General features: G+C 37.3%; 1 protein-coding gene and 1 non-coding gene across 6 annotated transcripts; both read right to left on the reverse strand.

Moving 5' to 3' along the window:
* Positions 1 to 34,375: 34,375 nt before the first annotated feature.
* On the reverse strand, positions 34,376 to 170,994 carry LOC122037285 (AP-1 complex subunit gamma-2-like). Of its 5 annotated transcripts, none has more exons than XR_006127598.1 (20): positions 170,756 to 170,994; positions 141,038 to 141,340; positions 140,795 to 140,936; positions 122,702 to 122,875; positions 112,384 to 112,563; positions 112,063 to 112,217; positions 111,188 to 111,278; positions 91,482 to 91,645; positions 90,819 to 90,873; positions 89,814 to 89,936; positions 89,632 to 89,727; positions 88,915 to 89,042; positions 83,696 to 83,800; positions 83,322 to 83,596; positions 77,411 to 77,515; positions 77,236 to 77,322; positions 76,989 to 77,164; positions 76,421 to 76,525; positions 48,745 to 48,814; positions 34,376 to 34,860 (listed from the first exon to the last, which is right to left on the reverse strand). XR_006127598.1 is itself a non-coding variant. In XM_042596738.1 (20 exons), the coding sequence occupies exons 1-19, from the start codon at positions 170,785 to 170,787 to the stop codon at positions 35,378 to 35,380; spliced, it is 2,556 nt and encodes an 851-aa protein (XP_042452672.1). In that variant the 5' UTR covers positions 170,788 to 170,994; the 3' UTR covers positions 34,376 to 34,860; positions 35,340 to 35,377. The 5 variants fall into 5 exon arrangements, 4 of the variants coding, with proteins under 4 accessions (XP_042452672.1, XP_042452673.1, XP_042452671.1 ...); XM_042596738.1 differs by lacking the exon at positions 48,745 to 48,814 and adding an exon at positions 35,340 to 35,437; XM_042596739.1 differs by lacking the exon at positions 48,745 to 48,814 and adding an exon at positions 160,910 to 160,972.
* A 19,820-nt stretch (positions 170,995 to 190,814) lies between these two features.
* On the reverse strand, positions 190,815 to 190,920 carry LOC122037288. Its single transcript, XR_006127599.1, has one exon. It is a non-coding gene; the product is annotated as a small nucleolar RNA R71 (small nucleolar RNA).
* Positions 190,921 to 288,358: the final 97,438 nt, after the last annotated feature.

The following is a 288,358-nucleotide window of genomic DNA, read 5'->3' on the forward strand; positions in this document are numbered from 1 at the left end:
ACATACTAACATGCATCAGTTATCTATAAACATGAACTATAACAAGAAAGCAAGGAACATAAATAAAGTAGAGGTATTCTTACTTGGAAGCTGCAGGTTCAATGCTTATGTGTGTGTACGAAGTATGGAACACTGCTCTGATACTACTCTGTAACGACCCGCCTCCTACTGACTAGGCTGCGAGGCCGATCGTTACGTAATGCTGTGCTAAATTACTATTGCGGAAATCTGGATTGATTAAAATTTGACTAAACTGACTACTGTAAAATCTGAACTTAATATTCTAGGTGTACCTAGGAGTTGTACACATGCTAGGGAAGGTAATCTATGCCTCTTGGATGACCTGCTAGCTGTAATCAGGCATTTCAATCGACCCATGGATCGATTGGGCTGTCGGATCGATCCAGTGATCGATCCAGCTTGACACTGGCACGGAAGAAGACTCTGGATCGGTCGGCTGACCGATCAGCAAGCCATCTCGCTGCTGTATGCGGCTGGATCGGTCCACCGACCGATCCAGGAGTGCACTGATCGGTCGGCTGACCGATCAGTAAGTTGCTGCACCCTCTGTTCGCATTTGGATCGGTCGGCTGACCGATCCTTAAACTCTCTGTTCGCGACTGGATCGGTCAGCTGATCCGTGGATCAATCGGAGTTTCTGATTTCGCACTGAAACTCTGATTTCAGCACTTGTTCGTGCCAAAATCTCACATTTCACTTATACAAGCCATAAAATATATTCTAATGACATAAAGCTAGCATTCTAAACTGGATATAACGCATGGTTTACTAGTTCGTAGCATTAACAATTAAAAGTGCGTGAAAATAGAAATACTAAAGGTTCAATTGTTTAAGCTTGCTAGATCCCCTAAGGATCTTTTATTCCATGTTCCTGCCACACACACCATCTCTGCATTGACCTCCAGCTTCCTCTGCTAGTCCATCTTCCCTTTACCTTTATCTGCAATATAAGGGAAAATAGTATCTGTAAACTTTAAGCTTTGTAAGAAACCATCTACCTCATTAAAACATGCATACGATGCAATATGCTTTTAAAACATGCTATTTGAAAATACATACTGAATATGCTAAGCATGGCATGACATACAACACATAGAAGTAAACTGATCATGGCAATAAAGCTAATGATAAACTATCATTTGTATCAACAGAAAACTAAACTGATCTGAACATAAACTGAGCTAGACTGGAGCTGAATTCAAACTCAACTAACATAACTAATCTTTGTGAGTTTTGAAAAACTAATAATGTAATAGATTAAAGTACATAATCATACCGCTAGTGGGCCTGACAACTGTGCATGCTATGCGCGCATCCTTAACTAGACCCGGGGTTGCAAATCCCGAATTTAGTAAGGTTTACTAGGTTATCTAAACCTAGGGACCGACTATGGGAGCCCAGCCCAATGGATATCTAATCCTGTACAGTGCCACTGAAAATAAAATACTGAACATAACTACTAATTGCTTATCTTGCTGTTTCTAGGTTATCTGAACCTAGAGCTAGGTTATCTAAACCTATAGGCGACTGTGGGAGCCCACCCATTGGACCGTAGTCCCATTTAAGCTGTAGTAAGGCTAACTAAGCTATTTTAAATGCTTCTATTGCATTTACTGAGCTATTAAAAATACCTAAGTTGCATTTTACTGAGCTAATCATTTAATCGAACATCTAGTGTGCTTAAACTCTCCCCTCTATTAGGGAGACTACCTCTAGGCACCCGACAACATCTAAAACCTCCAACTGAAGGGGGAAAGACGTGTCCGACCCATCCAAAGGTACTCACTAAATCCCTAAACCTGCGAGGAGGGTTAAATACACCCTATGTGTCCGAAAAATCTGCATATAACTAAACTAATGCATGGAAAACCAAACGGAAGCTACTTATACTGCAGGTGAGGGGTTTCTTACCTCGTACGCTAATTTCCTTACAATTCTATTCGCTAGAATTCCGGTGGAGACGACCCCTTCGACAATCTTCTCGCGTCTATGCGTTCCACTCGCGGAGGGGAGCGTCCTCGTGTCGAAGTCGTCACCGGAAAGTGACCTTGGGGTCCTAGGGAGGGAACCATAGGGTTGGCTTGTGGCTGGCGCCGAGAGAGGGAGGGGAAAAGAGAAGTGGGCGGCGGTGAGGGTTGAGGAGAAGAGATAGGTCACGTTATAAAAAATAAAACTCCTCACTTAAATCCTTATTTATATCAAGGAATTAATTCGCCCAACTCTAACATAAATATAATTGTTTCTCTTTCCCTTCAGCACGGCCCTACTGGGTTCAACTAGTTACTTAAGCGGTCTAAAGGTTTAGCGGACCCGAGAGGTCCCGGGTTCGATTCCCGCTTGAGCTATTTTGTTTTTCTAATTATTTTTGCTACTTCCGCTATTCTAAAAATTTCGGAAAAATATCTAAAAATTCCAGAAAAATCATAGAATATTCCTAATATAGTTTTGAGAATTTTCGGCCGTTACATGTAAAGTATGAAACTAAAGAAATGTGTAAAGTAAATAAGAAAAGCAAGGAGCAAACTCCCCTTAATTTCGGGCGGTTGAAAAGATTTAGAAGTGGAATCCATGCCGGTAGTGGAGTAATTGTGGTTCCACTCAAATTCTATTTATTCATCCTTTTTCCGTTGAAAATTCTTTCTGGAGGTCGGAGACGATTCAGATTTAGTACCCACTTCAAACATCTATTGTGTCCTACAAAGGAAAAGATAGGCAACACCTTCCGAACACTTTCATTAAGAGAGAAATGGGTATCACATTCTACAAATTTAATTAATGGTACCTCTATGAAAATTTCTGATAAATCACAAGAAATACTAACCTTATCGTGTTGAAAGGTACCTAAAGGTTCTAAAATGGTGATTGTTACCTCCTCTTCATCAAGTAAATGCATAAGCTCTGGTTCAGATAAATGTACAACTTCATGTAGTGATTCTTGGATTCTTGCCTCCATAGCACAAGCCCCTACACTTACATCCTCTATTCTTGGTGATTCTTGAGGTAATGCTTCCAGTAAGTAATCCCCTACACTTAAATCATCTTCTGCATCTTTATCTATATCATTCACAACATCTAAAGCAACAATATTAGTAGAATCAAAAATTTGAACAACTACATCATCATCACAAATAATACTAGAAAAATCTTGTGAAGTAATGGAAGTAAGGTCAGGTCTGACAAAATCTCTACTATCCATCTCCCCACTGGAGTTTTGCATTTGTAACTGATTGATGGATGATGCAATTTGATTTAATTGAATCTAAATATTCTGTATCCTTGCAAATTGTTGCTCTTGATGCTCACTCATTTATTGCTTAATTTCATTGAATTTCCATGATGACTCTGCAAATTGTACTTATGCATCCTCATACCTGAAATGTGAATAATCCACCCTATTAGAATTATAGGTATTAGGCAATGACTCATACCTATTCTGCTGCTCCACAGGTGGGTAGTACTGATATTCAGGCTGATAGTAATAACTCTCCCTTCAATCTCCAAAATGCTGATAATATGGATCCATAATCCAATAGATTTCCTATTCTTACATTGAAATATAGAAAATAAAATCAGAAGACTCAGGAACATATAAAATCAAACACATGGATATATGAACATGAAAGCAATTAAAACAACAAAATTTTTAAGTTTTCAAAATAAAGAACAATCCTAAGATTATCAAATACCGCTAAAAGTTCCCCGGCAACGGCGCTAAAATTTGATAAGCACAAATTAATGTGTCATGAATGAACTTATCAAATTAACAATTTATATCCATGAACCCCTTAGCTACACAATGATGTTGTAATAACGAGCCCAGGATCGAATCTCTCAAGGAACTAACAGTAGGATGGTAATCTTAGGATCGTATGTTATTCCTATTTTTGGGGTTTTAATATAGAAATGGGGGGTTTAGCTTTGAATCTAAATCTAACAAATGAAAAGCACAGCAATTAAGAAACTAATCTAATGCATACATGAAATCTCCTAGGTGCCAACAATCAATCAACAACGCATTGTCACCCTACATTATGATTAAACCATCAACACACTTAAACTAAAAATGAAATACAGGACACAATTAAATCTGATCTAAAGTAAAATTTAAACCCTAATTTAAAACTTAACCACTTAACAATTAACCATGCTCAAACAAAACTTAAACTAAATTGCATCAATGAAATTATAACTACTAAACATGAATTAAACTTCAACAAGACAAAGAAATGCTAGATTACTTGATAAAAATATAACTAACATCAAAAGAAATCTGTTCTAGCTACAAAACAAAAACAAAGTAAAATAAAATGATAACCGTTCCAATCTCACAACCAATCTAACCAAACATCACACTCTTACCGTCACACAAGATGTCGGAGATGAGAACGCTCAACTTCGGTCATCAGTGAAGAACCTCAGTAACAATTCAGTTCTAGGATTGTTCAGCAACACCAGCGGAATGCCTCTGAAAAGCTAGAAACAACCCGAAACCTATAAATGGCTGAAAATCTGGATTTATACAACCAAGAAACACTGAATCTGGAATGAAGCTGTGAATTGCAGATGATCGTCGGATGGATCTCAGTAACACCGGAGGAACGCCGCCAAGTGTTGTTGATGGGAAGAGGAGTCGCAGATCGAAGGAATGCCACCAAGTCTGAGCTGGAACAGAGAATCACAGAAAATAATTTTCCGTCGGAGAGAACGCTCGTCGGCCGCTCCAGATGATCGGAATCTTGGTCTAGTATCTGCCTTCAAACTCTCCACTGAAGACGTCGCCTGAGAAGATGATCGGAGCTAGAATCGGGGTCGAAATCGCCGAGCTCGCGATGCGAACAGCACTGTGGAGATTGACGAAGGAAGCTACTATAACTTCTCGATTGAAATCATATTCAGATCTGTGATGGACGGCTGTGGGTGATTTGAATCCTGATCAACGATGGAAAGTCACTCAAAATATGATCCGAAGGTATTGATCTTGATCAAGGGTCTGGATCTACTCTTTCTTAGGTCAGATGGACTAGAACTACAATGGATGGTTCAGATCTATCTTGTTCTTGAAGAACGGTCCATAATGCTCCAAAGCTTGATCTTCTCGTTTAAACTCCGATTCAAACACAAATTCGGTTCGAATAAATCCAAATCTAAGATCCTTTAATGCCTATAAAATAAGAATCAAATATTAGCATCAAATAACACAAAAATAAGATAATTTACAATTACGTCCAAGAATACATATAATGCACGAAATATGATGCAAATATAGGTTTCATCTATGAACATAACATCAAACCATGCATGTGTGAATCAAAATAATACAGTAAAATCATGGTTATCAAATCCCCCACACTTAATCTTGAACGTCCGTGAAAGTCAAGAAAACTAAAAATCATCTCCACAAAAAATTTCCTAGCAATACCTAAAAGATAGTAAAAGGAATTTAACTAAGATCATCTAAAAGATCACCAACAATCCTGAATACAATCGAAACAATAATCAGTAGATATGGTAGTTTCAATCCAATTGAAAAAAATAAGCAGGTTGCAACCTCACAAGGTATTCACCTATTCTAACTCTCACTCTCAAACATGCATATAAGTGGAGCCCAACTCAATGTCACTCACAACATTTTACTACCATAAGCTTTCTTATTTTCTAATTCTCCACCACTATAAAACATAGCATACATGAATCAAAAGGATTTTATCATCAAGAATTGAGATGAAATCAAAAAGAACAAATGAAATGAATGTAGTAGGCAAAAGAAAAAAATTCAATGAAGAAAGTGGAAAAATGAAAGTATTGGAAGAATAAACCTGATGAGTTGACCAATTTGATGTGAAAAGAGATAAATATCATTTGTCATTATCAACACAAAAGATCAAATCAAACACTCCTTCAATCTGATGGTTATCCAAAAATCTTGATACGATGTCTCCACACTTGATACTCTTTTTGCGTAACTATTCTTGAGATGAAATCAATCCTTACAATCCATGAATCCAAAATGTAGAAACTCATGATTCCCACTAATTTATAATATGTCTAGCAGATTCCTGAATATGTTTTCAAAAGATTTCAAAGATTTATGAATAAAACTTGGCATGTAGTTGCTTCAACAAATTCAGTCCTTTTCTTTTCTACAGATTTCTCACAAGTGATTGGGCAGCATAAAGGAGATGGATACTAGTGCATGTGTCTAATTATGCTACATAACAGGGAAAGCAAAAAGAATCCAAAAATCTTAGGAAACTATAACATTCCCTGCACACAAAAATCCAAGTTGATACATATTTTCAGATTTGTTTCCACAAATTCTTCAAAATCCTAGCAATTTTCAGTAGTTTTTGAACATTCATAACTCCTTTCTCTTGAACTAATCTCCTCTAGTTTTGCTCTTGCCTAATAATGGAAAACCCCCCATTTAATTAATTGTTCACACATCTCATGAGATTACTGATTTCAGACAATATAATCCACTTCTAGAAATTCAAAATAGAAGTTGGTTTCTATAATCTGTTTCTATGAGTTTTGGTTACAGGAATTGTGAGTCAATGAGGAGCTTTTAGTACTACCATGGCTTGTATTGTAATGGTCAAATACCAAAGCAAACTCCATGCAAACATCTAGCATTTGTCTGTCAAACTCCTAAATAGTAGCAAAGCAAAACCAATTTAGAATATCAGTTCAAACATCCTGCTTTATATTGAGATGAGCCCTACACTAGCTTGTAAACAATTTTAGATTGGCATATATGAATTAAGAACACTTGTTTCCAAGGAGTTTTAGAAATTCAGAATTTTTAGACCATGCAATCAGATTCAAAGCAATCAGGAAGATGGATTCAGAAATTCAGTTTCTTATCTAATTCTGAATTCTGACATCTTATTCAACACCCTCTAAATTCCCAACTTGATTGATGCTAGAAGGGGCGGAGGGGAGAATAGCTCGTCGCGCTTCGGTTGCTTGCTTTGATGATGTTGTTGCAGCGAAAAACACTCAAGCAACTCTCACAATGCTAACACAAGGAATTTACTTGGTATCCACCTCAAGAAGAGGTGACTAATCCAAGGATCCACACATGACACACTCTCCACTATGAAAAATACTCCTTCTCAGTAACTACCGGAGGTGGAGAAACCTCGTACAAGACTCAGACAATAAGATACAACACACGTAAGAAGGAAATACAAGTATATAAAAGAAAAACCTCTCCTTGCTGACCTTGTTGTTGAAGAACGCCTCTTGAACCTTGGAAGTGCAACAACACTTGTCCCCAAGAGCTTCCAAGAACTAGCGATGAGTGTTGGAGAAGATCATGTGAGCTTAAGAAGAAGGGTTGCAGCGTTTGAACACTTCGTTGCCTTTATATCTGCGCTTCTAGGGCTTCCAATCGATTGGGGCTCCTCGCAATCGATTGCCACATCAGATCCTAGCGATCTCGACTGTCCAAAACCTGCATCCTGCACAACGGTCGTATCTCAATCGATTTAGAGAGGCTTGATCGATTCAGCTTTCTCACATCACCCACGATTTTCAGCCCTCAATCGATTGGCTGATCGATTGGGGAGGCTTTTGTTTGTGTGATAAACACCCCCAATAGATCGACCGATCGATTGGGCTGCTGTTTATCACAGCATTCTCCCAATCGATCGACGGGTCGATTGGGCTTTAGTCCAATCGATCGGCAGATCGATTGACCACCCTTGACCTGCTTAACTTAAGCTCAAGAGCCCCCAAATCTAACATCCGATCAATCGTAACCTATTGGAACTCTTCGTGCCTAGCATCCAGTCAACCTTGACCTACTGGGACTTCTTCACCAAGTGTCCAGTCAATCCTTTGACACACTTAGACTTTTCTCCTTATGCCAAGTGTCTGGTCAACCTTAACCCACTTGAACTTGTTGTCTCGTGCCGAGTGTCCGGTCCTCCATGACCCACTTGAACTCCCACCAGATGTTCGATCACCCTTGACCCATCTGGATTTCCTCATTCTAAGTATCCGGTCAATCCTTTGACCTACTTGGGCTTCCCAACACCAGGTGTTTGGTCAACCTTGACCCACCTGGATCTCCACATGTCTGGCTTCACTCACTGGGTCTTTTCATCTGCCTAGCTTCACTCATTAGGACTTTTCATCTGCCTAACTTCACTCACCAGGACTTTTTATCTACCTAGCTTCACTCACCAGGACTTTTTATCTGCCTAGCTTCACTCACCAGGACTTTCACCTAGCTTCACTCACTAGGATTTTCAACTGCCTGGCTTCACTCACCAGGACTTACCCTTGCCTAATCTCCAGTTAGGACTTTCCTAGTCAAGTATCCGGTCAACCCTTTGACCTACTTGACTATTCTTCACATAAGACTGGTCAAACCTCGACCAGAGGGGAATTGCTCCAACAATCTCTCCAATCAGACGATTGCTCCTACAATCTCCATATATTGTCAAATATCGAAACCTAAACATCAAGACTCAAGCTTGAGCCAACTCAAACTTGAGCCAACTCAAACTTAGTTAACCTGATCAACCTGACCCAAGGGATATTACACCAACAATCTCCTCCTTTTTGATGTTTGACAATACCTTTAAGTTAGGCTAATCCCATAGCCTCAACTTTTTCTTCATGCCAATGCATGAATGAGGATTTCCTTCATTCTCTCCCTTTTGTAGAGGGTAAACTCCCCCTTTGGATAATGAGGGCATAATTTAGACCCTACATTCTCCCCTAAACTTTTCTAGAGGGGAAATGAAGGCCTAACTTAAACCCTACATTCTCCTCCTATTGACACACATCAAAAACTTTCCCCGTGAAGAGTTACTCAACGTTGTTCACAACTTCACATAGTATTCATAACACTACAATGAAGTGTTGGTGCAACATCCCTCAGGTAAAGGTTGACCTGGTTGACCAAGCCGAGTCTTGGTTTGAGTTTAGATGTTTGACAATAAGAAAGTGATTGAAGAAGAGTCAAGTAGGTCAAGGTTGACCGGATACTTGACTGGGAAGTCCTAACTGGGATGTTAGGTAGAATGGAAGTCCTGGTGAGTGAAGCCAGGCAGATTGGAAAACCCTAGTGAGTGAAGCTAGGTGAAAGTCCTGGTGAGTGAAGCCAGGCAAGGGAAAATCCAGATGGATCAAGGACGATCGGACATCTGGTGTTGGGAAGTCCAAGTAGGTCAAAGGATTGACTGGATACTTGGCACGAGGAAATACGGATAGGTCAAAGGGATTGATCGGACATCTGATAAAAGTCCAAGTGGGTCAGAGGGATTGACCAGACACTTGGTGGGAAGTCCTAGCAGGTCAAAGAAGTGACCAGATGCTAGGCATGATTTACCAACAGGTCAAGGTTGACCGGATGTTGGTTTGAGAGGCTTGGAACTTGGTTTTGGGCAAAAACCAAGTGTTGGATCGATCAGTGGATCGATCCAGGAGCTGGATCGATCAGTGGATCGATCCAGGCCTTTTCTAGCGAACAGAGAGCCTCTGGATCGATCCGTGGATCGATCCAGATGTCCCAATCGATCAGTGAATCGATCGGGACGATGCTGCTTCGCGCGATAAGCGCTGGATCGATCCAGGCGTTACTCCAGAGCACAGAGGCGCTCTGGATTGATCCGTGGATCGATCCAAAGCCTCCCCGATCGATTGGGAACATTTGAATCGATCGGGATCCGACCGTTAGCGTCGATAAAGGCCGCAGGCGCACGATTCCTTCGGCATCGCTTCACCGATTCACTCCAGATCTCTCGCCAGCTCCTCCACAGCACTCACAAAGCTCAGATCGCCAGTTCTTGAAGGATCTTGGAAGTTCTCCAAGTCAAGAGGCGGATCAAAGCCAAGAAGAGAAGCTAGGGTTAGGGTTTATACTCATTGTAAGCTTGTATTTCTTGTATCCTTTCTCTCTCTTCTTGTATTGAGTCTTGTAGGGCTTCTCCGCCCTTGGTAGTTAGCATAAAGGAGAGTTTTATTAGTGGAGGGTGTGTGTGTTGGTGTGGATCCTTGGATTAGTCACCTCTTGTGAGGTGGATACCAAGTAAACCAACCGTGTTAGAGTTGTATGATTGTTTGTGTATTTTCCGCTGCCATATCTTTGAAGAAACAAGCAACGCCGAGCACCGAGCGAACGCGACGAGCTATTCACCCCCCCTCTAGCTACTTTTGGTCCTAACAAGTGGTATCAGAGCGAGGCCGCTCTTCACCAGAATCATCGCCGGAAGGGTCAAGCATAACAAGAAAAGCTAGAGGGTGAAGAAGTTGGAGCAAATTCTTCAAGTTCAAGACTTTATCAAGCTCAACTTCAAGATGCAATTCCAAGATGGACTTGGATTTGACACAAGGGTGGCTCCACCATACACTTCCACGAGCTTCGATTCTTGGAAATCAAGAATCGAAAACTTTCTTATGATGGAGATAGAGAAATGGTTTGCTCTAATGGAAGGATTTGAAGCTCCAACAAACTCGAAGGGCAAGCTTCTCAAGAAAAGCAAATGGAGCTCGGAGCAAGTCCAAAGGTGCGATGCAAATGATAAAGTGACCAAGCTTTTGGTCAATTTATTGCCAAGCACCATCCTTTGCAAAATTGGAGAATTTGAAGATGCAAAGGAATTATGGAGCAAATTGGCCAAGCTTCATGAAGAGATCCCCTCCACTGTACAAGAGCAAGAAGTATCCAGAAAGGGTGACTCTTTGGAGCAAGACCAAGAGGAGGACTCCGAGGTTGAGAGATGCTCAACCTCCGAAGAAGAGGAAATCCAAGAAGCTTCATCCTCAAGGGAATGCAACGAAGGGAACAAGGAGGGAGCATACTCCTTGTTTCATATTCAAGATGATGAAGCCTCCACCTCTAGGATTGAGAGGGAGCAATCCTTGGTGACGCCGGATCAAGAAGAAGGAGAAGCTTCTACATCCGGGTCAAGAGACAAAGAGGAGGAAGAAGATTCTACCTCCACAAGTCAAGAAAAATCAAATGGAGGAGAATCAAGGTCCGATCAAGAGGAAGCTTCTACCTCCGGATCCAAAGAAAATGCCACCCCTACAAGCAAAGGTATAAATATTTCAATTAATAATAAAAATCATATTATATGCTTTGAGTGTAGGGAACATGGGCACTACAAGAGCAAGTGCCCTAAATTGGCCAAGAAGAAGGGCCAAGTGGCACAAAAGGCAAGGTGAAGCCCAAGGAGATCATCCCCAACACAAAGAAGAGCAAGGAGCATATTATATGCTTCTCTTGCAATCAAAAGGGGCATTACCGAAGTCAATGCCCCAAGGGGAAGAAGGTGGTCAAGGCTCAAGGAGGCACTAGTCAAGGGGGAGCCTCCAAGGTAAAGAAGAAGGTATCTTTTATTGAGCCTACCCCTTTACATTATGGTAAAAAGCATGATAGTTCTAATTTTTATCATTTTAATGCGATTTACCATAAGAATAGGAAGCATGAGGGCTTTAAGGAAAAGCATGTGGCCCTACATGCCAAAACTACCCAACCTAAGGTTAGGAAGGTAGATAGACACTTGGGCGGGAACACTAAGGAAAATAGATACATGCCCAAGATCAAAAAGGCTCATGGACCAAAACCTAAGGATTTAATGATAGAAAATCAAGTCTTGAGGTCAAGACTTGATAAAATGGAAAAGACCCTAAAAAGGATGGAAAATATCCTAAAAGGGCAAAATGAGCAATACCTAGGGCTAGGAGCACAAAGGTCATCAAATGGCCATAGAGGTTTGGGATACAAACCAAAGGCTAAGAAGGATGCTCCCTCTTACCATAGAGTTCCATACAGTTATGGAACAAACCCTAGGTCTAGTGGTCAAGTCAAAAATACTAGGGAGGTCATCCCTAAGAGTGTTTTTGCAATAAAAGTGACTAAGGCTTCTAAGAAGTCTAAGAAAGTCACCAACAAGGTCACAAGGGAGGATATCCCTAGAAATGACCTAGAAAATGTGACCAAGGCTTTTAAGAAGCCCAACAAAGTCACTAGGAAGGTATCTAGGGAAGTAATCCCTAGTGAATACCTAGAGTATCCAAGGAGCACCAATAGGTGTTGGGTTCCTAGGAGCATTTTCTCTACCCCATAGATGGGTTAGAGAGTGTCAACTCCGATTAGAAGGGTAGTTAACCCAACTTTGAGGAAATTGACACTCAAGGAGCATTTTCAAGGTTTTGTTAACCTTTGAAAATGAAATAGAATTATTATTTACTCCTTGAAAGAGCAAAATGTGCCTAATAGTGGAAGAATTGATTTTAATCTTAAATGGCACATATTGGGAAATTCATAAGAACTACCAAGTTGGGATTTTGGTATGTTCTTAGAAAATTTAAGGCAATCCGGGCCTTAATTTAAAAGTGCTACTTTTGTGAAAAATGAAATATGCCAACATTTGAGGATATGCTTAATTTCGACTGGCATAAATTAATCAAGGGAATTAGAAATGCCAATTTAGGCTTTGGCATTTTCTTGAAGCACTTTAGGGCAATCTAGGTTTAAATTGTAAGTTTAGCTAAGGTTTTAAGGATACTTAGATAGTTAATCTAGGTATATTTTATTTATGCTAAATCTTGCCATGATTGTTTGCCCATCATATGCTATGACATCATGTCTATTTTTGCATTCGTGTTTTATTATGAAAAATCCAAAAATACTATGTCATGACATTCATACATCATGTAGTTATAGGATATTTTCTTTTGAAAAATTATTTCTTTTTGATGTATGCCATAACATTATCATGCATTAAGTTTAATTCCTTGTGATTAAGGACAAAAGGCATTTAACAACACTTATTAACAAGTGACATCCTAGTTGGGTGTCTAATATCTCCAAAATGCCTAGATAGATATGCATGATCCCTAGATTAAGGGCAAAACCAAAATCTACATCTCACAAAGACCTATAAGATGACTTGTATGTGTTTTTAGTACACATTAGATACAAGTGAGATGTTAGGATGATGAATAAAGCTCAAGATGTTGATTTAGTGCACTCTTTTGAGTTTTAGGTTCATCAAAACACATAGTTATGTGTTTTCCCATCATTGGGAAAGCTAATGTACAAGTCATGTGCATTATGCCCAAGGAACATGATGGGATATTGGTTTTGAAAATATTTTTAAAATGCTTTTGGAAAACCATGGTGAAGGCTATCTTTTGATAGTAATCACCATTGAATAGTTAGACAAAAACTTGAAGAAAACGCTAAAGTTTTAGCAAGTTTTCAAACTTATATCAATCTTTGAAAATATGATGTATTTTCATAGAAAACTATTTTTCCATGATTAAGTATGCCCTAAATAATGTCTACACGAAATTTTATGATTTTTGGATTTTTGTAGAATTTTCTAGGGGTTTCTGAAGTACAACTATCAGAGCTTCGATCGATCCATGGATCGATTGGAGTTCCTGAATCGATCCGTGGATCGATTCAGAAGGCAAGTCTCCCGCGAGCAGAAGCTCGCTGGATCGATCAGCCGATCGATCCAGGTAGTCTAAATCGATCAGTGGATCGATTCAGAAAGGTTCAATCGATTGGAACCCAACTCCAATCAATCCAAATTGCTGATTTTGGCTGGGAAGGCCTGATTTCAGCATCTTTGAACCTCTTTGAGTCTAGGTAACCAAATTCAAAACCCCAAAATACATTTGTATACATACAAAGGGTGTTTTCATGAGAAAACAAGGATGGATTGGTTAAGGAAGGCTTTATTGAAGTTTAGGTTGAGGTTTGTTTCAAATTTTGAGTATTTGAACCTCAAAACTTCTAAATCTGGGTTTCCTAAAGGTTTAGGGATTCCAAGTCATTGTTGGTGCAATGACAGAAGTTTACCACCATGTTTTTAGGGGGAGGGACTCTTTAAAGACATGAAAAATTTATTTTTCATGAACCTTGGAAGGTGGTTAACCTTCTTTAAAGAAAATGCTCATGTATGAGCTTTTGACCTTGAAATGGGGAGTGGATATCCTCATTATTTCAAGTGGGAACTCAAGTGGTTAGAAAATACTCAAGGTTGGGTATTTGTCTATATTGAGGGAGAAGTTAAGGATATATGAAGGGTATGGGACCTTCATTATCATGTTGATCACAACGAGTGATGTTGTGAACAACGAGGAGCAACTCTTCAGGGGGAGAGTCGTCAACAAATGGATTTGTTGATGTGTACCCAAAATTGGGGAAAGGGTTGATGTGTGCCCAAAGATGGGTTGATGTGTGCCAATAGGGGGAGAATGAAAGGACCTATGAATGAGTGTAAGTTAGGCTTTCATTACCTAGAGGGAGTGTGCCCTCTTAGGGGGAAAATGAAGAGCTTAATTTATGTGTTCATTACCTGGTGGCATGAAGATTGAGGCTATAGGATTAGCCTAACTTACATGTGGTATTGTAAGTGTTATTGTGGTATTGTCAAACATCAAAAAGGGGGAGATTGTTGGTGCAACATCCCTCAGGTCAAGGTTGACCTGGTTGACCAAGCTGAGTCTTGGTTTGAGTTTAGATGTTTGACAATAAGAAATTGATTGAAGAAGAGTCAAGTAGGTCAAGGTTGATCGGATACTTGACTGGGAAGTCCTAACTGGGATGTTAGGTAGAATGGAAGTCCTGGTGAGTGAAGCCAGGCAGATTGGAAAACCCTAGTGAGTGAAGCTAGGTGAAAGTCCTGGTGAGTGAAGCCAGGCAAGGGAAAATCCAGATGGATCAAGGACGATCGGACATCTGGTGTTGGGAAGTCCAAGTAGGTCAAAGGATTGACTGGATACTTGGCACGAGGAAATACGGATAGGTCAAAGGGATTGACCGGACATCTGGTAAAAGTCCAAGTGGGTCAAAGGGATTGACCAGACACTTGGTGGGAAGTCCTAGCAGGTCAAAGGAGTGACCAGATGCTAGGCATGATTTACCAACAGGTCAAGGTTGACCGGATGTTGGTTTGAGAGGCTTGGAACTTGGTTTTGGGCAAAAACCAAGTGTTGGATCGATCAGTAGATCGATCCAGGAGCTGGATCGATCAGTGGATCGATCCAGATGTCCCAATCGATCAGTGAATCGATCGGGACGATGCTGCTTCGCGCGATAAGCGCTGGATCGATCCGTGGATCGATCCAAGCGTTACTCCAGAGCACAGAGGCGCTCTGGATTGATCCGTGGATCGATCCAAAGCCTCCCCGATCGATTGGGAAGATTCGAATCGATCGGGATCCGACCGTTAGCGTCGATAAAGGCCACAGGAGCACGATTCCTTCGGCATCGCTTCACCGATTCACTCCAGATCTCTCGCCAGCTCCTCCACAGCACTCACAAAGCTCAGATCGCCAGTTCTTGAAGGATCTTGGAAGTTCTCCAAGTCAAGAGGCGGATCAAAGCCAAGAAGAGAAGCTAGGGTTAGGGTTTATACTCATTGTAAGCTTGTAAGCTTGTATTTCTTGTATCTTTTCCCTCTCTTCTTGTATTGAGTCTTGTAGGGCTTCTCCGCCCTTGGTAGTTACCATAAAGGAGAGTTTTATTAGTGTAGGGTGTGTGTGTTGGTGTGGATCCTTGGATTAGTCACCTCTTGTGAGGTGGATACCAAGTAAACCAACCGTGTTAGCGTTGTATGATTGTTTGTGTATTTTCCGCTGCCATATCTTTGAAGAAACAAGCAACGTCGAGCACCGAGCGAACGCGATGAGCTATTCACCCCCCCCCCCTAGCTACTTTTGGTCCTAACATGAAGGTCACATACCCTTCACTGTATCCAATGCTCATCCTTGGGCATTAAACCACGTTACACTGCTCATCTAAGAGCATTCATCATTCCAACAATGAAGGTCTTATATCCTTCATTGTAGTCAATGCTCACCCTTGAGCATTAATCCACTTCATAATGCTCATCTTGTTGGTGTAAGCCACACCAGAATCAAACCTGAGTTTTGATGTTGTTAAAGGTTCAAGTTAAGTCTTGTTATGATCTAATAAGTTGACTGAGTGTGCAGGATGTTTACTCAACCAAGAAAGACCTAGTTGGAGGCTAGGCAGGAGAAATCTTAGCAGATCGTGGAACCCAGGTGCAAGTCCAAGGAGGTCGAGAGGACTTGAAGCTTGGCAGTATGACCGAGAGGTCTGGAGGACCTAAGATCAAGGAAAAAGTCCTGGCGAGCCGATCAAAGCTAAGTGAAAAGTCCAAACTAGATCTGGAGGATCTAAGTTTGGCAGGTAGGTTGAGGTAAACAACTGGAGGAGCGACAGTGAGGTCGGGTTCCTGAAGGGAACAACCTTAGGTCGCTGATCCAACTGAAGAAACCGGGAAGGTTTCCAAGTTGAGATCAAGACAGTTATACTGTCTTTTATATTATTAATCCTGCATTATATTACTATTGTTCTAATATCTGTTTTGCAGGAAATAGTTTTTGCTTAACCTTCTGTTGAAGGACCGACTGGATTGGTCGACCGAACCTGTGGTTCGATCGACCGAACAAGATCAATACAAAGCAGCTAACATCTCAGAACAGATCAGATCAGAGTCCGATCAAAGACTGATCGGTCGAGAACAGTAAGATCGGTCGACCGAACCATGAAGACTCAGCACTGGACAGCTCATCAGCAGCGATCAGCAGAAAAGGGAAAAAGGGCTGATCGGTCGATCGAACTGGAGGACCGGTCGACTGATCTAATCAGAATTAATTGCGGCATTAATGAAGATCTTGGCTGATTTCGACGAATAGGGAAATGGACTGTTCGGTCGACCAAAAATTGGTCCGGTCAACTGAACCATTTATGAGCATTTACCACAAAAGATCGAGCCAGCTTCTGTTTTCGGCGAGGAAGGAATGGAGCAGGGTTCGGTCGACCGAACAGAGGGATCGGTCGACCGAACGCTCAAGGAAGTTATAAAAAGTGCTCGAAGTCAGAGGCTGTGATAAGACTTTCTGATCAACTCAAGTTCTATTCTGCAAGCTGTTCATGCTTCATCAACTCTGCGAGTCATTCCGATAGTGCCGACCAAGCTTCGACTTTCAAATATATTGTCGATATCTTTTACTTTTGTATTGCACTTAAATTCATTTAAGATAGTAGGAGTGTTACTATCTTAAACATCTTTGTATCTGTACGATCCACTTCTTTCTGAGGATTTTGGAAAGAAGGGCTTTAGTGTTTTGCCCATCGGTGCGGTCAAGGCCGCGGACCTTCGAGTAGGAGTTGAGCTAGGCTCCGAACGAAGTAAAAAACCTTGTCTCTTCTCTTATTTCCGCTGCTTGACTTTGGTTTCAAAAGATTAAAAGAATAGTTTTTAAACGCGCGATATTCACCCCCCCCCCTCTATCGCTTAAATCGATCTATCACATCCTACAACATCCACAACTCAACAATGAAGATATCCACTCTCTATTGTTTTTCAATGCTCAACCTTAAGTATTTACTCTAACGAACGTTAACCTCCTTCCATGGTGTTTGAAAAATTAATTTTCATGTCCTTAAAGAGTAACTTCCCCTAAAGACATGCTCCAGACTTTTGTTATTGCACCAACAATGACTTGGGTCCCTAAACCTTTAGGAAACCCAAAAGTTGAAGTTTTGAGGTTTAGAAGATTCAAAATTGAAACCAACCTCATCCTAAACTTCAATCTAGTAGTCCTTAACCATTTCTCCTTGTTTTCATTATGAAAACTACCCTTAAATATATATAAATATATTCCAAGGGTTTATGAGTGGTTAATGAGATAAAATATGGCTTAAAGTGCTGAAATCAGGCTTTCCCAGCCAAAATCAGCTTTCTCAATCGATTGGGGTTGGGCCTCAATCGATTGACACCATTTCAATCGATCACCTAATCGATTATGTGAGCTTCTGTTCGCGGAGAAAGTGCTTGAATCGATCCAGACAAGGTTGAATCGATCGATTGATCGATTCAGCAGGCTTCAGCTCACGAAAAACTCCTTTCTCAATCGATCATCTGATTGATTGAGTCTACCCAATCGATCAGCTGATCGATTGGGTTTTTGAATTTTTGAAATCCAGTTTCAGCCGAAATTCAGAAATACCCTAAAAATTCTACAAAATTCTAAACATCATGAAAACTCTTGTAGATATTATTTAAGGCATATACTATAATGAAAAAATAGTTTTCTAATAAAATACTTCCTATTTTCAAAGAATGACACAAACTTGAAAACTCTTGAAAACTTCAATGTTTTCTTCTAGTTTGCGTCTAACTTTTCAATGATGATTACTATCAAAAGATAGTCTTCACCAAGGTTTTCCAAAGTATATTTGAAATGATTTTCAAAATTAATTTCCAATCATGTTCTTTGGGCTCAATGCACATGGCTTGTACATTTACTTTTCCAATGATTGGATAACACATAACTATGTGTTTTTGATGAAATCAAAACTCAAATAGATGTACTAAATCAACATTTTGAGTTTGGTTCATTATCCTAACATCTCACTTGTATCTAATGTGCACTAAAATATATACAAGTCATCTTATAGTTTTCGTGAGATGTAGATTTTGATTTTGCCATAAACTAGGGATCATGCATATCTATCTAGGCATTTTAGAAATTTTGAACACCCGCCTAGGATGTTACTTGTTAGTAAATGTCATTGTCCTTATTTACAAGGAAACTAAAATGATGCATGATGACTTATGACATATTTCAAAAAGAAATGATTTTCAAAAGAAAATACTAATGCTATATGATGTATGTATGATATGACATGGTATTTATGTTTGTTTTTCATAATAAACATGAATACAACAATGATGTCATGACATATGATGGGCAAACAATCATGACAATTAGAATAAATAAAATATACCTAGATAACCTATCTAAGTATCCTTAATTCTTATCTAAATTAAAATCTAATCCTAGATTACCCATATTTTCTTAAAAAAAATGTCAAAACCCAACTTGGCATTTCTTTTGCCTTTCTCTATTTGCGCCAATTAAAATTAAGTCAAATTCCTCAAATTTTGGCACATTTTACTCTTCCAAAGAGTAATCAATTTTATCCTTTTCATTTTCAAAGGTTAACAAAAACCTTGAAAATGCCTCCAAATGTCAACTTTATCAAGGTTGGGTTAACCACCCTTCCCATTTGGAGTTGACACTCTCTAAACCCATTTAAGGTGTAAAGAATATACTCCTCAAAATCCAAAACCTATTGGTGCTCCTTGGATGCTCTAGGTACTCACTAGGGATAACTTCCCTCGATACCTTCCTAATGACCTTTCTAGGCTTCTTAGAAGCCTTGGTCACTTTCTCTAGGTCAACTTTAGGGATTGTTTCCCTTGTGACCTTCTTAGTGACATTCTTAGACTTCTTAGAAGTCTTAGTCACATTGGTCTTGGCAAAAATACTTTTAGGGATAACTTCCCTTATATCTTTAATTTGACCCCTAGACCTACGATTGACTCCATAACTATATGAAACCCTATGATAAGAAGGAACATCCTTCTTGGCTATGATTTTGTATCCCAAACCTCTATGACCATTGGGTGGTTCTTGTCTAACTCTCCCTAGGTTATGCTCATTTTGACCACCCTTAATAATATTTTCTATTTTCTTTAGGGTATTTTCAAATTTATCAAGCCTTGACCTCGAGGCTTAGTTTTCCAATCTTAAATCCTTAGATTTTGATTTTTCTTGATTTCTATGAGCATTTCTATTTTTAGGCCTATAACTAAAATCCTTAGAGTTATTGCCTAATTTGTCTATCTTTCTAGCCTTAGGTGTGGTAGTCTTAGCATGATAGGCCACATGATTTTCCTTAATTCTATCATGCTTTCTATTTTCATGATAAATAGCATTAAAATGATATAAATTATTTCTATCACGCTTTTTATCATGGGTCAAAGGAATAGGTTCAATGAATGACACATTGGATTTTTACCTTGGAAGCTCTCGCTTGACTTGTGCTTGCTCCTTTGATTTTGGTCGACTTCTTCCCTTTAGGACATTGACTCCTATAATGTCCTCTTTGATTGCAAGAGAAGTACACAATGTGCTCCTTGCCCTTGCGTTCCACGAGACAGACTCTCTTGAGCTTCTCCTTACCCTTAGGTGCCACTTGGCCCTTCTTCTTAGCCAATTTTGAACACTCGCTCTTATAGTGTCCTCTTTCCCTACAGTCAAAGTAAATAATGTGATTTTTATTATTTAAATTTGAAATTGTTATACCTTTGCTTGTAGGGGTGGCATATGATCCTCCATTTGATTTTTCTTGATTTGTGGAGGTGGCACCATCTTCTTCTTCTTCATTTGACCCGGAAGTGGAAGTCTATTCTTGTTTCGGTGTCAATACATGACACTCCCCCTCAATCCTAGAGGTGGAGGTTGTTAGCTAGAGCCCTAGAGACAATCATTTGATGATTGTATTTTGGACTTATTGTATCATATTCTATATTAATAAAGGCATTTGGTTTTTTGGTTATTATACTTACTTATATTGGTGCCAAATAAACTAAGTATAATAACATCCTTGAGTAGAAGGTTCTTACCTATATCAATCGGTTAGCTGAACCGATAGTGAGATGATATAGGGAACACTACTCTTAATCATTCCTAGTCGAGTATTAACATTCAGGGACAATGTTAATGCAATAAGACTAGCATGTAGGTCAACTCGATGACTTGATCTCACAAGTCATGGATATAGAGATATCAAGTTGACACATGGGTATACTTTAAAGAATGTATACTGAATGACCCGCCATGAGAAAGTATCATGGATCGTTATATGAGTGTCATATACTTTCTCATGTGACTATTAGTATGACTACTAGTCCTTAGACCTTAAGTCACCATGGTTCCCTACATAAGGAGTTATGTACTTTGGTTTCGTCAAACGTCACCCGTAACTGGGTGGACTATAAAGGCGACTATAGGGTATGTAACAAATTATGCGGAGGGATGTGAGTGATGTAGATGGGATCTATCCCTCCTATATGACGGGAGAGACATCGGTATTCCTGATAGAGTGAGACCACGAAGTGCATGGCCATGCCCAAATGAGTCAATATGAGATATTGAGCTCATTTGATTTAGTGAGTCTACTTGGAGTTCAGGATTTAGATTGATCAGAGGATGACACAGTCTATGCCTCATATTGATCAATCTAGATGTCTAGGATAGAAGGACATTTGTCATATATTGTGAGGAGTCACAATTAATAGTCACAAGGTGATGTTGGATCTCAACATTTCTTGTAACTTGGGTAGTAATGATGTATTGCTAGATGCCGCTCATTGCTTATGTTTTTAAAGGAGTTTAGAAACATTGCCAACGTTACAAGAACCTATTGGGTCACACACAAAGAACAAGTGGATGGAGATTATGTTCATATGATGAACCAATTGGATTAGGTTCATATGATGAACCAATTGGATTAGGTTCATATGATGAACCAATTGGATTCGGATTGATTTAAATTAGACTTATTGAGTTAGACTCAATTAGATTCAATTGTTGAATGAGTCTAATTTAAATTTGATTCATTAAGTCAATTTATATTAATGAATTGAGATTCATTAGATTGAGATTGGCTTGGATCAAAGAATGAATTCAACTCAACATGGAAGAGATTTGGTCAATTTTGACTTGACCAAAATGGGAAGTTGAAACATCAAGTTTGACTTGATGAATTGTCACTTCATGGAGGATGACTCATCCTACATGGCAGCCACATCATCTCCACCTCATGAGGTGTGCCACCTCATGGAGGTTACACCTCCCATTCCATTTAATGTGACCGGCCACATTAAATGGGGAGGTTACAATGGTGTGGCCGGCCACACTAATGCAAAAGGAGTTTTTGTTTTGTGGCAATTGATGTGTGTTAATGCTTCATCTTCTTCCTTAGCTTCTTCCTCCTCCTTACTACTGTTGCCGTGGGGTTTCATGGAGGGTGAAGATATGTGAGTTGTGTTCCAAGAGAATAGAGAAAGTGAAGGTCACAAAGGAGGATACTACTAGTGAGTGTATAAGATTCCTTTTCGCTTTCTCTCTTTTCTCTCTTCCAAATCCTATCTGAGAGCCCTAGAAAGTGCTAGAACACTTGGGGTACTCTCTTCTCCATCCTTGTGTGTTAGAGAACATACCTTGTTCGTGTGGATATCACTAGAGAGTTGTCTACGTTGACAACTTCGAGATCCAACGTACCTTGGACTTGCGGGTTTACGAAAAGGGCACGCATCGAAGATATAAATGGTTTTTCCTTTGTAGATCTATTGTAGATCATTGTTTGAAACTCGTACTTGTTTTTTCGAAAGTTTTTCTTCGCATGGATCCAATGGCTAGGGTGATTCGGGGTTTCCGCGACGCGAAAAAGTGATTTTCGCGGCCCGAAAAACCCAACAGAGGCCTCTTCATCTGCATCCTCTTACACATGAAACAAAGAGTATGCTCCTTCTTTGCTCTTTTGGTTGCACTCCTTTGAGGATGAAGCTTCTTATACTTCTTCTTCGGAAGTTGAGCATCTCTCAACTTCGGAGTCCTCTTCCTCTTGATCTTGCTCCAATGAGTCACCCTCTTTGGACTTCCCTTGGTTTGGTGCAACGGAGGGTTTTTCATAAAGCTTGGCCAATTTACTCCATAGTTCATTTGCATCCTTGTATTCTCCAATTTTGCAAATGATTGTGCTTGACAATAGACTAACCAATAATTTGGTTACCTTGTCATTCGCCTCACACCTTTGAATTTTCTCCTTGCTCCATTTGCTTTTCTTGAGAATTTACCCTTTGAATCTTTTGGAGTTTCAAAGTCTTCCATTAGAGAAAACCATTGCTCTATCTCCATCATGAAGAAATTTTCGATTCTTGATTTCCAAGAATCGAAGCTTGTCATTGTGAATGGTGGAGGCACCCTTGTGTCGTATCCAAGTCTATCTTGGAACTCCATTTGAAGTTGAGCTCTTTTAAAGTCTTTAACTTTGATGATCTTGCTTCAATTTCTTCTCCCTCTACCTTGTTGCCCTTTCCAGCATGATTATGATGAAGAGCAACCTCGCTCTGATACCACTTGTTAATAGCTAGAGGGGAGGGGGGGGGTGAATAGCTCTTCACTCTTTGGTTGCTTGCTTTGATAATATTATTGTAGCAGAAAATACTCAAGCAACTCTCACAACGCTAACACAGGAGATTTACTTGGTATCCACCTCAAGAAGAGGTAACTAATACAAGGATCCACACACGACACGCTCTCCACTATGAAAAATACTCCTTCTTGATAACTACCGGAGGTGGAGAAACCTCGTACAAGACTCAGACAACAAGATACAACACACGCAAGAAGGAAATACAAGTATACAAAAGAAAAACCTCTCCTTGCTTGACCTTGTTGTTGAATAATACCTCTTGAACCTTGGAAGTGCAACAACACTTGCCCCCAAGAGCTTCCAAGGACTGGAGGTGAGTGTTGGAGAAGATCACGTGAGCTTAAGAAGAAGGGTTACAATGTTTGAACGCTTCGTTGCCTTTATATCTGCGCTTCTAGGGCTTCCAATCGATTGGGACTCCTCCTAATCGATTGCTACGTCAGATCCCAGCGATTTCAGCCATCCAAAACCTGCATTCTGGGCAACATTCGTATCCCAATCGATTGACCAATCGATTAGGGAGGCGTGAATTTATGGGTTGATCAATTCAAAGAGCCTCTGTGCTCTTCGCTAGAAAAGCCTGAATCGATCAGCTGATCTATTCAGCATTCTCATGTCACACGCGATTTCTAGCCCCTAATCGATCGGCTGATCGATTAGGGAGGCTTTTGTTTGAGCGATAAACACCCCCAATCGATCGACCGATTGATTGGGTTGTTGTTTATCACAGCATTCTCCCAATTGATCTGTTGATCAATTGGGCTTTGGTCCAATCGATCGATTGATCGATTGACCACCCTTGACTTGCTTAACACAAGCTCAAGGGCCCCCAAATCCAACATCCGATCAACCATGACCTGTTGGAACTCCTCTTGCCTAGCATTCGATCAACCTTGACCTGCTGGGACTTCTTCACCAAGTGTCCAGTCAATCCTTTGACACACTTAGACTTTTCTCCTTATGCTATGTGTCCGGTCAACCTTAACCCACTTGAACTTGTTGTCTCGTGCCGAGTATATGATCCTCCATGACCCACTTGGACTTCCACCAGATGTCCGATCACCCTTGACCCATCTGCATTTCCTCGTTCTAAGTATCCGGTCAATCCTTTGACCTACTTGGGCTTCCCAACACCAGGTGTCTGGTTAACCTTGACCCACCTGGATCTCCACGTGCCTAGCTTTACTCACTAGGTCTTTCCATCTGCCTGACTTTACTCACTAGGTCTTTTCATCTGCCTAGCTTCACTCACCAATACTTTCCATTTGTCTGACTTCACTCACCAGGACTTTGACCTAACATCACTCACTAGAATTTTCAACTGCCTAGCTTCACTCACTAGGACTTCCCCTTGCCTAACCTCCCGTTAGGACTTTCCCAGTTAAGTATCCAATCAACCCTTTGACCTACTTGACTCTTCTTCACATCAGATTGGTCAAACCTTGACCAGAGGGAAATTGCTCTAACAATCTATTGGGATGTATACTATAAGCCTAGCTTTTGTATGAACATCTGTTTTGAAATATTTTGAAATGAGAATCACTTTGGCCAAATGTTTACATTTTATATTTATATATATGTCAATGCAGTTGCCCATTTAATTTATATTGTAGATAATATGATATGTGGTGCCACACAGAAGATCATGTTATCAGTTCCTTATAAATTATAAATAGTAGCTCACAATCAAGATGGATTGGGACAAACCATTGGAATGATTGTAGTGTAATTTGGTATTAGTCTGTCTTGGCTATAAAATTATAGTAGTACACTATGTGTGTATTGAGCAGGACCATTTGAGATTGTTCGATTTGTACTAACTACATAAAAGAACAGAACCTCTATTATTATGGATGTGCGTCCTCTTAATCCCTATATATAACAAGCATGTATACTTAGTATTTATTTCTTTAACTTATCAATGGGTGACATTTATTCATTAAATCAATGAGCCCGATGAGTTGAGAAATAGTATTATTTATATGATGTATTGTTGATTATAGAAAGAATCTGTGTCCTAAATATTTAGGCTGATGATGTCCCCTTGAGGAGCTCATAAGGATTATCATGTAAACCCTGCAGGTGAACTTAGTCCGGCATGATAATAAAGTTGAGTGGTACTACTCTTCGAATCAGATGTTAATTAATTGAGTTGTCAGTAACTCAATTAATTAACGAGCATACGATATCTTAAACACAGGGAGATTAACGCACTCATAATAAGAATGAGCTCATATTGTAATATGAGATTGGTACAGTAGTTCAATAATAACCCTTTAGTGGTATGGGTTATTATTGATGGACTTGCGTTAGGTGTTCGGACCGAACACAGGAAGCTCAAGCCCATCAGGAGGCCTAAACTAATTTCTCCTCTAGGTCCCTGTTGTAACCTCTATATAAAGCCTCACATCCACCCATCCACAACTTGGTTTTGGTTTAGTTTTTTCTTACCTTCCTAGGGTCGGCGACAAGGCTATAAAAGGAGTAGGTGGTGGCCCCTAAAATCTTTTTTTTTCCCCACAATTCTCTTCCCTCCTCTTAGGGTTGGCGGCACACATCCTCCTCCTTGTGGCTTACACCCCTCACCTCCTCCCTCCTTATGGTCGGCGCCCCTCCCCTCCTCTTTGCTTAGGGTCGGCACCCCTCTCCTCCTTGCTTAGAGCTGGTGCCCCCTTCTCCCTTGGTGGGCGGCGGCTTGAAGAAGAGGAGTAGGCGCCCCATCCTAGAGATTCCTTGGTGGCCGACGGTTTGGAAACAAAGAAGAGAAGAAGGGGTGGTGTTGTCTTGGTAGATCGTCACCCACATGACGTCCAAGAAGAAGAGGAGAGGAATACGGTAGAAGATCAAGAGGTCTTTAGCTACAAAGGAAAGGTACAACTAATTCTTTAATTCCGCTGCATAATTAGTCGAGTTTTCTTTGTATCGATTTTGAATACCAACACAAGAGGCCAGCGAGCTTGTACCTTGATCAAGGTGTGCTTTGATCCACCAAGAACTTGCTTGATTGATCAAACATATGTCTGATTGAACATGCAGGTTGCTAGGAATAGTTCTGTACTTGTATAATTTTTGTACAGGGAAATTTAAATAGAACGAAATTCCAGCGCCTTCACAATCTTCCTAATCGGACGATTGCTCCTGCAATCTCCATATATTGTCAAATATCGAAACTCAAACATCATGACTCAAGCTTGAGTCAACTCAAACTTAGTCAACATGACCTAAGGATATTGCACTAATAAGCCCTTTCACCTATCTGGACTTCGTACTGTACATTTAATCATGTTGTTAGATCACAACAGAACCTAACTTAACTTAACTTACTTGTCATTCATCAAAACCTGAGTTAGATCGTTAGTTCAAATTACACCAACAATAGGCCTTATTTTTATACTTGAGAACGATTCTCAAATTTTGATATAATTCCAAGAAGTTTAGCCTAGTCAACTTGTTCAAGTCCAAAATCAAGCACAAATTTAAAGATGCCATGAGTAAATTAATAACCAAGAAATACACAATTAAGAAAACATGAGAGAGATGCTTCACAATATATATGTAAACAATTCTCATACATTAAAGAATTCCACTTATTTTTCGAATTCAATAGTCCTTATTTTGAATTCAGGAGATTGTAGGTTTTCTCCAAGTGAGTTGATATCTATTATAAAAAAGAACAACCTTGGAATGAATCTATGAGGGTGCATAGGCCCACGAAAAAGACGTATCTAGTCCGCAGCAAATAGCTCACAGTAAAAACACATCAAATCTGTTGATAGCTGGTCACTTGCTAAAAGTGACTTCATGGGACTTGGATACGACAATGGGCGATCCTAGATGGATGGTTGCAAAAGGTGATTCACTTGCCCCTGATGCCTTTGTGATCCTAGACTCATGACACAGGAGAAGGTTGATAGAGATTATTTTGAGCCATTGGCGGCTCATGGACACATGACAGAGATACATGGCATGGAAGGTACGAAGGCACGAACTGATAGAGGATGCAGGACAACATGGATAGTGATGATGCAGAGACACGAGTTATATGGACAGAGATCATGGATGGTGCTGATTGATACCTCAGCCAGTACACACTATAGAGAGAGTGAGAGATGGTATATGAGTTAACACATGTACACTACTGTGATTCTCCTTCCAGATCTGACAGTTTATTAGACATGACATAAGGGATTTCATGATTATTTTTATATGATTGTGCACATTTTGATGATATATATTTACCTTTTTATCAAAAAAATCTTGGAGTGAGTCCAACAAGTCATTCTTAGTTTTATTGATATTCGCATAAACATCATATTGTTAACATAATAATATGTATACATCATATATATATCACCCATCTTCACCTCTATCCACATTGACCTTGAGCGAGTTCATGTTGTATGACTAATGCACGGTTATATCACCAAGTAATAAAATATTGATCCCACAGAGGCTGTGAATTAAAAACTAGCTGAGTTTATGAAGCAAGTTATCTAGACTAACGAAGGTTGGTTGCGATCATGAACAAAAAAAATGATAAATCCAATTAGCCTCATTGACTATCCCTAGGATGACTGGCCCGACCCCACAAAAGTTTTTCACTGGTCACTAGGGTAAATTGGGAAACGTGGATGGATGCCAACACAGAAGCCCAGCATCCTTTGGTTGCACTCCCTATTTGGAGGAAAAATTCTACAAATACGTCATAGCTAGGGATCAAACTATGGGTGCCTAGGTGACAACCTGGATATCCTACTGTGGCACCATAGCCCTAGGGACTGCGGTCATAAACACAAGAGAGCAATAAAGAGAGCAACAAAGAGAGAGAGAGAGAGAGAGTTGAGAGCAAGAGGTCCGAAGGATGTAAGTGTGATTAGAAAGTTGATTGGGAAATGATTTTAGGATTTTGGTTTCATTGTGATACTAGTTGATGTACTATGAATTACTCATCTCCTATCCTCTATGCTTATACTCTTATAGGGATACTAACTAATGATTGATACAACCCCGTGATGGTTAGATCAAAGTGTTTATCCTATTGGATTTCAATGCTATTAAGTAGAGGAGGTAGCGTAGAAAGTCCGGTTAAAGAGATATCGCTTGTCACATTAGGATCCCCCGGTCATACCGTCTAAATTACACATATCACTTCCTAACATAGAATTGGGACAAACCCATTAAACTCCAATTAGATAATCCCTTATAGAGATTTGATCTATATTTCAAGGCGATACTCTAGAAGGTCTGGTTAAAAGGATACCTTCTATCACTAAGAGCCCCAATTATAAAATCTAAAGCATTTCCTCTACATGGTGATCAATTCTATACATCCATTCAATCAAACATATAATTTATCAACCATTCTTCACACACACATTTAATCAATTAAGAACAAGGCATAAACATGTCATTGAAATAGAAAATTAATAAATCTATAGTGTTTACATCAACATCACATCATAATTACTCCCTATATCCTACAATTCAAAGATCTACTCCATAACAAGGAAAATACAACCCAAAGACATCAAAGAAAGCAATGTACAACTCAAATCTAGAAGAGAAAACTTAGTCGAATGAAATCAAAGTCTTCAGGAAGATATCCTTGCTTAGATAAAAGACGAGATGATAAAATCATCCTCGAATCAGCGAAGAGTCGCCAAAAATCGTTTGAGCCTCCCAAGAAGTGCTTATTTTAAGTCATTAGCTCGACCCTTTATTAGGTTACTTAAATCACGATCTTACCAGAGTACCTCCAAACTTTCTTGTTAATGGTCAATAATGCAGAGGGAGCTTTCATCGTGAGAAAAATATCATGAGAAATCGCTCTCTCCTTCTTCTCCTTGAAGATTCTCCTTGGAAGTCAGAGAATATGCAGTTAAAGTATCCAGGTCAAGAGCGTAATTATTACAACTAATGTTGAGACCTTGTTCAGAAGAAATTGAAACATCAGCAAAAGTGGGAGTATTCAACTCTAGTCTCCAGCTATCCACCACTTCCTATGCAAAGGGTTGCACACTAATATCATCATCTGCCTCATTTATACTCCCATCATCAATCAAGTATGTATTATAAAGAGTTACAATAAGAACAACAACAAGGTTGGTTGAACATGCATCAATAGTCCTATCAATGTCTGAAGTATCATCAAATATATCATTTCCATGCAAAGTAGCAGTTAAGTCCTGTAGAGCTATAGAATCATGGACATAATGGTCATCATCTTTACACTCCATCCCATCTAACATATGATTTGACTGTATCTCTAAATATGGACTTGACGCATCAACTTGCTGTAGGGATAGAAGAAATAAGATCCCTCGTTACACCATGAGCTCTTCTAAATCTTGAAATATGATCTTTGTCTTACTAGGAGATAGAGTTTCCATGTCTTGGGAGTCTCCCTAGTAAGTCGGCTCATCAGGTTGCAATTAATGTGGTCCGTCTAATAGTGAATCATCCTAAAATTCTGATGAACTCTGATTTGCTTGAAAAAATTGCTCAACACTTTATATACAGTTATAATTAAAATTTTGATGGTCCATCCAATCCTGATTGTAGTTCTAAGGTGGGTTAGGGGTTTACTGCTATGGTTGTAGCTGCTCACTCTGCTCAGAAGTATTCTAGGATTCAAAGTTCTGAGTTTGATGATCTCCACAGTCATAACCAGAAGTACTATGAACTGAATCATATATATCTTGATAATAAAGTTGGAATAAGTGTTGAAGTTACATTGTAGAGCTAGCAGCTTTTTGAAAAATGTGACATATACTACCGGATGGAATGAGCTACCACATACTCTGCAGATGTTCTTAATTAACTCAGTGTTTGAATTATAAGTTACATTGAAGCTTCTAAATTACCAAAAATATAGATCCATGGTTGTATAGAAATAAATTCACGGTCTCACCTAAAATAATACAATATAATCACCAGACACAGGGAGTAATCATGACATAACGTATGAATATAGAAGATATAAAGTAATTAAGGCACCCAATGAATTTTGTATTGATTACAAAAATAAATACAAAATTTAAAAATAAAAAGAAAAATATATAGAGTAACTCATATGCTAATCAACTAATGCTAATAAAAAATAGTCCCTATTAATGGCGTCAAAAACTTATTACGAAGCCACAACTGCATGCTACGTCATCAGTAATAAAAAGATATTGAACTACAGGGACTGTTGATTAAGCACTAGCTGATTTCGTATGACAAATTATCTAAACAATTGAAAGGTAGTTTATGGTCACGAATGCTTGAGAGAGAGAGAGAGAAATTGAGAGATGAGAGAGAGAAAGAGAGGGACAGAGAGTTGGAAGAGCAAGAGAATGAAGAGAGAAGAAAGAGTTAGATTTGGGGGAGATTCTAGGATTTCGATTTCACTATAATACTAGTTAATGTCTCTATGAATTGTTCATCTCCTGAACTCCTTGCCTACACTCTTTTAGTAATTCTAACTAGAGTCTGACAGAACCCTGTGAAGGTCACACTAGAGAGTTAACACCATATTCCAATGCCAATAAGTAAACAAGTAACTCTAGAAAGTCCAGTTAAAGAGACACCCTCTATCACAAGGCCCCCCTCGGTCTTACAATTGTTAGAGTTATCTAATTTACTTCCTATCAGTAGATTAATACTATTAAGTAGAAGAGGTAACCTAAAAAGTCTTATTAAAGGGATATCCTCTATCGCAGAGCCTCTTAATCATACAATTACTAGATTACACAGATCATTTTCTAACATTAATTTGAGGCAAATCCATTAAACTCTAATTAACTTTCCTTGTAGAGAATTGATTCCTATTTCGAGGAAATATCGTAGAAAGAAGGGGTACCTTCTATCACAGGGCTTCCAACCATACAATCCAAAGCACCTCCTCTACACACTCCTCTACACAGAGACCAAAACTTTACATCTAAATATATTGAACTCACACACATTTCGTCAAATGCATATAAGGCACAACACAATAGAACAAGTTATAAACATATCATTGAATGAGAAAATAAGCAAATCATAGTTTATACATCAACATCACATCATAACTACTCCCTACATCCTAAGAATCAGAGATTTAGTCCATTGCGTAGGAAATACAACCAAGTGACAAAAAGTAAAGCATCCTACAATCCAAAATACAAGATAGAGAAGAGAGAAATGTTCTTCTATGCGTCAACGATCTTCTTGGATGGAATCCTAACTCCAAAGGTGGATGAATTGTCAAGAGGATGAAGATAGCGGCTCTAGGGTTTTTCATAGAAGGGAAAACCCTTCCCCAAGGAAGGGGACAAAGCACCAAATCCAAAATGAGTGAAAAAGGGAGAAAAATCCCCATTTATAGCAAGGGCCACGACCCCCTCATTTGCTCCACCACATGGTCGTGCCTCAAGGCATGGTCGTGGTGTGTGTGCGGCAACTCAAGGTAGGCACAACCATGCCTCTAGGCAAGGTCGTGCCTCTAGGCACAACCATGCTGTGTCTCTGGCTGGGAAGAGAGGCACGATCGAATCGTGGGTCTTGACTGGAGCAAGGCATGACCGTGCCTCAAGGCAATGCATGCTCGTGTGGACCTCTGAGGGTGGTTCTGGGGGAGGCACATGGTCATGCCTCTAGGGTACATCCAGATTGCTAATTTTCTCTATATTTGCTCCAATATGCGTCTTTTCTCCATTTTCGCTCTAATTTGTATTCTGTCAATAAAAACTAGTAAAGAACATACCTCCGAACAAAATATAGTAGAAGTATGATATAATACTGAAATATGATGTAATAAACATAGATTATATTTATGAAATACTAGTAGATGTGTGTCAAAGAATGCCTAAAAATATATATAATCTATGCGCATTAAGTTACCTGCACACTTGATCAATCTTTTTAGATCATCATACACTGTAACTTTGAATTCTTTATCAATATTAAAATCAAGTTCGATTATCTGATGCTTCTAGCACTAATAGATTCAATTGTTACAAACTTAACTTTGATTCTAATAGAATAAAATCAATTAGAATTTGTTCTATTGGAAGATCTTCAATCATCCTCTTTATTTTCCTACATAAGAGGCAATCCAATTTCATCAGTAAATTCTTGATATGACAAGTGGGTTATATGATTTTTAAATTAGAATATAACTCACATTCATACCTACGATGCGTAATGAATGTTAAAGGGCTTTAAAGCATAGAAATGTCATACAACTACGGTAAGATATCTTAACTTACAGCCAACAGCAATGCAAAACCCCTCAGTATTTGCTTTTGGGATGCCCTCAAGGCTCTGACTTAGGTCAGCAGCACATTTATGACCTCCATTTGAGGGGCCGTGTAATTAAAAAGAAAGTCATACCAATTGAACCTATATTATCAATATCATTTACACAGTGATAGTATTGGTAATTTATATACACTATTAGTAATAGAAAAAAATACAAAATGAAAAATATAAAATGTAGGATATAATTCTCTAATTTGCCTTGGCTTTTTCTCAACATCCTTCTTTTAACATTAATTATCTTCAAAATATTGAATACATTTAAAACATTAAACACTTAAATTTACAGATCTATTATCAAAAATGTTTTGTACATGAATTATTATATCTAAATTCTCTGAATATCAGTGTGACAAAAGGTAATTTGCTTTCCTTCAAAAGATAATTTACTTACCTTCAGTGTCTCCATCAATCCATCCGTAGGTTAGTACAGAAGAGATAATTTACTTACCTTCAGTGTCTCCATCAATCCATCCATAGGCTAGTACAGAAGAGGTAAATCATATGTGACTACTAATCATTAGTACAATAACCAAAGTATACTCGGACACGTCGAGTTTCGACCCCATAATCTAATATAATAATACCTTATATTTTAATCATTGCATCATCCCAAGAAAATAAATTGTCTCGATATCAAGAACCTATAAAGGGGAGTTCTATCTATGAACTCTACCTTTTGCTCACTTGCATTTATTAATGCTAAAAAAAAAAATACTTTTCAATTACATATGTTTTTTTCAGACAATGCTCTTATAGTCAAACTGTCAAAACTTGCGCCGTCATGTTTAACCTCAGTCTAAAACACTTGAAGCTGGTCAGAGTTGCAAAACTAATGTTATAGTTGTTAGTCATCATTTAGAAGTTCAGATATTATTGCTATATTAATTTTGGACACAACTACTACATGGAACATTTTTAACCGAAACTAATACAAGGTTGAATATTAGAGATATATTTCAAAATATTGAATGAGACTAAGCTAATCTGGTGTCAAATACAATTGCATCTTAGAACTCTCAAGAGCCCAATGGTACAATGAAATGTTCAAAACTCACCTTAAGTAGAAAATCAAGATGTACAAACTCAAAACTGTAAACACTTGAACCCTAAATGAGAGCTTTGATTATCAATATACCAATTTTAGAGTTAACAAACCTTAATACACCTAAGGACAATTTAAAACCCCAAGCCTTAGACAAGTAGATAGATAACCAAACTTCAGAAGTTTTCACAAGAAACCAACAAAAGCTGACGAGAAAGCAAGAAGTCGACAAAGAGAGACCACAACTTAGTGTAGATGATCAATGAAAAAAGTGAGCTAAACTGAAACAATTTTGAAAGAATACAATGGACATGACCTAAGCTAAACCATTAACCTTTGTAGGTCAAATGACATATCTAGTTTAGGCATTAAGTTGACGGTTTAGCTTCCTACAGTTAGGCCAGCTAGAGTAGAGGAATATTTCATGTATCATAAAAAAGGATAATCCGATGCATGAAGCTCCCGTCATACAGGATCCCCGAGAATGATCTATTGTACACAACCTAATCCTACTTTTTGCAAGAGATTATTTTCAGGATTTGAACCCGTGACCTTTTGATCACATGACAACAATTTTATCATTGCGCAAGGCTCCCCTTCATTTTGATATTTAAAAAAAAGAAATTGAATGCTATTTTGGTATTTTAAAAAGGCAACTTTTCGATGATAACAATAATGAGTGCCATTTGATTTTTACCTTTTATACATTAATAAAAATCAAGAGTTTGGGGGAAACGGGAAAAAAAAAAGACTAAAATCAAAAGTAAACCAAGACACATATTTAGTGAAAATCACCTGCAGACAATGTTCCCTTTACAACATCTGCCTCGTTCAGTGAAAGTTAATGCCAGCTTGGAAATTGACTTAACTAGAACAAGCTATACATAAAATAAAGAAAACAGTTTCCATTACATGTTCTGTAAATGCTGCCATGCACAGTTGCACATGACACATACACTAACACTTTAAATAGATTTTATTGAACAATTGCTTAAAATTGCAATTTCAAGTCTTTACGTCTCCAATTATCCAAGAAAATCAGTAAACAACACGACACCATTGATAGATATAGCCATCGGATAACATTTTACATCCACTAGCTCCAGTTTCATTACAATCTCAACCCTCCGGGAGAAATGAATTGACCTCTGAACTAATGCTAATCCAAATGGGAGTAAAAGAACTCCCGATAGTGGAAACTTGACATTCTTTCATAATTCTTTATGAACTATACATTGCATTGGAAAAAGGATCAAAATTTCCCAGCATTCTTTAAGAATATGAAGAGAAAACAGAAGGCGCTATATTCCTTGGATAGAAGGGAAAAAAAAAGTTTGAAGACTCATAAACCAGGAGGGAAATTGTTGATTTGTCCCTGTTCCAATTTCTCTTGATTGTTAACTTTGTAAACAATCCTTATGCGCATGGCCAAGGATTTCTGAAATGACATAACAAGAATTTAGTCATAGTCCATAAAATCATGATACCTTCATAAGAAAAAAAAAGAATGTATATAGTAAAATTCAGGGCTATAAGGATGTGGAATTATCATACGAATAATACAAACTTTCCTAACAAAGTCAAGTCTCATCAATGATTGTGAAGTCCGACTAAGATGCTACCAAGAGTTGGGAAAAAAAAAATATGAACTGCTACATGGGTTAAGTAAAGATAATTGTCAGTAGTTATTTCGAATAAGAAGCAATATGCATTCAGCAATTTGACAGTGGTAGCCAGATCCGTGTGCCTTAAGTCAATAATTTCACAGATTTGATGTGGCACTTTGACATGTTGCTCAGTTGACGTTCCCTTGGGTTTTCATACAGTAGCTAATAGTAAAATTTTAAGAAAACAAGACAAATTTAAAATTAGACCATGATCCAGTTTATCTTAATAGGCCAGCTTAGAAGGATTTACTTTTATTGCTTCAGTATCCATCAAGAACTCAATTTCTGTTAAGTTGAAGGATTGTCTTCAAGGAACAAAGCATTTGCTTCATTGTCATCTTCTTTCATCTATTCCAACAAAGGAAGCACTAAAAGTTACCACATGGCAAAAAAACTGTATGCAAGTCAACCTTGATTTTGATATGCTGAAATGATAGTTTCCAAAATGTGAATGTCAGCATTCAAAATGAGCTATGGAATCAAACAAACCAAGTGTGACTTATGTGAAAGTCAACAAGAAAATATAGAAGCTCGAATGCACTGCCAGTAAGGTAACAAATTCTTTATATTAAAAATTGAACTAGGATTTCCAAGATTTGTTTGGTATAATGGCAAGTGAATTAGATCTTAAGGAATTTCCTATGAAGCGAGGTTTAATCTTGCCGTTCCCACCCTATAAGTAAATGTCACTTCCAATGTGGTGTACCTCATAAAGGAAAAAAAAAAATTGTTCTATGGGTATGACCAAAATAGTTATAAAAAATGGGTTGAGGCATGGTTTAAAAGTTCATACTGTGCGGGGTGAAATGAGTAGAATTTGTCATTCCATCCACTACCCGACACCTGCAAAATGGGTCACCATAGGATCACGGTGATCTGCGTAGGGTCGCAGAGGCACCGCAATCCCTCATTTTTGCTTTTTAAAATTATTTTATTATTTTATTATTTAATTTTTATATTTTATATTTTTTGTATTTACGTTAAAAAATTTAATTTTAATTAATATATTTTATATTTAAAAAATATAGAAATCATATCAACACGGCACGATACGGTATTGAAACCATATCGTTTCGGTCATAAATCGAAACTCGTTGAAATTTTAAACCATGGATAAAGATTAAAGGAGTTGACATGTTAAACAAATAAGAAAAACCAATCTTTGTTACAACATGAGTTGAAGTGACACGAAGACTATTGCAAAGCTTTTTTTGGCGTGTTAAACAAATAATCTGTACTAAAATTTCTCACAACATGAGTTAGAGTATAAGTTGGAGTGACATGAAGATCACTGCAAATTTTTTAAGGAATTACTTAGCCATACGAACCAAGGGATTCAATCTTCTATATTTTACACTGTCTTTTATGTGCATTAGCATGTAATTTGTAATATTTGTTGGAAACAAGATTTTGTACAAGTCGTTTAAAAAAATCTAATGGAGGTTTTAGGATTTTTTATTAGAAAAATTTGTAATAAAAAAAGTCGTGAATTTATAAAAGGATTAGGATCCCAAGTATTTGACTAGTTTTTTTATAATAATATAATTTTAAAATTTCGACAAGGTATTAAAGCAAACCCTAATTGTCTCTTCAAATCTTAGTCATCACTCCAAATGCTAGTCGTCTATCCTGTCACAACCATTGGACTATTAACCATAGCTTCTTTCTCTTCCCTTGTTAATCAGTACCGACAGTCCTTACTTTCCATCTTTATGAGCAAGCATCCAATCCCTCCTCCCTTTTTCCACATTCTCCTTTTTTTCTTCTATTTTTAAGGATAAAGCGGAATATTTCTTATACCAACCTTCATAGTATGATACTGCATAGTTGGATTAATTTTTCCTTGTTTTCTTTTACCAGCTAGATTTTTCCCTATGACTCAGCCTTCATTGTGGTTTTTCCATGTCTCTCATCAGTTTACAATCAAAAGCTCCTAATCATGTTAATCGATGGTGCAATGTCATACTTGTAAATGGTGTGGGAAGCTTCCTAGAAAACCTCTCAGCCAAGAGTATAGACATAAAAGAAAACAAATAAGGGTAAATACTTCGATACTTATGGCAAATACAAAACAAAATGAAGCAACAGAAAAGGAGTCAGGTGGATTCAACAAGGTTGAGAAGCTAAAATCTCTTAAATGTAACCTTAACAAGCCTTCATATACTTATTCGCTGATGCACTCAAGTATTTTTTCATCCTCTATTAGATTAAATGTCTCGGATACAACTTTTCTTCAATTCTTTAGATCATGAATTCAAGCCTTCATATACTTCCGCCGCCGCTTCTGCACTAGCTACTCGTAAGAAGTGAAATCATGCTAGAAATCTTAGTAACTCATCTGTCTTCTTTATTTTATTTTACTTCCGCCGCCGCTTCTGCACTAGCTACTCGTAAGAAGTGAAATCATGCTAGAAATCTTAGTAACTCATCTGTCTTCTTTATTTTATTTTGAGTATATTCAATGCTCTTTGAGGATGTTGATGATGATGGCAGTCAAATCATCAAAACCAGATGCTGAGGTAATCATGCTGTCACCGAAGACGCTGCTGGCGATGAACAGGTTTGTCTGCAAAGTATGCAACAAGGGTTTCAGGTCGAACAGAACCTACAGCTGCACCGGCTAGAGCACAACGTCCAAATTTGTGGCTCAAGAGGTGGCTGCCCGTGGCTTGCGATGCGGCCCTCCTTCCTCCCTTCCACCCGCGACGGTGACGAAGATGAAGACACCCAGGGAACTGGCATGCGCAAAGGCCTTTCCCTTCACTTTTTTTTTCCTTCCCATTTTTTTTCTTCCTTTCCCTCTTCCTTCCGTATGCTTTCCACGGGATTCGTTTGTCTTCTCTTCTTTCTCTTTTCTTTTCTCTTCCCTTATTCGAAAGATTATTATGCCGTAGGGATTCCTTTCCCTCCTTGATCCGTACCATGAAGGAAACAGAGTCTAAATCTTATCTTAAGATTTCCAATGAAATGTGATTTTTTAATGTGTATTTTTGGAGCTAGGTAGGGAAGTCGCGGTTAGGCAGAGAAGTCTTAGCTCGTGGAAGTCAGGCAAGAGAAGTCCAGAAAGGTCGAGGACCTGACACCTAGCAGTTGAACTCGATAGACCTGGAGGACTAGATATCAAGGGGAAGTCCTGGTGAGCTGATCCGATGCTAAGACGAAGTCCAAACAGGTCTGGAGGTCTCGATGTTTGGCGAGCAGATTGAGGTAAGCAAATGGAGTTGAGTGACGGGGAGGTCGTGTCCAAGAAGGGACAAACCTAGGTAGCTGATTCAACTGAAAAACCCAGGAGGTTTCTAAGTTGAGATCAAGATAAATTTTACTATCCATTATTACTCATGCATCATATCTCTGTACTAACTTTGTATTGAAGGGATATCGGTTATATACTATGCATCTAACCATGTTTTACACATTTCGAAGGATCAATCGACTGAACAGGAGGTTCAGTCGATCGAACCAAGCTGATGTGGTAGAGTTCAGATCGCGTAGAGAAAAGATAGAAGTCATGCGAATTGGTCAACTGAACCCAGGAATCGGTCGACCGAACCTATTTTGGTATACACAGTGGCATATTCGGATCGCAGTGAAGAAAGAAGTCACACTGATCGGTAGACCATCAAAGTGATTAGTTGACCGAACATTAAATGCAATTAATGGAGCGAAGATCGGATCTCGGCAAAGGACGCATGTTCATTCGACCAATAGGGAGATCGATTGACTGAAAGGTTCAGTCAACCGAACATAGCTTATAAAAGAATGTCTCGAGATCCGAGCCACTATCAACTTTCTCTAAAAAACATTCTCTCTGTTCATGCTGTTGCTACTACTACGCTTCATGTACAAGCTGCTACGACTCTTCTTCGACGATCTGCGCTTAAACTTTTCATCTTTGTAGGTATACTTTAAAGCTTGTATTACTTTGTTAAGATAGTAGCTTGTTACTATCTTATACATCATTTGTACGAGTTACTTCTTCTCCGAAGTTTTCGAGAAGAAGACTATTAGTGAATTGCCCAATGGTGCGATTAAGGATTACGGGTCTTGGAGTAGGAGTCGCCACATGCTCCGAACCAAGTAACCAAACTTGTCTATCTTTTCTAGTTTAACTTCCACTGCTACTTTGATATTTGTTTTACAAATCGACACAAAAAAAAAGGTTTTTAAATGAATGATATTCATCCCCTTCTATCGTCTCTATTCGATCCTTCAGCCCTCTATCGTCTCTATTCGATCCTTCAGGAGGAGCAAGAGATGAGATGTGGTGGCTCGCTCTAATACAGAGGTGGAATTCCAAGCAATGGCTCAAAGTGTGTGAACTTCTTTTGTTAAAAATCATCTTAAAAGACTTGAAGATCAAGTGGGATGATCCAATAAGATTTTATTGTGAAAATAAGTTTGCAATTAGCATAGTTCACAATCTAGTACAACATGATCATATGAAGCACATTAAAATTGATAGACATTTCATTACGGAGAAACCAAAGAATAGGTTGATTTATAGCCATATGTATCTACATATGAACACTTACATATATGGTTACTAGAGGGTTAAGTAGCTTAGTATTTCAAAGTATCCATTCACTAACTTGAGGGGGAGTGTAAGAAAATATTATTTTATAAAAGTCTATTTAATTTTAGAAAGTATGTTAGAGTTTTTAGGTTTTTTATTAGAATTATTTGCTTGGTGAAAAGAAATAGATAAAAAAAGGACAGCCTGGTGCACGAAGCTCCCGCCATACGGAGTCTGGGGGAAGGATCCATTGTACGCAGCCTTACCATGCTTTTTGCAAGAGGTTGTTTCTAGGATTCGAACCCATGACCTTTAGGTCACAAACAACAACTTTATCATTACGCCAAGGCTCCCCTTTAGTGAAAAACAATAGACAAAGGAAACTAAATCAACAAACTAATGCTCTTTTGATTCATACATAACTATGAATAGATAAATACAAGAAGATATTCTAATAAAACTATTATAAGCAAATTTGTCAATTGGAAAAAGGATTGAATACGAGCTAATTGTAAAATCATGTTTTACCTAGTGATACAAATTTGGAAAGATTAAGATAAGAATATTGTATAGATAGATTGGTTTGTAGCAGTACTTTCTTGAAGGGAAGGGCTTGTTCCTCTTCATTGCCTTGCTCCCTCCGCTGATAAGGAGACCTCAAAGTGACATATGTAGGCTGAAATTGATATGCTTTGACTTAACTGGCTATTCTTAATTTGACAATCTATTTAAATTAGTTTAGTTTACTCTTTTGAACTCTAAAGCAAGTACAAAGTGTTCCAAGTCTACAAAGTAACTATTAGTAATAAGTGGAATGTTTATTAAAGAGAACAAGGCATCCGGGGGCTCTTCGAGATTTGGAGCACTTGAGGGTTTGGTTGATCTTAGAAGAACGATGATAAAATATGGTAGAAGTCTGTCCTGTTGTAGGGTTAGTGATATATTGGATGTTTCTTAAAAGAGCAAGTCTTTGAAAAGCTTTTTTTCGTAGCCTTAGGCACATACAAATGATCTTCATTCCCAAGAGAAGGATCACTAAGTAAGATAATGAGTTGGATTACAAATTCCTATGTACTAGGATTGACATCACCACAGAAACTTTCATTTACTTCTTAAAGTGTTTGTGAGAAAGATGAGGGGTTTGTTTATGTTAATAACTATGGTTTGACAGGACTAAACTTGATGCTTCTTTCTTTTTTGTGTGTTTAGAAGCATATGTATTTTCCCTTCTATCATTTGTGAGGAAGAGGTCATATGACTAAGGTCAACGAAGAATCTAGTAGACAATAATTATGGTAGAAACGACATATTGGATGTGGTTATTTTACTCATTTTGGATTAAAACTAAGTTCTTTGCCTCTACCAGGTAAAGAGATCCAACAAACCTCGTATGAATGAGGATGAAATTCCATTTTGAGTTATATACTTTTATCGCAAATTTATATCTCTTAATTCCCCCGTTTTCATCTTAGCATGATGATTCATGACATTGTCATTTTCCAGATATACAATCTTCATCATTGTCAAATGTTTTTTTCTAGAAATTGTTGTGCACATTTTCATCATATCGTGTGATCATTGTTGTAACAAAGGATGCTATAGTACTTCAGTTGAGGGTGGGTTAGGCAATTCCTATCTACTGTTGTTTAGCACAGGGGGGAATAAACTTCAGGATGAGTGACAAGATCTTTCCCACTGTAGGGTGGTGTGTTTCCCATATGTGGATTTATATGTTTTAATAGAGTGAGCTTCAAATATTATTCAATATTTAGAACCTTTTGAGGGTGGGTTAGGCAATTCCTATCTACTGTTGTTTAGCACAGGGGGGAATAAACTTCAGGATGAGTGACAAGATCTTCCCACTGTAGGGTGGTGTGTTTCCCATATGTGGATTTATATGTTTTAATAGAGTGAGCTTCAAATATTATTCAATATTTAGAACCTTTAATAAGCCTCTTCTATTGAATTAGGCAAAAACAATTTAATGCTTTCTTACATTTCCAGTCGAATCCCTTGTGAACTTTTCTAGGACTGGCCCAATTTCAGTCTTAATGTTAAAATTCATGTGCAATTTATCATACTTTCATATTTTGTTAGAATTAAGGATAATTGTTTCAAATTTATCTGTTTGGTGTGTACCTATGTAAACCATATCTTTTTATTAGCCCAAGTCTGATCTCAGAATAATGGGTTATACATAGCTTTCCTAATCATTCTAAATAGACTTGGGCACTTTGCTTGAAATTTCTTAGGACCCCAACAAGTTTCATTGTGATAAGTTATGCTAATTGGTAGTTGATTACACCATACTAGTTGGCATAATTTTCATGTAGGCTAACCAATTAGATCTAACTAGTTGTTGGTCTAACAAATTAGATCATACTAGTTAACAAATTATACTAATTTCTATGTAGGCTATTGGCCTAACATGTTTTGCTATTGTGGGAAAAATAGAGATAATAATTTTCATATAATCATTCATAGAATATACACTATTTATATACAAAAATATCCACCAAAAAATAAGGAAAACTACCCTAATCAAGCATATAATCTGATTACAAATTAATCCCTGCAGATTAGGGATTACAATTCATCCAATCCCATTAAATTAGTGATATGGCCCAATTTCAGTCTTAATGTTAAAATTCATGTGCAATTTATGATACCTTCATATTTTGTTAGAATTAAGGATAATTGTTTCAAATTTATCTGTTTGGTATGTACCTATGTAAACCATATCTTTTTATTAGCCCAAGTCTGATCTCAGAATAATGGGTTATACATAGCTCTCCTAATCATTCTAAATAGACTTGGGAACTTTGCTTGAAATTTCTTAGGACCCCAACAAGTTTCATTGTGGCAAATTATGCTAATTGGTAGTTGATTACACCATACTAGTTGACATAATTTTCATGTAGGCTAACCAATTAGATCTAACTAGTTGTCGGTCTAACAATTAGATCATACTAGTTAACAAATTATGCTAATTTCTATGTAGGCTATTGGTCTAACATGCTTTGCCATTGTGGAAAAAATAGAGATAATAATTTTCATATAATCATTCATAGAATATATACTATTTATATACAAATATATCCACCAAAAATAAGGAAAGCTACCCTAATCAAGCATATAATCTGATTACAAATTAATGCCTGCGGATCTTTTCAAATATATCTCCAAATCTCAACACTCCCCCTCAAGCTTGCTAATCATACATTGGAAAGATATACCTGATTGCCTTTTGTAAGAATATTTTTCAACTAATCTTTGGTCAGATAAATAAATGGTGTGCAAATTAGCCGGTTATCCAACTTCTCCTTTATGAAGTGTCTATCCACTTCAATGTGTTTCATTCAATCATGTTGCACGGGGTTATGTGCAATGCTAATTTCTGACTTGTTATCGCAATATAATCTTATAGGACCATCCCACTTTACTCTTAAGTCATCCAAAACTATTTTTAACCCCACCAATTTACATATTCCAAGTGCCATCGATTTGAATTCAGATTTTGCACTTGATCTTGCCACTACACTTTGTTTTTTACTCCTTCATATTACAAGATTGCCCCAAGAAATGTACAATAACCCGAGGTTGATCTTATGTCAACTAGAGAACCTGCATGATCAATATCTGTATAGGCTTCTAGTGTTATGTTTCTTGCTTTCTTAAACAAAATACCTCTTCTAGATGTTCCTTTAAAATATTGCAGAATTCTATGAACAACTTTAAGGTGCATCTTAGATTGTACAAAAACTGGTTGGCCATGCTTACAGCGCAAAAACAATGTTAGGTCTTGTGTGTAACAAATATATCAATCTTCCTACAAGTCTTTGATAGGAATTCTTATCGACTATACCTTCAAGGGCATCACATAATCCATGGTTAGCTTCAATTGGTGTATCAACCAAGGTTGAAAATACTGTGTCATATCGCCTAGTACGGGCAAAATATACCATTCTGCCCTTCGACCAAAATCGGCATCCATTCTGCCCTTCGACCAAAATCAGCATCGACAACCAAAGGTACCATGGCTGTGAGGCATCGTGCACGTCTTGCGGAGGCCTCACGATGGCCACAGGTTCGCTGGCGGCACAAAACACGGTGGAAGAACAGTCAACTTAGCCTTTAATTAAAAAACCCTAAGTTAAAATTTCAATCAACTCCTAATTAAAAAACCTTAAGTTAAAAATTTCAATCAACTCCTAGTTATAGTTGGAAATAATTTAAATAGTCTTAATTAAACCCTAATAAAACTATCCTATTAATTCAATATATATTTTAATTTTTTTTAACTATTTAGATTAATTTTTTTTATATTTTTAGTGTACATATTTATATTTAAAGATTATCGAAACCATGCCGATATGATATGATACGGTACTGAAACCATATCATTCCGGTCTAGGGCTGAAACCTCGGCACAGATCGAGAGTTTAAACCTTTGCATTCTAGTTCATATAACAAATCAAAAGCATATTTCTGTTGTGATATAAAATCCTTGTTTTGAATGAGTCACTTCAATTCCCAAGAAATATTTCAATATGTCAAACTCCTTAATATCAAAACTCTTTTTCTAAGCACGACCTTAATCTTTACATTTCTTTGGCATCATTCCAGTTACTATAATATCGTACACATAAACCAACAATGTAGTTACTCCCCTGAATTTGAATGTCGCACAAATAGTGTATAATCCTCTTGCATTGCTTATAACCCGACACGATCATTGCTTTTGTAAATCTTTCAAACCAAGCCCTTAGGGGACTGCTTGAGTCCATACAACGCCTTGTTTAATTTGCAAACCATCCCAACTTCTTATTTAAATCCTAGGGGAATTTCCATATAAATTTTCTCATAGAGATCACCATGTAAAAATGCATTTTTCACATCAAACTGCTGCAAGTTCAATCCCAAGTTAGCCGTCAATGACAAAAATACTCGGATTGTATTCATTTAGAGCAAATGTTTCCATGTAATCTGTCATAGGTTTGGGCAGGGTTTGAAATGTCGTTCCGTGCCACCCTGCACAGACGATTTTTACAGTTCCGCCGAGCGGCTAAAATCGGCACGGGAGGCGCCCCCGTCTCGGCGGTGCCGGAGGAGACATGGGACGTCTCCGTCGGCGTCGGAGGAGAATCAGGATGCCTCCGGCGGCGTCCCCGTCTCAGCTGCGCCGGAGGAGACGCCGGTCTCCGTCGGCGCCGCAGGAGACGCGGGACGCCTTCGGCACCGAAGGCGTCATGCGCGAGGCTTTCGGTGCGCGATGCCTTCTGCGGCGCTGAAAGCGTCCGGCAAGGTTGCCGGACGCTTCCGGCAACCCTTCCGACGCCGTCGGAGGCATCCGGCGACGCTTCCAGTGCCGCCGGACGCCCCCCGCGATGATCGCGAGCGCGATCTTGCGTACGCAGGTACGCGATTTTTTTTAATAATTATTTTTTTTATTTAATTTATTTAAACAATTCCCAAGGAGGATGTGTGATATTTCGAAGAAGTTTTTATAAACCCTAATTAAATTATACTAATAAAATATATAAAAAATATATTTAAAATTCAAATAAATTAAATAAATTTTATGAATTAACATTATGAAAAATAATATTTTAAATTCCATTTAAAAAATTTTAAAAATATATAATAATTCTTATTTATATTCTAATATATTTTTTATTATTTTAAATTTCATTTAAATTTTTAAAAAAAATTAAAAAAATTCTAAAATTTTTTTAAAAAAATTCTAATAAACTATATTTATATTCTGATATATTTTTTTTATTTTTTTAAATTTTTTTACTTGACATTTTTTACTATTTAAAATATGTATTATTTAATTAATAATTAATTAAATGAATAAATAGTTAATTTATATAATTATTATTAATATAAAGTAATATCTTGTATTAATTTATATACTTATTATTATTATTATTATTATTATTATTATAGATACTTCCATTTTAATTTGAATTATTGATATATCAATTCTATTTAAATAAAATTATTTTTAATTATTTTTTCTAACAATATTAAATTATTCAATAATTGAGAATTTATAATAAATCAATATACAACTTATTTTTATATACACAATAAACATATTTATCTTATAATTACTATAGATAAATAAAAAATACCGAAACTGTATCGGTATGACACGATACGATACCGAAACCGTATCGTTTCGGTCTGAGACGGAAACCTCAGTACGGGTCGAAATTTTAAACCTTGGGTTTGGGTATATCTTTTTACAACCAAACGCACTTTATATCTTTCCAATGAACCATCTGATTTGTATTTAATTGTGAACACTCATCTGCATCCAACTAATTTCTTTTCTTTCAGCATCTTAACCAATTCTCGAGTTTTATTTTTCTCCAAGGCTTCCATTTCCACTTTCATGGCACTTTCCCACTTCTAAGTTTTTTGGAATGGGAATAGAATGTAAATTGGTAAGGAAAGCTCGATGATTCTGGGTTAAGTTCCAGTAAGAAAAGAATGAATGCAAAGGATGTTTGGTGCAGGCGCTAACTCCCTTTCTTAGTGCTCTATGTATCTCCCAATCATTTGGCTCTGTGGTGTCATGGTTTGATTCCTTAGGGGTTGAAGATGCTTCTTCAATTGCATCCATAATAATCTGAAGAGTTTGAATATGATGGTTAGGTGGTCGAACTGTAGCTTGAACATGTGATGATTGAACATCCTTCGTGAAAGTGTTGAGCTTCTGCCTTCTAGAATAAAATTTCAGTGGAGATATAGTGGTGTCTTGAAGTCCTTGTTCCTTGATCATTTCGAATTGGATAGATGGGTAGGATTGAAATCAGTGACAGTAGATAATGATTCTATAGTGGCAGAACTAGATTGACTCAAAAACTCAAGAAAAAACTGATCTTTTGCTCTATCTTTACTCAAATTGTCCCCCTGAAGATAGAAATTAGGAAAATAGGATGTTGCTTCATCGAAGGTAACATGATAAAAAAAAAATTTGGTGGGGAATGGAAGCATTTGTACCCTATTTAAGTGGAGGAATAGTCAATGAATACACATTTCAGAGCTCTTGGGTCAAGTTTTCCCCTATTATGCGGATGAATATGGACAGGCAACACTACCAAAGATTCAGGGATCAGATTGTTTAAAACTGTTAAGTTAGGGAAGAATTTAGTGAGATTTTCCAAAGGACTTTTAGGCTCAATGCTCGTTGTTGGGAGTTGATTTAATAGATAGGCTAACGTACGAACAACTTCTCTCTAAAAAAGTTTATGAACATTTTTATGAAATAAGGACGCTCTTGTGATAGCAAGATGTTCATTCTTTCGTACAGCTACACCATTTTGTTGAGGGGTGTGAACACACAATGATTCATGAATGATTCCTTGTTTTTGAAAGAAAGGAGTGAGTGTGCTATACCTCATATTCATTAGTGATGTCATGGTTGTAGAATTAGATGATTCCAGAAATACACATGCATGTTCCTGGGTACGGCCAAAGAAATTTGTGATACCATCAAGCAAACATATTCCATAGTTCATGATGCAGCCCAAATTTATGAGATTAAGACCAAAATCTCAACCATGAAACAAGAAACTCATACAATCACTGAGTACTCAAACCTCTTGAAAGGCTTATAGCAAGAATTAGATCACTATCAGTGTATCAAAATGAAGTGTGGGACTGATGAAGTCATCCTTAAGCGATTTGTTGAAAATGAATGCGTTATGATTTTCTTGTTGGCCTTAAGGTTGAATTTGATACAGTAAGCATACATATCTTGGGAAAGGAGGACTTATTGTCTTTAAATGAGACCATCTCCATATAGAAATTTCTCCGGTAAAGCCGAAAAAGAACAAGGACAAGCACCTAATAGTCATGAAGAAAAATTCTAGGTTAAGCAAAGAAGATATTGAGAAGTTTAAGAATTTCTTGGGGAGACTTGAAGCACCATCTACACTAGGTACAAGTTCGTTATGTATTTCTTTTACCTCTTGTTATCCTAATGCTTCAAATGTAAGTACATGGGTGATTGATTCTGGCACCACTAACGATATGACCTATTCTTCTAAAAAATTCATTACCTATACCCCATGCTCTAGCTAAAAGAAGATCACAGTAATGGATCACTATCACTGTTGTATGCCAGGGTGATGTTTATATAAATGATAATCTCACTCTAAAAAATGTTCTTGTTCCCAAACTCCTTACCAATGTAGTCTCTATCAAGAGGCTCACTAAAGATTCTAATTTTATTTTAATCTTCTACCCATTTCATTGTATATTTCAGGAACTGGGCACAAAGAGGAAGATTGGACATGCTAATGAAAGAGGTTTTTACTATCTGGAAGAAAACAATAGAAGTACTAGAGTTGTGAGTTCCTTTCCTTTATCCTTGTTCTCCACCATTTCGAATAAAGATAAAGTTTTGCTTTATCATCATCGTTTCGGTCATCCATCAATTCATGTTCTTAAGTTTATATTCCCGTCCTTGGTTAACAAGTTTTTGTTTAAGAATTTTCATTATATTGATTGTGAGCTTACTAAACACAAGCACTCTTCCTTTCCAATCAATAATACAAAGGCATTTGTTCATTTTTCACTTGTTTACAGTGACATTTGGGGACCCTCCACAATACCTAAACATTTCTGGGGCAAGATAGTTTGTATCTTTCATGGATGATTGTACTCAAGTAACTTGGATATACCCAATGAAAAATAAACCTGGTGTAAGCACTATCTTTCAGAATTTCTATCACATTGTCAAAACTTAATTTAATGTTGGAATCAAAAGAATTCGTTCAGATAATGCTAGGAAGTACTTAAATCTCAACACTCCATGTTTGCTTGATAGTATCCCAAATTTCTTTGGTTGTCCCAAGGAACATGCATGAGTCACTGATTTCTGGAATCATCGAATTCCATAACCATGACATCACTAATGAATCTATTTCATCCCATGCAGCAAACTTGGGATCTTCTGAATTTGGTCTTGTCTTGAGTATATGATTTAACCTGCCTCTTCCCTTCAAGGTTATGCGAACAAATTGTGACCGCTTAAAATAATTCTTTCCATTAAGTAGATATGCAATTTGAATATTATGTAAATCACCCGCTGAAAAGAGGGTTGGTTGATCCGTTGAGTGCATACCAGTGTTGGAGCTATTTTTGATTGTTTCCAACATGATTGATTAATTGGAACCTCAGAGAAAAATGGATCCCTGAAGAAAAGTGAAGAAGTAATCGACAATCCCAAGATTAATCTGATTACTGACACCATATGGAAAAAATAGAGATAAAACTTTTCATATAATCATTCACAGAATAGCACTGTTTATACACAAATATGTCAACCAAAAATAAGGAAACATACACTAATCAACATATAATCTCGTTACAAATTAAATTCTTGAAATCAGTGATATCCTTGCATATTAGGGATTACAATTCATCCAATCCCATGAAATCAGTGATACGATCTTTCCAAATATATCCATTGTAACAAATAAAGGCCATTGTTCTAACTTGTTTCGTTATGTGCCTGACACATATTTAGGTTTGTTTCATGTCTTTAATATATCAAGGAATTAAGCTTAATTTTACCATAAACATCAGGCTATGCAAACTATGGATCAAGTTGTATGTTAGTATAAGATAATTCTCTTTACTTTCATCAATTCACCAAATAACTAATCAACACATTCTCAAAATAATCCAATCTAAAATTTTGTCCTCCATATTGATGAAGCATTTATCTCAAGATCCGCAAAAACGGCATTTGTATCACTCACAGTAATGACATTAATTTTACCTCAGTGCATATGACTATTTGTAGGTAATGGTACTTACAGAATAAAAAGTCACCATAAACTACGACAAAATAACAGAGTTTTTAACTATACCTTGGTGAATATTTTGTGCATATGAAGAGTTTTGGATCAAGGGGTGATTAATCTTTCATTAATTGAATATTAAAATATAAAATTAACAAACAAATAAAAAAGAAAAAAAAAAGAAGAGATTGTGAATATATTGGCTTATTCAAATTAGGCTATTCAAAATTGTGATGAATTTGAATCTCAATTAGTTTGTGAAAATAAATTTGTATTTAGTAGACATCCTCTCTTGTATAATGTTTTTGCAATTTGTTTTTGGTCGAATTTTGAATCTTCTCTTGCGTGAAATCCCAATTTTCTTGAAAATGTTTTTGCAATCTTCTAAACCCAAAATCTTGAATCTGCACTTATCAAATACTAAAATTTCTTGAAATATCCTTTGTAATTTATATTGCCCTGAATTGTGCATAGTCCTAAATTTCTTGCAGCTTCCCTTACAATGTATACTGCATTGAATCCTAAGCCTTTGTAGCATTTTATCTCGAACTGTTTTTAATTAAGCAACAAGGAAAGATAGAAGGTAGGTTGAGAAAATGGATGCATGGTAGAGAGGGTAGTGGTGATTTTTAATTTTGTGATGGCAATGAATGGAATCAATGGAGAGTGACAAAGTGAACGGAAACGAGGATGAACTAGAATGATGGGAAGATGATATAGTTGAGCGCCAACCGGCATCCATTTCAGTCCTAAGTCCGAATAAAAAAAATTGGGGGTTGCATTAGGTTTCCAATCAACGTCAAACATAGGCGAATAGTCTATGAATGAATCCATTAAACTATTGAGTGAATGCTAGGTTATCCACGGACGGAATGCATTATAATGTTCGACTACAACGTCTCAACAAGTACTGTTATATCTCCATGAAAACTTGAGTATAATGTTAAATATACAATAGTTCTTACACCATAGGTTGGATAAGAACATACTATAGGAATACCAATTATCTTAGGTTTGGAACATAAAACATAGGAATACTTACTAATAAAGAAATAGAGATAGTAGAGACAATAATTAAAAGAAGAAATCATATTTTGTATTTACAAGAGACAAAATGGATAGAAGAGAAGACAAAGATGATATAAACTTAGGTTTCAAGTTATATAGTACACGCAAAGTTGTAAAACAAAAAATGAAATGGATATTATTATAGATATTTCGTTAAAAGATGAACTAGTAATAGTTATGAAGGGGATAGGATTATAACTCTCAAGATAGTAGTGGAGAAAGAAACTATTAATGTAATTAGCATATATGCACTTTACATAGGATTAGTTGAAGACATCAACTATACAATTTGGGAAGGCGTAGATAAGGTAGTACAAAAGATTCCGCAAAATAAGATGATTTCAATATGAGGAGATCTAAATAAGCATATACAATAAGAAATGAGGAATATGATAGGATAAATGAGGGTTATGATTTTTAAACAAGAAATGAAAGAAAAACTATATTGGATTATGTGATAGCCTATGAACTTAGAATAGTTAATACTTTTTTAAAAAGAGAAGAACACTTAATATGTTCAAAAGTGGGAACAATAAGTCATAAATTGACCTTTTTATATTCAGGAAGAAAGATAAAAAGATTTATAAACCTTGTGAGGTCATCTCAAAAGAAAATTTAATAATCCAACATAGATTAGTAGTGTTCGATATACACCTTAAGTATAGTATCAATAGAAGAAAAACATACACGACTCCTAAAATCAAGTGGTGAAAGTTAAAAACGAGAAACAAAGTATATTTAAGGAGAGAATAAGTGCACAAGTATTTGGAGAAATTCATGGACACTCAAATATGACACAAGATAAGATAACATTTAAGTTAGAAATGTTGGTCAAGAGCATACTCGGTGGGTAAAAAAAGCATACACCACAAAATAAAGAATCTTGGTGTTAGAACAAGAAAGTATTCAAAAAAGTGAAAAAAACCGAACAGCTTATAAGTTATTATAAACTTGTAAGAAAGGAGAAAATTTAAAAAGTATGCAATAGCTAAGATAGAGGCTAAGAGAACGATGCCTGAAGCCAAAAATAAAACTTTTGAACGCTTATATCGACATATGGATACAAAAGATGGGTAAAAGAATATCTATAGAATAGTTAAAGCGAGAGAGAAAGACATGACATCTGACCCAAATAAAATGCGTTAAAAACGAATGCAACAGGGTACTAGTGAATATGAGAAAATAAAAGAGGGATGAAAAAAGCATTTTCATCAACATTTTAATCAAGGGCTAGATGATCAACTTTAACTTAGGTTATTTAAGTTAAAAGAGTATAAAAAATTTAAATTTTTATCATAGAATTAAAACTTCAGAAGTAAAACAAGCTAGGATGCAAATGAAAAAGTAATTGGATAATGATATTCTAATAGAGTATGAAATTATTTAAGGAAGTAGAGTATTCAATGATTTATAAAATTATTTAATTTGATATTGAAAAAAATGTATTAACACTTTAGTCCCCTTATATAAAAATAAAAGAGACATATAAAATTATGTGAATTATAAGAGCATTAAGTTAATGGAAAGTAATACCATGAAACTTTAGGAATGAATAATAGAGAAAAGACTAAGGGGACCTCTATAACTAAAAATCAATTAATTGCTCAAGTTAATTGATTGCTTAGTAATTATGAGACAACTGATAACTAGCAGTCCATGCTTAAAAATATTACTAGTCGAGTGATGAATTATGTTTTGGAGTCGACTTCTTAGTGCCTTCTTCATTTTCCCAAACCATAAACCCAAAATCTACCTTCCTACACCATGTTTTATTAGGATCGTGTGGTCAGCTAGAGGGGGAGGGATAAATAGTGATTTGATACCGGCTAGTGTGATTTTATACTTCTCTTGCTTTCAATAACTAGGTCACAACATGATATTAGTAGTGAAACTAACATACACAAGCAATCACACTTATCAATCACTATCACGTTCTATGATTTATCAATAGATCACACTCGGAAAGCACCTTTATTTCTTCTTCTAGATCAACTACTAAAGGTGGACCAACCTTGATTGCAAGGTTTATAAGGAGACGAACACTCAAAGAAATATAAGGCTTCTAACAAGGTTTACCCAGCTCTATTTTGCCTTAATTCATTTTCTCTCAACACTCAACTCGCAGGAAGTTATACCTTGGCCTTAAAACCATCTTCCTTCAGGCCCCCATGTCCTTCAATGCACTTGAGCCCTCATCTCCTATCAATGCCATTTTTTATGTTTTTGCCTTTGATGTCCACTTCCTTTAGCTTCTCTTCGTTGCTCCTTATCTTGCAGTCCCTTAAATGCTTCACATCATCATTCACCGATCTCAATTTGCAAACAACCTTAACTTAAACTCTTTGCGCACACATCAAAACCTATGATCGTTCTCTATCACCAAGGAGACTAAATGCACCAATAAGTTTCTTGGAGCTTTAACCTAAACTCAACTATGAGCTGTATGGAGCCTAAGTAACATCAATTCTACTTGAAAATCGATTTCTACGACTTTTTTATTCTTGATTCAATGATAATCCCAATTATTTTGTTGTTTGTGCTTGTTGTTGAATCCAAACCAAACAATTTTCATGCATTATGATTATTTTCTATATTTTTTATAAGAAAAATATTATTTCATAAGCCAAAAGTACAGAAAAGAGTCTATAGAGGATACTTATGTCTGACACAACATCATATCAAAATGCACCCCTAAAGACTTGTATATAAGCATACTCACACTCCTGAATATCCGCTCAACATTCAATTACTCATCTTCCAAGATACATTTATTTCTAGCTCTCCATACATAGTATATTAATGAAAACAAAGCCAAGTGTCGAGCCTTCGTTAATACCTATTCCCACAGTAACATCTCCCAAACATCCTTAGAGCCCGTCTAAAAGTGGACATCTCCTGTTGCATATGAAGCTAGTTCCTGATCCTCCTCCATAACTCAGCATTAAGGGGGCACCTAAAAAACAAATACTCCTGCATGTGGTAGCGTGACTAGGCTGTAAGTCTTCCACACCATTCATGCACTTACCTATTAGTTAGAGCCCTAGAACCAATCATATGATGATTGTTGTATGGACTCATTGTATCATATTCTTGTATATAAATAAAGGCATTTCTTAATGGTTATTATACTTACTTGTATTGGTGTCAAATAACTAAGTATAATAGCATCCCTGAGTACAAGGTTCATATCTATATCAATCGATTGGTTGAATCGATAGTGAGATGATATAGAGAACACTACTCTTAATCATTCCTAGTCAAGTATTAACATTCAGGGACAATGTTAATGCGACGAGACTAGCATGTAGGTCAACTCGATGACTTGATCTCACAAGTCATGGATATAGAGATATCAAGTTGACACATAGGTATGCATTAGAGAATGCATACTGAATGACCCGCCATGAGAAAGTATCATGGATCGTTATATAGTGTCATATACTTTCTCATGTGGCTATTAGTATGACTATTAGTCCTTGGACCTGAAGGCACCATGATTCCCTATATAAGGAGTTACATACTTTGGCTTCGTCAAACGTCACCCGTAACTGGGTGGACTATAAAGGCGATTACTGGGTATGTAACAAATTATGCGGAGAGATGTGAGTGATGTAGATGGGATCTATCCCTCCCATATAACGGGAGTAACATCGTTATTCTTGATAGAGTGAGACCACTAAGTGCATGGTCATGCCCAAATGAGTCAATATGAGATATTGAGCTCATTTGATTATAGTGAGTCTACTTGGAGTTCAAGATTTAGATTGATCAGAGGATGACACCGTCTATGCCTCAAATTGATCAATCTAGATGTCGTGGATAGAAGGATATTGTCATATATTGTGAAAAGTCACAATTAGTAGTTACAAGGTGATGTTGGATCTCAACATTCTTATAACTTGGGTAGTAATGATGTGTTGCTAGATACCGCTCATTACTTATGCTTCTAAATGGGTTTAGGAGCATTGCCAACGTTACAAGAACCTATAGGGTCACACACAAAGGGCAATTAGATGGAGATTAGGTTCATATGATGGACCAAGAGGATTAGGTTCATGTGATGAACCAAATTGGATTAAGAGTAATCCAAATTAGATTAATTGAGTAAGACTCGATTGAGTTAGACTTGAGTTGGACTCAAGTGAGGCTAGACTTGAGTTAGACTCAAGTGAGGCTTAATGATGATATTCATTGAATTTTGAATTCAATGATAAATGGAATTCAATTTGAATTTTAGATTCAAATTTCGAATGAGTTTCAAAAATGACCATTTAATGAAGAAGAATATTCATTAAATACTCATTAAGGCTCATTAACGAGGCTCATTAATGGTGTTAATGAGCATTAAGTATTTTCATTAGATGAAAATACTTAAGCCATTTTTTTACTCTTATTACATTATCGATCATTATTATTCCTCCTTGCTTCTTTTTTTCTCCCTCTCCTCCTCCTTGGCCGAACGCCATTAGAGTGCTAGCACACTCTAAGTATTTTCTCCATCTCTATTGTTCGTGTGGATACGTATAGAGGTGTGTCCATTTGAACACACTCAAGATCCGACAACTTTTGGATGAGCGGGATTCGCGAAGGGCTTCGCTACAAGGGTAATCTCTTAACCATGTAGATCTAATGTAGATCTAGGATAGAAAACTTGTACATGTAAAATTTTATCTTCGCACGGATCCAGTGGCATGGGAATTCGGGGTTTCCGCAACACAAAAAGCGGTTTTTGCGGCCCGAAAATCCCAATAGTGGTATCAGAGCCACGTTCGAAGCGTGTACATGTTTCGTTTGTATTTTTATGAAAAATATCAGATTTTATGATTTTTATGGTTTTTATGAGTATTTTTCTCGTAGAAGCAAAGCAACGAGTGCTAGGACACTTGTAGGCTTCGACTACCAAGAAAAATTTTCCGAAACGGCAAGTTCTCGCCCAAAATATTTTGGGACAGCGGCTTAGGGTGCTGTAAGATCGTCGTGGGACACTCGTGAGACTCATTTCACGAGATGGGGTGCTCCCCCTAACCCCGCAAGGAGCATTGTCCCGCGATCGCGCCCAAAAATCGCTAAACGGGATCGCCGGAAAATTGTTACTCACAAAATTGTAAAAATAGCAGTAAAATCACAGAAATTTATATAAAATACATAATTTAGAATTATGTATGATATTGTGATGGTCATGGCCCAAAGAACCCAATTTGATTGAAAATATGTGTTGTAATTGGCCTGCGTGCCATTTTTGTGTGATTGTGCGTGTTGTATATTTAATACACGACCTGCGCGTCGTCCCTTTCTATTTTATTTCCTGTTGTAAAATAGTTTAGACTCGAATGTAACTCGAGTTTTAAATTTGTAATGTACAAAATTGGAGTGGTGGAAGGTCCACTCGAGGAGGAGTTACGAGGAGGGTGCGAACAACACATAGCGGTCAAAGGGAGGAGCTTGGAGAAGCTGTTGACCCTAGGTTGACCATCCGATCTTCTCATTGGCTTGAGAAGATCGTAGTAGGGCCATGACTAATCACAATTGAATTAATTGCTTGTGTGTGTATGTGATGCATGCTAGAGTAGAGTAATTAATTAGTGCTTTAACGATTAGATTAGATTTAAATCGCGTAAATGGTGCACCACGATTAGATTAGATCTAAATCAAGTATATGATACACATCAACGATTAGATTAGATCTAAATCGCGTCAACTCGAAATGCCTACCATGCCGTGATACCCATCACTACCTCGATCACATGTTGTTGTTGAATCTGCCAAAGCAGAGCAACGCATATTATCTTGGTAGGGTGTGGAGGGACAATCTTGGTCCCGCCTATCAACGCATGGATGAGTACAAACTCAATTAGATTGAGTAAAACTAGTTAAACTCAATTGGATCGGGTTTAACTATAGGCATTTTCCAATAGTTGATAGATAGGTCAAAATCACATTTATATTAACTCTTGGGCGATTTAGCCAAAGCTAACTCAAGTTTTAATATACATGTGGATCTTGATCCTATAAACAAGAGTTGCATAGAGATGTAATTGGTAATTAGTTAACTACCGATCATACTAAGTCTTGGGCTATTTAGCTAAAGCTAACTCAAGGCGTAGTATGATGTAGATCTTGTCCCACATGAATTATAGCTAGTTGGTTAGAATCTAATGAGTGTGGTTTGATCACATCCATGACTCGATTCTACAAAAGTTTTATAATTCAGTAGGAGCATCGTTTAATTAAAGGCCTAATTAAATGATTAGTGGAATATGATATTTATTTTCTGCATTTTTCTATAGTAGATTGTCATGTCGTCAAACACGAACACCTTCTCCCTGCGTTCTGTCCTTGATAAGGACAAGCTCAATAGAGCTAACTTCCTGGACTGGTACAGAAACCTGAGAATTGTTCTCACTCAGGAAAGGAAACTGTACGTCTTGGAGACACCTATTTCTGAGGCACCTCCTGCCACTGCCACGCGAGCTGACCGTGATGCTTATAAGAAGCATCAAGATGACGCATTAGATGTGTTCTGTCTCATGCTCGCAACCATTAACTCTGAGCTTCAGAAGCAACACGAGTTGATGGATGCTTATGATATGGTTGAACATCTTCGTCAACTATATCAAGGGCAAGCTAAGCACGAGAGATTCGAGATCTCTAAGGCACTGTTTCAGTGCAAGATGCAAGACGGAACTCCCGTAGGTCCATATGTACTCAAGATGATTGGGTACATAAAACCCTCTGAGGTTGGGATTCCCCTTGGCGGGCGCCACTTGATCTTGCAATCTTTACCAGAGAGCTACAGTTAATTCGTCATGAACTACAACATGAACGAAATTGACAAGTCACTACCTGAGCTGCTAAGCATGTTGAGAACTGCTGAGCTCAACCTTAAGAAGGTAAAGCCCAACTCCATTTTGATGGTGCAAAAGGGCAAAGGCAAGGGCAAGCCTAAAGGTAAGGGAAAGTCTCAACCCAAAGGCAAAGGCAAGGCACTTAAACCCAAAGGAGCGGTTGCCAAGGATGCTACCTGCTTCCACTGCAGTCAGACCGGGCACTGGAAGAGGAACTGTATAATCTACCTGGAAGATCTTAAGAAGAAGAGAAGTAAGACTTCTACTTCAGGTATATATGTTATAGAAGTTAATCTCTCTATTTCTTCATCATGGGTATTAGATACCGGATGTGCTTCTCACATTTGTACTAATGTGCAGGCGTTGAGAAATAACAGGGCATTGACGAAGGGCGAGGTGGACCTATGAGTAGGCAATGGAGCACGGGTTACTGCTGTTGCTGTAGGGACTTACTTTCTATCTCTACGCTCTGGGCTTGTACTAGAATTAGATGAATGTTGTTATGTGTTTGCTCTTACTAAGAATATTATATCAATTTCTTGTTTAGACAAGAAAGACTTTTCATTTATAATAAAGAGCAAATGTTGTTCAGTTTTTTTAAATGATATATTCTATTGTAGTGCACTTCTGATGAACGGACTCTATATTCTAGACTTAGAGAACCCTATCTATAATATAAATACCAAAAGGTTCAAATCAAATGAAATGAACCAAACCTATCTCTGGCACTGTCGCTTAGGTCATATAAATGACAAACGTTTATCCCAGCTCCATAAAGATAGTTTGTTGGACTCATTTGATTTTGAATCATATGAGACATGCGAGTCATGCCCACCGGGCAAGATGACCAAGACTCCCTTTAGTGGACACAGTGAGAGAGCAACTGACTTGTTAGGACTTATCTAGAAGTGATGTATCTCTTTTGACGCCACTTGGAGTTATAGATTATTATTTCATTACATTTCTTGATGACTTGATGATATGGTTATGTACTTGATGACACATAAGTCAGAATCCTTTGAAAAGTTCAAAGCATTCAAGAATGAAGTACAAACTCAGCTTAGCAAGAGTTTTAAGATACTTCGATCAGATCGAGGTGGAGAATACCTTAGCCATGAGTTTCGTGACTATCTAACTGAGTGTGAGATTCTATCCCAGCTCACTCCTCCAGGAACACCACAGTGGAATGGTGTATCCGAAAGGAGGAATCCTACCCTATTAGATATAGTACGGTCTATGATGAGTCACACAGATCTTCCTACATCTCTTTGGGGCTATGCTTTGGACACAGCAGCCTTCATACTCAACCATGTTCCATCCAAGGCTGTGATAAAGATACCATATAGAATATGGACTGGGAGAGATGCCCAGGTGTCTTTTATGAGGATTTGGGGTTGTGAGACTTACGTTCGACGTCAAGTCTCGGACAAACTAGGACCCAAATCCGATAAGTGTTATTTTATTGGATATCCCAAGGAAACGAAAGAATATTACTTTTACATTCCTAGTCAACACAAAGTAGTTGTGGCTAAGACTAGGGTTTTTCTAGAAAGAGACTTTTTTCTAGAAAAACTAGTGGGAGTACGTTCAATCTTGAAGAAGTTCAGGATATGGACCATAGCACTTGAGCCTTGATGGAAGTTGAACTGGAACCACAAAGTGTTGTGGATGATGAGATTGTTCCACAAGGAGTTGAGGAACAACAACCAATTCAAGTAGACATACCTCTTCGCAGGTCTGATAGGGTACGTCGTCAGTCTGAGAGATAGTCATTTCTCTTGTCTGACCATGATGATGCTATGCTCATTGAGAATGAGCCTACCTCCTATCAGGAAGCTGTGATGAGACCAGATTCTGAGAAATGCTTAGAGGTCATGAGATCCGAAATGGAATCCATGTACACCAACCAAGTATGGACTTTGGTTGATCCACCTGTAGGGGTAAAACCCATTGGGTGTAAGTGGATCTTTAAGAGAAAGACTAACATGGATGGACTTATATATAAGGGTCGTCTGGTAGCTAAAGGTTTCAAGCAAATTCATGGTATTGACTATGATAAAACCTTTTCTCCAGTAGCGATGTTTAAGTCCATTCGGATTATGCTTGCTATTGCAGCATACCACGATTATGAGATCTGGCAAATGGATGCCAAAACCGCGTTTCTGAATGGAAATCTACTCGAGGATGTGTACATGACACAACCTGAGGGTTTTGTAGATCCACAGCATATTGGCAGAGTATGCAAACTGCATAAATCCATTTATGGACTAAAGCAAGCTTCTCGGTGCTGGAATCTTCGATTCGATGATGCAATTAAATAGTTTGGTTTCATCAAGAATGAAGATGAACCTTGTGTCTACAAGAAGGTTGTAGGGGACACAATTGTCTTCCTTGTGTTGTATGTAGATGACATACTACTCATTGGGAACGACATCCCTTTGCTGCAGTCTGTAAAGACTTGGCTAGGGAATTGTTGCTCAATGAAGGACTTAGGTGAAGTAGTCCGTATTACAGGCGTCTGGATCTATGAGATGATCTAAGAGATTACTGCCCAAGTCGAGTACATACATCGACAAGGTGCTTAAACGTTTTGCCACGGAGAATTCCAAGAAGGGATTTTTGCTTATGTCATGGTGTGAGTCTTTCAAGACTCAAAGTCCCTCTTCAGAGAGGAGAGAGGCGTGGATAAGATCCTTATGCTTGACCATGGATCTATCGTATGCGTCGTCCATGTACTTCACGATGTTTCATGCTTTGAGTAGTAGATACCGATGAGCTAGCTTTAAAGGTTCTGATGATCTAGCTTTGACCCAGGGATGATTATCGATCGCGATCTGGGTTCGTGTTTTGCTTGAATGGTGGTCTTTGTGATGGAAGAGTTCAAGCGGGATATAGTTCTGATTCTACAACAGAGGTATATTCTTTGCGTCGAAAGAAAGAGGCGTTTGGATCCATGAGTTCATTCTGAGCTTGGGGTGGTTCTAGCATTGCAGATTCTATCGAGCTCTTGTGACAACAATGGAACAATTACAGGCTAAGGAACCTCGCTCACCAATGGACCAAACACATACTACGGCGCTTCCATCTCGTTCGAGGTTCATGATGAGGAGATGTGAAGATTTCCAGAACCCACTGAGGCTAACATCGCGGATCCTTGATCGAGGCTTTGGCCCGGAGAAAGCGTGATGGTCACACTAGGTGGGTTGGGTGGAACACCTGATTGACACTGAGTCTTGGAGGTGTTAGTTAGAGCCTAGAGGCAATCATATGATGATTGTTGTATGGACTCGTTGTATCGTATTCTTGTATATAAATAAAGGCATTTCTTAATGGTTATTATACTTACTTGTATTGGTGCCAAATAACTAAGTATAATAGCGTTCCACAGTCTGAGGTTCGTATCTATATCGATCGATTGGTTGAATCGATAGTGAGATGATATAGACACTACAACAAAACCCTCATAGACATCGGTTTTCCACCGATGTCTATTATATTTGTAAAATACGGTACCTAAATAGTAGTTAAATAATAAGGTTATTGGAGAAATAATCTTATTGGATTTTTCAGGAATTTATAGGAATTATCTGGGAATTTTTCGGAGTCCGTATGGCGTAGTCTAAAGGGATTAATTATGGGTTGCGAGAAAAGTCTACTTGGAGTTCAAGATTTAGATTGATCAGAGGATGACATCGTCTATGCCTCAAATTGATCAATCTAGATATCATGGATAGAAGGACATTGTCATATATTGTGAAGAGTCACAATTAGTAGTCACAAGGTGATGTTGGATCTCAACATTCTTGTAACTTGGATAGTAATGATGTGTTGCTAGATACCGCTCATTACTTATGCTTCTAAATAGGTTTAGGAGCATTGCCAACGTTACAAGAACCTATAGGGTCACACATAAAGGGCAATTAGATGGAGATTAGGTTCATATGATGGACTAAGAGGATTAGATTCATGTGATGAACCAAATTGGATTAAGAGTAATCCAAATTAGATTAATTAAGTAAGACTCGATTGAGTTAGACTTGAATTGGACTCAAGTGAGGCTAGACTTTAGTTAGACTCAAGTGAGGCTTAATGATGATATTCATTGAATTTTGAATTCAATGATAAATGGAATTCAATTTGAATTTTAGATTCAAATTTCGAATGAGTTTCAAAAATGACCATTTAATGAAGAAGAATATTCATTAAATACTCATTAAGGCTCATTAATGATGTTAATGAGCATTAAGTATTTTCATTAGATGAAAATACTTAAGCCATTTTTTTACTCTTATTTCATTATCGATCATTATTATTCCTCCTTGCTTCTTTTTTTCTCCCTCTCCTCCTCCTTGGCCGAACGCCATTAGAGTGCTAGCACACTCTAAGTATTTTCTCCATCTCTATTGTTCGTGTGGATACGTATAGAGGTGTATCCATTTGAACACACTCGAGATCCGACAACTTTTGGATGAGCGGGATTCGCGAAGGGCTTCGCTACAAGGGTAATCTCTTAACCATGTAGATCTAATGTAGATCTAGGATAGAAAACTTGTACATGTAAAATTTTATCTTCGCACGGATCCAGTGGCATGGGAATTCGGGGTTTCCGCAACGCAAAAAACGATTTTTGCGGCCCGAAAATCCCAACCATACCTTCTTTGGGCTAGGATGTCTAAAGAAGTCATATGCCCGAGCCACTCAGTCGTCCTGTGCGAACCAACCTACCAGTCTTTATCCAACAATTGCCGACAAACCTTGCATATGAAAGAATTCTGTCTCGTATCAGCAGTAGCCTCTTAATCAAGGGGGAGTCTATAATGCTACTTCCCAAGACCACACATTTGCACGTCTCAGTGTGGTGGACCCATTTGATCCAAAGAGCATCTGCTTTCACTTCAATCCACCAAAGTACTTTAGCTAGTAGAGCTAAGTTCTAACTTTTTAAATCCAAGAATCACAAGCCTCCTTCCTCCTTCGGTTTACACATATCAGCCCAAGAAACTAGAGGATGCTTAAATGTCCACATAAAAGACATGCAAATGCTATAGATATAGTTTATGACTCCCAGAAGCACAAGAAATATGGACATCCAGAAGCATTCCACATCTTGAAGCACCTAGGAAATACGTTGCGCCTTGCCCGCATAAGATTGAGTGTGCCTCAATCATATATTAACACGCTAGACAAAGGAGTCAAGGAGAGGGCTATAATCCAAAATCCAAAATCCAAAATCGCTTAGCTTCAAGAGGAATCCTAAGATATCTAAACAGTATAGCTCCCTACTGAAAGTTCATGATGGACAGCAACTTCATGTGGACCTTATCCACAACTCTATCCAAATAGATATCGGATTTCAATCTATTAACCCGAAGACCAACTATTTCCCTAAATTTGTGCAAACTGATAGATAATGCAACAACCAAATTTTCCTCACCTTTACTGAATAGAAGGAGATCATCCGCATAAGCTAGGTGAGTTAGTCCCAAAGGCACACACTAAGGGTGAAATCTGAAGGTCGAACCAACTGTGCACTACTGGATTTGTCTCCCAAAGATTTCTATACATATTCCAAATAAATATGGTGACAATGTGTCTCCTTGCTACAACCTTCTAGCTCCCCAGAATAGTCCAAAAGTCTCACAATTAATGGCAAGTGAGTATGAGGTAGTGGTCACACAGTCCATAATTCAATCTATAAACCTCCTGGAAACTGCAACCTAAGAAGAGTCTCCTTTAGGAAACAATGGACTGATTCAAAAGCCTTTTGCTGGTCAATCTTCATAATGCACCTTGGAGATAATCACTTTCGGTTGTATTTCTTGAGAAGCGCCTAAGCCAAGTGGTTGGTATCTATAATAAGTCGACCCTTTACAAAGCAGTTTGTGATGTGAAAACTTGTCCATAATATATGCTAGACAACTTGCTAATAATTTTGAGATGACCTTGTAGTATATAGGAGATCGGTCTATAATCTATCACTTTACTAGCATGAGAAGACTTCAGGACTAGAGAAATCAAAGTATGGTCCCTGTTGAAGAATTCTAGGCCTGTATCAGAAAAATCACTTCCAACAGTGTCCCAAGTTTGCTTAAAAAACCTCAAGCCATAGCCATCTGATCTCCTATGTCAAAGAGTGCCTCCTTTATCTCCTCAGCCTTGCGAAACTAGACTAGTTGATCATGTTGTGCCGTTTGAATAAACTGACCAAACTGCAAGCAAGATGTTGGGAATTCAGTCCTGCCCACCCGCATACTAAGTTGGTTCTGAAAATAATTCATAAATACTTCAACAACCTCTCCAAATGATTCAGTAAGATTGTCATCCTCCCTCTCCACCACTATGATTTCATTGCGTTTGTTATTTCTTTTTACAAATGCATGAAAAAAAGAGGAGTTACAATCCACCTGTATAAAATATGTTGGAGCAATCGACATGACCATAAGTTTTGATGTTAGGGCAAAGGTTTAAGTTTGATTTATTGTTGCATTTAATATATACTTGTGAGTGTGCAGGATGCAAGTACAACAAAACAAAGTCTAAGTGGAGTCTTGGCGGTGTAAGTCTAAGTGTGTAACCTTGACAACATAAATCTAAGTGTAACTTGGCATGGTGAAAAGCCAACAACAAGGACAAGGCCCGAAGGATGGGGAAGCATCCAAGGGATGTAAAACCGAAGGAAGCATCTTGAAGGCAAGACGTAAAGGATGGGAAAGCATCCGAGGGACGCAAGGTTGAGGGAAGATGGCTAGAAGGCAAGGTCATGGTTGTGTTGGCAAAGGAAGACCCAACAACAAGGACAAGGCCAAAGGAAGCATCTTGAAGGAAAGACGTGAAGGATGGGAAAGCATCCGAGGGACGCAAGGTTGAGAGAAGATGGCTAGAAGACAAGGTCATGGTTGTGTTGGCAAAGGAAGACCCAACAACAAGGACAAGGCTAAAGGAAGCATCTTGAAGGAAAGACGTGAAGGATGGGTAAGTATCCGAGGGACGCAAGGCTGAGGGAAGATGGCTAGAAGGCGAGGTCAAGGTTGTGCGGGTGAAACTTGTGCATGAGAGATTGTACGCAGAGTAAAACCTAGGTTTAGGGTTTACCAATCATGACTTTACTAGTCGACTGTTGGGAGCCGTTGTGGATCAGTCGACTGATCAAGTAATCAGCTAACGGTCGAATTTCTATAAAGGTCAGTCTCGTGAAGTTGGTAGTCGACTGATAGCGAAAACACAGTATGAAGCTCGGGGTGGCTGACTTATGTAACAAAATTAGAGGTGGTTAACCCTTAATTAAAGTGTTTAAGCCCTTAAGTGCATTCCAAGGTCTTGATCGAGTTTGTGGCGAGGTTTCTCCACTGACAAGGAGGATTGTACTAGCTAGAGTTTTGGGGACTAATCCACGGATGGATTATGGGATCATCCACCTCAAGGGCAGCCGTGGAGTAGGAGATTTATCTTCAAACCACGTTAAAGGAACGTGTTAGAGTTTGCATTTCTATCTTGTCTTTAGTTTTTGTATTCGTATTAGTTTTGTATTTCCAATGTGCACTAATGAATACGTAGAAAGCGAACAATTTGGGGTGATAATATATTCAACCCCCTTTCTAACCGGACCATGATCCACAATAAGTGGTATCAGCAATGTTGCTCTCCGTACCGCCAAGAAAGCTAAGGATGAGCGGCTTGATTGTTCCTCCAAAGTATAGAGGGGAAAATCTATAGGATATCACCTTTTAGATGGTGAAAATAGAGGCTTTCTTCGAGATGGATTATGACACCATGATAGTTGTCGAGGAGCCATTTGAAGTTCTAAGAGACAAGAAAGGAAAGAGACTCCGCTCACGTTATTGGACCAAGGAGCAAACCTCACGATCCAAGGCAAATGAAAAGGTAATATCGATTTTAATTGTTATTATGACGTGATGAGTCATATAGGTGAGTATGAGAACGTCCATGATTTGTGGAGCAAGGTAAAGATGGTTCTAAGCGAAAAACCTAAGCCTACACACGACGAAGAAAAGTCCGACGAAAGGGACGTAGTGGCTCAAGTGGAGGAGCAACCAGAAGTTGACATTTGTTTAACTTCTGAGGAGAAGGAAGATGAGGAGGTGTCATCCACATCTTCAAGGGTCGAAGAAGAATCCAAGACAAGTGAAGAGGAAGTCTTGGAAGTCAACCTTGCAAACATCTCCACCGAAGTCAAGTCGAAGGACCACATCATTTCCTTAGGTTGCAATGAGAAGGGAAACTACAAGAGTAGGTGTCCAATTGGTAAGAAAAAGGTAAATCATAAACCCATTCAAGTTGTTTTAGATGCTAATGTGGGTTGTAGGAATGAAGAAGCCAAAAGGAGGAGAATGTAGATTGTGTGCTTCACGTGTGGGAAGAAAGGTCATTGCCACACCAAGTGCCCTAAGAAGAGGAAAATCAAAAAGCTAGCGCATTTGAAGAAATGGGAGAAGAAGAGTAGCTCAAGTTGAGGGGGAGCTTCAAAGGTAAGGAAGGTAGACCCTAATTTGAATTGTAATTCCAATTGTTATTTTCCCGTACATGCTAGGATTGATAATAATTATCATTATATAGCAATGAAGAATTTTGACTTTAAGTATCAGGATAGAAGTAGGGTAAATTTCGGAATTAGCCCTAAGGTACCTATACGTGATAAACCTAGACAAGTTAGATTCTCATTGCCTAAGGAGAAGAAGGTAATGGAAAACCTAGGCAAAAATCCTACGGGGAGGCACATGCCTAGAAAGATGGGTAGATCTAGGAATGTCCAAGGTGGATAACAAGAGTCTAGAATTAGGAGTCTAGAAAAGGAAAATCAAGCTTTGAAGGCAAAGCTTGATAGTTTAGAGAAAATCCTAAAGAGATTCAATGTTGGATCTAAGGCATTAGGTATGGTGTTGGGTAACCAAAGACCCAACAATGATAAATCGGGTTTAGGATACTGATCTAATCCCTCCAAGGCCAAAAAGAGATCATATGCTAGGGTGGCACATGATAATGGCAAGGGAGGAGCAACCAAGGGCAAGGGAGAGTCATCCAAGGCCATGAGAAGAAATTTACAAAGATTGTATATGATTATGACATCGAGCTCTAGGGGGAACTCAAAGAGTCAAGTTGGGACACATGGTCAATAGATCTCAAGTGGACCTTGGGATTCTAGATGGGTCATGAAATATGTCACAAGGTTTAGAGATGGACTTGAGTTTCTAATCGAGTAAGTTGGCACATTGAGGATGAGTTTCATGCAAGAAATATGAAATTTAGTTCATAATACATGAAAATTAGTTTTACATGTATAGATAACATATGAACTAATGCTAGGGATGTATTATGATTTAATATGGGCAGATACATCAAGAGGAAGTCAAAATTAGGACTTTAGGTCAGGATTCAATTGAACCATTTAGATAGTTTTAAATTTTGTGTCAATCTTGGGATCCGTAATAGATATATTTCTAAATATATTTTCCCCAAGTAGACAATGGTAAAATAGACATCTCCACAAAATTTAGGAATTTTTTATGAATTTCTGAAATTGGGTTCAGAATGCAGTTTGGCCTGAAAAAGGGGTACTAGTCGACTGCATTAATTACCAATCGACTGATAATACTATTCATCGAACATAGAATGGTTCTGTGGGGTTAATTCGATGAGGGCAGTCGACTCGGGTTTAGGTCAGTCGACTGATATAGTCTGAAACTATTTTTCAGCAATAGAAAATGACCAAAAAGGTGATATACATGTATGTAATCTTATGGGGATTTAATATATAATGATTAATGGTCATTAAAGGTCTAAGAGTATAATAATTGAGATATTGTTGAAACTCTTTTTTATGCATAACAAAGGAGGAGAAATTTAGGTTTAAGTGAGAAACCTAAATACCTTGTAACAAATCCTAGCTCAAGGCGGAGCTTAGGCGAAGGGGGAGCCTAGAATTAGGTTCCATGATATATGCATGAGTAGATTACATATTTGTTTGTATGTTATTGCATTATTTGTTTCCCTAACTTAAACGGATTATCAAACATCAAAAAGGGAAGATTGTTGGAGCAATCGGTGTGATCCTAGGTTTTAATGTTTGGACAAAGCAAAGTCTAAGTGGAGTCCAAGTGGAGTGTATAGGATCCCGGTATAACAAGGCAAAGTCCAAGTGTGTAAGTCCAAGTGTGACTTGGCATGGTGAAGACCTGACAACAAGGACAAGGCGCGAAGGATGGGGAAGATCCGAGAGACGTGAAATCGAAGGAAGCATCTTGAAGATAAGACGTAAAGGATGGGGAAGCATCCGAAGGACGCAAGGCTAAGGGAAGATGACTATAAGGCAAGGTCATGGTTGTGCTAGCAAAGGAAGACCCAACAACAAGGACAAGGATGAAAGAAGCATCTTGAAGGCAAGACGTGAAAGATGAGTAAGCATCCGAGGAACGTAAGGCTCAGGGAAGATAGTTAGAAGGCAAGGTTAAGATTGTGCGGACGAGGACGAGTGCATGAGAGATTGTACTCGGGGTAAAAATCTAGGTTTAGAGTTACCAGTCGACTGGTGACTTTACTAGTCAATTGGTGGGAGTGAACAAAGGGCTCTGTTTGCTCAGCTGTTATGGATAAATCGACTGGTTAAGTGATCAATTGATTGGTATCAAGCCGTTGGTGAAGTTGGCAGGTAGCAGAAACCAAGGAACAAAATTTCGTTCCGTGCCAGGCGGCACGGACGAAATTTGCCGTTCCGCTTGACGCACAAAACCAGCACCGTGAGCCACTTTGTTGCGTGCGTCACTACGTTCCTCACACCGGCGATGGGAGGAATCGCGTCGCGTGCGTCGCCAGCCAAGAATCGCTGGAGGACACGAGCGAGGCTGACCGGAGGCGAGGGAGGCTCACCGGAGGCATCGTGCGACGCCTCCGGCGCCTCCGGATGAATTGCAGGACCTCCAATCCTCTTCGCAGAACTGCAGAAGATTTGGAAGATCACAGGCGGGGTCGGAGGAGTCGCGGGACGCTTCCGGCGCCACCGAAAGCGTCGTCGAACGCCTCTAACGCCGGTGGACGCCTCGCCCGCCGCCTTCGGCACCACCCGACGCCTCGCCCAAGCCTCCTGTGTCGCCCGATGCCTCACGTCCGCAAGTCGCGTTTCTTTCTTCGCGACGCTCGCGAGAAAAAAAATCCAGCATTTCAAGTAATTAAAAATTTTGTGATATTTCTTTTCTAAACTCAGATTAAATTATTCAATAAAATTAAAAAAATATTAATCAATATTTCGAAAATTAGTTTTATTGATTTAAATTTTATTTAAAAATTCTATAAAAAATTATATTTATATTCTGATAATTTTAAAAAAATATATTTTGTATTTTTTACCGTTTTACATAATTATTTAAATTATTTTTTAAATATATATTATTTAAATAATTGAGAGTTCTAAATTATATTATGATATTATTCTTTACATATAGAAATTTTTTTATTTTAATAATATTCCCCCTAATTATTTTTTTTAACAATATCATGTTGTTGAGAATTTATACAAAATCAATATACAATTTATTTTTGAATTATACACAATAAACATATTTATCTAATAATTACTATATATATATATATATATATATATATATAAATATTGAAACCATATCGGCACGGCACGATACAATACCGAAACCGTATCGTTCCAGTCTGAGACTGAAACCTCGGCACGGGTCGAGATTTAGAACCTTGGTGGAAACACAATTTTTGTATTTCCACTCGAGCTCCATATAATAGAGCTCGCCGTGGCTCACTTGGGTGATGAAATTAGAGGTGGTTAACCTCTAATTAGAGTCTCTAAGCCCTCAAGTGCAATCTAAGGTCTTGATCGAGTTTGTGGCAAGATTTCTCCACCGATAAGAAGGATTGTGCTAGCCAGAATTCAGGAGACTAATCCACCGATGGATTGAGGGATCATCCACCTCAATGACAGTCGTGGAGTAGGAGCTTTATCTCCGAACCACGTTAAATGAACGTGTTAGAGTTTGCATTTCTCTCTTATCTTTAGCTTTTGTATTCGTATTAATTTTGTATTTTTGTTGTGCACTAACGAATACATAGGAAGCGAACAATTTGGGGTGATCGTCTATTCAACTCCCTTCTAGTTGGACCACGATCCACAACAAAATATTTTGACTGGGCATGCTACAGGCAGAAACTGTGTTCAACAGCACTTAAACGAGATGCAACCTCTTGAATTTTTTTGTAATTGCCATCAATAGTGCCACAAGACAATCCGACTTCTTGAGTCTCCTCTAATCTCATTCATGCAATTGCTGCTCGTGCCAAAATATGCTGAAAGTGCACGACATTCAGAGTTTTCAAGTCTAATTTCAAAAGTTTTAGAACCTACACAATTATGTAAATGTATTGTTCCTTGGCTAATCTACTACTTGTAGGTTGTCCGCTTAGTTTTAACCAACTCCAAGGTGTTGTGCTTATCCTACATATTAAAAAACTTGAATGACTTAAGAAATTAAATGCCACTATTCATAATAGAGATGGTGTAGGCCAAATGATCTAACAAATAGTCCGGAGGTGTGAAGCTAGTAAAACTCTGTAACTCAGCCTCCAGTCAATACTTATTCACTAAAGCTCGATCAAGTTTACTGCATATGTGACCATTGAACCATGTGTATTTGCAACCCATATGGCTTAAGTCTTCAGTCTAGTAACTGCAACGAAATTTGAAATTCAATGAGGTGAGAGAGGGAGTCCTCCAAACTTGCCCTCTATTGATAGATAAGCATTGAAATCCCCTGGGGCAATCTAAGGCAAAGTCATACCATCAGATAGACACTGTAAGCTTTCCCATAATGGTATCCTTCCAATGGTAGTTAATTTGCCATACACAAAAGTGATGGCTATGAGTCAGTGTGTCACTTTGTAGGTCACTTTACAATGCACAAACTGATCATGTCATTCTCGTACCTCAAGTTCAACCCTTTGTTCATCTCATATCAACAATATCCTACTCCAACTATCTGCAACATCTCATTGTTCCATCTAGAATTGTTGAAACCGGCTCAACTTCAATTTCTGAGTTATACTCTGACCATTTGGAACATCTAGTTGTTCCATCAGGAATGGTTGAAACCGACTCAATTCCAATTTTTAAGTATTGATAATTTAGTTTCCAACACTCTTAACACTACCAATTTGTTATTACAAAGGAAGTTCTCCACTCCCTTTTGTTTGAGGCCTTTATTGAGGCCTCATATATTCCATCTAGCAATCTTCATTCCTTTTGTTGGGTTGCTTGCGCCCTTTCATCTTGTACCCTCCTACTCAATTTAGTATCAGAAATAAGACTCTCCCAATGACAGTTCTGGTGTTGTTGTATCGGCTACTGCTATCAATATACCAACGGGAAGAACTCGGTCTTCCAATCGACTCAATGGGAAAAACTGGTGATAACGATGGTTCAGTCTAGAAATTGGTGATCTGCAAAATGTTCGGCCTTCCAATCGACTCAACGGGAAGAACTACTTGAAATAGTCTCAGGTTGTTCATACATACCTCAAAGGCAAAGGGAAACTTAGTCATATCCTTGGGATAGGACTTGCCACGACTGATCCAGTTTTTGAGGCGTGGGATGAAGAAGATTCTATGATTATATCTTGGTTATGGGATTCCATGGAACCATCCAACAGTGATACATATATGTTTCTCTCATGAAATTTGGGAGCATTACCCACACTTATTCAAAAGCCTTAATGTTGCCCAAGTTTATGAACTTAAAGTCAAAGCAGGTGCTACTAAGAAGGGAGATAAATCAATCACAGAATATTCCATGGTTTTGCACAATCTGTGGCAAGAACTCGATTACTACCAAGTAATTGAGATGCAATGTGCTTCAAATGCTGCTATTTTGAAGAATTTTATTGAAAAGGAGTGTGTATATGATTTTTTAGCCGGCTTAAATCTTGAATTTGATCAAGTCCGAATCCAAATCTTTGGCAAAGACTGCATACCGTCCCTAGCAAAGGTGATCTCTTTACTCCGAGCTGAGGAAAGTCAACGAAGTGTGATGCTTGAGCCCCAACCCATGGCTGGATTAGCCTTTGCTTCCAAAACTGACACGCAAGAGAAAGATAATTATGGTGTGACTTTGATTAAAGACAATAAAGCTCATCTTTGGTGCAACTACCATAAGAAATCTCGCCACACCAACGAGTCATGTTGGAAACTACATGGTAAACCACCAAGTCAAGAATAGGGAAGTCATGGGGGGTAACACAAATCTCAAGCACACCTGATCGAGCAATCCCATATTGAAGACAACTCAATTCTTGGTAGATTCAATGGTGTAGAAATTGAGAAACTCGAGGATTGTTGGATTCTTTTGATAAACTGTCTGGCGCATGTTCTTTGACTCTCTCAGGTATCCCCTCACTCTTTTCTTGTATGAATGCCTCAAACAGTTTGTTTGATAACTCATGGATAATAGACACCGGTGTCACATACCACGACTCCCAATTCTAAAATTTTTCACACTTAGAACCCTAGCCCAAGTAACAGAAAAATTATAGTAGCTAATGGATTTTTAGCCACTATTGCTCATTTTGGAAATGTTCATCTTACTGCTAACCTTATCCTCAAAAACATCCTCCATGTACCAAAACTGTTTGCCAACTTGTTTCCGTTCAAAAATTAACTATTGAACTTCACTGTCATGCCATTTTTCCCCCTTCTTATTGTGTTTCTAGGATTAGGACTCAAGGAGGAGGATTGGACTTGCTAAGGAACATAGTGGTCTTTACTACCTTAAATCCACTAAGAAAAATAATGTCTTTGTCCTTTCATAAATTTTCCAATAAGGACAATATTTGGTTGCATCATAAACGTCTTGGTCATCCATCTTTTAGAGTTTTAAAGTTCATGTTTCCTCATCTTTTTCAAGGATTGGATGTTTCTGAATTTCAATGTGATGTTTGCGAATTGGCAAAATAATCTCATGTACCCTTTCCTATTAGCAATAAAAGAAATTCTACTCCCTTTCATTTAATTCATAGTGACATATGGGGTCCTTCTAATATTCCCAATGTTTCTGGGACTCAATGGTTTGTCATCTTAATTGATGATTGCACTCGGGTTACATAGGTGTTTCTCCTCAAACAAAAAACTAATGTCAATATTATTATTCCTAATTTTCACTCAATGATTCAAAATCAATTTAGAGTGAAAATCAAAAGCGTTAAAACAGATAACGCTAGAGATTACTTCAACCAAACTTTGTCCTCCTATTTCCAATCTCAGGGGATTATTCATAATTCATCTTGTGTTTATACACCCCAATAAAATGGAATAGTAGAAAGGAAAAATAGACACTTACTCAACACTACGCGTGCTATTCTTTTCCAGAACAATGTCCCTAAATCCTATTGAGGAGAGGTTATCCTTAATGTCACATACATGATAAACAGACTTCCTTCAGATGTCCTAGATAACTAGAGTCTCATGCAACTCCTCAATGAGTTTTATCCTCATTTTCGAACCACAAATGGACTTACTCCTAGGATTTTTGGGTGCACCACTTTTGTTTATATCCACAGTCCACTTCAAGGTAAACTAGATCCTCGTTCCATCAAATGTGTCTTCCTTGGATATTCATCTACTCAAAAAGAGTATAAGTGTTACCACCCTTCATCTCAAAAGTTTTACATCTCGACTGATGTTACCTTCTCTGAACATACTCCGTTCTTCTCTAAGTCTTATCCTCAGGGGGAGATTTCAATGACAAAAGATAGCACTTATGAGTCATTTGAACTCATTAACGCTCTTGATCTTCCTCCTACTCAAGTTCGTATCGAATCACCTTCTATTCCATCTAGTGAGTCTCCTCCTAGTGATACTAAGTATCCCCCAAGTGCATTCAAAGAGAAAGGCCGCTCCAGAAGCGATACAAGTCTAAGAACCTCAACCACAAACCTTCGACCCTGATGCTTGGATCATACTAAGTTCTGACCCACCATTACAATCTACTAAATCATCCACTGACCTAACAGATAGCCTTGACCTTCCCATTGCTATTAGAAAAGGTACTAGAGAATGCACTAAACACCCTCTCTATCCTTTATCTCACTATGTTTCTCTTAAACATCTATCACTAGCCCACAAAAGATTCATTGTGAGTCTAAATACCATGACTATTCCCAATACTGTTTCTGAGGTATTGTCAAAAGGAGAATGGAGGGATGTCGTGAGGGAGGAAATGGATGCATTAGAAAAGAATAAGACATAGGAGGTTGTTGAGAAGCCAGAGGGGAGGAACATTATTGATTGTAAGTGGATTTTCACATTAAAATACAAAGAAGATGAATCTCTTGAGAGATATAAAGCTAGGTTAGTGCCAAAGGGTGATACTCAAACTTATAGGGTAGGTTGACAGGAGACCTTTACTCTAGTTACAAAAATGAATACTGCCAGAGTTACACTATCTTTGGCTGCACACTTCAATTGACAACTCCTACAGTATGATGTGAAGAATGCATTGCTTCATGGAGATTTAGATGAAGAAATTTATATAAACCTCCCACCAGGATTTGAAGGGGATACTGGTAATAGAATATGTAAACTAAGGAAGGCTCTTTATGGTCTAAAACAATCTCCTAGGGCATGGTTTGGAAGATTTACAAAAGTTATGAAGAAATCTGGGTATACCAAAGCCAAGGGGGCATTCTCTCTTTGTTAAGCACTCAACAACAAAGAAGGTGACCGCTCTTCTAGCATATGTAGATGATATCATTGTGACCGGAAATGATGAAAAGGAAAAACATGATCTAAAGTAGCAATTAATAAAGGAGTTTGAAATAAAGGAACTGGGCAAATTGAAGTACTTCCTTGGTATTGAGGTAGCATACTCTACCAAAGGAATTTTTATTTCTCAGCAGAAGTATGTAACTGATTTGTTAGCTGAAACTGGGAAGATTGGGTGTCAACTGATTTCTAATCCAATGAATCCAAATCACAAGATAGGAGAAGCTAAGGAAGAACCAACTGTTGACAAAAAAAATGTATCAGAGGTAGGTTGGTCGGCTCATATACCTTGCTCACACTCGTCCAGACATTGCATATGTTGTGAGTGTAATCAGCCAATTCATGCATGATCCAAGAGAATCTCACCTTCAAGCTGCTTACAGAGTATTACATTACTTGAAAGGCACTCCAGGAAAGGGAATTTTGTTTAAGAGAAATGAGACACTAGCTTTAGAAGCTTACACAGATGCAGACTATGCATGTTCTCTAGTGGATAGAAGATTAACTACAGGAAAGTAGTTTCCTTGGTGGTAATTTGGTGACATGGAGCAAGGAAAAAATGTGGTGGCAAGATCATCTGCATAATCAGAATTTAGAATCATTGCTCAAGGATTATATGAACTATTCTAGTTAAAGATTATTTTGGATGATTTGAAAATCAAATTGGAATACCTGATGAAACTGTATTGTGACCAAGGTTTAAAATTTCGACCCGTGTCGATGTTTCGATCTCAAACTAGAACGATACAATTTCGATATCGTATCATGTCGTGCCGATACAGTTTCGGTATTTTTTTTATTTATAAATAGTAATTATAAGATAAATATTTTTATAGTGTATATAAAAATAAGTTGTATATTGATTTTATATAAGGTTTCAATTATTGAATAACTTAATATTGTTAGAAAAAATAATTAAATATAGTTTTTTAAAATAAAATTGATTTATCAATAACTCGAATTAAAATTGATCTATCTATAATAATAAGAATATAAATTAATACAAAGATATTACTTTATATATAATAATTATATAAATTAACTATTTATTCATTTAATTTAATTATTAAATAAATAATATACATTTTAAATAGTAAAAAAATATTAAGTAAAAAAACATAAAATAAAATTAAAAACAGAATATAAATCTAATTTATTAGATTTTTTAATTTTTTAAGAATTTTTAAAATTTTTTTAGAATTTATAAAGAATTTTTAAAAAAAAATAAAATGAAATCTTAAATAATACAAAATAATAAAAAAATATCAAAATATATATCTAATTTATTAGATTTAAAAAAATAGATTTTTAAAAAAAATTTAAAAATTTTAAATGAAATTTAAAATAATACAAAATAATAAAAAAAAATATATACTAAAATATAAATCAGAAATTATTATTATTTTTAAATTTTTAAATAAAATTCAAAATATTAAAAAATAAATTTTCAGAATATTAATTAGCAAATTTTATTAATTTTTTTAATTTTAAATATATTTTTTATATATTTTATTAGGATGATTTAATTAGGGTTTATAGAAGCCTATTCGAAATATCACACGTACTTAGGAATTATTTAATTAATTAAATAGGAAATTTAATTTCTATAAAAAAAAAGAAAAACAACCGCAGCCCGCGGCGGATCGCGGAGGAGGCGGCCTATTTTAGTCTATAAAATGAAAAAAAGTAAAGCCAAAGCAAAAAGTGTAATATTTATTTATATTTTACATTGTGCATTAAGATTATAGTCAAACATGAAAAAGAAAAGTAATTATGAAACTGGTATTTTTTTTTTCAACTCTCTAATTTCTCTAGCAACTAGTAAGCTTGAAAATGAAATAACCTAACCAAGCACCCATAATCCCTGCAACTAAGCAAGCATAAAACCAAGGTTCGAAATTGAAATCTCAATCTTTGACTGGAATAGCATGTCTTTGCTACTATGCCAATGTGCTGACATATGATCCTAGTGATAACTTAAAGGTGGAAAAAGAAATTAAATACTTTTGATAAAAAGGGAAAAAGTAGATATTAAGAAAAAGAAGATAATTATATACCTAAAAATACACATTCTAGTAATCGGCGTAGGCAACCTAGGAGAGATTTTGTGTCAATTAATATTGAGTTTTTTAATTTACTAAAATGACATATTTTAATTTTTCCACTAAACACATAAGAAACATAGTATGGGATATCAAACCATACATAAAACTGTTTTACAAGATTAATCCAAACTAAATCAAAAATATAGCTAAGGGTAGTCAAGTAGCAAGAAAGTCTCAACCCGGAACTCTCATACCTGTCCATGCTGACCATTAGTAACAATTACAGTTTGTGTAACCGCCCCATTTCCATTAGAAGGAAGGTGATTACTGCTGGCTGGATCTAAATGTAACTTGACAAACTGTACAATGCAATAATATTTGCTGTCAAGATAGTAGCAGATTGAACCACTGATGGATAGTGAAATCTGAGTTATGAAACAGCAAGGCTATGATGCCCAATGATCATTAATCAGCCTACTATACAAGTAAAAGAAAATATTCAATTAAGACAAGAAAGTAGACAAATGTTCCAGTGCACCTGAACATGGAATATATATCTAACTGTACAAATGCATAGCAACAAACACATATAAGGATATCTAAACATCATTACCAAGATAGAACAATGATTACTAGATCTTAGTCTAGCAACAGTGTTATGAACTAACAATTTCAAGAAACAACCTTTAAGTGATACAAGTATTTTTGTGTTTATTGTAGAATTAGCATGACGAACAAGACATATCTAATCAATTAAATTCAGAAAATAAACAGACAATGTGTAAAGAAAAACATTAAGTTAATAATCATATGTTGGTTTACCTTTGGAACAGCTGCTTGAAAAACAAAATCTGTATAGGCATCAAATGACAAATTAATAAATGTAGCAAGGATCTGAGTAACTTGTGGTTTATCAGGCTGCTTCGTGAAGCTGAATGTAATCTTCAGGGTACTACTTTGAAAAGCAGTGATAGAGGAGTAAACTGGAATATGAACTTCTGTTTAAGAAAAAAGATGTCATCAGAATTCCCATTTCAGTGTAAAAACACTAATCACGAACCAAATTTACCAGGCAGATATCCATTTGATGTTAATCCATCCAACAAATCTACTACATGAACAGAATTAGAAGCCGGTTTGGTTATCAGTGATAATCCTAAGAGAATGCAGAAAAGAAGATTAAAATCTAGCAAGAATATAATGATAAATAAAATTGCTATATTTAAGCTTTAATAAATTGTTACCTTTATCGGAGGAACTAATTTCAGGTGAAGTATTACTTTGAACAGGTGGTGTTCCAATAGACAAAAGATCCATAAGAATATCTGTACCACTGGCTGGAGCAATGCCTTGTGTACAAGAAAAAGAATTCAATCAATATATAAGTTCATAAGAATCAGAGTTTAATGCGCACAAGATTGATAGCACAGTAACATTCAATTACCATATAACTGCAGTACCCAAATATTATTGAACAAAAGCAAACTATTGTTCAATGGGGTATATTTCTCATTACTTATTTGTTTTATATTACGTGTAGCTTATATAATACATGATTACAACCATATCATCTACGCCTTTGAAAGGAAGCCAATTAAAATATTAGTCATCCATCAATACAAAGTAGACAAATATGACGAGCACAGTCACAATATAGTTTCTCATTTCTAAATCTTGTGTACTGGATGACTTGTGATAAAGGTTTAATGATCTTAAATAGCCATTCAGATGCAATGATCTTTGTGAAACACGTCAACAAACTAAATTTTAGATTGGTTGGTAATAATTAGCACAAGTTCAAATTATGTAACTTGGATTGTCAGTCCTCCACTAAAAGCATTCTTTGTTTTGATTTGTAAGTGTAAATTGAGTTATCAATATTTATTAGAGATAAAAAATGAGCAGTATTTATGCATGAATAATTCACAACTAAAGAGTGAACTAGTTAACATAATCATGGTTTAAAAATTTGCACCAGCGGCAAGAGGAGTCTATGCATACAGCATTGTTCATGAGAACGCACCAAGTTGTGCCACCACAAAACAAAGTACAAACAATAATAAAAGTGCAAGAAGGTGCTCCACGTAAAATAATAAAATGAAAAAGAGAATATGGACTCCCAAACATAGAAATTGATACAGCTCTCTTGATTAATCTCTAGCACCAGAGTCCTTTTTCAAACTGTTACATTCCTATCATACCATGTTTGAATACTTCCGAAAATTCCTTTAATTATAGGGATTATGATTGATTTAGATTAGCTTGATTATAGAGATTGTGATTGATTGTAATTAATAGTCATACCATAATTATAGGATCCTCTTTCCCTCCCTATGTATCTAAATACCTACATGTAAGCGGATTGTTCTAATGAGAAATATATAGTCTCTTTCTCTTTTACATGATAACATAGCTAAGTTCTCCTTCTCTAACCTAATTTTTATGCCGCCCCCTATTGCTACTTCATGTTGCTGCTTCTGCCTCATTCTGCTGCTGCTGCCTCATACTACTGTTGTCGATTTCGGTTCCAACATCCTTTTCTGTCGATTTCAGCGTCAACGCCTTGTGCTGTCAATTTTTGCACCAACGCCTTGTGCTGCCGATTTCAGCACCGACATCCTTTCGGCAGATTTCAACACTGGTGCCCTATGCTGTCGATTTATGTGTCGACGCCCTTTTTTGCCTCAGGTTCATCGTGTGACCAAGGGCTTTCCTAACACTAACTTTTCCTCTTCTTCTGACACTTCGACTATGGATGCTCACGGTTGTGGGTTCTTTTAGGGTCATAATAGTAGTCGCAATCGTGGTTGTGGAGTAGTCGTTCATGTGTTCACTGTGGTCATTCCAACTATACCTCCGAGAAGTGTTAGACGATGTTTGGTAAGCCTGATGGGCTATTAATGCATCTACTGAACTATCGACTCCATCACCAGACACTAGTGGTCATGATGATATGATCTCTATTTCTCGTACTAATTATGAGAAATTGTTTCTCTCTTCAGCTAGCATTCCCTCTGCCAGTGCTGTCTCATCCTCTCCAGATGCGTTAGTTGTGTCTCTTGATAAGTCTGGGATGCTGGATTTCGGTGTGTCTGCTCAAATTACTAGTAACAAGTCGGTTTTCTCTTCCTCTTTTATTTCCCCATCTTTATCCCTTGTCCATCTAACCAATGGTACCTATTTTCTAATTATGGGAAGAGGTGTTGTCAGGCTCACTACAAATATTACTCTTGATAATGTTCTCTTTGCACCTAAATTTCCTGTTAATTTACTGTCAATAAGCTAGCTAGCAAAAGCTCACAACTACTCTATATCTTTATATCCATCCTATTGTATTATTCAGGCTCTGCACACGAAGCGGATAATTGGTGGACATGAGAGTGATGATCTATGCTATCTGGATTCGATTACACTTGTAAGTTCCCGGGCATTCTCAGCAACTGTCTCATTGTCGTCTAGGTCACTCATCTTCTTCCACTCTCAAAAGTTTAGTTCTCATTCCGTCTACTAAATTTTCAGTGTTAGTCCTGTGAATTCAGCAAACACCATCGTACTCCTTTTCCTTCTAGAGTTGATAAACGTAGTTCGTTTGCTTTTGAACTTCTTCATTGGGATGATTGGGGACCTAGTAAAGTTGAGTAAAGAGGATATTTTTAGTATTTTATAATTTTTATTGACGATTATTCTCGCATGACTTGATTATATTTACTCAAAAATAAGAGTGAGGTTTCTGAGGTGTTAACATCATTTTATAACAAAATAAAAACTCAATATTTTGTTGCCTTGTGCATTCTTCGTACCGATAATGCACTTGAGTTTACTTAGAAGACAGAGTCTATATTATGTAATTCTGATGACATAATTCATCAAACCTCTTGTTCATACACTTTCCAACAAAATAAAGTTGCTAAACGCAAACACCATCATATTTTAGACGTAGCTCGTACTCTTCTCTTTCACATGCATATTTCTAAGTTTTTGTGGGATGATATTGTACTCACAGCTTGTTTTCTCATAAATAGGATGTCTCTACTATGTTACATGGGGATATCCCCTTCTCTTATCTTCATCCTGATAAATCTCTTTTCTCTGTGACTCGACACATATTTGATTGTATTTGTTTTGTTCATAATTTTACTCTTAGCTTGGATAAATCATCTCCTCGCCCTATTAAATGCATCTTGGGATATTCTCGCACACAAAAAGGATATCGTTGTCCTGACCCACTCACAAAATACAATTACACCCGTGATGATGTTACGGTTTCTTGAGTCCCAACCATACTTTTCCTCTGTGTAGCTCAGTCACATGATACATTAGCATCTCCTCCATTACCTATCCCAACATCCATGTCTCCCACTACAGATGCTCCATCTCCTAAACCATTGCAAGTGTACATGAGGCGTGCTCGGCCAAAACCATATTCATGTCCCTCACCTCCTCTTCCTGCAGATCCTGATGCTCCTCGCCCCTCCAATATTAATCTACCTATTGCTCTTCGTAAAGGAATTCGGTCATGCACTACTCATCCTGTCTAATCATATTTCGTTTGATTACCGTAGTCCTGCATTCCACGCTTTTGTTGTTTCTCTATCATCTACAGAAGTTCCAACTTTCTACTCTAAGACTTATCAACACTTGGCTTGGCAAACTTCAATGAATGAGGAAATGTTTGCTCTTATCTCTCGTGGTACTTGGGAGTTGGTGGCTGCACCACCTTACATTGATATTGTTACCTATCGTTGGTATTTACTATGAAATTTAAAACTAGCAGTACTATTGATCGATACAAACCTCCTCTAGTGGCCAAAGAATTTACATACTTATGGTGTTGATTACTTTGAAACGTTCTCTCCTATTGCTCGCCTGAATTCTACTAGAGTTCCTCCTCGGCTGTTAATCAATCTTGGCCAATCTATCAGCTAGATGTAAAGAATGCCTTTCTTTATGGAGATTTGCACGAGACTATATTTATAGAGCAACCTCCAGGGTATATTGCTAGGGGGAGAATGCTACTATGGTTTGCAAACTTGAAAAGGCTATTTATGGTCTTAAACAAAGCCCCAGAGCCTGGTTTGATAAATTACGTATATAATCAGTGTTGTTGGCTTCAAACAGTGCAAATCAGATCATTCTGTGTTTGTACTACAGAGCACGAATGGAATTATCATTCTTATTATTTATGTTGATAACATCCTAATATCCAATAGTAATATATGTGGGATAGACGAAACTAAGAAGTATTTGCAGCAACACTTTATGACGAGAGATATGGGGCATCCTAAGTATTTCTTGGGAATTGAAATTGCTCACAACAAATCTAGAGTTTCATTATGCCAACGGCAGTATGCTACAGATTTACTCAAACAAACTGGATTGCTTGGAACGAAGCCGATTGATACACCTATGGATATCAATTCAAGTGTTTGGAATGATAGAAACTTCTTTGAGGATAACGCAAAATATAGATGGTTTATTGGGAAACTCATATACTTAATTGTAACGAGACCTGACATCTCTTTTGCAATTTGAATAGTCAGCCGTTTTATGGATAAGCCAAAGCAAATTCACTAGGATGCCACTATCAGGATTCTTAAGTACATTAAAATATCTCTAGGAAAAGGGTTGTCATTTAAGAGAAATGGGCACCTAATGATCGAAGCTTATTCTAATGCCAACTATGTTGGATCTAAGATTGGCAAGCGGTCCACTTCCGGGTATTGCACTTATGTAGGGGAAATCTAGTAACATAGCGAAGTAAGAAACAAACTACTATTGCTAGGTCGACTACCTGAAGCTGAGTACAGAGCCATGGCTCACAAAGTACCGAGATGTTATGGCTGAAGAATTAGAGTTCACTATAATGAACCACTGCCAATGTTATGTGATAACCAAGCAGCTATTCACATTGCAAGTAACCCAATTTTTCATGAGAGAACTATGCATATTGAGGTTGACTGTCATTTTATTCGCGAGTGTGTAATGAGCTAGAAAATTCTCACTCCATTCATATCATCCAACCAAGTTGTCGATGTCTTCACTAAAGCACTAAGAGGAAAACAATTCTCAGAACTTTGTGGCAAACTGAATATGATTGGCATATATGCTCCAGCTTAAGGAGTGTTGAATACTTCCGAAGATTCCCTTAATTGTAGGGATTATAATTGATTTAGATTAGCTTGATTATAGATATATCATAATTATAGGATCCTCTTTCCCTCCTTATGTACCTAAATACCTACATGTAAATGGATTATTGTGATGAGAAATATACGATCTCTTTCTCTTTTACAACTACAAGTCTAGACTAACCCAAAAGATTAGCTTAGCTAGGTTTCTCCCCTTACCCCCATTAAGTTATGTATCACCTCCATCTAAATAAAGAACCTTACTACCTCTTTAGGCACTTGGCTTCCATCTTGTTTACAAAAGCCAAAAGCCCAAAACTTGTAGGGCCATAATCATGAGCTAGTTCAAACCATGTTACCACAAACTAAAAGTACACCAACACAGAACTAACCAGTAGGATAGGTGTCACCCATTAGGCCATGTTTCACCTCTGATCTAATCAACCTCTTTCTTTCCTCTTTAGGCACCTGACATAAATCCCATTCTCATTGGTCCATGATACTTAATGTAAGCCTAAAACAATGACCTAGTCCATTCTTGATCTCATCACCCACACCTGTGCCACCCAGCCCATCCCGCCCAATGTAAGAGACCTGCTTTGGTACCCTTTTTAACAAAACCAGCATGACAAGTCAAATGCGTGTATCCAACATTCCTACTGAGATAGAGATCATCAGCACCTAGCCTTCCTATTTGGAAAATCACCTCATGAAAAGATTTTTCATGGTCAGAATGAAAATTATCAAATGGCCTTCCTGGCTACATTAAATATTTTTATTTGGTTCTCAACAATATTAGGAAACATTAACTATAGCACACATTCTTTTTCTTTGAATATAAAGTTCACCTCTAAAGCTAGTTTCCTGCAAAAGAAGCTAGATTTTTGTCGGGTGGCAATATGAATTGACCAAAAAAAACTTTATCACGTGTAGGAAAATTAGAATAAATTTGTCCAACCAAATGCAAACAGAAACTTATCCTAAACTTTATAGGTGTTTATTACTTAGTGGAACAGAGTGTTGAAACCTGAGGATGAGTTTGTCAAATCAATGCCCAACAAATCATGCAGAAAATCATTAGAGGTTGGAGCAGAAACAGGAGTATCATCAGAACTCAAATCAAGTAAATCAACCAATGGTGCAGCAGCTGGTTTTGCAACACCATTTGGAAGCTTAAGTGAAGTTCCAGAAGGTGGTTGTTGATTAGATTTCTCAGTTGAAATACTAGCTTGTGAAGGCCCAGCTCTCTTAACAATAACAGTTGACTCGTCCAGAACAGGCATTCGCTCAACCAAAGAAGATCTGCAGATTCACAATAACTTTTGTAATCATAGATTACAATAACAAAAAGTCTCACTATATTATTATTCTGAAATGATAGTTAGTAAATTAATTGCTTACTTTATGTTTTGATGTCTCTGTATTATGGAGTTGAATTCAATTGCTCTTTGTTGCAATTCAAGCACAAAACTTCCTTTGTGAACCGTTATAATCTCCTTAACCCTCCTGGATAATTAATGAAGAACAAATATATTGACAGGAATTCCATAGAAGAATAGGTAAAATGAGAGGCTAAGTGAAAAAAGAATCCTAGGAGATGTACAATCTAGAAAACAACCATTTGGTGTATTAGATTTCCACTTTATACAGAATTTTAAAGGCATGTAGCAAAAAAACAATGAAGAAATATTATACAAGTTCAACGACATTCTTAACTCTTAAAGCTAGGATAATCATGGTTTAAATTTCAAGCTGCATCAGAGTTTCGATTTATAACCGGAGCGATTTGTGTTGTGCCGATACGGTTTTAGTATTTTTTAAATAAAAAATATATTAATAAAAAAATATTGATTAGTATAGATATTTACTACTAGGTTAATCAAGAACAAGATCGCCCACAATCTCCTTTAATAAAAATGTCAATGTCTCTATCAGATACCAACTCAAATCCACTCTTCCTCTAAGCAATTAGATCTATTCTCCATATTAAACCAAGTTTATCTTTCCTAGGTTAAGTTTTTGTAGCTACCACAGGCCATCTAAATGTTATAATGTCCTTAGAAACTTGTTTGGTGAATCGTCCATAACCATGGTTTAAAATCTCTAGTCGTATCGGAATTTCGATTTATAAATAGAACGATATAATTTTAGTACTGTATTATGTCATCCAGATATGATTTTGGTATTTTTGTAAATATAAAATATATTAATTAAAAAAAATCAAAAATCTAAATATTAAAAAATTCAAAATACTTTTTTAAGAAAAAGAAAAAAGTTGAGATCATATAAAAATAAAAAAATAAAAATTTTATTATATATTTTTGAAAATAAAATATATGGGATAGTTTTATTAGGCTTTGATTACGTCTATTTAAATTATCCTATTATGGAAAAGAGTTTATTGAAATTATTAATATAGATTAAAATTAACCTAAGGTTTCTCTTTCTGCATCGCACCACCGCCCGCAAGCATCCCCGCAGCAACCCGCAGAATTGATTGTGGCGACCTCCGAGAGTCGAGGACATCTGGATTATGACGCCTCCGCGACCCCACGACAACACGCAATGTCAATGTCATGCGACGGGGCAAAACAACAAATTTTGCTTGTTGCCCGGCACAGAATGAAATTTTAAATCCTGTCCATAACTTCCCTGAATCTAAAATGTATAATTCTTCAACTACATCGCCAATAACTCCCAACACTATTCTTTTAGCCATGCTAGCTCCATGATGATTATCACACAAACATGAAAAAGAAAAAGTATGTTTTGTGGATCACAACAATTAGATTTTAGTCAACGGGCCAAGGTCAATTGAAACACCTCACTCACTAATTGAGCTACCAAGATTCCTAAGTTATCAAACCACATGGTAGAGGAATGATTATCAATTAATTGTAGTCCTTTGGCAGTCCATTAATCCTTCAACATTTTTTTTCTATTGCTAGAAGACTTGGGCACAAGCTAGCGGCCTGTATACAGGTATACACAAGTGCCATTTCTTAAGCCTATATCATGATTAGGAATCTCTTCCAATTAAGTCAATCAAACAATGAGATTGCCACTCACATTAGCCATAAACTTTTGCAATAGTTTTCAAAAGTTTCTCTCATATAACTTCAGATGTTGGAGTTATGCAAGATTTCTTAGATAAAACTCCTATTTGCTTTGTTCATCTTGAGTTGGTGAGACTAAAGACTCAAATCATGTGAGGCTCTTCCATTCCAACTTTATTTTACATGTACATGCTATGAGCTTCCGACATAGCTCCACCAGCCATTGCCTTATGATGGATAAACCACCCTAGTAGTTTTGATGTCATCTAGAAGCCCATGAATGGTTAAGGAGGTCATCCATAAGGTCCATGATGGTCATGCTAGTGGAAAAAAAAAAAGGAAAATCCCAAGTATTCTCATTGTAGGAAACATGGGCATGTCAGGAATGTATGCTACTCTCGCCATGGTTATCCACCTAGTCATTGTGTCCATATATTAGACACCACTTCCCCAGATGGTTGATCATCTTAGTCTAGTTCCTCTATTATAGTTCCTGCTAAGGAGTATTAATGTTTCCTCAAATAATAAGTTAGTAGCTAAAGTTTCATTTTAGCAACTTTTTAGCTCATGGAAGTTCATCTACTAGTTTATAGACCATCCTCTTGGATTCTAGATTAGGGAGCATCTGAGGACATTTATAGTAATATCTACTCTTTCTTTGCTCTTGCACAACCAACATGTACAAGTAATGTCAAAATTTCCAGTTAGTCTCACTTAAGATTAAGTACGTTACGGATCTTCTTCCTTCACCACTGTTATCCCTATCCTTTATATTTTATATATCCAATCTGCACTGAGCTTACCATAAATTAGTTTGATGACACCTTTTTTATTCATGATTCAAGGACAAAGTGTTTGGCATAGTAGAGCATGAGTCTTGTAGATTGTACTAGTTGAATGAATATATTTGCATTGTCTTCTACTCTTTTGGTTACCCCATCACCATTTTGGATTGATTCGCAATCATCTTAATCACCCTAGTCATTATAGTTTATTCCTAATCACTCTAGTCTTCTTAGGAGTTATGGCAATTATGAAATCTTTAGGTGGAGGGGGGATGCATAAGATTTTGCAAACCAACTGTCGTTGATAAATTTATTTTATTAAAAATAAGTCATATATCAACATCTGACATAATTTATAGAAAGTAACAAGATATATTCTCAACTCCAAGTCCATTATGTTGGCCAATTAGCCATGTGAAAAAATAAATGTTAAACTCGAATTTTGACGGAATCAATGGAAGTAAAAAGTTTTAGAATTAGTAAAGACAAAATATATGAAATTTAAGTATAGTAGTAATAGATGTAGTAAGGAATTGATAAGTATTGAAAGTTTTTGAGTATGTAGGATCGTATTTGCAAAAGGATGAAGAGGTTGATAGATATTTTACATAGGATACAAACAATGGTTGAAATGTAGGAGTCAAGTGTTCTTTGTAATCGTAAAATACATCTAAAGCTTAAAGAGAAAATTTACAAAACAATAACTAATCCTGTTATATTATATAGAGCTGAATGTTGAACTATGAGCAAAACATACGAGCAGAATATGTGAATCATAGAAATGACAATATTAGTGGATGTGCATACAATGATGGACAGAATAAGAAATGAGAATTAAAGTTAAAGTCAGGTTGCATCTATTGATAGAAAACTCTAAAAACACATTTAAGATAGTATGGACATATACTTTGGCACCAATCAATATTCATTTAGATGATATGAAACCATGACAAATATCCACATTAATTGAGGAAAAGAAAGATTAGCAATGATAAAACAAGATAAAATTAAGATATAGTAAGAAATCGAGCCCAATGGCATCGGACGATCATATTAGTCACCCCACTTAATGGGATAAAGGATGTTGTAACAAGGTCTACAGTATCTATTTACAAACATGAACAATGCAAGTAATAAGACACTCAGAAGAGGATAGAAGTGTCACAGTCTTATTTTAAAAAGTAGAAAAAAAATCTAAGCAATAAGAAAAATTACTTCGTGATACGTGGAAACAATCATCAAACAACTACTCAGGTAATGAAGAAGTGGATTGTGTTCTTTCATTTAAATATAAGTTTGAAATACTTCCACTCTTAAAATAAAGAAAGGAAAAGGAGTGTAGTGAACAAATCAGATACAAAGATGACTATCAAAGTCATAACAGGTCATAATTATAATTAGAAGATTCTTAGACTCAAAATATTGTATAAACCAACGATTGAAATACCGTTCCGTGCCGGGCAATACAAACAATTTTTCGTTCCACTTGGGGAGCGAAATCGGCACAATAAGCACCTAATTTCGTGTGCGTCAGCCGTGCGTCACGCGCGCGCCTCCAGTGGCACCGGAAGCGTACTTGTGGGGCACGGCCACCGCAGGCCTCCGGGGGTGATGTCGCTAGTGATATCACTATGCAAATTAAAATTGAAATTTATTTAATTCAAACAATTCCCAACTAAGTGAGATATTTCGAAAAGACTTTGATAAACCTTAATTAAATTATCCCAATAAAATATATAAAAAAATAATTTAAAATTTTTAAAAATATTAATTTTATTAATTGATATTCTAAAATTGTTTTTACTATTTTAAATTTTATTTAAAAATTCTAATATATCAAATTTATATTCTGATATTTTTTTCCTTTTTTTTTTTTACTGTTTTAATGTGTAATTGATATTTTGATATTTTTTACTATTTTAAATATATATTATTTAAATTAATAATTAATTAAATAAATAAATAGTTAATTTATATAATTATTATATATAAAATAGCATCTTTGTATTAATTTATATAATTATGATTATTTAATCTAAGTGTTGAAGAACTATAGAGTTGACCTAAGTAGAATATTACGAGAATCAATGCTTCCATCTAATTCAAGAGCAGATCCTCTGGAGCGTTTTTTGCGGTCCAAGGGATGGCCCCTTTGCATGCATTGATGGGATGGATGACCCCCACTTGTAAAATAGGTGGGGATCATTCATCCCCACCAATGCATGTAAAGGGATCATCCCTTGGATCGCAAAAAGCGATCCAAAGGATCCGGCCCCATCTAATTCACGTCACTGTTTTTGGTATTAGTAAGGTAACATATTATAATGTATCAATTTTAATTTGAGTCATTGATAGATCAATTTTCTTTAAAAAAAATTATATTTAATTATTTTTTCTAACAATATTAAGTTGTTCAATAATAGAGAACTTATATAAAATCAATATATAACTGATTTTTAAGTTATACACAACAAATATATTTATCTAATAATTACTATATGTAAATAAAAAAAAATACCAAAATCGTATTGACAGCACGGTACCGAAACCATATCGTTCTGTTCTAGACTGAAACTTTGGTACCGGTCGAAATTTTAAAGCTTGGTATAAACTCAAATTTATTATAATAGTATATAAACATTCAAATATATTTTTCAGCATAACTACCTGGTGGCTGATGTGGCCACACAAATTTCATCCGGGCTAGTCAAAAGCACCTCATTCAATTTTGTAAAAATGAAAAATGGAAAGGATACAAATCATCAAATGAATAGCATACCCTGAGGTCGGTGGAAAACGGGAAGACAGCTTCAAAAGAGCAATCAAGGACATCGATCGAGTTGCAGTGTCTGATGAATGACTAATTAAACAAGCCTCCAAAACATCCACAGCATCAGATTCAGTCACCTGCAACAATTTATCAAGTGGGTAGAAGGATTAACAGAATACAAAAAATTGTCATGAAAATATAGATGCTGCAAATCCTTCTCTCTTTTAGATGATCATTATAGAAAGAGTACACATTACACATGGGGAGAGGAGTTCTCCATTGTATGGAGATAAAAGAACGTGAAAGATTATGGCAATAATGAATAATATATGCAAGAAAACAAAAAAAAAATATTTTGTTGATGGATGAAGACCATGAATTAATGTATAGATATACAAAATTATACTCGAAATATCTACACAACTAGTCTAAGTTATTGAGGCTCAATATTTTAATGTCAATGAACAACATGGATTTAAGAATAACCAGAAAAGTAATGCAAAGAATCATATTTCAAAACCTCAAAGTATAAACACAACCAAAATAACATAAGAGAAAAGAAATTATGAAAAAATGTAGTTGTCTATTGGTTGAAAAAGAAGTGCCATCACAACCTAACATGTTTTAGAAAATGAAACTAAGCAGCAAGTTGACAATTAAAAGGAAAGTAATAGAAGTATCAGCGTGACTGCTAGTAAATAACTAAACAGAAATCTATGCACATACTGTCATTGGTTCTTCAACTTCCAACACCCCAATATTGTTAACCAGCATCTCACCATATTCGCCAATGCACCACACTGTTACACGCACTAAACTTACCTAGACAATTAATTCATTACAACTGTAATATTTTCTTCATAAAGAAGTAATATTATAAAGTATAAATATCAACATAAAGCATTTACCTGTTCGGGTGATGTGTAGAATGCCTTGTATAAAGACCTTACAGAGTATCCTTGAAGATCAGGTGCATTGCTTATTACAACTATAAGTGCATGCCACACGTTGTCTTTCACATAATTCCCTGCCTAGACATCAGAGAAATAGAGAAAACAAAGAAGATGTATGTTATTTAGGAAAAGATTATAGATAAAGAAAATAAAGCCAATGAAAGTAGGATTCAAGTGGAGGTTATTTCTATAACCCAGGCTTGCACTAGCATGAACCAAACTAAAGAGATTACTAGATCTGGTTTTGGGTCTTGGAAAATGTAAGTGGGTCTTGTACACGTGTCCTAAATTATGACCTTTTTCTACCAAAGTCCATCTGTCTCAATTTGGGGGAAAAAATCATGCATATAACATCTGAATATATTCATGTGGATACTCGTACCTGACTTCAAGTACAAAGGTCAAGGATAGATAAGACTATTTACATATTCATAAAAAGAGAAATTTAAATATATTTAAGATTTTATTTGTGCATATTTTTAATTTACAATTTTAAGGATTTAAATTATCCATGACATGTTTAAAAAACTGATAAAAGAGATCAGTTTAATTGATCATGTTTAGCCTAACTAATAAATACAACATCGCTTCTAGTTAACCATAGTAAAACTCATGCTGTTAAGCTTAATGAACTTTTTAGTAAAAAATTTGCAGCATTGCAGAATGGTTCAAACTTCTAAATTTATTTTTCTAATAAAGAAACTTTAACATGGTTGAACTGGACTCTGCTGGACACGTTTACAATCCAGTGAATTATTGCACTAGTGGTTCCATCATATTCGGTAACTAAATGTAGTTAAAAGTGATGGAGAATCAATGGAAATTCCAGATGGAATTTCAAAGAGCCATGAACTATTCGAAATTAAGGCTTACTTCCAAACATACTCTAAAAAACAGACAAAACCAACTAACATTGAGTATTTTGAAAAGAGAAGGAATTCAGAAGAATACTTCACATACCAGAGATAACACTTTGAACATCTGATCTATGTACCATTTCTTTTCTTGGGAAAACCTATAAAAGCAAAACAAAAATCGACTCCATATAACATGTTGATGAAAAAGAAAGAGGAAAAATCCATATGACTGTGTAACATGAATGCTCTAGTTATGAACATAGTGAAGTGATCCTGAAAATTAAAAGTTCTCAGTTAGCATTTTGTGTTTCATGTATGGGGAACTCCAACAATAGGGATGGAAAAGTAATTCTATGGACAAAGAGGTCCTGAAATTGTTCAAAGTTTGCAATAGCTTTTTTTAATTAATAGTCTAGGTAAACCTGATAGAGAATAGCAAAACAGGCCTAGTTAGAAATATGAGAAACAACCAAATTCGAAACAAACCCAAAAGCATTGTAGGAATAGAAATGATATTTCAAATGAATCCAAGAAATAGGTTTCAAAGGATAAATGATACAAGCTAATCATAAGCAATTGCTTAAAATTTCATCATAATAAATTAACATCTTAACAACTGAAACTTCAACTAAAAATATGAAACTATGTTAAACATCATAAGTCACTCAATCAACCATTGGAAGCATCCACATAGTAATTTTAATATATGATTTTTCATGTATCTGGCTGAAGTTACATATAACATAAAGTGAGCATTTGCACTTACTTTTCAACAATTGAGCAAATTTTAGCAGTAAGGTCTCCTTTGAAATCATGATCCACCACTTCCAGATAATCAATAAGCTCTTTTGTCAAAGGTTTTACGTTTATATCATTAACCAAAAGATAAACAAGCTCCAGAGCCCTTTTCCTAATTGAAGCATCAGAATCCTGACAGTTACAACATCAACAAGATGCATTCCGTCAGATGGTATAAAGGAGTTACCCATCAACAGAATTAGCAACCAACATTATCAAAGAGTTATATTTCCATCAAGGAACTAACAAATACAGATGGAAACATGAAGCATGCAAAAATGATGCACTTTATGTGAAGCTACTTTACAAATACCATCACCACCAGATCAGAGCCAAAGATAGCTAAAATCTCTATTTTCCTCATAATAACAAGGATGATGAGAGAGGCTTTTTGTAGCACTTATCAATCATTTCATATAAAAAGAAAGCATGATATATGAATTAAGGTTTAAAATTTCAAATTGTTCAGTTTATGACCAAAACGATACATTTTTAGTAATGGATTATGTGATGAATGTATTTCATGCATGGCTTTTAGTATTATTTTGCATGCATTCTGTGTCATTTGAATACTTGCATCTTCTTTTTATTGTTTTTACTCTTTTCATTTAGAGATTTACCCTTTGTACCTTTTCATTGACAGAACGTGAAACTAGAGCGAAACTGGAGCATAAAAGCCTTGGAACATGGATTTGAAGCAAGGAACACACTCTGACATTGTCTCATGGCACGGGTGTATTCCTCCGGCCAAAGAGCGAAAACAAGGCTTTCAGCACTTGACACAAGCTGTCATGCCCCATCCAACCGCAATCAAAATCTACATGTTAGTCATGCCTCCCAAGCAAGGTCATGTTTCTCTCCACAGAGCACAATACGACTAGGTCATGCCCCTGGCACGGCCATGCCTTTCTCTACAACGCCAAACACGGCCTAGCTGCTATAACACTATCATGTACGACCCCCAACCTAGTCGCTGGCGCAACACGGCCCGACCATGCCTCCTAGGTACGGCCGTGGTGTGACAACGGAGCCCTATTATGGAATTTCTAACTGTTTTGGTCGGTTTAAAGGGCTATAAAAAGCCCAAGAAGGCTCCTAAACAAGGAGGGTTTCCCCATGACAGGAAACCCTAGGACCGTCGTCTAAGGAGTCGTCGAAGTCATCCGTCCACCCTTGGAACTTGGAGATCCTTCCAAAGACACAGCAACAATCATGACTAAGTTTTCTTCTTTCTACTCTCTGTTTTGATTTGTAGAATGTTTAATTCAATGTCTTTCAATTGTAACTCCATCTCCATAGAGTAGTTTTCTAAATTCTAGGACAAGAGAGCAACCCGATGAATTGTTGACATACTTTTTATAGTCTATTTATCTTTCTCTATTGCATGATATGTTTGTTTCATGATCCGGCTTTATTGCACATACACGTTTGTGACACTAATCATGCACCTTCATATCTCACGTGACACGGGGAAGGACCAAAAGGTAAACCCAAATCTCCGACCCATAAAGAACCGAGACATGAGGGATTGGACAATAAAGTAGCCCAAAACCTCATGAGGACGCCATTGACTATCACAGAGCATAATAGGTTTGCCCCGACTCGGCATCACGAAGTAAGAGATGACACCTAGAGGACTGCGGGACATTGTGACAGAAGCCTCACTCAAAAAGCGGTCCCTCTAGTAAGGTCGCCTTGAAAGAAGGTGTCGAGTTTAGGCAGGCACGCTGGTGTAATTTCAAAAGTTTATCTGTTTCAAGATAGACCATATGCATATCAACAAACATTGAGGTAGGAAAGTAAAAAACACTTTGTCTTTTTGTGCATGCTCGACTAGTTTTCTTTCTCTATTAAACTCCGAACTAGGATTTTCTAGATAACCTACTTAGTGAATTCGATTGATACTTGATTTTATCGTCGTGTGGGATCGATCTTTTTATTACTTAATGACCACCATACACTTACGATTTTCGCCTATCATTGTTTTATGCCGATACGGTTTCGATATTCATTTAAATATAAAATATACAACAACAACAATCAAGCTTTATCCCAATAGGTGGGGTCAACTATATGGATCCTTTTACACCATTGAGCTCTATCTCCTACTATATCATCATCTATACTTAAATAAATTTTATTTTGTTTTATTATTGCTAACCAAGTCTTTTTTGATCTTGCTCATTTTATTTTATATTTCTTTATAAAATATATTAATTAAAAATATTTTTATTTATATATGATTGTCATAGATATATATTATTAATTAAAAGCTGATTTAGGATTTAGGATAAGAAAATTTAATTTTAATTTATTTTGATCAACTTAAAATTAAATCAAATTTGCATATAGAATAATTTAATTTAATTATAATTATATATTTAATAAGGTTAGAATTTATATTATGTTTAATTTTTTTCTATTTTTCTAACAATCCATCCCCTATTCCCCTTCCACAGTAACAGTAATAAAATATTTCATCACTCTTAATTTGATATCAAAGGCCACAATGAAAAATAACTTACAGCCTGCCATAATGCAAATAAAGAAATTAAGTTTTAAAGGTTATAGATTTTTAAAGAGTTTCCTTTGCCATGATTTTTTCTTTAAGATGATTAGCTTTTAAGATGGAAATTGTTTATTTTAAGGCATGGTTATTAAGTAGTTTTGATATTTAAGGTAGAAGGTAAATAGTTTTGTAGGAATGTAATTAGATAGGTGCATTTCCTAATTTGTGTTTAAATATTTTCCAAGTTTGTTAGCATTGACAACAATAAAAGAGGTAATTTTTATTGATCATCTTTCAAGTCAATAAAATTGAATTTTTAATCTCAGTATAAGTTAAATTTATTTCTTTTTGTGAGATAGTAACTGCCCGAATCGCATCAATTCTATTTAGTGTTGTTTTTATTTAATATGAGAGCATTTTTTTTATAGGACATTAATTTATTATGAGAGCAATTTATACTATATTAATTTGTTATTTCTGCTACACCAATTTGCTATTAGAGCCAAATTCGTATTTAACTCAATATTTTACTTTATTCCTTAGGGTTTGTATAATAGCTAATTTTCTTTTAAAATTAAGGAGAAACTTGATATTTTTTAATGTTGACAGTATTAAGAAATATTCTGATTTGATTTGACAACATTAAAGAATATTCTGATCTGATTTGATTTGATATGATTAAGGAAATGACATAGAAGGAAAGGAATTAAATCTGTGATTGAGAGAGATTTTTATTTTGTAATCTTCCTTTCTAATGTCTCTTGCATCCTCCTATTTTAGTCGGACTCCTTGTGAATTATACAATAATGAAAAAGAGTTATGTTCTTTTTCTCTTCATACAATTCCACATGGTATCAGAGCAATAGGATGTAAGGATGAATTTTAAAGCAGCCATGGTTAGCTCTGGTCCAGCATCTTTGGATGCTGGGAGTGAGATGATGCCTTTGGAGTCAAAAGCCCAAGCAACCGATGGCGGGTTTTCTTCCTGACAACTCTACTGATCTCTCCAGATTACTCTTCATAAACGAAATGGAAAAAATTATCTTGAGTGGTCTCAGATAGTACGATTGGCAATAGACGGCAAAGGAAAACTTGGGTATCTCAATGGTGAAATCAAACCTCCAACCACAAAGGATCTAAGATTCGAGCAGTGGCGGTCTCAAAATTCTATGGTCACTGCTTGGTTAATAAACTCTATGGATCTTGTGATTGGAAAGTCATTTATATTTCTACCCACAACTCGAGATGTGTGGGAAGTTGTTAGAGAAACGTATTCAGATTTGGACAATCATTCTCAATTGTTCGAATTAAACACTCGACTATGGAAAATGGAGCAAGGAGATCGTGAGGTAACATCTTATTATAATGAGATGATGATTGTTTGGCAGGAGTTGGATTTGTTTGAAGAAGAAGATTGGGAAAATCTAAATGATAGTGCTCGCTATAAAAAGAAGATAGAAAGAGATCGGGTATTTGTGTTCCTGGCTGGTTTAAACAAGGAACTCGATGAGGTTCGAGGGTGTATCCTGGGACGAAAGCCTTTGCCTCTCTAAGAGAAGTTTTCTCAATAGTACGTAGGGAAGAAGCAAGACGATATGTGATGCTAAAAAATATTCCTGAATCAAAACCAGAAATGGAAGGATCCGCTCTTGCAGTTCATGGTGCAGAATTTGAAGGAAATAGACAAGGAAAGCAAAGGCCTTGGTGTGGCTATTGTAGAAAACCGTGGCACACTCGTGAGAAGTTGCATGGAAAACCATGCATATGGGAAGAGGAAATAGGGCAGTGATAACAAGTTAGGGGGAGCACATGAAAGTCGTGTCCTTCATGTGAACTATTAAGATCCAAAGCAGCAATCTTCCTCAGAATCTTTTCCCTTCACTAAGGAACAAATAGAGCACTTACAAAAACTATTTCAGTCCCAATCCTTAGGAAATTCTAATTCTTCATGTGCCCTTGCTGATTCAGGTATTGTTCCCATCGGTACCTTTGCATGTACCAAATCTAATGGCTTCTGGATCTTAGATTCAGGTGCTACTGATCATATGACTGGTATTTCGTAATATTTCTCTTCTTATACACCAAGTGCAGGGAATCAAAAGATCAAAATTGCATATGGTTCCTTTGCTACTATTGCAGGAAAAGGACCAGTACCTATTTCTCAATCTATAACATTGAAAGATGTTCTACATGTTCCCACCCTTTCCTACAATCTTCTATCCATCAGTAAATTCACCCATGATCATAATTGTAGAGCTAATTTTTGTTCCTCGCATTGTGAATTTCAGGATTTAACCTCGGGGAAGATGATTGGGGATGCTAAACAGGATGGTGGGCTTTACATCTTTAATGAAGGGTCAGACCATAAAACTTGTTTCAGCTCTATTTCTGTTCCAAATAATAGTGAAATTTTGTTATGCCATTATAGATCAGGTCATCCTAGTTTTCAATATTTAAAGTTGTTGGTTCCCAAGCTGTTTATTAATAAAGAGCAGTCAGTTTTTCAATGTAAATCATGTGAATTAGCAAAACATCATCGATCTGTTTTTCAACCTCAACCATACAAAAAATCAGCACCTTTTACTATGATTCATAATGATATTTGGGGTCCTTCTAAGGTGACCTTTCTGAGAAACGATGGTACATTACTTTCATTGACGATCATACTAGGGTCACATGGGTTTTTTTGCTAAAAGAAAAATCTGAGGCTGCAATGATGTTCAAAATTTTTTATAACATGGTTCAAACTCAATTTCAGACTCAAATTAAAATTTTTTGAAGTGATAATGGAATGGAATTCTTTAACAATATGTTGGGAAATTTTCTTTATAAGAAAGGAATTGTGCACCAAAGTTCATGTAATTATACACCCCAACAAAATGGGATTGCTGAAAGGAAAAACAAGCATCTCCTTGAAGTTGCTAGAGCCTTGAGTTTTACAACTACGGTTTCTAAGTATCTTTGGGGAGAAGCAGTTCTGACAACAACCTATTTGATTAATCGAATGTCAACCCGAAATTTGTCATTTAGAACTCCAATCCAGGTTTTCACATAATGCTTTCCTGATTCTCGGTTAGTGACAAACATCCCTTTAAAAATTTTTGGAATGTTCATAATTTTGATCCTAGAAAATCAAAACTTGATCCAAAAGCACATAAATGCATATTTGTAGGATACCCCAACAATCAAAAGGGTTACAAATGCTTTGATCCAATTTCGAAAAAAATATTTGTCTCTATGGATGTCACTTTTCTTGAGGGATCTTCATACCAGAACACTCATCTTCAGGGGGAGAACAAACCTAATGAAGATGAATGTGTTGATAAATCTGACTTAACTTTTGCGCTTGTTCCTAATGATGCTCTATCACTAAAAGTAAAAGAGGTAGAAAATGGGAAAAATATTGAGTCTACCGACAAACAAGAACATTCTGTGATAATGCCATCTCAAAATGAACAAAATGAAATAACAGAAATGGATAGGAAACGATATAAAGGTCTGGTCTATTCAAAGAAAAAGGAAGGCCCTAGTTCCCAACATCCTCAAGTATCCAATCAGAGGTTCAATCATGAAATTCATGATTCACAAGGACCCAATCTTCCAGGTAATCCTGAGTTTTCTAGTCAACTGGATCTTCCCATTGCTCTTAGGAAAGGTGTTAGATCTTGTACAAAATATCCCCTGTCAAACTTTATGTCTTATGAAAATATTTCACATTCCTATTGTACATTTATTTCACAATTGACTAGTGTATCCATTCCTAACAGCATCTAGGAAGCCCTGAATGTTCCTGAGTGGAGAGAAGCTATTCTTGAGGAGATGAAAGATTGGAGAAGAACTCTACTTGGGAGAAAGTGGATTTTTCTAATGGGAAGACAATTGTTGGTCGTAAGTGGGTATTTAATGTGAAATACAACTCAGATGGATACTTGGAAAGGTACAAGGCCCGCCTGGTAGCTAAAGGGTTCACTCAGACTTATGGAGTAGACTACTCCGAGACTTTTTCTCCGATTGCTAAATTAAACACAGTACGAATATTTCTATCTATAGCTGCTAACCTTGATTGGCCATTGAATCAGCTAGATGTGAAGAATGCATTCTTAAATGGGAACCTAGAAGAGGAGGTTTATATGGAACCTCCACCTGGATTCACTGAGAAATTTGGGAATAAAATGTGCAAGCTGAGAAAGTCTATATATGGACTCAAACAGTCCCTCAGAGCTTGGTTTGACAGGTTTACAAGGTTTGTTAAAGGTCAAGGATATACTCAGGATCAATCTGATTATACTCCATTTACTAAAAGATCCATCAAAAACAAGATTTCAGTGATGATTGTTTACGTGGACATAATATTGACGGGTGATGATGCTGAAGAAATGAGCAAATTGAAGCAAAGCTTAGCAAAAGAATTTGAGATTAAAGACTTGGGCCAACTAAAATATTTTCTGGGAATGGAAGTTTCAAGATCCAAGAAGGGCATAGTGGTTACCCAACAGAAGTATATTCTGGATCTTTTAAAAAAAACTGGATTAAATGACTGCAGACCATCAGAAACGCCAATAGATGTTAGTGTTAAGCTTAGAGAAGTCAAACAGGGAACTCCTGCAGATGTAGGAAGGTGCCAAAGATTGGCTGGAAGATTGATTTACTTGTCACACACATGCCCTGATATTGCCTTTGTTATGAGTATGGTAAGTCAATTTATGCATTCTCCATTTAAAGAGCACCTTGAAGCTGCATATCGAATTCTCCGATATTTGAAAGAGACTCCAGGAAAAGGACTATTCTTTAGAAAAATTGATAAGAGAGGGATTGAGGTGTATACTGATGTTGATTGGGCAGGATCAATCACTGATAGGAGGCCAACTTCAGGGTACTGCACATTTCTTTAGGGTAACTTAGTTTATTGGAGAAGCAAAAAACAAAGTGTAGTTGCAAGAAGCAGTGCCGAGGCAGAATTTAGATCTATGGCTCAAGGGATCTGTGAGGTTCTTTGGATTAAGAAGGTCCTAGAAGATCTTACTAAGGAAATTAATCTTCCTATGAAGCTGTACTGTGATAACAAGGCAGCGATCAGCATTGCTCAAAATCCAGTTCAACGTGACAGAACAAAGCATGTTGAGATTGACCGACACTTTATAAAGGAAAAACTCGATGAAGGGATAATTTGCATGCCATTTGTGTTAACTTCACAGCAAGTGGCAGATGTGTTGACTAAGGGCTTGTTGAAACAAGCATTTGAATTTCAAATCAACAAGTTGGGCATAATAGATATCTTTGCACCAACTTGAGCGGGAGTGTTGACAGTATTGAGGAATATTCTGATTTGATTTGACAACATTAAAGAATATTCTGATCTGATTTGATTTGATATGATTAAGGAAATGACATAGAAGGAAAGGAATTAATTTGATATGATTAAGGAAATGACATAGAAGGAAAGGAATTAAATCTGTGATTGAGAGAGATTTTTATTTTGTAATATTCCTTTCTAATGTCTCTTGCATTCTCCTATTTTAGTCAGACTCCTTGTGAATTATACAATAATAAAAAAGTGTTATGTTCTTTTTCTCTTCCTACAATTCCACACTTAAACTAGAGGGGCCTTTTGTAATATTTCCTATTAAATCTCTAAGTTCCTTTTCCACATACTCTTAATCTTCAGCAACTTATCAACTCAACATAAAACCAAATATTGCTGCCCTTGCCTATATGAGAACTAACTAACTCTTGCAACAATGTCATAGCACCATCAAGCCCTTCTCTAGCACGCACTCCAAATCACGAGATCTGGTCCATCCTCTTTTGTTGATTGCATTGTAGTTGTCCCTTTTTCCACAACATGACTGCCCCTTTATCCAAGCCCATTAAATTCAATCATTAAAAATGACTTACTAAAACAACAACAATCAAGTCATTATTCCACTAAATAGGGTCGGATATATGAATCATCTTCCACCATTAGGCTCAATCCGCTAATATATCCTCGTCTATTTATATTTAAATAAATTTTATTATATTTTATCATTATTAATAAAATTTTCTTTAGTCTCCCTCTTTCTTGATTAATGTGCATATTTATATCTTATATCGCATAATTATGACATTTATCGATCGCCTAAGTATATGTCCATACCATCTTAAATACGTATATCAAAATTTTTCCTCAATAGGTACAATCCAACTTTCTCTGATATTCTTATTTCTTAGCATATTAATCCTCGTATATCCGCACATCCACCTTAGTATCCTCATCTCTACAACTCTCATCTTTCGTTCATGTTCTTGAATCATATCTCAACACTCAGCTCCATATAACATACAAGATCTTATTGTCGTTTTGTAAAACTTCCTTTTAATCTTTAGAGGTACCTTAAGATCATAAAGAACACTCGAGGCTCTCCCTCATTCAATCATCCTTCTTTCTTGCACCCTAGGTAAAACATCTATAAACCCCTTCATCCTTTTACAAATGAACCTAAATATTTAAAGTTCATCACCTCCTATCTTAATAATTATTTTGTTATATTTACTACTATTAACCCTAGGTAAAACATCTATTAACCCCTTCATCCTTTTACAAATAAACCTAAATATTTAAAGCTCATCACCTCCTGTCTTAATAATTGTTTTGTTATATTTACTACTATCAAACTTAAATTTCAAATATTGTCTTTACTCTGCTAAGCTAAAAACTTTTTACATCTAGTATTTCCCATCGAGACTCAAGCTTAGGATTTACTTCTTCACGTGTCTCATCAAAGAAAAGAATGTCATCTGCAAACAACATGTAATATGTCCAATGTGTTCATCCATGACAAATGTAAAAAGATATGAATTTAGAGTTCATCCTTAATGTAACTTTATCTTTATTAAGAACATTTTGGTTAGTATGTTTGGAGTCTTCACTTTCATTACATCCTCATACATATCCTTAATTATCTAAATATACAAATGTCTTGCTAAAAGCACACTTATAAATTCAAATATTAGTTTGATGTGTATGTGTGTGAAAATTAATAATTGTAATAGTTAAAGTATAATAAATGAGTGAAGTAGATGATAATTATGTAATGTGGTTTAGAGATTCATTTATACTCCATCACATAACACATCTATGGACAACAACAACAATCAAGCCTTATCCCACTAGCTGGGATCCACTATATGTGTCATTGGAATCTGTTGGAATATTGTAACATAACTAGGGGTATTATTATAATTATACTGTATATTCTCCTCTATATAAGAGGATAACTCCGTGATGCCTAAGACACGGGTTTCTCTTCTTAACATGGTATCAGAGCGAAAACCCTAATTTTCTTCCCCTTGTTCCAACGGAGCCTATCATCCGCGTCTTCTCTGGTGAGTCCTTGTCGCGCAGGTGGCCAACGTCGTCCTCCCCGCCGCTACCCAACTCACCGAGAAGTACAACCAAGGCGTCTCTTACAACCAGGAAAACGCAGCATCTCGGCTTCCTCGCGATTTTCTGCTAGGGCACGGAACAGCGCCTCCCGCACCACTTCTTCTTCCTTTCTCCTTCGAGAAGGGTTACGCCTTCTCCTCCGACGTTCTTCGCACGCAGACACGCCGTCGTTGTTCTACAGCCGCCGTCACTGAGGATCGGCGACACCAACCCTCACGCCACCTTCCGCAGTTGCTCGCCTGTGAGGTTGTTCCAATTGTTGAATCAGGAGTACACCACTAACTTCTCCTGCTTCCTCAGTCACATCCTGTTCACTGGAGACTCGGGTGCAACCACGACCCTCGTCTTCTTCGACACTGTTTTCTCCAGTAGTCAAGAGCCTTTCTTCACAGTTCTTTCCAAACTAATCAATGGATACATCCGACGTCCCAAAGCCAGATACCTCAATCTTTACTAATCACATCACTGCACCCCTCTCTTCTAAGCAGTTGGATGGTAAAAATTACGTCTCTTGGGCATCTCACATTGAGCTTTGGCTTATTGGACAAGGTTATGAGACACATCTCACTCAAACTGAAGAAGATGTTCAACTCGTCGATCGCCCTCTATGGAAGAAGGTTGACGCTCAGTTGTGTTGTATTATCCGAGCCACCATCCATCCATCTCTTAGAAATATCTTTCGTACTCACAAAACCTGCCACCATCCATCCATCTCTTAGAAATGTCTTTCGTACTCACAAAACCTGTAAAGCTGTTTGGACACAGGCTCAACAACTCTTTACAAACACCTCTCGGCGACTTCAATGTCAACTTACCTGTGTTCGGTCTCTAGCCTTCTTTGTGACTTCAATGAACTGCTACCACCTGCGACCAGTCCTATTGAAGAGCTTGAAAATCGGAAGAAATTTTTTATGTCCCTAGCTTTATATGGTCTGCCCACAGATTATTCTCATGTTCGTGATCAGATCTTGGGCAGCCCCATAGAAGCTATCATGGACAATACTTGGGCAACTCTCCTCCGTGTCCCGGCCAAGATATTGACGATGCCTCCTTCCATTCTTGTTGACTCGTCAGCTTTGGTCTCTCGACACAACACCATACCTCCGCCTCGCAAGGGTGGCAAAGGTCGTGCTTGGTGTGATCATTGCCACCGCCCGGGCCACACGATTGATAAGTGCTGGGGTCTGCATGGTCGACCTCCTCGTGCTGCTCAGATCGTTCAGAGTTCTGTTGCTTCTTCAGCTTCCACAGCACAGTTAACACCGGATCTGACCCCACCACCTTCCTATAATGACTTTCTGAAATGGTTTAAGGATTGTCAGGCTTCTGATTGGGATCACGATATTTTGTTACTTTTATAGATGATTTTTCCCGTTGTACATGGTTATGTCTGATGAAGGAACGTTCAGAATTATTTTCTATCTTTCAATTTTTTTTTCATGAAATCAAAACTCAATTTGGTATTTCTCTTCAAACTTTGCAAAGTGATAATGCACGCGAGTATCTTTCTACTCAGTTTCGCTCCTTCTTGGCATCTCATGGTGTGCTGCATCGCACGTCTTACCCTCATACCCCTCAACAGAATGGAGTTGCAGAACGCAAGAATCGTCATCTCCTTGAGACCACTCGGACTCTTCTTCTCCATTCTCATGTTCCTCATCAGTTTTGGGGTGATATCGTACTTACTGCGTGTTATCTCATCAATCGCATGCCTTCCTCCACTCTCCAGGGTAAACTACCTCGTCATATCCTCTACCCACATTATCCTCTTCATCCTTTACCACCTCGGGTCTTTGGTTCTATATGTTTTGCTCATGATCTTAATCCTGGTATTGATAAACTCTCTCCACGATCTCATAAGTGCATTTTCCTTAGGTACCCACGGTCACAGAAAGGGTACAAGTGTTATTCCCCTACTCTTCATTGGTACTTCATCTCCGCTGATGTTACATTCTTTGATTCGATTTCATTTTTTTGGGTCTCTTGCTTCCCAGTTCGAGGTTTCTCCCTCTCCACCTGCACCAGTGACTATCTTTTGTCCTATGGTGGCGCTTCTATCATCCCCAAACTCGTCTCCTCCTTTGTAGGTTTATCAGCGCCGTTCTCGTCCTCCTTTGTCGCCGCCCAGCACTGACACTGTCGTGGACACATCTTGGAGCCAAGTCCTTCGTCGTTTCCTCCGTTCTCATCTCCTGACTCTGATATTCCCATTAAACTTCGAAAGAGTATGTGTTCCACTTGTAATCCTTCTCCTCACTATGTTTCTTTGAGTTATCATCGTCTTTCTCCTTCCTATTATTCTTGTCTTTCTTCTTTATTGTCTGTTTCTCTTCCAAAGACTGCAGGTGATGTCTTTGCCCATCCAAGATGGAAACAAGCTATGCTCAATGAAATTTGTGCTTTACAGAGTAGTGGGACTTGGGACCTCGTTCCTCTACCACCTGGGAAGTCAGTTGTTGGTTGTCGATGGGTGTATACGGTGAAGGTTGGTCCAGACGGTATGGTTGATAAACTTAAGGCTCGCCTCGTCGCTAAAGGCTATACTCAGATCTTCGGATTGGATTATGGGGATACTTTTTCTCCTATTGCCAAGATGTCTTCTGTACACCTATTCCTGTCAACTGTTGGATTCGCCATTGGCCTTTTTATCAATTGGACATCAAAAATGCATTCTTACATGGTGATCTGCTCGAGGAAGTCTACATAGAGCAACCTCCGTGTTTTGTTGCTCAAGGGGAGTCTTCTGGTCTTGTATGTCGCATGCGAAAATCTTTATATGGCCTCAAGCAATCACCCAAAGCATGGTTCGGTAGATTTAGTACTATAATTCAACAGTTTGGCATGACTCAGAACGAGGTTGACCATTCTGTCTTTTATCGCAACTCATCCACTGATTGCATCTACGTAGTGGTTTATGTTGATGATATCGTCATCACAGGTAGTGATCATCTTGGGATTTCACAAGTGAAACAACATTTTTTCAAACATTTACAAACAAAGAATCTTGGCAAACTCAAATACTTCTTGGGAATAGAAGTAGCACAGTCTAAACAGGGGATCGTCAAATCCAAAAGGAAGTATACAATGGATATTTTAGAAGAAACAGGAATGTTAAACTCAAAGACAGTAGACAACCCTATGGATCATAATGTCAAGCTCATGCCAAATTAGGGGGATTCTCTTCCAGATCATGAACAGTACAGACGATTAGTAGAGAACTAAGCTACCTTACTGTTACTCGTCCGGATATCTCATTTGTGATAAGTGTAGTAAGTCAGTTTCTCAACTCTCCATGCAAAGAACATTGGGATGTTGTGACTTGTATTATTCGATATATCAGAGGTGCACTAGGAAAGAGTCTTTTGTATGCAGGCAAAGGACATACTCGAGTCGTAGGATACTCTAATGCAGATTGGGCAAGATCTCCCACTGATAGAAGGTCCACTTCTAAGTTTTGTATATTTGTCAAAGGTAACCTTGTTTCTTAGAAAAGCAAAAAGGCAGAATGTTGTGGCAAGATCTAGTGCAGAGGCAGAGTATCGAGCTATGGCCATAACTAATCAAGAGCTTATATGACTAAAACGGTTGCTTCAAGAACTCGAGTTTGGGGAGGTTACACAAATGTCACTTATATGTGACAATCAGGTCACCATGCATATTGCCTCGAATCAACTTTTTCATGAGAGGACAAAGCATATTGAAGTTGACTGCCATTTTATTAGAGAGAAGGTCATATCGGGAAAAATATCTACTAGTTTTGTCAACTCACATGATCAACTAGCAGATATATTCACTAAGTCACTAAGAGGTCCCCGAATTGAATACATATGTAACAAGCTTGGTGCATATGATCTATATTCTCCAACTTGAGGGGGAGTGTTGGAATATTGTAATATAACTAGGGGTATTATTGTAACTATGATGTATATTCTCCTCTATATAAGACAATAACTTCGTGGTGTCTAAGACACGGCTTAACAGAATCTATTCCTTACTATATCATCTATATTTAAATAAATTTTATCTTATTTTATCATTGCTAACAAAGTCTTCTTTAGTCCTCTTCCTTATTGAATATGTATATTTGTCATACTTTCATATCGCCTAACTGGAGCATTTATTGATAGTATATATTTATATCATCTTAAACGTGTTTCTCAGAATTTTTCCTCAATAAGTGCAACTCTGACTTTATCTCTAATGTTCTCATGTCTTATCATGTCCATCCTTATATGCTCGCACATCTACTTTAATATCATCATTCCTATAACTCTCATCTTCTGCTCATGTGCTTGAGTCACAGCCCAACATCCAACTTCATATAACATAGTAGACCTAAGGTGCATCACCTCGCACAAATTCACTAAATCACTCGTTATAAAATTTTAAAAAAAAAATGAGTAGCATGCTATTTATAGAGGATAATTGCACTAAAGGATGAAATTCTAACCCATATAGGTGGGTTTTGCAAGCTTAAAAGTGTGACCCCCTATAAGTGAGATTTTTAAATTTCTCACAAGGATACAAGAAATGAACACAAGAGTGCAAACATTACCTCGCACTATAGATAGAAGGATGTAACTAATAGAACTTTTTAAACGAAAGATAGACCCTCCATTTCATGAAATGAGCTCATTGGTTCTTTTGGACATGAGAAAGATTGAGTACTATTAAAAATATTTTTTTTGCTTTTGAAAGTGTTTTTCGTGCAAGATCTTGTATGCAAAACAATTGCAAAGATCTAATAGGTCTAGGATTCAATCAACTAAAGCATTAAATATAGTCATTGTGAGATAAGGTTTGATCTTTGGTCAGCTAAAGCTACATACTTAGTTGATCAAAGGCATAGATCGATCAAAGTTAAATGCTTAGTCGACTAAAGACTTAGGTTCGCCAAAGCTATTTGCTTGGTCAACTAAAGGCATAAATCGACCGATGCTAACCATTTGGTTAACCAAAAGCTTAAATTGACCAGTGAAAGTTTAGCATTCCCGTGCCTTATCTAATTGATATTAGGACCTCATAAATCACCTTAGATCCATAAGACACTAACTAAAGGCTACTAAAGATCCTCTAAATCTCCTTAACAAATAAGTTACGATTAATCCACTACAACCGTTTCTTTGAAAGAGACAATAGAGCAAGCCTCTTTAACTCTTAATCCTTCAGAATGATTATAAGTAGCCTTCCTCTCTATAAGAAATGAAATGAATAGCTAAGGAGAGGAGATTAAAAGAACTTACATAATAAAACCTTTGCATAGCTAGCAATCGCTTAAGAGTGTTGTTTCACTTGCATTTGGTTACAAAAAATCCTAAACGAACAACCTGAGGCCTTTATAAGCAATGCTTTAATAATCTTTTAGTCTACATCCAATTTGAATGAAAATGGTTGAAATCGATTGCTCAAGCAACTCTAGACATAGCATCAAACAAAATGGCATCATGGAAAAGAAAATGGTGCACTTTAAGAGACAAATTGATGAAACTAAATGAATATTCACAACAACAACAACCAAGTCTTTATCCATTAAATGGGGAACTATACAAATTCTCCTATGTTATTGAGCTAGATCCCCTACTGTATTATCATTCATATTTTAATAAATTTTATCATATTTTATTATTGCTAACTCAGTCTTCTTTTGTCTTCCTCTTCCTCGATTAATGTGTATTTGTTATAATTTAATATTGCTTAATTAAGGCATTTCTTGGTCATCTATCTACAAGTCCATACCATCTTAAATGTGTTTCTCAAAATTTTCTCTCAATAGATGGCAACCCTCGCATGTTTATACATCTACCTTAATATCCTCGTATTTATGACTCATTTGTTTACTTATGTGTTTGATTCAAAGTCCAACATTTCTAACTTCATATAATATAGCAAATATAACCACTATTTTATAAAACTTCCCTTTAAACTTTAAATGTATCTTATAATCATAAAGAGCATATGACGTACTCCTCCATTTCAACCATCCTACTTGTGTCCTTTATAAAACATCTATCAACCACTCCATACTTTTTTCATAGATTATTAAAGCTTTTAGAATAGATAACTCGTCATCTCGTTCTTAGTAATTGTCTTGCTATGCCTACTAGTACAAATTTAAATTTCACCTATTTTATCTTTACTCTACTAAGTCTAAAATCTTGTTCTAGTATTTCTTGCCAAGATTCGAGCTTATCATTTATTCATTCACATGTCTAATCGACGAAAATAATGTCATGTGCAAATAAGGTCTAAAATTTTAGATCATATCGAAATTTTGATTTATGACCAAAATGATACAATTTTAGTATCATATTGTGTTGTGCTGATACAGTTTCTGTATTTTTTAACATATAAAATATAGTAATTAAAAAATATATTTTTATTATTATTTAATTGTTATAAATGATTACTATTAGGTTATTTAAGATATTGAAAGTTGAGTTTAAATTTTGATTTTATCTCATGAGATGTTTGATGGTTATTAAATCTTTACAAAAATAGTTGAATATAGAAATTTAAAATTTATATTTTTATTATTATTACACATAACCAAATAATTTTAATTATAACTTTATTGCAAATGCATCAAGTCGAGCTTGCATTTGATAAAGATTGATCTTCAATTTTGAAATTTATTGCAAAGGGAAGGTTGAGACCGTGTATTTATAAAGGTCATGATCTTTTATTTCGACATTTTTAGATATATTTTAATGATTATGTTACATTTATTTAAATTATTTAATTTTTTTATGAATTAATATAATTTTTTTATTTTGAGTATAACTAAAAGTGTTGACTAAATTTGCTATTATATAGTAAAAGGGTAAAGGAATGATGTCTCATATATTATATATCCAAAATATACAAATAGAAGTTTTAGGGTCTATTAAAATCATGTCTAATGAAGTATCAGATCTAAATAGATGCCTAAAGACCTATAGACATGTATCTTCACGCTCCTTAATATCCTCTCCACATCTAACTATTCCTCTCTAAAAAAACTATGATTTCGAGCCCTCCATACATAATATATCAATGATAACAAGGCCAAATGACGAGCCTTTGTCTCCGCCCTACTCCTACAATAATGCTATCCAAAGACACAAATCGTCCTTTGATTGGTGGATATCTCTGGGCACATATGAGGTCATCCTCGAATCCTCCTTAATAGGTTTACAATGTGTGGGCACTCCTATGTCTCTAGCACTATCCGAAAAGTGTACTGTCAATCCTCCAAATAATCCTATCGATCTCAAGTGGGAAGCCTTCACTGTGCCAACATCCAGAAGGTGACTACATGACTCGGATGAACATAGGGCTTCCATATTATCCGAACCCATTGCACCATGGAACTAGGGCATATGAAGAAGTTGTAAGGTCGGGCTACTCCTCTCTCGTTTGCAAGTCTCTATCTAGCCACCTCATGTGACTCAGCAACATCTAAGTAGAGATCCTGTATGTGAAGCAAGCGCTTAATCAATAGGGAATCTGAATAAGCGCTGCCATGTTGATAACGATCATTTTGACACACTTATTTCTCTTCTTTTAGATTTGGAACCATGAATATTAACATACTTATTTCTCTACTTCTAGATTTCTACTTCTTAAGCATATGAAATATATATTTTTGTTAATATGAATGATTGATCCTTATGCCTAGGAAATACTTTAGATTACTTGTCCTTTATTTAGAATGTTTCGAGGAAGATATGTTATCAAGTTACATAAAATTAATATACAACTTATTTTTAAATTATATTTAATATATATATATATATATATAAAGTATCAAAACCGTATTGGCACGGTACGATACGGTATCGAAACTATATCATTCCGGTCAAGGGAATGAAGAGTTTAAGCTAGAACCTTCAATTCACTTCATTTTACCGTAAATGGCGAAAAATGGACTTTGATTTAACCTAACTTAAACAAAACAAATTGTTAACATAAAAAATGAAGAGATTGATTAGTCGAGCCCAAAGTGGTCCACGAAGTGGTCCCATTCGACCAAGTACTGATGCTGATATATTTAGTAAGTGATTTAAGTTAGGCTAATGTTGTATTTACTAATGAAGTTTGTCGAGTCTATAAGTGCAGATCCATGACAAGTTAGTGTAAGCCCATTGATGGAGAAATTCAGGTAGGTGAAGAAGGTTAATTGGCTAATTGGCAAATGGAGAAGTTCAATTGCCATTGACAGAGGAGAAATGCAAAAAAAAAACTTAGCGGATGGAGAAAACCAAGTAGGTCAAGAGTGATTTGACATTTAGTGGTTGAAGAAGTTCTAGAACATTAAGATACCCCACAAACAAGGAAGACTTGGAAGCTAAGCTTCTTAGTAGGAGAAGAAGACTCAAAGGCAAAGTCTCTTGGGAGGTAACCTCAAAGTGAGTTATGAAAGTCCACGAGTGACTTCTATTTTAGTTTTGGTTAAAAATTACATAGACAAGAACTCAACCAAGAAAAAAATATTTTGGGGTTGTAGTTAATTCAATAGATTGATGGTTACTACTAGTTGACTAATGTGTTGAGTCAACTGGGGAGTCGACTCAAGATATTAAACACATAAACAAAAGAATTTTATTTCGATTTTAGTCAACTGACTATAAATTCAATTGATTGAGACAGATTTAGTCCACTAGCCTAGGTAGTTGACTGAAGAACTTTCTTGTGTAAAACAATTGCTCTCTATTCAAAAGTTAACTAGGACATTAGACAAAAACATAGTTTAGACGATTGGGCAATTGATGGAACCATTATTGAAATTAAAAATAAGACTATTGAGTTGATTGAGAAAGGTAGAAGTGTCAAACAAGGGTTACATGATGAACACTTTGGTTGACTAAAAAAAGGTTGATTCATGAGGCAAGTGTAATCAACAAAGGCTTACATGATCTAGTCAATTGAAAAAACAAGTTAAGCCAACTAGAATTGAACAAAAAAGATGTTTGGAGCCAACTTGAAGACAGGTAAAGGGAGATCATACTAGTTGGCAAAAAGGCGACTACGCTCGCCCCCAGTGCCCCCGCTAATCCGTCGTAGGGCCAACACGGAAGAGGTAAATCATGAGTGGCTACTAGCCCTTGGAATAGTGACCGGCGCATGAGGGAGGTATTTACCTCGGTTATGCCAAAATTCAAACCTCAGACCTCAAGTTGCCAGCAAAGGGGAGCTCATACTAGACTAGAAAAGATAGAGAAAGAGCTACAGACTTATTTTTGGGCTACAAGTTTACTTTGAAGCTCTATCCGTTTGCATAAGCTTTGATTTTTGTGAGAGGTTTTTCTGCCTATCGGAAGGAGAAAAGATAGTAGGTATTCGAGGGGTGACTTACTTTAAAAATCCATTGGTAATCCAACTTGAGGATTATTAAAGTTAATGGGCCACCCAACCCTCCCCCCCCCCCCCCCCCCCTCCTCCTCCTCCTCCTCCTAGGTTGGAGTTGTTAGTGTTATGGGTTTAGTCCCACATCAGATATTTTAGTTATAGGAGTTTGTGTTGAGTTCATAAATATTATGACCCAGTCCTCTCATGATAACAATAATGCAATTCTAAGAAAATAAAAACTAGAGATACACCAGTTACATTTTCGGATTTGTCATGAAAAAAGAGTATCAACATAATAGAAAGAGTGTGATTGACTTTATATTGCATCTTTTCATGGAAACAGCTGTTAAAGCACAACACTGATTATTCAATTTGGCAGAAGTTCAAACCATTTATTGAGAAATAGTAATACCTTGACACATTCTAGAATTGTTGTTCTGTGCCTCTGTACTGCTTGAGAGTCTACTGCAACAGCTTTTATAAGCATGTTCAAGGCAACATATCTGACAAAGAACAAAAGAAAGAATGTTCTCAAGAAGTAATATCTAGATGTACTTGAATGCAATTTTCTTCTTACAGTGAATTTCCTTATGCTGATGACTGGTTTTCACAGCACTGGATTGCACAATCTTTACTACTAATATTGGCTGAATGCAATTGCATATCTAACTGTAATTGCATGGCAAACTTGCCAAAGGAGCCGTGTCTTTTGGAATTATTACAGGGTAAAGTTTGCAAGCACTACCTTTTATCTTTAAAAATCTCGCTATATATATGACTAGTATACGTGGCACTTATATTGGGTCATAGTAATATAGCTCATAAATAGCTAGACTGATTATTGTAAGTTAAGGATTGTCCCAATGTCAACTTGCATCGCTATTATTAAAGGAGTAAAAAAAATATGATCCCCACAAAGTCAGCTGAATCTTAGCACCAGAAATTTTAAATTATAGCCCTCAAATTTCATTTCTTTTCTTGCAATAGTCAATCATATCATAGCGTAAATATAGGACAAAAAAGTCTTCAAGATCTTTGAGGGATGCATTCATCCTCTAGCAAGTAGAATTTATTCTTTGGAATAACAAAGGTATGCACAAATGATGGCACCAATATCTTCATACAAAAATTTAATGCAAGCATGTGCAGAATAGAGAGAAAGATGCCTTTTACCATCATTGCTATCAATGGGCACAAAATTCTCAACAATAAGTTGTTATCTAATGACTCAAATATGATAATATTGATTCAAAACATATATTGATGTTATAAAGAAACAGGAATCACCTGATGTTATTGTCACGGTTTGACAAGAATCTACCCAGAATATTAATTGCAAGCACACGCAAACCACTAGTAGCTTCTATACCCATTATAGTTTCCACACATTCATATAGAATAGCATTCCCAGCATTTTTGTTTAATTCAGTTTTTGAAGCAACCTGTGGAAGGAAAACAGATAGTGATACTAAGTTTAATACTCATCAAATAAATTCTAGCTACAATCGCATAACTCATGATTTTAGCTTAGGAAGTATTGTTACTTACATGGAATTGAAATTGTGAGTATCAAATTAGAAAAATCAGAGAATATAAAGGAAAACTGACCTGTGCAAGAATATCATTTATATATTCACTGGTATCGGAGTCTCCTTGGCCACACATTCTCATCAGCCTAAGAACCCGAATATGTAAGAAGGGATCCGTAATCCCAGCAATGTCAAACTCAGGTGAATATGGGCTACTAGAAACATCTTTCAGTATTCGAACCAATCCTTCTGTGCAGTTCTATAATTAAAATGGAAACTAATTTACAGCATGAACAACATTTAAGCAACTACAAGGATAACAGTTTATGGAATCCAGAAAGTGCATAACCAAAAAACAAAATATAGCATGATTACAAAGAAAGACAACATTCAAACTTAATATCAAAAAATGTTATTCAAATTCTTTACACATGCAGAATACAAACAAATAGTTGGGACTAGCAGCTGCTGAATGTTTAAACATCAGCTTATTAAGATATGGGAGGCAAAGGCATTAGTTTTTAGTGTATTATTAATAAAAAAACCACAAAGATAGAGAAAAAAAATATGGATAAGACAATAATGCAACTAAGTTCCTACTCAGCAAGATATTGCTCCGCATATCCCAATATAATGGGACAATCACACCCGCCCAATACTAGCATTTGATAGCACGCACCACAAATACTATTCTGTGGGGTCGCAGAGGTGTCGTGATCCCGCGTTGACCTCTGCGAGGTCGTGAAGGGGTCGCGGCGCCTCGCAACCTCGTGGGGGCCTCCGCAACCCCATAGCACCTCGCGATATTGCGGAGACCTCCGCGACCCCACAGCACCTCACGGGGACCTCCATGACCCCGTGGCACCTCGCGACCTCGCATGGGCCTCATGACCCCGCAAGGGCCTTCACGACATCTGCAGGGTTGTGGTGCCCCCGCCACCTTTTTTTCTTTTTTCTTTTTTCTTTTTTATATTTAGATTAAAAATTTTATTTTTAATTAATATATTTTATATTTTTAAAATATCAAAATCATATTGATACTGTACCAAATTTCGAAATGGATCAATATTTTAAACCATGGTAGACGCTACTTTGATGAGGAAACCAATGTAAACATGTCAGAGGAATATAAAACCACAGCTTATCCTGACCCAACAAGAGATAACCAATGGCTACTTGGAAAGGCACAAGTCATCCCACAAGGAGAGGTAGAGACACCACAACTAAATGGGGAAGAGCATTGAGCTTTAATCCTAAATGGGAAGAGAACTAAAGGGGTCATGTCCAAGTGTGTCTCCAATATAGCGCAAAGAGCCAAGAAGGGATGCCAAATTCAGAAAGTAAGCATGGCACAACATTAGGAGACCGAGACCCAGGCCAAAAAATAACATCTAGACAATGTTATGCACCATTCTAAGGACTCAATGTTAATTGTTGTGATGATGCCAAAATGAGAAATAATGGAATGCACTGTAGGTTGGTTCTAGACTAACAAAGGGAGCAGACAAACCTTCCAAAGGTGTGTGACATGACAAAATCTTGGTAAATCTTGAGCAAAGTTTGAAAAATGTACGTAGGTGATATGCAATTATACCCAAGCATAGCATATATGCAAATATGTGGTCCTATATGCAGGGCCTATGCAATCCAAAATAATGTAAGTAATCATACAATTAAAAACACATGATGACGTACGAACATTCTATTTTAATCATCCATGAAAACACATCATGTAAGCAACATCCATATAATTGAATACTTGCAAAATAAGTGAATAAATTACTTCTACATGTTATCACACCAAAAACATAATTTATAGAAGTATTAAACAATCACAAAACAATAAGCCACTGTTATTTGAGAAAACCAGAATAAGTAATAATTTATTTGATAATATTCAGCGCAAACAACTTTCTGTGAACAATAGTTAATCTTTGGACCTTTGCAAATGCAGGTTGCATATAATATATAAACAATTATCTACGATATCCTAAACCTATGTTTGAATTGTTACTGAATTTCTTCATAATAAAGCTTACATTTTTGTATGTAACAATGACTCTAACACCAACACCTTCATTAACCACATGTAAACATTTCTATTAATATCAACACCTAGCTACCTACTGTATTTAATCCTCACTCTTGATCCAAATACTGTAACAAAAGTATCATGGACCAGCAAAGATGCTCATGTGTTACAGGACATCATACTTGTCCTAGTGCATTATGGATCATTATATGATACAAAACACTGGATCCGTCAATTTGATATAATGAGTTATGGACCACTATTTGTATCCAAAAACATAAATATACATAAGATAGGGATAGCATAGGAGTTTGTCCAATTCTACCAATCAAGATATTGAGAGTGCAACTGAACTGAATACTTCAGATGAAGCAAAAGAGAATGAAGAAAAACTACACAAGAGGATAAACAAAGAAATTTGACATGAAGAATGGAAGAAAGCATGTGAATTATAACAAAGCACAATGTGAGAATCATCCCAAAACTAAAGAGCAACCCTCATATTAAGCATTAAGATTTATGCAGTCTCAACTAAATGCCTATTATTCCTCTATCCAATACTATTCTGTTAACGTGCACAGGAGAAAAATGACAGATTGAGAATATCTTGACTAAATAGAAAATATTGAAAGGTATTAAAGAAATCCTCTTACTTTGTCCCTTATCCATACATGAATAGAAGTACAAATTATATTTTTATCTCAACATAAAAGAGAGAAAATTTAAGATACATCAGACTATTCTTACATTAAAAATAGCGAAGTCATGCATGAGTGATTATAAGGTAACAAAATACCAAAAAATTTTATGACCATCACTAGGACACTAAACAAAGAATACAGTAAGGAGAAAGGTGCAAAAGAATATTGTTATTAGCTAATTGGGCTCATTTGTAAATATTGTAATACAAGGATCCATTTGTAATATTTTATATTTATAATAATATCTATATACGGAGAGAGAATGAAAGGGCAATCTAAAGTTCTAATAGGAATAACTCCTCCATGTATTTGATGCCCATCATTGTTCGTCTCTCTCACCACAAGTAATGGAGAGAGACCTATATGCTACAATTGCAGCATCCCTCCATGCCAAGATTTAAAATGTCAAGCCACGGAGTAGTTTCGATCTTTTATCACAATGATACATTTTCAATACCATAGTGTGTCAATATGATTTTAATACTTATTTAATTGAACTATTATTTTACTTAAGTTAAAACTTTTAATTGACTTTTTATTATAATTAATTTTTTACTCGATAATTAATTAGATTGCTAGAAGGGAGCATTGACACATCAGTAAAGTTATTGTCATGAACCTTGTGTTCATGGGGTTCGAGTCGTAGAAAGTCACGTGCAATATAGGATAAGATTGCATACAATAGACCACTAATATGGTCCAACCCTTCCTCGGGAATCTGCATTGGTGGGAATTTCATAGTCTAGGTTGCCCTTTTTCTTAATTAATTAAATTGATAATATAAGGTTGTTCTTCTCTTTATATTTGTTGATTAATTTGATCATCTTAGACTTTACAATTAAAAATAATTACAACAAATTAAGCTTTAATTTTTAAATTTATTTCACTTGTATGTTATATACTTTATTTGTTTTATAACAATTTATAATCTATTCAACTTTTGTAAGTAGAACATTGCAATGAGTAATATGAAAATAATCCCATCCCTGGTGTTCCATAAATGAGGCATGCTATGGTCTTGCATTCTGAAACATTATAGCAAATTTGAAGCATTTTTGTTGATCTAATTTTATTTCGAATGAGCATATAATTTTATGGATTTATGTAATTGTGTTTGAAATTTATTTATATGCATTTCATAAATATCACTTTATTTCTTATATTTGTTTAATAAAACCAAAATAAAATTTTTCAATGAAATGAAATAATTTAAAATTCTCTGGTTTGATTTTAATTTTTTTTGTTTCTTTCATGTAAGCATAGTTATTACAATCAACATAAAATAGAGATATCTAAGATTTTTTTTATTTTCAAAAGTAAAATATTATATTTTAGATTTAACTTAGATTTTAAATTTTGTAATTAAATTTATTTTGTTTTATGTTTAAATTTTTTTTAAAAAAAATATGAAACTCGAATCAAATTCAATTAAATTTGAAAATTTTGTATACAAGATTTGTTTAATAAAATTAAATTCAAATTTGAAAATGTTTTATACATTCATTGAACTCGTAGAGTTTTTCTAAAAGATTTAGTTTGATTTCATCAATGCACACCTATTGCAATCATCATATATCTTTAATGATATTCTAGTGAAATTAATTAAAAATAATCAATGAATTATTTTCTAAACTTGATCAAATAAATTATCATTTAATCAAACTCTCATGTCAAACTCTAGCTATTGCTTGATACTCAAACTCGAGTCCCCTCAGGACGGTGCGGTGGTTGAGGCATGGGGAGCATGACTTCCCCCATGCCTTGGCCATTGCACTAATAGCTAATAGCCACCCGTGATTTACCTCCTCCATGTTGGCTTAGGAACGGATTAGCGGGAGTACTGGGAGCGAGCGAATCGCTTTTTGCCACATTGATACTCAACTCGAACTGAAGAGCTAAAAGAAGAAACTAAGTAGAAGTAGAAATTCAACACATTCTCACCAAACTATAATTTTCTCATTTCTTGTTCACATGGTGTCTGTTGGTTTCTTCTAGTATCTATTGGTTTCTCCCAATATCACCCTTATCTTACATTTATATATAATGTGTTCTCGTATAAGGTGAAATTGCAGGTTGTTCCCATTTAGATATGGGACGCATTTTTGATGGATGGATTGCAATTCGTTCACCCACTTAATAAATTATGTTGATTCTCAAATAAAGAAGACAATTTGGGTAATGTTGAAAATGAGAAAGCAAGGAAAATTGATAAAACTAACTAAGAAGAAAAACAAAAAGGAAGTAATAATTAAATGACTCTCATGAACATAAAACAGAAGTTATCAATTATATTATTCCTTTTTTTATTTTGTTTTCATGCACTTCTTTTTTTTTCTCCACTTTGTGTTGTGTGATCACTCCCTCATTTTCTTTGACCTCCAAATTTGCAAACTTGAAAAGATTTTTGAGGTTGGAGAGTATATGGGATGGTCTAGCTCAAAGATGCTCGCTAATAGTATTGGAGACTTTCTACTAGATTCCATTCAGTTTTTTTTATATTTATTGCATGAATTGTTACTTTATGCATTTGGTATTTTAGTACTTTGGTGTATTCCTTTCATTTTCAACATGAATCTAGTTTAGTCAGTTGTGTCATGAGTATAGTAGTCATTATTTTGAGTTGAGCATTGTGTTAACAATCTTTCTATATTATTAAATAAATTATCCAGACTTCATGTTTGTTATAGCCTGGTGAACCCTTAGAGATATTACTTGTGATTTTGATGCATTGATGATGTTGTCCAAGCAAGGAGGCTATCTCTTATGTAGGGTTGGAAGACTTCAGGTTGTGACAACCAATGTCTCAACAGTGACAGAAAGCATGTTAGCACTAGCCTCAGCATTGCCTAGGTGTGCATAATCCATGCATATGCATGCCTTTCCTTAGCCACTGCAAGAAGCAACTACAACCCAACATCAACTGCACATGGTCTAAGAGTCACTGATTGCATCTCTTAGGGAGCAGTTTTCCCACACGCTACCATCATCATCATGAGGTGCAGAATACATAACCATTCATCACTCCAGTCCTAGCCCAAAATTCAGCCCATCATTTCTGAGTTGATCAGGATGATGGCTTGGCCTACACTTTCTCTGCAGTCAATCCACATTTAGGTTGTTGCCTATGATCCTTCACAGCCTGACATCTTTCTGGTCTTTACAAAGTCCGGTCCACATCTCTGGGCCACAACTTCAGTAAACCCTAAACCCTAATGGCGATATCAAGGGGGGTTCATTTTGGTAGAGTATTTAGACATGTCAAGTCACCTACTAATCATCCATATCCAATTGTAACTTAGATACATCCTCATCAACTTGATCTAGTTCCACAGTTCCAGCGGATGAGTACTCAAGACTTGTCTAATTACGAGTGCTTCATTCAGTCAGTCAGCTCATTTGTCTATAAAGATATCTCTACCATGTGTTTGTCTCATCTAAGTTGTGTTCATGGATCATAGACTCAAGAGCCTCTTAACATATCCTCTTTCCCTACTCTTAACCACTCACATCCTGTGAATATGACAATAGTTAATGGTCTCACTTGTAGATTAGATGCGTCAGAAATGTTTCACTTTCACTGTGGGTCATATCTAGGCTGTCTCATTTAAATGTTCACTAGATGACATTGTTGTCGACCACAAAACTTGTTTACTAGCAAAGGATTACACTCAAAGTTATAGTGGTAATTATATTAATATTTTTCTCCCTTCAGTTAGCCTTTTTCTCTTTTTCGTTGTTGTCTTCCAATAGAATCTTCATCACGTTGAAATCAAGAATATGTCCTTCACAAGGATGTTTCTAACCATGTTTAAAATCTCGTGTCGTACCGTTCGATAAGAGCGAAATATTTCGTTCCGCCCGCCAACCGGACCAACACCGCCAGTGAGGTGTCTACGCGCTGCAAGGCCCCGTGGCCGCTGCGGAGGCTTCGTGCAAGCCCCGCAGCCGCCTCGGAGCCTCACGCGAGCCCTGTAATTGATGGTGGCGCCAAACAAGTCACGGGTGAAGGCAGTAACTTAGATTTAACTTAGGCTTTAATTAAATAACTTATCTTAATAATTTCAATCAACTCCTAGATATAATTGAGATAATTTAAATAAGTTTAATTAAACCCTAATAAAATTATCCCATTAATTTTATTTATTTATTTTTTATTTTTAAATATTTAGATTATATTTTTTTAGTTAATATATTTTATATTTAAAAAATACCGAAACTATATCAGCACAGAGTGATACGGTATCTAAACCATATCATTCCGGTTTAGGACCGAAACTTTGGCACGAGTCCAGATTTTAAACCTTGGTTTCTAATAAGGTTGATATGGAACAATCTTGATTTCTTACTCAGTGATAGATTCCTTTCACCAATAGGTTGAAGAGGTTGCAATACCTAAATTGAAACAATTTCCTAAAATTTGGTTAAGTTCAACTTAGCTCTTCTTTAATAGGGCATGCCTAGAAGTGCTACAAATGACTCCCTATTCTACTCATATCACAATCTAGAAGGCATATTCTTTTTATATTATATGTTAAAGACATTATAGAATAAAGAAAATATGATCAAGGAGGCTAAGCATTAATGTCTATGACTCCATTGAAATTACCCAATTAAAAGATTACCAAGTATTTTCTCAAGTGAAGATATATCTCATAACATATGTAAAGGATATGTTAAAGGAGGCTAGCATGCTAAAGACTCGACTAGTGCATACTCTTATGGATTTTGATGTCAGGTATATATACATACCATTATAGGAAGAAACACTAACTAATCCAAAAAACGTACAAAAAAAAATGACCCTTCGCACCGTCAAAAAGACCTAACATCTTATTTGATGTCCTACAAAATCCATATCAACAAAGATAGGCAATACCCTATCAGTGAACCAAAGAGCATATATTTATGACTCAATTAGGGAATAAGGATTGTAGGTGCTTACCTAGTGAATAAGATTCACACTAAAAGACTTTATAGAGTCAATATGATTTTCATTTAATTTTGTAGGCTAGAATCCTCCTAATGACTATTTAGTTAGGGAGAAGAAGACTTATCCACTAGAGAAGAAAAATGTATAGCCATAATCTCAACCGAAAGAAGCTTCAAGACTTTTGTTGTATCAATTACCCTTCTAATCCGTAAATTCTAAATGAAAAGAAAAAAAAGTCCCTTCATGATATACAATTTCGAGCCGTGCCGGTCAGCATGGGTGGAATTTACCGTTTCTCACGCCGATGGGCTTGGCACGGATTCGTGATGTCATCACGACAGCACAAAGATAGTCATGACACTCTACGACCTTACGATAGCCTCCGCAAGATTGCAAAAGCAGTTGCAACCCTCGCGACCTCACAACCAAAAGCCTCAAGAAGTCAAAGAGGCAGTCGTCGCCTTCCATGAGATTGTGGAAGAAGCCAAGATCCTCCATAATCTTGCAATGACCTCGCGAAGTCAGAGGAAGCTACGGACCTAGCAACAGCTCTACAACCTCATGGAGCACCACGAGGTTTGTTGATTTTTAAAAAAAAAAAAAATTACTTTTTTATTTTAAAATTTAAAAAAATTAGTAATTTTTTGTTATCCTATTCCTTTTCATCTCTTAATTTTCCCCTCATACATTGTTTTTTTCTATCTACATCATTATTTTTTTCTTCCTTCATCAGTCCATAAGGGTAAACAAAAAGAAAAAACCTTCCTCTACATCAATAATTTTTCCTTCCTTCATCTGTCCATGAAAGTAAAAAAAAGAACAAACCTCCCTAAGGATAATTAATGTTTTTCCTCCAGGTCTTGAGGTCTGCTATCATCAAATTATATCTCTCAGGAACTCGAATTGACTCCTCATGTTATTCTCTATCTTTGCTTGCGTAGTTCACCTCCTCCGCTTCCATGCTCCGATGTTCCATGTTACAGTCTCTCAAATGCATCTCACGGACCTCGAATCATCACTCACCTTGGCCACGCCTAGTCAACCTACATACATAGTAGATCATGTGCAACATAACACATGAAGTTAGATCAAACTACAAAATTAACTTGAACCCTAATGCAACTCATCAAAATCCATAGTTGCCTAAACGTAGAGGGGGACGAAAGTCCTAACACTATAGATATAATTAGGAGTTCTCGAATGTAGAGTGTAAATTTTTTACCTAGTAGTATGTGTAATACAAACATATGTACCATCATGGAAAGAGATGTGAAGGGACTACGATGGTAGTTTTTTAGTAACTTACCACTTAAGTAAACATCAAGATTACCACTAAGAAGATTGGCATGAAAAATTACTTCAACTAAATCATAGTGTGGGAAATGATGAGAAACAACAAATTGGAAGTTTGCAAGTTTCTAGCAAATTGGTATTGTACATGAAAGGAAGAGTAATGTTGTGACAATAGATTGGAGAAGAAAAGTTGGAAACATGGTAATCACCAAAGTCCTAAATTATAGATGGAACATGATGCTCACCAATGCAGACAAATACGTCATAGCATTTGAAAATAAGAAGTTTTGGCTAATCTGCACAACAAAGAGCCCTGTGCTGCTTGGATACAAGAACAGAATAGGAGAAATCTGACACGGGGGGATTTGTAGAACCTGGAGTGTAGATCTGGGTGCGTCACCTCTACCATAGTTTGAAATTTCATACCGTATTAGACAGCACAATTGAAACATATCATTATAATAAATTTCATAATCTTGATACCACTCGGCAGTGATCTATTATGTGTCACTATGTCATCATGTTGATGAACATCATGATATTCAATACCTATTGGCATGCAACAATATGCTACAAGATAAATTGAAATAATATTATTTTTTGTTTACCTTCTGTTCATACAATATAGTATCAAAACTACATCGTTCTAGATGGCATAGAGCCTGCTCTCTTTTTTTCTTCTTCATTTTCTTCACCCACTAATTTACCATTCACCACCCACACCATAAGTCGAAACACCGACACAGTACCATAATAATATCATTGCAGTCAAATACCAAAACTTTAGCATGGTTCGAGATTAGCATAGTTCGAGATTTTGAACCTCAACCTCTACTGCAGATTTTTATGGCTAACTGCAAATCTTTGTGAAAAGGGGAGTAGGATTTGTCACTAGGAGATCAGTGTCGTCCAAACCTGAGTCAAACATCCAATACCCACACTCAGAGTTGAGTCCAACTCACCTACCGATCACTTGTAAAAAAATGAGGATCTGCAGCAATATTAAATACTCTTCCCTGAATCTGAGTATCATAAGTATAAAGTACCATCAAAAACCATCAAGTGTCAATCCATGCAGTTAAACTAGTAGTAGAGAATTTGTGCCATGTCAACAGGGTAGCTTGTTGAGTCCCATTGGTTGAAATAATGCCCTTGTCAATAAGCCTCAGCTGATATTTGTCCGTCAATTACAATGCTATGAGCATGTTCTCTAATCAGTGTTGCAAAAAACCTAACCACTATATTAAATAACTAACTCATTCTAGAACTTGACGACATTATCAAGTATAACCCTCTTAATCTCTAATATATCTAATTGGAACCCTCCTATTCTCTAATAAATTTAATAATTCCAATGGTTCATCAACTAGCTAGAATTGTATTGTAAATTGCAATATAAGCGCTTTCAAGAAAGATCATATACAATGCATTCATTCTATACCTTCCTCAAATAATTGCTTGCGTCTTCACTGACTTTACAAAGATCTGTACAGAGCTGCACTCCAGATATTAGGACTCCATGATGCTTTTCCTTCAACAAAGTAGCTGCCAAGCTCAAAAAGTTTTCTGCCAAGTCTGGTACTTTTCTTATGATCCTGATAGAGCACAAGGCAGCCTAGAAAGCACATTAAGTTTAAAGTTACCATAATTGCATGATCTTTTTGAAGTAAAGGAAAATATCAAGAAGATTGATATAGCAATTTAAACCAAAAGTGTTTATCAAAGAAATTTTCAAGGGATGTCTAGATGCAACAATTTAGTGATTTAGTTTCTTATTCTCATAAAAAAAATCAACACAGAATGTTTCAACACAAAAAGTGTAGTGTAATAAAAATGAAGTGAAAGACAACTCTCACTAAGGTAATTGTACCCAAAACGACGCAGGTGGGTAGGTAGAGAATACCTAGGGCACAAGACAACTCTCACTAAGGAACTTAGGGCCACAAACAAATTGTGACGGATATAAACCATAGTTTCTGAGGCTTAAAGCCATAACAACCCAAACTCTAAATGAAAAAGGATGAGTGATGCATTACGCCTTAAGGCTCAACTTTAAAAATGTTTAAACCTATCAACATGAACCTTTAACATATTTCTCGTAAGGCTAGATGTCACCCATAAGTGACATGGAAGCCCTTCACCATTGAGGTACTTCGATAAGCAAAGGATGATCTAGGCCAGGTTTAAAATTTCGAGTCGCGTAGAAGCTTCAATTTATGACAACGCATATTGTGTTGTGTCAATACAGTTTTGGTATTTTTTTAAATATAAATATACAACAATAGTTTAATAAATTAATTTATAGAGCATTCGTCTATGTTTGACCCTGGCCGACAACCTAATCCAACCCTCAACGTTTTTAATCTAGGCTTGGGACAAGCAACGATGGTTTTAAAAAATATAAATATAATAATTAAAATTTATTTTTATTAATATTTAATTATTATAAGCATAAAAGGATATAGTAGGTTTAAATTGAATTTTTGGATTTAATTTGATTATTTTAAAATTAAATTTATATATATATATATATATATATAATAATTTAATTCATAGTAGTATATTTATTTTTTTTATTTTTCCTAAGAATATGTTTCCTTTTTTATCTCATGAACACATGGAGTAAAAACAATTAACCATCTTTTAAGAGTTTTTTTGTTTTTCTAATTTTCTCATGGATGATAAAGGGGAAAAAAATTAATCATCCTTAGAAAGGTAAAAAGGTCTTTTCTCTTTGTTTATTCTCATGGATCGATGAAGAAACAAATTTAATGATGTAGGAGAAAAAAATTAATGAAGTAGGAGGACAGATAAAGAAAAAAATTAACAATGTACAAAGGAAAAAAAATAATGATATAGGAGGGGGAAATTAAGAGATGTAAAGGAATAGGATAACAAAAAATTACTATTAAAAAATTTTAAATTTAAAAAAAAAGTGGACTTCGCGGAGCCCCACAAGGGTGTGGTTGCCTCTGGAACATCGCAAAGTGACCATGAGATAGCAAAGGGTCTCGACTACTTCCGTGACCTTGCGAAGGCCACCACGAGGTCGTGAAGGGTTGCGGTTGCTTCCACAACCTTGCGAGGCCAATGTAAGGTCTCAAAGGATCGCAGAGGGTAGTGGACGATCACAATTGCTTTCGCGAAGACCATGGATGCCTCTGCAACCTCACAAGGCCTCATCGCGACGGCTGCTTCCGCAACCTCACAAAGACCACTACAAGATCTCACAGGGTCACATTTCCTCCACGCTGTCACAAGGCCACTGCAAACGAGTGTTGTGTCAGTCAACGGATGAAACGGTAAATTCCACCAGTGCAGCATAGCTCAAAATTGTATACCATGGATCAGATGCACCCGGAGTGATCCATTACTTCAACACCTAAACGTGATGCAAAATAAAAGTTTCTCACATTCTTGTGATCCAATGAGGTAAAAAAAAGCTAATTCGTGATAAATAGAAATAGGTTAGCAACATGGAAGAAAGAACACTCTTGAGGATAAGAGTGGAATTGGTAGTTGCAATGATTGGGAGAAAATTAAGCATAATATATTCGTAGAAAACAAAATAGGTTAGAGTAAAAGCTAGAGAAAGTTTAAAATTTGGTGTACTAGAAAAGGTCAAACTAAAAGTAGATATTATAGAATAGATGAGTTTTCCTAGTAGTTCATTAGATGGATTATGTCTTGTCTATCTTCTACTTCCTTTCATTTCATGGTGAACCGAGTATGCTTAGGGGAGTTCACTAATCAGATTGGAATAAGTAAAGGTTAACTCTTTATCTCTTTATAATCTTTTGGCAGTTTTTTACTGATCTTGTAAATTATAATGTCGAGAAAGGCAGAATTATCCCATGTAGTAGGTGGTGTTAGTTTCTCTCACATTACGTGTGTTGATGATCTCTTTATGACAATTAAGAATAACAAAAATTCATGCTGATCTGCATTTAATTGTTCCTATGAGTTAGTTAATCAAAGAGTTAATTTTGACAAATCTGATATTTTCTTTCCATTATATACAATAGGCATACTATAAGTAGGGTGTGTAGCATTTTATGTTTTATCGAGGGTGTTTTTCCTTTTTAAGTACCCAAGGGCTTACAACTGGAGAAAGGGGTTGCTGAGGTGTACTCTCAGAATGATAGACACATTTCCAAGGCAAGAAGTGCTTTTTTAATCAATTCTGTGTGGATCGTCTTTCTTGTGCATTCTTTGGCTTGACGTGGGTGAATGAGTCATTGCTGGATAAGATTTATGGAGCTTGATGGAAGTTCTCATATGGCAGTATGAACATTGAAGGTCATATAATTTAATTAAATGAAACTATGTGACAGCTAGATAAGAAATTAGTGGAAACAGCATCCCAGATGCAATATTACAGTAGTAATCCTCTAACCCAAAGAAGAGGGCCTTGCGCCTTTGTCTTCTGAACAATGATGGCTCACTAAGAAGACTGCTAAAAGGGAATATGGTTCATTTTATCTATGGTGTGGCAGATTTGAAAACTTCTTAGTTATATAGAAAATCTATTTGGGAGTTCAGAGAGTATCTCATAGGATGTAGTGGTAGTGGGAGGCATGTTAAAACAGGAGAGCACCTTGGATGGATTCTATTCTATACCTTCTTGAAAAATTTGTTGTTTTAGCATGGTGTCAGACAAGGGAGGCAATTCAGATGGTGGATCATAAGCAGATTGTGTCTCATTGAACCTGACACATTGAATCCAAACTCTATCTCAATCCATCTAATATATAGGTTAAATCTATATCCAACACATGATCCATTTGACCTGTTTATGACATTTAGTTAAATGGGTTATGTGACACAAACTATATAAGTAAATGGGTCAAGCTAATTATAAAAGGATCACACGATGAGCCTTGTTTAACAAAATCAAAATAAATTTAAAATAAAAAACAACATATTAATTATTTTTAACCATACAAAAATTTTAATATACCCCATTACTAATATGTTATAATGTATAAGGCATTTCACTCAACCGTGCACTCAACTTTCACAAATACCAAAACTATCCATCATACTTTAAAAATTACCAAATCACATACCTCTTTCCTAAAATACTCCTCCGTCCATCAACATGAATGTCACGCGCTCGTCTAACGCGCGAGTCACCGAAGCACATTTGAAATCTTTAAGAATGAGCCACGTTTTATAGGATTTTAAAACTATTGTTTGTCTCCTTTGAAAAAAGGCTGGAATTTTTCCAAAATTAACAACAAGCGACATAAAGTAGGGAGGGCATAATAATATTCAAGAGAGTCTCAAGAATAGTGAGTTTTGATTAAAATTTACTAATAGATTTAAACTTATTAGATTCAATCCAAACTAGGACTAATATATTCTTAGGACTCTCTTTAGTGTGACCACACCTTCTAACCTTGGTTCCACATCATATTTAGCCCGTTGTGAATTTTAAAAAAATTTCAACCAAAATCACTAATGGACTTAGACTTATCATATTTACTCAACAAAAAGACCTATGTATTCTTGAGACTCAAAACTACGATCATGTTCAAATTTTTTGTATACGGACCCTATATAGTTATTAGTGAACTTTAGTCGAACCTCACTAATGGACTTAAGGTTATCAGAACCACAACCAACATATTCTTGGGACTCTCTTAAGAGTAACTATGTCCTCCAATCGTGGCTCCACGGCCTATATCGTTTACTGTGAGTTTTTGAAAAAATTTTACCCTTGTGTAATTTTATCACGAAAATTTCTTGTCACCATGCTCAAACTTTTTAAATTTAGATATTGTACAATCATCAGTGAATTTTAGCCAAAACTAACCATGCACTTAGGTTCACCAAACCAAAATAAATATATTCCTAGGAATCTCATAAGTGTAACCGTACCCTCTAACCTTGGTTCCGCACCCCATATAGCCTATTGTAAGTTTTTGGAACAAATTAAACTGTGTAATTTTATCACAACTCACTTATGCACTTCATCATATTCACTAAACATCAACACCTATGACCATGTTGAAAATTTATAAATCTATAATTGTACACCCATCAATGAGTTTTGACTAAAAAATCATTAATGGAGTTAGAGTTATCAGATATAATACAAACCATAACCAATGTATTCTTAAAACTCTCCTAAGTGTAACCGCGCCCTCTAACCTTCGTTTCACACCTTATTTAACCTTCTATATGTTTCTGATATTTACCATCTTAAAAAAATTATATTTTGGACACTATATGATCATTTTTGGTCAAAATTGACTAAATGACCTTAAGCACATTAGAATCAATTCATAGTACCAATGCATTCCTCTGAATCTCCTGAGTATAATCATGCTTTTCAAACTTGATTTCACACCCTAAATAGGTTGAAAATTTTCAAATTCTAGACATTGTACCGCCATCAATGAATTTTGACAAAAATTCACTATTAGTCTTAGGCACATCAAAATCAATTCAAAACATGATCAACGCATTGCTAGGAGTAACCTAAGTGTAACAATGCCCTCAAACCTTTATTTCACATCCTACATAGGTTGGTGTGAGTTTTTGAAATTTATACTGCCTTAAGTAAATTTGCCACAAACTCAATATTGAATTTAGGCCTATCATATTCAAACAATAGCAACACCAATGTGTTCCTGAGACTCCCTAACTATAACTATTTTGAAAATTTTAGATTTTGTACATTGTAAGATCATCAAACTCATTTATAGCCTTAAGCACATAAGAATCAATTCAAAGCATGAACAATGCATTCCTATGAATCTTCTGAGTATAACAATATACTTTCCAACCTTGATTTTACAGCTTACAAAGGCTATTGTAAGTTTCCTTGAGTAAACTTGACACACCCTCTGTTGAACTTATGCCTATCATATTCCCTCAACAACAACATCAATATATTCCTGGGAACTCGCTTGTTGAAAATATTAGATTATGGGCACTGTATGATCATCATGAGTTTGGATAAATCTTACTAATGGAATTAGACTTATCAAATTCCATCCAAACCAGGACTATATTCCTAGGACTCTCATGAGTATAACTATCCAACCTTTGTTTAACACCTTATTTACTTTGTTATGAGTTTCTCAAAAAATTTCAACATGTCTAATTTGATAATAAAGTCACAAATAGGTTTATAGATTTTTCATATTTACTTAACAAGAGTACCTATTTTTGGGATTCTTCTAATTTTGATAAACTTTTGTTGATCAGATTAAATTCAAACAAATATCAACATATTCCTAGAATCTCATGAGTGAAATCATACCCTCCAACCTTAGTTCTACAACCTATATAGACTGTTATGAGTTTTTGAAACAAATTCAGTCTTGTATAATTTTATCATAACTCATTGGTGTACTTAGGTTTATCATATTCACTCAACAATAAAATTTATGTATTCCTATGACTATAACTCTCATAATTCTGATCATGTTCAAATTTTTTGAATTTAGACTCTGTACAATCATTAGTGAGTTTTAGCCAAAACTCAATTATGGAATTAGGATTATCAAATTTAATCCAAACCAGAACCAATGTATGAGTGTAATCATGCTCTTCAAGTTTGCTTTATCCTATTTACTATGTCGTGAGTTTCTGAAAAATTTGAGTCATATGTCAAACAATAGTTATAAAACGCTATTAAACGCAGCCTATAATTCGAGATTGCAAATGTGCTTTAGTGATTCAGGCGGATCAGATAAGCACTTGACATTATCGTGGTGAGACATTGGAGTATTTTTGGAAAGAAGTCAATGATTTGATAAATTTGATATTTATGAAAATTATGTGCGTGATTCACTAAAATACCATTATTTATATGTTATTGTATTATATATAGAGACTACTATTAATACAAATAATTTAATATTTATACATTTATAAACAAGTAATTAAGAGATTGACTCAATGAGGTCAGGTTCTTGATAAGTGTTTAGGACTTTGTAACTTTCATAAGAATTTAATAAAATAGTTTCTTTGTTATTAAAAAAATATAGTGTAACAGAGTTAAGAGTATAGCTACAATTATTATACTAAGTTATTATATTGAGTTTCTATGTCCTATGTTCTTATGATGGTTAATACAAAGAAACATGAATTTTTTTTCACTTTTATAGAATTTTCTTATTATTAGAAAGGACGCTTGAATCATCTTTAAAAACTACAATATAATGATTAGAAAAAGCTTAACTAATCAATTGAATAGTGTTAGATATCAATTTCAGAAAATGCAAGAAAAAGTTATTTTATGGCTTCAAAAGTTATTCTTATTCTAAGCATTCGGAGCTAGAATTTCAATCTTTGGCTAAAACTATATAGTGCTAGTCTAATGTTGGGTGTGTAAACACAGTGTTGAAGGCATCGAGGAAGGAATTGAGGGGATGAAAAAAGAAACAAGGAACATCTAACAGAAGAAATGGGAGAAGAAGAAAAAAAACAGCTTGCCTTGTCACGGAAACTATAGTAGCCCTTATGCTCGTGGTAACTCGTGAAAGTCACCATTGCTTACGAAAATCATTCTCGGTCTACAAAAGTTGCTATAGATTGCAAAAGATGGAATGGCAGAAACCATCTCTTTGTATCGCAACCTTAAGTAGGTTTTACATATCAGTCAATGGATGGAACTAGAAGTTTTGGTTGTGTTTGACTAGCACAAAAGGGTTTTTCAAACTTTAGTTGGTGTAATTTTAATGGCAACAGTGCAAAACTTTTCAAAAATATATTGATGAAAAGAACAAAAATGTGATAATATTCATATTATGTGTATTTCGATGATAAAAAATATAGACATATAACCTCATCAATTCTTTGAGATTCAAAGGTCTAAGTGTAACATATAGAGAGAGTTTGCGGTAGTGCAAGAAAGCCCAAAATTTTATTAGTTTAAAGAAGACATGTTTTAGAGATTAGAAAAATTAAATAAATTTAAACTCAAATAGGTATGAAGTAGCTATATTTAGTCAACCATAGTAATAACTATACAAAGTTTAAAATATATGATATAACAATCTAGCAAATAAGAAAACAGAATAAAATATGTTGAATTGTTAAAGCTAGGAAAAAAATGTAGAGATTTGGCCAACATTAGATGCATAAAAATGAAAACCAAATTGGTGTTTATTGATGAGTGTTAATTGAGATAAAAAGAATTAATACTTTTTATTGAAGAGTGAAGCATATTTATATACAAACTAGAAATCTATCTTAGAAAATTATAATTTGGTTAATTAACAATTAACTAATTGACAGATATATTAACTATTATATACAAATAATATGGTAACTAATATATACAGATAATGTTCCCCTCAAATTAGAGCATAGATATCAATCATATCAAACTTGTTACAAAAATAATCAACCCGAACCCTATTTAAAGCATTTGTGAAGATATCCCCTAGTTGTTCTCCGATCTTCACATATCTTGTAGAAATCAAGTTTTGTTGAATTTTCTCACGAAAAAAAAGAGAGCAACTTGGTTATCACACCATAATTTTGCTAGTACTGAAATTTTAAGTCCTACTTCAATCAAAAGTTGATATATCCATATTATCTCACATACAAACTGTATCATAGCCCTATATTATGATTCTACACTAGATGGTGAAATAACGTTTTGCTTCTTACTCTTCCATTAGACTAAAACCTATTCAATCTACATCTGAAAAACATTCAATATGAGTATACTCATGATTTGCATATACGATACCCTATCTGGGTGCTCCCTTTAAGTAACACAAAATTTGCTCTAATGCTATCCAATCATGAACGGTTGAAGAAGACAAAAATCGACTGACAACACTAACCGAATATGCAATATCTAGGTAAGCATATTATTGGTACAAATTAGTTAATAAATAAATGTTAATTAGGCTAATTTATAAATTAACCTAATTATAATTTCTTAAAATTAAATCCCGTGTTTGTATATAAACATGTCTCACTTTTCAATAAAGGGATATACTTTTTATCTCAACTTTGTATGGTATCAAAGCATTAGAATTGAAATTAGGGTTTGTTGGAGAAATTGCTACTTTTTTCCCAAATCCGCATACGACAAAGACTCTCGCGCCAACGCATCACGCATCCTTCTTCCTCTATCGCCAACATCAACAAAATGGGCATCGCCGCTTCTGCCATCAAGCCCGAGACAGCACCTCCTTGTTGGCCAGGACCCCGAAGGACATCCCTCCGGTCAGCCACCTATTTCCGGCCATCACAGCCCTCTTATCTGGGCAGCAGGAAAAGTTGTCGGACAGCAACCTATTTCGCCGGACAGCAACCTGTTTCTGGCCATCACAGCCCTCTCCTACTGATCTTCCAGCAGATGGGCAGTAGGAAAGGTTGCCGGACAGCAACATATTTCACCGGGCAGCAACATGTTTCACCAGACAGCAACTGTTTCGCCGAACAGCAACCTCTATTAGCTGCTTCTTCCACTCGCTTGCTCTCTAAAATCTTTCGTCTCGCTTGCTCTCGGAAGTCTTCCTTTGTTGCTGCCTCACACCGCCGCCTCCAGCCCTAACGCAGCAGAAAGAAAACAGCGAAGTTTTATGTTGATGTTCCCTCTCCAAGCAGCAGCAGCTGCATCTTCCTTCAGCAGAAATCATATCGGCAGAAATAAGAGAAGTCTTCCTTCCTTCATCTTTTATTTGACTTTCTTTGGGATAAAGCCTCATGATTGAAAATAAGCCTTCTTTTGTGACAGATATGGTACTAGTAATGTCTAAAATCACGGACTATAAGTTAAATGGTTTGAACTATTTAGATTGGAGTAAGACAGTTGGTCTTTATCTACGAAGTATTGACAAAGATGGTCATTTGACTGATGACCCTCCTCAAGATAATTCAAAGCAAACATAGCTTAGAAAAGATACTCGCTTGTTCCTTAAAATTCGGAATTGTATTGATGGTGAGGTAATAGGTTTGATTAATCATTGTGAATTTGTTAAAGAATATGTATTACTTGGAATTTCTGTATTATGGGAAAGGAATCTCTCGCATGTATGAGGTGTGTAAAGCATTTTATCGTGTGGAAAAACAAAACAAGATCAACTTCTCATCAGTTATTTTATTGCGTTCAAGAAGACATATAAGGAGCGTAATTTGCTTTTGCCCTTTAGTCCTGATGTGAAGGTTCAATAACATCAACGAGAGCACATGGCTATTATGAGCTTCCTTGCTGGCCTATCTCCTGACTTTGAGTTTGCTAAGTCATAAGTTCTCTCTAGTTCTGAGACCTCCTTTTTACAAAATGTATTTCTATCTCAGAGAAAATATGTCCTCGACTTATTTACTGAAATAGGAAAATTGGGGGCAAAGCCTTGTAGTACTCCAATGTCTCAAAACATATGTTTTACAGGAGAAGGGAAACTATTTGAACACCCTCAGAGATATCAAAGGTTGGTTGGAAAGTTAAATTACCTTACCGTGACTCGTCCAGATATTGCATATTCGGTCAGTGTTGTTAGTCAGTTTATGTCATCTCCAATCGTTCATCATGCAACGTTAGAGCAGATTTTGTGTTATTCGAAGGGAGCACCCGGACGGGTTGTTGTATATAAAAATCATGGGCATAGTCGTATTGAATGTTTTTCAAATGCAGATTGGCAAGGTTATAAAATGGATAGAAGATCTACTTTAGGTTATTGTATCTTTGTTGGAGGAAATTTAATCTCATGGAGGAGTAAGAAGCAAAATATTGCCAGCACACACGGTATTTACCATTCCATTGGCAGACCGAAATCATCACAAATTGCCCGATGATTTCTCCATCATGCATGCACGTCAGTGATGGCACACGCGACAGAAAGAATCGGATTCAATTCCTTCTGTCGACAAAAGGAATCGATTCAATTCCTTCTGTCGACAGAAGAAATTGAATCAATTCCTTCCGTCGCGATTAATCGATCGCGCCATTTGATTCCTACTATCGTCGCGATCGTTTGCATAAAGGAGTTTAGGGGAGGCAGGCACCGATCAACGGCGAGCGACGGCGAGGCGAGCAGCAACGAGCGAGGGCGTGGCGAGCAACGGCAAGTGACAGCGAGGCGAGGCGAACAACGGCGAGTAGCAGCGAGGCGGCAGTGTGTAGCTCCGGACAAGTATTATTTTCCTTATTCACAAACGGCCAAGATGCCTCCGACCATGCCTCGTACACGGGCACATGAACAGGTCGTAAGCGGTGCCAGAGGCGTCACAGGAGGCTTCTGACGCCGTCGGAGGCCTCCCGCATTGCCTTCGGCACCACTGGAAGCTCCTGCGTCACGTGCGGGGCGCCTCCCGTGTCGCTGGAAGCGTCGCGAGGCACCTTCCTCAGCACTGAAAGCCTCCCGACGCCTTCTGGGCCTGCCAGAAGCTTTAGCCTTCCCGACGCTTTCCGACCTCGACAGAAGCCTCCCGATGCCGTCTAGCACTCGCGACGTGCGGAAGCCCTAAAAACTGCAATTTTTTTCTTCCCCGATATAGTAATTATAGTTTATTTATATTAAAAAAATATTAAATAATTATAATAATTTGGATTAATGTTTTCATATTTTATTATTTTATATTATTTTAAATTCCATTTAAAATTTAAAAAAAAACTAATTTTTGAATAAATTATATTTATATTTTTTAAATTATTCTAATTTTTTTTACTATTTAAAATATATATTATTTAAATTAAAAATTAATTAAATGAATACATATTTAATTTATACAGTTATTATATATATAATTCCAATGGTAAATACTTTTTTGACATTATAAAATGATGATCATTACTTGGAAATGTGTATTACTGTATTATTCTTAATTTTTTATAATGCATACGTAATAGTACCAAAACAACAATTTCATGATCCAGCTTGGAGACACGAACGTCGATTAGAAAATCGATTCCATTGGCAATGTTTGCATTGTGATATGATTAGACGCTGTAGTGGAGTCACATGCCTAAAATAACATCTTGTTGGTGGATATCCGGATGTTTGTAATAATCCAAAAGTATCTCAAGAAGTTCGTCGTGCAATGAAAGAGGAACTTGATGGCAAAAAAGCATTAAAGTATAAACAACAACGACAACGTGAACTTGTTGATACCCGAAGCTCTAAAGAACCAATCTATGATGAATTTGAAGGTTGTGTAAAGTTCCAAATAATGAAGACCTTTTAGCAGCTCTCAGTACCTCTCCAACTCAATATGACTATGAGCAAAATATGCGACATAAAAGTGTCTTGGCTGGTGCCAGTAGAAGTGGCTCAACTACTGCAGCAATATTAGGAAGGAATGCAAGTGTTCGTATTCATTCAACACAATGTGGTGTTAATCATTTTTTTCCTTCTATAGGACGAAGACGTGCAGTTGATATTGCTGATATTGATCCACTGACATTCCAAGACCAAGCTAACAAGCAGACTAGGATTGATGATGCATATTTAAAAGAGAAAAAGAAATCAATCGATAAAAGTATTACTAAATTTTTTCATTTCAATCATATTCCCCCTAATGCAACAACACATACTACCGTAGCATGGTGTCCAACATCCAAAAATCTGATCATGGTATTCAACCTCCAACTGCATATGAAATTGTCGGTCCATATTTAGATGAACAAGTAGAGCGGATAAAGACTTGGATCCTATCATGCAAGAAGCAATAGAGCTTATATGGGGTTACGTTGATGTGTGATGGCTGGACAGGACCTACACGGATGAGCATTATCAACTTTCTACTATACTACAATAGAAAGGCAATATTTCATAAATCTATTGATGCAACTACAAACTATCATGATGCACCCTACATATATCATTTAATGGATAGTGTAATTCAAGAAATAGGTACAGAACATATAATACAGATGATTACAGATAATGGTGTCAACTTTAAGAGGGTTGAAGAGTTATTGGAGCAAAAGTATTAAACATTATTTTGGACACTATACGCAACACACTATATCGATTTGATGATGGCAGATATCGGTAAGCTCGATATAGTGAAGAAGGTAGTGAAAAAAGGTCAATGTTTAACAAAATTCCTCTATAATCATCATTAGGTTCATGGATTAATGAGGAAATTTATTGATGGGGAGATTCTACGACCAGCAACAACTAGGTTTGCCACTTACTTTCTCCTGTTAAAATCGTTGAATCAGAAAAAAGTCAGATTGAATGCCATGTTCTCTTCTGAAGATTGGGAAGTCTCTCAATATTCTAACACGGCCGAAGGTAAGGAGGTACAAAAAATTATTATATCTGTCAAATTTTTGGAATATATCGTAGATATTCTTATAGCAGTAGAACCATTGTACGTTGTTCTACGTAAAGTCGATATGGACAAGAAGCCACAAATAGACAACGTTTACCGCCTAATTCTTGAAGCAAAAGAAGAAATTAAGAGGCGTCTACAGTCACCAACCAAGTATCAACATTACATTGATATAATCTCTATAAGATAGGACAATCAAATGGGAAAATATATTCATTTGGCCGATATGTATTTTTTAATGATAAAAAAATTTTAATATTGTTATTAATAATTATATATGTTTAATTATTGTAGGTTATTATCTCAATCTGACATATCAATATCGTTATAATCTTAGCACATATGATGATTTATTAGTGACCCTCAAACATGTAATATTAAGATTGCATACAAATAGAGAATCAATTGGTAAGACTATTAATGAAAGTCGATTATTTCGAGAGGCATATGGTTCTTTTAGCGACCCTATTACAGTGTCTTGTAAATATCAAATGGATGCAGGTAAATATAGTAAAATTATTAATAATTATTGTCAACAAATATAAATACTATTTTAATTTTATTATTATTTATCGTATAGCATCTATTGAGGAAAAACTCCGAGAGACACGTTTAAGATCGTATGGACATGTACTTAGACGACCAATAAATGCTCTAGTTAGACGATGTGAAATTATGATAAACATGCATATCAAACGAGGAAGAGGAAAACAAAAAAAAAACTTGGTTAGTAACAATAAAACAAGATAAAATTTATTTAAATATAGATGATGATATAGTAGAAGAGAGAGCCCAATGGCGTAAAAGGATTCATACAGCTGGGAAAAGGCTTGGTTGTTGTTGTTGTTGTTTAATTTACAGCTCAGTGGTGGTTATAATATGGAAGATCAGCTCCAAATTTGAAAAAGATTACAGTATGAATTCTCTCACAAACGTCTTCAAGTGGTTGTGAAAGAAATTAGTCAACTTTTTCCCTCATTCATACAAAAGTACGAAATCGTTTTTCTTATCGTAGCTTGGAGAAGATGGTTTACGTTCATTATAATATGCGTCTTCAACTAAGAGCAATAACAGAAGAGAATGAAGAACAAGAGTTTAGTGATGTAGACTCATTTGATATTGGATTGGTCCAAACTGAGAGTGATTCAATGATGAGGCTGAGAATCCATTAATTGATGAAGCAGGAGACCCACCACGGCCATCTCAGTTTCTTACTCAATATATTGAAAAAAAATACAAGCTAGAGGAGATATCTGTGAGGAAGAAGATGATAAAGCTTTGGATCCAGAATTTCGATTTTCTAGATCTCGGTCTAGACGTTCTCAAATATCCCAACCCCAAACCCAACCAACGTCCATAGATAAAGGCAAAGGCAAAGCTCCTATAATTTTCACTAAAAAGAAAGAAAAAGGCAAACCTCCTACTTTTATGGGAAGAGATCAATCGAAAATTAGAGAAAATCCACTCGATGCAATTGATGAGCAAGAACATGATGACAGTGACTTCTGACACTGTAGTTCGACGAGAAGTTCGAAATGAGAATAGTGATATTGATAGCGGTGTAAGCACTCATGGAAGTGATGACAGTGGTGATACATCTAGTGGTAAAAATTATGTTCCCCCTACTCTAGCACCGAAGTCATGGACATGTGAGATAGATTACACACATGCAACTCAAGATTATGATCATGGAGCTAGAAGTAGTGTTATTTAATATCAATGTCGATATAAGGGTGACAAACAAAAGAGAGCTCATAATTATCAAGATATGCAGAAAAGTTTAGCTGAGATTGATTCTGTTCAAAGTTCATCATACTCGCAACCTTCTTATTATAACTCTGATGCATCAATGGTGATCCATCATACCAGAGCTCGAGGGCGTATGCTTATCCTTATCATTATCTTGTGCCTATACCTGTACCTATTCCGATTTCAGTGGTGCTAGTTCAAATCCAACATCTAGTGATGAATCGAGACACGATGGACATGTGGATAAATCAATATCAATATTGCATGTCATGGGATGATTATTTAATCTGGGCTAAGCAGTATGTTACAAGAACTAATGTTCTCATCTGATTCACGTCACTCCTTTTGGTATTAATAAGGTGACATATTATAATGTATCAATTTTAATTCAAGCTATTGATAGATCAATTTTTAAAAATATATATATATTAATTATTTTTTCTGACAATATTAAGTTATTCAATAATTGAGAATTTATATAAAATCAATATACAACTTATTTTTAAATTATACACAATAAACATATTTATCTAATAATTACTATATATAAATGAAAAAATACTGAAACAGTATCGATACGGCACGATATAATACTGAAACCATATTGTCCCAATCTGAGATCGAAACCTCAGCACGGGTCGAAATTTTAAACCTTGGTCATGATCCATGAAGAATATAAGCCATGACACAGTTTGTGCTAAATAATATGGATATATCAACTTTTAACTAAAGTAGGATTTAAAATTTCAGTGTCAGCTAAACTGTGGTGTGATACTAAGCTGCTTTTCATATTGCATTAAATCCTGTGTTTTATGAGCGAACCAAGCATGTTGAAATTGATTGTCATTTTGTTCGTAAAAAAATTCCACAAAACTTGATTTCTACCGGATATGTGAAATTGGAGAACTTGGGGGCATATTGATAAAAGATTTAAATGGAGTTCGGATTGATTATCTTTGTAACAAGTTGGATATGATTAATATATATGCTCCAACTTGAGGGAGAATATTATCTGTATATATATATATATATATATATATATATATATATATTATCATAACTGTATATATTAGTTATCATATTATTGGTACAAATTAGTTAATAGATAAATATTAATTAGGCTAATTTATAAATTAGCCTAATTATAGTTTTCTAAAATTAGATCTCATGTTTGTATATAAATATTTTTCACTTTTCAATAAAGGGATATACTTATTATCTCAACTTTACAGAACACTACAAAGTTGTGCCCACAATTTTCCTATCTCAATTATAGGTCGAGGACATATTTTCTCTTAAATAGAAATATACCTTTTTTACTCCACATAACTTCAACACCCAACAAATACTTTAGCAAAGATTTTTTTCCCCCGAGGGCATGCGCCCGTTGGAAATTAACCCCTTGCCCAATTGTAGCAAAGATATCACCCTCTAGCCAAATAGCCACCCCGTGAGGATAAAAATTATTGTAAAATCAAGAATCTAGATTGGTTTGTAAAATTAGATTAAATAGAATTCAAAATTTTAAAGAAAATGAAGATCACAAAAATTATGAGTCTAAATGATGTTCTTTTTAGAGTTTCAATGAGTTTTGTGATTTGAATGAGGTTCCCTTTCGAGTTTCAAAGAGTTTTAGAGATTAGGGAAAAAATTCATTGATTATGTTATTCAACAAAATTATGAAAATCAGAAGCTAGTCACAATGTTCAAAATCTCAAGTTATGTGGGAGTTTTAGTGTTTGACTACAATAATAAGATTTCGGTATCATGTCAACATTCTAACTTACTTGGAAGTGGAAGAAGGAAATAAAGAAGAAAAATAAGAGATGGCAACTATATGCCTAAGTTCAAAACTGTCTTATCTAAAATGGTACTATTTTGATATTATGTTGTACAGACATGCTATAAAATTTTAATTCAACTTGGCATATATTAGTATGCGAAAGGATGTCAAGTGTCAGCATAACAAGATACTCATTGGTTTGACACGACGTCAGAGAATATTAAATTTTGATATTTTATCAGAACAATATGTTTCAACCATGTTGCCTGACATGGTACAAAATTTGAAACCATGGCTACTCAATGACGGGATGAAAAATAATACTTTATAAAATAAAAGTGATAAACATTTTTGTTCTCAAGTACATGAATAATACCATGATGCTTTGGAAAAGATTTATTCATAGGAGAATAAAAGAGGATAAATATTTTCTAAAATAATTTTAGATTTATATCTCCAAGATCAACTACATATGGCATGACAACCAATGAAAAATATAAAGAAAATTATAATTGAAAAAGGAGATAGAGTTTCCTAAGCAATTATTGTGGTGGATTTTATAGAAAATAAAAATATCTAGTAATTATATTAGAGGTTGTAGAATGTGATATGATTTTCCTATAATTGAAATTTTTTTTAGGCATTAATTTTAAGCCCTCATTTTACTTCAAGACAAATTCTCTTTATGGTTTATTAACGTGAAGGGGAGGAGAGAAGTGAAAAGGAGAAGGAGAAGGGAGATATGAGATGGAGATTGAATCCATGAAATTTGTTTACCTTGGTAAAGAAAGGAGGAAGGAGAGGGTCTACGCCAAACAAAAATTGACTACCTTACTCATGCTTCTACTCTCACCATCCGTGCCTCCTTGTCGTTTGCCCTTTTTACCCAACATTTGTAGCTCACCCTCCATTCAATGTTTATAACCCAATGCCCATGCTTGTCGCCCTCAATCATCATCATCATTTGGAAATGCTCATTGTCTCATTCATTATAGCCCACTAACTCGCTCATCGACATGGCCAACACCTCAATCATCATAGTTGCTTGCACTTGTTGCTTCTCTCAACGATAAGCACAATTTTGACATTTCAAACATTTGTTGTTGTCCACCTCACTCAATCACATCATCCAATATTGAGAATGATGTTTAGGACCAACAATAACTCAGAAAATAAATCAGCAATAACATCTTTGCCTTTGCATCACTAGTCGAGTTAACCAGAAGAAAAATGTATCGTCCTCATTGGAAGTCATTCCTCTTCACTAAAAGTGTTTTTGTCTGCTAGGGTAAATATTCTTTTTGTGATACCATGCAACCTAAGTTGATATGCATGACAACACTTCACAATCATACTGATTGTGGCTATTGAAAATTTAAAATCAGAATGGAGCAGAAATGATGTGTTTAGATATAACCAAGTGAGCTTCTTATAAGTCATAACTGCCATTCTTTTGTCCTTTATTATCTAGTAAAGGTTTAAATTTAAAAACATCACCAGTTAATATACATTTTCCGTACTCCTTAGAAGGTGTTGCTAACTGCACTGGAATATGAATAGCTAGCCAAACATTACAAACTGAACAGCAAATTTTAATCAAGTGAAGATTCTCATTGACATTAGAAAATAATGATTTAGGAGTTCCAATGTCTATTTCCAGGAACCGTGTAGATCATAAAACATAATTTTTAAGTCACATAGACACATTAAGAAAATGAAAGAAACTTCCCACAAGACAAAAGGTACCTTTTTCTTAATGTTTGGATCTCTACTTAGCAATAATCTTTCTACTTCAGGTGCTAGATCCCTTGCCATTTCCGTGGAGCATATATTTCCTAAAGCACAGAGTGCAAGACCCACAATATATTGATTTGAGTGATTAAGATCTCTGCACAAGAAACACAAAATAAGAGCAAGAATCAAATTTTCAATTAGAGTGTAGTTAACATCATTTCATAGAATCTTAAGACTGATTAAGTTAATGCATACTGTTTCAAGGAATTTGTGACCAGCATAAGAACTTCTTGTCTTTCATCAAGAAGAAGCATAAGGCCTAGGTAACCAATTCGTTTCTCAGGAAATCCAGCAGAAGCTATCAGCTTCAGACATTCCATTTGACCAAAATGTGTTGGATAACCAAGCATGTGAATGAACATGAGTTTTGCAATGTTTCTGTGCCTGTAACCTTGATCACTTTCACTGATTGCAGAACGGATAGCTGCACATTCTTTTCTTACAACAGCCCTTTCTTCTGCAGCAGTTTTGCAGGCCCGAATGGCTCTAATCATGTCCCTGAAATAAAGTAGAGCACGAAATGCTAAAGAACACAAAATAATTATGCAACGAAGATGAAATCTCATAATATGAACTTTCATATCTACTATTTGAAGCGAATAATTGAGAACAGAGTATTATTAAACATATGAAAATTAGGACTAAAAAATATGTTCATCTATTTAATGTCATATATAGGGAAACATACTTGCCAAAATACTGCAAATGTTGATCCTGATCCTAAACTAAGAAAGATGGATTCCATTGGGCTCTAACAGGTAGCATAAATCCATGTTAACAATCTCATAAATACTGATCTTAATTATAGTTGAATTCAATGGTAGGATAAAATCCACCAGCCCTAAATTAGACCCGACCACGATTCAAAACTGATGGTTTGATGGCTCCTGAGATATCAACCCTTATCCTTAACCGTCTAAGACGGTTACGGTTCACAATTCGGAACCGCCGGTTCATCACGGTTCAAGATTATTATTATTTTTTAAAATATTTAAAAATTATAAATTTATAAAAAAAAATAAAGAAGGGCTTGCACTTACTTAAGTTGCCTACGCCTATGATTTTAAAAAAGCATCCTGAACCTTAGAAGTATCGCCATCAGTAAGAATTGTTTAAAAAAACAAAAACTCTCCTCTTCTCCTACGATCAAAACTACGGTCTAACGGTCAAAATTATTTGTACTCATTCCCTCTAGATTTTAAATCATACTAGTATAAAATAAAGGGTTAATTATTTTTTTTATTCCTTTACTCTTCTTTCAACCATTAAAAATAGTGATATAGCAAAAGAAAGCTATTGATTAGTTATTAAATAATTAACTAACATATAAAAAATATCAATTTGTTATACCTTAAACGGTTAGGATACTAGGCTCTCCCTCAAGAGACCTGGATTCAAGTCTTAGTAACATACAAATTTTCATCCATATATATATATATATATATATATAGTTTCGGTTAATTTGGCCTTTGAATTGTAAGCAGCCCGATTGTGGTTACAGTTCAGGACCAACTAACCGAGTCAATGAGTAACCAGCCCGTTGACCTGGTTAAGAGCCCCGGCCGAGTTACAGACCTGGTTATGAACCCGAGCCCGATTATGAACTCGAACCCGGTTATGAACCCGAGCCCGATTACGAGCCTGGGCTCGGTTACGGGTCGATTACATGCACGATACAGGCCTAGGTCATGTTAAGGGCCCGGGTTATGTTACGAGCCCATAACCAAGCCAGATTATTGGGGTACGGGCCCGGCCCGTGGGTAGGTCTACCCTAAATAGTGAAAAATCATGATTTGTTTTATCTATCTTATTCCACCATTGTGCTCTATTAAAGGATAAATCACTAATTATAATAAAATCAAATCACTTTTCAAACTGTTAATTATTTTTTTATTTTTTACTCTTCTTTCAACTATTAAAAATAGTGATATAGCAAAAGAAAACTATTGATTAGTTATTAAATAATTAACTAACATGAAAAAAATGTCAATTTGTTATAGCCTACAAGGTTAGGATACTAGGCTCTCCTTCAAGAGAACTGGATTCAAGTCTTGGTAACATCATTCTCTTTAACAAATTTCCATATATATATATATATATATATATATATATATATATATATATATATATATAATGTTGAACCGTTGGTTCAAATCGGCGATTACAGTTAATTGGGCCTTTGAATTGTAACCGGCCCGGCTATGGTTACAGTTCAGGATCAGCTAACCAGATCAATGGGTAACTGGCATATTGACCCGGTTACGAGCCTGGGTCCGGTTAAGGATAGGGGGTAGTTACAGGTCCACTTATGACCTAGCTCGTGCCCTAAATAGTGAGGAATCATGATTTGTTTTATGGATCTTATTCCACCATTGTGCTCTATTAAAGGCTAAATCACTAATTATATTAAAATCAAATCACTTTTTATTATGTTAACTAGAGTTTTTAACTCCCTCTACTCAGTGCACCATGAACTTAAATTATTCAAATAATTTGATTATAAATACATAGCCATCTTTGGACATGTCCATATAAGCCCAATCTATTTTGTCTCATTATATAATTTGTTGAAGCAATAGTTAGTTGCTTCTCTTTATTTTATCTACCCATACATCCGTCTAGTATTCCCATCACTACTATATTAACTTTTACACTTTGATCCATAAAATTTGGTGAATCTCTATCGGATTTTTTTGTCTATATATTTTCCAATAACCCAGCACTTTGATCCATGCAATATAACAGAATTGTACTACAATATAAGACTTTAAGCCTAAGAGGTGGACAAAGGCTTAAGTTAGATCGTGTGTTGAGCTTTTAGGGTTTTAGTGTGTTGATGCCAAGTGTGTGGAGGGCACATGGATGAAAATGTTGCATGTGCAATATTGAAAGTTCCAAGCAGATCAAGTACAAGTTACACTAAGTGAAGCTAGACCGGATGCTTGGTAGATAAGGAAACCCCAAAAGAAAGCCTGCTCAGCAACATGGATTGTAATATACCAAAAATATATATAAAGATTAAATAAAATTTGATCTAATGAAATTTATTGATGAAAATAAGGATAAGATAATTAATAATAAATAAAGAAAATAAATATAAAAGAATATATGTGAATTTTAGAAATCTATTGGAATTTTTATAGATTTTAAATAAATTCTTTAAAGATATTTTTATGGGGATAAATTGGTTGAGTTTTGAAAAAAAAAAAAAAAACTGCTTAGAATATCTATTTAAGTGGGAATTGATTGAATATAAAACCTAAGTTTTTTTAATCAAAACCTAAGTCCTTCTGTCGTTTCTTCCCTACGCTCGCGACGCTGCACTCATTGCCCACGTCCAACCCCATGGTCAGTCGAATCTCCACAGCCATCGACACGTTGTCTCCATGGCCACCACCCTTCCCTTCCCTTCCCCATCGCAGGCATAGTCCATGCAACAACGCTCACCTACTGTCATTGCCACGCGCACCTTTGCCACACCCCACTGCGGCTACAACTTTGCCACCACCGTTGCTCGCCGAAGGTTGTTCCGTCCTTCTCTTGGCTGTACAACGCTACCACCAAGTTGTCGAGAACCGTTGTTTTCCTCATCCACACGCCACAGCCACAACCACTTACGGCTGTAGAAGGAGAAATGGGCTACTACTAAGAATCCCTGCCGCCGTCAACCATCATGGGACTCAGTGCCACCATCATCGTCGGGAATCGTCGCCGAAGAAGAGAAAGAGAAAGAGGGTCGGGAGAGGTAACCATGATAATCGGGATTATTATTTTCAAAGTAATTAATATATGATTATATTAGTTAATTATTAGATTGCTTATTTAATCGAATTAAGTGAAGATTTAATGTTGATTAATTGATTAGTTGAACAATGAACATGTTTAATAGGTTAACCGATTTAAAGGGAATAATCAAAAGATTAACTTAATTTACCCGAGAGTTAAATTAAGGTTGATTAAGCGATAAACTTTTGAGAATTAATTTGTAAGTGAGATTAATTAAAGTTTACTTAATTGATCAGATTATACAAATTGATGAATTAATATAGATTGGTAAATTAATCAATTAATAATTTGATTAAGTGATTAGATTGATTGATTAATAGGTGGATTAAGAAAGTTTGACGGTTAAAAAAAAAGAGAAAAATAAATGAATAGTTTACATAGACTATTCATGATTATTAGGATTGTTCTAGTACTTAGTTTTGTTTCGTATCCTGTACTTGTAGGATTCAAGCTCGTGGCAAAATCTTTGACCAAAAGACGGTTAAGACTTTCACAGTTGAGGTGGATAGTTCCTGCTTGTTCTTTTTAGATCTTTGATCTTAGTGCATGATTATATCTGCTTCTATATTAATCAAGTAGTATTTACTTGCTTATCCTAAGTACACACTAGTTATTTCTTGAGTTGATACTTAGTTGCTTGTACTTAGTTTGATCTATTTGATATCCATGCAGTTTCGTTGTTATCCATGCTATTTATTGCTATTTATACTTGTGCCTTTATGTAGTCATACCATAGTATAGGATATCGAGTATCAAAGTAAACCCTTGTTTGTTATTTAGGCTCGTGTCTATACGTTAGTAAGACCATACCGTAATATAGGATATCGAGTATACTACTAGGCTCTTGTTTACTATTTAGGCTCATGCTTATATGTTAGGGAGGTCAGATCGTAGGGTAGCTTGTAGAGCATTATCCTTGGATGGATTGTTATTGTTTATCTTGTTATTATGACTTTGCATACGTATATACCCTGTCTACCTACAAGACCATCCATGGTAGAGTGTTTCTCCTGCAGTCATAGTTGAGGAGCTAGATAGCTACCTCATCCTATCATATCACGGGACCATCCGTGATAGAGCATTTCTCCTGCGGATAGTGACTAGTTGTATACCCTGACTACTTGTGAGACCAGAGAGTCCGTACTTGTTATATGTTTGTTATCACATTTGTATACTACTTGTTCATTGTTTTATTATATACATCCTATTTATGTCTAAGTCATTTATCTCGCAGATAGTGATTGTTACACCCTGGGCTATCAATGAGACCATTCATGGTAGAGCATTTCTCCCGCAACCCGTAGCTAGATAGCTACTACTTGTCTGCCCACGAGACCATTAATGGTAGAGTGTTTCTCCCGCAGACAGGGATTGCCCACAAGACCATTCGTGGTAAAGCGTTTCTCCCGTAATCCAAAGCTAAATAAGTATATGTCTTGGTCATTTGTACTTTTTATGGTAGAGCAATTGCTCCCATGTATGATGATTTATTTCTATTATTTGCATTTGTACATGCTTATGATATACGGTATCCATATTGATCATTACCTATCATTGCTCATTGTATTATACACGCTAAGCAAGTTGATCATTACCTATCATTGTACATGCCTATGATATTATTGTTATGTTTTGTTAGCAGATGATTATACTATTATTCTTACTTTTGTAGTAAGTATTATTGTCTAAGATTGCATCCCTTTGATCTCCTTATAGTGGTATCATGCACTCTCTTCTTATACCCACCGAGTATTTTGTACTAACTACCCTTTATTTTATTTTATTTTTTGACCTCAGAGTCCCTACTGTCAGTCCCACTTGAGTTCGGATTTCTGTTTGAGTTGTTTTATTTTTTTTGTTCCACTGTCACTGTTTATTTTTTTCTTTCCCTCATCTAATCGATAAGATTTTGTTATAATTGTATAACTGTTATCTTGTATATATTAGTATGTTCACATGTTCATGCATACATATATTATCATATGCATTGTAGTAACTTAGTGGTTCTTTTATATTGTATTGCTATTTGTGTTGGTTTTAATTGGTTTGGTACCAATTATTTCTTGAATTATCACTAAAGGATACCATCCGATTTGGCGAACAAATATACCCTCGGAGCATGACAATTTATTAGTATATGGTTTGATGTCGATTATAGGGTTTGTGTTTAGGGATTACCATCTCGTTTTGATTTACGGTTTTCCGATTTTGGGACGTCAGGCAAGCCGAAGGACATCTCTAAACGATAAGAAAGTGGTATGTCTTTAGTTGTTTCTATACCTTTCTATTATTGTTAGGTACTAGTGTAATTGTCGTTGTCATAAGAATTGATACTTAGTGAAATAGTTCACACTCGTGATCGTGGTCGAGGTTGATTAGTAGACACTGCGGGACCCGACCTCTGACGTTGAGAACCTAGATTCTTCTAAAGCACCGACTAATGTCAAGTCAGAAAGCACGGGTCAAAACTGTCAACTACCTATTGGAGATCAAGGAGCACAGTCTCAGAAAATACCAACAACAATACCCGTCCTCGCCACTACCCGTGGGTAATGGACAGGACACGTATGTCAATATTATACTAATCAATAAATGATTGATGCATCCTATTCCACTAGGATTTTGACCATGGAACGCTCGTACCTGGTTAAATAACCTACAAGGTACATTCAAATATATGACCCAATGAGAGGGAGAAGGTGGAACTAGCTGCTTAATACTTACAAAATCTTATGCCAAATTAAGAGAATGATGAAATGAAATATGGAGGCATAGAGCTTCAACTCCACCTTTATAAGTTGTATAATTACTTATAGTTTAGAACTTTGGCTCCATCCTTTAAAAGTTGTGTGATTATGTATAGAGCAGTTGGTTTCGTACACAAAGATGACTCTTGAGTTTTTCCGCGAGTTCATGGGCTTTTCCGCGAGTTCATGGGCTTCGGCCATTTGAGATGATGTTTCCTCACAGAGTGGAATTTGTATGTGAGGCGCCTCGTATGATGGATTGCGAGTCATTCATCCTATTTTTATGTGAGGCACTTCCAAGTGGATTACGAATCATTCACCCTATATATGTGTTTGTATATGTACATTCACATGATGTAGTTCGTATTGGAAGGATTGCAGGTCATTCACTCCTTGTATGTACGATACATCACCTTTGGATGGATTGCGGGTCGTTCATCCTATCTATGTATGTATAGATGCATACTGCATTTCCGTTATGAGTGGATTGCGGCAGTGAATGAAATCTCGAGCTGTGCCACCCAAAACGGGCGATTTTTGTCGTTCTAACGTGGGGCTGGCACCGGCACCGTATGCACAACAATTTTGCGTGCGTCATTGTGTGCGGCACGCGCAACAAAAGGAAGAAGAAAGAAGAAAGAAGAAAAAAGAAATCAATTTGGGGGATGAAGACCTAACTTGAATCATCGGTGAAAGATTAACTCGACGAGGCGGCGGCGAGGCGATGGCGAGGCGGCGAGGTCGAGGTGTCGAGACGGCGAGGCGACTGCAATGGGGCAACAACTGCGGTGAGGCCGCGAGTGAAAAAAATCGCGATGGGAGACGAAATCGTGAGGTTGAGAAAAAAATTAGGGTTTATTAAAACTTTTAAATAAAACTATTGTATTTTATATATAATTTCTAATTTCTAATTTCTAACTAATTATTATATAAATTATAATTATATATTATATAAATTATAAATATATATTATATAAATTAATAATTAATTAAAGAAACTGTTAATTAATTGATATAATTATAATATATAATTTTATATTTTTATTATTTTCATTATTTTTATTAAAATTATAAAAAAAAATTGGAGTAAAAAATAGAAAATTTAAAGTAATTTTAAAAACAAACTTTAAATTTTTTTATAAATTTAAAATAGATTATAATTTTATAAAAATATTTAAAATAATTTTGAAATTTTATAATAATTTTAAAATTTTATAAATAATTCTAAAAAAATTTAAAATATATATAAATCTATTAAATAAATTTGATTTTAAATTTAATATAAGCTATATATATATAATATGTATATTATTTAGAATATTTATAAACTATAATTATATAATTATTATATATATTATGATTTTTTATTAATTTATATAATTATTATAGACAATAATTTTTTTATCTCAGAATCAATTTGAAATTTAAAATTTGAAATAATAAATATTATTATACTTCTCTATTTTTAAAATTCTTGACTCCTGAGCATATAAAATACATTTTTATTAATATGAATGTCTAATCTTTATTTTAGAAATTTCTACAAACGTATATCGTCAAGTTACATAACATTAAAACAACAACAACAACAAAGGTTTTTATATATATAAGATAAATATATAATAAACATATTTATCTAATATATATATATATATAATATCGAAACTGTATCGGCACGGCACGATACGATACCGAAACCGTATCGTTCCAGTCTGAGATCGAAATATCGGCACAGGTCATCTTTCTCTAGAGTTGCAGGTCACTCACCTCAATATTTTCATTTGTACAAGTTTATGTTCATATTAAGTAAAATGTAGGTTGTTCACACACTCAATAAATAGAATTGAGTTGTTGGATAAAATAAAAACATTAATGAGTAAAATGTTGGAAAATGGTGGAGCTAACTAGTTAACACTTACAAAATCCAACCGTTACGTGGCAGAAATGGCAGAAGACAATCTTCGAGGAGCAGCATGTTGGACCCCGAGAGTGTTTTGATGTGATCAACCAAATTAGGTTAGGTCCTGCTTGTTATTTGATCCCTGTGTCTAAGAGTGCAGGAACTTAGGAGCGCAGAAAGTCGAGCGGAAGACGCAGTTAACAAGAAGAACGGCACAGGAAGGGAGCTGACGGGCTCGGTGCGTCCGAAGGATGAAAGAGCTACGGAAGAGTACACCGGTGGACGAGAAGAACATGCGCGGCGTTCGAGGGACGAGAAACCGAGTCGGAAGCCTGCTCAAGGAAAAAGTCGAAAATTGAGTTCGGGTGAGCCCTATTTCGGTTGGCCGAAATCACCCAAGCGATTGGAGCTTCGGAAGAAGAGGAAAAAGAGAAGCTGGAAGTTATTTATACCATGCAGGTTGAAGGCAGTATTTATACCATGCAGGTTGAAGGCGCCCTCAACATCATTAAGGGCACCCTCAACATTGAAGGCGCCTCCATCCCCTTCCCCTTGAAGGCGCCTCAGACCAGTCCGAGACGCCTTCAAGGGCATTGGAGGCGCCTCAGACCCAGACTTCGTGATTGTTTGCAACCGGATAGAACTTTATCCGGTCATACTGCTTGGAGGCGCCCTCAACCCTCTTGGAGGCGCCTTCAACACTCGGGATAAGATTTCCAGGAGCTATATAAAGGCCCCTGGAGCTAGGAAATTAATTAATCTAACTCAGTAACAACTTCCTAGCAACTTGTAAGAGCTTTTAGTGTGTAAAAGGCTTCTCCGCCTTCAGAGAAGGAGACTTTTCTAGTGCGCTTTCCAACCGCCTTGGATTAACAACCCCCTGGGTTGTAACCAAGTTAAATATTCTGTCTCCTCTTTATTTCTGTTAGTTTATTTTTTTATTATTATTGCATTTTTTGAGTTGAAAGAAACGAGGAGGGTATTTTTATTGTGCAGGCAATTCACCTCCCTCTTGCCAGCCCCACTGCACCAACAAGTGGTATCAAAGCCAGAACGCCTCAGAAGGATTAACCGCCGACTGAAGCACAAAGATCAAAACGATGGCCGAAGCTAACATCTATCCACCAGTATTCGAGGGGAAGTTTGCTTTCTGGAAGCAACGAATGAAGGTATATCTTAACACAGACTCTGATATTTTTTTAATAATGAAAATTTGGTTACGAAGCACCAAAGACAACGAATGGAGAAGACATCGAACAACACTTTTGGACCAATAAGCAACGTGACGAGTTTATGGCAAACGCTCGGACTGAATTTCACCTCCTAAGCGTACTACCAAATGAAGAGCTTGATAGAATTGGCGACTACCAAAGTGCAAAAGAACTTTGGGAAAAGATCTTAAAGCTCCACGAAGAACCAAGAGAAACCGACTCCTCGATGGATACTGAATCGTCAGAAGAGTCCGAGATCGAGGAAACTGTCGGGTCAGCCCCAACAGCCGAATTCCATCCCGAGGACACAGAAAGCTCATCCCAGATAAGCATCGATGAAGGGGGAGAGTCTTCGGAAGAAGACAACTCAACAGGGGGAGAATCAACGACCGACAAGATAAGTCAGGTATGGTCTCCACCTCCTGATCAATTGTTTAAGTCAGTCAAAACGTTGCTGCAAGATTTTTGTGAATTATAAAATATTTTGTCAAAAGAATGTTGCAAATTAAAAACATCATCGAAAGATTTTTTTCGAATTAGAAAATATAGTGTCAAAAGATTTTTGCAAATCAGAATATTCATGTCAATTAGAAAAATTATTAACTAATAGTGAGTTAAAAACAGTCTGTCAATTAAAGGATTTTGACAAACTAACAATAGAAAAGATACTACAATTTTCTGCATGTTCAAATTTCCCTACTTTAGATTTGAGTAATTATGATAAACTAAAATGAAAATTTAAATATCATAGTGTAAAAATTAGAGCATTTAATCTAAATTAAAACTTTAGACTTAGTGCTTTTAACGAAAGAAAATTAAACATTAAAATTTCTTTATGAGACTTTGTCTAAGGAAGTTGTTGTTGCTCCAATAATCAAGAAGGTCTAGTGCCTCGCCACGACCTGGAAGCCAAAATATCGAAATAAAATGTTTATTTAACTTTCTGGTAAAAGCATTAAAATTAGAATTAAATAATGTTTTAAAATGTTTTTCAAACATCTTTTTTAAAATTCTTCAAAAATATTTTTTTCTCTTCAGAAAAATATTTGTTACTTAAAAAAAAAATCTCAAATAATATTTTTTTAAGTTAAAATTTCTTCTGAAGTTAGAAATGTGTATTTATCTTTTTCTCAAAAAATTATTTTAACTAAGTTTTACTTAGAAAATTTTTAAAAAAGATTTTTTTTCTTAGAAATCATTTTGAAAATGCTGCACTTGGATTTTATAAATCTTTTTTTTTTACTTGAATTTTTTTTACTTGATATTTATTACCTCATTCTTTTTGCTGTGATCAAAGGGGGAGAAAGATAAGTACAAGTTTAGGGGGAATTTTTAATGTTTTTTACTTAAAATATATTTTTAACTTGTGTTGCAAATTCTATTGCAATCCTTATGCTTGAACTGTTAGTTTAGTGATTTCTATAAATTACTGTTTATCTATTTTGTTTCCCTAACTTGAACTTGGGTTGATGTACATCAAAAGGGGGGAGATTGTTGGACCCCGTGGGTGTTTTGATGTGATCAACCAAGTTAGGTTAGGTCCTGCTTGTTATTTGATCTCTGTGTTTAAGTGTGCAAGAACTTAGGAGCGCAGAAAGTCGAACGGAAGACGCAGCTAGCAAGAAGGACGGCACAGGAAGGGAGCTGACGGGCTCGGTGCGTCCGAAGGATGAAAGAGCTGCGGAAGAGTACACCGGTGGACGAGAAGAACATGCGCGGCGTTCGAGGGACGAGAGACCGGGTCGAAAGCCTGCTCAAGGAAAAAGTCGAAAATTGAGTTCGGGTGAGCCCTATTTCGGTTGGCCGAAATCACCCAAGCGATTGGAGCTTCGGAAGAAGAGGAAAAAGAGAAGCTGGAAGTTATTTATACCATGCAGGTTGAAGGCAGTATTTATACCATTCAGGTTGAAGGCGCCCTCAACATCATTAAGGGCACCCTCAACATTGAAGGCGCCTCCATCCCCTTCCCCTTGAAGGCGCCTCAGACCAGTCCAAGACGCCTTCAAGGGCATTGGAGGCGCCTCAGACCCAGACTTCGTGATTGTTTGCAACCGGATAGAGCTTTATCCGGTCATACTGCTTGGAGGCGCCCTCAACCCTCTTGGAGGCGCCTTCAACACTTGGGATAAGATTTCCAGGAGCTATATAAAGGCCCCTGGAGCTAGGAAATTAATTAATCAACTCAATATTCAATTCCTATCAATAGTTTAGAGCTTTCAGTGTGTAAAAGGCTTCTCCGCCTTCAGAGAAGGAGATCTTTCTGAACTTTTTCATCGCCTTGTATTAGCAACCCCCTGGGTTGTAACAAGTTAAATTCTCTGTCTCCTCTTTATTTCTGTTAGTTTATTTCTTTATTATTATTGCATTTTTTGAGTTGAAAGAAACGAGGAGGATATTTTTATTGTGCAGGCAATTCACCCCCCTCTTGTCGGCCCCGCTGCACCAACACAGCACATCAATTGATAGTTATTTTAGAAGGTTGTTAAGAGATAATGTTTCCCTGCTTTTGTGTACTTCGTCGCACATCAATTGATAGTTATTTTAGAAGGTTGTTCAAAGCTTGAATAGAGTAACTTTAGTATAATGGATTACAAGACGATGATTAGTCGACTCGCCTAACATTACCTCCACCTAGTAGCTCAAGACCTTGATCACATGTTCATTCACCCAATGCCTTAAAGTCTATATTCAGATCAGAATGTTCGACTCTTTATCAACACTTGTAAGAGAACAATTGTGGGCAAAATTACTAGAGTTGTAGTGATACCCTCATAATAGTTACTGGCATCTAGCCAAGAAGTTAAGGGCTATCCCTTGAACCTTGGTAGTCATACCCTCACTCTAGATATACAAGTACTTGAAATGATGGAATTTGACATCTTTTTGGCATAAACTGGTTGGTCACTTATCGTGCTACAGTCAACTATCGACCAAGAGTAGTAACCATGCAACCCTCGGACTAACCATCTTTGAAATTCATCGAGACTAACGATAAAAGAATATTTGATTTCAGCACTATAAGTCATGCAATTGTTATCTCATGAAGTCGGAGGTATATGCTATCATTGATAAGATTTAACGAGGATAATATACCACTCCGCTCGAACGTTTGTATAGTTCGAGAATACTCAAATGTTTCTAGACGAATTCCTTGGCTTACCGCCTGCAAGGCAAGTGGAGTTCGTGATTGAGATACTTCCGAGGTTGGCTCCAATATCTACGATCTCGTGTCGCATGGTGCCAAAGGAACTAGAAGAATGGAAATTGCAAGATTCTTTCGTGTGTCTCTCTTTGGGGAGCTCCCGTCTTCTTTGTTGAGAAGAATGATGAATCGCTAATAATGTCTAACAAGTCCAGACAACTTAATACAGAGACCATATAGAGGATTTGTTTGACCAACTCAAGGACACGTGTATACTCTAGGATTGCATTAAGATTTCACTGGCATCAACTTAGAGTAAAAAGTTGCAAACATATAGAAGATGATGTTCATCATAACCTTATGAGTTTTTGGTGATGTCGTTTGAGCTTACCAATACTCCAGCCATTTTCATGGATTTGATGAATCCGGTGTCCATAAAGTATTTGGATCGACTTGTCATCGTTCATAAATAACATTTTGATATATTCAAAATCAAATGAGGAGCATATTCAAAACATTATGGAGGGAGTGTTGATATACGAAGTTTAGCAAATACGCATTTTGATTATCCTCCACGGGAATTTTCGGACACGTGGTTTCTAACGAAGGCATTTTAATGGATTCTCAAAAGGAAGAAGTTGTTACCATTTGGGAAGTAAGAGTAATTATGATTGTTTATGGATGCTTAGTCACCTTTTTGTTGCATGAATCAAGGAAGTACAAGTTGGTGATCAGCACCTCAAATTTTGAAATAGTTAACGAGATTCAGAACTGTAGATAGATTTTCAGAGAGGAAGATGAGACTCTCCAATTTCGAGGTAGACAATGTGCTCTCAGGGCACATTAAAATAACGGAGACCTATTAACGATAAGTGCATTGATCACGATTTATAATTCATCCGAGAAGTATTCGGATGTAGCGAGACCTAAATCGCTCCAACTGGTGGAACGATATGAAGGACATTATGGACCTTGTATCTTGACACATAGCGTGTCAACATGTAGCTTGACACTTGGCATGTCAACATGTAGCTTGACACTTGGCATGTCAACATGTAGCTTGGCACTTATGTACCGAGCTGAGTTGCGTCAACTTGTCACTCAAGCGGGATCGATAAATGGTTTGAATGATATAGTTGAGTTCTGTGGTGCAGACTATTGTATGGTTGTTGACCCGGCCATTCCTAGTTGACAATAACTCAATAGGACTGAGCGAAGGCCAAGTTTGCTCGTTTCTTAATGTTGGAGGGCACTAAACCAGGCTAGTTTCACAGAACAATAAAGTGGTGCATCGGAAGCATGGAGCCCATTAAACCCCAGAGAGGATATTGTAAATGGAAACACCTCACTATGGACTTTGTGGATGGGTTACCCAAAACACGAAAAGGGTAGGACTCGTTACGGGAGATCGCTAATCAATTAAACAAGTCCGCTTATTTCCCACTGACCCATTAGATTGACTTTTTGGATCGTTTGGCAGAGTTTCTAACTAGTCAAATGTACACAACTTCTATTTAGTGCAGTATTTCACTTTCAAACATACATACAAACGGATGGAGTGCACCATTCAGACACTGGAAGACTTGCTTAGAGAATACGTGATAGACTCTAGAAGCAGTTGGAAAAATCATCTACGTCTAGTGGGTTCGCAGACAGCAATAGATAGCAATATTAGAGAAACGGGAAATGGGTGAACTCATAACCCAAAGAGTAATAATTATCTACTTAGAAGTAGATCATCATATCATTTTATAAGGGAACCTTAATCCCTCACGATTAGAAACTGGTTATGATATTAGAATGGATTAGTATAGTAGTGGGACTAAATTAGTTGTTACCCTTAGATGAGGATACCTTAGTATTACAATTTGACTAGTAAATTTGGGGATCAAATTTTTATTAGTGGGAAGGAATGTAATATACCAAAAATATATATAAAGATTAAAATGATTAAAATTTGATCTAATGAAATTTATAGATGAAAATGAGGATAAGATAATTAATAATAAATAAAGAAAATAAAAATAAAAGAATATATGTGAATTTTAGGAATTTATTGGGACTTTTCTGGATTTTAAATAAATTCTTTAAAGATATTTTTACAGGGATAAATTGGTTGGGTTTTGAAAAAAAAAACCTCTTTAGAATATCCATTTAAATAGGAGTTAATTGAATAGAAAACCTAAGTTTCTTTAATCAAAACCTAAGTCCTTCCGTCGTTTCTTCCCTACGCTCACGATGATGCATTCGTTGCGCGCGTCCAACCCCGCGGCCAGCCGAATCTCCACAGCAGCCAGCGCGTTGTCTCCACGGCCACCACTCTTCCGTTCCCCATCGTAGGCATCGGTCGTCTGTCTATGCAACGACGCTCACCAACCGTCGTTGCCACGCGCACCTTTGCCACACCCCACCACGACTACAACTTTGCCGCAGTCGTTGCTCGCCGAATGTCGCTCCGTCCTTCTCCTGGCTGTATGACGCTACCACCAAGTTGTCGAGAACCGTTGTTTTCCTCACGTCCACACACCGCAGCCGCAACCACTACCAGTTATAGAAGGAGAAATGGGTTGCCATTGAGAATCCCCGCCGCCGCCAACCATCGTGGCTGCCCTGACTCAATGTCACCATCAATCATTGGGAATCGCCATCGAAGAAGAAAAAGAGAAAGAGGATTGGAAGAGGTAACCGTGATAATCAGGATTATTAGTTTAAGAGTAATTGATATATGATTATATTAGTTAATTATTAGATGGCTTATTTAATTGAATTAAGTGAAGATTTAATGTTGATTAATTGATTAGTTGAACATGTTTAATAGGTTAACCGATTTAAAGGGAATAATCAGAAGATAACTTGATTCACCCAGGAGTTAAATTAAGGTTGATTAAGCGATAAACTTTTGAGAATTAATTTGTAAGTAAGATTAATTAAAGTTTACTTAATTAATCATATTATAATTAACAAATTGATGAATTAATATAGATTGGTAAATTAATCAATTAATAATTTGATTAAGTTATTAGATTGATTAATAGGTGGATAAAGAAAGTGACAGTGAAAAAAAGGGAGAAATAAACGAATCGTTTACATAGACTATTCATGATTATTAGGATTATTCTAGTACTTAGTTTTGTTTCGTATCTTGTACTTGTAGGATTCGAGCTTAAGGCAAAATCTTTGACCTGAAGACGATTAAGACTTTCACAGTTGCGGTGGATAGTTCATGCTTACCCTTTTTAGATTTTTTATCTTAGTGCATGATTATATTTGCTTATATGTTGATTAAATAGCATTTACTTGCTTATCCTGACTCCACTCTAGTTATTTCTTAAGTTGATACTTAGTTACTTGTACTTAGTTTAATCTACTTGATATCCATACAATCTCGTTACTATCCATGCTATTTATTGTTATTTATACTTATGTCTTTATATAGCCATACCATAGTGTAGGATATAAAATATCCTACTAGACCCTCATTTGTTATTTAGGCTCATGTCTATACATTAGTAAGACCATACCGTAATGCAGGATATCGAGTATCCTACTAAACCCTTGTTTGCTATTTAGGCTCATGCCTATATGTTAGGGAGGTCAGACCGTAGGATAATTGTAGAGCATTATCCTGGGATGGATTGTTATTGCTTATCTTGTTATTTTGGCTTTGTATATGTATATACCATGCTACCCACGGGACCATCCATGGTAAAGTGTTTTTCTTGCAGTCAATAGTTGAAGAGCTAGATAGCTACCTCATCCTATCCTCCCTTAGGATCATTCGTGGTAGAGCATTTCTCCTGCGGATAATGACTAGTTGTATACCCTCATTGCTCACAAGACTAAACAATCACATTTGCATACTACTTGTTCATTATTTTATTGTATACATCCTGTCTATGTCTGAGTCATTGCTCTCGTAAATAGTGATTGTTACACCTTAGGCTGCCCACGAGATCATTCATGGTAGAGCATTTCTCCCACAGCTCATAGCTAAATAGCTACTACCTGTCTGTCCACGAGACCATTCATGGTAGAGTGTTTCTCCCGCAAACAGGACCTAACATTTCGAACTGCCCACGAGACCATTCGTGGTAGAGCATTTCTCCAGCAGTCCATAGCTAGATAGCTATATGTCTTGGTCATTTTTACTTATTATGGTAGAACGATTGCTCCCATGTATGATGATTTATTTCTGTTATTTACATTTGTACATGCCTATAATGTGGGGTATCCATATTGATCATTACCTATCATGCTCATTGTATTATACACGGCTGAGTAAGTAAGAAAAGGGTTATATTATTGTTATGTTTTGTTAGCAGATGACTATACTGTTGTCCTTACTTTTTGTAGTAAGTATGATTGTCTTAGACTGCATCCCTTTGATCTCCTTATAATGGTATCATGCACTATCTTCATATACCCACTAAGTATTTTATACTCACTACCCTTTGTTTTTCTTTGACCTCTAGGTTAGCAAACAATGGGTGTGTTGTGTCACTCAGAGGTCCTACCTTCCGGTCCCACTTGAGTTTAAATTTCTGTTCGAGTTGTTTTATTTTTTTGCTTCGCTGTCGCTGTTTATTGTTTTCTTTCACTCGTCGAATTGATGAGGTTTTGTTATAATGGTATAATTGTTATCTTGTATAGATCAGTATGTTCACATGTTCATGCATACATACATTATCATATGTATTGTAGTAACTTGGTGGTTCTTTTATATTGTATTGGTATTTGTGCTGGTTTTAATTGGTTTGGTACCAATTATTACTTATATTGTCACTAAGGGGTATCATCCGATTTGGCGGGCGAGTATACCCTCGGGGCATAACATGGATCCCCAGAGAAAGATGTCGTTTAGACTCTTGATGAATTTCATTTATACAAAGATGAGTGCAAGACCATATGTAATTTTCGGCTAATCGAGGGTTAGATTTGGCTAATAATTAACTATAATGTATCTTTTTGTTACCTGATACTTGAGTCGACTAGCGAGTCGACTCAAGATAAATAAAAAGAAAACAGAAGGCTTTTGTTGGTTTATGTTTGAATACCAATCAACTAATGAGCTGACCGATGGTATCTTAGTCAACCAAAGAAATAGTTTCTGAGGGTAATAGAATGATTAATTTGTTACATATTCCATTGATGGGATCTTGAGTCAACTAATGATGCAGTTGGACAATTGCAACGGTTAGTTGTTACAACAATGGGAATCTAGAAAATTCAGTAAAGATCAATCAGCTGATGGTAGCAAACAATAAACTGAAGTGACTGGTAAATTAGTTGCACAACAAATGATCTAATCCACTAGAAGCATAAAATAAAGATTTTGAAGGCTGAGTGAAGTCTTTGGTTGAAGGTTACATATAGGGGTCTGAAGGCTACAAATTAGTTCATTAAAAATGTTGATACTCTGTTGAGTTCTCTTGTCTCCACTTCATTCTCGTGTTCTCATTAATCTTTTGTTCTATGTATTTCTCTTGTAAAAGAAAGCTGTGGTAAGAATTTTTTCCACCTTCAAAAAGTTTCCTAGGAGCAAATTAGTGAACGCCGAAGGGTCATAATCCTCCATGTGATAAGTGAGAAAATAGAAGAGGGTGATTTAATAAGGTATGTACTTAAATCTTTTTCTAGAACCCCTTTTTAGATATATATGGCGGATGCTTATAAAGTTTCAAGGGACCTCTGTATTGTTAAGCTAGATGGGCTATTTTTGTGAATTTGAATTGCATAACAAGCTATGTTTCTAAAGGATAAGGGACTAGCAATGGTGATTGAGAAGAAGTAAAAAGAAATCCAAGAAGAAGGAAGAGATGGAATCATCCTATTCCAAGTCTACAAGTGAAACCAAATCTAAAAGTGATATCTCCAAATTGGAGATGACTCAGTTTGTAAAGAAATTTATAAGAAAGAGTAAAAATTAAGCGAAAAGACATTAAAAGATTCTTCAAGAAGCCACAAAGAACAACCAAAAAACAAAGGTAAATCTAGACTCAAATCTTCCATAACTTGCTTTGCATGTAATAGGAAGGGGCACTATAAGTTTGAATGCCCTGAATTGAGCAAGCAAGAAGAAAGGAAGAAGAAAAAGACATTAAATGTAACTACGGTAAGTCCTCATCATCCTCTTCAATTGAAGAAGAAAAAACAAATCATAATACCAAAAATGTAGTATTCATGGGACTTGATACTTTTGGTAATGAAGATTCATCCTGTAATGAAGATTCCTCAAGCTCTAGTGAGGTAAACTTTTCCAATTTAGATCATTTGAATGATATTATCACTTGACAAATTCTCTAAGGATAAAAAAAATGTCTTAAAAGGAGCTTAGGGCAATTAAGGAACGAATTAATTCAAACTCAACATGAAAAATTCAAGAGCATGATTCTTCAAAAATTGATAAAATTATTGAAGAAAATGCATACTTGAAATTGCAAATTGAGGACTTAAGAAATTATCTTGAAAAATTCACTCTATGATTAAAGAATCTTGATATTATGTTAGAAGATCAAAGTATTATATAAAAAAAAATGATAGCTCGGTACACGAAGCTCCCCCGCCAATGCGGAGTCCAGGGAAGGGTCTATTGTATGCAGCCTTACCCTTATTTACAAGAGATTGTTTCCGAGATCAAAGTGTTATATATAAAAGAAAAAAAAAACATTCTTATGTTTCTTTAATTACCAAACGTACATCATTATTAAGATCAAAGTTTGGGTCCCCAAGCATGTCTTGTTAATCTGGTTGTACCCAATACATTTTGGGTACCAAAGTTTCAAGTTTTACTCAAGTACATGGGCATTCAAATAAGTGGATCATGATAGTGGTTGTTTAAGGCATATAATCGATGATTTAAGTAACTTCTTTACTTTAAGCTATAAATACAAAGGAATTGTGTCCTTTGGAAATAATAGTAAATTGAAGGTCATTAGTATTAGTAATATTGAGTTGAATGCTAGCTTTGCCATCTATAATGCATAATGTTCTTATTGTTAAAAGAATGAAATGTAATTTGCTTAGTATTAGCCAATTTTGTGGCATTGGATATATAATAGAATTTTATTCAATAAAATGTTTAATTAAACATGTTAATCTTGATACAATTCTCTTAGTAGGCAAAAGAAATGAAAATGTATATGTCGTTGATCTTATATTTCTAATTCCTTGATTAATGTCTCATGTAAAAAGAAGAAGCATGGAAATGGCATAGGAGATTGGCACACACAAATATGAAATTGATCAGCAACAAAGCTAAAGGGAGCTTGATGAAAGGAGTACCTGAAATGTCATTCAAGAAGGATGAAGTTTATGACGCATGCCAAAAGGGGGGGGAAAAAAGACCTACTCAAAGCCAAAAACATTGTAAATACATCTAAGCCTTTAGAATAATTAAATCTTGATTTACTTAATAGCTATGGAGTTTTATCTTTCAATAAAAGTAAATATTGGCCTGTCATTGTTGATGAGTTTAGTAGGTTTACATGGGTATGCTTCGTAAGACTGAAGTAATCATGGTGGTGAGAATTTGAGTGCCTTAATTTTAATTTTTGTAAAGTAAATAGCTATGCTAATGAATTCTCATCCCCTAGACACCATAAATAACTAGTATTATGGAGAGAATAACATGAACATTACAAGAAGTCATTAGGATTGTATTCAATGAATACTCTACTCAATCAATTTTAGACCAAAGCCATAAATCAATTTGGTCGAATACTCTTATAAACCCTTATAAGACTATATTTTACTAAGAAATCTATTAAGCATTTTAAAGTTTTTAGGTGTAAGGTACACATTAAACACCAAAGACTATGCAGGAAAATTTTCACATAAAAAGGATAAAGGGATTTGGGTCGAATACTCTTGATCTAGTAGAGTTTTGTAGGGTCTATAATAAAAAGAGAATAAAAGATCTCTAGAAATTGCTATGTAGTATTAATTTGATAAAACCAATGGAGCATACTCTAAATCATCTCACATTGATGAAGACGTCAATGAGTTAGTAAACAAAAAGAATGAAGAAGAAATAATAGAAAATGTTGAAACTAAAGAAAACATGGTACATGGTACATGAACAACAAGAACAATCACAAACATATAAAACTAATATTAATCCTTTTGGGAAGACCTAACTCAAGGAGTTAAAAGATCTTACTTTAAAAACTTTAGACAATATTTTTGCTTTAATATCATAAATTGAACCAAATAATGTAAATAAAGCATTAAATGATCTGGATTGGATCAAAAAGACTTAGCTCAATTTGAAAGAAATCAAATATTAGAATTAATTTCAAGACCTCAATGTAGCTCAATTATAGATACTAGATCAAAAAAGCGATATGATTAAAAATAAAGTAAGATTAGTAGCATGAGGATTTAACCAAATAGAGGGAGTAGCCCAATTAGAATTTCATACGAATGTTTTTAGCATTTGTTGCATATAAATACAGTCTTTTAAATGGTTTTATTAAAGAATAAATATATATGAGTACTCTCATTTGAACACCTAAAATTTTCAAATTATGTATACAAGCTTAAAAAAGACCCTACATGGATTACAACAAGCACCTCATGCTAAATTAAGGAATCAACTAATACTATGTTTGCCGACCCCACCTAGTGGGATATAAGGCTTGGTTGTTATTGTTGTTGATTGATACTATGTTTAGTCGACTAATAGTAATAGAATATTTAATTTGTTACAGAGTCAACTAATAGGATCTTGAGTCGACTAATGAAGCAATTGACATGTTGCAACGGAATGATTAGCTACTACAACAACAATGACAATCAATCAACTAAAGTGACAAAAATTAGTCAACTAGAAGCACAAAAGAGTCAATTGAACCATAACAAAACATATATTTTGAAGGTTGAGTGAAGATTTAGTTGAAGTCTATATAGGGACTTGAAGGCTAAAAATTAATTTATTCAAAGTGTTGAGATACTCTGCCAATTCCCTTATCCCCACTCTATCCTCTTCCTCTCTGATGTGAGCCAAGAAGAGGCATTGAAGGGAATTGGGGGAGCCATGACAAGGTCCAAGACTAAGAGAATGAAGCAAGCTTTGGAAGGCTTAATAATGAGGCTCAAGGAAAAGGAGGATCAATGCACAATGGAGGCAACAACTAAGTGGATCACATTCCTCCTTCAATTTGAAAGTGAAATTGGACCAACATGAGGACCATTTTCGTTTGCATGCATGGGGGGTTTTTCTAAAGTGACTTTTGATGTCCTTTGTGGGTTTTTAATGCATTTTTGAGAGTTCCTAAGCTAGTATAACAAATACCATGCATGCATGGTTGCATTAAGCTAGTATTAGGGATTAGTGGTTGCATTAGTGGATAATAAAACTCATGCATGCAAGCATGATATTTATTGCATAATTAGTGCATAGTGGATCTTAAGGGATGTTAAATAGGAGAACTCTTGTATGACAAATCATGTAAGTTTGAATGAAAATTTGAGTTTCTCTTTTGTGAAAGCTTCCTTCTTGTTCTTAGGCAAAGAACTAATTTCGATCTTATCAAGGCAACTTGTGGCGATCAAAACTCCATGACTTATCACTCACCTTCTCATCTTTCTTGAGTGTGGCGTCAATACCCTTCCCCAAGCTGAATTTCAAGGCGATCCATTTACAAGGTTTCTTTATCATTTGGTATCAGAGCCTTGGCTCCTTGATTTTCAGGTTTGTGTTTTGTTTTCATCTTTGTTCTTGTCCATCTTTGTTGATCTCTCCATCCCTATCTGTCGCAAATTTCTATTCACTATTTGGGTCCTCAACTTAAAAAAAAAAAAAAAAAAGGAAAATTCGAAAAAAAAAAGGAATCATTAGTCATTGGTTTCTGATTGAAAAAAAAAATAAAAATAATATATAAAAAAAAGAGGAGGATTTGTGAATTGAAAGGACTCAATATTCTTTCTTTGTGAAATCTAAATTCAAAAGATATTTCTTTCATTGCTCTTGATCGTTGCTGAATTTCTCGTTTTATCCGTTTATTTCTCTTGTTCTACTCATATTTCTCTTGTTGATTTCTTGTTCACTTGATTGTCTACTTGTTGTCTTGAGAAAGACATTGATAAGGCCCTTTCCTTAAGAGCTTATAAAGGAAGCTGAGTGGATAAATCTGAGTGCAACCACGTGAGTAGAGTGGTGAGGTCCGTTTAACATTTCTTTTGTAATTTTCCTTGTCATCTTCTTTTGTTGCAAGCATGAGTGGGGAAAAATCACCTAATTCCCCTAGGCGAGATCTTAATAGGCTTCAAATGGAGGCACTTACTCAACAATTTGAGAGAATACTTCAAAGACAACTTGAAGAAATACACGAAAGGATGGACCGACTTGAAGGAGAAAAAGTTTCGAACCGTGGGGGCAATTCTAATCATGAAGAATTTCGTCAAAGTGAACCATTCTATGATTCACCAAGAGAAAGAAGGAGGCATGAAGGGGGAAGAAGACGTGAAAGAGGAGGTAGAGACCATAGACGAGAAGATGATCTAGGAGGTGTGAAAGTCCAGATACCTTCCTTCCAAGGGAGGAATGATCCTGAAACATATCTTGCATGGGAGATGAAAATAGAACAAATTTTCTCATGCCACAATTACAATGATGCAAAGAAAGTAAAGGTGGTTGCCCTTGAGTTCACCGATTATGCCTTAATTTGGTGTGATCAATTGCAAAAGGAGAGAAGAAGGTATGGAGAGCATCCTATCAACACTTGGGACGAAATGAAGACTTTGATGAGAAAGAGATTTGTGCCTTCCCACTACCATAGGGAATTGCACAACAAATTGCAAAGACTCACCCAAGGGAGTAGGAGTGTGGATGATTACTACAAGGAGTAGGAGTGTGGATGATTACTACAAGGAGATGGAGGTGGCTTTGATTAGGGCCAATATTGTGGAAGATAGGGAAGCTACCATGGCTCGGTTTCTCCATGGCCTAAACCGAGACATTGGAGACATTGTGGAGTTACAACATTATGTGGAGCTTGACGACTTAGTGCATCAAGCAATGAAAATAGAGCAACAATTAAAGAGAAAGGGCGTTATGAAGAAATAATCTTCTCCAAACTACTCTTCAAGTTGGAAGGACAAGCCAAAGAAGGAGGGTTCTTCTTCAAATTCTAAGAAGGAAGCAAGCATTAAGAAGCCTATTCCTACTACCTCTTCTTCCACTTCTAAGAGTAGGGATATCAAGTGTTTTAGGTGTTTGGGAAAAGGTCATATTGCATCCAAATGCCCGAATAAGAAGACTATGGTGGTGAGGGATAATGGGAGTATCTCTAGTGAAGAAATTTCTTCTCATTCCTCTTCCTCAAGCGATGAAGAAAATGATGGAGCAGCCTATGCGCGCAAGATGGAGATCTCTTGGTGGTTAGGAGATTATTGGGAAGTCAAGCCAAGGAGCATGAGGAGGACCAAAGAGAAAATATTTTTCATACCCGCTGCCTCATTCAAGGAAAGGCATGCTCTATGATCATTGATGGTGGAAGTTGCACCAATGTGGCAAGTACTAGGTTGGTCACCAAACTCAACCTCAAGACTACACCACATGCAAGACCATATAAACTCCAATGGCTAAGTAATAGTGGTGAATTGGTAGTGAACCAGTAAGTGTTGATTAATTTCTCCATTGGCAAATATGAATATCAAGTTCTATGTGATATTGTGCCTATGGAGGCAAGCCACATTCTTCTTGGAAGACCTTGGCAGTTTGATAGGCGAGCTCACCATGATGGATGTCCAACAAGTTCTCTTTTGTCCACAATTCTCGCAAAGTTACACTTGTACCATTATCACCTAGGGAGGTTTGTGAGGATCAAATAAAAATGAGAGAGAAAAGAGAAAAAGAAGAGCGAGAGCATAAGAAAAAAAAAAGTGTGTGCAAAAGAAAATACTTGATTTTGAGGACAAAATTCAAAAGAAAAGAAAGAATGAGGAAAAGAAAGAGAGAAAAATAGAAAATTTGTTTAAGTAAGTGAGGTGAAGAAAGCTTATTTGACAAGGCAACCAATATTTCTTCTTTTGTGCAAGGAAACTTGCTTGGAATCTAATACTAACTCTTTACCTAGTGAAGTTGTTGTTATTTTACAGGATTTTGAAGATGTGTTTCCCAAGGAAGTACCTCACCAATGAGGGGAATTAAACACCAAATAGACCTTATTCCTGGTACTTCTCTGCCCAATAGGCCAGCTTATAGGAGCAACCCTCAAGAAACAAAGGAGATACAAAATCAAGTGGAGGAGTTATTGCAAAAAGGATAAGTTAGAGAAAGTTTAAGTCCTTGTGCTGTACCCGTAATTTTGGTGCCTAAAAAGGATGGAACATGGAGGATGTGCACTGATTGTAGAGCCATCAACAACATCACAATTCGGTATAGACATCCAATCCCTAGACTTGATGAATTGCATGGTGCTTGCTTCTTTTCTAAAATTGATTTAAAAAGTGGGTACCATCAAATTAGGATAAGGGAAGGGGATGAATGGAAAACAGCTTTCAAAACCAAATATGGATTGTATGAATGGTTGGTAATGCCTTTTGGGTTAACTAATGCACCAAGCACTTTTATGAGGCTTATGAACCATGTCTTACGAGAATTTCTTAGAAAATTTGTGGTAGTATACTTCGATGATATTTTGGTATATTCCAAGAGTTTTGTTGAGCATATTGCACATCTCCAATCTGTCTTGCATGTCCTTAGAAAGGAAAAACTATATGCTAACTTAGAAAAGTGTTCTTTTTGCACTAATCATGTGGTTTTTCTTGGTTTTATCATAAGTTCTAAAGGAGTGCAGGTTGATGAAGGGAAAGTTAAGGCCATTAGAGATTGGCCAACTCCTAAAACTGTGAGTGAGGTTAGGAGCTTCCATGGGTTGGCAAGTTTCTATAGGAGGTTTGTGAAGGATTTCAGCACAGTGGCAGCACCCCTAAATGAAATTGTTAAGAAAAATATGGGTTTTAGATGGGGAGAGAATCAAGAAAATGCATTTCAAACACTTAAGGATAAACTCACACATGCACCCATTCTTGCTTTACCTGATTTTTCCAAATCATTTGAAATTGAATGTGATGCATCTCATGTGGGTATTAGGGCTGTTTTACTTCAAGATGATCATCCCATTGCATATTTTAGTGAGAAATTAAGTGGTGTCAGCCTCAACTATTCCACTTATGACATAGAATTGTATGCCCTTGTTAGAGCATTGCAAACATGGCAGCATTATCTTTTGCCTAAAGAATTTGTCATTCATAGTGATCATGAATCTTTGAAGTATTTGAAAGGGCAAGGGAAGCTCAACAAAAGGCATGCCAAATGGGTCGAATTTCTTGAACAATTTCCTTATGTGATTAAGCATAAGCAAGGAAAGGTAAATGTTGTAGCAGATGCACTTTCAAGAAGGTATAACTTGTTAGCTACACTTGAAACTAAATTGCTTGGCTTTGAACATATTAAGGAATTGTATGTACATGATAATGAGTTTTCCCAATTATATGCTGCATGTGAAAAGAAATCACAAAATGGGTTTGTTAGGCATGACAACTACTTGTTTAAGAATAACAGACTTTGTGTGCCTAGAGGATCGATGCGTAAATTGCTAGTTAGGGAAGCACATGAGGGGGGTTCAATGGGACACTTTGCGGTTCAAAAGATCTTAGAAATGCTGCTTGAACATTTTCATTGGCCACACATGAAACACGATGTGCAGAAATTTTGTGCACGGTGCATTGTGTGTAGAAAAGCAAAATCTAAGACATTACCTCATGGACTTTACACGCCTTTGCCTATTCCTAATTTTCCTTGGACTGACTTGTCTATGGATTTTGTTTTAGGGCTACCATGTACTCAAAAAGGTAAGGACTCCATTTTTGTGGTAGTTGATAGATTCTCCAAGATGGCACACTTCATACCTTGCCACAAAGTGGATGATGCAACTCATGTGGCAGATTTGTTTTTCAAAGAGGTGGTAAGACTTCATGGCATGCCTAGGAGCATTGTTTCAGATCGTGACACCAAAATTTTAAGCCATTTTTGGAGGACCTTATGGAACAAGCTGGGAACAAAGCTTCTTTTCTCCACCACATGCCACCCACAAACTGACAGCCAGACTGAGGTGGTAAATAGGACACTTTCTACTCTTCTTAGAGCAATTATTAAGAAGAACATTAAGTCTTGGGAAGAATGTTTACCTCATGTTGAATTTGCTTATAATAGGGCGGTCCATTCTACTACTCAATTTTCTCCTTTTGAGATTGTTTATGGGTTCAATCCACTAACACCTCTTGATTTGCTTCTTTTACCTAACACTTCTTCTTTAGTTCACAAGGATGGCAAAACAAAGGCAGAATATGTGAAGAAGCTTCATGAGCAAGTTAAAGCTCAAATTGAGAAGAAAATGGAGCAATATGCAAATCGAGCCAATAAAGGGAGAAAAAGAGTGGTCCTTGAACCCGGTGATTGGGTGTGGGTTCATATGAGGAAGGAACGGTTTCCTACCCAAAGGAAATCAAAGCTTCAACCAAGAGGAGATGGACCATTCCAAGTGTTGGAAAGAATTAATGATAATGCTTACAAAATTGATTTGCCCGGTGAGTATGGAGTTAGTGCAACATTTAATGTGGCTGATTTGAGTCCTTTTGATGTAAGAGATGAAGACCTAAATTCGAGGATGAATTCACCTAAAGAAGGAGGGAATGATGTGAGCCAAGAAGAGGCATTGAAGGGAATTGGGGGAGCCATGACAAGGTCCAAGACTAAGAGAATGAAGCAAGCTTTGGAAGGCTTAATAATGAGGCTCAAGGAAAAGGAGGATCAGTGCACAATGGAGGCAACAACTAAGTGGATCACATTCCTTCAATTTGAAAGTGAAATTGGACCAACATGAGGACCATTTTCGTGTACATGCATGGGGTTTTTTCTAAAGTGACTTTTGATGTCCTTTGTGGGTTTTTAATGCATTTTTGAGAGTTCCTAAGCTAGTATAACAAATACCATGCGTGCATGGTTGCATTAAGCTAGTATTAGGGATTAGTGGTTGCATTAGTGGATAATAAAACCCATGCATGCAAGCATGATATTTATTGCATAATTAGTGCATAGTGGATCTTAAGGGATGTTAAATAGGAGAACTCTTGTATGACAAATCATGTAAGTTTGAATGAAAATTTGAGTTTCTCTTTTGTGAGAGCTTCCTTCTTGTTCTTAGGCAAAGAACTAATTTCGATCTTATCAAGGCAACTTGTGGCGATCAAAACTCCATGACTTATCACTCACCTTCTCATCTTGCTTGAGTGTGGCGTCAATACCCTTCCCCAAGCTGAATTTCAAGGCGATCCATTTACAAGGTTTCTTTATCACTCTCACTGTAATCCTTTATTCTAAGTATTTTCTCTTGTAAATGAAAGCTATTGTAATAGGTATCTCCATGACCCACTGAAAGGTTATAGGCCGTGGATCAAAAGTCTTGGGCTGTCAAACTACATAAATCATTATATTTGAATTGATTTTTTACTTGCATTGTTATTTACCTTTCAATTTGTATTCTTTCAGTTTATTTTGTTTGCTTTTGTTTATTGTCACTGCAAACTAATTATTGTAGAAGCTTTAAAAGAGGTTATTCAGCCCCTCCTCCTTCTAACCTCCTTTAGATCCTATAATGACCTCATAGGTCCTCCATTTCCACCACTCACTTTTTTTATATCAACATCAATATCTCCATTATGTTGGATAATATGTCAAAGAAATCTTAAACTCTTACTTATAAGAGTTTCATGTCTATTGATCTCAATTATTCCCGCAAGTGATTGCTAAATATTTGATATTTTTGTTCTAATTCTACCTGATTTAAAACCTTTAATTTCTAATTTTTTCCTCTACAACTCAACTAGTTATTTTGTTTAACCTCTAATTATATAAAGCATATTGACTACAATATGTGAATAACATACAACGAGGAGGTTTTCCCTAGTACTAATAGTAAATTTATAGCGAGTCTACTAAGGTTCAAAATCTCAAGTTGTGCTAGAGTTTCGGTCTTTGTCCGAAATGATATTGTTCCTATATCGTGTCGACATTCCAATACATGGCATTAGTGATGGAAAGAAGGTTGAAAGAGAAAGGAGATGAAGCAGGGAGGAGATATTATTTGCATCGAGTAGAATCGAATTTCAATAATTTATCGAGATAATACATATGATCATTTCATCCAATACTATACAAGATTTCAAACCATCAACTCCACCGATTAGTATTTTGATTTATATTAGAGAAATATGAGCATCAAGTGCCCCATTATTCAGTTCAAATCTTCTGTCCCCAAATTTCTCTGTCCCCGTGTCCCCTGCCGATCGGACGGACCAGATTACATCTCAAGGCATCATGACATCCTTAAGATGTGTACAGTATCCTCATAATGTGCAAGGCATCCTTGAGATGTAATCTGGTCCGTCCGATCGGCAAGGGGACACGGGGACAGAGAAATTTGGGGACAGAGGATTTGAACTCCCCATTATTATGTTTATGGTACATTGTTGTCCATTTCTATTGCGTAATAAGAAGTTCCTTTGAATTATATTGATCAAATTCATACATAGGCATGTCAATTAAACCACACTAATAATCTTAAACTTGAACGTGTATACAAGTTTTGCGTTGTAAACCATAAAATATTTCACTTTCTTATTTCCGCGCCCAGCAAATAAGCAAGATTAGGATACGAACAGAATTGGAAGAGCAAATGATGTTCTTGAATTCATAATAAAAAGGGTAAGTTCTTAGAATTCATACTTGTGCACTCATTTCAATATAGTCGTTCCATGATTCGCTCCTCTCAGCACAAAATCACAGCAGTTTACTTCAAATTCAATTACTATCAATTATCGGCCAATAACTTATCCGCAATTTAAAAAAAATATCAACTGATCAAAATTCAAGCGAGGATCGGAAAACCAGTTATCACCATTTCGCTGCGAGGAAAAATCTTCAGATTGCGGGCAAAAATGGAAAACGAGCGTAAAAAAGTCCCATTGTAAGTGCAAAGATCTGAGAAGAAAAGCAGGAGCAAGGAAAGTAGTGCCGATGCAAGAATTGACTGCCGGACAAGGAAAGTGAAACTTTGAGCTTACCTCAATCGCGTACCCGAGGAGAAGGGATTCATGGTTGTGACGGCCGCGGGGTCTCCCAAGGCTCGACCAGCGTCTCCGGCACACTGCGAAGCAGGAGGATCTAAACCTCCGGTAGGATACGAGGGCAGAGGTCAAGATCTGGGCGAGGGAATCTCTCGGATTCGAGAAGAGAAACAGAGAGAAGAAAACAGCTGGATCTGAGCGTGGGCACGATTTTATTCTGCGGGGGTGTCGTTCCAATTCCCGTTTACAACAAATTAGCGTCAAACATCGTAAATTGCTAGGTTAGCCGGATCGATTTGGGGAAGCTACAGACGGAATTAGCCAACTATGTTACCTTGCGTGAAAGGATATCAAAATGCCCCCACGGGCGGGATCAACCGGTTATGACATGGTATTCTTGCAACATGGGTCGGGAGGTCGAAGGTCTGCGGCAGCGTCGAAGGCCCGTATTCACCGTGATTTACTCCCTCTCATACTCGTGGGGCAGGGGTGAGGGGGCCGCTGGGCGGCGGGACCCGCCTTTTGCAACGTGAAAGGATATCAAAATATATATATATATAGAGAGAGAGAGAGAGAGAGAGATATTATGCTGCGGCGTCTTATGTGCGATTTTGCTGCGGTACTTGCCACGTCAGCGGCCTAGACCGATCAGGCTCCAACCTGATCGGTCTGGGAGTCTCCTGATCGGTCCCAGACCGATCAGGCAACTCTCTGTGAGAGTTTGCTTCGAAGCCTGATCGGTCTGTGGACCGATCAGGCTATAGGTGGATCGGTCCACAGACCGATCCCCTACTTTTTTTGTGTTGATTTTTAGGTGGATAGGTTGGAGCCTGATCGGTCTGGGGACCGATCAGCCTAGACAGACCGATCAGGAGACTCCCAGACCGATCAGGTTGGAGCCTGATCGGTCCAGGCCGCTGACGTGGCAAGTACCGCAGCAAAACCGCACATAAGGCGCCGCAGCATAATATTTCTTTTATATATATATATATATATATATATATGTTGGGCGACGTTTTGTGCGCGACCATGAGCGACACGCAGACGTGGCGTTGCCAGCTCGATTTTCCTACAAATAAAATATTCCTTTTATTCTCTCTCCTCTTCGGGCCTCTGTTCAAAACTTCAGCAGCGGAAATTACCCAAATTAAAATCTCCCTCTCCGCTCTCTCTCTCCCATTCGCAACCTCCATCTTCGTCGTCCGGCCAACCTCGCGGGTAAAAATCGGGAAAGTTTAATATTAAAATTTCCCTCGCCGCTCTCTCTCTCCCTCGCTCGCTCCCTCCTTCAATATCCTCTGTCGTCCCTCGCGCTCCCGGCGGAAAAGTTTCTCTGGTGTCTTCAATCGCACAACTGCTGTGTTAATCTACACCATTATTGCCTTCAAAAATTGGTAAAGGAGCTGAAATAATTGTATAAAGATGCACCGCGCCTTTGCTTCGCTTTTAAATGTTGCATCAACTACTTCGCAGGAAACCGTCCTTGTAGCATCTGACTTGGATTGGTCGTCGTAGAAGGTCCGAAGGATTTATGCAACAACCGCATGCAGCCACTTGGACTTTCCTTTGTTGCTACATGGTGTAGCAGCTACATGGAGAGGTAGCTACTACAACGTGTAGCAGTTAACTCTCCGTGTAGTTGCGACACCTTATAGCAGCTAACTTGGTAAGTCGTGTTTCTAGCAGCCCTATTTTCTAGCAGAGATTAATCCAGTAGCCATAGTTTTCATATTATGTATATCAACTTGATTAAAAATTATTTCCCCAGTCTTACAGTGTTATGCTTTGCTTTGCTGCTACAGATTGATTGTAGTTGTATATATATTTGCTTTAAAATTATTTATTCTGCTGCAACGCCCTTGGTTTGCTTTGCTGGTACACATTGAAGCAGCTACCTCGACTAATAACTTGCTACACCTGTTTGTAGTTGTATATCATCTTGCTTAAAAAATGATAAAAAGTTATTTGCGATGCTGCAACGCCTTTGCTTTGGTTTGTTGCCACGTGTTATAGCAGCTAATTCGACTAATAACTACTACACATTGTAACAGTTACCTCTACATGTAGCTGCCACAATTTGTTGCAGCTAAATCGGTAAGTCCTTTTTTTAGTAGCCGTATTTTTGTAAAATGATTAACCCTAAAAATATTTAATTATCGTCTCCCTATTTAAACTTGCTAAACAAATGATTATAAATTATTTCCGCTGTTGCAACGCCTTTGCTTTGGTTTGCTGTGACGCGTTGTAGCAGCTACTTCGACTAATAACTGCTACACCTTATAGCAGCTACCTCTACATGTAGCTGTCAAAACCTATGGTAGCTAAATCTGTAAGCCCTCGTTTTAGTAGCCATATTTTTATTCAAAGATTATCAACTTGTAAATAAAATGATTTAAAATAATTTCCGCTGTTGTAGCGCGTTCGGTTTGCTTTGTTGAAGCTACTTCGTTTAATAACTACTACAACTTGTAGCAGCTACCTCTACATGTAGCTGCAACAAGCTCTGGCAGCTAAATCCATAAGTCCTTTTTTTAGTAGCCATATTTTTGTACAAAGATTATCAACTTGCAAAAAAAAAATATTTAAAATTATTTCCGCTGCCTGAGCACCTTCGGTTTGCTTTGCTGCTACACGTTGAAGAAGCTACTTCAACTAATGACTGCTACACCTTGTAGCAGCTACCTCTACATGTAACTGCAACAACCTGTGGCAGCTAACTCGGGAGGTTGGCTACTACAACGATCTAACAGTTCTTTCTTCGTTTACGCTCCAACAAGATGTTATTCTGTATTTTCAACCAATAATAGTTCATAGCAATATCTGGTTTTTATTAAGATCAATTAAATGAGGTTCTACACGTGGTAGAAGCAACTGCAGCACGTTGAAAAAGTTAGTCTTCAGAAGCTACTACACGTTGTAGCAATGTGACTGTCTAAATAACCTTTTCTACCCAAATACCTTTTTTCAATTATTGTGCTAATATATATACTGTGCAATTACATTTTTACCCTCATAGGCCAAAGTTTTAACCCCTAAACTCGTCGTGTGATAAATATTTCAAAGGAATTTCTTTGATAGTACATCGGTGCCCCACGGAGTGTTCATCAGTCAACCTCACCGCGATGACTTGTTTCTCATCCAAAGCTTCGCCTCCATCGTGAGTATTGTCTTAGGGTTTATCATTCAAAACTTCGCCTACTTTGATAGTTTGATTTTTTTAAGGTTTTGATCCGTCTCCTAACTGCTACAATGGGGTTTAATGTTTCTAGGTCACTATTCAATGAGGGTTTACTTTGAGGGAACCAAGAGGTTAAAAAAAATTATTTATCTTTGTTGTCACAACTCTTATCATTGAACTGCTACAAAATGATAGAACGTGGTTAAACCCTATAGTGTCGTTTGACTTCTCGCTATTGTAGTAGCTACTTGACACTAACTACTACAACGTGTAGAGTATTCATGTTTAGCAGCAATAAATCACAATGAACTACATAGAAGAAATTATAGACATTGTAATGTATTAGATTATGGTTTAAAAATAAGAGTGTCAGGTATCATAGTATGGGTGAAAATCAATTGCACTGCAGTGAACGCAACTGAGTATCACTAAGATCTTATGTATTTTTTGGTATACAGAACTAAATGGCGAGCCAAAGAATTGCTGCTTCCCATGAATATCACAAGAAAGTGCACTGGAAAAGTAACTATCCTCACTTCAAAGGATTTATATCATCACTCCACATAACCGACCGGCAGATGGAGATGATCAATGGAAGCCCATTTGTCTGGGCAGTAGCCATGCCTGAAATTGTAAATATTCGAAGCCTAATCCAAAATATGTTTGACAATTGGGACGTTCAAGCCAAATGCTTCATCTTTCAAAATAAGGAGATTAGCTTCACTAGGAAAGACGTTTCATTGATTCTTGGACTCCGAGAACAAGGCGCTGAAGTTAATTTGCAATAGCATGCAGCCACCACCCCACTATTTGTTACTGTTTTATTTACTACTACTAGCAGTATATCTAGATTGTCAGTACAATCACTAATAGATTACGTAGATGATTTTGCCAATTTAGGTAGGTATAATTGGTGTAAGACTGTATATGATTATATCAGCCCACAACTGGGTGACATTGGTCTGATGCTTTCACAGAGGCCAAAATCAGAGGGCCTTATGGGAAATCAAGCTCCCATTCTCAGAGGGTTCGCACATCTCCTTGCTGTAAGTCCCTAAATATAATGATAGTCTCATAAGATTTATGCAGAGAGTATCATATTTAAACAATTTTTATTGTATTGCAGGTCTGGATGTGTGAACATGTTAAAATAATGGATCCTTACAGACAACATGTCCTTCCAAGAATATGCAGATGGAAGTGGTTAGGCTCCCGCGTTGAGACAATAAAGTCTAGGATCGCTAAATTACCTCCTGCAAAAATAATTGTTGATTTAAGTCCATCGGACCTAGAGACCCACCTACTCTCAAACGATTCCCTAGAAGATCTTGTAGAGCATATTGATCAACAAATTACAGAGGGATTTTACAATTAGCTTGGGAGGGTAATTGTGAACAAATTCCTGAGCAATTTCCTGAAGAGGCAGTGGATGCTCAGGAAATCCCCCACCATGTTCCTGCACAGGCATCCGAAGCTCTGGAAAAGGCTGGACAAGTCCCTGAGCCATTTACTGTAGAATTTGTTAAGGAGAAAGAGGCTTGTACAAAATGTCAAGCCAGGGAGGTTGAAAATTCTCGATTTGAGTATGTGGTTGAGGGTAAGGACCAGATCATTGCCCAGATGGAGGCCACAATTATTGAGTTAATTGAGGAGAATAAAAAATGTGCCCGTGATACAGAAACTTCATTAGCTTATAAGGATAAAATAATAGATGAGAAAGACAAAATTATAGAGGTAAAAGAGCAAATTATTACAGAGCAAGATAGAAAAATTAAAGATATTCAAAGTCATATGCTTGCGAAGGTTATTGACCCATTACCTGCCAATCGACCATTAACCAGGACAAAGACTTGTGCTACAAAGAGAAGGACATCCCCAACTGCCAAAGAGATTAAGGGAGTGCCCTTGGCCAAAAGGAGTAAAAGAGTAACTTTTCAAGATGAGCATGAGTCAAAGATGGCCAAGGGCAAAGGAGAGGCATTTGTTGTGCCTCCTGTTAAAGTACAAGAAGGTCATAAACCATCTACTGTTGTAGCTGCCACATCTTCATCAAATAAACTATTGAACACGCTTGCCAAACAAAAATCCAAAATACTTAAGGTATGGTTTTGGTTGGTTAAATATGTTGTCTTTTAGTCCTAATTCATATATTACTCACACCGAAAAGTTGTCTCTATGTATTTTTTCATCAAGCAAAGTCATATTTTAAGAAAAATAAAGATGATGTGGTGGCAGAGGCATTGTTGAAACTAAGCCAACTAAAGTGAGTTGGAAGTTTCTTAAGTTATACACTTACTGAAATGCAAATATATGATAGATTAGGAATGTATAATTTTATCGGGAATTCAAGGTTAAATGAATTTGTCATTATCTGCTTATTTAATAGTGAAACAAACATTTCATTTTGTTGAATCAAATCAACCATGTTTGATATAAAAGTTGTTATAACATATATAATTTATGTAACCACTTTAATTGTAGCAGCAATAGGGAGTGTTGATGTGAACCAAATTATTGGACATATTTTTTTTTTTGGTTTTTGTAGGGCTATAACAAAGCTAATATGGTCCAACGGAGCGATATAATTGGATTTGTCATCTTTCCTATGTATTTTTGATTGGACTGTCTTCAGAAATGGTGATTGCATAAATATATATTTTGCAATAATTGCAAAGGAAGCCAAATTTTTCGGCAGACCTTATTGGCCATCTATATTTTGCAATAATTGCATTTACTCTAGTGTTATATTTTATGATGTAGCTGCTGCAACGTGCAGCAACTAGTGCAATACCTGCTACAACGCTGTAGTAGCTACTGCTGAATAAAATAATATAAAAAATTTTATTACCAAGTTAATATACATAACAATATTATTTTTATTATTTTTACCAGCTCTAGATGTACTACTACAAGGTGGACTTGCTAGCTTCACAATACATGTAGTAACTATTGCACCATTGTAGTAACTGAACCATCATTTCCACATAACACATTAAAGGCAACCGGATGGGGTGGTGAAATATAATTATAATTTATCAAGATACAGTATTAAAATGATCTCCTACAAATTGCTAGTGACCGTGTAGCATGCTACACTCTGCGACTAGTAATAGCAATTATCTGCTATAATGTGTAGCATTTCCTATGTGGCAGCGACTTTATGTTGTAGCTGCTACACGTTGTAGTAGCTATTGCCGATCATAAAAATATACAATTGTATTTTGTCACATTTAATATAAATAACAATAATATTGGTATGGTTGATATGTGCTAGAATTCCTTTAGCTGTTATAAATAGGGCTTACCAAGCGGCAGTTCATGTTAGTTGCTACAAGGTGGACTAGGCAGCTTCATAGTACATTTACCGGTGATTTATATTAGAATAATCCAGCTTTTATTTATCCCTTATAGCAGCTACTGCTGATGGATTACAACACGTTGTAGCAGCTACTGCCGAATAACTGCCACAATCTATCAGCAAATACTTAATCTTTGGCTGCTATACCCTATATTAGCTTCGTAAGGCATTGACAGCAGCATATTATAAAACAGTTACACAACCGAGGCTAATTTTATGGGAATAAGAAAACATTTACAATCAATTTATCAATATGTTTACACCCCCACCTTGTCATTAATCCAATGTCTTCTATTAAAAAATTTATGACCAACATGAAAACTAAATTCTCTCATTCCATCTTGTTCAAAATCTATTGGCCTTCGGTACATTAAACTCTCGGCGTATCACATCACAAAAAATGCACAATCTAACCTGAAAGATAGAGTTTATTTCACTCTATTAATATTATAATTGCTAGCGAAAGTATGGAGATGTATAAAAATTATGAATAAACATATGTACTTACGATTTTACTTATATTGGACCCGGGATCGTAGATACCTCAAAGTCTCTTGACATTAAGGAATGTAGCCCTGGATACCACATTTCATAGTAGGATGAGTCTATATTTTTAAAAAATTCCACTTACACGAGTATGAAATTTGTAACCAATACATACATACATCCAAAACATTGTGATTTACTCAACATGGCAGTTACTTATAGAATTTTAAAACTTAGATGTGTATAGTTCTGAGGCTCTAAGGGAGTTATAATGTATATATTGAGCTTTTTGGAGGTCTATTATAAGTAGATGTCAGTGATCATCTGCATTATTTAATGGACAGAATATATACCTGAGTGACTTGTCAGTGTTAGTGCTTGCTGATAGCCCAAATGCCTCATAAGACAACATTTCAAACATTTCTTGTGCCAGCAAACAAGTATTGTTAAAGGAATATGTGGAGAATAAAAAACTAGGTAGTAGAAGTTTGCATTATACTCACAACAAATCCAACAACACAAAATATAGATGGCCAATATGGTATGGCAGAGGTTTTGGCTTCCTCTGCAATGATTGCAAAATATGTGTTAATGCAATCGCCATCTGTGCCTATAGTCCAATCAAAAACACATAGGAAAGATGACATATTCAATGAAATCGTTCCATTGGATCATATTGCCTTTGTCGTAGCACTACATAAACAAAAAAATAAAACATGCCCATAAATTATGTTTTACAACAATAGTGTCTATTGCTGCTACAATTGGAGCAGTTACGAAAATTATATGTGTTATACCAACTTTTATATCTACCATGGTTGATTTTATTCAATAAAATAAAATGCTTATTTTACAATTCAATAAGAATATACTTCCAAAGTAATTTATTCTTGTGTTACCAATATAAGTATACACATATAATCCATCGTATAATTGCATTACGGTAAATGTATAACTCAACAAAATTTCAACTCACTTGAGTTGACTCAGTTTCAACAATGCCTCTGCCACCACATCATCTTTGGTTTTCTTAAAATATGACTTCGCTTGTTGAACAAATACATAGAGAATATTTTTCAGCGAGAGACTAATTATATGTGATATAGGAGTAAAAGACAAAACCATAAACCAACCTAAATCGTACCTTCATGATTTTATATTTGTGTTTGACAAGCATATGCAAGCGTTTAGATGATGAAGTTGTGACCGCTACATCAGTAGATGAGTCAAGGCCCTCTTGAACTTTACTAGGAACTTCAATATTTTTCTCTCCGCTATCCTTAGCAATCTCTAGCTCATGCTCATCTTAGAAAGTGACATTTTAAATTCTTTTGGCCAAGGGCACTACCTTAATCTCTTTGTAGTTGGGGGTGTGATTCTCTTTCTAGCACTCCTTTTTCCCCTTGTTATTGGTCGTTTAGCAGGTAATGCCACTATATCTTTGGCAAGCAACTGACTTTGAAGATCTTTGATTTTTCTCTCTTGCTCTGCTATAATTTTATCTTTTACAATTATAATTCTGTCCTTTTCCTAAATCGTATTATCCTTGCAATCTATTGAAGTTTCTGCATCCCTGGCACCATTTTTATTCTCCTCAGTTAACTCAATAATTGTGGCCTCCATCTGGGCAATGATCTGGTCCTTGCCCTCAACCACAGACTCCAATCGAGAATTTTCGGCCTCCCTCGCGCTACAATTTGTGCAAGCCCCTTTCTCTTGAATATATTCTAGAGTTAATTTCTCAATAACTTGTTCAGGCATTTCCAGAGCTTCTACTGCTTGTGCAGGAATTGGGTGGGGAATTTCCTGAGCATAGGCTGTCTCTTCAGGAAATTGCTCAGGAAGTTGTTCAGAATTTTCCTCAGCAGCTAATTGTAAAAACTCCTCTGTAATTTGTTGATCAATATACTCTACAAGATCTTCTAGGGAATCGTTTGAGAGCAGGTGGGTCTCTAGGTCCGATGGACTTAAATCAACAATTATTTTTGCAGGAGGTAATTCAACGATCCTAGACTTTATTGTCTAAATGCGGGAGCCTAACCACTTCCATCTGCATATTCTTGGAAGGGCATGTTGTCTGTAAGGATCCATTATTTTAACATGTTCACACATCCAGACCTGCAATACAATAAAAATTGTTTAAATATGATACTCTCTACATAAATCTTATGAGACTATCATTATATTTAGGGACTTACAGCAAGGAGATGTGCGAACCCTTTGAGCATTGAAGCTTGATTTCCCGCAAGGCCCTCTGGTTTTGGCCTCTGTGAAAGCATCAGACCAATGACCCCGAGCTATGGGCTGATATAGTCATATACAGTCTTACACCAATTATACCTACCTAAATTGGCAAAATCATCTGCGTAATCTATTAGTGATTGTACTGGTAATCTAGATATACTGCTAGTAGTAGTAAATAAAATAGTAACAAAGAAATACAATATTAACAATTGGCAAAAGAGAGTATCGGATTCAGTAGTTGGAGGTTGTTTGCTGAGGGTGATCATCTTGTTCTCTAGCTCCCTTTGTGTACACTCCACATTATGGAACTGTTGAAGAAATAGTGGGGTGGTGGCTGCATGCTATTGCAAATTAACTTCAGCACCTTGGTCTGGGAGTCCAAGAATCAATGAAACGTCTTTCCTAGTGAAGCTAATCTCCTTATTTTGAAAGATGAAGCATCTGGCTTGAACGTCCCAATTGTCAAACATATTTTGGATTAGACTTCGAATATTTGCAATTTCAGGCATGACTACTGTCCAAGCAAATGAATTTCCATTGATCATGTCACACCCCCAGAGGGGTCCCTGCTAGATAAAAATCCGACATCTCCCCTGTACCGGTGACAATCTAAAGCATACTTACATACAAAATATACATCAGTCACACTCGATTGGAATATATACACAACCACGCAGTTTATATGTCAGCCCACTTGGCTGGAATAAAATAAAACATAACCACACAGTTATTTATATATTTTACAGCCCACTCGGCTGTACCGAAAACCAACACAGCCGAAAATGATACAGAAAGCCCATACAATCCAAAACAAACACACTACTAGCCGGCTAGACTTTATACAACAACCACAACCACAAATACAAGATAACAACACAGCGGAACTCCAAAACGACATCGACATAATACAATGCTAAGCTTATAAATACATAAAACAGATACAATAAGAAAACAAAGCCCAAAGTCCATCATCGGATGTGACGTAGGACCCGGTAGATAGGATACTCCAAGCGACACACCAACCATCTACCTGCTACCTGAAAACATAAATGTATAAATGTGGTGGTGAGTATAGGTAACTCATCGGGTAATAGACAAGATAGTGCATGGACTATAAATAAACATGGAGATCCAAAGTATAAGTTTCAGTAGGGAATAAAGAACATGATCATACTATCATAATCAATGCATCTAAATATATCTGACATAATAACCTGACATACAAACTGTATAAACCACAACTGTCATAATGATAGACACATACCCAATCTAGAATCGACACATGGTACAATGATCAGTGAACTCACCGGATCTACAACAGACCTACTCGTAACACCTGTGCAATATAAATACGACTGCATATACACGTAAGATAAATGACATGTATACAACATGGCAACCATATGCAATAATCATATCTCAAACAAGTGCAACAAATCACAATCACATGCAACTAGTATCATTGTAATACCCCGGTTCTGAGATTCTGGTTAAGTATGGCTTAAAAGGTTAGATGGTACTATCCATATCACCAAGGTGCACTTTCCTTTTTGGAAGCCCAAACTTAAGAACTCCAAAGTTAAGCGTGCTTGGCTTGGAGACATCTGAGGATGGGTGACCTCCTGGGAAGTTTTCTAGGGTGCGTGCAAGTGAGGACAAAGCACACTGAAAGAACTTTCAGTGGTTTATGGAGCTAGTCGTCAAACCAATGAATAATTCTGGTGGCATGCCTAGTTCGGTTCGGGTGGGGCCTGCCCGGGTCGGGGCGTTACAGATGGTATCAGAGTGACCTTGCGACCGTGAGTGCGCCTGTGGCAGGAGCACCCAGGGCACCACCTAGCGAGGGAGATTCTGAGATTTGTCTGTGGTGTGATTCATGGTTACACAACGAGGACGTTGTGTCTTTAAGTGGGGGTGATTATAATACCCCGGTTCTGAGATTCTGGTTAAGTATGCTTAAAAGGTTAGATGGTACTACCCATATCACCAAGGTGCACCTTCCTTTTCGGAAGCCCAAACTTAAGAACTCCAAAGTTAAGCGTGTTTGGCTTGGAGAAATCTGAGGATGGGTGACCTCCTGGGAAGTTTTTCAGGATGCGTGCGAGTGAGGACAAAGCACATTGAAAGGACTTTCGGTGGTCTGTGGAGCTAGTCGTTAAACTGATGGGCAATTCTGGCGGCATGCCCAGTTCGGTTCGGGTGGGGCCCGCCCGGGCCGGGGCGTTACAGATCATCTTCATCTGCCGGGTGTTTATGTGGAGTGATGATATAAACCCCTTGAAGTGAGGGTAGTTACTTTTCCAGTGCACTTTCTTGCTATATGCACGGGAAGTAGCAATTCTTTGGCTCGCCATTTAGTTTTTGTATACCAAAAAATGCATGAAACTGTTATTTTTATACCATATTTAGATACATTACAATGTCTATTCTTTCTCTTAGGTAGTAAAACGTGATTAGTAGATTATACAACATAGGTACTGATCACGTTGTAGCAGTTAGGGTAAAGTAGCTGCTACAATAATGAGAAGGCAATCAGGAGTGTAGGGTTTAACCACAACGCATCAATCAATAGGGTTTACCTACATTGTAGTAGTTCAACTACAATAGATGTGATAGAAAATATAAACATGTTTTTTAAACCCTTGATTCGCTCAAAGTAAAACCCTCAATCATTAACGAACTAAAAACATTAAACCCAATTGTAGCAGCTAATGATGGTTCAAAACCCTAAAGATTCAACCTTTCAATGGAGGCGAAGCTTTGGATGAGAAACCTTACCACAATACTTACAATGAAGGCGTAGCTTTGGATGAGAAACAAATCGTCGTAGTGAGGTTGATTGAGGAAGACTCCGTGGGGCACCGATTAACTATCAATGAAATTCCTTCGAAATATTTGTCACACGGCGAGTATAGGGGTTAAAACTTTGCCCGGTGAGGATAAGAATGTAATTGGACACTATATATATTTATTTACAAAAAGGGAAATTGGCAAAAAAAAAAAGGTTATTTGGACCTTTAGCTGCTACAACGTGTACTAACTTTAGACGACTAGCTGCTTCACCGTGTTACATTTGTTTCTACAACGAAATGTAAGAAACCTCATTTATTTAATCTATCTAAAAAAACTGTGATTGCTATGATCAATTATTGGTTGAAAATCCAGAGTCACATCTTGGTGAAGCGTCAACAATGAAAGAGTTGTTACGTCGTTGTACCATATATCCTACCGAGTTAGTTGCCACAAGGTGTGGCAGCTACATAGGGAGTTAGCTGCTAATGGTGTAGCAGTTATAAGTCAAAGTAGCTACTACAAAGTGTAGCAGCAAAGCAAAGACACTGCAGCAGTGAAAATAATTTTAAATCATTTTTTTAGCAAGTTGATATACAGCTAGAAAAATATGAATACTACAAAAATGAATGAACGAGTTAGGTGCCCCAAGTTATGACAGCTACATAGGGAGTTAACTACTACAAGGTGTAGCAGTTATGAGTTGAAGTAGCTGTTACAAGTGTTAGGATGTATACTAAAAACCTAGTTTTTTGTATGAACATTTATTGAATGAACATTTATTTTGTAATAAGAATCACATTGGTTGAATGTCTATATTTAGTTAAATGCAGTTGTCCATTTAATTTATATTTTAGATAACATGGTGTGTGGTGTCACACAGAAGATCATGTTATCAGTTCCTTATAAATTATAAATAGTATATCATAACCAAGATGGATTGGGACAAATCATTGGAATGGTTGTAGTGTAATTTAGTATTAGTTTATCTTGACTATAAAATTACACTAGTACACTATGTGTGTATTGAGTATGACCATTTGAGGTTATTCCTTTTATACTGACTACATAAAAGAACATAACCTCTGTTATTATGGATGTGTGTACTCTTAATCCCGATATAATAACAAGCACATATACTTAGTATTTATTTCTTTAATTTATCAATGAGTGAGATTTATTCGTTAAATCAATAGGCCGGATAAGTTGGGAAATAATATTATTTATATGGTGTGTTGTTGATTATAGAAGGAAATTGTCCTAGTTTTCTAGGTTGATGATGCCCCCTTGAGGAGCTCATAAGGATTGTCATATAAACCCTGTAGGTGGACTTAGTCTGACATGACAATGAAGTTGAGTGGTACTACTCTTGGAGCTAGATATTAATTAAGTGAGTTGTTAGTAACTCGTTTAAGTAATGGACATTCGATATCTTAAACACAGGGAGATTAATGCACTCATGATAAGAAGGAGCTCATAATGTAATATGGGATTGGTGCGGTAGTTCAATAATAACTCTTTAGTGGTATGAGTTATTATTGATGAACTTGAGTTGGGTGTTCGGGTCGAATACAGGAAGCTCAAGCTCATCGGGAGACCAAAACCAATTCTTCCTCTCGGTCCCTGTTGTAGCCTCTATAAAGCCTTGTATCCAAAAAGTCCACTTTTTAACCAAGTAATGGGCCGGACACATCCTTGCTTGGTGCAAGGGGGTCGACCAAGCATTAGCTTGGAGCACAAGTAGTGGTCAGCCAAGCCTTGCTTGGTGCCCAAGCAAGGGGCCGACCATAGCATGATAGAAAAGGAGATTTTATTTAAAATTAAATTTTGGTAAAATCTTTCTTTTTTTGAAGCCATCCACATGATTTTAAAAGAGAGTTTTAAATTTTAAAATCTTTCCTTTTATAGCTATCTACAAAGGATTAAAAGAGAGTTTTTAATTTTATTAAAATCTTTCCTTTTTTGTAGTTATCTATAATGTTTAAAAGAGAGATTTTAATTTTGATAAGACTTTCCTTTTTTGTAACCATGATTTAAAAGAGAAGTTTTAATTTTAATCTTTCCTTTTTTGTAGCCTTCTACATTGTTTAAAAGAGAGAGATTAATTTTAAAACTTTTCTTTTGTAGCCATCACAATAGGAAATTTAAAAGAGAGAGATTTTAATTATTATTAAAAAATTTATTTTTTACCATGACCAAGGATTATAAAAGAGATGTAGAGGGTGTCTTACAAGATGTAGAAAAATCTCTTAAAAGCTCCTCTCTTTTCTTTGGTGGCTTGTACCCCTCTCTCTATTCTTTCCTTGCTTGTTCTCCTAGGGTCGACCACCATTTTTAGCTATTCTTCTTCTCATCTTGCTTGGTGGCCGAAACCTTGCTTGGAGGGGAAGAACATAAGGGCCAGTGGTTGCTTGGAGAAGAAGGAGAAGAGAAGGAAGTTTCCTATTTTGGCATTCTTTGGGTGGCCGAAATTTATAGGCAAAGAAGAAGGTTTGGGTGGATTTCATCTTGGTAGATCGTCACCTATAAGACATTCAAGAGGAGGAGAGGAATATAGTAGAAGATCAAGAGGTCTTTGTTTATAAAGAAAGGTATAACTAGTTCTTAATTCCGCAGCGAAACTAGTTTTTCTTGTATGAATCCTGAAATACCGACACAAGAGGCTAGTGATTTTTTTTTGTGTTTCGATTTAGTGTTTTGATCTTGTGCTTCTATTGAGGTCTCTGTAGTTAAACCTAGGGTTACTGTAAGAAGTTTAAATATCCAATTTCTTTGAAAGACTTTGTCTAGGAAGTGGTGGATGATCTCATACCCAAGAAGGCCGAGTGCCTCACCATATTTAACCTTGAAGTCAATCCTTGAAATAGATATTTAATCAACTTTTGTAAGATGGGATGAACTTGGATTAATAATGTTAAGTATCATTTGTAATCCAAGTTTTAACTACTGAAGAACACATGAGTTGAACTTGAAGTAAAAATGTTAAGTTCTGTTTCCAATTCAAGTTTAACTCATGAGGAACACATAGGTTGTTAGGAAAGTTCTATGTTTGTACAAATTTTTATACAGGGGAAGCAGAACGGAATTCTGAGTAGTAAGCAACAACAAGGTGTAGCAGTTATGATTCGAATTAGCCATTCGAAAAAGTGTAGCAGCAAAGTAAAGCAGGACACTTAAGCAAGGCACTGTAAGACTGGGAAAATAATTTTAAATTATTTTTTTAGCATGTTGATATAAAGCTATAAAAATATGGCTACTGGGTAAAGTAATGTAAGAAAATAGGCCTACTAGATAAATGACTTACTAAGTTAACTGCTACAAGGTGTAGTAGTTATGAGTCGAAATAGTCATTTGCAAGGTGTAGCAGCAAAGCAAAGCATGGCACTGTAAGATTGGGAAAATAATTTTTAATCAAGTTTATATACACAATATGAAAACTATGACTACTGGATTAATTTCTGCTAGAAAATAGGGCTGCTAGAAACACGGCTTACCAAGTTAGCTGCTACAAGGTGTCGCAGCTACACGGAGAGTTAACTGCTACACATTGTAGCAGCTACCTCTCCATATAGCTGCTACACCATGTAGCAGCAAAGGAAAGTCCAAGTGGCTGCAGGCGGTTGTTGCATAAATCCTTCGGACCTCTACGACGATCAATCTAAGTCAAATGCTACAAGGACGGTTTCTTGCGAAGTAATTGATGCAACATTTAGAAGCGAAGCAAAGGCGCGGTGCATCTTTATACAATTATTTCAGCTAGCACCTTTACCAATTTTTGTAGGCAATAACGGTGTGGATAAACACAGCAGCTGTGCGATTGAAGACGCCGGAGAAACTTTCCCGACGGGAGCATGAGGGACGACAGAGGACGTAGAAGGAGGGAGCGAGCGAGGTAGAGAGCGGCAAGGGAAATTTTAATATTAAACTTTCTCGGTTTTTACCCGCGAGGTCGGTCGAATGATGGAGGACGGAGATGGAGGTTGTGAATGAGAGAGAGAGAAAACGGGGAGGGAGATTTTAATTTGGGTAATTTCCGCCACTGAAGTTTTGAATAGAGGCCCGAAGGAGAGAGAGAATAAAAGGAATATTTTATTTGTAGGGAAACCGAGCTGCCAACGCCACGTCTGCGCGTCGCTCACGGTCACGCACAAAGCGTCACCCACCATATCAAATCCGTATATATATATATATATATATATATATATATATATATATATATATATATATATATATATTAGGACTAGGGGAAACCTATTTAGGCTATCCCATTGAACGAGGAAAAGTTTTCTTTTTCTTTTTCTTTTCCTCCATTCTCACCCGAGCCCTAGTTCCCTTCATCTCCTCCCCTACCTCTCACGCGACGCCGAAGCTTCCCTCAAAATCCCGATTCTTCCTCCTCACTCACGTCGTCTCCTCTCTTCCTCTCCCTCATGCGGCGTGGAGCGCCGATCGTCTTCCTCCCCGACGTTGTCTCCTCCTCTCTTTTGACGCGAGCCACCATCGCCCCTTTTCTTCCGTCCCCAATCTCTTCGGTTTCCCCACCAACAGCGCAACTTCGTGTCGTTTTCTCTTCTTCGTGAACAAAAGCCAGAGGACGAGGGGAATCCGGGCACTTCAGTGTTTTCCCCTTCCTCTTGACTCTGCCCCGGTTCTCCCTCTCCTCTTCTTGCCGCCGTCGCCCAAGAAGCACTCCACACTACCTGTGAACACCAACGTGAAGTAATTCACATTGGATTTATGACCATGAACAGCGTTGCTGATTGGAACATGAAGCCAACTCAAGAAGCTGATTTAACATTGATGATCACGTTGTTGACCAAGCATCAACACGTTGAAGAACAATGGTTGGTCCTCCAACTTGAACGTTATTGATTGGGTGGTTCTTCTAAGCAACCAAGCTATGGTTTCGGCTAAGTTTCCTTACTGCCCAAGCTATGGTTCTGTTCTGGCCACAATATGAGGTAAGTGATAACCCTAGTCTCTAATCTAGGAGATGCAATGATGGATTGCTAAGTTTCAGGCATCTATTCATGCTGGACAGGGATATCGCACAAGTTCAGCCACCATATCGATAGTGATCGCGCTCCGATAGTGAATAATCAGGTAACATTTCAGAAATTTATGGTTTGTTGGAGATTAATTCATCGTTTTATCGTAACGATGTTAATTGATTAAAGGATAGTTGGGTTCATGATGGAATGATTAGGGTTAATGGAACTAACCTAATTGAACGATGGATTAGATTTAGTTGAGGTTTGATTTAGCTAATAAATTTATATGTAGTTAGCTAAATCTATATACGATTTATTACAGGACTTTGATTTGAGACGAGCACTTTGACAAAGCAATTGTTTGGCTCGATCTACATTTGAGGCGGGTACCTTGACTTATCTCTTTTGATAATGTCATGTTGATATGCGTAGTAGGTTATAACCTCTAGTAATAATTATGTTTATATTTGCTTTGGTATGTCACTACATGATACCTGTTACATGCTTTTATCTGTTTTGCATTTATGTTTTATACCCTCTTATTTATTGTCATGATTATTTATGCTCATAGAGGTAGTGACATACCATGCCTTATGATACACCGAACTAGACATTTACCATATCTGATCCATGTACCTAGATCTATTTATTTGATCCATTTATTTTTTGTACATGTTTTATGGAGGTAGATACGTGATGTGCGTAGATTTTATATACTTTTATGCATGTTTTGACGCACATTTACATACTTTGAGCTTGCTTGATCTATGCATTTTTATACTTCCAGCTTTTCTTTTAGCATATTTACTCTTTTTGTTCGGAAATTTACTTTTTGTGCATTTTTTGTACACAAGAGTCGAATTTGGTGAAGATTCTACATTCTTGGACAAACTTATGAGCTAAGCATTGGAGAAAGCACTTGGCCGTGTGCTACACACGACTCTGCCTGGGTGGAGTGCTCTGGCCGTGTGGTCAACCAGGAGAAACAGACAAGGAACTTGGCCTGGCCGTGTGAACCTCACACAACCATGCCAAGTTTTGAAGCAAATCAGAGTTCAATCCTTACATGGCCGTGTGGATCTACATGGCCGTGTAAGGTTTCCAGAGACCAAGAAGGCCCTGGCCGTGTGCATCACACGACCGTGCAGGGTTTCCAGTGCTTAAAAGTGTTCTGGCCGTGTGCACCACACGACCGTGCCAAGTTTCCAGAAGCTGGGGCAGTCCAGGCCATGTGGATCTACACGGCCGTGCTTGGAGGTCTTGATGGGAGTTGTCCACGGTCGTGTACACCACACGGCCGTGTATGGATGGCAGAGAGGGGAAAGGCTCTGGCCGTGTGAACCTCACATGGCCATACCTCAGGGCCGTGTGGCGCCCGAAAGCCCCGCTCTATTTAAACCCTCTTTGAAGATTTGAAAGGGGATCTTCTCCCCTTTGGGAGAAAGCAAGATTTGGTGGATTCCTCCCATTCTTGGGAGGATTTTTGGGCGATTTAAAAGGAGATCTTGGCGAATTCGACTCTAGGAGCGAGGATTGGATTTGAAGATGGAGCTATATTGTAGATAAGTCTTCTTTCTCTCATCTTCTTGGATTGGGATTGAAGAAATGCTTGTAATCTTCTTATCTTTGGTTTTCTTTCTTCGTTTTATGGAGTAGATCTTTTTGTTCTAGGATGGAGGGAGTATTTATGAGATAAATTGATGTAAACTCTTGTGGATTTGTCATTTCTTTGTTTCTATGATGTTGCCTAGTTTGTATCAATTGGATCTTGAATGATTAATTGTGATTAGGGCTTAATTCTCATTTTTGATTGATTGTTTGGATATCTTATAGACTTTGTAGAGATTAACTCTCACTCGATTTTTTGAGGGATCCACGTGACAGGTGTAAGCCCGTGTAAGGATGTTTGAGGGATAACCTTGAAGGGGAAATGAGAATATTCAAGAGGGTAAGTTAGATTTTATGATTCAATCCTTGTATCTTTATGGGTTAACCATATACATTCAAGAGATCTTACAAAGAAACCAAAACTCCTAGAACCTCCCTTTGTCATAACTCAACCCCCAAACTCTTGTTTGTTAATCTTTCATTTTAGATTTATTTTTTATCCTTAGCATTTGAAACCAATTGATTAGTTGTTTAGCTAGTTCGCTTTGAGATATTTCTAGTGCTTATTCTAGTCCCTGTGGATACGATAATCTTTTATATTACTTGCGACATTTCCGTACACTTGCAGAACGTAACAAGTTTTTGGCGCCGTTGCCGGGGACTGCGCTATAACAATGGAGATTATCAATTGAGTTAGACTAAACATAACATTTCTATTTCTTTTCATTTGCATATTTGTAACTAATCTCTAATTTTCTATTTTCATTTTCCTGTATACTTTCTAACTTCTTGGAAATTCTTTTGTAGCAATTTTAATTCTGCATTTTTTTTTTGTTTTCTAACATTCCAATCTTACCTTTCTCTATTTTTAATTTCTTTGTTTGATTTAGTTTCTATTGCAATCTTGTTCTTGTGTATGCGAAGATCTAACTTTGTAGGAGAATTTTTTCCTCTTGACCCTGAAATTGATAGAACATTTCATAGAAGAAGAATTCTGCAGAGACAAATTGAAGAACAAGACATTTGAACATGGCTAATAAACCACTAAAGGATTATGCAGCACCTTATGCTAGGGGTTTTCGATCTAGTATTTCAAGACCCTCAGTGGAGCAAATAATTTTGAGATCAAACCTGCAATTATTTCCATGGTGCAGCAAAATCAATTTGGTGGAGGACCACATAAAGACCCTAATCAACACTTAGAGGTCTTTTATGAAATATGTGGGACAATGAAAATGAATGGTGTTCCTTCAGAAGCAGTACGATTATTATTATTTGAGTTTTCTTTGAGAGATAGGGCCAAGTAATGGTTGAATTCTTTGGCTCCCAACAGTATCACCACCTGGGAACAATGTGAGCAACAATTCCTTGATAAATTCTATCCCCCAAGTAAAACTGCTCATATGAGGAATTTGATTGCAAGTTTCAAACAAGCTGACTCAGAATCTTTATTTGAAGCTTGGGATAGATACAATAGTATGCTCAGACAATGCCCTCACCACGGTTTGGAAAGATGGTTAGTGTTGCATACTTTCTATAATGGTATTAATTATCATACCAAAGTGTCCCTTGATTCAGCTGCTGGTGGGGCACTCATGAATAAAAATTTGGATGAAGCTGAGGAAATTATAGAGAGTGTAGCACAAAATCATCATCAATGGGCAAATGAAAGAAGTGGTGGCCATCCTTCAATAAACCCAATAACAAAAGCATCAGGAAAGTTTGATGTTGATGCAGTGACTTTATTGGCTGCAAAACTTGATGCTCTTACAAAAAAATTTGAGAATATGGGAACTAGTTCAAATATGGTAAATGCCATTGCTATATCTTGTGAAGTATGTGGGAGTTCAGAACATTCAAATGACTCATGTCCATTGGGAGCTATCACTGCACAAATTAATCAATTGGAGCAATGCGATGCAATCATGGGTTTCAATCAAAGACAGAACAACCCATACTCAAATACTTACAACCCTGGATGGAAAAATCATCCAAATTTCTCTTACAGAAATAATCAGGATCAAGGACCATCTATGGGGGCAAGACCAAATTTTCAATCTGGGCAACAAAATTTTCAGCAGCAATCTTTTCAAGGCTTTCCTACATCCAAAATTGAAAAGATGCTTGAAGAAATTATCTCCAATCAAAATGAAATGAAGCAGGATCTATTGAAGCTTACTCAGAGAATGGATAATTCTGAAAAGTATCAAAAGATTCAGGATAGCCAAATTACCCAGCTAGCTTCCTCATCTTCTAGAACACTAGGACAACTTCCTGGAAAACCTGATGTAAATCCTATGGAGCATTGCAATATAATTGAGCTTAGGAGCGGACGGACCTTGGGCAATCCCCAAGTGACTGCTCAAAAAGGGATGCAAAATGAAGAAGAGCTCTCTCCTCCTACACCTAGTCAAATTTTTAATAATGAGGAGAATACCATTGAGGTTGAAGAGACTCTTCCACTGAACCATCAGAGCAAAGTTATCCCTTTTCCCCAAAGACTCAATATGCTTAAAAAGGATGAAGAATTTGGAAAAATTTTTGGAGAAGGTTAAAGAGATATGCGTTGAAGTTCCTCTTATAGATGCTATTCTTCAAATGCCAAAGTTTGCCAAATTCCTGAAGGATATCATGTCAAATAAAAGAAAGAGAGGAGAAGTAGAGACCATTACACTAATTGAGGAATGCAGCGCTCTTTTGGTGAAGAACACTTCCCCGAAATTGAAGGATCCAGGGAGCTTTTATATTCCTTGCAATATAGGAACAGAATTCATTGAAAAAGCTTTTTGTGATTTGGGGACAAGTGTTAGCCTCATTCCCTATGTAATTTATAATATGTTAGGTCTCAAAAACATTAAACTTACTACTATGGCACTACAACTTGCTGATCATTCCTGCAGGTACCCTATGGGTATTATTGAAGATGTGCCAGTAGAAGTTGGTGGGAGTATTATTCCCACAGATTTTATTGTGTTGGACATGGAAGAGGACCCTAAAATTCCTATCATATTAGGAAGACCATTCCTTGCTACAGCTGGAGCAATTATTAATGTTAAAAATCATAAGTTGTCATTGGTAATTGGTAAGGAATGGTTGAAGTATGATTTATCTAATATCTCTAACCATGTTTCTTCTCTTTTAAATGCTTGTAGCAGGGCAAGCATTTACAAACTTGAGGAATGGAATTTCCATCCTCATGGAAGGCCACCTAATGAAAATAACAATTTGGTGGAGGATGTTGGGAGGAGACCTCCTAACAAAAATGGAAAATATGTCTGCCCTCCAAGGGCAAGGAAACGAGAAGAATAAGTTGGATTGGTCGAGCTAAAGACCCTAAACAAGCACTTCTTGGGAGGCAACCCAGGGTTCTTTTAGTTAGTTGTATTTTGTATTTTCATCTTTATTTTGTTTTCACTATGTTTTAGTTTTATTTTCAGGTTAAAATCTACTTCCATGAGCTGGCCATGACTTCTTCATGGGCATGGAAGTATTGGAGAAGTGGATTAGGAGAATAAACATCAAATGGAATAAAACAGGGCATGGCCATGTGTTGTACACGGCCAGGCAAAGGATGTAGAGAAGGAAGATGACCTGGCCGTGTCTACCAAACACGGCCGTGTAAAGTCTACAGACAAGGAAAGGGGCAAGGCCGTGTCCCAGACACGGCCGTGTCCCAGACAAGGCCGTGTGAAGAATCCAAAGAAGGAGAGTTCTTCGGCCGTGTTCCAGACACGACCGTGTGAAGAAGTCCGAGTAAGAGCCTGCACTGACCGTGTACCAAACACGGCCGTGTGCCAAAACCAGAGAAGTGAACTTGGAAGGCCGTGTCTCTGACACGCCCGTGTGAAGAAAGCCGAGAAGAAGAAGGATGTGGTCGTGTCCCAGACACGGCCGTGTGAGTGAAGCCGAGGGGGAAAAGGGAGGGGCCGTTTAGATCTACACGACTCGTGTGGAGAAGCCCTTAAGAGGTCGTGTCTTCCTTACACGACCAGATTTTGGCCGTGTCCCGCACACACCCACCTCTCTTAAAACATCTTCTTCTCTCTCAATTTCTTTAAAATCCCTCTTTTCTTCAACCTTTTTCCTCAAACTTTCTTAGATCCAGATTCTTTTCTTCCCCAAAACTCAAGATTTTCGTTCTCCTAACCTCAAATCTTGTTCTTCAAAGATTTGTTTCTTTGAGATCTTACTTCTCTAACCCTAAATAGTCCCTTCCCTCATCTAAACTCAACAAGATGTCCAATCTTTTGAAGAAACTTCGCAAAGGAGGTGGTGGATCTAGTGGAGACAAAGAGAAGGAACCATCTAGGGATAAAGGAAAACGACCAATGAAGGGCAAAGGGAAGAGGATATCACGCAACGAAGGTAATGACAATGAATTCAATATTGTATTTAGAAATGATGATCAAATTACTAGATTTGCAATTCTTGTCAATAGAAAGATTGTGTGTACTCGGTATATGGATTCCCGAGTTTTCCCATTGGTCAACCACGTCATAGGCACCCTTTTCCTCGTCCCCCTCCACCTCCACCTCCACCATATTGATTTCATCGGGACGGTGAAAAGTTTTAGTCTGGGGGGTGTCAAACCTGATTTCTTTTTGTTTCAGTTTTTGATTGTTTTCTTGTTTTCTGCATGAGTAGTTTTTGTTTTGCATTCTATTTTGATTGTCTTGCTTGAGTGTTTGTTTTGATATTCATTTGATTATCTTTTGAAATTCTTTGGCAAACATCTTGAGAACATCAATCTTCACTTTTATGCTTTCTTGGATTCAAGATAAAATGTTAGCACGTTCATTATCTAGATTCATGATGTTGTAAATGATGCTAGTAGTAAGCTTTATGTACTTCTTTTCTCTATCTTGGGTAGCATGAAATAAGCTAAGAATCATATGGAGATGAGTTTTAGTCTTGGCTTGACCTTAAAAATCTTACTTTCACTACACTTTGACTTGATGCTTGAATGATTGATATCATTGAAATAGTCATGATTCATCTTGTTTGCTTAGTACTTGGTTTCCATGGTGATTTTTCAAACTTCATTTTGGTTACTGAATGAGGCTTAACTCATGAAAGCTCATTTGGAAAAATCAAAATATCCCAACATTTGTGCTAAAAGTACACTTGTGAAATAAGATTTGCCCAATGTAAATACTTATGAAAAAAATTGAAAAAGAAAAGCAATGGAAAAAAAATAAGGGATATAAAAAATAGTTGTCGTGAGTGGAATCTAGCAAGTCACCCCTTTGAGACGGAGTTAGGTTACTGGGGAAATGACTGCTTAGCTTCTCTTGAGATTGAGCACACCTTTGAGACCTTGGGTTGATTGAGAAATATGAACTAAGTGAGTGGCAAGTAAGTGCCTATCACTGGTTACTTGTCTCTCACCGGAAACATTAGGAATTCAAATTTGATGACGACTTGACTAGGACATAAATTGAAACTTGAAGGATTTTTGAGTTACTTTTACACTGTGCACAGGATACTTAAGCTTGAGCCATACTTGATTTGTTTCCATGATTATGCTTGTTATTGGAACTCTTTGATAGAGTTAGGAAAGTACATTAGGGTTTATGAATGCGTTGTAGAACATATGAATTTAGATTGCAGCATTTTGCTTGAGGACAAGCAAAGGTTTAAGTCTGGGGTGTGATGTGCGTAGATTTTATATACTTTTATGCATGTTTTGACGCACATTTACATACTTTGAGCTTGCTTGATCTATGCATTTTTATACTTCCAACTTTTCTTTTAGCATATTTACTCTTTTTGTTCGGAGATCTGCTTTTTGTGTATTTTTTGTACACAGGAGTCGAATTTGGTGAAGATTCTACATTCTTGGACAAACTTATGAGCTAAGCATTGGAGAAAGCACTTGGCTGTGTGCTACACACGGCTCTGCCTGGGTGGAGTGATCTGGCCGTGTGGTCAACCAGGAGAAACAGACAAGGAACTTGGCCTGGCCGTGTGAACCTCACACGGCCGTGCCAAGTTTAGAAGCAAATCAGAGTTCAATCCTTACATGGCCGTGTGGATCTACATGGCCGTGTAAGGTTTCCAAAGACCAAGAAGGCCCTGCTCGTGTGCATCACACGGCCGTGTGCATCACACGGCTATGCAGGGTTCCCAGCGCTTAAAAGTGTTCTGGCCGTGTGCACCACACGATCGTGCCAGGTTTCTAGAAGCTGGGGCAGTCCAGGCCGTGTGGATCTACACAACCGTGCTTGGAGGTCTTGATGGGAGTTGTCCACGACCGTGTACACCACACGACCGTGTATGGATGGCAGAGAGGGGCAAGGCTCTGGCCGTGTGAACCTCACACGGCCATGCCTCGGGGCCGTGTGGCGCCCGAAAGCCCCCCTCTAGTTAAAGCCTCTTTGGAGATTTGAAAGGGGATCTTCTCCCCTTTGGGAGAAAACAAGATTTGGTGGATTCCTCCCATTCTTGGGAGGATTTTTGGGCGATTTAAAGGGAGATCTTGGCAAATTCGACTCCGGGAGCGAGGATTGGATCCGAAGATGGAGCTATATTGTAGATAAGTTTTCTTTCTCTCCTCTTCTTGGATTGGGATTGAAGAAATGCTTGTAATCTTCTTATCTTTGGTTTTCTTTTTGTTCGTTTTATGGAGTAGATCTTTTTGTTCTAGGATGGAGGGAGTATTTGTGAGATAAATTGATGTAAACTCTTGTGGATTTGCCATTTATTTGTTTCTATGATGTTGCCTAGTTTGTATCGATTGGATCTTGAATGATTAATTATGATTAGGGCTTAATTCTCATTCTTGATTGATTGTTTGGATATCTTATAGACTTTGTAGAAATTAACTCTCACTCGATTTTTCGAGGGATCCACGTGACAGGTGCAAGCCCGTGTAAGGACGTTTGAGGGATAACCTTGAAGGGGAAATGAGAATATTCAAGAGGGTAGGATAGATTTTATGATTCAATCCTTGTATCTTTATGGGTTAAGAGACTATGAACTTCTATGTTGATATCCGAGGGAAGCATAGTAATAGGTACAATTTTGTGTAAGGACAACGTAGGTTCATATCTAATTGATCACGTTTAGGTACATTTTTCAATCCTAAGCCGGTTATCTATTGCAAGAGAGAACCGACACCTTCTACAAATATTAGACAATTGAGAAATAAGAATTAGTAAACCATATACATTCAAGAGATCTTACAAAGAAACCAAAACTCCTAGAACCTCCCTTTATCATAACTCAAACCCCAAACTCTTGTTTGTTAATATTTCATTTTAGATTTGTTTTTCATCCTTAGCATTTGAAACCAATTGATTAGTTGTTTAGCTAATTCGCTTTGAGATATTTCTAGTGCTTATTCCAGTCCCTGTGGATACGATAATCTTTTATATTACTTGCGACATTTCCGTATACTTGCATAACGTAACAATACGGTCAGAATTTTCATGTTTAGTGTCATGCACCATCTCGCATGATTACATGCTGAGCGATTATCGACTCCATTATTGTTGAGCACATCGTCAGTTACATGGATCTGCCCACACAACCACTCATGGGTTAGTGATTTTTATTTAGGTAGAGTGTGTTACAGCAGGTTGCTCTGTTAGGCTCTGCTAGTCCACTCATGGGTAGTGGTGACACAGCGTAGTAGCCGACAGAGATCCCTCCTCTAGATTGTCTCAGGGAGATGAGAACATCGAGCTCCCCCATTTATGATTTTGGGTAGGAGGATAGGTGTACTCTGACAGCATCCTGTCCACTCGGTCACTCATCAGAGGCAGTGATGGCAGAGTACACAGTTGTTATAGCCCTACCCACTCGGTCTCACTATCGTGTGTGAGATGGCTGACTGGCGTCAGAGGCGATCAGGACATGTCATTGGGATCATATGCATGATTGCATTTTTTGCTTGTGTTTGCTGCATTTTATTTGCTGCATATTGGATGAATGCATATATTTGACATGCATACAGGGACATGTTACCTTTGGTCTGACGACCTTATTATTCTGATAGGAGGCCCTGGTGAGTACAACTTCTCCTTTTCTTACAGTTTTACATTTTTCCATTACTCCAGGAGACTGTACACATATTTATACTATTAGTTATTTCTTATTATCCATGTCAGCCCGATACCCGCTGAGTTGTTGGACTCACCCCGTTGAATATATCTATTTCAGGTTGAGGTTGTCAGGAGATTCCAGTCGCTAGTCCCCACTTCGTGTCGCAACGATTTTCTGCTTACGGACTTGGTTCCTTGTTTTTGTGATTATCTACTTGTTGATCAATGTACTTGTTATTGTACTTGAGGATTTTCATCGAGTTTTAGTCTACTACACTTATTTTTCCATTGTGTTGATTTCTCTGTTACGTTATGCGTTTTCCGTCGTAATAGTGGAGTAGGTTTTAGTTAATATAAACTACGTGGTTGTGACAGTCGGAGGCTGTTTTGATATAAACTGCGTGGTTTGTTTAGGTATTTTTATTGTTATTGTTCCGGTCGTATTGCTCGAGGTTTGGGTGGCCCGGAAGGCTTGTAGTAAAGTTTCATATTGTCACCCGTACAGGGAAGATGTTGTCGAAATTTCTTCTGGCAGAGACTACTTGGGGCATGACAATATTTTTAGTATCAAAGCAAGGTATATGATACTTGCTTTTCGTTTTGAATTTTTTTGAGTTAATCCGATACCAATTCGTTTGGTATCAGAGCAGGCTTACGATGCCTGTTATTTTTCATGTTCTAGATTTTTGAGTTAATCTGATACCAATTCATTTGGTATTAGAGCAGGTTTACGATATTTGTTTTTCGTGTTCTGGATTTTCAAGTAAATCTGATACCAATTCTTTGGTATCAAAGCCCAGGTTTTTACAGGTTAATCTGGGTATTTATTTTCAGATTTATACGGATTTCCATCGATTTTTCTCATTTCGGAGTTTCGAGGTCATAAATGGGGACAGGACAGTGACGGAACATCTCCAGAAGGCTAATAGGTATGATGATTATTTTTGGTACTTGTAGTAATATTTGGGTATTAATTTAACAGATATGACGAGATCTACAAGCGTTCCCATGCCGAGATGTGGTGCAGAATGATCACGTAAGAGGATGATGGAATCCCTGGCGACGGAGTCGCCAGAGTTATCTGCTGGGGTCGAGCCTGCCGGTCAGAGACAGACTCCACAAGGTACTGCGGGAGCGTCGAGCTCTCAGACTTCGACGGTTTCAGAGGTACCTACCTTGACCGTACCCGCCGTACCCACTCCCACAGTATGTTATAAATCTAGAATAATAGACCATGCATTCATTTGGGTCTATTTGGTACAGGCTTATACTTGTACTATTCCACAAGGATAATCAGTTTGACTTCCTAAAATATCCTTTTCTTCTTGTATTTGATTCCGCATTCATTCCTTTGCTTTCCCTACCCTTTCTTACCTCCTCTACAATACACTTACATGAGTTATGTGATTCCTCTTCCTTTGCCTAATCCTCCTCCTCCTACGTCTAGGGTTGGTGATTAGTACAACCACTAAAATTTAGTGGCTTCCTCCATTTAGAGTTGTGCTAGTGACCAATACTAACTTCTCAAACACTTGAAATGTCTCATTCTGATAGTGGATTGAAAACCTATCTTGGTTAGGAGCAAATGAAATGCATTGTAGCAAACCCTTACTAAGTTAAGTTTCGGCATTGATATTTAATTCACTTGGCATGGTAGGCCAGAGACTGGACGAATTCACGTGGTTACCAGAAAGGATGCGCAGTAGGCCGACAGATCCGTTTTCTATGGTATGGTTTTACTCTATACACTATCCGCTGATATGCTGATAGATACTGGTAGATCGCATTCCATTATTTCCCGTGCCTTCATGAGGGACCTAGGTAGACTACCTACTCTTAGACTGTAGCGACTGACTGTCTCCCTACTGTCCGGTGATACATTGGATGTCACTCAAGAGGTCAGAGGTTGCCCGTTAGACTTTGGCAATATGATATTCATGGTTGATTTATTAATATTGGAAATGGTCGAGTTCGATATTATCCTTGACATGGATTGACTGTCTGCATATCATGTCATGGTTGATTGCCAGATGAGGGTGGTCACATTCCGACCTCCGAAATAACCCTCGTTGAATTTCACTAGCATCAGGGACAATGGTATATCGATCATTTCTGCTATTCAGGCTCAGAAGATGGTGTCACATGGCTGTCAGGGATTTCTTTTGTCTTTGATTAATACTAATGACATCAGTAGTTTCCAGCTCTCAGATGTTCCAATGGTTCGAGAGTATCCGGATGCATTTCCAGATGAGCTACCAGACTTGCCTCCACGAAAGCAAGTGGAGTTTGTTATTGAGCTTATTCTGGGGACTGCGCCAGTATTGAAAGCTCTTACCGTATGATGCCGAAAGAGTTGGATGAGCTAAAGGTCCAACTCCAAGAGTTATTGGATAGGGGATTTATTCGCCCTAGTATTTCTTCGTGGGGTTCTCCAATATTATTTGTCAAGAAAAAGGATGATACTCTGAGGTTGTGCATCAATTACAGACAGCTGAATACAGTGACTGTCAGGAATAAGCACCCCTTACCATGAATCGAGGATTTATTTGATCAGCTCAGAGGTACATCTGTATATTCTAAGATTGATCTACGGTCTGGATATCATCAACTGAGAGTCAAAGAATATGATATTCAGAAGACATCATTCTGTACCAAATACGAACATTATGAATTTTTGGTAATGCCATTTAGGCTTACCAACGCTCCAACGGTGTTTATGGATTTGATGAACCGCATCTTTCTGGAGTATCTAGATCAGTTCGTTGTTGTCTTCATCGACGACATTTTGATCTACTCTCGTTCCGAGGAGGAACATACACAGCATCTTCGCATAGTCTTGGAGATTTTTTGACGACATCATCCATACGCGAAGTTCAGCAAGTGTACTTTTTGGCTACCCTCAGTTTGTTTTCTGGGTCACGTAGTTTCCAGCCGAGGTATTTCTGTAGACCCTTAGAAGATAGAGGCTGTCACCAGTTGAGAGTAGCCAAAATCAGTTCAGGAGATCCGGAGTTTCTTGGGATTGGCCGGATATTACAAACGTTTCGTCGAGGGTTTCTCACGTATCGCTATGCCGCTGACACGCCTGACCAGGAAAGGCATGAAGTTTGCGTGGCCCGAGGCTTGCGAGACCAGTTTTCAGGAGCTGAAGCGGAGATTAGTGTCGACACCATTTTGGTTTTACCTTCTGGAGAGGACGGATTTGTACTCTACACCGACACTTCTCTTCAGGGTTTGGGCACTGTCCTGATGCAGCATGGCAGGGTAGTCTCTTATACTTCTTGTCAGTTGAAGGAGCATGAGAAGAACTACCAGTACATGATTTAGAGCTAGTCTCCATTATATTTGCTTTGAAGATTTGGCGGCATCACCTTTATGGTATTACATTTGAGATTCTCACTGATCATAAGAGTCTCAAATATCTTTTTAATCAGAAGGAACTTAATCTCCGACAGAGGAGATGGATGGAGTTCCTGAAGGATTACGACTGTACTATTAGCTACCACCTAGGGAAAGCTAATGTGGTTGCCGATGCGCTTAGTCGGGAGTCCAGAGGGACTTTAACATACCACCGAGTAGTGGTCACGGGCTTGATTCAGGGTTTCTCCGAGTTGGGCCTTGAGGAGTAGGGATGGATAGAGCAGGGTATTTTGGTTACCATGGTTGCTCAATCGTCGATCAGGACGAGGATCCGAGAAGCCCAGGCCGGTGATCGACACTTACAGTTCATTGGCAGTCAGATAGCTTCCAAGCAGCAGACCGAGTTCACCCGAGATGAGGAGAGTATTATGTATTTCTAAGGATGATTATACGTACCTCCGGCTCACACGGTCAGGGAGGAGTTACTTCAGGAGGCTTATCGCTCTTGATTTGCTATCCACCCAGGCGGGACCTGCATGTATCAAGACTTGAGGCGTTCCTATTGGTGGAACGACATGAAGAAAGACATCGTGGAATTTGTAGCTAAATGTCTTGTTTGTCAACAGGTGAAGGCTGAGCACCAGAGACCTCCTGGATTACTTCAGAGGATTTCAATTCTAGAGTGGAAATGGGAGCACATCACTATGGATTTTGTGGTGGGATTGCTTAGGACACGACGAGGCCACGACGCGATTTGGGTAGTCATAGACCGATTAACCAAATCCGCACACTTCTTAGCGATCCGGAAGACCGATTCTCTGGATCGATTAGCAGAGTTGTATTGTCGAGAGATCCTCAGATTGCATGGTGTTCCATTGAGTATTATATCGGATAGAGACCCACGGTTCACACCCCGATTCTGGCAGAGTCTGCAGCAGGCCTTGGGCACACAACTCCGATTCAGCACAACTTTCCATCCGTAAACAGATGGGCAGTCAGAGCGGACCATTCAGACTCTAGAGGATTTGTTGAGGTCTTGTGTTATGGATTTTGGAGGTAGCTGGGAGGACCACTTGCCATTGGTAGAGTTCGCCTACAACAACAACTATCATTCGACTATCCAGATGGTAACGTTTAAAGCGTTGTATTGTAGGTCTTGTCGGACACCCACCCTCTGGGAGGAGGTTGGGGAGGCCCAGCTGTTCGAACCTTAGAGAGCTCAGCAGGAGGCAGAATTGGTCCGCACTATTAGACGGAGGATGTCCGAGGCGCAGGACCGCAAGAAGAGTTATGTTGATTGGAGACGTAGACCCCTGGAGTTCTCTCCTGGCGACCATGTGTCCCTGAGAGTTTCACCCAAGAAAAGGGGTGAAGAGATTTGGCCTCCGAGCAAAGCTAGCTCCACGATACATTGGACCTTTCCAAGATCTTGGAGAGGATTGAAGTGGTAGCTTATCGTCTGGCGCTACCACCGGCTCTGGCAGGCGTTCACGATGTGTTCCATGTGTCTATGCTGAAGAGATACGTAGCCGACCCAACATATGTTTTGTCTGATATACCAGTTCCTATTCCGCCTGACGTTACCTACAAGGAGGTTTCGGTATGGATTCTGAACCGCAAAGAGCATCAACTGGGGAACAAGACTACCTGACTGGTTAAAGTCGGATGGTAGAATCATTCTGACGAGGAGGCTACCTGGGAGCTCGAGGATACAATCAGAGCTCTGTACCCCCATCTTTTCACTTGAGGTATGTGGGTTAATTTTCCGTTCAGCATTTATACTATCTATTTATTGCTAGTACTTACTGATGGTAAATAACAAAATTTGGGGACCAAATTTTTATTAGAGGGGGAGAATATAAAATACTGAAAAAGGGCAAATAACCATAAGGAAATTTTTAGAAATTTTTAAAAATTTTCTTGAAATTTTTCGGAGGACGTATGATGTTGGTTACGGAGATAAATATTATGACCAGGGGAAACTTGTTTAGGCTATCCCATTGAATGAGGAAAAGTTTTATTTTTCTTTTTATTTTTCTTTTCCTCCATTCTCACCCGAGCCCTAGTTCCCTTCATCTCCTCCCCTCCCTCTCACGCGGCGCCGAAGCTTCCCTCAAAATCCCGATTCTTCCTCCTCGCTCACGTCGTCTCCTCTCTTCCTCTCCCTCATGCGGCGTGGAGCGCCGATCGTCATCCTCCCCGACATTGTCTCGTCCTCTCTTTTGACGCGAGCCACCATCGCCCCTTTTCTTCCGTCCCCGATCTCTTCGGTTTCCCCACCGACAGCGCAACTTCGCGTCGTTTTCTCTTCTTCGTGAACAAAAGCCAGAGGACGAGGGGAATCTGGGCACTTCAGTGTTTTCCCCTTCCTCTTGACTCTACCTCGGTTCTCCCTCTCCTCTTCTTGATGCCGTCGCCCAAGAAGCACTCCACACTACCTGTGAACACCAACGTGAAGTAATTCACATTGGATTTCTGACCGTGAACAGCGTTGTTGATTGGAACATGAAGCCAACTCAAGAAGCTGATTTAACATTGATGATCACGTTGTTGACCAAGCATCAACACGTTGAAGAACAATGGTTGGTCCTCCAACTTGAACGTTATTGATTGGGTGGTTCTTCTAAGCAACCAAGCTATGGTTTCGGCTAAGTTTCCTTACTGCCCAAGTTGTGGTTCTGTTCTGGCCATAATCTGAGGTAAGTGCTAACCCTAGTCTCTAATGTAGGAGATGTAATGATGGATTACTAAGTTTTAGGCATCTATTCATGCTAGACAGGGATATCGCACAAGTTCGGCCACCATATCGATAGTGATCGTGCTCCGATAGTGAATAATCAGGTAACCTTTCAGAAATTTATGGTTTGTTGGGGATCAATTCATCGTTTTGTTGTAACAATGTTAATTGATTAATGGATAGTTAGGTTTATGATGGAATGATTAGAGTTAATAGAACTAACCCTAGTTGAATGATTGATTATATTTAGTTGAGGTTTGATTTAGCTAATAAATTTTTATATAGTTAGCTAAATCTGTATACTATTTATTACAGGACTTTGATCGGGACGAGCACTTTGACATAGCGATTGTTTGGCTCGATCTACATTTGAGGCGGGTACCTTAACTTATCACTTTTGATAATGTCATGTTGATATGCGTAGTAGGTTATAACCTCTAGTAATAATTATGTTTATATTTGCTTTAGTATGTCACTACATGATACCTGTTTCATGCTTTTATCTGTTCTGCATTTATGTTTTATACCCTCTTGTTTATTGCCATGATTATTTATGTTCATAGAGGTAGTGACATACCATGCCTTATGATACATCGGACTAGAAATTTACCATATCTGACCCATGTACCTAGATCTATTTTTTTGATCAATTTATTTTTGGTACATGTTTTATGGAGGTAGATACGGTCAGAATTTTCATGTTTAGTGTCATGCACCATCTCGCATGATTACATGCTGAGCAATTGTCAGCTCCATTATTGTTGAGCACATCGTCAGTTACATGGATCTGTCCACACAACCACTCATGGGTTAGTAGTTTTTATTTAGGCAAGGTGTGTTATAGTAGGTTGCCTTGTTAGGCTCTGCTAGTCCGATCATGGGTAGTGGTAACGCAGCGTGGTAGCTGGCAAGGATCCCTCCTCTAGATTGTCTCAGGGAGATGAGAGCATTGAGTTCCCCCACTTATGATTTGGGGTAGGATGATAGGTGTTCTCTGATAGCATCCTGTCCACTCGGTCACTCATCAGGAGCAGTGATGGCAGAGTGCACAGTTGTCATAGCCCTACCTACTTGGTCTCATCATCATGTGCGAGATGGCTGACTGGCCTCGTGGGTGACCAGGACATGTCGTTGGCATCATATGTATGATTGCATTTATTGTTTGTGTTTGCTGCATTTTATTTACTGCATATTGGATGGATGCATATGTTTGACATGCATATAGGGACATGTTACCTTTGGTCTGACGACCTTATTATTCTGATAGGAGGTCCTGGTGAGTACAACTTCTCCTTTTCTTACAGTTTTATATTTTTTCATTACTCCAGGAGACTGTACACATATTTATTACTATTAATTATTTCTTATTATGCATGTCAACCCGATACCCGCTGAGTTGTTGGACTCACCCCGTTGAATATATCTATTTCATGTTGAGGTTATCAGGAGATTCCAATCGCTAGTCCCCACTTCGTGTCACGACGATTTTCTGCTTACGGACTTGGTTCCTTGTTTTTGTGATGATCTACTTGTTGATCGATGTACTTGTGATTGTACTCGAGGATTTTCATCGAGTTTTAGTCTACTTCACTTATTTTTCCGTTGCGTTGATTTCTCTGTTACGTTATGCGTTTTCCGTCGTAATAGTGGAGTAGGTTTTAGTTAATATAAACTGCGTGGTTGTGTCAGCCGAAGGCTATTTTGATATAAACTGCTGGGTTTGTTTAGGTATTTTTATTGTTATTGTTCCGGCCGTGTTGGCCGAGGTTTGGGTGGCTCGGAGGGCTTGTAGTAATGTTTCATATTATCACCTAGGCAGGGGAGATGCTGTCGAAATTTCTTCTGACAGGGACTACCTGGGGCATAACAAATAAAGACCTTAGTAAATTATCTTTTGGAAAAATAATTACCCGACAACAACCTACTACTTATAAGTTTCTTACATACAAGACCCAAGACCTCATTCCAAATGGATCTAGGAATAAAGACGCAAACTGAAAGTTTTTCTGGATCACAAACTTTAAAACAACCAAATAGAAACTTATCTGTGATTCCCAGGAGATCATCGACAAATATTGCTACATATCAATTAGAAGAACTTATAGATATTGAACATAATTTAGATGCCTTGTCTAACGAATAATTAAATACCTTAAATCTAAGGAGAATATATAATCAAGTACTATTATCCTTCTCTACATCGCTCTATAGACATCATGGGACACAACCACTTCATCTACCAGAAGGAGGTGAAGAAAGATTTACACTCATGACTGAAGAATCGACACAAACACTTTTGCAAAGAAAACATCACTACATACATTTAGGACTAATAGTGTTTGACTTAAGAGGACTTATTAGAAAAATCATAGGAGCCAAAGTATTTTTAGTCCTTTACGACTCAAAATTTTTTGACAATGATAAGGTAGTAGATATGAATAGCAATTTAGGAATTACGTATTTTTGTCTAAACTTCAATATGATAATCCCAGACTTTATAGAACATATTAAAATTTTAGTACAAGCCAGAGGGTATGGAGACTTTTAAAGACATAATATCCAAATAGACATAATCTTTCTAGGAAAAATAATGACAAATATTAACAATAATTTTAAAGTTCAAATTGTTTTTGAAACCCTTACTACAAAAGGCATTTATTTCCTCAAACCTAAGAACTTTTCATCTACTTTACTCGCAGGATTAGATTGGACTCTTAATTCGAAGCTAAGCGCTAAACCACAAACTTTACAACCAACAGAATCCATTATTTATAAAGATAGACACGGTAGCTCCATAGTAAGATTTCATAATTACAAACCCTCAACATCACAAGAAGAAGAACATGAAGAAAATCAAACTAATATGAACTTAATGAACATAGAATATAGCATACTGAAGACTCATACAAATAACAATGCTGAGAATAACTATTTATTTTATGATGACTTAAATGAATATGTTTACATTCTATTTAAAATAGCTACCTATTTCACTAAAGAAGATTTAAAAGAATTAGAAACTTTTGACCTTTTACACCATAAATTAGAGTCTGACTGGATGTTATATTTTGCTGAGGACCATAATATAATTGCTAAAAAACAAGATTACTTTTCAACAGTAAACCTAATGAATCCAGCCGAATCTAGTAGCACTAGTAATTTCAGACCACAACCATTACAAGTAAGATATCCTGAAAAGCTCTATAAGAACTATGGATTATAGAGAATGACATCCTCCAAGAACAAAGATTACCCCATATACTAATAATAATCTTTTGTTGAGAATAATAGGAAAGAGGAGACCATCTGAAATTACTTTTTTTGGCAAAAATTTGGTCTTATTAAATATTAGAGAATGCGATGATCCACAAGTTTATGATACCTATTTAGAATAGTAGATAGTCTCTGTGAAAAGAGATTATTAAGGCAGACATGAACTAGACATAGAAACAGGAGAAACCATTATAAGAGTAGGGGAAAATTACCTAGGCAATGTTGCTAGGGCAGCATGTGAAGCTTATAAAACTACATATCCTGAGGAAGTAGCCAGGATGGCCTCACAAGGAAATAATATACTTAATTTTTGCTATACAATTCATAGGTTATTTACTGTCAAAGATGCTAATACTGGCTTAGATATAAGACAAAGAGAAGTTATGAGGGACTTAGAACAATTACAACTCTTTAGTTGAAACTGGATTCAACCTTTTTGTAATGACTTCTTAGCATTAACAGCAGTCTCAGGAAACTATTGTAACCCAGAATTAGGGGAAAGACTCTTTAGCAAGCTTCCAGGAGACTCAGGGAAAGAAATATATAAGGTCTGGATAGATATAAATGTAGAACCATAATACGACAACATTGGAGTAAGAATCCAACACATTATTTTCATACTTAAAGAAAAATGTACCTATATCCACATACAAAAGCAACTAAAAAAAATCAACAATATGGATTTTGTAGCCAGATATATGTAGGACCGATGGGTCGGCTAGAAGGGGGGGGGGTTGAATAGCCCTGTAAAGATAAACAAAGACCCTTCCCAACTTTTCAAACTAACACTTGTAAAATAATTAAAGCAGTAAATTAAAAGCAGAAAAAAGAGAGGCACAATTGTTTACTTGGTTACAACCGGGGAGGTTGTTAATCCAAGGAAAGGATGAAGCGCACTATCAATCTCCTTCAGACGGAGAAGCCTCTTACAACATTGAAGCACAAAAAGAAAGAAGCTAATCTAAACAGTGGAAAGCGCATAAGCGTTGTTACAATTTCTGAACTGATGATGAGCTTCTAGACCAAGGCTATATTTATAGCCTTGGTCGGGGCGCCTGGAAGGGGTTCCGGGCGCCCTGGGGGATAAAACTTTATCCCCAATGTTCAGATCGCGTTTGACGCGATCTGGTCAAAAACTCTGGTCCGGGCGCCCGGAAGGGTTCCGGGCGCCCCGGGCAGCTCCGGGCGCCCCGGAGCTAAAAAGTCAACAGCGGTTGACTTTTTCGTCCGGGACCTCTGCTCCGTTTTGGTTCGGCTCGGTCAGGGTTTTCTACTCCGGATCCGTTCGCTTGGGTGATCTCTGCTATCCGGAAAAGGGCTCACCCGAACCCAACTTCCGGTCTTCTCGAGCGGGCTTCCCTCCGGCTTCTCGTCCCTCGGAATCGTCGCGTGTTTCCTTCTCGTCCACTGGCATACTCATCCGCAGTCTTCATCCCTTGGGCGCACCGCGTGCCGTCCTTCTCGCTAGCTGTGTCTCTTGCTCCCCGAGTAATCTTCCGCTCCGGCTTTCGTCCCTCGGAACCACCGCACGCTTCCTTCTCGTCTGCCGGTGTACTCTTCCGCAGCACCTCATCCCTCGGACTGCCGTCCTTCTCGCTAGTTGCGTCTTCCGCTCGACTACTTGTGCTTCTAAGCTCCTACACACTTAGACACAAGGTTAGAAATACACATGACCTAACTTAACTTGTTGATCATACCAAAACAACCTTAGAGTTCCAACAATCTCCCTCTTTTTGGTGTGATCAACCCAAGTTAAGTTAGGGTAAAAATAGACATAAAAAAAACTTAACTAAATTTGCAATTTAAGTGCATAAATAAAACACGTTAATATTTTGGTCAAAATAAAACAAGTTAATATTTTGGTCTACCTCCCCCTAGACTTATACTAATCCTTCTCCCCCTTTGATCACAAACAAAATGGGGTTTCTAGAAAAAAAAATCTAAGGGTTAAAGACTTAAAAAATTTTTAGATCCTTAAAAATTTGCAATAATTTTTACATAAAGAGTCTCTGACAAAAAATTTAAGTAAAATTTTCTAAGTGAAATAAAAAAAATTCTAACTTAGACATTTTTGTAAAAACATTATAAAAATTTTAAAAAAATTTAAGTAGAAATTTTCAATTTCATAACAACCTTTAACTTTAAACATATCTTCTGAGAATTTTTCTAAGTATTAAAGAAATTTTTCTAAGAGAAAAAATAAAAAAATATTTTGAAAAAAATGTTTGGAAAATTTTGAAAGCATTAATCAATTCTAATTTTAATGCTTTGACAGAAAGTTAATTAAACATTTATTTCAATATTTTGGCTTCCAGGTCGTAGCGAGGCACTAGGCCTTCTTGTTTATTGGAGCAACAACCACTTCCTTAGACCAAGCCTCATAGAGAAATTCATTGTTTAATTTTCTCACTGAAAAGTGCTAATTTTAATTTTAAAACTTAGATTAAGCAAGATTTAGGAACCCAATAAAGGTTCCAGCCTACTGGATTGATTAAAAAGTTTTTAGGGACATACTTTCTTGAAATGTTCCTAATTTATCCCCGGTGATATCTAAAGTACCAATTTAAATTATTAGATCTTCTAAAATTGGTTTTAGATGAACATGCATAGTTTTTCAAGTTGTCTATTTGAATTTTCAAATTTTGATTTTCTAATTTTAATTTTTAATTTTTCAATTTTCAATTTTGATTTGGCTAATTCTTCTAAGGGGCAGGACTTAGCTAGAATTACTTTTAAATTTTTATTTTCATATTCTAATTTGCAATAATCTTTTGTCAAAAGTTTAATGAATTTAAACATTTTGTCGGGAGGAAGAGATCGTACCTGGCTTACTTTGTCGGTCTCGTTGTCCGTTTCTCCCCTTGAACTGCTGCTTTCTTCCGACGTGGCTCCCCCTTCATCGATGTTCTCGATGCTCATTTTGGAAGAGCTTGTCTCGCGGTCGTCTTGATGACTTGCCATTAGAGCATGTCCGGAAAATGCTTCGACTTCTGATTCTGACGACGTATCGTCCCACGTTGCCTTTAGGGCTTTTCGCTTTTGGATAAGCTTCTTACCCTTCTGCTTGTCCTTGTTCTTCAGCTTGGGGCAGTTGTCCTTGACATGCCCTTCTTCGTCACAATGGTAGCAGCGGATCATCCTTTTCTTTTTCCCCAGTGGATGGTTAGTAGATCTAGATTTACAAAGTTTCTTGAATCTTCTTACCATCATTACCATTTCCTCATCGTCGAGAGAGGATTCCGACTCAGATTCGTCTCTCGAAGCTTTGAGGGCGATGTTGTTCTTGGGCTCCTTTGTTCCTGCACATCTTGACTCATGCACTTCAAATGTTGAAAAGAATTCTTCTAACAAAATCTTTTCTAAATATTTAGAAATGTAAAAGGCATCTACTAATGATGCTCATTTGGTATTTCTAGGAAAGGATTTTAAAGCGTACCTTAGCGAATCTCGGTTACTTACCTTTTCTCCGAGATTTGAGAGTCCGGTGATGATCTCCTTGATTCTCGAGTGTAGGTGTGCAACTGTCTCATCTTCCCCAAGTCGTAGGCTAGTGAGCTGATTGCGAAGTAGATCTCTTTTGGCGAGCTTGGCCTCGAACGTCCCTTCGTGCAGCTCAAGGAACTTCTCCCAAAGTTCCTTTGCGGAGTTGTATTTACCGATCCTGTTGACTTCTTGAGGCGGAAGAATGCTTAACAGATGGTATTCTGCTTTGCCGTTCGCCACGAAGTCGGCCTGCTCCTTTTTTGTCCATTGATTTATTTCCTTGTCCTCTGGAGCTTCAAAGCCAAGTTTCATTGTTAAACATAATTCAATATCTGTTGTATGAAATACTTGCATCAGTTTTTTCCAGGTAGCAAAGTCTCCTTCGTATTTCGGCGGGTGGATGCTTGGTCCGGCCGTCGCGTTGCTTCATTCGACGGTTAGTCCTCCTGAAGCACCTCGGCTCTGATACCACTTATAGGACCGATAGGCTGACTAGAAGGGGGGGTTGAATAGCCCTGTAAAGATAAACAAAGACCCTTCCCGACTTTTCAAACTAACACTTGTAAAATAATTAAAGCAGTAAATTAAAAGCAGAAAAGAAAGAGGCACAATTATTTACTTGGTTACAACCGGGGAGGTTGTTAATCCAAGGAAAGGATGAAGCGCATTATCAATCTCCTTCAGGCGGAGAAGCCTCTTACAGCATTGAAGCACAAAAAGAAAGAAGCTAATCTAAATAGTGGAAAGCGCACAAGCGTTGTTACAATTTCTGAACTGATGATGAGCTTCTGGACCAAGGCTATATTTATAGCCTTGGTTGGGGCGCTTGGAAGGGGTTCCGGGCGCTTTGGGGGGATAAAAGCTTATCCCCAACGTTCAGATCGCGTTTGACGCGATCTAGTCAAAAACTCTGGTCCGGGCGCCCGGAAGGGTTCCAAGCACCCCGGGCTGCTCCGAGCGCCCCGAACAGCTCCGGGCACCCCGGAGCCAAAAAGTCAACAGTGGTTGACTTTTTCATCCGGGACCTATGCTCCGGTTTGGTTTGGCTCGGTCCGGGTTTTCTACTCTGGATCCGTTCGCTTGGGTGATCTCTGTCATCCGGAAAAGGGCTCACCCGAACTCAACTTCCGGTCTTCTCGAGCGGGCTTCCCTCCGGCTTCTCGTCCCTCAGAATCGCCGTGTGTTTCCTTCTCTTCCGCCGGCATACTTATCCGTAGTCTTCGTCCCTCGGAGGCACCGCATTTCGTCTTTCTCACTAGCTGCGTCTCTTGCTTCCCGAGCAATCTTTCGCTTCGGCTTTCGTCCCTCGGAACCACCGCACGCTTCCTTCTCGTCCGTCGGTGTACTCTTCCGCAGCACCTCATCCCTCGGACTGCCGTCCTTCTCGCTAGTTGCGTCTTCCGCTCGACAACCTGTGCTCCTAAGCTCTTGCACACTTAGACACAAGGTTAGAAACACACAGGACCTAACTTAATTTGTTGATCACACCAAAACAACCTTAGGGTTCCAACAATATATATCCCTCAACAATATGGTCTCACCCAACCTTGACCAAGACTAAATCATTCATCAAGAATACCCAGAAGATCGATATCAAGGCCCAAGACAATAAAACCCTAAGAGACCTACTATGTTAGAAAAAGTAGAGAGAATAAATCCTATCTCAATAAAGAAAAACATGTGCGAAAGTTCAAACCAAAGAAGACATATGCTAATTCCATCACATGTTTCGCCTGTAATGAACCAGGATATTTATCTTCTGTCTGCCCAAATAAAAAGAATTTATATATCAGAGAAGCAAAACTAGTTACCTGCATAAATCTTGATTTAATAGAAGTACAATCAGATGTTTCTGACACATCCTCCATCTACTCTATTGTTTCTATAGATAATGTGGAAGAAGTTATCCCTTCTTCTAACTATAGTCTTGTAAACTCCTTCTTGCAGCCTTTATATCAGTAGTATAACCTACATCCTGAAAGCCAAAATTACATACCCTATGATACGCTAGACAATATAGAAGAATTATGGGATGAATTTCTAGATATAAATTTAATGTTTAAACAACTCAGTACTAAGACTACAGAAGAACTTAACTGTCCACATGAGTGGATATTCAAAACAGGAATTGATAACATTCCTTGTTTCTTTTGTAGTTATTATCCATCTTTAGATAAAAGAGGTACCTGTAAGTTATGTAAGAAACAAGCATATAATCTTTGTCTTCAATAACTGTTCTCTATTACAATACTTATAAGCCAGCTCTCTAAGGGAGGTACTCAAAATTTTTTATTAGAAATAAGAGTCTCTATATTAGAAACTCGTATTAATAAATTGGAAATAGAACTAGAGACCCTAGATAAACAAATGAAAGAAAACCTTCCTCCACTTTCTTCTCAAGCTACTCTTGATAAAGGCAAAGGCTTACAACTTACACCGGTAGATATGATAGATAGAGATCTGGTCTTTATAAAAGCCTCTAGCATCTGTAATACAGGAAAAACTCTAGACATTAGAGTCAAATACCTAGTAAATATCCATGATCATGAGTTTACACTACATGCCTTTCTAGATAGTGGAGCCACCAACTCCACAATAGATGAAAATACACTTCTTTCAGTCTTGCCAAAAACTTTTATAAAAACTGCATCACAACCATTACTAAGCACAAAATTTGATGGCCAATAATTAGCTTGCACACAATTTGTCACTAACACCCATATGAGGTTTTATGACAACTGTAATAAATACAGCACACCACTCCCATTCTTTAAACTATAGATTAAACCATTATTACATCCGAATATTCACTTAATCCTAGGCTTAAATTTTCTTATAGCACCATATAGAGATTTTCTTCTAACCAAGGATTATGATCTTTTCTTTTCCTCACCCATAATATCTCTAATAGTATCAGACTATCCCTCTATTGTCCATCCCTTAACCACCAAACCCCACATAGAAATCATACCTTCTGACAACACTTCATCTTGTCAATGTTCTCTTAAAAATGCATGTAAACAGTCCAGTAAGCAACCACAACCTAATAATAGCCAAACCTGTGCCATAGTTTTTTCTGACCAATAAGATCCGGAAAACTAGCCTCACTTGGCTGGTCAAGCACTATAACTAATGACACCTGGATCCCACCTGATCTCATACTCCCACAATAGGTACTTCAAATAATAAACACCCATAAACCCGATTTAGACTCTCTCATTTCTAGATTATAAAAACTAGAAATTATTGGAGACAATCCTACTAAATATTGGGACCGAGACAAAGTCTACTGTAAACTATCAATAATTAATCCATACCTTACAATTAAGGCTCAAGACTTAAAATATACAAATTGGGAAACTGAAGAATGTAAAATGCACATTAATCAACTCTTAACTTTAGGAGTCATTCAAAGGTCCACATACAGGCACCGAAGTCCAACTTTCATAGTTAATAAAGGATCAGAATAAAAACATGGTCAATCTAGAATGGTATTTAATTACAAAAGACTTAATGATAATTATCAAGAAGATGGTTATAAAATCCCTGACAAAGGCCAACTCTTAAATAAAATCTAAAACTCAAAATGGTACTCTAAATTTGACATAAAATCAGGATTTTGACAAGTCAAAATGCATCATAAGTCCATTAAATGGACAACCTTTTCCTGCTCTGAGGGACATTTTGAGTGGCTTGTTATACCTTTTGTCCTTAAGGTAGCCCCTCAAATATTCCAAAGAAAAATGGATGACATTTTTCGAGATGTTTCTTTCTTCACTTGTGTATATATAGATGATATTCTAGTTTTCTCTAAAACTAAATAAGAACATTATGCTCATCTTCATATTATTTTTAACTTATTTAAGAAACATGATCTGATTATTTCTCGAAAGAAAATGACAATAGCAACTACTCATATTGATTTCCTAGGAGCTGAAATAGGCCAGGGACAAATAGCCCTTCAACCTCATATCTCTGTTAAAATTCTTGCTTTTCCAGATAAAATGGAAGATACTAAAACTCTAAGAGCTTTTTTAGAACTTCTAAATTATGCAAGACCTTATTTAAAAGATATAGGAAAAATTAGCGGCCCCTTATACAATAAGACCTCCTTAACCGGACAAAAATATTTTAATCAACAAGATATAGCACTTGTACAACAAATTAAATAGTTAGTAAAAACTATTCCCATGTTAACACTCCCACTTGATTCTGACTACTTAGTTATTGAAATAGATGAATATGAAACAGGATGGGGAGACATATATATATATATATATATATATATATATATAGACACTTCATGTGTGACTTTTAGCTACGCACATAAGTGTCATTACCAGCTCGATTTTTGTATAATAAAATATTCCTTTTATTCTCTCTCCCCTTCCGCCTGCTTTTCAAAATGATGGTGAGCCTTTTTCTCAAATTTAAATTTCCCTTGCTCTCACTCCATTCACTGTTGTCTTCCGTTGTAACTCGCTCCTGCTGGCAAGAAAAGCGAAGGTGCTGAAAGCTAAGCACAACTTACAATCGCATGCTTGTTCTTGTGCTGACTGGAAACTCCCTAACTACCACAGAAAATATTGCCGACGCTGCTTTGCTTAGCATCCCTCTCCATTCTTGATCATAAGTCTTTCCACTTCACTATCTATTTTTCAACTTTATACAATATTTTTTAGCTCTAACATATCCTACAACTTATAAGCCCTAGCTACTTTCTTACCAGTTTTTGCTTATATAATTTGCAGGAAACTTGCCAAACATCAATTCTCACATTTCATAACTAATGGTAAATCATTTCATTTTAAGTTGTAATTCCCTTTAATTCTAATATATATTATAAGAATTTATGCTACAACGTACAAGGATAACGCTTGCTACAACACTTGCTATAACATGAAGCAGCCACTTGGACATTTAGCTACTACAGAAATTATGCAGCTACTTTGACATTTAGCTGTTACACATTGTAGCAGTTATTTGAACTGTTAGCTGCTACAACGTGTAGCAGCTAAATGTCTAAGTAGCTGCTACAACGTGTAACAACTACTTAGTAAATCATTTCATTTTAAGTTGTAATTCCCTCTATTTCTAATATATTGTTTATACATGATTCTAAATTATCTATTTAATTTATCTAGGGAAAAATATATGCTGTCTTTATTGGACATCAGTCGGGTGTTTATGACAACTAGATAGAAGTATCTACACAAGTTAATGTTGGAGCAATCCCAATGGTCCGTGTGACCATGTGTTTTGGTATTTGGGCAAAGGGTTTAAGTTAGATTCACCCTTGTATTTGATATGTTCATGTGAGTGTGCAGGTTTGCAGGATACACATATGACTCAGCTTGATAGCTTTAGGTCCGGTGAAGGATGGAGCATCTAAGGGACTATAGACAAGGTAACAAGGATAAGGGCCGAAGGAAGCGACTTTGAGGCATACGCGAAGGATGACATTGGGGATAAGTCGTAGGCTTGAATGCATCCGAGGGATGAGAACCAAAGGAAGTAGGCTTGAAGGCAAGAGATCAAGGCTACAATGAAGAGTCAAGTGAGTCATAAGAGTGAGGGTCTGAATGTTGAGAGATTGTACTCGGGTACCAATCGACTGGTGGTTTCATCAGTCGACTGAGCAGTCGACTGGAAGCGAACAAAATGCTTCTGTTCTCTCAGCCAGTGTGGAGAAGTCGACTAGTACTTTCACCAGTCGACTGGTATCGAGCCGTTTATAACAATCGAATCTCCACAGAGGGCAATCAACTGACATTTTCACTAGTCGACTGGTAGGCGGGGGTTTTCCAATCCATGACCTATATAACCAAGGCTTTGGAGCTTGGTTAAGGTTGAAAAAATTAGTGGTGGTTAACCCTAATTAGTAGTCAACAAGTGCTTAAGAGTTCTTTGTATTCCAAGAGGTCTTGGTTGGTGTTGTGGTGAGGTTTCTCCACCCACAAGGAGGCTTGAGATAGCCGGAGTTTATAAGGGACTAATTCACCAATGGATTGAGGGATCATCCACCTTACGGATAACTGTGGAGTAGGAGTCCTAATCTTTGAACCACGTTACATCGACATTTATTGGTTTGCGTATTCTTTCTTAGTCTTTAGCTTATTTGTTTTGTATTATTTCGCTGCGCAAACTAACAAGTATAGGAAGCTATTGATTAGGGGGCACCGATTATTCAACCCCCCTTCTAGCCGATCATACAAGATCCCTAACAATTAATATACTAGTCCTTTGAGAGTAAACAGTATGCAATAAGAGTTTTTGAAGCCTACAATGTACTATTTTACAATGTTAATAATCTTTTTTATATATAAAATTTAATTTTTTTTGTTATATAATTTGCAACAAACTTGTCAATTTGGGGAGCTTCGATTTTCCACATTTCATTTAATGGCAAACTACTACACGTTATAGTAACTAATTGTCGAAGTAGTTGCTACTATTGTAGCAGCTACTTCGACAGTTAGCTATTACAACATTGAATCAGCTACTTGGACGGTTAGCTGCTACAACATTGTAGTAGCTATTTGGACGGTTAGTTGCTACAATATTGTCGTAGCTACTTAGACGGTTAGCTGCTATAATGTTATAGCAGCTACTTCGAACAGCTAGCTACTACACATTATAACAGCTACTTCGACAATTAGCTACTATAACGTCGTAGTAGCTAATTGGAAACTAGTTGTTATACATTGTAGCAGCTACTTCGACAATTAGCTACTATACATTGTAGCAGCTACTTCGACAATTAACTACTATACATTGTAGCAGCTACTTCAACTATTAGCTACTACAATGTTATAGCAGCTACTTAGACAGTCCAAACAACATTTTCTTATCATTTTTTGGTTATATAATTTGTAAGAAACTTGTCAAATATCATTTGACACAAATCATTCGATGTTAAGTCTTTTCAATTTAAGTTGTAATTCCCTCTAATCCTAATATATATTATTAGGATTTATGCTACAACGTACAAGCCCTAGCTGCCACAATGTGTAACAGCTACTTGGACAGTTAGCTACTTAGCTGCTACAAATTAGTTAATAGACATTTATATTTATCTTTTTTTTTTTCATTTTTTATATCCAATATTATTGTTTGCATGTTTAATACATTTTAATGTATTATGATTCAAGTTATAACTACTACATCATGTAGCAGCTACCCATTTGACTAGCTGCTACAACTTGTAGTGGCTATCCAACTGTAGCTGCTACACATTATAACAACTACCCTACACTAGCTGTTACACATTATAGTAGCTACCCGTGACCAATTATTTTATATCTAATCATCAATTAATTAATGGCGATCTACCTACTCTAGTTCATTGATCTGTCACTTCCATAGAATGACCACTTATACCTATTATAAACCATGGCCCGAGAACACAAGCAAAATTCAATTTTATCAGAAGGGTAAATATGGGTGTGTGATACTCCTTCTATTCTCTGATTTTATAGCGACATTATTTGCCTATAAATTGATGTTAGAGAGAGGCTTCTCATTCTTGCTTCAGTTTCATTACTCTTTTACGAGCATCTTTATTTTCTTCATCATTCCTTTCATGACACTTTTAAGAGTAGCATAACTATAGATTGGTGCCACCTTCCCGACACCACCTTCATCATTCCTTTCATGGTATCCACTATTTATGTCCGAAGTCTGGTAGTGTGTCTTCCTCCCAAATCGGAAATGACAAGTTGGTCATGTTGTCTTCTACTATGTATTGTAAGCTTTCATATGACTATACACAGGCAGTTTGGGGTTTAGAAAAAAATATTCTTATTGCGAACACCATTCCATGTGTTATTGTTTCATCTTCCAAATGGTGTGCCTCTATGAATTTCAAGATGGCTCTTCTGTTGATCTTATCGCCCAAACTTCTCCCACCACTACGCAAGGGAAATGGAAAAGACAAGTGTAATACCCACTAAGCTTGTAGGATAAATATATGAATGTGGGATTTTACCTTAGAAAATAATAGGAAGTGAGTTGAACCAAAAAGGAAATAAAAAGAAATAAAAATAGGGAGAGGTCAAGGATTGAACCTTGAACCTCTTATATGATAATTCATAGAATTAATTAGTAGAAACCAATTGGGATAGAGAGAAGATATTGATAGCAAAGGAGGGAAACTTATGATAAAGGTAAGAGTAAAAGCTAGCCAAAAGAAAATAAGAAAAGAACAAGAGAAAGGCAACTTGCCTTCCTCCCTTTCTCTCCCTCTTCCTCTTTGGTTTTGCCGAAATGTTTAAAGAGGAATTAAGGGGATTCATTCCCCCTTATTTCACCATGAATAATGAGGATAAAAAAATAAATAAAAATTAAAAAAAAAAAAGGCTAAGGGAGAAGGAAAGCAAAAACTAAGTTTGCTACCCCTTCCCCCTTAACATAAAAGAGAATATGTAAAGGGAAAATTCTATTTTCTCTCATTTTTTCTCATACTCTCCTCTCCCTCACCGAAACCTCAGTTCCCCCTCTCCTCCATTTTCGGCCCCAAGCCAAGGTTTCCTAAGAAAACCTAAGATACAAGGAGGACTTAGCAAGGGAATCAAGGGAAAGGAACTAGAAGAAGAGGCTACTTCTTCTTCACCATACCTTAGATCCACAAGCGAAAATGATGTAAGCTTCCCCTCACCTATGGTACAAGGCTTTTATGTGCTTTTCGGATTTTATGAGGATTTTAAAACCTAGAAACAAGTTTAAGAAAATTCGGTCACGAAGAGCTTTCAAAATCTAGTGATGTTTAAAACTAGTCTTCATTTCATGATAGATTTTCCATGCTATGTAGAAGGGTTTTTCTTCATGTTTTTATACCTATATGATACTTGATCAGTGGGGTACTTAACCCTAGAATTTCGGCCAAAAATATTTTAAGGAGACTAGGGAAATTATCGTTTTACCAAATTAGTACAAGATTCTCCCTATGAAATATTAAGGATCTTGTATTAGTTTTCTTGCTTAAAAGATATTTGAAACTAAAAGAAAACCTCTTATATGTTTCGGCCAAGAAATGGTTTAGGGTTAGGAAGACCTTTAAATTTAAATAACCATGCTCATGTGATAGAATACAAAGATCTTAAAGGATTTGTATTCTTGAATATTGCTAGAATTTCATGAACTCCTTCTTAGGGTTTTTCGGCCATGATGAGATGGATAGCTTAGAAATGCTTAAACAAAATTTTAATATGCTCAAGACCTCTGTGCTATTTAGATATGGAAGTTGTTCAATGCCCTCATGCTTAATTAGGGTGTAGAAAAATTAGTTGCATGACATATAACATGTATGACCACAAGGGGTCCTAGCTTATTCATGAACCAATTTGTATATATGTTTCTTAGTAACTTTTGCCATGAAACTTACTTAGGTTTTTCATGCTTTAGGCCACTTAAGAACCTAGCTAAAGAATGGTAGGTTTCGGCCATGAGAAAAAAATAAAAGAAAAAGAGAAAAAGAAACCTAGAAAGCCTAAGACACAATTCATATGTATACTCATTATGCTTGTCCTTATACATGCTATGAAACTTGTATAAATTCTCATGCTTTTAGGCTATTTGAAGCAAGTTTATATTCTGTAAGTTTCGGCCAAGTAGGGTTAAAAAGACCTAGAGGCCTTAGAAATGAAACCAAATGTGTTAAAAGTACTTCTTATGAAAATAGGATAATGTGTTGATTGTTTCACATGCTTGTATGATTTTTCCATGACCTAAATGAACCCTTGAATGTTTTGGTCATGAAGGTTTAGATGCCCTAGAAACCCTAGGACTTAAATTAAATATGCTCATGTCACTCTACATGAAATATGATAGGTAGAAAGTCAAGGTTCAATTGCTATATGTTGTTTTGTGACCTAAAATGATGCTAGGGTATGTTTCGGCCATAACTATTGTATGATGCCTTGTATGAATTTATACATAATGTTAGTCCAAGTTCACATGCTTGTATGCTTGTTTGTAGCCCTAATGAGAACTTGTTAAATTTCGGCTATGACATATGTTAAGGGCTTAAAGAACTTAGGAATTAATTCAAATGTGTCAAATGTGTTTACCTTGTTCCTTGGTAAAAATGTTATAAATATGATTTAAAGTTGTCCATGCTTTTATGTTATATGGAACCTTGTTTCACACCTTAAGGTTTCGGCCATATGAAATTAGGGACTTGAGGAACTTAGAAACTAAGTTAATCATGTTTATAATGCTTCCTATGAAAATGTTATGATGATAATTTTGGTGCCACATGCTTGGATGTTGTGCTTAACCTAAATTGAGCTCTAAAGGGTTTCGGCCACAAGGGTTTAGGAAGCTTAAAACCAAGATAAATATGATACCATGTTTCCTATGATAGGATATTCACAAGATACACCTTTATGCTTAATATGTATGCTTGTGATTTATGACTTATGATATGAGATATGCATGCTTTCATGATATGATATGTGCTTAAGAAATATGCATGCTTTTATGATATGATACGTGCTTAGAGACATGCATGTTTTATGATATGATATGTGGTAAAAAAATGCATGCCTTGATGATATGTTAAGTGCTTAAAAATGTGCATGCTTTAAAATGTGATATGTGGTTAATATATGCATGCTTGATGATATGTTAAGTGCTTAAAAATGTGCATGCTTTAAAATGTGATATGTGGTTAATATATGCATGCTTTGATGATATGTTAAGTGCTTAAAAATGTGCATGCTTTAGAATGTGATATGTGGTTAATATATGCATGCTTTGATGATATGCTAAGTGTTTAAAAGAATGCATGCTTTATGTTATGATATGTGGTTAAAAATGCATGATTTGATGCTGTAATGTATGCCTAAGTGATGCATACTTTTATGAAGTGATGTATGCCTAAGTGATGCATACTTTTATGATGTGATGTATGCCTAAGTGATGCATACTTTTATGACATGATGTATGCCTAAGTGATGCATACTTTTATGATATGATGTGTGCCTAAGTGATGCATACTTTTATGATGCATAATATGTATGACATGTACTTTACTTTCTTTGTGAGAGGCTTGTACCAAGGGTGGGCTCCATAAGCGCCCCGGGGACTAAGGACCTCGTTAGGGATGGACTCCTAAGTGCCCCTAGGACTAAGGGCCTAGTATGTTTGCCTCGTAGGGTTCAAGACTTGCTACCTTGGACCTACAAGGTTGCGCGCAATATGTAAGTGGTACATAGCCGGGATCCCCCTTATGTTGAGATTACTTTCAAGTATATATATATGTAAAAGAAAATGATTTTAAAGATCATGAGACATACACATGTTTTTCGGATACATGTTTTCCAAAATCATATTGCATACACCTTATGATTATGCTATGTTTCATGTTATGCTCTTGATTATGATATGCCATGATAAGGTATGATTATGTTATGTTCATGCTATACCTTATAGACATGTTTCGGCCATGGATTTGTTGATGCCTGATATATAGATTTTGGCCATAGATATGATGATGCCTTGATGTACATGTTTCGGCCATAGTATGATGCTTTGATATACATGTTTCGGCCATGCTTTGATATACCATGATACTGGTTTGTTATGCCATGTCTAGCTATGTTTTATGAAATGCACTATGTATATGTTTCGGCCATGGTGATGCTTGTTATGCTATGACTAGTTGTGATTATATTATGATGCATGATATGCTTGAATAGAATGCTATGTTATGCCATGATTAGTTGAGATTATGACTTGTTGATGCATTCTTGATTATGTGCTGATTGTTAGTTTTAGTGAGTAGGAAAGGAACTTACTGAGCCATGAGTGCTCATAGCTTACTTTCCTTGTACCACAGATAAAGGAAAAAGCTGGATGAGTTAGAGGAGCAACAGGAGGGGCAACGAAAATGTGTGTGGCGGTGGCTAGGCAACTAATTAAGAACCTGCTTAAAGTTTCTTTAAAGAACTATGCATTGGTATTTTATGACTTGTGATACCTAAACATGTGTGGCTTGACATTATGGTTCCACTGGATTTGATGTTATGATTTTGATGCCATGTGATAGTATAGTTCAAAAGAAATTTAAAAGAAAAGTTTTATTAAAACTATGAAAATTATTTTAAGTCTTCCGCTGTTTTAAAAAGAAAAATTTATACGTAGAGTATCGTAGCCCCGTCCCTTAGGGTTAGCAGGGAGGGCGGGCGTTACAACAAGAAGGGCAATCAGCTAGTCGACTAGCATATTCTTGGAATGTCATGGTGGCATCTGTAAGGCTCAATTAAATGTCAATATTCATACATCCACACCTGCCATACAGTAACACAAGAAGTTCTCCGCCTCTCCATTTAATTATGTCAAACAAATACCCCAGATCTTGTGATAATCTTGATGATATATTAAAATATTAGTTTTCAACGTGTAGCAGTTAAACTGTCCAAATATCTGCTATAAGTAGCAACTAGGGATTGCATATTGTGTCGTTGTATCATGAACCCTAATAAACAATATTGGGCAAACAATATTTTCTTTCAATGTGAATAATTGTCGTTGTAGCAACTAATTAGATAGTTAGCTGCTACAATATGTAGCAGCTACTTGGTAAGTCGTCTGCTATAACGTGTAGCAACTACTTGGATAGTTATCTGCTTCATGTTATAGTAGTTACTCTGATAGTTAGTTGTTACAACGTGTAGTATATACTTGGTAACTCATTTCATTTTAAATTGTAATTCCCTTTAATCCTAATAATATTGTTTAGACATGATTTTAAATGATCTATTTAATTAATATAAGGAAAAATATATATTGTCTTTATTTGATATTAGTTGGGTGTTTATGACACCTTGATAGAAGCATCTATACAAATTAATCATTTTAAAGGCATTATACACCAGTCCTTTGAGAGTAAACAAGATATAATAAGAGCTTTTGAGGCTCTTTTTTTTTTGTCCCCAGGGCGTAGCACAGATGGGGAGTGCATGGTTCTGTGGCCAAAAGGTCCAGGGGTCGATCCTCGGGGTGTCACTGCCTGGGGTTAACGTCTCCGCCATGCACTTTCCACTTGTGTACCTGCATTTACCTCCCTCCATACCCGTGGGACCGACTCTAGGGGGGTCGCTGATGTGGCGGTTCCACATTTTGAGGCTCATTTTAATAAAAATCTAGCACTTAGATCCTTTACAACTAGAGGAAAAGAAAGTTCTTGTGCATCCTCAAATATAGTATCAAGTTCAAACTCAGAGAGAAAACTATCGAAGATTGTAAAATTTAGAAAACTGAAAGATACATTGGAAGAGATAGAATAATAGTTGTATTCTCTATAAATCAGTAATGAAGAATAGATATGGTATTTGAAGTTGTAGTGTTTATAAGTTTTCTGGCTTTAAATCTTCCACGATGTATTAACTCGTGAATAAATTAGTTATGAAGAATAAACATTTATATTTGTCATATTGTCATTGTTTCTATCCATTATTATAGTTCGCATGTTTGATACATTTTAATGTATTATGATTCAAGTTTGATTTCACTTTGATGTTGTAGCAACTACCCGATAATAGCTGCTATAATGTGTACAACTAATCGACACTAGTTGCTACAATGTTAACATCACTAGACCAACTCGTTGTAGCAGCTACTGGACAATAGCTGCTACAAAGTCAAACTTGTGTTATAGCAGCTACGTTACCATAGATACTCCAACTTGTTTATATAAGGCTAAGATAGATCAACCCACAATGCAACATTAAAAGTAAAATTACTGATTATATTATAAAGATAAAATATGAAAGATAGTCATTATAAGACACCAACAAAACAAAATGAACATATATGCAACAAAAGGAGGAGCTACAAAATGACCCTTCTGTAGCCTACAGACTTCTAAAGCGAGCCCCTAGCATTCCATGCATTCTAGTAGATCGATGGCCGCTTTCATAGTTGACTCAGTCTCCACTAGTCTTTGAAGGGCTCCCTTTTGTTGGGACCGTTGGGCCGGCTAGAAGGGGGGTTGAATAGCCCTGTACAAAATAAAATAGAAAATACTCTTCTCGGACTTAAATAAACACTTGCATAAAAATTAGAATAAATAAAAATAGAGGCTCAAGGGATTTACTTGATTATAATCGGGGAGGTTGTTAATCCAAGGAAGTGAAGCACACTAAATACTCCTTCAGGCAGAGAAGCCTCTTACAGCAGTGAAAGCACAGAAAGATGGAGCTAAACTAACAAAGGGAAGCACACAAGTGTTATAAATGAAATTGCTTGTTAATGTTAGCTTCTTGGACCAAGGCTATATTTATAGCCTTGGTCGGGGTGCCTGGAAGGGTTCCAGGTGCCTAGAGGGGGATAAAACTTTATCCCCTCTGTAACGGATCGTGGTCAAATGTGATCTAGATAGAATTGGGTTTCGGGCGCCCGGAACCACTTCGAGCGCCCAGAATCGCTTCGAGCGCCCGGATCCTTAAAGTCAACACGATTGATTTTTTTCAATCCGAGCCCTCTGCTTCGGTTTTGCTCACCTCGGTTCAGATCTTCCGCTCTGGCTCCGCTCGCTTGGGTGATCTCGGCCATCCAGAATAGGGCTTACCCGAACTCAATTTCTGGCCTTCTTGAGGAACCTTCCACTCCGACATCTCATCCTTTGGAAACGTCACACACCTCCTTCTCGTCCGCCGGCGTACTCTTCCACAGCACCTCGTCCCTCAGACGCACCGATCCTGTTGGCTCTCTCCCGTGCCATCCTTCTCGCTAGCTGCGTCTTTTGCGCTGTGTCTTTTCCTCGACTTCTTGTGCTTCTAAGCTCCTGCACACTTAGACACAAGGTTAAAACACCACAGGACCTAACTTAACCTGTTTGATCACATCAAAACAATCTTGGGGTTCCAACAATCTCTCCCTTTTTGATGTGAGTAACCCAAGTTAAGTTAGAGTAAATAGAGATAAAGTTAAAATAATAAATTCTGTAATAAAGTGCAAAAATTTTTAAAAAATATTTAATTTGAAAATCTACCTCCCCCTAGACTTAATCATTTCCTTCTCCCCCTTTGATCACATAAAAATGGGGTACAAAGAAAAATCTAAGGGTAATAATTTTGGAAAACTTTAGAAATTTTTTTTGAAGTTATTTTGATATATATAAAAAAGTTTGGCACTAATTTTTAGAATATTTTAAGTGCTGCAGAAAAAATTTCTAAGTAAGAAAATATCAAGCAGAAATTTTTTTAAAAAAATTGTGCACAGTAAAAATAAAGTTTTGGTAAAGCAAAGTTTATAAAATAAGTAAAAAAATTTCCTAAGTTTTACCAATTAAAAAATTCTAAGTTAAACAAATTTGGAAAAGAAAGATTTTTTTTTTAAAAGTTAAACAAATTTGTAAAAAATTTGAAGATTTTCCAAAAAAATTGAGTAACTATTTTTTAAGAAATTTCCAAGTAGAAAAAAATGTTTGAAAAACTTTTTAAAGCATTATCTAATTTTAATTTAACGATTTATCAATTAGTCAATTAAATATTTTATTTCAATATTTGGCTTCCAAGATGTAGCGAGGCACTAGGCCTTCTTGGTTATTGGATCATCAACCACTTCTAGACAAAGCCGTATAAGGATATTAAATGTTTAATTTTCTCACTGAAAGCTCTAAGTCTAAATAAAGTTCAAGTTAGACAAGACTTAGAAATCCAATATAGGTTCCAACCAACTAGATTGATTAGGTATTTCTTAGGGACATATTTCTTTGAAATATTTCTAATTTATCCTTTGTGATATTTAAAATACCAATTTAGGTTATTGAATTTTCTAAAACTTGTGTTATATGAGCATGCATTATTTTTCAAGTTACTTATTTCTTTTTACAAAATATCATTTTCCAATTTAATCTTGTCAAATTTTTCTAATGGGCAAGATTTTGTTAGAATTAATTTTAAATTTTTAATTTCTTTTTCAAGTTTGCAACAATCTTTGGTTAATAATTTCACAAACTTAAATAACTAGTCAGGTGGGAGAGATCGTACCTGACTTACGTCGTCGACTTCATTATCCGTAGCTCCCCCCTAAACTACTACTTTCTTCCGATATAGCTCCCCTTTTATCGATGCTCTCAATGCTCATTTTGGATGAGCTTGCTTCGTGTTCATCTTCTTGATGACTTGCCATTAATGCAAGTCCGGAGAAAGCCTCAACTTCTGATTCGGACGACGTATCGTCCCACGCCGCCTTTAGTGTCTTATACTTGTTCATTTGAACAAGCTTCTTTCCTTTATCCTTGTCCTTGTTCCTTAGCTTGGAGCAGTTATCTTTGACGTGCCCTTCTTCGTTGCAGTGGTAGCATCTAATTGTCCTTTTCTTTCTACCCTACAGATGGTTAGTTTTTCTTGATTTACATAATTTTTTAAAACGTCTTACCATCATAACCATTTCCTCGTCGTTGAGAGAAGATTCTGACCCATGTTCATCTCATTTTACCTTGAGGACAATGTTGTGCTTTGGCTCCTTTGTACCTATACATCTCGATTCATGCACTTTAAAAGTTGAAAAGAATTCTTCTAAGGTAATAGATTCTAAGTCCTTAGAGATATAGAAGGCATCTACTAATGATGCCCATTTGGTATTCCTAGGGAATGCATTAATAGCGTACCTTAGTGAATCTCAATTACTTACCTTTTCTCCAAGATTCGAAAGTCCGGTAATGAGCTCCTTAGTCCTCAAGTGAAGATGTGCAATCGTTTCATCTTTTTCAAGCTGTAGGTTCGTCAGCTGGTTGCAGAGTAAGTCTCATCTCACGAGCTTTGCCTCGGACGTCCCTTCGTGCAACTCAAGGAACTTCTCCCAAAGCTCCTTTGCTAAGTTGTAGGTGTCGATCCGATTGACTTCTTGTGGTGGAAGGACGCTCATTAGATGGAATTCTGCTTTACCGTTTACCACGTAGTCAACTTGCTCTTTCTTTGTCCACTGTTATTCTTCCTTACCTTCGGGTGCTATAAAACCAAACTTCATTATTAAAAGTAATTCAAAGTCAGTTTTAAAGAATGCCTACATTTTCTTTTTCCAGCTAGCGAACTCCCCCTCAAACTTTGGCAGGTATATGCTCGGTCCGACCATCGTTTTTTGCTTCGATCGGCGGTTAGTTCTCCTGAAACGTCTTGACTCTGATACCACTTGTTGGGACCGTTAGACCGGCTAGAAAGAGGGGTTGAATAGCTCTGCATAAAATAAAATAGAAAAATACCCTTCTTGTACTTAAATGAACACTTGCATAAAAATTAGAATAAACAAAAATAGAGGCTCAAGGGATTTACTTGGTTACAACTGGGGAGGTTATTAATCCAAAGAAGTGAAGCGTACTAAATACTCCTTCAGGCAAAGAGACCTCTTACAGCAGTGAAAGCACAAAAAGATGAAGCTAAACTCACAAAGGGAAGCACATAAGTGTTGTAAATGAAATTGCTTATTAATGTTAGCTTCTTGGACCAAGGCTATATTTATAGCCTTAGTCGGGGCGCCTGGAAGGGTTCCAAGTGCCTAGAGGGGGATAAAACTTTATTCCCTCCGTAATAGATCACGGTCAAATGTGATCTGGATAGAATAGGGTTTCGGGTGCCCAGAATCGCTCCGGGCGCTCGGAATGGCCCGGGCACCCGGATTGGGTCCGAGCACCCAGAGCCTTAAAGACAACATGGTTGACTTTTTTCGATCCGGGCCCTCTGCTTCGATTTTGCTTGCCTCGGTCCAAATCTTTTGCTCCGGTCTGCTCGCTTGGGTGATCTTGGCCATCCGGAATAGGGCTCACCCAAACCAAATTTATAACCTTCTCGAGCAACCTTCCGCTCCGACATCTCGTCCCTTGGAAACGCCGTGCGCCTCATTCTCATCCGCCTGCGTACTCTTTGTTGGTGCGGGAAGGATCCGACGATCGAACTTGAGTTTTGATAATGGCAAAGGATTCAAAGTTAAGGTTATTTTTTTTTATCTAATATGGTTGAATGAGTTTGCAGGAAAAGTCCTAAGGTATCTTAGGAAAGAGTCCTAGCTGCGGTTAGGCATATGGAAAACCCTAGGGGGTGGTAACCCTAGGTCCTAGGGGGTGGTAACCCTAGGCGAAAAGACTTGGCAAGTCGAGGTCTTTGGGCAAAAGTCCTAGATTCGGGTACTCTAGGTGAAAAGTCTAGGTGTCGCGAACCAGGAGAAAGTCTGGGCGGGTTGTGGAGCGAACGTCCAGCGGAAAGACTTGAAGACTCGAGCGCTGAGCAAAAGTCTAGCCGATCTGGAGGACCGGACTGGCAACAGGTATACTCTCCTGAGTGGAGTAGGTGAGGACGCGTTCCCCACTGAGGGAACAGTAGGCATCGATTTGACTTAGGGTTTCCGGTCGAAAATCTGAAGTCAGAACCGGACAGTCCTATGACTGTCAAACATCTTTTTATATTCATTATTATGTGCTAACTTTGTGTTGCAGGGTATTTTTGAGACTAATATATCTTAAAGGGACAAAGGAGCAAACTTTACCTCGGATGAACAGTACCCGAGGCGCCCTCCATGGAGCTTGGAGGCGCCTCGAGTGCAAGGCAGAAGGAGTTGCGCACAACAAAGCTGGAGGCACCCTCAAGGAGTGTTGAGGTGCCTCGGACGACATTGGAGGTGCCCTTAAGGGAGATGGAGGCGCCTTCAAGAGGATAGGCTGCGAAGGAGTCAAAGCTCATCCTCGCTGTGAATTTGCCGGTGATGGAGGTTCCCTTAAGGGTCTTGGAGGCACCCTCAACGACCTTTATTAGGAGGTCTCGACCAGTAGCTGAAAACAACAAGTTCTAAGCGATTATACAACTATTTGCTACTAATAAGACGTTCCGACTGAGCCATAACATGACCCCAATGACCCGGAGCTAAGAATTTCAAATTCCTATTGTCGGTATAATTGTTTAGTGCTTTTAAATTGTAATACCTGATTGTACTATTTTCCAAAATTATAGTTGTTACCCAAAGTAAACGCTCAACAAGTGTGGGCCTTGGAGTAGGAGTCGCCCTAGGCTCCGAACCAAGTAAATCTTAGCGTGTTCTTTGTTTTTGTCTTTATTTCCATTCCGCTACATTTACTCGATTGTTTCGAATATGAAAAGTGAAAGCCATGAGCGCTATTCACCCCCCTCTAGCGCGTCTCGATCCAATAATTGGTATCAGAGTCGGGTCGCTTTGATTTGGTGCAACCACTGGGCAGGCATATTTTTCATGGTGATTTTCAATTTTTTCGGAGTCAATCGGAATCGGTATTCTTGCCACCCTCCAATTTTTTTCATAATCGAATTTTTCTCAAAGTTTGTGCAACACCACTCGAGATCGCGTGTTAGTTTTTTTTAACCCGCACTACTAATTCAGGCTCAAGTCCTGGGACAAGTTTTTTTTGTGCAAGTTTCTATGGCTCTTCAAGAAGGCTACAGTACTGCCCAACCTCCGCTTTTTACCGGAGAAGACTTCGGCTATTGGAAGGGTTGAATGGAGTCCTACCTCCAAACTCAGTTTAAGGTATGGATGATTGTCAAGACCGACATCTCGCTCCTGTTAGCATTAGCCCTAGTACCAATTATGAGATGATTGTAAAGGACTCATTTTGTATCATATATCATTATTAATAAAATGCAAAGTTGGTTATTATATTTATTTTAGTTCAGTGCCAATTGAATAAGTATAATAATGTCCTTGGGTAGTAGGTTCTTATCTACAGTATATCAATTAGTTGAATTGATAGTGAGATAATATAGAGAATACTACTCTTAACTATTCCTAGTCGAGTATTAATATACAAGGACAATATTAATGCGTTGAGACTAGCATGTAGGCTAACAGATGACTTGATCTCACAAGTCATGGATATGAGATATCAGGTTGACACATAGGTATATATTAGAGAATATATACTGAATGATCGGCCATGGGAAAGTTTCATGGATCATTGTATGAGTGTCATAAATATTCTTATGTGACTATTGGTATGAATAGTCCTTAGACCTGAAGTCACTACGGTTCCTACATAAGGAATTGTATACTTTGGTATCGTCAAACGTCACCCATAACAGGGTTGACTATAAAGTCAATCACTGGGTATGTAATAAACTATGTGGAGGGATGTGAGTGATGTAGATGGGATCTATCCTTTCTATATGACGGAAGCGATATCTGTGGGCCCCTTGATTAGTAGGACACAAGTAAGCATGTTCATGCGTAAATGAGTCAATTTGAGATATTGAGCTTATTTGATAAGTGTGTCTACTTGGAGATCAAGAAACACAAAGATTGATAAGAGGATAATACGGTCTATGTCTCATTGATCAATCTAGATATCAAGGATAGAGAGACCAAGTCATACAAGATAATAGTCACGGACAGGTTAGGTCAGATCACGACTTTCTCGTCACTTGGATAGCAATGATGCCTTGCTAGATGTCACTCATTGTTTATGTATTACAAATGTTGATTTGGGTACATTGCCAACGTTACGAGAACCTATAGGGTCACACACAAAGAACAATTTGTGTAACACCCCAAATTTCATGATTTGGAGTCCTAAAAGACCTTATTAAAATCTAGAAATATTTTAGAAAAATTCTAGAGATTTTTAGAGAATTTTTAGGTAATTTTTGGAGGTCGTTTGGTATTTTTACCAAAAGAAAGAAGTTTTGACAAAAAATGTCCAAGCCGAGGCTCAAACCGGCAACCCTTGACCCGAGCAAAACTCGACTAACCAACTGGGCTAGCAGTTGTTACTTAATCAAATAAAGGAAGAATTTTATTTAAGTAATAGAAGTTAATAGTAAGAAATAATAAGAAGAAAATAGGTTGCAGCCGGGATTCGAACCCACGAGCCGGGCCTTAAGCAGAACGCAGCCCACCAACAGACCAGCCGAACTTTTCTTAACTAAACTTATATCGAAATATATTTAAGTAGTACTAGTTAACAGAAACCTTAGAGTATTAAAAGGAAGAACTTAGGGATTAATCACGAAACCTAAATTCCTTCCTCACCCTTTCTTCTCTCACGCGGCGACGACGGCGACTTCTCGGGCGGAGAACAAAGTCGCGGTTAGGGCATAGTTTTCCGGCGGCCGTCCAAGGTTCATCCGAGAGCTCTTCGCCTTCCCGAGATCCTCTTACCGAGAAGAAGCTATAGGCACAAGGAGGGACCGAGAGCTCGAGTTCTCCGAAACCCTAGAATTGTTCTCGCCGGCTGTAAGTCCAAGGAACCAAGGTGAGTTGCTACTCACCTATAGTAGGAGTAGTTCCGCGAATTGGCTTTCTTCTTTTCCTTGCCGAGCATGAACAATCCTCCTTGTGGCATTGATTTAGAGTTTTCTCTTGTTTGTTTTTGAAGTTCTGCCGTGAGGTTCAAACGGGTACAAATGCCGTGAGTTTCATTAAGGAAATAAAAGGGGAATTGTTAGGTTTTGGAAAACTTTGACCTTGCAGTGGGGATCTAATTCTATAAAGAAAGAGGCTGAATTAAATGACAAAAAAAAATGATCACATATATATATAGTTATATATAGTTCTGTATCTTATGGAAATGAATCTGCAAATGTTTAAATGCTATCTTGTAGTTTCAATCTCAGACTGAAATGCAGACACACTTCAAAACATGTTGTGATTAACTTAAATGAATTTTAAGTTCATGTTTAACTTCGACTTGAGTTTTATAAGCCTATAGCAAGTTAGATCAGTTTTAGATCTTTTATTTATTTAGTAAGCAGTTTTAGATTAGTGCCAAATCCAGATCAGTTTTAGATCAGTGTTAATTCTGAGCATGAACAGCTTTAATTCAAGTGTGCAGTCCAGATTTCTTTTGTATCTCCATAAGCAAGAACCGACCACAAATTGCATACCAGTTTTAGATCTTTTGCAGATTTAATATGAGCTGTTTTCTTTTTGTTGTAGTGCAGATTTATCACGAGCAGTTCAGTTTTTTTTGGTTCTTTTCTTTTAGCAAATGCAGTATTAGTTTTAGGCAGTACTGGAAATTTCGGGATAGTTTTGGATATGATGAGATTATTTCAAGCTGTGATGGTTTCTTGGTTTTCGATTTGTATTGCAGTGATCTCTTCATTGTGTAGTTTAGTCAGCCCTTATATTTAGCATACAAGTTTAGATCTTTTGTGCCATTAATGGGCACGAACAGCCCTATGTTTAGCATTTTCTGTTTAGACCTTTTTGTTCTATTTAGAGGGCACGAACAACCTTTAATCTAAGTACATAGTATTAGTTTTCTTTGCTATTTAACAAACATGATAAGCCCTGTTTATTAGCATTACAGTTTTAGTTTCTTCGCTACTTTAACAAGCATGAACATCTACTCTCTAAGTGTATGCAGTTTTCCTTTTAAAGAATGCAGATCTTTCTTTCTTTGATTTATTTCTACTGTAGCATGCCTAAAGATTTCAGATTGGTATTCCTTGGTTTTAAATCTGTTGTAGCATGTTTGAAGAAGTTAGGTTTGCTTTCTTTTGATTTGTTTCTGATGTAGCATGCTTATAGAAGTCAGATTTTCTTTCCTTTGATTTAATTCTGTTGTAGCATGCCTATATTCTTTTTAAGAGTTTAAGAAAAATATAAGAAAGATAAAGAAAAGAAAGAAAAAGGTCAAGGCCTTAAGTAGATCCCAAAGTCAAGACTTTAGGGATTTTGGCACACAAGGTGCTAAAGAAAATGCCGAGGCATTATATAGAAGTATTAAAAGATAATAAGTATTTTACTTTTATTAGTGGCACTGTACTGGACTCTCAGTTGTCCTTGGGTTGGGCTCCCATAGTCGTCCCTAGGTTTAGATAACCTAGTAGTAACGGCTTGGCCGACGGTCGACGGTTGACGACCCAAGAGTCACCAAATGGGCCGCCAAATGAGTCGGGTCGTTACAAAAGTAAAAGCAAGTACAGTTGCCGGGCCCAAGAGAAGTTGATTACTATTTTGAAGTATTATAAGTATAAGTTTTTGAACAAGTAAAGTAAGTTTTACATAAGTATAAAGTATTAAAGAATAAGTTTTAAACAAGTGAATTAAAGAATAAGTTTAGAACAGAGGAATTAAGTTTCACTTTATTTTAAAATCAGCAAGTTGAGTTTTCTTTTATGCTAGCATGTTATTTAGATTAGCTTACTATTCTTTGCTATTTTCTGAGAATGAGTAGCTTTACAAGTTTAGCATTTCAGCATGTTTTGTTCTTTTATTAGCAGATGAGCATGAGTAGTCTTCAGTAAGTAATCAGTTAGATCATGTTATAGATATATGTACATGCATATCGAGATTTTGTGAGTTAGATAGCGCTCACTAAGCATTTTGCTTATAGTTTGCATTTCCTCTTACTGCAGATACAGGAAAAGAAGAGTGTTAGCAAAGGAAGGCGACAAGGAGGTGTGGATGGATGTGTGATGCCAGGACTATGGAGAGACCTGTGAAGTTTTGAGTTTTCACGTTTAGTGGATAGAAATAATTGAGTTGTACCTTATGGTTTATGTCTTTTGAGATTGTATTTTCATTCCGCATTATTAGTTTGGTTATTTTCCACTATTAGAGTTTTATTCATTTGTTATTGCTAGAATAGTTTATTTTTTAGTCGTTGTGTCTTATAAACTGCGTGGTTGTTTGATGAATGTTCCAGCCGCCTGTGGCTGTGTATAGTATGTTATGTATTAATGATTATGGTCACCGGTACAGGGGAGACTCTGTCTAAATTTTTTGGTAGGGTTTCCATGTGATTTTTAATCATACCGGTTAAGTAGATTTAGTAGTTAAGTAACGGTCATCCTTAGAGTGTAGTAGTAGTAAGAAGGGTGGTCGTTACAGTTGGTATCAGAGCAGTTCCCATTCTCCAGCATCACACATCAGCACCATCCTTGCCATCTTCAAGTAAGAAAGTATTTAATTTTCTTTTATGCTTTCTCTATTATTTGTAGTATAGAGTATCTGCTTATATGTTCTTAGGAAAGAAGAAAATTCATGTTTTAATTTTCTATGTTTTGATACATATGCTTAGAAAGAATAGAGACAATTTTAGTTTTGTTTCTCTTATATTCATATATACATAAGTATATTTAGAAAGGATAGAGAAGATATCAAGTCTTCCAAAGACCACTAATGGGTATGATGCGAGATAAATGATAGAGGACCGAGAAGTTAAGAGATTAAGGAACAAAGAGTATCATTAGTGGGAGTCATTTAGAACCAGAAGCATGAGGAAGTTACTTAGGAGCGTGAGGATAGTATGAGATAGAAATATTCGGAATTATTCTAAGTTCGAGGATGAACTTTTTATAAGGTAGGGAGGATTGTAACACCCCATATTTCATGATTTGGAGTCCTAAAAGACCTTATTAAAATCTAGAAATGTTTTAAAAAAATTCTAGAGATTTTTAGAGTATTTTTATGTAATTTTTGGAGGTCGTTTGGTATTTTTACCAAAAGAAAGAAGTTTTGACAAAAAATGTCCAAGCCGAGGCTCGAACCGGCAACCCTTGACCCGAGCAAAACTCGACTAACCAACTGGGCTAGCAGTTGTTACTTGATCAAATAAAGGAAGAATTTTATTTAAGTAATAGAAGTTAATAGTAAGAAATAATAAGAAGAAAATAGGTTGCAGCCGGGATTCGAACCCACGAGCCGGGCCTTAAGCAGAACGCAACTTAACTAAACTTATATCGAAATATATTTAAGTAGTACTAGTTAACAGAAACCTTAGAGTATTAAAAGGAAGAACTTAGGGATTAATCACGAAACCTAAATTCCTTCCTCACCCTTTCTTCTCTCACGCGGCGACGACGGTGACTTCTCGGGCGGAGAACAAAGTCGCGGCTAGGGCACCGGCGACCGGCCAAGGTTTATCCGAGAGCTCTTCGCCTTCCCGAGATCCTCTTACCGAGATGAAGCTATAGGCACAAGGAGGGACCGAGAGCTCGAGTTCTCCGAAGCCCTAGAATAGTTCTCGCCGACTGTAAGTCCAAGGAACCAAGGTGAATTGCTACTCACCTACAGTAGGAGTAGTTCCACGAATTGGCTTTCTTCTTTTCCTTGCCGAGCATGAACAATCCTCCTTGTGGCATTGATTTAGAGTTTTCTCTTGTTTGTTTTTAAAGTTCTGCCGTGAGGTTCAAACGGGTACAAATGCCGTGAGTTTCATTAAGGAAATAAAAGGGGAATTGTTAGGTTTTGGAAAACTTTGACCTTGCAGTGGGGATCTAATTCTATAAAGAAAGAGGTTGAATTAAATGACAATAAAATGATCACATATATATATAGTTATATATAGTTTTGTATCTTATGGAAATGAATCTGCAAATGTTTAAATGCTATATTGTAGTTTCAATCTCAGACTAAAATGCAGACACACTTCAAAACATGTTGTGATTAACTTAAATGAATTTTAAGTTCATGTTTAACTTCGACTTGAGTTTTATAAGCCTATAGCAAGTTAGATCAGTTTTAGATCTTTTATTTATTTAGTAAGCAGTTTTAGATTAGTGCCAAATCCAGATCAGTTTTAGATCAGCGTTAATTCTGAGCATGAACAACTTTAATTCATGTGTGCAGTCCAGATTTCTTTTGTATCTCCATAAGCAAGAACCGGCCACAAATTGCATACCAGTTTTAGATCTTTTGCAGATTTAATATGAGCAGTTTTCTTTTTGTTGTAGTGCAGATTTATCACGAGCAGTTCAGTTTTTTTTTTTGTTCTTTTTTTTTAGCAAATGCAGTATTAGTTTTAGGTAGTACTGGAAATTTCGGGATAGTTTTGGATATGATGAGATTATTTCAAGCTGTGATGGTTTCTTGGTTTTCGGTTTGTATTGCAGTGATCTCTTCATTGTGTAGTTTAGTCAACCCTTATATTTAGCATACAAGTTTAGATCTTTTGTGCCATTAATGGGCACGAACAACCCTATGTTTAGCATTTTCTGTTTAGACCTTTTTGTGCTATTTAGAGGGCACGAACAACCTTTAATCTAAGTACATAGTATTAGTTTTCCTTGCTATTTAACAAACATGATAAGCCCTGTATATTAGCATTGCAGTTTTAGTTTCTTCGCTACTTTAACAAGCATGAACATCTACTCTCTAAGTGTATGCAGTTTTCCTTTTAAAGAATGCAGATCTTTCTTTCTTTGATTTATTTCTGCTGTAGCATGCCTAAAGATTTCAGATTGGTATTCCTTGGTTTTAAATCTGTTGTAGCATGTTTGTAGAAGTTAGGTTTGCTTTCTTTTGATTTGTTTCTGATGTAGCATGCTTATAGAAGTCAGATTTTCTTTCCTTTGATTTAATTCTGTTGTAGCATGCCTATATTCTTTTTAAGAGTTTAAGAAAAATATAAGAAAGATAAAGAAAAGAAAGAAAAAGGTCAAGGCCTTAAGTAGATCCCAAAGTCAAGACTTTAGGGATTTTGGCACACAAGGTGCTAAAGAAAATGCCGAGGCATTATATAGAAGTATTAAAAGATAATAAGTATTTTACTTTTATCAGTGGCACTGTACTGGACTCTCAGTTGTCCTTGGGTTGGGCTCCCATAGTCGTCCCTAGGTTTAGATAACCTAGTAGTAACGGCTTGGCCGACGGTCAACGGTCGACGACCCAAGAGTCGCCAAATGGGCCGCCAAATGGGTCGGGTCGTTACAAAAGTAAAAGCAAGTACAGTTGCCGGGCCCAAGAGAAGTTGATTACTATTTTGAAGTATTATAAGTATAATTTTTTGAACAAGTAAAGTAAGTTTTACATAAGTATAAAGTATTAAAGAATAAGTTTTAAACAAGTGAATTAAAGAATAAGTTTAGAACAGAGGAATTAAGTTTCACTTTATTTTAAAATCAGCAAGTTGAGTTTTCTTTTATGCTAGCATGTTATTTAGATTAGCTTACTGTTCTTTGCTATTTTCTGAGCATGAGTAGCTTTATATGTTTAGCATTTCAGCATGTTTTGTTCTTTTATTAGTAGATGAGCATGAGTAGTCTTCAGTAAGTAATCAGTTAGATCATGTTATAGATATATGTACATGCATATCGAGATTTTGTGAGTTAGATAGCGCTCACTAAGCATTTTGCTTATAGTTTGCATTTCCTCTTACTGCAGATACAGGAAAAGAAGAGTGTTAGCAAAGGAAGACGACAAGGAGGTGCGGATGGATGTGTGATGCCAGGACTATGGAGAGACCTGGGAAGTTTTGAGTTTTCACGTTTAGTGGATAGAAATGATTGCGTTGTACCTTATGGTTTATGTCTTTTGAGATTGTATTTTCATTCCGCATTGTTAGTTTGGTTATTTTCTACTATTAGAGTTTTATTCATTTGTTATTGCTAGAATAGTTTATTCTTTAGTCGTTGTGTCTTATAAACTGCGTGGTTGTTTGATGAATGTTCCAGCCGCCTGTGGCTGTGTATAGTATGTTATGTATTAATGATTATGGTCACCGGTACAGGGGAGACTCTGTCGAAATTTTTCGGTAGGGTTTCCATGTGATTTTTAATCATACCGGTTAAGTATAGTTAGTAGTTAAATAACGGTCATCCTTAGAGTGTAGTAGTAGTAATAAGGGTGGTCGTTAAAGTTGGTATCAGAGCAGTTCCCATTCTCCAGCATCACACATCAGCACCATCCTTGCCGTCTTCAAGTAAGAAAGTATTTAATTTTCTTTTATGCTTTCTCTATTATTTGCAGTATAGAGTATCTGCTTATATGTGCTTAGGAAAGAAGAAAATTCATGTTTTAATTTACTATGTTTTGATACATATGCTTAGAAAGAATAGAGACAATTTTAATTTTGTTTCTCTTATATTCATATATACATAAGTATGTTTAGAAAGGATAGAAAAGATATCAAGTCTTCCAAAGACCACTAATGGGTACGATGCGAGATAAATGATAGAGGACCGAGAAGTTAAGAGACTAAGGAACAAAGAGTTTCATTAGTGGGAGTCATTTAGAACCAGAAGCATGAGGAAGTTACTTAGGAGCGTGAGGATAGTATGAGATAGAAATATTCGGAATTATTCTAAGTTCGAGGATGAACTTTTTATAAGGTAGGGAGGATTGTAACACCCCATATTTCATGATTTGGAGTCCTAAAAGACCTTATTAAAATCTAGAAATGTTTTAGAAAAATTCTAGAGATTTTTAGAGTATTTTTATGTAATTTTTGGAGGTCGTTTGGTATTTTTACCAAAAGAAAGAAGTTTTGACAAAAAATGTCCAAGCCGAGGCTCGAACCGGCAACCCTTGACCCGAGCAAAACTCGACTAACCAACTGGGCTAGCAGTTGTTACTTGATCAAATAAAGGAAGAATTTTATTTAAGTAATAGAAGTTAATAGTAAGAAATAATAAGAAGAAAATAGGTTGCAGCCGGGATTCGAACCCACGAGCCGGGCCTTAAGCAGAACGCAGCCCACCAACAGACCAGCCGAACTTTTCTTAACTAAACTTATATCGAAATATATTTAAGTAGTACTAGTTAACAGAAACCTTAGAGTATTAAAAGGAAGAACTTAGGGATTAATCACGAAACCTAAATTCCTTCCTCACCCTTTCTTCTCTCACGCGGCGACGACGGTGACTTCTCGGGCGGAGAACAAAGTCGCGGCTAGGGCATAGTTTTCCGGCGGCCGGCCAAGGTTCATGCGAGAGCTCTTCGCCTTCCCGAGATCCTCTTACCGAGAAGAAGCTATAGGCACAAGGAGGGACCGAGAGCTCGAGTTCTCCAAGCCCTAGAATTGTTCTCGCCGGCTGTAAGTCCAAGGAACCAAGGTGAGTTGCTACTCACCTACAGTAGGAGTAGTTCCGCGAATTGGCTTTCTTCTTTTCCTTGCCAAGCATGAACAATCCTCCTTGTGGCATTGATTTAGAGTTTTCTCTTGTTTGTTTTTAAAGTTCTGCCATGAGGTTCAAACGGGTACAAATGCCGTGAGTTTCATTAAGGAAATAAAAGGGGAATTGTTAGGTTTTGGAAAACTTTGACCTTGCAGTGGGGATCTAATTCTATAAAGAAAGAGGTTGAATTAAATGACAAAAAAATGATCACATATATATATAGTTATATATAGTTCTGTATCTTATGGAAATGAATCTGCAAATGTTTAAATGCTATCTTGTAGTTTCAATCTCAGACTGAAATGCGGACACACTTCAAAACATGTTGTGATTAACTTAAATGAATTTTAATTTCATGTTTAACTTCGACTTGAGTTTTATAAGCCTATAGCAAGTTAGATCAGTTTTAGATCTTTTATTTATTTAGTAAGCAGTTTTAGATTAGTGCCAAATCCAGATCAGTTTTAGATCAGCGTTAATTCTGAGCATGAACAACTTTAATTCATGTGTGCAGTCCAGATTTCTTTTGTATCTCCATAAGCAAGAACCGGCCACAAATTGCATACCAGTTTTAGATCTTTTGCAGATTTAATACGAGCTGTTTTCTTTTTGTTGTAGTGCAGATTTATCACGAGCAGTTCAGTTTTTTTTTGGTTCTTTTCTTTTAGCAAATGCAGTATTAGTTTTAGGCAGTACTGGAAATTTCGGGATAGTTTTGGAAATGATGAGATTATTTCAAGCTGTGATGGTTTCTTGGTTTTCGGTTTGTATTGCAGTGATATCTTCATTGTGTAGTTTAGTCAGCCCTTATATTTAGCATACAAGTTTAGATCTTTTATGCCATTAATGGGCACGAACAACCCTATGTTTGGCATTTTCTGTTTAGACCTTTTTGTGCTATTTAGAGGGCACGAACAGCCTTTAATCTAAGTACATAGTATTAATTTTCTTTGCTATTTAACAAACATGATAAGCCCTGTTTATTAGCATTGCAGTTTTAGTTTCTTCGCTACTATAACAAGCATGAACATCTACTCTCTAAGTGTATGCAATTTTCCTTTTAAAGAATGCAGATCTTTCTTTCTTTGATTTATTTCTGCTGTAGCATGCCTAAAGATTTCAGATTGGTATTCCTTGGTTTTAAATCTGTTGTAGCATGTTTGAAGAAGTTAGGTTTGCTTTCTTTTGATTTGTTTCTGATGTAGCATGCTTATAGAAGTCAGATTTTCTTTCCTTTGATTTAATTCTGTTGTAGCATGCCTATATTCATTTTAAGAGTTTAAGAAAACTATAAGAAAGATAAAGAAAAGAAAGAAAAAGGCCAAGGCCTTAAGTAGATCCCAAAATCAAGACTTTAGGGATTTTGGCACAAAAGGTGCTAAAGAAAATGCCGAGGCATTATATAGAAGTATTAAAAGATAATAAATATTTTACTTTTATCAGTGGCACTGTACTGGACTCTCAGTTGTCCTTGGGTTGGGCTCCCATAGTCGTCCCTAGGTTTAGATAACCTAGTATTAACGGCTCGGCCGACGGTCGACCCTCGACGACCCAAGAGTCGCCAAATGGGCCGCCAAATGGGTCGGGTCATTACAAAAGTAAAAGCAAGTACAGTTGCCGGGCCCAAGAGAAGTTGATTACTATTTTGAAGTATTATAAGTATAAGTTTTTGAACAAGTAAAGTAAGTTTTACATAAGTATAAAGTATTAAAGAATAAGTTTTAAACAAGTGAATTAAAGAATAAGTTTAGAACAGAGGAATTAAGTTTCACTTTGTTTTAAAATCAGCAAGTTGAGTTTTCTTTTATGCTAGCATGTTATTTAGATTAGCTTACTGTTCTTTGCTATTTTCTGAGCATGAGTAGCTTTACATGTTTAGCATTTCAGCATGTTTTGTTCTTTTATTAGCAGATGAGCATGAGTAGTCTTTAGTAAGTAATCAGTTAGATCATGTTATAGATATATGTACATGCATATCGAGATTTTGTGAGTTAGATAGCGCTCACTAAGCATTTTGCTTATAGTTTGCATTTCCTCTTACTGCAGATACAGGAAAAGAAGAGTGTTAGCAAAGGAAGGTGACAAGGAGGTGCGGATGGATGTGTGATGCCAGGACTATGGAGAGACCTGGGAAGTTTTGAGTTTTCACGTTTAGTGGATAGAAATAATTGAGTTGTACCTTATGGTTTATGTCTTTTGAGATTGTATTTTCATTCCGCATTGTTAGTTTGGTTATTTTCCACTATTAGAGTTTTATTCATTTGTTATTGCTAGAATAGTTTAATCTTTAGTCGTTGTGTCTTATAAACTGCGTGGTTGTTTGATGAATGTTCCAGCCGGCTGTGGCTGTGTATAGTATGTTATGTATTAATGATTATGGTCACCGGTACAGGGGAGACTGTGTCGAAATTTTTCGGTAGGGTTTCCATGTGATTTTTAATCATACCGGTTAAGTAGAGTTAGTAGTTAAGTAACGGTCATCCTTAGAGTGTAGTAGTAGTAAGAAAGGTGGTCGTTACAATTTGATATGTAGATGGGTTCATGTGATGAATCATTGGATTAAGTGTAATCCAAATTTGACTCATTGAGTTAGATTCAAAGGGATCCAATTGTTGGATTGAGTCGAGTTGCTTGAGAATCAATGGGTTGGACTCATTGGGTGAACTTGAGTTCACAAAGGAAGTTGAATGATCAAAATTGAACCATTGGATTGAATGGTTAATTTTAAGCCATTAGATTAGAAGATGAAAGGGTGGAGACTCTTGGTATACCATGAGATGGTTATAAATATCATTTTGGATGATATTTTTCAAAAAGTTTTTAAGAGTGTTTTCAAGTGTTGAGACCCTTGGCATTCTTCTTCTTCCTCCTTTCCCCTCTTGGCTGAAATCACCATTGTGGTTGCTAGCACAACCTTGTGATTTTTTCTCCATCTTGCTTTGTTTGTGAGACAAGCAAAGACAAGGCTTGTTCATGTGGATATCAAGAGGCGCGAACATGTGATCGTGCTGAGATCCAAGCTGTCGGGAGATCGTGTGCACGCATCAAGGGTATAATCCTATCATCTAACTTAGTATAGATTGTATGTATGCAATGTTTATTCCCTTCGCATGGATCTGCAGAATGGAGGATCTAGCTAATTTTCCGCTGCGCTTCCGCGTGTTTAGCGTGCTAGATCCCAATAGCTCCCACATGACGGTGCAGGGAAACTAGCTTCGTGCGAGAATTGGGACACAAGCATAATAAAGAAAGTAGAAGCCAATGCAAAAGCAACGTGTATCCTCCAATGCGGGCTAACGAAGGAGGAGCTGAACTGCGTTAGCTCGTTCTCGAGTGCCAAAGAACTATGGAAGAAGCTGATTGAATTACATGAAGGAACATCCGATACCAAGGTAAGTAAGAGGGATCTTATTCTTAATAAACTATACAATATAAAGTTGCAGGAAGGTGAAAGGACGAGCCAACTGCATGCACGCATCCAAGACCTCCTCAACGGTCTCCACGCAATAGGACAAAAGGTAGAAAATAGAGACATAATCAGGTATTCCCTAAATGCTTTCCCGAGGAATACCTTGTGGGGTAGATGCGTACAAGGTATCCAAGGATCTCTCTTCAATTAAATTAGATGAGTTGTTTGCTAATTTGAATTTCATGAACAAGTTAACGCTTGATCGACCGAGAAGGGTATAGCTTTGATTGCAGGTACAAACAGAGCGTCTGAACCAAAAGTAAGACGCAGAATCGAAGCGGAGTCAAAAGAAGAACCGGATTCAGAAGATGACGATGACAAGCTCATGGCCGAACTCGTCAACTTGGTGAAAAGACTCTATAAAAAGAAGGCTTCAACAAGAAGGACATCAAGAATGTGATCCAGTCCAAGGAGGCCTAACCAAGCTTAAAGATGAAGTTTGAAGTAATCTAGTACGGTTGCAATCAAAAGGGACATATCAAAGTAAATTGTCCGAATCAGAAGGATCCAAAGAAGCAGAGAAAGAAGAAAGCTCTGAAGGTGACTTGGGACGAGTCTTCTTCAGAAGAGTCTGACGATGAATAACTTGAACAGACGAGTTTCCTTGCAATGACGGCCTGTGACCAACTCAACAAATTCGGAAGCGAGGACGAATCGGAAGCTGAGTTCGAGAGAAGTCACGAATCCATATCCGTTTCCGAAGGGCCTAACCCCTCTGTAAGCACTTCTTGGTTATACAACTTAATTAATTATCTGTTGCATAAATTAGCTAAATCTAACATTCGGATCAAAACACTTCTAAAGGAGGTAACCGCCCTTAAAGAAATGACTATCTCCGAATCCTTGACTGACCCGATTTAGACTGAAACATCAACTCAAGTCCAAAAGCTTGAGGAAGAGAATTTCAGCCTTAAAACTCAAGTCAAGGATTTGAAGATTGCATTGAAACAGTTTACACTGGGTTCCAAGAATCTTGACTTGATTCTTGGAAAACAGAAGGCCGTATACAATCAATCCAGACTAGGATTTAGAACAAAAAGAAAATACCGTTCATATCTGTCACTTGTTAACAGACCAAATAGAAAAGTAGTCCAAGCATGAGTACCTAAGTCCAACTTGGTCAATCAAGTTGGACTTGGTACGGGTCCCCAAGGATCAAATCCATTACCTTGATAGACCATATCGAGGCTATGATCGAAGGGGAACCAATAAAAAAACTATCTTAATAAATAAATAGAATTGTTTGATGATTGTTATTTTCTTTTCTTTATTCTTATGCATACTTAGATTAGGCTAGGTTAAGGACCTAGGCTTAATTTACACTTGAATGGTTAGTCCTAGGAATTTCAAAAAAGAAAATTAAATATATAATTTCTTTGAAAGTCTCTGTCTAGAAGTGGTGGATGATTCCATACCCAAGAAGGTCTAGTGTCTCGCCACAGCCTGAGAGCCGATTCTTGAAATGCGTATTTAATTGACTAATTGATAACCTAAGTCTAACGCAAATGTAAATTAATCCTTAGATATAATCTAAATTAAAGATAATCATCTCATAAAAATACATAAGATTCTCTGATTGATAACTTAGAATCGAGTGAGATAGATCTAGGTTGGACTTAGTTGAATTTAATTAAACCTAATTTAATTCAAATCTTAATTCAATTTAATCAACTTAATTTATCTTTATCAAATTAATTGACATAACTATTTAATTCACTTAATGTAATTAATTGACTTAACTATTTAATTCACTTAATGTAATTAATTAACCTAACTATTTAATTAACTTAATCAAAATCTTATTAAACCTAACAAATATAACTTAATTAAATCTATTCAATAAATTAAACATAACTTAATTACTCAACAACTTAATTAATCTTAAATTCATTAATTTAACTTAATTAACTAACTTGACCAAATTAATTTAACTTAATCAATTAATTTTTAATTTAAACCAATCAATTAACTTAACTAATAAATTAACTTAATCAAATTAATCAACTTAATTAAATATAACTTAATAAATCATCTCATAATAACCCATAATAATACCATGTTTGATCATCTAGACTGGGTGAGATGGAACATTAAAGAGTTAATTTCAATCAAACTATCTCTTAAATCCATTAAATTGACCCAAATCAAATACTTTATGTGTAGGAACATAAAGATTTGGATTAATGGATGCTAGATAGTGGATGCTCCAGGTACATGATTTGAAATAGATTGAAATTCACTAAGCTGAAACTCAAGAACCTAGGGTCTATTGCATTCGACAACGACGAGACCCTTACGGTAATCGGAATAGATAATATTCAATTAAATTCTGATTTTTACATTTGAAAAGTCTTATTGGTTGAACAATTCAATTTTAATTTACTTAGTATCATCCAGTTGTGTGACTCAGGATACTTAGTCACATTCTCAAAAACTAAGTGCATAATTAAGAATACTAAAAATCCTGAAAGCACGCTTAAGCGAATTAGGAAAAAGAACATCTATACAATAGACCTACCAACCTCCTCACTAGAGTGTCTATTGACACAACAAGAGGAAATCGAGTTATGGCATAGGAGACTGGGTCATACTCACACTAGACTCATTTCAAAAATGAGTCACATTGGTTTAGTTAAAGGTTTGCCCAAATTAAAATTTACTGAAAACTCAATTTATAATGCTTGTCAACAGGGTAAACAAACCAAGTCAAACCACAAGTTAACCGACCTGAATAGAACAACTTCGATACTTAAGCTCCTTCACCTAGACTTGTTTGATTCACATGGGGCCAAGTCACTAAGTAAAAACCAATATTGCTTAGTAATAATTGATGACTACTCAAGATTCACTTGGGTAAAATTTCTAAAAACTAAAGATGAAACCTTCGAAGTTTTTACAATCTTTTGTAAATTAATAGAAAATGAAAAAGACACTCAAATAAAAAGAATTAGAAGTGACCATGGGAGAGAATTTGAAAACCATAAGTTTATTGAATTTTATGAAATTAATGGGTATAAACACGAATATTCATGCCCTAGGACTCCCCAACAAAATGGTCTAGTAGAACGTAAAAATAGAATCCTACAAGAAGCCGTTAGGACCAAGTTGAATTAATACAATCTATCTAATCAATTCTGGGCTAAAGCAATTAATACCACCTGCTATATACAAAATAGAATTTTAATTAATAAATTTCAAAATAAAACAACTTATGAAATATATTATAATAAAATACCCAACTTAAACTATTTAATGGTGTTTGGATGTAAAGTTTTTATTTTAAACACCAAAGACTACTTAGAAAAATTTACGTCAAAAACAACCTCAGGAATATTTTTAGAGTACTCAATAACCAGTAGGGCATATAGAGTTTATAACAAAAACTCCCTAAAAGTTGAAGAATCAACCAATGTAATTTTTGAAGAAGAAAATAACTTACCCAATGTAATAAATAAAAATATTAATACAAAAAAGATTAACTCAAGAAACATAGAAGATGATGAAGAAATTCAACTTAAACTTAGTGAATTACAAGAACCAGTTACTGACCCAAATATAAGAACAACAAGAGTAAGTACCTATCACCCATCTGACCAAATTTTGGGTGACCCAAATCTAGGAGTCAGAACTAGGTCATCTTATGGAATCCTAAGTAAAATAACCCTTATTTCTAAAATTGAACCCAAAACTATAGACGAAGCCCTACCAGACCCAGACTGGATATTAGTAATGCAAGAGGAATTAGCCCAATTTGAAAGAAATCAGGTCTAGGAACTAGTACCTAAACCTATTAACAAAACCATAATTGACACTAAGTGGAGTTTTAGGAACAAATTAGATGATTAAAGCAAAATAATTAGAAATAAAGCAAGATTAGTAGCTAAAAGGTTCAACCAAGTAGAAGGGTTAGACTACGATGAGACATATGCCCCTGTAGCCAGACTTGAATCTATTAGGATGCTACTGGCATATGCAGTACATAAAGGATTCAAGCTTTATCAAATGGATGTAAAATCCACCTTCCTAAATGGATTTATCAAAGAAGAGGTATATGCTAGTCAACATCCAGGATTTGTGGACCTAGAACATCCAAACCATGTTTTTAGGTTAAAAAAGGCCCTATATGGACTAAAACAAGCACCTAGGGCTTGGTATGAACGTCTATCAAATTATCTTATATCTAAAGGGTTTAACCAAGGTCAAATAGATCCAACCCTATTTGTAAAAACCTTAGAAAAAGATATTTTTATAGCCTAAATTTACGTAGATGATATAATTTTTGGCTCAACTAACACAAAATTTTTAAAAGAATTTATCAAATTAATGGGAAATGAATTTGAAATGAGTCTAGTAGGAGAATTTAACTTTTTCCTAGGTTTACAAATTAAACAAACCAAAGATGGAATTTATATTTTCCAAACAAAATATGCTAAGGAATTAATTAGGAAATTTGGAATGGAAAATTCAAGGAATATTAATACACCAATGACTACTAACATTAAAATTGACTCAGACTTAGAAGGAAAATCAGTAAACTTGAAATACTATCGAAGTGCTATAGGGAGTCTACTGTACCTAATTGTAAGTCGACCGAACATTCTTTTTACAGTAGGTATGTGTGCAAGATACCAATCTTGTGCAAAAGAATCACACCTAACATATGTCAAAATAATACTTAGGTATATTAAGGGAACCCTAAACGTAGGACTCTGGTACCCAAGGTCTTGCACCTTTAACCTCACTGGCTATTCTAACTCAGACTATATCGAATGCAAATTAGATAGAAAAAGCACAAGTGACAGCTGTCAATTTCTAGGTCAGTGCCTAGTAAGTTGGTCAAGTAGAAAGTAACATTATGTTGCTTTATCTACTACTGAAGCTGAGTACATAGGCCTAGGTGAATGTTTATCTCAATTATTATGGATGATGCATACCATAAAAGATTATCAACTAGAATATCAAAATACAAAAATTTTAATTAATAACATAAGTTCAATTAATCTAACCAAGAACCTAATTCACCACTCAAGGACTAAACATATAGAAGTAAAACATCACTTTGTAAGGGATCACGTAGCTAAGGGAGATGTTGTGCTTAACTATGTTGAGTCCAAATCAAACCTGGCAAACATATTCACAAAGGCCATACCTGAACTTGAGTTCAGTGCACTCAGAAGACAAATAGGAATGTGTTTGGTAGAGTAGAACTTACCTTTTATGTCTGCTTATTGTTTTTATTTTTTCTCTTTAAAAATTCTAGGAAAAATAATTTTCAAAATCCCAATTTTATTAGTTTTGAAAAATGTTGGACTTAGCCTAGGATTTTTCCCCCTAAAATCATGTACCCCTAGTTTTAGCCCGAGCATCTCACAAGCACACTAGGTCTAACTTGCTTGTGTTTGAAAACACTTAGAATGGTGCGAGATGCATAGGGTACTGCCTGGACTTAAGAATGCTTATGTTTATACATCGACATAAGTCTGGGCAATAAATACCAATTTACATAAAATAAGTTAACTTATCCTAACTTAGTCAAATCTAAATGGATCACTGACTTAACTTGACTAACCAAGTGAAAGCTATTACCTCTTAGGTAAAACAGCTAATAGCTAATGGTTAGACATTTGGATAAAAGAATTTAGTTTTAATTTTGTTAATTACTCATGCTTGGACTTTAGGATTTTTTTTCTTTTTTTGGAAAAGAGACCTGAATTTTTAAATTTGACTTACTTATTTTTCTAAGTGAAAGTGGCCTTAGCTAAAGTTTTACAAGGTGATACTATTTAAAGTATTTTTCAAATTTAACTAAGTAAAATTACTTTTTGATTCTCTAAAAGTTTTTTATGTTTTATCAAAAAAAAAATTCCTTCTTAAACTAAAGTTTTTTTGTTAATTTACCTTTCAAAGTCAACAAACTATTCCTTAGCTAAAAACTTCTTTCCAAACTTAGTTTCTGAATTTTTTTTTTAAGGAAAAGGTTTTAAATCTAAATATTTTCTCAAAAATCAGATTATTTTTAAGACCTAAGCTTCCTACTTAACCTTTGATAAAGGTTTTTACTTAGCTAAAAAGGTCTACAAGAAAACTTATTCTAAAAGCTAAGTGGTTTTCAATTTTTTTAGGACTAAATTTTTAAACTAAGTTTAATTTTTTTTTTTCAAAACCTTCTGAAAAGCAAAGTTTTAAAACAGTTATTAGTTGTTTCAGTTATACTCTTAATCTAAGGCCTATGATCAACTTTTCAACTTGTCTATTTTATACTCTATTTTTATTAATTTTTTTATATATGGCAAAGGGGGAGAGTATATGAAAATTCAAATATGAAAATTCTAAAAAGAAGAGCTTTAATTACGGGGGAGTTTTTTAAGCTTTTATTAAGGGGGAGTTTTGCATTTATGCTTGTACTGTTAATTTCAGTTATGCTTGCATTTGTTTTTGAAAATTCTTTATAGCATTATTTTTACTTAACTTTGAATTTTTGTTGTCATAATAAAAAAGAGGGAGATTGTTGGTGTGGGAAGCATCCGACGATCGAATCCGAATTTTGATAATGACAAAGGATTCAAAGTTAAGGTTATTTGTTATCTAATATGGTTGAATGAGTTTGCAGGAAAAGTCCTAAGGTATCTTAGGCAAAAGTCCTAGTTGTGGTTAGGCAGATGGAAAACCCTAGGGGGTGGTAACCCTAGGCGGAAAGACTTGGCAAGTCGAGGTCTTTGGGCAAAAGTCCTAGAGTCGGGATCTCTAGGTGAAAAGTCTTGATGTCGCGAATCTAGAGAAAGTCTGGGTGGGTCGTGGAGCGAACGTCCAGCAGAAAGACCTGAAGACTCGGGCGCTGAGCAAAAGTCCAGTCGATCTGGAGGACCGGACTGGCAACAGGTATACTCTCCTGAGTGGAGTAGGTGAGGACGCGTTCTCTGATGAGGGAACAGTAGGCGTCGGTTCGACCCCGGTCGAAAATCTAAAGTCAGAATCGGGCAGTCCAATGACTGTCAAATATCTTTTTATATTCATTATTATGTGCTAACTTTGTGTTGCATGGTATTTTTGGGACTAACATATCTTGAAGGGACAAAGGATCCAACTTTACCTCAGATGAACAGTACCCGAGGCGCCCTCCATGGAGCTTGGAGGCGCCTCGGGTGCAAGACAGAAGGAGTGCGCGTAGCAAAGCTGGAGGCGCCTTGAAGGAGTGCTGAGGTGCCTCGAACGGCATTGGAGGCACCCTTAAGGGAGATAGAGGCGCCTTCAAGAGGATAGGCTGCGAAGGAATCAAATCTCATCCTCGTTGTGAATTTGCCGGTGATGGAGGCGCCCTCAACTAGACCTGACCACGGTTCGGAACCGACGGTTCAACGGTTCCAGGCAGGTCGACCCTTAACCTTAACCGCCCAAGACGGTTACGGTTCACGGTTCAGAACCGCCGGTTCACGGTTCAGTTCACGGTTCGTCACGGTTCAAGATTAATATGTTAAAAAAATTAAAAATTAAAAATTAAACATTAAACATTAAAAATTAGAAATTAAAATTTATTCTTTTACATTTTTATCCTTTTACATTTTCATTCACTTCCATTTCCTGTTCCTGTCATATTTGTTCCTTCAGTATCAAAATCTTCAACTTCGTCATCTGAAAGTTGCATTCCTTGGATTCTTTTCTCCGCTCTGGTCCAATTGTCCAGTAATGCTTGGGCTTCCAATGAGTCGGGAGACAAAGTTGATCGTCGTTCATCTATTATGTTGCCGCCGGCACTGAACGTCTGCTCCACAGCAACAGTTGACACTGGACAAGCTAAAATTTATTTTACAATCACGGAGAGAACGGGAAAGCTTTGAGCCTTCTGTGACCACCACTTTAAGATATCGAAGTTTTCGCTATCTGCTTCATTAAAATCAAAAGAAGTCGTAAAATAATTCTCAAGTTTCTGTGTGGAACTTGAGGATCCTCATGGACGTTTTGTCCGTTCTTTTAATAAGAGTTGTGCTTTTGTAAGTTTTAAATTACTACTAGTAGTTTGTTGAATTTCAGAAATATTAATTTATGTTCTATATTTTGCATAATATTGATTATAAATATCATATAAATAAATTCTAACATTATATATAATATTAACTAGATCAGGGGAAGAAGAATCTTTAATTGGAATTAAAGCGTCATAATATAAAGTTAACATTTCTTGTAAAACTTCTAATTTAAATCTAGGATCTAAAGCAAATACAATTAAATAAATTTCAGGAATTAAATAAAAATATTTTTCCCATTTAGTTTTCATAGCTAAGATGCAAGGAGATAAAGATTCATTATTAATATGTTCATTTAAAACTAATACTATATTAGAAAAATTTTCTAAAACTAATTGAGCAGTGGGATAATAAACACCTGAAAGTTGTTCGGTTGCATCATTAAATACTTTTAAAATTTCACAAATACTACTACAAATATTCCATTGTTGTGAAAATAAATATATATTAGTATTAGTGTTTTGTGCAAAAAATGAACATAATAATTCTTTATATTGAAATGAATCTTGTAATAATTGGTATGTTGAATTCCAACGTGTTGGTACATCATGTGGAAATTTTTTAGGTCTCATTCCATTAATTTTACAAAACCTACCCCATTGTTTCATTATAGATGGATGAGACCATAAATAAGAAATTGCAATTCTAATTGGTTTAATTTAACTTTCTAAAATTTTTAAACCATCTTGAACACATAAATTTAAAACATGGCATACACAACGAATATGAAAAAATAAACCTCCAATAATAGGTTGACAAAGAAATTTTAGATCATCTATACAAGCGGTATTAGAACTAACATTATCTAATGATATTGAAAATATTTTATGAGTTAAACCATATTCTTCTAAAATTAAACATAATAATTGTGCGATATTATGAGCATTATGTGATTCATCAAAAACTCTATAAGCTAATAATCTTTTTTGGAGGTTCCAAGAGTTATCGATCCAATGGCAAGTCACACCCATATACGAATGTGTTTGCCAATGATCACTCCAAATATCGGAACATAAAGAAACTTTATTATCTAATTTACTAAATTCATCAATTAAATTCTGTTTTCCTTATTTTACTAATTTTTTAATTGTACGAGCAAGTGTAGTCCTAGGAACACGTTTAGCACATGGATTAAGAGATTCTTTACAAAAATCTTCAAATGTGCATTTAGATCCAAAACTAAAAGAAAGATGTTCTACGAAAACAAATTTAGCTAATGATTCTCTTAATTTATTATCCGAATATAAAAATAAACTAGAATCGGTACTACCGCTAGTTGAAGAAAATCTTGATAATTGTGTTTGAGAACGGTCGAGTCCATATTCCGTTGGGTGCTTCGTTTCTACATGTCGTTTCAACGACCCATAGCCGCCGCCGGCTTGGAATTTGTAGGAAGCATTGCAGTGCTTACATTTTGCACGCATTTCTCCCGACGGAAGAGTGACCTTCTCAAAATGTTTAGTAAAAATAGAAGACTTTAGAGGAGGAAGTTCCCGAACCTTAGAAGTAATTGCATCAATACTTCCTTGTGTTTCGGGTGTCGGATTCGGAAGATGCTCGATCTCATCATCGGTGGATTGAATGTTGGGGTCCTCCTCCCGCAGATTCATTATTTGCTTTCCCTTCTGAGCTCGAGATGATGCACCTCCGCGGCCTCCTTCCATTGTAATTGAAAATTGAAAACGAAAGCGTGTAGAGATTAGAGAATACGAAAATGAGATTAAGAGTAGAGAAGATGTGTGTGAAAAATGATGAAATGAGCTCTCTATTTATAGAGTTTTGATAGTAACGGACACTAAATCATAGCCATTGATCAAAAAACGGTCAAATGATCCTAACCGTTGAAAAAAAATACCCAAAAAACTCTCCCAACGGCTACGAACCGTCGGTTAACCGGCGGTTCCAACGACTATGAACCGTCGATTTACCTGCGGTTCAAGCCGTTTAAAAAAAAAAAAATTGTTTGCGGCTGAACCGCCGGTTTAACCCGCAGGTTAACCGCGCGGTTCGCCGGGTTTACAGCCCATGAACCGGAACCGGCCCGGCCGGTTCGACCCGGCGAACCGGGTCAACGGGCAACCGGCCCGTTGACCCGGTTACGGGCCCGGGCCGGGTCCGGGCCAGACCCGGGCCGGGTCCGGGCCAGACCCGGCCTGGGGTCGGGACTGCCCTCAACGGCCTTTATCAGGAGGTCTCGACCAGCAGCTGAAAACAACAAGTTCTAAGCGATCATACAACTGTTTGCTGCTAACGAGACGTTCCGGCTGAGCCATAACATGACCCCGACGACCCGGAGCTAAGAATTTCAAATTCCGATTGTCGGTATAATTGTTTAGTGCTTTTAAATTATAATACCTAATTGTACTATTTTTCAAAATTATAGTTGTTGCCCAAAGTAAAAGCTCAACGAGCGTGGGCCTTGGAGTAGGAGTCACCTTAGGCTCCGAACCAAGTAAATCTTGGCGTGTTCTTTCTTTTTGTCTTTATTTCCATTCTGCTGCATTTACTAGATCGTTTCGAATACGAAAAGTGAAACCACGAGTGCTATTCACCCCCCTCTAGCGCATCTCAAACCAACAATTGGTATCAGAGCGGGGTCACTTCGATTTGATGCAACCACCTGTCAAGCATATTTTTCATGGTGATTTTTAGTTTTTCGGAGTCAATCGGAATCAGTATTCTTGCCGCCGTCCAATTTTTTTCGTAATCGAATTTTTCTTGAAGTTGGTGCAACACCACTCGAGATCGCGTGTTAGTTTGTTTTTAACCCACACTACTAATCCAGGCTCAAGTCCTGGGACAAGTTTTTTTTGTGCAAGTTTCTATGGCTCTTCAAGAAGGCTACAATACTGCCTGACCTCCACTTTTCACCGGAGAAGATTTTTGAGGTATAGATGATCATCAAGACCGGCATCTCACACCCACATGACGGTGCAGGGAAACCAGTTTCGTGTGAGAATTGGACTCAAGCATAATAAAGAAAGTAGAAGCCAATGCAAAAGCAATGTGTATCCTCCAATGTGGACTAACGAAGGAGGAGCTGAACTGCGTTAGCTCGTTCTCGAGCACCAAAGAACTATGGGAGAAGCTGATTGAATTACATGAAGGAACATCCGATACCAAGGTAAGTAAGAGGGATCTTATTCTTAATAAACTATACAATATAAAGTTGCAGGAAGGTGAAACGGCGAGCCAACTGCATGCACGCATCCAAGACCTCCTCAACGGTCTCCACGCAATAGGACAAAAGGTAGAAAATAGAGACCTAATCAGGTATTCCCTAAATGCTTTCTCGAGGAATAACTTGTGGGGTAGATACGTACAAGGTATCCAAGGATCTCTCTTCAATTAAATTAGATGAGTTGTTTGCTGAATTTGAATTACATGAACAAGTTAACTCTCGATCGACCGAGAAGGGTATAACTTTGATTGCAGGTACAAGTAGAGCGCGTGAACCAAAAGTAAGACGCAGAACTGAACCAGAGTCAGAAGAAGAACCGGATTCAGAAGATGACGACGATGAGGGCTTCAACTTGGTGAAAAGACTCTACAAAAAGAAGAAGGGCTTCAACAAGAAAGACATCAAGAAGGTGATCCAATCCAAGGAGGCTCAACCAAGCTCAAAGATGAAGTTCGAAGTAATCTACTACGGTTGCAATCAAAAGGGACATATCAAAGCAAATTGTCCGAATCAGAAGGATGTAAAGAAGCAGAGAAAGAAGAAAGCTCTGAAGGCGACTTGGGACGAGTCTTCTTCAGAAGAGTCTGACGATGAATAACTTGAACAGACGAGTTTCCTTGCAATGACGGCCTGTGACCAAGTCAACAAATCCAAAAGCGAGGATGAATCGGAAGCTGAGTCCAAGAGAAGCCACAAATCCATATCCGTTTCCGAAGGGCCTAACCACTCTGTAAGTACTTCTCGGTTATACAACTTAATTAATTATCTGATGTATAAATTAGCTAAATCTAACATTCAGATCAAATCCACCGGACTAAAGCCAAGGTAGCTTCTGGCCGTGTGGATTCACACGGTTGTGAGATAGGCCATGCCGCGCCCATACCATGCTTTATATAAAGAGAGTTTTTCTCCCCTTTTGACTCATCTTTGTCTTGGGGCTTGCCCCCATTCCTTGGGGAAGGGTTCTCCCCCTTGGGAGAACCCTAGAAGTTTCATGTTCATCGATTCATCCACCTCTAGAAGAAGGATTGGGTCCAAGAAGACTGACACTACATGGATAAGCCTTCTCTTATCTTCTCTTTATGTTTTGAGTGCTAGATTGCTTTTCTTCTTATCTCTTGGTTGTATTTCCTTCTCTATGAAGTAGATTCTCTGATTCTTAGGATGTAGGGAGTATTTGCGTTGTAATATTGATGTATAAACTATATATTTGGATATTTCTTATGTTATGATATGTTTTATGACTTGTTTTTATAGGATCGAGACATACTAGTGGGAGGGGAGAGGGGGTTAAATAACACTCATGATTTTCACGTTCATTTTTCAGAAAACACAAAATGCACAGCAAAAAGAAAAGAACACAAAAAATAAGGACACCAAGAATTTTACTTGGTTTATGTTAGTTAGAGCCCTAGAGCCAATCATTTGATGATTGTATTATGGACTTATTGTATCTTATTCTTATATAAATAAAGGCATTTGTTTTATTTATTATACATACTTGTATTGGTGCCAAATAAACTAAGTATAATAGTGTCCTTGAGTAGAAGGTTCTCACCTATATCAATCGGTTAGTTGAACCGATAGTGAGATGATATAGGGAACACTACTCTTAATCATTCCTAGTCGAGTATTAACATTCAGGGACAATGTTAATGCAATAAGACTAGCATGTAGGTCAACTCGATGACTTGGTCTCACAAGTCATGGATATAGAGATATCAAGTTGACACATGGGTATGCATTGGAGAATGTATACTGAATGACCCGCCATGAGAAAGTATCATGGATCATTATATGAGTGTCATATACTTTCTCATGTGACTATTAGTATGACTACTAGTCCTTAGACCTGAAGTCACCATGGTTCCCTACATAAGGAGTTATGTACTTTGGTTTCGTCAAACGTTACCCGTAACTGGGTGGACTATAAAGGCGATTACTGGGTATGTAACAAATTATGCAGAGAGATGTGAGTGATGTAGATGGGATCTATCCCTCCTATATGACGGGAGTGACATCGATATTCTTGATAGAGTGAGACCACGAAGTGCATGGCCATGCCCAAATGAGTCAATATGAGATATTGAGCTCATTTGATTTAGTGAGTCTACTTGGAGTTCAAGATTTAGATTGGTCAGAGGATGACACGGTCTATGTAACGACCCGCCTTCTGGGTACTAGGTTGTAAGGCGAATCGCTACAGTTATTGCTAAACTATACTGTGCGGAAAGCTAGGCTAATTAAAATTTTTCTACTAAACTGATCAAAACTTAATGCTCTGGGTGTACCTAGGAGTTGTACACTTGCTAGGGGAGACAACCTATGCCTCCCGGATGACCTGCTAGCTGTAATCAGGCATTTCAATCTATCCACAGATCGATTGGGCTGTCGAATCGATCACGGGATCGATCCAGCTTGATACTGGCACGGTAGAAGTCTCTGGATCGGTCGGCAGACCGATCCAAAAGCTTTCTCTTCTTCTTTCGCTTCTGTACGCACCTGGATCGGTCTGCCGACCGATCCAGGACCTCACTGATCGGTCGGACTGACCGATCAGAGAGCCTCCTTGCGTCTGCTGCGTTGGGCGCAGCTGGATCGGTCTACCGACCGATCCAGGAGCACCCTGATCGGTCGGTAGACCGATCAGTTCACCTCCCATGTCTCTGTTCGCCTCTGGATCGGTCGGCTGCACAGCCAGGCCCTGATCGGTCTGGAGACCGATCAGAGTTCTGATTTCGAATCTGAACTCTGATTTCAGCCCCTGGGTTGTGCCAAGACTCCACCTATCAACTATCCCATGCATGATAACTATTCTAACAACATGTAATAACAATTTTAGACTTAAGCTAGAGTAAGGTTCACTGGTTCATGGCATTTTAAGTCACTAAACACATTTAACAATTGAAAGTGTATGAAAGTAAAAATTGCTAGAGTTCTAATTGGTTAAACTTGCTAAGTCCCCTAAGGACCTTTGATTCCAGTTCCTGCCACACACACCATCTTTGCATTGCCCTCCAGCTTCCTCTGTTAGTCCATCTTTCCTTTACCTTTATCTGCAGTATAAGGAAAAGTAGAATCTGTAAGCTTAAAGCTTAGTAAGAAACCATCTACCTCACAAAATCATGCATTCGATGCAATATGCTTTTAAATCATGCTATTTGAAAATATGCGCTGAACTTGCTAAGACATGGTATACTGAAATCGTAAGGCATAACATATAAGCATGGCATAAGCACTGAATCATGGCAAAGCAACTAAATAAACACTGAATTGAATATAGGCTAAACTAACTGAAACTAAATCTGTAACTGGAAACAAACTCAACTAGCATAATTGATTTTGAGTTTTGAAATCTAATACATAATAAGTGAAAATACATAATCATGCTGTTTGGGCCCGGCAACTGTACTTGCTGTGCGCGCATCCCTAACTAGACCCGGGTTTGCAAGTCCCGAATCTAGTAGGGTTAACTAGGTTATCTAAACCTAGGGACGACTGTGGGAGTCCAACCCAATGGATATCTGATCCAGTACAGTGCCACTGAAAATAAAATACTGAATATAGCTAACTATTTTAACTTGCTGTTTCTAGGTTATCTGAACCTAGAGCTAGGTTATCTGAACCTAGAGGCGACTGTGGGAGCCCACCCATTGGACCGTAGTCCCATATAGCTAAAATAAACTGATTTACTGTTTTAAACGCTTCTAATGCATTTAACTGTACTATTAAAATGCCTAAGTTGCATTTTTACTGATCTAGTTATTTTGTCGAACACTTAGTGTGCCCCAACTCTCCTCTTTATTAGGGAGATCACCTTTAGGCACCCGACAACGTCTACAACCCCAACTGAAGAGGGTAAGCGTGTCCGGCCCATCTAAAGGTGCTCAACTAAATCCCTAAATCTGAGAGGAGGGTTAAAACACCCTACATGTCAACAAAATCTGCATATTACTAATCTAATGCATAGAAAATCCAAACGGAGCTATTATACTGCAGGTGAGGGGTTTCTTACCTCTTGATCGTAATTTCTTACGATTCTATTCGCTAGAGTTCCGGTGGAGATGATCCTCTCGACGATCCGATCACGTCTTCACGTTCCTCTCGCGGAGAAGAACCTCTTTCGTGTTGGAGTCGTCGCCGGAAAGTGATCCGAGAGCCCTTGGGACTTGGGCGCCGAGAGAGGAAGAGGAGAAGGGGTGTTCGGCATTGAGGGTTTGGAGAGGGAAAGTGGCGTGAGGTTTTCGTGAGGAGGAATTGCCGAACCAACTTGAAAATAAACCAAACCCCAACTTAAGTTCTTATTTATATTAAGTGGGTAACTAGGCTCAATTCTAATATAAATATAATTGATTCCTCTTTCTTTCAGCACGACCCTGCTAGGTTCACCGGTTACTAAACTTACCCGTAAACCATAGGTCTCGGGTTCGATTCCCGCCTAAGCTATTTTACGGTTCTAATTATTTTTGCTACTTCCGCTACTCGAAAAATTCCGGAAAAATATCTAAAAAATCCAGAAAAATCATACTATATTTCTAAAATAGTTTTGAGAATTTTCGGGCTTTACAATCCCCCATACCTTATAAAAAGTTCGTCCCCGAACTTAAAACAATTCTGGGTACTTCTGTCTCATGCTGGCCTCTGTCTCCCAAGTCGCCTCTGCTGCTGTGTGATTTTGCCAGCTGACTTTGACTAATGGTACTTCCTTGTTCCGTAATTTCTTTACTGCTCGGTCTATTATCTGAATAGGCCGAGTGTCATAGCTGAGATCATCACGGACCTGTACCAACTGGGGCTCAATCACCTGGGTGGCGTCTGGATTATGCTTCTTCAGCATGGAGACATGAAATACGTTGTGGACGGCTGACATCTCCTGAGGTAGCTCTAGCTCATATGCTACCTTGCCCACTCTCTTCATGATAAGGTATGGTCCCACATATCTGGGAGCTAGCTTGCCCTTCTTCCCAAAATGCATGACTCCTTCATGGGAGATACTCGAGGAAAACCGATCCCCAATCGAAAACTCTAGGGTCTCAAGGCTGTATCAAGATAGCTTTTCTAGCGGCTCTGTCTGTCTCTATCCTCTGCGAATCTGCTGTATGGCTGCTGTGGTATCCGCCACTAGATCTGTCCTAAGCTCTAGTTCCTTCTGCTCACCACTCTCATACCAACAGATTGGTGATCCGCACCTCCGCCCATAGAGTGTCTCATAAGGTGCCATGCCGATAGTGGCACGATAGCATTGTTATGCAAATTCTGCTAAACTCAGATATTTGCACCAACTTCCTGAAGTCTAGGCACACGCTCGGAGCATATCTTCGAGTACCGATTTACTCGCTCAGTTCGACAATCAGTCGAGGATGGAAGGTTAGGCTGAATTTCAATTTGGTGCCCAATGTTGACTGTACACACTCCTAGGTAAATCTGCTGTCTCCGTCTGAAATGATGGTTCGTGGGACTCCATGTCGACGATCTCCCGGAGATACAACCGAGCTAGCTTCTCCATGGAGTAGGATATCTTGATAGCTAAAAGTGGGCTGATTTAGTCAACTCGACTATTACCGGATGGCATCAAAACCATTCGTGGTTCAGGTAGCCCCACTATGAAGTCCATCGAGATATCCTCCCACTTCCATTCGGAATGGATAGGCCGCAGAACTCCTCCTGGTCGCTGATGTTCCGCCTTAACCCTCGACAGGTGAGGCGGATGCTAACATATCTGGCGATGTCTCGCTCATCCCGGGCCACCAAAATGTTTCTTTTGGTCTTGAATTTGGTGGAGCCTGGATGCATCGCGTAGGAGTCCTGTGAGCTTCATCTAAAATCTGTCTCCGTAGCTCCTCATATGGAACACACAGACTATCACCAAAATACAACACCCCGCCATCGGACACTCTGAATTCCCTTTTAATTCTGTTAGCCCTTGCTTGATTTTCTCAATTTCGGGGTCCCGATCTGAATGAATATCACCAAGCAAGGTAGACTCTAAGGTCATCGTGAGAGCTGTCCGACGATGAGTTCGAGACTAAAATCCGCGATCTCCTTCGTAGGGGTGGTGACATGGTCGCTAGAGATAATAAGGTAGCTGGATTTTCTGCTAAGTGTATCCGCTACCCTATTGGCTTTCCCGGGTGGTAGAGGATGTCTGTCATAATCTTTGACTAGCTCTAGCCACTTGCGCATATTCAGATCCTTCTGAGTGAAGAAGTACTTCAGACTCTGATGATCTGTATACACTATGCACTGAGCTCCATACAAGTAATGTCTCCAAATTTTGAGAGCGAACACTACTGCTGCAAGCTCAAGATCATGAGTAGGGTAGTTCTTCTCATAATCCTTGAGTTGTCTGGAGGCATAGGCGATTACCTTGCCATCTTGCATCAGCACTGCTCCTAATCCCAATTTAGAGGCATCACTATATATATCGAAGCTGTCTGTATTTTCTGGCAGTGTCAGAATAGGTGCACTAGTCAATCTCCTCTTGAGTTCGCTGAAGCTGTTCTCGCAGTCCTCTGTCCACTGAAATTTCTTGTTCTTCCTGGTGAGAGCTGTCAGTGGGGAGACTATCCTGGAGAAGTCTTCTACAAACTTCCTGTAATATCCTGCTAATCCCAGAAAGCTCCTGATCTCACTGGCGTTCTTAGGTCTCCTCCAGTTACTTACTGCTTCTATCTTGCTGGGATCTACCATAATACCATCCTTTGAGATGGCGTGACCCAGGAAGGACACCTGATTTAGCCAAAACTCACATTTCGTGAACTTGGCGTATAGCTGGTTCTGCTGAAGGGTCTGCAATACTAGTTTCAGGTGCTCTGAGTGTTCTTCCTGAGTTCCTGAGTAGATAAGAATGTCATCGATAAACACAATAACAAACTTATCTAAATACTCCCTGAATACCCTGTTCATAAGATCCATGAATGTAGCTGGAGCATTTGTCACGCCAAAAGGCATGACTACGAACTCGTAATGTCCGTATCTGGTCCTGAATGCTGTCTTCGGTATATCCTCCTTGACTCGACTTGGTGATATCCCGATCCGAGGTCAATTTTGAGAACACCTTGCTCCCTTTAAGCGGTCGAATGTGTCATCTATTCGGGAAGAGGATACCGTTTGATCGTGACTTGATTCGGTGCTCTATAGTCTATACATAGTCGCATGCTTCCATCCTTCTTCTTCACGAATAGCAGGCGCCCCCATGGTGAGTGACTAGGGCGATGAAGCCCTTGTCAAGTAGCTCCTGAGATAGTTCCTTGCTACTGGAGCCATGCGGTAGGGCGCTTTGAAAATAGGATTGGTGCCGGAAGAGCTCTATCTCAAATTCAATCTCCGACTGGTGCTAGGCCTAACTCTTCAGGAAGACTGCTGGTAGTCACATACAACTCGGACCTCTGCTAGTTGTTGGTCCTCATCATGGCCGGTATTGACTACATGTGCTAGGTACCCGTACATCCCGAATCCATCAACTTCGTGCCTTCAGAGAGAAATTTTTTCGCTTTTCTCCTTGGTTCTCCGATGTACTCGAATTGCGCTTCGGTTGAATACGACTTTCTATTTTCGGCACTCTATGGAAGCACCGTATTTGATCGTAAAGTCCATCCCAAGGATGACGTCGTAGTCAGTCATTTCCAGCAGGATCGGATCACAAAAGAGTTCCCGTCTGCTATAATGACCGGCCCAGTGCGTGGATGCCATGACCTCTCCCGAAGGTAGTGCCGTCAAAAACCACCGAGTACCTCGGAGGTATTTCTAATTTCTCGGAGAACACCACGCTATATATGAATGGGTTGCCCGAGTATCAAATAGGTAGCACTATATTGAAAAATGCTAATCTGACCTGTGACGACTGCCGAGGCATTTGCTACGCCCTCTCGGTGAGTGAGTAGATCTCGCTTCGCCATAGCTGGAGGGGCTTCTAATCGGCCCGGCCGATAAGTGGACCTTCTAGAGCGGCCTGCATCTGATGTAACTGAGCTGGCTGGCCTGCATTGGATCTGCTGTGGCTGAGGAAGACCGGTCTTGTTCGGGCATTGCTTGGCCATGTGCCCTTCTTGTCCACATTCAAAGCATCCTCGTGTGCCCTTGCGATACATGGTGGAATTTCCCACAAGTGGCACACTTTGGATAACCGGTCGCTTGCTAGATGGTCCCCTTTGAGTCACTCCCGATTTGCGCGCTATTGGAGTTCCCTTTCCGATTAGAGCCGTGGCCTTGCTTGTTTTGAGTGTGAGAGTTTCCTTGGCCCTTGGACTCGAGGAGACTTGCTACTGTTCTGGTAATGCTCGTGGTCAAGGCACCGCTCACTAACTCCTCCGTGGTTTATGGCCTATGTATGCCACCACCACGTTCATCGCTATTCTCGGCCTCAACATCTTGAGCATCAACCTGATCCGCTCCTTTTCCGTGCCGACTAGCTCTGGGTAGACGAGCCAACCTGTTGAATTTCTTCACGGCTTCCTCAATCGAGAGGTTGCCCTGACGAAACTCGGTGAACTCGTTATAGTGGCGGTTTGTAACCCGCATATGAAAGAACTCCTCAAAGAATTCCTTCTCAAAGTCGGCCCATGTCATCCGGCCCACTGGCGCTTCGTTTCGATTCTTTCCCACCACATGCGTCTCCTGTCAGAAGGAGGCACACTTCACCTTCTCGTGTTCCGGCCAGTCCAAAAGCTCCATCGTGCTCTCCAGTGTTTTGAACCATGCTTGTGCATCCCATGGTTCACTAGCGCCTGAGAAGTTCTCTGGCTTGACTCGCTGCCACTGGATCAGATAGGCTTCCTTTCTTGGCTCAGCTGCTGGGGCTACTGGTGCTGGTGCTGGTGCTGGTGCTGTAGGCTGAGCTGGTGGAACCTCTAAGACTACCGGAGTCGTCAAATTCGGTTCCGGGGTGACTGTGGGGGTGTTCTGCTGATTAGCCTTTAAGGTGGCTATCTCCTGTTGCTGTTCAGCGAGCTGCTGCTGTAACTGAGCCACTAGTGCTGTAAGGTCTGGAGGAGGCACTGAACTGCCTGCCTCTTGCTGGGGCTCAGTAGCTAGTGCCCTTCTAGCTGGGCGTCCTCGTGCCATTTCTAAAGACATAGAGAACATAGGTATAACTAACACTATCACAGTTATCTAACTACTGATATCATGTTTAAACTATCACATACTAACAAGCAGTAGGTATATAAACATGAACTGTAATAATAAACAAGAAGCATAAATAAAGTAGAGGTGTTCTTACTTGGAAGCTGCAGGTACAATGCTGATGTGTGTGTAGGAAGTATGGAACACTGCTCTGATACCACTCTGTAACGACCCGCCTTCTACTACTAGGCTGTAAGGCGAATCGCTACAGTTATTGCTAAACTATACTGTGCGGAAAGCTAGGCTAATTAAAAATTTTCTACTAAACTGATCAAAACTTAATGCTCTGGGTGTACCTAGGAGTTGTACACTTGCTAGGGGAGACAACCTATGCCTCCCGGATGACCTGCTAGCTGTAATCAGGCATTTCAATCGATCCACAGATCGATTGGGCTGTCGGATCGATCACGGGATCGATCCAGCTTGATACTGGCACGGTAGAAGTCTCGGATCGGTCGGCACCGATCTAAAAGCTTCTCTTCTTCTTCAGATGACGCGGATCGGTCACCGATCAGACCTCACCGATCGGCCTGACCGATCGGTGAGCTCTCGGCTGCGTTGGCGCAGATCGGTCACCGACCGATCCAGAGCACCGATCGGCCCAGACCGACCGCTCACCTCCCATGTCTCGTTGCCTCGATCGGTCCGATCGATCCATGAGGATACAAAGAGATATCAGATCGTTCGATCGATCGGTGGCGATCGGATGACGCCAGCCTCGATCGGTTCTGAGACCGATCGACCGTACTCCGATTTCAGCCCCTGGGTTGTGCCAAGACTCCACCTATCAACTATCCCATGCATGATAACTATTCTAACAACATGTAATAACAATTTTAGACTTAAGCTAGAGTAAGGTTCACTGGTTCATGGCATTTTAAGTCACTAAACACATTTAACAATTGAAAGTGTATGAAAGTAAAATTGCTAGAGTTCTAATTGGTTAAACTTGCTAAGTCCCCTAAGGACCTTTGATTCCGGTTCCTGCCACACACACCATCTTTGCATTGCCCTCCAGCTTCCTCTGTTAGTCCATCTTTCCTTTACCTTTATCTGCAGTATAAGGAAAAGTAGAATCTGTAAGCTTAAAGCTTAGTAAGAAACCATCTACCTCACAAAATCATGCATTCGATGCAATATGCTTTTAAATCATTCTATTTGAAAATATGCGCTGAACTTGCTAAGACATGGTATACTGAAATCGTAAGGCATAACATATAAGCATGGCATAAGCACTGAATCATGGCAAAGCAACCAAATAAACACTGAACTGAATATAGGCTAAACTAACTGAAACTAAATCTGTAACTGGAAACAAACTCAACTAGCATAATTGATTTTGAGTTTTGAAATCTAATACATAATAAGTGAAAATACATAATCATGCTGTTTGGGCCCGGCAACTGTACTTGCTGTGCGCGCATCCCTAACTAGACCCGGATTTGCAAGTCCCGAATCTAGTAGGGTTAACTAGGTTATCTAAACCTAAGGACGACTGTGGGAGTCCAACCCAATGGATATCTGATCCAGTACAGTGCCACTGAAAATAAAATACTTAATATAGCTAACTGTTTTAACTTGCTGTTTCTAGGTTATCTGAACCTAGAGGCGACTGTGGGAGCCCACCCATTGGACCGTAGTCCCATATAGCTAAAATAAACTGATTTACTGTTTTAAACGCTTCTAATGCATTTAACTGTACTATTAAAATGCCTAAGTTGCATTTTTACTGATCTAGTTATTTTGTCGAACACTTAGTGTGCCCCAACTCTCCTCTTTAATAGGGAGATCACCTTTAGGCACCCGACAACGTCTACAACCCCAACTGAAGAGGGTAAGCGTGTTCGGCCCATCTAAAGTTGCTCAACTAAATCCCTAAATCTGAGAGGAGGGTTAAAACACCCTACATGTCAACAAAATCTGCATATTACTAATCTAATGCATAGAAAATCCAAACGGAGCTATTATACTGCAGGTGAGGGGTTTCTTACCTCTTGATCGTAATTTCTTACGATTCTATTCGCTAGAGTTCCGGTGGAGATGATCCTCTCGACGATCCGATCACGTCTTCACGTTCCTCTCGCGGAGAAGAACCTCTTTCGTGTTGGAGTCGTCGCCGGAAAGTGATCCGAGAGCCCTTGGGACTTGGGCGCCGAGAGAGGAAGAGGAGAAGGGGTGTTCAGCGTTGAGGGTTTGGAGAGGGAAAGTGGCGTGAGGTTTTCGTGAGGAGGAATTGCCGAACCAACTTGAAAATAAACCAAACCCCAACTTAAGTTCTTATTTATATTAAGTGGGTAACTAGGCCCAATTCTAATATAAATATAATTGATTCCTCTTTCTTTCAGCACGGCCCTGCTGGGTTCACCGGTTACTAAACTTACCCGTAAACCATTGGTCTCGGGTTTGATTCCCGCCTAAGCTATTTTACGGTTCTAATTATTTTTGCTACTTCCGCTACTCGGAAAATTCCGGAAAAATATCTAAAAATTCTAGAAAAATCATAGTATATTTCTAAAACAGTTTTGAGAATTTTTGGGCTTTACAGTCTATGCCTCAACTTGATCAATCTAGATGTCTAGGATAGAAGGACACTTGTCATATATTGTGAGGAGTCAGAATTAGTAGTCACAAGGTGATGTTGGATCTCAACATTCTTATAATTTGGGTAGTAATGATGTGTTGCTAGATACCGCTCATTACTTATGCTTCTAAAAGGGTTTAGGAGCATTGCCAACGTTATAAGAACTTATAGGGTCACACACAAAGGGCAATTAGATGGAGATTAGGTTCATTTGATGAACCTAAAGGATTAGGTTCATGTGATGAACCAAATTGGATTAAGAGTAATCCAAAGTAGCCTAATTGAGTTGGACTCAATTTGATTCATGTATTAGATGAGTCTAATTTGGACTTAGACTCATTGAATTAATTTAATTCAATGAATAGAGATTTATTAAATTAAAATTGACTTGAACCAATGGTTAGATTAGATCAACCAAGAGAGAGAAGTGGTCAAGTTTGACTTGACTTGAGAGGAAGATGAAAAGTCAAGTTTGACTTGACCATTTGCCACCTCATTGGTGAGTTGGCATTGATTGGGCCAATGATGATGCTCCACATCATCATGGTTGCTTAAGTGGGATGCCACCTCATGGGAGTTACCAAGAGTTGTGACTCTTGGCCTTCCATGGAGGTTACAACTCCACCTAAAGTGGTCGACCACTTTTATTCATCAAGGGAGTTTTATTTTTTTCTTTAGTAACTCCATCTCCTTCTTCCTCTAGAGTTTTCTTCTTGCTCTCCCTCTCCTCCATTACTGATCTCTAAGGTTGCTAGCACATCCTTAGAGGTTCTTCTCCATCTCTTGCTTGTGTGGATACACATAGAGAAGTGTCTACTTTGACACTTTCGAGATCCGGCGAACTGAGGACAAGCGGGATTGCGAAGGGCTTCGCATCAAGGGTATATTCCTTCTCCTTTGTAGATCTACTGTAGATCGAGGTTTAGAAACTTGTACTCATAAGTTTTCAAAAGTTTTATCTTCGCACGGATCCGGTGGCGGGGGGTTTCGGGGTTTCCGCGACGCGAAAAGCAATTTTCTTGGTCCGAAAAACCCAACAGTGGTATCAGAGCCACGTGCGAAGACTTGTACGTGTTTAATTTGATTTTTTATGAAAAATATAGGTTCTGTGATATTCTGTAATTTTATGATTTTTAGAGTTTTTATGGGTATTTTTCTCGTAGAAGCGAAGCACAAGTGTCTTGACACTTGTAGGCTTCGACTACCGAGAAGTTTTTTCCGAAACGGCAAGGTTTCGTCCCAAATCTTTTTGGGACAGCGGGCTAAGGCGCTATTGGATCGCTAAGGGACACTCGCGATGGTTAGATCGCGGGTAGGGGCACTGCCCCTGGCCCCGCAAGGGGATTCGTTCCGCGATTGCGCCCGAAAATCGCTAAACGGGATCGCCGGGAATTTTTACTTGTAAAAATTATAAAAATTGGTATTAAAATTACAGAAAATTATAGAAAAATACATAATTTAGAATTATGTATAATTTGTGATAGTCATGGCCCAAAAAGACCCAATTGGATTGGTATATTTTGTGTTGTAATTCATAATACGGCCTGCGTGCCGTCATGTGATTGTGTGTGATGTATTGTTTGATACGCGACTTGCGCGTCGTGCCTTTCTCTATTTATTCTTGTTGTAAAATTAGTTTAGACTCAAATGTAACTCGAGTTTCAAAATTGTAATGTACAAAATTGGAGCCGTGGAAGGTCCACTCGAGACGGAGTTACGAGGAGGGTGCGAGCAACACAAGGTGGTCAAAGGGAGGAGCTTAAGAAGCTGTTGACCCTAGGTTGACCATCTGATCTTCTCATTGGCTTGAGAAGATCGTAGTAGGGCCATGACAAACCACAAATTAATTTAATTAATTGCTTGTGTATATGTGATGCATGATTAAGTAATTAATTAGTGCTTAACGATTAGATTAGATCTAAGTCGTGCACATGATGCACCCTTTCGATTAGATTAGATCTATCGAGTATATGATACGCATCATCATTTAGATTAGATCTAAATCACGTCAACTCTAATACCTACCGTGCCGTGATACCTATCACTACCTCGATCACATGTGTTGTTGAATCTGCCAAAGTAGAGCAACACATATTATCTTGGTAGGGTACGGAGGGACAATCTTGGTCCCGCTTATCAACTCATGGGCGAATACAAACTCAATTAGATTGAGTATTCCTAGTTAACTCGGTTGGATCGAGTACAACTATAGGCATTCTTCCAATGGTTGGAAAGATAGGACATAAATCACATTTATATTAATTCTTGGGCGTATTAGCCAAAGCTAAATCAAGTTTTAATATAATTGCGGATAATGATCCTATAAACAAGAGTTGCATAGAGATGTAATTGGTAAATCGTTACCTACCGATCGTACTAAATCTTGGGCGTATTAGCCAAAGCTAACTCAAGGGTTAGTATGATGTGGATCTTGTCCCACATGAATTATAGAATTCAGTGGGAGCATCATTTAATTAAAGGCCTAATTAAATGATTTAAAAGAATATGATATTTATTTTCTGCATTTTTTTGTTGTAGAATTGCCATAACGTCAAACACGAACAACTTCTCTCTGCGTTCTGTCCTTAAGAAGGACAAGCACAACGGAGCAAATTTCCTGGACTGGTATAGGAATTTGAGAAACGTTCTCACTCAAGAACGTAAATTGTACGTTCTGGAGCAGCCCATTCCGGAGGCACCTCCTGCCACTGCCACGCGAGCTGACCAAGATGCTTATAAGAAGAATCAAGAAGATGCATTAGATGTATCCTGTCTCATGCTCGCGAGCATGAACTCTGAGCTTCAGAAGCAACATGAGTTAATGACTGCTTATGATATGGTTGAACATCTTCGTCAACTGTATCAAGGACAAGCATGACACGAGAGATTTGAGATCTCTAAGGCACTGTTTCAATGTAAAATGCAAGATGGGACTCCTGTAGGTCCACATGTGCTCAAGATGCTTGGGTACATAGAGAACCTACAGAGATTGGGATTCCCATTTGATCAAGAGCTGACCACTGACTTGATCTTGCACTCCTTGCCCGAAAGTTATAGTCAACTTCGTTCATTTGGTAAGGGAAAGTCCCAAGCCAAAGGCAAAGGCAAGACATTGAAGCCTAAAGGAGGGGTCACCAAGGATGCTACCTGCTTCCACTGTGGTCAGACGGGGCACTGGAAGAGGAACTGCAAGGTGTACCTGGAAGATCTTAAGAAGAAGCGAAGTGAGACTTCCACTTCAAGTATATATGTTATAGAAGTCAATCTATCTATTTCTTCATCATGAGTATTAGATACCGGATGTGCATCTCACATTTGTACTAATGTGCAGGCGCTGAGAAATAGCAGGACATTGGCGAAGGGCGAGGTGGACCTACGCGTAGGCAATGGAGCACGGGTTGCTGCTATTGCTGTAGGGACTTATTTTCTATCTCTGCCCTCTGGGCTTGTATTAGAGTTGGATGATTGTTGTTATGTGTCTACATTAAATAAGAAAATAATTTCAGTTTCTTGTTTGGACAAGAAAGGTTTCTCTTTTATTATAAAGGACAAATGTTGTTCTGTTTATTTAAAAGATATGTTCTATTGTAGTGCACCTCTGATGAACGGACTCTACATTCTAGACCTTGAAGGCCCTATCTATAACATAAATACCAAGAGGTTCAAGTCAAATGACTTGAATCAAACCTATCTCTGGCACTGTCGCTTAAGTCATATAAATGACAAGCGCTTATCCCAGCTCCATAAGGATGGTTTGCTAGACTCATTTGATTTTGAATCTTATGAGACATGCGAGTCATGCCTACTAGGCAAGATGACCAAGACTCCCTTTAGTGGGCACAGTGAGAGAGCGACTGACTTGTTAGGTCTTATACATAGTGATGTATGTGGCTCTTTCAATGTCGCTGCTAGAGGCGGTTATATGTACTTCATCACATTTACTGATGACTTCAGTAAATATGGTTATGTATACTTGATGACACATAAGTCAGAATCCTTTGAAAAGTTCAAAGAATTCAAGAATGAAGTACAGAACCAGCTTGGCAAGAGTATTAAGATACTTCGATCAGATCGAGGTGGAGAATACCTTAGCCATGAGTTTCGTGACTACCTAGCTGAGTGTGGGATGCTATCCCAACTAACTCCTCCTGGAACACCACAGTGGAATGGTGTATCCGAAAGGAGGAATCGTACCCTATTAGATATGGTACGATCTATGATGAGTCACACAGATCTTCCAACATAACTTTGGGGCTATGCTCTAGACACGGCAGCTTTTATACTCAACCGAGTTCCATCCAAGGCCGTGATAAAGACACCATATAGGATATGGACTGGGAGAGATGCCCAGGTGTCTTTCATGAGGATTTGGGGTTATGAGGCTTACGTTCGACGTCAAGTCTCAGACAAGTTAGGACCCAAATCCAACAAGTGCTACTTTATTGGATATCCCAAGGAAACTAAGGGATATTACTTCTACATTCCCAGTCAGCACAAGGTAGTTGTGGCAAAGATTGGGGTCTTTCTAGAAAAGGACTTTGTTTCTAGAAAGACTAGTGGGAGCACGTTCGATCTTGAAGAAGTTCAAGATGTGAACAATAGCACTGAAGCCTCGATGGAAGTTGAACTGGAACCACAAAGTGTTGTGGATGATGTTGTTCCACAAGGAGTTGAGGAACAATAACCAGTTCAAGTAGACATACCTCTTCGCAGGTCTGATAGGGTACGTCGTCAACCTGAGAGATACTCATTTCTCTTGTCTGACCATGATGACGTTGTGCTCATAGAGGATGAGCCTACCACCTATCAGGAAGCTGTGATGAGACCAGATTCCGAGAAATGGCTAGAGGCCATGAGATCCGAGATGGAATCCATGTACACCAACCAAGTATGGACTTTGGTTGATCCACCTGAAGGGGTAAAACCCATTGGGTGTAAGTGGGTCTTTAAGAGAAAGACTGACATGGATGGACTTATCTATAAGGGTCGCTTGGTAGCTAAAGGTTTCAAGCAGATTCATGGTATTGACTATGATGAAACCTTTTCTCCAGTAGCGATGTTTAAGTCCATTCGGATCATGCTTGCTATTACAGCTTACCATGACTATGAGATATGACAGATGGATGTCAAAACCGCATTTCTGAATGGAAACCTACTCGAGGATGTGTACATGACACAACCTGAGGGTTTTGTAGATCCACAGCATACTAGCAGAGTATGCAAGCTGCATAAGTCCATTTATGGACTAAAGCAAGCTTCTCGGAGTTGGAATCTTCAATTCGATGATGCAATCAAACAGTTTGGTTTCATCAAGAACGAAGATGAACCTTGTGTCTACAAGAAGGTTGTAGGGGACATAGTTATCTTCCTCATATTGTATGTGGATGACATACTACTCATTGGGAAAGACATCCCTTTGCTACAGTCTGTCAAGACTTGGCTAGGGACATGTTTCTCAATGAAGGACTTAGGTGAGGCATCCCGCATTCTAGGGATACAGATCTATAGAGATAGATCTAAGAGATTGCTTGACCTAAGTCAGAGTACATACATTGACAAGGTACTCCTTCGGTTTGCCATGCAGAACTCCAAGAAGGGGTTTCTGCCGATGTCACATGGCGTGAGTCTTTCGAAGACTTAAGGTCCCTCTTCTAGAGAGGAGAGAGACCGCATGGATCAGATCCCTTATGCCTCAGCCATAGGATCTATCATGTACGCCATGCTATGTACACGACCTGATGTCTCGTATGCTTTGAGCATGACGAGCAGATACCAGTCAGATCCAGGTGAAAGTCACTGGATAGCGGTCAAGATTATTCTTAAGTACTTGAGAAGGACTAAAGAATATTTCTTGATATATGGAGGCAATGATGAGCTAGCTGTAAAGGGTTACAGTGATGCCAGCTTCCAGACCGATCAGGATGATTATCGATCACAGTCAGGGTTCGTATTTAGCATAAATGGTGGTGCTGTGAGCTGGAAGAGTTCGAAGCAGGACACAGTAGCTGATTCTACGACAGAGGCCGAGTACATTGCTGCATCAGAGGCAGCAAAGGAGGCAGTTTGGATCCACAAGTTCATCACTGAACTTGGGGTGGTTCCCAGTATCGCTGACACTATTGAGCTCTATTGTGACAACAATGGAGCTATAGCACAGGCGAAGGAACCTCGCTCACACCAATGGACCAAACACATACTACGACCCTTCCATCTCATTCGAGAGAGGAGATGTGAAGATTTGCAGAGTACCCACAGAGGCTAACATCGCAGATCCCTTGACCAAGGCTTTGGCACAGAGGAAGCATGATGGTCACACTAGGTCATTGGGGCTTAGAGCCTACACTGATTGGCACTAGTGCTAGTGGGAGATTGTTAGTTAGAGCCCTAAAGCCAATCATTTGATGATTGTATTATGGACTTATTGTTTCATATTCTTATATAAATAAAGGTATTTGTTTTGGTTATTATACTTACTTGTATTGGTGCCAAATAAACTAAGTATAATAGCGTCCTTGAGTAGAAGGTTCTCACCTATATCAATCGGTTAGTTGAACCGATAGTGAGATGATATAGGGAACACTACTCTTAATCATTCCTAGTCTAGTATTAACATTCAGGGACAATTTTAATGCAATAAGACTAGCATGTAGGTCAACTCGATGACTTGGTCTCACAAGTCATGGATATAGAGATATCAAGTTGACACATGGGTATGCATTGGAGAATGTATACTGAATGACCCGCCATGAGAAAGTATCATGGATCGTTATATGAGTGTCATATACTTTCTCATGTGACTATTAGTATGACTACTAGTCCTTAGACCTGAAGTCACCATGGTTCCCTACATAAGGAGTTATGTACTTTGGTTTCGTCAAACGTCACCCATAACTGGGTGGACTATAAAGGCGATTACTGGGTATGTAACAAATTATGCAGAGGGAAGTGAGTGATGTAGATGGGATCTGTCCCTCCTATATGACGGGAGCGACATCGATATTCTTGATAGAGTGAGACCACGAAGTGCATGACCATGCCCAAATGAGTCAATATGAGATATTGAGCTCATTTGATTTAATGAGTCTACTTGGAGTTCAAGATTTAGATTGGTCAGAGGATGACACGGTCTATGCCTCAACTTGATCAATCTAGATGTCTAGGATAGAAGGATACTTGTCATATATTGTGAGGAGTCACAATTAGTAGTCACAAGGTGATGTTGGATCTCAACATTCTTATAACTTGGGTAGTAATTATGTGTTGCTAAATACCACTCATTACTTATGCTTCTAAAAGGGTTTAGGAGCATTGCCAACGTTATAAGAACCTATAGGGTCACACACAAAGGGTAATTAGATGGAGATTAGGTTCATTTGATGAACCTAAAGGATTAGGTTCATGTGATGAACCAAATTGGATTAAGAGTAATCCATAGTAGGCTAATTGAGTTGGACTCAATTTGGTTCATGTATTAGATGAGTCTAATTTGGACTTAGACTCATTGAATTAATTTAATTCAATAAATAGAGATTCATTAAATTAAAATTGACTTGAACCAATGGTTAGATTAGATCAACCAAGAGAGAGAAGTGGTCAAGTTTGACTTGACTTGAGAGGAAGATAAAAGGTCAAGTTTGACTTGGCCATTTGCCATCTCATTGGTGAGTTGGCATTGAGTGGGCCAATGATGATGCTCCACATCATCATGGTTGCTTAAGTGGGATGCCACCTCATGGGAGTTACCAAGAGTTGTGACTCTTGGCCTTCCATGGAGGTTACAACTCCACCTAAAGTGGCCGGCCACTTTTATTCATCAAGGGAGTTTTATTTTTTTCTTTAGTAACTCCATCTTCTTCTTCCTCTAGAGTTTTCTTCTTGCTCTCCCTCTCCTCCATTACTGATCTCTAAGATTGCTAGCACATCCTTAGAGGTTCTTCTCCATCTCTTTCTTGTGTGGATACACATAGAGAAGTGTCTACTTTGACACTTTCAAGATCCGGCGAACCGAGGACAAGCGGGATTGTGAAGGGCTTCGCATCAAGGGTATATTCCTTCTCCTTTGTAGATCTACTGTAGATCGAGGTTTAGAAACTCATACTCGTAAGTTTTTCGAAAGTTTTATCTTCGCACGGATCCGGTGGCGGACGGTTTTCGCGAAGCGAAAAGCGGTTTTCGTGACCCGAAAAACCCAACAGTTTAGAGCCTGTGACGACTCCTACTCCAAATCCTGCACGTGAGAGTGCTTTCGATGGGCAAACATTAATAAATCAGAAGATTACAAGTATAAGTATTGTAATAAAACAAAATTTACCGACGACTTGGAAAGTTGGATCTTTTACGCAGTCATCGTCAGAGTAGAGTTACGCCGTTGTAAATTCATCTTTTAAGCAACGCGCATAAGAGAAGATTGTTTTAAATATGTTATTGAAGTGTTTGGTCGAGGGCTCCTTTTATAGTCGAGTTAAGCCTGATCTAGATCCACTGATCTCGAGATCAAGTTTGACTCGACGTTGATCGGTCGACTAATCCTGCCTGAATCCGCCCAGCTTTTTGTTTAGATGTTGCTGCTCGGATAAGACCTTCATTCGATCGACCGAACCCTCAATGCTCCTCAGCTTATCTGATCCGATCAATACGGTCTAAAGTTTATCCACCATTCGATCGACTGAGACTCCTTGTTCGATCAACAGATCCCTCGGTCTATACTTTATCGCGAGCTGGAATTTGATCTTATAGCTTAGGGGTTCAGTTGACCGATTCGGACGTTCGGTCGATCGAACAAGGCCAAATCTGAATCTATAAAATTGTTAGTTTCCTGTAAAATAGAGTTAGAATAAAAGGTAAATAATAGTTTTGACAACCTTTGGACTGTCCGATCTTGACTTTGAGTTTTGCTAAAACTCTAGGTCGAACCAACGCCTACTGTTCCCTCTTCGAGGAACGCGTCCTCACCTATTCCTCTCAGGAGAGTTTATCTTTTTCCAGACCAATCCTCCAGACTGTCTAGACTTTTGCTTAGCGTCTTAGACTCTAGGATTTCATGCTGAATGTCCACTCAACAACCCATCTAGACTTCCACCTGGTGTCCGCGACCACCCAGGATTTTCACCTAGAGTCCTTGACTTTAGAATTTTATCCAAAGTCCTCGACCCACCAAGACTTCACCCAATCACCCAAACCAGGACTTCGTTGCCTAACTGCAGCTAGGACTTTCTATGACCTAGGGTTATCACCCTTAGGACCTAGGGTTAACTCTCCCTAGGGTTTTCCACCTGCCTAGAATCCACTAGGACTTTTGCCTAAGAACACTTAGGACTTTCTTACAAGCTCAATCACACTTGTTAGATCACAAGACATCTTAACTTTTAAATCCTTTGCCATTATCAAAACTCAGGTTCGATCGTCTAGTACTTCCTGCACCAACAATCTCCCCCTTTTTTATTATGACAACTTGATTCAAAAGTTAAGTAAAACATATAACAACATATAACAAAAGTTAAGAGATTCATTCATAAAAATAGCAAAAGTTAAGAGATTTATTCATAAAGAAAAAAAATTAACTTGTTAGTTCCCCTTTAGTCCCTTAACTTTCTCTCCCCCTTAACTTTTGAATATTCTCTCCCCCTTTGATATATATCAAAAACAATTTAGGGAGGGAGAAAACACTTAATTTCAATATAAAACATTTTAGTTTTTTTTTAAAAAATACTTTGAAATAAACTCTAATAGTAGAATTTTGCTTTAAAAAACTTTTAAAAAGGGAGAGTTAAAAATAATTTCAAATAGACTATATTTTGAAAGTATATATCATTTTTATAAAAGCCTTGAAGAAGAACTTGACTTTTAAAAATACTTCATTTTTGAAACATATCTTTTTAAAAGTTTAGTATATTTGAAAGTATACTTAAAGGCTTTGAAAAAAAATAGCTTTTTCCTTAAAAACTTAGCCAAATTCTTATATTTAAAAACACTTTGTCAAGTACTTAGCTTTTGAAAAATTTCAAATAAACTTAGCTAAGTGCTTAGCTTTTTGAAAAACTTAGTTAAGTAAAAGATTCCTAAAAAAACCTATTGAAGCTTTTTGAAAAGATTTCATAAAAACTTAATAAAAAAAAACTTTTTCAAAAACTTATTTTTCTAAAAAAAAACTATTTAAACTTGCCTTTTGAAAAAACTATTTAAGGTTATTTTCAAAAATGGTTAAAATTTCAAAAATAGTTAAACCAAAGAAAAACTTAACTTCCTTTTGAAAAATACTTTGACATAAAAATATTTAACTTAACTCCCTTTTTCTCCCCCTTGATTAATGCTCTAAAAAAATTTAGGTAACTTATTCAAGTTTGGGAATTCTAGAGTCCAAACATAAAAAATTAAGAACATATTTAAAATAATTATTTATTTTTCTGATTTTAGATCTCATCCTTTCTAAGTTATCAAACAAGTTAAGCTTATGAGCTTGTGTGAGATGAAGTTAAGTTAATTTTGATTTTAAGTTTGAATTTTTTTTAAGTTTGAATTTGAATTATAAAATAATTAATTTTTAATTTTGAAATATTTAATTTGAATTTTGAAAATATAATTAAACTTGAATATGAAAATTTAAACTTGAGTTTGATAATTTAAGTTTGAATAATTAAATTTGACTTTAACAGTTTAAATTTGAATAATATAATTTGAATTTGAAATTTAAGTTTGAATACTTAAATTTGAGTTTAACCATTTAAGTTTAAATAATAGAATTTATGTTTGAATAATTAAATTTGAGTTTAACAATTTAAGTTTAAATAATAGAATTTAAGTTTGAATAATTAAATTTGAGTTTAAGTTTGAATAATTAAATTTGAGTTTGAAAATTTAAATAATTAAATTTAAATTTGAATTTTGAGATTTATATTTGTTTTGATTTAAATATTAAGTTAGGTTTAAACTTTGATTAACTAATTTAAACCTAAATCCATCTCACCCTTTTCTAGATTGTCAATTAGTGAACCTTGTCTATTTTGTGAGATGGTTAATTTTATCTTCAGTTTAGATTCAAATCTAAGTATTGATGTAAACATGAGTTAGACTAAAGTTTAATAGTTAGTCAATTAAATATTCATTTCAAAAATTGGCTTCCAGGCTGCGGCGATGCACTATGCCTTCTTGGATATTGGAACAATAACCACTTCTAGACAAAGCCTTTTAAAGAAATTAAATATTTAATTTCCTTTTTCAGAACCCTTGATCAAACTAGACAAGTGTCGATCAAGCTTAAGTCCTTATCTATCCTAATCTAAGCATGTATAAGGAAAAAACAGTAAATCAAGTATTAAGCAGGTTTGTTTATAAATATGGTCTTTCTATTGGCTCCCCCTAGATTGTAGCCTCGATAAGGTCTATCAAGGTATATATCCCTATGGATCCAATATTGATCAAGTCCAACTTGATTAGTCAGGTTATAATTAGGGACCCATGCTTGGATTAGGTTCTTAGCTAATTGATTCACTAAAGACAAGTAAGATTTGAATCGATGTCTGGCCTTCTACCCAAGTCTGATTCGATTGTATATATCCCTTTATTTTCTAAGAATCAGATCAAGATTCTTGGAACTCAAGGTGAACCATTCCAATGTGTCATTGAGTTCTTTAACTTGAGTTTTTAAATTAGAATTGTCTTCCTCAAGTTGTCGGACTTGAGTTGAGGTTCCATCTTGAGCTTGCTCAATAAAAAAAACTCGAGTTAATCACTTCCTTAAAGGCTATTGTTGGATCGAAATGTGCTAGAGGGAGGGTGAATAGCGCTCGTGGATTCACTTTTCGTTTCGAAAAACTCGCAGTGGAATAGAAATAGGCAGAAAGAACAGAGACACCAAGATTTTTTTCTTGGTTCAGAGTCTGTGACGACTCCTACTCCAAGAACTGCACGTAAGAGTGCTTTTAATAGATAAATACTAATCAATTGAAGGGTTACAATTTTAGTACAAAAGAATTTTAAATTTATACAATACCAAAAGCTCTGAATTAGAAAGTCTTCTAAAAGAGTCGTCCTTGGATCTTTCGGGTGTCGTGGAGGCTTTTTTCTGAGCAGCTCGTAGAAGCGAGAGTTGATCATCGTGTTGTTCTGCAGCTTCTGGTCGAGGCACGCCTAGACCACGTGGCTCGGTCACTTAGCGTGCGCCACATCATCTTCCCGATAATTTTTGGGTTCGGGGTGCCTGGACCAACTCCGAGCGCCCGGACTAGCTAGGGGCGCCCGGATCCCTTCCGGGCGCCCGGACCTGCTTTCTCCAGCAACTTTATTTTATGCAAAATAAAGTTATTCCAGGCATAAAATAATATAAAGTATAAGAAATGCGACAGCCTCCGACTGTCCAGTTCTGACTTTGAGTTTCGTTGAAACTCTTGGTCGAACCGATGCTTAATGTTCCCTCACCGGGGAACGCGTCCTCACCTACTCCACTCAGGAGAGTATACATGTTGCCAGTAGATCCTCTAGACCAACTGGACTTTTGCTCGACGCTCGAATCTTCCGATCTTCATGCTGGATGTCTGCTCCATGGCCCGCCCAGTCTTCCACCTGGTTCGCGACACCAGGATTTTGACCTAGGGTTACCGCCCCCTAGGATTTTTACCCGAAGCCTCCGACCCGCTAAGTCTTTCTGCCTAGGGTTACTATCCCCTAGGACCTAGGGTTACCGCCCCCTTGGGTTTTTCCTTTCCCTAACCGCAGCTAGGACTTTTCTTTACCTAGGGTTACCACCCCCTAGGATTTTCCACCTGTCAAACCGCAGTTCAGACTTTTGCCTAAGTACACTTAGGACTTTCCTGCAAAGCTCATTCAACATATCAGATAACAAAACACCTTAACTTTGAACTCTTTGACATAATCAAAACATAAGTTCGATCGTCGATGCTTCCTGCACCAACAATCTCCCCCTTTTGATTATGGCAATACGGTTCAAAGTTAAGTAAAAACATAACAGTAATATAAGGAATTTTAAGCATAAGTAGAAATGCAATAAAAACACTTTCTAAAAAAAATTTCCTTATACTCCTTCTTACTTAACTTTTCCTTATACTCCCCCTTACTTAACTTTGACTTTTCTCTCCCCCTTTGATATAAATCAAAAAGAATATTCGCAGAGAGAAAAGAAAAATAATTATTTTATGTAACTCTGAGCTCCCCTTGAAGGGTATCACTTAGCAAATTTTTAGCTTTGAAAATACTTATTTAATTTAAAAATGTTTTGAGAATAATTGTTTTTGAAAAAAAATTAGAATAAAAATCTTGGTTAAGTACTTAGTTTTTAAAAGAGTGTTTAGCTTAAAGGGGTTTTTCATAAAAGTATATTTAAGTGCTTAGCTTGAAAAAATACTTAGCCTTAAAACAACCTTGATAAGTTTAGTAATTAGCTTTAAAAAATGTGGAAAGAGGTGCAGGTAAGTACTTAAAAAATTTCATAAAAAACTTATAGTTAAAAAAAGACTTTGATAAAAATACTTTTGATAAACATTAAGTTTAAACATTATGCCTTTTTTTTAATTCAATTTTGCAGGTAAGTACTTAAAAAATTTCATAAAAAACTTATAGTTAAAAAAAGACTTTGATAAAAATACTCTTGTCTTTTTTTAATTCAATATTAAGAATATATATATATATATATATATATAATTCAAAGCTAAGTAAAAATTTTTTTTAATAATTCAAAGCCAAGTTGAAAATAATTTTTTTTTAAACCAAGTAAAAAATAGTTTTTTTAAAGTCAAGTCAAAAAATATATATATTTTTTAAAGTCAAGTCAAAAATATATATATAAAAACTAACTTGGTTAAAAAAAAAACTTTTTTCACTCCTCCTTGATTAATGCCTTAATAAATCCTTAGGATCCTAGAGTCCAAACATATAATTTAAAAAAAAAATCATAATAGTTATTTTATATTTTCTTAATTTTCCATCTCACCCATTCTAGGTTATCAAGCATGTTCAGCTTATGAGTGAGTGTGAGATGGAGTTAATTTTAATTTAATTTTATCAATATTTAAGAAAAATGTTGAGATTTGAAATATAAGTTTAAATTTTTAATGAGTTTAAGTTTCAAATGAGTAAACACTTAAATTTTTGAAGATTTTGAAAATAAATTAAAAATTAATGAAAATTTTACATATTAAATATGATTTGAAAATTAGTTATCAAAAATAATTAAGATTTTTGAAAATCTAATAATTAAATGATTAGGATTTTCGAATTCTAATATGATTTTAAAATTAATTGTCATTTAGATTTTGAAAATTAATTATTTTTAAGGAATAATTCAGATTTTGAAAGTCTAAGAATTAAAATTAATTAAGTTAACTTAATTGAATTAATTAACTATTTTAATCCTAGGTCCATCTCACCCTTTTTCTAAGTTATCAATCAAGGAACCTTAATAATTTTATGAGATGATTAACTTTAATCTTTAATTTAAATTTCATCTAAGGATTAATTTACATTTGAGTTAACTTAGGTTTTTCAATTAGTCAATTAAATATACATTTCAAAGATTTGCTTCCAGGCTGTGGCGAGGCACTAGGACTTCTTGGGTATGAGATCATCCACCACTTCTATACAAAATCTTTCAAAGAAATTATATATTTAATTTTTCTTTTGAAACTCCTAGGACTAATCAGTCAAGTGTAAATTACGCCTAGGTCCTTAATCTAGCCTAATCTAAGCATGTATAATAAAAAGTAGGAAAAAGCAAGCATTAGACAATTCTATCTATTGATAAAGATGGTCTTTCTATTGGCTCCCTCTGGATCATATGTAACGCCCAAAAATTCTCAAAATACTTTTATAAATATCCTAGTATTTTAGGATATTTTTACAGATTTTTTAGAGTAGTAGAAATAGCAAAAATAAATAGAATCGTAGAATAGCCTACGCGGGGATTGAACCCGAGACCTATTAGGTCCTATGACTTAAGGTGAACTCTAGTAACCAGGAGAACCCAGCAGGGCCGTGCTGAAAGGAAAGGGAAACAATTTTATTTAAGTTAGAGTTGGGTGAATTAATTCCTTAATATAAATAGGGAATTAAGTGGGGAGTTTTATTTTTATCGTGACTTACCTCTTCTCCTCACCCTAATCCCGCCGAACCTCCCTTCTCCCTCATCTCTCGACGCCAACCACAAGGAACCTAGGGTTCCGTTCCAAGGGTTCCAAGAGCACCTTCCGGCGATAACTCCGGTACGAGGACGCTCTCCACTACAAGAGGAACACGAAGACGCAAGGAGATCGCCGAAGGGATCTTCTCCACCGGAAATCTAGCGATCAGATCATAAGGAAATCTAGCGCAGGATGTAAGAAACCCCTCACCTGCAGTATAAGTAGTTCTCGTGTGATTTCCTTCTTTAGTTTAGTAGCATATGAATTTTGACACTTAGGCTATGCAATAGCGCACACCAAATGTTCGATAATATGTTCAGCATAGGTAAAATGCAACCTAGGCATTTTAATAGCCTAGCTGAATGCAATAGAAGCATTTAGTTAGTATATGTTCAGTTTTATTATAGCTTTTATGGGACTACGGTCCAATGGGTGGGCTCCCACAGTCGCCTCTAGGTTCAGATAACCTAGCTCTAGGTTCAGACAACCTAGAATCAGCAAGATAAACTAATTAGCTTATGATCTAGTATTTTATTTTCAGCAGTGGCACTGTAGTGGACTAGATGTCCATTGGGTTGGGCTCCCATAGTCGTCCCTAGGTTTAGATAACCTAGTAAACCCTACTAGATTCAGAATTTACAACCCCGGGTTTAGTTAGGGATACGCGCATAGCAAGAACAGTTGCCGGTCCCATCAGCAGCATGATTATGTATTTTTATCTAGTATGATAATAGCTTTCAAACTCACAAATCAGTCAGGTGATTATATTTTTAAAATCAGTTCTAGTTTAGCTTTAGTTTAGCTCAGCATGTTTCAGTTTAGTCCTTTCCTATTGACATTTCAGTTATAGCCAAGATTTGCTTTTGGTTTCTATGTTTTGTATGATAGTATGCCATGTTTTAGTATGTTCAGCACATATTTCAAATAGCATGTTTTAAAAGCATAAATTGCATCGTATGCATGTTTTTGTGAGGTAGATGGTTTCTTACTAAGCGAAAACTTACAGATACTTCTTTCCTTATACTGCAGATAAAGGTAAAGGAAAGATGGATTAGCGGAGGCTGGAGGTTAATGCGATGAAGATGTGTGTGGAAGGAATCTGGAATGAAGATCTTGGATAAATTAGCAAACTAAGACTTTAGCTTTTATATAGTGTTATTTTCTGCATTTCTAGTTATTTTAATGCTTTGAATCGTGAAAGACTTGCTTAGATTGTTAGTACTTATGCTCATAATCCTAGTTATGTGTTACTGGTATGTTCCCAGCTAATATAGAACTCTTGTAGGTGAGTTTGGCACGAAACAGTGCTGAAATTAGAGTTTTGCTGCGAAATCAGAAACCCCGATCGATCAGTGGATCGATTGGGGGCCCTCAATCGATCAGCGGATCGATTGGGAGCCTGGTTCCGCGAACAGTAAGCTTCTGGATCGATCATCCGATCGATCCAGTCGCATTCTGTCGCAAACAGAGAGTTCAGGGATCGATCGTTCGATCGATCGGGAAATCGCTCCCGCGAACAGAGAGCTCTGGAATCGATCACTGGATCGATTGGCCAGTCTGGATCGATCAGTCGATCGATCTAGATTATTACCCTGAGCACAGTAGCAATCTGAATCGATCTATGGATCGATCCAACAACTTGCAATCGATCGAGTTCAATCTGGATCGATTGGGAAGTTGGGTTTCGACCAAGAGACCTTGTAATTCAGCTTCTTGACCATAGGGGATGTAGGATATGCCATGTATACCTTAGATTGCATCCCTTATCACATGTAGTACCAAGAACTTGGATTAGCTTAGCAAGGTTTTAAATTGGTACAGTTTTCCGCACCTAGACTTAGTAATGGTCATGGATATAGCTTAGCACAGCATAATGTGACGGTCCGGCCTTACAGCCTAGCCAGTAGAAGGCGCGTCATTACATCATAGCCTCGATATGGTCTATCAAGGTAATGTACTTAATCCTTGGGGACCCAATATTGACCAAGTCCAACTTGATTAGTCAGGTTTGACTTATGGACCCATGTTTGGACTAAGTTTCTATTATTTCTATTCACAAGTGATAAGTATGACTTGTATTTATGTTTGACCTTAAATCCAAGTCCGGATTTGTTGTAAACGGCTTGCTGTTTTCCAAGAATCAGATCAAGATTCTTGGAACCCAAGGTAAATCGTTCCAACGTGTCCTTGACTTCTTTAACTTGAGTTTTCAAATTGGAATTTTCTTCCTCAAGTTGTTGGACTTGGGTTAAACTTCCAATCTGAATTGGCTCAGTCAAAAGACTCGAGTCAGTCGCTTCCTTAAGGGTTGTTACCTCCTTTTGGAGTGACTTGACCCGGACGTTGGATTTAGTCAATTTCTTTAATAAATAAGAAACTAAATTTTCTAGATTATCTACGTTAGAAATTAAGGAACATATAGTTAGTTTGGACCCTTCGAAAATGAATACGGATCCGTGGCTTTGTTCGGACTCAATTTCTGACTCGCTCTCAAATTCTAAATCAGACTCGGTTTCGGCAACATGTGCTTGTACTGGTAAAGCAAGGAGGCTTGCTTGCTCTTCTTCGTCAGATTCGGATTCGTCTGATGACTCGGACCATGTTGCCTTCAACTCCCTTTTTCGTTGCTTCTGGTTTGGACAATCTGGCTTGCAGTGTCCTTTCTGATTGCAGCCGTAACATGTAACTCCAGTCTTGATCTTCGTGTTCGTTTGAGTTGCCTTTTTTTTTCTTGCACATCTTTTGGACCAGTTTCACAAGCTCAGCGGTAATTTCATCGTTATCTTCTAAGTCCATTTCTTCTTCAGACTCGGGTTCGGTTCTGCGCTTCAATTTTGGTTCCCGTGCTCTGCTTGTACCTGCAAATAAAGTTATACCCTTCTCGGTCGATCGAGCGTTAACTTATTCATGCAATTCAAATTCAGAGAATAATTGGTCTAGTTTAATTAAAGAGAGATCCTTGGATACCTTGTAACCATCTACGATGGATGCCCACAAGGTAGTCCTCGGAAAAGCATTAAGTGAATACCTGATTATATCTCTATTTTCCACCTTTTGTCCTATTGCGTGGAGACCGTTGAGGAGGTCTTGGATGCACGCATGCATCTGGCTCACTGTTTCACCTTCCTACAATTTTATATTATATAATTTATTAAGAATGAGATCCCTTTTACTTACCTTGGTGTCAAATGTTCCTTCATGTAATTCAATCAGCTTCTCCCACAGTTCTTTGGCGCTCGAGAACGAGTCAACGCGGTTCAATTCCTCCTTCGTTAGTTCACATTAGAGGGTGCAGGTCGCCTTAGCGTTGGCTTCTATTTTCTTTATCAGAGTTGCATCCCAGTTCTCGTAGGATATTGGCTTGCCGGCGCTGTCAGTTGTGAGTTCCAGGCCGATTTTGATGATCATCCATACCTCAAAGTGCGTTTGAAGGTATGACTCCATTCGGCCCTTCCAGTAGCCGAAGTCCTCTCCGGTGAAGAGAGGAGGTCGGGCTATAATGTAGCCTTCTTGGAGAGCCATAAATTCTTGTGCATAAAAAAATAGAGAAACTTGTCCCAGGACATGATCATGGATTAGTAGTGTGGTTTAAAAAAAATAAATTAGAATCTCGATTGGTGTTGCACGAACTTCAAGGAAAACTTTGATTACGAAAAATTGGATTGGAAGGCGGCAAGAATACCGATTCCGATCGACTCCGAAAAACTAAAAATCACCACGAAAATATTCTTGACTGGTGGTATCACCAAATTGAAGCGACCCCTCTCTGATACCAATTATTGGATCGAAATGTGCTAGAGGGGGGAGGGTGAATAGCGCTCGTGGCTTTCACTTTTCATTTCGAAAAACTCGTAGCGGAATAGAAATAAAAATAGGCAGAAAGAACAGAGACACCAAGATTTTTTACTTGGTTTGGAGCCTGTGGCGACTCCTACTCTAATGCCTGCACATAAGAGTGCTTTTGATGGGCAAATACTAATCAATCAAAGGATTACAATTTCAGTACAAAAGAATTTGAAATTTATACAATACCGAAAACTCTGAATTAGAAAGTCTTCTAAAAGAGTCATCCTTGGAGCTGTTGGCCATCGTGGAGGCTTTTTTCTGAGCAGCTCGTAGAAACGAGAGTTGATCGTTGTGTTGTTCTGCAGCTTCTGGTCGAGGCTCCTTAAATAGGCCCTTCTGGGCACCCGAAACCCCTCCGGGCGCCTAGACCATGTGGCTAGGTCACTCCACGTGTGCCACGTCATCTTCTCGATAATTTTTGGGTTCGGGGTGTCTGGACCAACTCCGAGCGCCCGGACTAGCTGGGGGCGCCCGGATCCCTTCCGGGCGCTCGGGCCTGCTTTCTCCAGCAACTTTATTTTCTGCAAAACAAAGTTATTCCAGGCATAAAATAATATAGAGTATAAGAAATGTGACAGCCTCTGACTGTCCGGTTCTGACTTTGAGTTTCGTTGAAACTCTAGGTCGAACCGATGCTTAATGTTCCCTCACCAGGGAACGCGTCCTCACCTACTCCACTAAGGAGAGTATACATGTTGCCAGTTGATCCTCTAGATCAACTGGACTTTTGCTCGGCGCTCGAATCTTCCGGTCTTCATGCTGGATGTCCGCTCCATGACCCGCCCAGTCTTCCACCTGATTTGCGACACTAGCATTTCAACCTAGGGTTACCGCTCCCTAGGATTTTTACCCGAAGCCTCCGACCCGCTTGTTGGTGCAATATCCCTAGGTTAAGGTTGACCTGGTTGACTGAGCTTGAATTGAGTCAAGCTTGAGTCTTGATGTTTGGCTTTTGATATTTGACAATACATGTAGACAACATATGAAGATTGCAGGTGTAATTGTTCATGTGGTGAGATTGTGAAGGAGAGTCAAGTAGGTCAAGGTTGATTGGATACTTGACTGGAAATCCTAGTGAGTGAAGCTAGGTGAAAGTCTTGGTGAGTGAAGCCAGGAAGATGGAAAGTCCTAACTAGGAAGTTAGGCAATGGGAAGTCCTGGTGAGTGAAGCCAAGCAGATGGAAAGTCCTAACTGGGAAGTCCTGGTGAGTGAAGCCAGGCAGATGGAAATCCTTGTGAGTGAAGCCAGGTGAAAGACCTAGTGAGTTAAGCCAGGTGAAAGACCTAGTGAGTGAAGCTAGGCAGTTGAAAGTCCTGGTGAGTGAAGCCGGGCAGAAGGAAAATCCTGGTGAGTGAAGCCAGGTGAAAGACCTAGTGAGTGAAGCTAGGCAGTTAGAAGTCCTAGTGAGTGAAGCCAGGTACGAGAAAATCCAGATGGATCAAGGTTGATCGGACATCTGGTGTTGGAAAGACCAAGTAGGTCAAAGGGATTGACCGGATACTTGGCATGTGGTGGAAAGTCCAAGTAGGTCAAAGGAATTAACTAGATACTTGGCACGAGGAGGAAAGTCCAAGTGGGTCAAAGGGATTGACCGGACACTTGGTGAGCGAGTCATAGCAGGTCAAGGGTGACAGGATGCTAGGCATGATGAACCAACAGGTCATGGTTGACCAGATGTTGGTTTAGGGGACTTTGGACTTATTTTTGGGCAAAAACAAGAAGCTGGATCGATCAGTCGATCGATTGGCACATGCCCAATCGATCGGCCGATCGATTGGGTGAGTCCCTGTGACAAGCTTTCTCCCAATCGATCAGTGGATCAATTGAGGAGAAATGTCGCACGAACAAAAGAGCTCTGGATCGATCGGTCGATCGATCCAGAGCCCCCAATCGATCGGGCGATCGATTGGGAGGCGCGATTTCCCACGATGGGACCTGGATCGATTGGTCGATCGATCCAGGCAACTCCAGGAGCACAGAGGCGCTCTGGATCGATCAGCCGATTGATCCAAAGCCTCCCCAATCGATTGGGAGCAATCCGATCGATTGGGATCCGACCGTTGGCGTCGTATTTAGCTGCTGGCGAGCTGTTCTCTCGGCAGAACTTCCACGGCTTCGATTCTTCTCTTCAGCGATCTTCACAGCAACTCCACAAAGTTCTCACCGCCAGATCTTGAGGGTTCTTGGAGGTATTTCCAAGTCAAGAGGAAGATCTACAGCAAGAAGAAGAAATCTAAGGTTAGGGTTTTCTTGTGCTAACTTGTAAGCTTTTATCTTATATTTTGTTCCCTTTCCCTTTCTTCTTGTAGTGTGAACTTGTAAGGTTTCTCCGCTTTTGGTAGTTACCATAAAGGAGTGTTTTCATAGTGGAGGGTGCGTGAGTATGTGGATCCTTGGATTAGTCACGTCATTTTGAGGTGGATACCAAGTAAATCCTTTTTGTTAGCATTGTATGTTTTGTTTCTTGTATTTTCGCTGCATATCTTTGAAGAAACAAGCAACGTCAAATGGAGAAGAAGATGATGCATCCTCCACAAGTCAAGTAAAATCAATGGGAGGAAAATCATTTTCGGATCAAGAGGAAGTTTCTACCTCCGGATCCAAAGGAGAAAGTGTCATCCCTACACATGAAGGTATAAACATTTCAATTAAAAATAAAAATCACATTATTTGCTTTGAGTGTAGGGAAAAAGGGCATTACAAGAGCAAGTGCCCCAAATTGGCCAAGGAGAAGAGTCAAGTGGCACTAAAGGGCAAGGTGAAGCCCAAGGAGACCGTCCCCGGAACAAAGAAGAGCAAGGAGCATATTGTGTGCTTCTCTTGCAATAAAAAGGGACATTACTGGAGCCAATGTCCCAAGGGGAAGAAAGCGGTCAAGGCTCTTGGAGGAAGTACAAGTCAAGGGGAGGCTCCAAGGTAAAAAGAAAGGTATCATTTATTGAGCCTACCCCTTTAAATAATGGTAAAAAGCATGGTAGTTCTAACTTTTATCATTTTAATGCTATTTACCATAAGAATAGAAAGCATGATAGCTTTAAAGAAAATCATGTAGCTTTTCATGCTAAGACTACCACACCTAGGGTTAGGAAGGTAGATGAAAATCTAGGCAAGAAAACTAAGAGTTTTAGTTACAAGCCTAAAAATAAAATTGCTCATGGATTCATTGAAAAACCAAAAACTAAGGATTTAATGATAGAAAATCAAGTCTTGAGGGCAAGACTTGATAAAATGGAAAAGACCCTAAAAAGGATGGAAAATATCCTAAAAGTGCAAAATGAGAAAAACCTAGGTCTAGGAGCACAACAAGGGTCCACAGAGGTTTGGGATACAAACTTAAGACTAAAAAGGATGTAATTTCTTACCATAGAGTTCCATATAGCTATGGAACCGAGTCTAGGTCTAAGGATCAAGTCAAAAATACTAAAGAGGTTATCCCTAAGAGTATTTTTGCAACAAACATGACTAAGACTTCTAAGAAGTCTAGGAAAGTCACTAGAAAGGTCATAAGGGAAGCAATCCCTAGAGTTGACCTAGAAAAAGTGACCAAGGCTTCTAAGAAGTCTAACAAGGTCACTAAGAAGGTATCTAGGGAAGTTATCCTTAGTGAATACCTAGAGCATCCAAGGAGCACCAATAGGTGTTGGGTTCCTAGGAGCATTTTCTCTACCCCATAGATGGGTTAGAGAGTGTCAACTCCGATTAAAAGGGTAGTTAACCCAACTTTGATGAAGTTGACACTCGGGGGAGCATTTTCAAGGTTATTGTTAACCTTTGAAAATGAAAAGAATTTTTATTTACTCTTATAAGAGTAAAATGTGTCATAATTTGATAAATTGGATGATATTTTAAGTGACACAAATTTGAGAAAATCATAAGAACTACCAAGTTG

Source organism: Zingiber officinale, unplaced genomic scaffold, assembly GCF_018446385.1.
Source record: "Zingiber officinale cultivar Zhangliang unplaced genomic scaffold, Zo_v1.1 ctg250, whole genome shotgun sequence".
Classification (NCBI taxonomy): Eukaryota; Viridiplantae; Streptophyta; class Magnoliopsida; order Zingiberales; family Zingiberaceae; genus Zingiber; species Zingiber officinale.

Coding starts and splice junctions, on each gene's coding strand:
- LOC122037285 (XM_042596737.1), bottom strand. CDS start 170,787: ATGAATCCCTTCTCCTCGGGTACGCGATTGAG. Junction 141,341..170,755: donor TCCTCGGGTACGCGATTGAG/GTAAGCTCAAAG, acceptor ACTTTATTTCAG/GGACATGATTAGAGCCATTC. Junction 77,165..77,235: donor ATCAAATGGATATCTGCCTG/GTAAATTTGGTT, acceptor TTTCTTAAACAG/AAGTTCATATTCCAGTTTAC.